The 288,358-nt window shown below is 40.9% G+C and overlaps 5 protein-coding genes across 12 annotated transcripts in view; 1 reads left to right on the top strand and 4 right to left on the bottom strand.

Annotated features, from left to right (window-relative positions):
* sptb (spectrin, beta, erythrocytic) overlaps positions 1 to 18,447 on the top strand; it is a 75,283-nt gene extending 56,836 nt beyond the window's left edge. For both annotated transcript variants that reach the window (XM_036150773.1, XM_036150772.1), the window contains 11 exons: positions 5,216 to 5,366; positions 6,896 to 7,140; positions 7,326 to 7,464; positions 7,797 to 7,881; positions 7,996 to 8,192; positions 8,690 to 8,772; positions 9,003 to 9,066; positions 9,255 to 9,499; positions 11,542 to 11,715; positions 14,772 to 14,814; positions 15,090 to 18,447. In XM_036150773.1, the coding sequence (XP_036006666.1) occupies positions 5,216 to 5,366; positions 6,896 to 7,140; positions 7,326 to 7,464; positions 7,797 to 7,881; positions 7,996 to 8,192; positions 8,690 to 8,772; positions 9,003 to 9,066; positions 9,255 to 9,499; positions 11,542 to 11,715; positions 14,772 to 14,814; positions 15,090 to 15,284 (1,621 nt within the window). In that variant the 3' untranslated portion in view covers positions 15,285 to 18,447. The remainder of the gene's footprint in view (positions 1 to 5,215; positions 5,367 to 6,895; positions 7,141 to 7,325; positions 7,465 to 7,796; positions 7,882 to 7,995; positions 8,193 to 8,689; positions 8,773 to 9,002; positions 9,067 to 9,254; positions 9,500 to 11,541; positions 11,716 to 14,771; positions 14,815 to 15,089) is intronic.
* Positions 18,448 to 21,469: 3,022 nt separating this feature from the next.
* On the bottom strand, positions 21,470 to 37,858 carry LOC105935362 (synaptosomal-associated protein 23). Of its 3 annotated transcripts, none has more exons than XM_021323170.2 (8): positions 37,716 to 37,858; positions 29,699 to 29,813; positions 25,102 to 25,143; positions 24,867 to 24,915; positions 23,945 to 24,062; positions 23,255 to 23,425; positions 23,020 to 23,164; positions 21,470 to 22,096 (listed from the first exon to the last, which is right to left on the bottom strand). In XM_021323170.2, exons 2-8 carry the CDS (start codon positions 29,753 to 29,755, stop codon positions 22,034 to 22,036), a joined length of 645 nt encoding a protein of 214 aa, XP_021178845.1. In that variant the 5' UTR covers positions 29,756 to 29,813; positions 37,716 to 37,858; the 3' UTR covers positions 21,470 to 22,033. The 3 variants fall into 3 exon arrangements, with proteins under 3 accessions (XP_021178845.1, XP_021178844.1, XP_036006472.1); XM_021323169.2 differs by lacking the exon at positions 37,716 to 37,858 and adding an exon at positions 37,495 to 37,675; XM_036150579.1 differs by lacking the exon at positions 37,716 to 37,858 and adding an exon at positions 36,716 to 36,734.
* A 12,800-nt stretch (positions 37,859 to 50,658) lies between these two features.
* Positions 50,659 to 191,504, bottom strand: efna2a (ephrin-A2a). Of its 2 annotated transcripts, none has more exons than XM_012875749.3 (4): positions 190,534 to 191,504; positions 64,650 to 64,942; positions 54,192 to 54,257; positions 50,659 to 51,305 (listed from the first exon to the last, which is right to left on the bottom strand). In XM_012875749.3, the coding sequence occupies exons 1-4, from the start codon at positions 190,665 to 190,667 to the stop codon at positions 51,181 to 51,183; spliced, it is 618 nt and encodes a 205-aa protein (XP_012731203.1). In that variant the 5' UTR covers positions 190,668 to 191,504; the 3' UTR covers positions 50,659 to 51,180. The 2 variants fall into 2 exon arrangements, with proteins under 2 accessions (XP_012731203.1, XP_012731205.1); XM_012875751.3 differs by having other exon boundaries at positions 50,659 to 51,302; positions 190,534 to 191,502.
* A 9,207-nt stretch (positions 191,505 to 200,711) lies between these two features.
* Positions 200,712 to 218,798, bottom strand: ptbp1a (polypyrimidine tract binding protein 1a). Of its 3 annotated transcripts, none has more exons than XM_012875714.3 (16): positions 218,697 to 218,798; positions 217,867 to 217,923; positions 217,634 to 217,664; positions 213,016 to 213,076; positions 212,686 to 212,858; positions 212,255 to 212,401; positions 210,674 to 210,844; positions 209,927 to 210,037; positions 209,572 to 209,752; positions 207,521 to 207,619; positions 206,625 to 206,785; positions 205,322 to 205,355; positions 204,163 to 204,255; positions 203,522 to 203,738; positions 203,263 to 203,340; positions 200,712 to 203,121 (listed from the first exon to the last, which is right to left on the bottom strand). In XM_012875714.3, exons 1-16 carry the CDS (start codon positions 218,702 to 218,704, stop codon positions 202,989 to 202,991), a joined length of 1,755 nt encoding a protein of 584 aa, XP_012731168.1. In that variant the 5' UTR covers positions 218,705 to 218,798; the 3' UTR covers positions 200,712 to 202,988. The 3 variants fall into 3 exon arrangements, with proteins under 3 accessions (XP_012731168.1, XP_012731170.1, XP_012731171.1); XM_012875716.3 differs by having other exon boundaries at positions 207,542 to 207,619; XM_012875717.3 differs by lacking the exon at positions 218,697 to 218,798 and adding an exon at positions 218,124 to 218,252.
* Positions 218,799 to 228,741: 9,943 nt separating this feature from the next.
* On the bottom strand, positions 228,742 to 268,071 carry palm1b (paralemmin 1b). 2 transcript variants are annotated; one of them, XM_021323184.2, is made up of 7 exons: positions 267,663 to 268,071; positions 267,516 to 267,560; positions 243,429 to 243,471; positions 241,376 to 241,456; positions 229,983 to 230,098; positions 229,772 to 229,839; positions 228,742 to 229,582 (listed from the first exon to the last, which is right to left on the bottom strand). In XM_021323184.2, the coding sequence occupies exons 3-7, from the start codon at positions 243,468 to 243,470 to the stop codon at positions 229,206 to 229,208; spliced, it is 684 nt and encodes a 227-aa protein (XP_021178859.1). In that variant the 5' UTR covers position 243,471; positions 267,516 to 267,560; positions 267,663 to 268,071; the 3' UTR covers positions 228,742 to 229,205. The 2 variants fall into 2 exon arrangements, with proteins under 2 accessions (XP_021178859.1, XP_012731172.1); XM_012875718.3 differs by lacking the exon at positions 267,663 to 268,071 and having other exon boundaries at positions 267,516 to 267,656.
* Between the last annotated feature and the right edge of the window lie 20,287 nt (positions 268,072 to 288,358).

The following is a 288,358-nucleotide window of genomic DNA, read 5'->3' as shown; positions in this document are numbered from 1 at the left end:
ATTACCAGAGGCCAAGTTAATGCCATCCAGATTAAGGGATTGATTAAGAACTTTATTTTTTGAAGACTCTGGCCCAAAGATTACAACTTCTGTCTTGTCAGAATTTAAATGCAGGAAATTTAAAGTCATCCAGCTTTTGATGTCATCAAGACATGACTGCAGTCGAAGTAACTGATTGGATTCATCAGGATTTATGGATAAATATAGCTGAGTGTCATCAGCATAACAGTGAAAATTAATCCCATGCTGTCTGATAATTTTGCCAATCGGAAGCATATATATAGTAAATAGAATTGGTCCAAGGACTGAACCCTGTGGTACTCCACAAGTGACCCTAGAGTTTGAGGAAGATTTATTATTAACATGAACAAACTGGAATCTGTCCGACAGATAAGATTTAAACCAGCCTAATGCTTTTCCCTTAATCCCTACAGTATGCTCAAGTCTTTGTAGGAGAATATTGTGATCAACTGTATCAAATGCAGCACTGAGATCTAACAGGACAAGTATAGACACAAGTCCATTATCTGAGGCCATGAGAATATCATTAGTGACCTTCACCAGAGCTGTTTCAGTGCTATGATGAGCTCTGAAGCCTGACTGAAACTCCTCAAGTAGGTCATTACTTTGTAAATGTTCACATAGTTGATTAGCAACTACTTTCTCAAGAATTTTAGATAAGAAAAGAAGATTAGATATAGGTCTGTAATTTACTAACTCATCTTGATCAAGAGATGGTTTCTTAAGTAAAGGTTTAATAACAGCTACTTTAAAAGCCTGTGGTACATATCCATTTACCAAGGATACATTAATCATGTCTAAAATAGGACCACTGATCAGAGGGAATACCTCCTTAAACAACTTGGTTGGGATTGGGTCTAACATACAGGTAGAAGGTTTAGATGAAGCTAAAATTTTAGATAGCTCAGAAAGCTCTACTGCTTTTAAACAGTTCAGACACTGCGCAGGTTCTAAGGATTCCTCCAATGCTGCCTCACTTACTGAGGATGAGGTAATCATGTTTGGGAGGATGCCAATTATTTTATTTTTAATGGAATCAATTTTATTTATGAAGAATCCCATAAAATCATTACTGCTAAGAGCTAAGGGAATGGATGGATCAACAGAGCTGTGGCTCTGAGTAAGTTTGGCAACTGTACTGAAGAGAAATCTAGGATTATTCTTATTCTCCTCAATTAATGATGAAAAATATGCTGCTCTAGCTCTGCGAAGGGTCTTGTTATACAACAATAGACTGTTCTTCCAGATTAGGTAGGATTCCTCTTGGTGTGTAGAGCGCCATTTTCTCTCCAATTTCCTAACATTGTGCTTCAAGGAACGCAGCTCTGAATTAAACCAAGGAGCCAGCTTCCTGTGAATAATCACCTTCTTTTTCAAGGGAGCTACATTGTCTAATGCAGAACGCAATGACGAAGTCATACCGTTTACAAAGACATCTATTTGTGAATTGGAAGAAACAACATTGCTGCTATCTGCAGGGCATTTCTGCAATACGGAGGATATTAAAAAGGGGACAGACTCTTTAAGTTTTGATACAGCATTATCCGATAAAGATCTACTATAATGGAACCCTCTTTTGGGGGTGGAGAATTCAGTTAGATTAAACTCAAATGTTATTAAAAAATGATCAGATAGGACAGGGTTGTGAGGAAATACTGTTAATTCTTCACAATCAATGCCATATGTCAGAACAAGGTCTAAAGTATGGAGCCGAGAGTGCGTCGGTTCATGCACATTTTGAGCAAAACCAATTGAATCTAGGATAGTTTTAAAGGCTACACTAAGGTTATCACATTCAGTGTCAACATGGATGTTAAAATCACCCACTATAATAGCCTTATCAGTATTTAACACCAAATCAGATAAGAAATCTGACAACTCATCCAAAAACTGAGTGTAAGGGCCTGGTGGACGATACAAAACAACAAACAGAAGAGGTTTTATTGCTTTGCAGCTTGGATGAGGGAAACTGAGGGTTAAATGTTCAAAAGAACTGTAGTTATTAATTGGCCTGGGACTAATTAATAAATCAGACTGAAAGATAGTTGCCACTCCTCCTCCTCTTCCCACAGATCTGGGAATGTGGAAATTTGAATAATTGGAGGGAGTTGACTCATTTATACTAACGTAGTCCTCTTGTAGCCAGGTTTCTGTGAGACAAAACAAATCAATCTGTTTATCAGAAATCAATTCATTAACTAACAAAGTCTTTGGAGGGAGAGACCTTATATTTAATAGACCACATTTAATTGTTTTATTTTTAGGTTCAAGGTGAACCGTATTGATTTTTATTAGGTTTTTATGATTTGTTCCTTTTAGATAAGTTTTTGATCTGTTAAGTTTTGGCCGTGGGAAAGACACCGTCTCAATAGGATAATGGGTGGGTAACAGTACAGAAGCTGCAGAGAGGTGTGTTAAACTACGGCTCTGCTTCCTGGTCTGGACCCTGGATTGTCAGCATTTAGGAGGACTAATAAATCCGGCCAGATTTCTAGAAAGAAGAGCTGCACCATCCAAAGTAGGATGGATGCCGTCTCTCCGGATCAGACCAGGTTTTCCCCAGAAAGTTCTCCAGTTATCAATGTAGCCCACGTCGTTTTCAGGACACCACCTAGACAACCAGCGGTTGAATGATGACATGCGGCTAAACATGTCATCACTCGTCAAATCAGGCAGGGGACCAGAGAAAATTACGGAGTCCGACATTGCTTTAGCAAACTCACACACCGAAGCAACACCAACTTTAGTGACCTCCGATCGGCGTGATCGGGTGTCATTACCGCCAGCGTGAATAACAATCTTACTGTATTTACGCTTATCCTTAGCCAGCAGTTTTAGGTAAGATTCTATGTCGCCCGTTCTGGCCCCTGGCAGGCATTTAACTATGGTCCCTGGTGTCTCTAGTGCCACGTTTCTGACTATTGAGCTCCCAATAACCAGGATCGGCTTCTCAGCGGGTGTGTCGCTGAGTGGGGAAAATTTATTTGAAACGCAGACGGGTCGGTGGTGAACTGGGGGCTGAAATCTAGAGCTATGCTTCCTACGAACTGTCACCCAGCCGGCCTGCTTACCCGGCTGCTCGGGTGCTTCTGGAGGACCACTAAGTGAACTAACGCTAGGTCTATGTGGCTCCGCGCTAGCAGAGGGGCGGCTATCAGCTGGTCTTTCCATAGCACGGAGCCGGGACTCTAATTCTGACACCCTCGCCTCCAAAGCTACAAAAACACTACATTTATTACAAGTACCATTATCACTAAAGGAGGCAGAGGAATAGCTAAACATCTGACACAGAGAGCAGGAGATAAGGGGAGACTTAGTCAGAGACAGAGAAGCTGAAGTAATAGTAGGAGAGGAAGCCATTGTGGAGCTAAGGCTAGGCTAGGCTAAAGCTAGGCTAGCGCCCTTCTACCACGCCAAGAGAGCAAACCGTGAAACACGAGGAGTTCCCAAGCGTGATGTGCAGCAACAGAAAATGTTTTAAAAGTGCTTATGTGTTAGAAACAGATGTTACAGCAAAGAGATTAAAGATAAAAGCGAGAGAATCTGGAGCAACAAACCGTTGCTCACGCAGTGAAAACAGGAAGTGATACAATACGCCTTACCGCAAACAGGAAGTGACGTCAGTCATCCAGGTACAGAGAGGTACAGAGACCAACACAAAATGTTGTAAAGCAAAATGATTAATAGTTTTTAATGTTTTATTACAAGTGAAAGTCTGAAGGTTTTGTGTTTATATACATTTTCAGTCAGCCTCCCTTACTCTGATGCCCCTTAATAAAACACAGCACAACAAATTGTCTTCAAAATTAGACTTAATTAGTTGAGTCTACTTGTTCGCAGAACAATTTCAGTATCAAGACAGCTGTTCTGTGAAAGTCGTAGAGGTTCGTAAGAAAACATTATTGAGCATACAGCGATTTTAAGACCAAGGAACACACAAGACACCACATTATCATGACCAGAGGTGGGTAGAGTAGCCAAAAATTGTAATCCATTAAAAGTAGCACTACTTCAACATATCTTTACTCAAGTAAAAGTAAAAAGTTGTCAGCCAGGAAATTAATTAAGTAAGAGTAAAAAAGAAGGCTACTCAAGTATTGAGTAACTAATATTAGTAAGCTAATATTTGATGATTTAATATTTAAAATCGATGTAATCGGACAGACAAAAATAGATAACGTGCAAATTAGTTTTAAAGACAAATGATACACTAATGACACTAAATACAAAAGACACTTTTCTAAATCATTGTTTCGACATTAAACTTGAAAGCCATATTTACAGCAAGTAATGTATATACAATATGTTAGAACTGTGCAAAGTACTTCCAATGACAATATCTATTGTTTACCACATGTTCATTTCACCTCCAAATGGCTTAATGAGCTCAGCAGATAGAAAATAACATTAAATAACAAAGCTTGTGTACAAATAAGAAGTCTCACTTTAACCTAAACTCTAGGTTGTTGTCTCTCTGGTGCATTTTTGGTTAAAACAAGTATGTTCTTTATTCGTGAAGTTACTGGCAGTAGGGAGAGTAGCCAGAAATTTTTCTCAAGTAAGAGTAGCGATACTTGAGTAATAATATAACAAAAGTAAAAGTACATTGCAGTAAAAATACTCCTAAAAGTACATTTTGTTCAAAAAATTACTTGTAAACGAGTAAAAGTAACAGGTTACTAGCCACCTCTGACCATGACACATGCTGGTGGCAGCATCAGACACCCTGGGAAGCAGGTCAAAGTTAAGGCGAAGCTGGATGGTTTGACGTTCTGCTGGATAATGACATAAAAAAGCATGTAGTCAGACCTACAATAAATGGTTCAGATCAAACCACAGTATGCGTTGGAGTGGCCTTGTCAAAGTCCTGCTACCAACTTTTGAAAGCTAAAGCTTGCCACATTATTTTTCTTAGCAAAACCCAAAAGGAGTTTTCTTCCACCGCTCTAGTATGCACTGATTTGTTTTACTCTGTCTTTCACATAAATTTTCTATAAAATACTCTGAAGTGTGTGGTTGTAATGTAATAACATATGAATAATTTTGCAAGGCATCATGATGAATGACATCAAAACAGAAAACATCTGTATGCAATAGCAGAGTAAATGAAACATTAACATGGCGCCTACACCTCATAGATGCGATCATAGATTATGATAACTGCAGTGACACTGAGAGTCCAATCTTGTTGAAGGTACTTTGATGATGGAAAAGAGTTGGTGACACAGATCCATGAGAAGCAGAAAGAGCTGCCTGAGGACGTGGGGGAAGATTTCAGCAAAGCCGAGTCCTTCCACAGAATGCACGCCGCCTTTGAGAGAGACATCACTGCCCTGGGCAAACAGGTATAACACAAGAGATCGCCTCTTTTACTCTGAGGGAACACAGCAGGCAGCGGCCAAGAGGTGCACTTTGATGATTTGGGTCTGGTGGGGACAGAGAGTGCTGCAATCTATCTGGAACTGTGGAAGGTTAGAAGTTATTGTTTAAAGGGTATTTCTGAAACCCTTAACCAGGAAACTATGAAACTTGCAATTGGTTTATGTAGCCATAGGGGTGCGATATCTTTGTAGATTAATAACTACAAGGTAAAAGGGTTTGAGCTTCTCCCAGCCCTTGTTTTGATTAAAATGATTACAGTAAAGATGTTTAGGCAGCGTCTGGCAGCTTTGTTTTCTCTGTTAAAATTTCAATTACTGACTGATTGTTACAAAGAAACATTTAATATCAAACAGTCATTTTTTTAAGCTCTAAAACAATACCCACAAAGCTAAAAGTATTGAATACACAGAGCTGTTAAGGTGTTTAGATCCACCGATAATTTTGATTGATTCTTCGATGTTTTATCCACTTTGATCAAATCATCAGCACCACTGGAAGCAAACAGTCCCCACAGCATGATGCTGCCGACACCGTGTATGACAGCAGTGATCTTAAGTTTGAAAACCTTACCTTAAATTCTCCAAACTACCTTTGGACTTCCCTTGATAATTTTCCAATTTTCTTCCTCCTCCTAATAAATGGCGGGATACGGGGTTCTTGATTGGACCTTGCTTGTTTGGCTTTGGTTTCATATTACCGCCACCCGGTGGACTGAAGGTGTAGTGCAGTTTACTTCACAACTTCCTCCATTCATCATTAGGTTGAGTTCAATAAATTTTCCATAGCATTTCAGAGGAGCGGCAACACAAAGCACACAGATTACCTTGGATTCTTTTTAGTAAAAGTAAAATAAATCAGAGGTATTTAAGTCCTGAGACTTTTGATGGAAAGGGGGATTGTTTCACAGAAGGTGACCATTCAGGTTAGATTCAGGCACAATGTGCTGTTCCCAGAGGACAATGATCTCAGACACACATTAAAACTAGTTTTGGAATAGATAAAACAAGGTAACATTAAGACTGAGGCATTATCTTGACCTTTGTGCTATTATAAAATAAATGGGCCACCTTTAAATACCTGGTCTGTACCAGAAAATCAACCACTTTAAATGACTTCTGTCAGTTCAGGTAGAAAAAGTAGCTAAAGGTGAAGGCAGATTTGTATCAGAGGCTTGCTGATGGTTTTTTCTGTCACTTGCCAAGTATTAGTAGGGGTGTATGTATATCTTTGAGCTTATATGTATAATTTTGATGTTAGTAAGAGCAATAAACAATAAATCCAATCTTGTGCATTGAAGGTTGTTGTATCATCATTGGACACAGAATGATTTGAATGTATTAATTATAAGCTGTAAATCAATACTATAACGATGCCCATGATGAGTGTAAGTGTAACTCCTCACCAGCACCGTATCTTTCAGAAAAACCCATTAGACCTGCACTATAATGACTCATTAAAATTACATTTGTTAATTGCTATGTCCTTCCTCCAGGTTCAACAGTTCCAGGAGACAGCCTTGAGACTTCGAGCTCAGTATGCAGGGGACAAACAGGACGCCATCCAGGCCATGGAGAGGGAGGTCGTCGAAGCCTGGAAGGGCCTGCTGGGCGCTTCTGACGGCCGGCGGGCTCAGCTGGTGGACACGGCGGAGAAGTTCCGCTTCTTCAGCATGGTCCGAGACCTGCTGGCCTGGATGGAGAGCATCATTCAGCAGATAGAGACTCAGGAGAAACCCAGGTGTGCAACGATCACCAGGCATAAGACAGTGGCCATTACTGCTGCCGTCAGATGGGAGGATGACATAGATTGCACATTTGCAGTTATTTTTATCTCAGTAATAAAGATTTAAGTAATCCCACTTTATTAAAGATGCAGTAATTTTAGACATTTTCTGCTTTCTATTCTCTCCTGTCCTTCATCAGGGATGTCTCCTCCGTGGAGCTGCTGCAGAAGTACCACCAAGGGATCCGTTCAGAAATTGAAACCAGGGGAGCCAAGTTCACCGACTGCACAGACCTCGGCAAGTCCATGTTGACCCGTAAGCACCGAGACTCTGCCGAGGTAAGGACCCGAGCTTAAAGAAGGCTCCTTTTCTGCTGTTTGCATTTGATGTAATTACTTTTCTTTGAACAATTGTTCCCAAACCAACTGGGTTGCCTTGAAAAGAAAAGGTTTACCTCTTCGTACATTCATCAGGGAGGTTAGAAAAGCAAACACTAATTAGAAATGGATAAAGGCAAAAAGCATTTAAATAAGTAATTGACCCTTGCCCGAATTGAGTGTTGAGTTAATTACTTCACAAAGCTAATTCTTGGAGCTTAATAGGCAGTCTTGGGCTGAGTGTTTTCTATAATGCTGCTATGTAACCGAGGCTGTATAACATTTTGTGTCAGATCAAAGAGAAGCTGGTACAGCTGATGGAGAAAAGGCAGGAAATGATGTTCAAATGGGATGACAGATGGGACTGGCTCCGACTCTGTGAGTAATGCATTCCCCCGATCCCTGACTTAATGACGGAGCAGCAACAGTATCTGCCTCATCAAAGATGAGCTGGAAAAAACGCTCACGATCACCTGCCTTTACCGCTCTCAGTGCTGGAGGTGTGTCAGTTTGCACGAGACGCTTCGGTGGCGGAGGCCTGGCTGATTGCTCAGGAGCCCTACGTGAGCAGCAGGGACCTGGGTCAGACCGTGGACGAGGTGGAGAAGCTCCTCAAGAGGCACGAAGCCTTTGAGAAATCCACCGCCACATGGGAGGAGCGCTTCTCAGCGTTGGAGCGCCTCACCACGGTACGGCACGTTCTACACTTATGTAATATTTAGGTTTTATTTAAACATGACTAATTCACTCTGTGGTTGAAAAACAGAGGATGAATTCAGCAGTGTTTGATTTTGGACTTTTTTAAATGCATATTTCCAGGGTTGTAAGTTCTTTATTGCACAAATGAAAGTCTAAACAAGAATTATCACTATGAATTTGCAGCAGATATTTCCACAGTGTTCTGGATGCATAGATGGATTAAGGTAGGGACAGACACTTAAAAACTTTAGGATATGACATAAGCTTGAAATTATAAACATTCTTTCCATGCTTTATTTTACTTTTCCAGACTTGGAAAGTTGTAAAATCAAATTCTATAATTTTCCAGAATTCCTGATTCTGTGATCCTGATGGAAACCTACTAAATGAGAGAAATATGCCTCCCTTTCTCAACAGCTTCAAATGTGGCTTTAGTAGATAATAAATGTCTTGGCAGTAAAGATAACTACAGGCTGCTGTGTTGCAGCTGGAGCTGTTGGCGCTGAGGAAGCAGCAGCAGGAGATGGAGCAGTTCATTACAGACGAGCAGCGCTCAGAGAAAGAGAGCAGGTAAAAACGCCCTTTAAACTTGAAAGGGGATATAAGAACTCAAAATTACTAATATTTGTTTTTGACGCTACCTAAAAGTGAAAAAAAAAAGACAGAGTTAAGAAGCCAAGAATTATAGAGAAAAATCAACGCATTGTTGGTTTCGTCCTTTCTTGGAGATTTGCTGAAGGTGTCTTAAAAACTATGGATAAGAACACAGTTTCTCTTGTTGTCTGTCCTGTTGTGCTCAGGAGAGAAGACACGGGCTTTGTAGAAGAATCCTCACAGTTCTACACTACTGAGGAACAAACCCAGGTTAGTCACTAAGCCCTGAGACAGCATATTGAAGGAAAATGGACCTCTCTCATGCGCAATGTTTTATAGCAGCTTTTATTAAATAGCTTTCCTTTTATTTATGCACTCTTTGTTGTATAAATGTAATAAGAATGGGTAATTGTTTTTTCTATTAAAGAATCAATGTGTTTTTTATTGTTTTGTACCAGTCTGGGGCGATGGAGCCCAGTTCAGGTCAGCAGGATGGGACCGCTGGTGACTCCATGGTGCCTATAGAGTCAGAAATGAGAGAGAGCGCCTCTCTGGAGCTGGACCCCTCTGTGTCGGCCCCCAAAGAACCTGAGAGGGCGGCCACCATGCCAACAGAGACCCAAAGGAGCCAGACGGTGCTGCAGGAGGGGATGCTGTGCCGCAAACATGATGTGGAGGGCTCCGGAAAGAAGGCTTCAAACAGGTCGGTGGCGGCACTTTTCCTTGAGCCAAGAAATCCATCCCCACCACACCTCAGCTCAAGAATTAGGTGTAAAACTTAAATAGTGCACTGACCAGCGTGTAAATATGCTTATTTTTACAAGACGTCTCCACCAACTGACTTATGCAGTCGCTATGAGAAGTTTGCATACACTTATCAGCATAAATAATAATTTGGGGCTTTTCAAATTATCTATCAGAATTGTTCTTTTTCCAGGGTAAAATGATCTTATAACATTCAATCTGACTATAGTAAGCAAGGAGTGGGTGCACAAGTTAAAGTTTGTGGCAGATTTTCATTAATCCACACAGGGTCATAATTATGCATACAGACTTAAACAGATACACCCTCCCCCCCACTAGTATTTGGTTAAAATGCTCCTTAGGAGGCTCTCTTCTGACTCTCCTGTAAAGCCCGCTTTGTAAGGTGTTTTCTTACAGGAGCTCAGCTTTGTAGCAAAGAGCAGTTCACACATTTTCAATATGCATGTTGTTGCCATTTTTTAGGTCAATTTCATCTTGTTTCATCTATTCCAAAACTATTATTGATCGTATTTGGGATGTTTGTCTTGTTGGAGCACTCAGTTGTGTCCCAGTTTGAGAGCCAAACTCTCCCCCTCAGTTGGTAGAGAATTGCTCAGGATGTTCGGCGATGACTCAGGATTCCCTGAGGCTCAAGCCAACCATGAACTGGAACCTGCTTGAACACACGTGTCGTGGCCCACAGTGAAGCAAGTTCAACTCAGGCGACTACCAAGAAAGAAGCCCCTGACCAAAAGTCAACACCTTTAAGCTTGACTGAAACTGGCAGCTGCCCGGGTGGCCAAGCTAAGTCCCTTCTGGAAAAAGGAAGTTTTATAGAGCGACAAAGGGGAAAATGTTGTTTAGCCACAATTACAAGATTTATTGGTTTTGATAGAAATAAAACAGACTAACATCAGCCTTCTGAAATGGCCCTGGCTTATAGATATATGGATTATGCTTAAAAGCTGAGTCCCTGTTTGTAAACCAACCAACTCCAATGAAATCCACCAGGTCTGCTAAGAACAATTTTAAAACATCCAGCCAGGAATATTCCAGAAGATTGCTGACAGCATCAGAAAGTGTGAGACTTTTATCCAAAGGTTAGTGGCAGGGATCCTGTTAGTACAATTTGGACCAAGTTTGGATTAGATAAAAACTAACGTTAATCTCAAGTTTTTGCAGCCGGCTCTAGTTTTTAAACCATCATTAAAGTTGCATGTTGTATAATCATCCCACGCTGCAAAAAACAACGTTTTAAATGCATCATTAAAGGTCTAAAACATGGGATTCATGGTAATGATGAGTGTATGCTTCTAATTGGAGCCTTACATTTTAACAGATAATTGGTACTGAAACATGGCCGCTGTGTGTAGGAGGAACAAAGTAATTTAAAGTGACATGTCGGGATGTTATCGTCTTGTTTATCCTTTGTCAAAAGGTTTGTTACGGAAATATCTGTTTTATCCCTCATTAGGTGAGGATCCAGCATCCAATTATTGGCTGGCACTGTGAGACGCAGTTGTCAATATTTAAGAAAGCATGAATAATAAATGTTTTTTCATAAACAAATAACCACTATGAATCACAAGAATTACAACCTATTAGGGTTGAAATAATTCAGTGAAAGTTTGCGCAGCTCATTTAAATGCTAAACAGAAGGTGAAGTCAGCAGATGCATGTTGGAGGAACATCGTTTGTGCTTTAATGGTTTAGGTTTTTCAAGAAAGAAGAAAATACTTCAAAGAATCCAAATGAACGAATGTTAAAGCTTCACCAAATTAAATAAAACATAAAATCCATTTTTCGTTCACAAATAAAGGCATCAACAATAATCTAAGGATGTGATTAAAAATCTAAATGACTTTATTTATGTTGACAACTTTTAAGCGGTAGAGAAAGTTTTAGCGAGCAGGTTTCCTGACAAACATTCTGTGTTATTGCTGTAAATCAATAAATCTGTCAGGATCTTCATGGCTCCTGACTTTGTCTCGTTCCTCTCAGGTCCTGGAACAACTTGTACTGCGTGCTGAAGCCGGGCCAGCTCTCCGCATATAAGGACTCCAAAAGCTGTAGTCATGGAGTGACGTATCACGGTGAGAGCCCCCTACCCCTCACTAACGCCACCTGGGAGATCCTCACCAGCTATAAGAAAAAGAAGCACGTCGCCAAGCTGCGGTAAGAATCCTGTCAGTCTCCCGTTTTCAACAAATGGTTTCTGCTCAAATACAGTCTTCAGATGGGTTTTGATGAAAAAAACGCTATTGGTTATATCCGTCACATATCATTTCTATACTATCTAAAGCCCCCTGGCATAGCTCTTCTTGCAGAAAAGTTGTTGAAATATGACAGCTGTGGCTGCTATTTGGCAATTTCACGTCTTTCAGGAGTTTCTGAAGCAACCAGCAGAGACTTTCAGTGACTGCAGAAAGTCACCGTCTCTACCCTTCACCTTCCAGCTGAGAAACAATCCTAAACTTTCACTCTGTGTGACAGCCCTTCCAGTTGTTTTCAATTACTGTCCCCATCAAAGAGATCAGCCCCGCTTTATACAGTGCTCTGAAAAAGTATTTTACCTCTTTACAGATTTCTCCTTTTTTTTTGGGTTCTTTCACAATTTTTGTATGGATTCGGGACCAGATTAGGTTATTTCTCAAAGTCTGTAAAATGTAGGCTGGTCAAAGATAAAACTGATTATTCTTCATTGAACAGAGGCATTTGTTCCATTTTGCATGTTTTTGTGGCAGCTAGACAACCTTGTTAGGATTGGCTGATTGTGAATCCTAATCCTAATTAATCATTATTAGTGAATAATTAGGAATTAAACTGTTCAACTTTACAGTTAACATGGATGAGCTAATAAACTCTTCACTCACACTAAACTATACACAAAATTGTAGAAAGGAAAAAGAATAAAGGTAAAATTGATCAATTGATAACAAATTAGCAGACTGAAGTGATGAATTGGGAAACCAGTAATTATAGATTATTAGGCAAAGATAATGAGATAACAGTAAAGATGTCCGTAATGAGTAATTAATAAAACTGAAAAATTAGGAATAATCACAATAACAGCGAGAAGAACGTCCTTTAGGCGCCCGGAGTACAGTCTACTCCAATAATAAATCACCCCAGCAATGATCTTAAATTCAAAAATATGATTAAGAAAAACAAACCCCAAATTACTCAGACCACACAAAGGCAAATGGTAACCATAAAACTATCTAGAATATAAACAGCAAAAGTAGGAATATGTGCCCAGAGCACATAAAGTAAATCTAGACTGAACTATTCTAGCCTATTTACAGATCTTTAAAATCCAGTTTTTAGCTACTTTGAAACCAGTGAGGAAACGAATAAACAAGGAAAATCTGCTGCCTCATTCTCAGGCCCAACATTTCTGCTGTCTGAAGTGACAGAATGCTTAAAATATTTGCTTTCTGATCTTTTCTCCTGATTAATCTTAAATGTCATTAAGAGGAATGGGCTTAGGGTTAGATGTATTCTACCTCCTCTCTGTGGTATCTCTCAACAACGCAGGGTTCCCCCTAGCAGCTGATGGGGGAGAGATAAATGATGCCCTAACAGCAGGGGAAGGTTGTAATGTTTGTAAAACTTTTCCACCATGAGCAGTTGTGTCTCTGCAGAAGACCGTTATAGTCATAAATAATTCATACTGTAGAAATCAATACAAGAACTGAGGATTTTTTAAGGAATCAATTAAAATTTCTTTTCCGTTAGAAAGAAAGGCAAACCCAGATGAAGGACAAGCGGGACGAGGGCTGGTGGTGCATAAACTAGGTTGCAAGAATATGCTAGATTAAGACAGGTGAAGACAGAACTGAGCTTTTTCGGTGCTGTCAGCTGCAAAGAACATGCTTGAAGGGAAAGAGGAACGCAGTCGGACAAAACTGCTTTCCCCGCCGTTGGATGTGGGGAATGAAAATACTCTGCAACAGGACTGTGTGACAGCCAGTGACAAGAAAGGCTGTGCACATTCCCCAGCATAGCCCCACATGCTGGATGGAAATATCACAGCGCCGCTGAATAAAGGCAATCCAGGACAAGGACTTCATTCACAGCAGACATGAAATCCCCCAAATTACCCACTAACGCTTGTCAGGGCCTAAATATGATGTGTACAAAAAAACATCTCAAATGTACCAACTTACAATTCTGCATTGAATACTGGCTGAAGGGCTTTTATTCATGAGCGTTATTTAGGTGACATTTTGGAGCTGGAGGGATTCTTATCAAATGTCAAATAAAGCTTGACGAAGCAGCTGGCTCAAGGGAGGGCCTACGAGCCGCAGCACCTGCCATAGGGGGAGATTACGGAACTCATAAATTTACAGAAAGCTTTTATTACAGAGCGCCGGGCTGCAGCACACTCTCCACAAGCATTATGAACACCACAAACTTCAGTGCAATTTGCTGGGATTTGTGCGATAGACCAACAGAAATCAATGTGAAGGGGAAGGAAAATGACACACGCTTTGCAAAGTTTATTTTAGAAATGTAAATCTGAAAAGTGCGGGGTGCATTTGCATGCAGCCCTCTTTACCCTGTTTCACCAGCATCATTATAGGGCTGGGCAATATATCGAGATAAAAAAAAAAAAAGAGATCTGAACATTCAGCCTAAAAATATAAAAAATATTGCTTTTGGTCCATATGGCCCAGACCTACATCATTATAGCAAGTTATGAACATCTTACAGAGCTGTGGCTGACCATCTGATAGAGGAAACGGTAGAGCTTTAGTCAGAGAAGTAGCCAGCACTGAGTAGCTGCAGAGGTCCAGAGCTCAGGTGGAAGAATCTGTCCACAGGACCTCTGTTACTTGTGCACTCTATAAATCTGGCCTTAACGAAAGAGTGTCGAGGAGAAGGCTCTAATTCATGTTTAAACTTTGCTGGAATCAATGTAAAGGAAAGCTGGTTCCTCACTTACTAAGATTTTTAACACCATACATCCTTTTCCTTCCATCTCGCAGCTATGCACTGCTTTAGATTGTTCTACAACATAAAATACGGTGAATTTTATGGTTAAAACATGAAGAATGTAAATGTGTGGGAATATTCTTGCAGCGGGGTCATGTGACCCTTTCACAAGCCCCACTAAGTATGCAAAATGAAGGGATAATGATAAGATTAAAGCTCCGCCGATGTGTTTCCATGGAGCGCTATTTGTAGACGAGTAGAAACAATTTAATTACATGTCTCTCCTTTCACAGACTCGCAGAGGGCAGCGAATATCTGTTCCAGTGTAAAGACGAGGTATGTTCATCACCTGCTGAGAAATAACGAGCAACTTCCACGTCTTTCTTTATGCATCACATGGCATCAGGGTTGTGGGTTTAAGTAGCAGCAACCTCTGCCCCTACGCACAGCTCACCCAGCCTCACAAACACCAGTATCTCCATCTGTGCAGCTACAAAAAGGAATAAAACTACAAGACAAAACCCACACACCACCTCTCTGGGGACCAGCTTCCTGTTCTAAGCCAACTCCATTTGGGCTTTTTTTTTTTTTTGTTTTCTGTCACATTCCAGGAGGAGCTCCAACGCTGGAGCCAGGCCATGGAGAAGGCCGTACAGAGCCTGGCAGCAGAGGAGGCCCCGGGCCCCTCGGGGTCCAAAACCCACAGCCTGCCCGCAGCTCCCTCCTCCGCGGCCGCCCCGCCTGAGCCGGGCTCTGCCAAGAAAGACAAGGAGAAGAAGTCCGGCCGCTCTGGCAAGAAGAAGTGAACGAGGAAAGGAGAGCCGTCTGGAGAGGCGGTAGCCTAGGCAACCCGGAGAGAGGAAGTAGTGTGTGTACCGCCAGTCGGAGCGGGCTTTTCATCACCTGAGATTTTTATATGATTTTTTTGTGACTAATAACTAGTGTAGTTTAGGTTTAAAGCCATCACTATTGCCTGTATTTAAGCGAGTGTAGGATTACAAAGGTCCCTTTTTGTTTGTGTTGTTTAGAAATGCTAAATTTAAATTTAAAGCACAGGAATGCGTCACACTCAACCAAAGATTGTTTGTAAAACTTTGCTTTTCTTAGATCAGATGGCGTTTTATTTTATTTAAAAAAAACAAAAAAACAATTCTGTGCTTTATTTAAGCATGCTTGGATAAAGCCATGTAGGACATTAAGGTATTTCCAACAATTTGCCTTATAAAATGGTTGTGAACTGTAATACTGTGCTGTTTGAGTTCAGAGCACTAAATGCTACGTATCCAGAAGCAGAGAGAGAGAGACAGACAGGCGACGTTCGGGAGCAGCTTTGTAAAACGCAGTGTAAAGATTTGGAGGGGGGGGGTGCAGAACAGCACACGCTGCAGGTGTAACTGCAGTTCTGTGAACTAAACGCTCTATGCACTGGAAGAGGAGGCTTTTTTTAATGATAGTAGCGGTCATGTGAAACCACAACCGCTGGGTTCAGAATACAGTCTCGTTCAGGCCGTATTCTCAACTCATCCGTGGCAGTAGTTATTTTTGTGAATTTCAAATATATCCAACACTTGTGTACCGAACTCTGACTTTCCTATCTATTCATTGACATGTATGCACTATATATCTGCAGATGCATGGAGTACGTTTTACATTAGTCTGACATGGTGCTATTGAGATATTCCTGAAGCAAGACCAACCTTGACAGCTTGCAGACGCACTACTGAAAGGAGTTCTGCCGGCGCTCTTGCGTCTGTGGGGGGTTTCATAAAGGTGGCTCACATCCGCAGGCGTTCCAGTAAGAAGCCCACAAAGCGAGACTTTAGGCAGATCTCCACTACGTGCCTCAGTCAGATTCCTGCAGATTGGCGGGAAGCTCGGGCTTTTACAAAAAACCCACCTTAACGCATCAGCACTGCATCTTTTAGGTACACCACTGGGAAGCCTGACTCTGTGGATGCAAACCACGGTGGTGGCAGCATCATGCTGTGGGGATGCTTCTCTTCAATAGGGACAGGGAGGCTGAGGAAAGATGATTCTGAGGAAGGATGGAGCTAAACGAAGGGAAATCCAGGGGGACGGCACTGCTCAGCAGTAGGGAGAGGAGTTATCTTCGTCCCACAAGGTATTCAAAACATGGTGGTGGCAGCATCACGCTGTGGGTATAGCAACTTATTTAAGGAATTTTAAAAGAACGCAAAATATGAGCCAGGTCCGTCGTTATAAAAAGAGACTGTTAAACTTCCTATGATTACGGAAGATACAAAACTACTTAATTGGTGCAAAATGACTACAATCTGAGGCCTTCCTGCTTAAAATAATAATAAATACAAGCCACTCTTTATGAAACGCATCTCATGGGCTGGATTTCTTTTACTCTGTGCGAAAAAGACAATCAGCAATTAAGAGTCTAATAATGGCTAATCTAGGATTTCAACCAGGGGCTGTAACTCAAAATGTGAGGACACCCCTCGCATTGTTGTAAATGTTTTCATGTTTTCATGAGGCAACGCAAAAGATCCAGTGCACTGTAGTTAGGGTCCAGCTTGGCAAACCGTCCATTTTTTCTGCCCACACAATAACTCAACACAACATTGTCTGACCAGCCGGCAACAAACGTGAAAAGATACAAATTGTGCCCAATTCGTATATTTTCCCTCATTGGTGTCATGTGACTCGTTGGTGCTAAACGTCTCAGGGGGTGAATGGAGGAGTTTTGACTCTCACTGGTCACAGGAAGTTCAACATGGCTCCTCGTGGGCAAGAACTCTGAGGATGTGAGAAACAAAACTGTCGCTCTAGATCAAAATGGCCGAGGCTCCAACACCCTACAACTGAGCAGCTCAGACGCACCCGGCATCATATTGCTCTGCATGGCTGTCGTCCCAGAGGAAAAGCCTCTTCTAAAGATTAAAACCCAAGAAATCCTGCAAACAGTTTACTGAAGACAAGCAGACCAAGGACCTGGATCACTGGAACCCTGTCCTGATGAGACCCAGTGAAACGTTTGTGGTTCAGCACGGTGGTGGGAGTGTGATGGTGTGGGTCTGTGTGACTGCTGCCGGCTGAGCTGGAGGAGAGGAAGACGAATCCTTCATGTTGGTCGCTCAAAATGATGACACTGGGCACATTGTGGACGTTTTTATTTAGGGGTGCTCACGGTTTAGATATTAATGGCTTTGTGTTATTTTGGAGGAACAACAAATCTAAAGTTATACGAGCTGGACCCTGACTAAATTGGATCAAAGTGTCAAATCTTCAGTGTTGTCCCATGAAAAGATGTAATAAAATATGGGCAAAAATGTGAGGAGTGTACTCACTTTTCTGAGTGTTTAATGGAAAATAACCTTTACGTCACTAGAGGACCAGGCGTGAATCATACAGCGGCGGTAATGTGTTTATGATGTGAGCGTGGCGTAGGGAAATTTCACAGTAAAACGCTGCATAATGAGGCGATATGCAAACAGGAGTTGTAGAGGGTTCAAGCCGTACGAGCCAGCATGGCGGCACTGGTGCGGTCTACACCGCCGGCCCGCCTTGTGCTGCGGGTTCTGTCACAATCAGGTGACCTCAATAAAAGCCACGTTTAGATACGAGACCGTTCACCTCAAGAGCTCTCATGATCTCCTTACATTTAAAAAAGGACCCATCTAGTGAAGCTCGTCTTCACACCGACAGACATCGCTAGGCAGTGAGCGTTTTATTTTCATTTGTACAAGAGAGCCCCATCAGAAAATGGTTTGAAAGACTTGCGTTGTATTTTTGTTTTTGCTGGTCGCTCCATCAACAATAACTCAGAATGTGACACTTTTACCCTCACGCCGCCATCCACTCCTTTCCTCCGTGCCCTCTCTCTTCACTGGTTTTTAAATCTGCATTTTGTACTCTCCAGCTGTGTAAAATATCCAGAAATGTTCAGAGAAAACATCAGTATACATTTTGAGAATAAAGTTTAAACCCAAAGCCCAGAAACAGCCGGCTGGTTTGACTCTTTCAACAGTTTCAGATACATTTCTCCACACTGCTTACTTAAGAGGGTTCACTCTAATTGAACTTTTGCACATTACAACCACACACTTTAATGTCATTTTTCTTTGTGATTGACCAACAAAATGGTGCAAATAATTAAAAGGGGCTTGGGTTCGGCCTCCCTGTTCTACAAAACTTTACTTCACCGCCTCTCACTGTAGGTATATCTATTGGGCCACATCTCTAACAGCAAATTTAATAATCATTGCCATTGCAACGTACATTCCAATGAAATTTGTTCTCTGCATTTAACCCATCCCCTTGGCGAGTAGTGGGCTGCCACTGTGAGGTGCCTGGGGAGCAATCTGGGGTTAAGGGTCTTGCTCACGTACCCAGAGTGGCAGTGTGTGGGAGTTGAACCCAGAACCTCTGGGGAAATAAGCACAGTGTTCTATCCACTAGGCCACCACACCTCAAAGTTTTGCTGATTCGTGTTTGCAAAACTGGTCCAAGCTCAGGCAGAATTTGTGAACACTAGTTTTCCCGTGTCTTTTTCACAGGTTCTCCTCTGGATTTCGTTCTAGACTTTGACTAGGCCATTCCAACACATGAATATGCTTTGAAGCTGAATTAGTTGAATTGGTAGGGCTGCACAGTGGGTAGCACTGTGGCAATGCAGCAAGGTGGTCCTGGGTACCTCCGGCTTCATCCCACAGTCTAAAAACATGACTGTTAGTTTAATTGGCCTCTCTAAATTCTCCTTAGGTGTGTGTGTGTGCGTGAATGGTTGTTTGTCCTGTTTGTATTGCCCTGCGATAGACTGGCGACCTGTCCAGGGTGTTCCCCGCCTCTCGGCCATTGACAGCTGGAGATAGGCACCAACACCCCTCATGACCCAACAAGGGATAGACTGTTAGAAAAAGGATGGATGGATAGTTGGTGTTGCTCTGGCCGTACGTCTAAGGCTCTTGTCCTGCTGTAAGGTGAACCTCTGCATCAGTCTCCAGTGTTGAGCATCATCCAACAGGTTTTCTTCCAGGATTGCCATGTATTCGGCGTCATGTCTTCACAGCTTCCCTGTCCCTGATGGAGGAAAAGCATCGCCCATACCGGTTCATCACATCAAAGCCCAATAAAACACACACAGACGTTCATGGTTGTAACGTGTAATGGAAGACGGAAAAAGTTCAAGAGGTAAAATCACTTTAGCAAGTCACCCAATTTTAACAGAATATCTTAAAACTCACTGTTTGCAAATCAAGAAGTGTCTTCAAATGAACTTCAGAGTATAGTTTATTGAGTATAAACAGTCTGATAGAGACAGCACGAAACAGTAGCAATTAAATTTTAACAGTCGCTGTTAACCAAAGTCAAGCTGCATAAGAACATCTTAAAAATAGACAAACGTGTTGCATTAACATTCCAGTAGCTGCTGGTGACACGGAGAGGAGGCGGCTGCAGGCCAGCTTCAGACTAATTAGATCTCAAGTCACCGGTAACGGGCTGAGGACGATCACTCCCAGCACCACCAAGCACTAAACAACAGTTTATGTCAATCTCTACAAACCCAACAGGCCTGCAGCCGAGCACACAGACACTTCGTCTTGTTTTCCAGAACAAAGAAGCCAGGAGATGCTGATGGGAACCAGGTTCGGCAATATTACTTATTAGCCGCGTTGGACCCCGTGGGACGGCGACAGCGCCCGCCAGATCCATTCGGCCTTTACCCCTTAATTAACTCATTTACATCCTGTGTACATTTCTGCATCCTGCTGCCAGCTGCAATTCCTCCGCCCGAGCTGCTCCGACAAAACAAACCGAGATGACGCTTTTAATCGTCAGGTGTAATGATTGCTGCAGGCGGAGTGGAAGCAGCGGGAGCCTCAGCAAAACAATGACTGTTAGAACACAGTTATTGTAATATATATATATTGGGGGGGGGGGGGGGGGGGGGGTAATTTATATACTCTAAAAGCAATTTCTCACAAAGCTGCAACATATGCCCAAAAAAACCCCCCAAAAAACAATGCCCAGGTGACATAAAAACAAAACAAAATACAGAAAATGTACATAAATGTGTTTCAGGACAGAACATTTGCTTTCATACGTTTACAGATTGTGCAATTAGAGTACGAGGAAGGGACATTTCCTGAATGACCTGATCCGTGGAGGAGCTCTGGTTAGGCTGTTAAATCTCCACTTGGTAGCAATAAATCTTTATTAACAAACATAAAAAAAAAGATGCAGTCCGCTTGAGAGAATGACTAGAGGCAGTCAGATGGTGACAGAAAATGTTCCACACTGCGATCAGAGAGAAAAACCTTAAAACTAAAAAGATAAATGTAAGAGTGCAGAGGCTTTAATGATTAACCTCTGCCAGCTAATCCCAAATTCAGTGTTGATATCAGACTAAATGCTTTAGCAACTAATAAATTAATGAGTGATTGATATGGTTGACTTTTTATAAACAGGTCGTTCTGAAAATGCAGCATATGTCACCTTCTTTAACTCCAGCATGAAAAGATTTGTCCTGATTTGCTCCAAAAAAAAGGCACATTTGGGATTTTTCTTCTTGTGAAATAACATTTAGGGCTGCATGTCAACAAAGCAGAGAGAGCATCCTCAAAATGTTTTTTCCCCTCATTATTAATGTCAAAAAGTCAAACTCATCATTAGACAGAGTCATAAATTTCAAGTTTGCTCCAGCAATTTTGGATGATTACGCCTGCGTCTAAAGAAAAAAACGCAACAATCCCGTTCACAGGCTGAATTTTTGATGCATTAACTCAAGCAAAAGGAGCCCAGACCAATTAGAGTCCATTTACTATATACACTTTACTGTGGAAAATTCCTCCTTTATGGACTTAGAGGATTGTTTAAATTGAAATATATCACTCTGTGCTTTGAGCCTAGAACATCTGAGAGTTTCACTTTTTGAATTGAATCACCTGAATGATATTCTGGCCAGAATTTCCTGGGATGCACCTGTACATCTGAAATGGCAAAAACAACCTGGGGAACAGAGTGTGAAAAACAGACGGCTTTATTCACGACTCATCTCTGCTTGGCGCATAATTAAATAGAAATATCAGATCAGAACAATACGTGATACCATGAACCTCATTACACAATAGGCACATTAGAGTGATGCTTTTATTTTTTAGATCTTGTTAACTAGAGTTTATCAGTGTGAATTGGTGACCTGAGCCGTTCATATGACGACACACAAATCTGAGGAAGAAAGCAGTAATGGGGGATGGGGGGGGGGGGGGGGGGGGGGGGGGCAGCTGACCTGTGCTTCTTCCCTCACAGTGAATGTTATGCTGCTGCAGGCCTGCTGGAGTGCAGTCAGTCACTTCCTCCCTGGTTGAGCTTCTGATTGGCCCACTGCTACAGACGGGGCGGCATGACTATTTAACAAAGCGTGGTAGACGGCATCAAAGGCACACTGCTGGCAAAAAAATGTCTTCATGATCCAATTTGTTTTTGTTTTATCTCTGAGTGAGTGCTGGTGCGTGCGCAGACGTGTCCGACGCGCGTTGCGTGTAGCAGGATGGGCTCAAAGTCGGTTAGCAGAAGGATTCCTCGTCTATTTGATGAGCTTGGTGGCTCTCTGGTTCGCTTCGTCGATGCGCAGCTTGTTCATGTCCGCCTGAAGGAAACAGGTATTGGGTTAAAAAGATTTTTCTCTTTATAGATGCAAACCCTAGAGACACCTAAAAACATCTGCTAAATAATCCTTTTGATCAGCACGTAAATACTAAAAAACTGTTCCTTTTCTCTTGTATTAAATGCACCAAAGCTTAGAACTCCCACTTTTTCCGGTCTATGAATGCATCATCTCTTAGCATGTACTCTAAAGCACTGTTTTGAATTTGATCATCAGATCAGAGTTTAGGAAATATTCTTTGATCCATAAATCAGGATAATCTTATAAATCCTTCATTTCCTGCTGGATTCATGACTACCACCGTTATTTTTCTGTTTGAGTTAAATCCTAACAGTCCGCTACAGATTTTCCTAGCGAGTCCTAAAACGTGTTCAGCTGGCATCGAGGTGAAGGAACAGGCGCTCGTACGCTGCAAAATGCAAGCTAGTTCATGGAAAAACGAGATCAGCAGCGTGTTGGCGCTGGACGGGAACAACGTGCAAACGGCTATCAAACAAGTACAACAGCAAATGTGCTTTAAGGAAATGCTGCATCCCCGTCAATATTTCTGTAATTTGATATTAAATAAAGATTTTAGTGTTTTTAAAATCTCCCAATGTGAAAACGTATCAAGATTGTTTCGTACTCCAACAGCACCTTTAATGGGTCAGATTGTCATTAAAACCCAAACTGGATAGAAATCATCTTTAGACTCCCCCAAAAGTAACGCTGGCTTCAAACCTCAGCTGTTAGACACAAATGGAAAATCTTAATTTTCATTACCAATGATGCGAACATTGAGTTGTGAAATATTGATGACATGCTGGTTTGCTTTTGGCCTTTCCTGCCAGAGGTAAGTGAAACCTGAATCTATAGACAACACCTGGAAACGGCATCACTGAACGAGATGAGGGGACCAGACTCACCTTATCGTTGATGCGATCAATCTGCGTGTTCTGTTTGTCGATCTCGCTGCCCATATTCAGGGCCATGTCTTTCAGGTTCCCGATGATGCCGCCCACCGCCTGAAGGTTGTCCTCCATCTCATCCTCGCGCGCATCATTAGTTATTCTGAAAAAAAAGCACGACAGAGGTTGGTTCCTGTCACGCGTCGACCTTCCCGCACTTTCCAGCCACAACCGGGGACGATGGGAGCCTTACTTGTTGATGTACGGGCCGGATGGCGTCGGGGCGCTCGCCTGGGTGGCCTGGCCGTTGCGTACGGCCGACGGCTGCCTTGAGACGACGTTAGAGTCTTGGCCGCCGCCGTCTTCGCCCTCCTTGACCCCCCACGTGCGTTTGTAGCGCGAGTCGTTCTCAATGGATGACACCCTGGAAGAAAAAAAAAAAAAGCCAGACACGTCCAACTTAGATCCTGTTCCCTTAAAGAGCCGCCAAGCGGGCTGAGCTTAGCCTGAGCAGGTTCAACGGTTAACCGGCGCACACGCTGATCAATGAAGCATCAAGGGAAAACATTCCCTACCTGATGTCTTGATAATCAAAGTATCTTCTTGTCCAGAGCGAAAGCATTTCAGAGAGATTTTGACCGAGTTTAGAAACAAGGGCACAACACTTTTCAAACACTGCTCAGCCATGACTGCGCTACAAATGAGCAGATTTATGGTAAATGTTGAGTAGTACGCTGTTATTACTGACAACATTTGGAAAATGGCCGCAGTTTATGTAAAAAAAACAAAAAAATAAAAAAAATAAAAAACAGAAAATCTTAAAGCAATTTGTGTTGTGCAGTTATTCAGCGCCACTCTAATCTTTGGGGGATGAATTATTCTTGTGGGACCACCGGTGGCGGCGCGCAGAATGAGGGGCTTAAACGGGAACGCAGCAGCTCACCTGTTACAGGGGCAGACACACAGGCCGCAGCACTTGGACAGGTCCGTCAGGTTCTTCTCAGCATGCCTCATATCCTGGTTGATCTGGTCCATGCCCTTCTCCACATTCCTCAGTTGCTCTAAACAAGAACAGCGCGTCAGAATCTGATTTTCACGTGTCATCTACTTTAAATAAACAGAACTAGAATTAGGAGAAGACATACATCCTTATGTATGCAATATTCTTATCCTAAACGGACTCATCTGACCTCTAATTAGATTTAAACCCGATAAGGCAAGCAGAAAGCTTGAAATCTAAGAATCAGGACAAGTGTAAGGCACCATGGTGGCAGGATCGCGGTGAGGCGCCAGTCGGACTGAAGCAAGGCGCAAAATGGAGAGAATAACCAAACCTTCTAATTTAACTACATAGTTGTTCCAACGGGTCAATAACGCCCAGAACCCATCAAACCTGGTCCATGAGGGAACAACGTGGATGAAGCTCACGCTCCAGGAAAAAGGCCTCAAGCCTCATTCCTGACCAGAAGAGGAGAGAAATATCCAGCAACAATCCTGTTGATGGAACTAAATACTGCTGGATTTGTCTCTAACGTGTTAAGGACAATTAACCAAATACTTATAATAAATAATTTAGGCCCTGTGTAGAGAAAAAAATCTATAAAAAAAAGCCAAACTTGTACACCTAGTTCTTGTTTCTGAAAGCCTTTGGCTGTTCTGTTATTAGTCCACCTAGTTCCTTTATGTCGATGACGTCTGACTGCTCGCTTGTGTATAGCTGCCGTGTCCTTGAGGCTTTTATTCCAACAGCTATTATTTTTATCCCTCAGCTGGAAAAAAAACATTATGAGTCAAAAACAGCTCTGCCCCCTTTAATAACGATGAAAAGCCGGAGAAAATGAGATGACATGATGGGAATAATTTACCTCCTTGGTGGTCAAGCATCTCCATGGTTTTGTTTCCTGTCTGGTGACTCTGAAAGAGAAAAGCTAAATTAATGACCAGCACCTTTTCCAAGAACTGCACAGAAATGATTAGAGGTAGAGACATCTCAGAAATGAAGATAACCTGACATAAGAAATCTCTCATTTTAAGCTTTAAATGCCATATGAATGCACAGACAAACAGTGTCTGACTTTATAAAAGCGTCAAAGGTCTCACCTCCTCAGCCATCTGCAGCATCCTCCTCGTGCTTTCCAGCGACTGTGGAGGAAAAAAAATAGTCAGCATCGTTTTTAGGACCGTAGGATGTACCGTAACTGTAAAGCCAAGTTGATTACTGACTTTTAAAAAAAAGGCTAAATCTAATCCTTTCATCGTTCCAACCTTAATATGTTTATATGACTTTAAAGCTAATTCTGATTCATGAAGCTCAACGTTTAGAGCTGGTAAGCGTTTCCCTATAAGCAACATTAACAGCATTAAATAAGATGATAGAAATGAAAGATGCTTTCTATACTTTCACACATAAACGAGGAGAACCATGTAGTCCCTTCATGTTTTATCGTTTTTCTGGGTGGTCATTGCTGGCTTTCAACAATGAAATGACCATAAAGCTTTTATAAATGAGTTCATATGCGCCGTGGTCCTTAGGGGCAAATCTACTAAAATAATCTGCCAGCAAGTGGAAACTGTGATCGGTGCATCTGTAAATCCGAGGAATAATCTGTTTAACAATTTAACCAAACTGTTGTAAGGCATATTTTTTATCAGATTAAAATAAAACAATGTTAAGAAATGAATGAAACCATTTTTAAATGATTGATGTGACGCCCTCTAGAATCTTGCTGCCCCTCTTATATTTGGGATGCTTCAGCAAGAGCCTCGTAAAACTTTAGACGTCGAAATGAATTCATTTAAACACGAGTTTCTTTTTCCAATTATTCCAATTAACAGACTCAGCTGGGCTTGTTGAGATATTTTGGATTATATGCAGAATACCAGCCACTGAAGACTAAAATTGGCCCCCTGTGATCTAAGCTAATAATCATTGGCAGATGTCTTTGAATTTGATCGCCAACAAACTTTGGAGACAGAAACTTTATGATTAACACGATTTTCACAGTCGGGGCGATGAAGGGTGGCACAGCAATAATGCTAAAACGCTAACTGCTTCATCAATTTATAATAATTCTGTTTCTGAAGAACGTAGAGGCCATCATATACACGGTATTATTCATTACTGAATAGATTTAGAAATAGTTCTTCTCATACAGTTTCTAATCAAAATCTCAGACATTCTCCAGATCCAAACTTTCTGAGCTCACAGTTCTTCCTTGATGTAATTTAATACAACAGTAATAAAGGAAGAAGGGACAGACAGATAGCTGAATGGTGGACAAAAGCAGGGATGGACGTACAGCCAGACGGATGCATTGATGCATTGGGTTGACGGACACACAAGCTGATGGGTGGGGAGGGGGGGGGGGGTGCAACTTTTAAACAACGGGGAAAATGTTTGGAAATAGAAATATTTCCCAAACTCATCTGAATATGGGGAAAAACTTCAATAAAATGCCATACTTTCTAAAACTATGTAGGGAACTCTGTAGAAACAAATACAGTAAGTTAATCGGCTTTAGTCGCTTTGTGACTTGATGCTTTCCCCGAACATAAGTTCCAGTCAGCGATCGGGTTAAGCTCACACAAAGGTAAACAGACAAAAACACAGATGCTCGTTGAGACAAAGTGGAAAAGGGACGAAGGAATGCAGTCGGTTCAGGTAAGCTACGCCCTTCATGGAGCTATTAATAGGAAATGCTGCGGCGGTGAAGCAGTTTAGCTTAAGACTGAAGTAACCATCACTACTTATTAGTTCAACAACAGAGCTCCTATTTCTGTTATCTTGCTTCTGAATATTCATCAGCGGGTTGAGAAACAGACAAACACCAGTTGGCTGTGGGCCGTGCTGAGCTCAGCCAGATTTCTGTTGACTTAGCCAGAACAGGCCTCGTTTGGAGGAACAATGCCTCATTTCTGCCGCCTTCCTTGAACTAGGCCAGTTAAAATCCCAGCTGCTGCCAACGGTTCCAGGTTGGTAAATGTGCCAAATTTTAGCTATGAAACATCTGAACTAAACTTTTATCATTCTTATTAGATAGCTTCAACAGAACAGAGATTTAGGCTACATGAGCTGGCACAGATCTATGAGCTACATTTCTACAAAAACAGCCTAAAGCAGGGCTGCATAATGCCAGATTATAGCAAACTATCAAACTACCGAGCAATTAAAGAGATTTAAATTGTGATGTTACAGTTAAATAAGCTCTCAAATGTAGCTAGCAAAAGTATTCATACACCTTGAACTTTCTCACATTCATGTGCATTTTATTTGGATTTCGTGTGATAAATGGACACAAAACAGAAATCTAACTGGATGATAGCTGGTGGGATTTAGCTGGATTACAGGCAGAAGTCTAAGGGGGTCTCTACCAGTTCTGTACATTTACAGACACTGAGATGGAGCTATAAAAAAAAAAAGAATGGGCAAAATTTCTCAGATTGGGTGGGTGCTATAAGTAAACATCAACATGTTGCTTTGGGATAAGAGTGGAGGTCTGGACTTATTGGGCCATTGTAACAAATGTACTTATAACAGCTGCTACCCATCGACTCGGAGCAGCTTCCCTGTCCCTGCTGAAGAGACGCTGAATCCCACATCGTGATGCTGCAACAGCAGCAGCCATGTTTTACTGCACTGCAAAAACCGATCTAAAAATAAGTAAAATCCTTGTATTTATCCTTGATTTGAGCAAGTAAATACGATTATCTGCCAATGGAATGAGTATTTTCACCCCTAAAATAAGATAATTAGACATCCTGCACTTTAAATAAGATGATTAAGATGAATTGTTCCCATTTTAAATGCAAAATTCTTATTCCATTGGCAAATCATCTTATTTACCTGCTCAAATCAAGGACAAATACTCTAATTTTAAGAACATTTTACTTATTTCTAGTTCTGTTTTTGCAGTGTGTTACGACGGTGAGTTCAGGGTTCTGGGAAAAGTTATTTTCCCCTAAATTGTGTTTTCATATTTTGCTACATGGACTGGGACAAATGTTTTATTTTACTTCAACAACAACTTTCTCTTCCAGAAAGACTAGATTTGTGGAGTGCAAGGCTAACAAGTTGTCACATCCACAGACCTTCCCCACCCGAGCCCTGGTTTCCTGCAGCTCCTCCAGAGTAACCAACAGCCAACTTCTCCATTTCTCTGATTATTGCCAATTTCCACCTGCTTTAATTGTTTTAGGTTTTGTGTCTATCTTTAACATAGAATCTCGTTAACGTGGCCATCTGTAAAACAGGTTTCAGGTATGTGAAAACTCTTGCACGGTACTGCATTTTACTTCCTAAATAACATTAAAAACAACACATTGTGACGTCCTGATAGGGCCAGGCATGCTGTGAGTGTTTAAGGTATGGGCGGTTACCCAAAGCCAGAGTGGGAAGCAGAGCTAGCAGGACGCTCCAGCGCCCCTGCGCCTTGTGTGACCTCCTTAATCAACCAGGCAGCAGCACAAAGAAGAAAAGGCAGAAAGAAAACTGCAGCTTTAGTTAAAACACAGAGCAGAAGAACAGGTGAGAGAAAAAAACAAGCCAAGTTCAGAACCAATCCCAGTTTGAGCCGAGCGTTTATTTTAAATCAGATGGCGCCCTGCAGTGCTGATTAAACCATTATCTCCAGGATAATGAAGCAGATAAAGCTGACAACAGACAAACTGCAGAACGCAGCGACAGGTCAGGGAGCCATCAGACTAAATCCGCCACAGAGTCCGTTTTCCCCTCGTCTTCTGCGACAGTTCTGGCCAAAATGCTTTCAGATTAAAATGAGCTGCTTTAGAACGTGGAAAAACTGACGTGGACGGCTGTAAAAGAATCAGACGGTAAACATGACTGATAACCAGAAGCTCTAGGCTAATTAAACGTTAAATATTGAACACGTTTAGAACACAGCATGAGATGACGCTAAACTCTGCGTACTCTAAAAATAATAACCTCCAGCAGGTAAATAAATAAGGACTGCATCTGCTGCTGGGCGCCAAACCAGACCGAATGGGTGGCTAGCCTCGGTGACGTGGGCGGTGGACTGTTTTCACCTTTACCTGGAACCACATTTCCATTTCCACTGCTTCCTCTGTTTGTGCACGCACTTCTCCAGAAGGCGGCCTGCTTTACATGTTCATGTTCTCCTGCTGCCTTACTTCTCATTCGAAGCAGAACATTTGGCTGCTAAAGACCAAATCTCCGTCCTGATTCCTTGCTTTGGTTTGGCCCGTTTGGAGTGATAGTCAAACGGTTCTGCACAGATGTGTCACCAGATGTGGAGCGTAGAAGTGGTTAGGTCTGATGTTCAGCAATTGATCTGCTTGTTACCGCAGATGCAAACGTCTTTTGCATACTCCCTTCTCTGGACATGCTCTTGTTGTTTTGACATACAAAGTAGACTAAAAAAAGAAAAACAGCCCATGTTCTCAGTAATAGGCTTAAGGTGGAACAGCCATTCTTGTAAAATAAGAAATTTCTGAATCCATACTCAAATTCTCATTTATCCACACATCATTTTCTCTTCTTTGTAATGTTAGATTACCAGTGGTTAATCTGAAAACTAAATGTAAATGTTTTCATGTCCATTTGCTCAACAAAGAAAATGTATAGACTCGTCGTGTGAGCACCTGAAACACTGTAGGTTTCACCTCCCTGACCGAAAAGCTAACATTTGCTGAGAGAAAACAGAGAAGGATGCTGCAGTACCTCGTCGGTCAGCTGGTTGGCTCTGACGGCCATCTGCTCCACGCTCATGTCCTCCATGTTGCTGCTGTCCTGCTTCGCGGCTCCGCCTGCGGCCCCGAGCTCGATGTGCTGCGGCCTGAGGAGAGACGTCACGTCAGTAAAAACAGCCACCGCCGACGCTTTAGGAGCTCTCTGCACGTGACCCTGGATTTAAGAATGACGAGTGCAGCTAAACGACATATTTATTTACAAAGAATTAACTGAAGGTTTGACTAAAATGAGGAAAAAAAAAAAAAAAAAGATTTATGTTTTTCATGTTTTTGTTCAAAAACAAGGAGGAGTAACATTGCCCGACTGGGACTCTGCAGTTTTTAAAGGAAACAGTTTCAAAGCCACTAAAAAGTTTCCATTCCACCCTGAAGGAAAACTCAAAGTCCTCTAAATGAGATAAAAGAGAAACTGCTGACCAGCGTAGCGCAGTGCTGCCCCTCCCCGACGTGTTGCTGTGCACTGCCCATCAGCTGGCAGCGATGAGGCAAGCTTAGCCTTCCTCCCCGGAGCAGCTAGCCAGGCTAATTTCCCTCTTAAGTTTGTTTTACTCTACGAAGAGCAGAAAGACTGAAGAGTATAAAACTACCAATAACACTCGGCCCAACAAACGCTTGGAAACTACAGCTGAATGAAGCAAATTTTAATATTAGCATTAGTAACTAGAGCAAAACAAAACCCTGACTCCACTCAAGTGTTGTTTGAGAAGATGATAAAAAAAGACGAGGCAGAGTTTAAATGACCTCTATGGTTTTAACATCATATCGGCTGACACCGACACACTCTGCACACCCATCTCTGCCCTGGACAGCCAGCGTGGCTTATTGACTAACGGCTCCCTTTTTAATGCATTTATTAATTATTAAGGGAGATAAGAGCTCAAAATGCTTACTGGGTAGAAATCTAGAAATGCAAGGCTAACTTAGCTTTTATCCATCTCATACCCTTTTAAATTGATTACTTGACAACTGGATAAACAAAGTAGTTGGGATAGCGGGAGATTTCTTTTTTTCCCCTGTTTGAAAACTCAGAATTAAAAATGACATTATGTGTGTTTAACCTTGTGTAATTGTCATTTTAAAAGCACAGGTCAGAGAAAACTTACCCCAAATGGAAATGTCAACTTAAACTCCATAATATCTGAGTTAGCAACTTGTAGCATGTTTAGTGCTAATTAAGCCCATTAGAGAGGGACGGAAAAGTGCTAAACTTAAAGCAAGAAGCTTGACACATTCTGCATACTGCCAAATGGAGAAAGTACATTTTAGACACAGAGTAATTAGTAGAATAACTTACGCTGCCAGGGACTTTAAAACTGAGACTGAATGCTGGAACTATTACATTAAATCCATTTAAAACTGCATTAAATCTCAGTTACAGGCAACTACAACGACCTTTATGTAGAAACTGATGACAATACTGATTACAATTATCCCCCATGTTTCTGGCTGTCTTCCTTCTTTACCATTACACGACGTCCCCAGCACCCCCACTGGTCTGCAGCAGCTCAGCCAGGGAAAATCTCTGCCAGATGTGACGTTGTGCGCTGGCAGGGTCCATCCAGCAGCCCAGATACCTCCTCAACATGAAGCATCGCGCTTAGAATACAGTTTCCTACACTGCATACAGGCAATCCTTTGCTAAATTAAAACGCAGTGATCTTCTCGTGTCGGATTGGGATTGATTATTGTGAAGTTCTAATTTAAACTAAACCTTTTATTGCTGCTCAATATTGCTTTAACCATGTTAATATTTTTTTTCTCTTTGGATTATTTTGAACGTAAAGACCTGCAACAAACCTGTGCCCTAAAAATATCTGATTAGCGGACACACACCAAGCTAGATCAGGCTGACGCCGACCTCCAGCTTTCTCTGAGGCAAAACCAGCCGACTGATTGTCTGATTTATTAAGAACTATTGTAAAAATCCAGGTTCGCCGATAGCGGCAGTGGTTTGGAATCAAATCAAATAAAAACTGAGGAAGTGTGAGATCATCCAGATTCATGCATCATATACCTCCTTAACCGTAGGATTTCTAAATAAAGGGCATCAGGTAACACGCTGTTGTGTTTTAGACAGAAAACGGTGGGACTTCTTTGCTTTGATGAATTTATAGCAAAGAGGGGGAAAAAAAAAATCCCACTTTACGGTATTTGACTGGCAATGGCTGATCAGAGCTGATCAAAGAAAACCTGAATGATTGATGTTCTGACTGGTGCATCTCTATAAATAAAAGCATCACAAGAATGACACGTCTGACTGATACTTGAAGGGTTTGAGCTGAACTAAATGTTGAGTTTCATTGTTGTACTCCGCCTCTCTACTGGGGGCCACGTCACACAGCCCTCTGGTATGGAGGATGGTTGATGAAGATGTGGATTAGGGGGGCCAACTTTGGTTTGGGGTGGGGGGGTGGGGGACGCAGTCCAAGCCCTGAATTGAATGAAACGTTTGATGAAAGCTTAAACAACGGGGGTTTAAGGGGACATCTCTAATACGATTAACGATAATGATTTAACTTGATGATCACACACTGCAACGCGCAAGTAGAACATGTACAGAACAAAGTATGTGCAGCTCATGAAAACTGCATGATCAGAATATTCCATTTGAAGAAGATCAATAAGTAAATATTGTTGTGCGTGTAAACACATTGTTGTGGTATCCCCCAGGGTGACTTGTACAAGCTCAATTATTCATGAATCCAGCTCATCTTCGATTTAACCCTGCACACCACACATTTTTTTTTTAATATTTGTCTTTTTTTAAGCGTTTTTATCTACCCGTTTTAGATTATTGCATTAATTGCCATTTCCAGGTCTATTGTCATCTAATCCACAACACTGGCCTGCTGCTGCTGCTCAACGCTTCCTCTTAATGCTCCATAGAAGCACGCTGCCTCTATGAGACACAGATTAACCCAAATATAGCCTGCTTCATAAATCCCGGGTGCATTTTCCACAACATAAATTATTAATGGCTGCAATCAAACGGAAATTCAAGGCCTGCTCCGTGATTCGGAAGCCCTTGCTCAGCATTGCAAAAACGAACCAATAAAACCTTTCCATTACCGCAACATACAGATGAAAAGCTGTTTCTCAGAAAAAAAAAAAAACCTGCTGTGATAACCTGGAAAAAGCACTCGCCCAGAAGCCTACCTGAAAAAACTAAACAAAAAAAAAAAACAATGTATCATGACATTAAAGGTATACTATGCAACCGGGGTTGATTTTCCAGCGAGGCTCCCCCCAGAGGGCGAAAGTAAAAGTGCACTGTCATAAAGATGCTCAGCTGTTCTGGTTTCTCCGACAAGCCAGGCGCGGTTGTTTTGAGCTTAGCAGACAGGCGAACGCAACAAAAAGTAAAAAAAAACGGCAGTACAAAGGATGACTAACACAGTTAAAGTATGAACATCAAGCTTCCCGCAGCGCTATCTTGGCAAGGCGGCCGCTGCCTCGCCAGTTTTATTATTATTATTATTATTATTTATTTATTTATTTATTTTTTTTATGTTGGCGAGACGCTACCGCCACCGCCTCGCCCGCGTCTCGCCAACATAAAAAAAAAAATTTAAAAAAATAATAATAAAACTCGATATGCTTGCATGTTTATTTGACGTTAACACGCGGTTCTTTGTTGCTTTCGTGCGTGCATATAGTGAATGGCAGGGCAAAAACACATGGAGTTCTCGCCGTAAAGCGAGACTTCTCTGTGTGCGGGCCGAGAGCTCTTGCAATTGCAAGTACGGTATTTCCCCCACAGACCCCCAGGGCGGCCGAGAAAACCTTTGTTCGACCTGAAATGACTCATATAATCATCCAAAACGGTATGGAACACATTAATTAACTGAAAAATGTTGCATAGTATGCCTTTAAAATCCAAACGAGGGCCAACTATACTGTTCCTTATAGTGCTTGAGAAAGCTCTGAATTACACCATCTCTCTTAAAGCGCTAAAGCTCAACACCCACAACAGTGACTAAACTCCTGCCCGCAGATCCAATCAGCAGACGGCGGGCGGCTCAGCGCTCACGCCACGAATCAGGCGTCGTCCTCTCTGTGCAGCCGACACGCAGGCGTGAGCATGTGTCACCAGGAAGGAGCGCTCATGCCTCTGAGAGGAGACCATTTCAGGAGGACAGTAAACATGGACGGACCAGCGGTCGCTCCTGCCAGGCAGAGATTCGTCTCAGATTGTTCTGCCGACCGACGAGAACCGGTCCGTCATAAAAACCAAGTTCAGCTTTTTTTCCTTCTTCCGTTCCGACTCTAAACGTTTTAGATAACATAAAGGAAGTGCAGCTTCATTCACTGCTGCGTTTCTTCCGCCCTTGTCAGGGCCTTTCCTTTTACCAATTCAAGTGACATTTTCCTGTTTAGCAAACGGCCCCTGGACTTCAGTTTCCTCGTCAAACCTACAGCAGGGGAGAAAATGAGGTGGAAAAATGGGACGTCTGCTTAGCAGGCAGCTCAGTGACTTAATGTTGTTGACTCTGCGTTTAGATCTGTGTTGTTGTTGTTTTTTTCCCCCCCTCTTTCCTGGGCCAGAGAGCACATGTTTCACAGAAACTGAACAGCTTCTTTCTGGCAGATCATTAGACATGGCGTGACACAGATGGAAGTCTACATCTATAACACCCAAGGCAGATTTATTAGGAGCTACAAGAGAAGCTAAACATGTCGATAGGGCTGTCAAAATCATTCCTGCTGATGGTTTAATAACAGTACTAAGTTAGATCTACAGTTTATTAATCCATTCCATTAGGACGTCCCTTCTTCATTAGTTTCCAGTCGCGTTAGCGTCACTGGTCACCGTCGTTTTTGCAATTGATTTAATAATCACCTGACTACAATCTGCCACCAACAGTCCTGTGTGTGTGTGGGATTTGCAGCTTTAAAGCTAAACACAGGACACGCATGTCGATAAATGCTCAGTCTGTTGGGTATTTGAAGAGCCGCAAGATAAACAGGTCTGTGCTGCAGCTACGGCAGAAACGCAGAGAATTTGAGAACAGGGCATAAATGATCGTTTCATTCAGCTAATCTTCCACAAGTGATGAGAAAGGATTTTAATAATCATGAAATAGATAATCTGCTTAAATAAAGCATTATAGCAAAACAAAAAAAAAAAAACATCACCATGCACCATAGGAGAACTGTAAAGTTGACTAGTGGGTTACTAATCAACAGGGGTCAGCAACCTTTCTGATCCAAAGGGACATTTTCTGCCCTGTCCTGCTAAATGAAGTTTGTCAAGAGCTGAAAAAATGGCAACTTAACAATTCATTATTTTATACTATATAATAAATATGTCATTGTGACTTTAAAAAGCAATGGTTATTTTTTTTTTTCTATGTTGAGGTTTTAAAAGAAAGAAATTTTACCATAAGGGGAAAATTATTATTGAATACAGTGAGAGTAACTCATTTCTTTCCTTAATTATGGAGAAAGAAAAACATGTAGCCTACTTTTTTTTCCTCGTTGACAAAACAGAAGGATCAAAGAAAAGATAAAATAAAAACAAGAAATCCTTTGTGCCATCTTGTTATGGCATAACTAACTGCGGGAATTGCCTTCATACCAGTTTTGGTCATATTTTTAAAGAGCGGACCTGGGAGCCAAACTGGACTCCAGACCTCTAATTTAGACAAAGGCTAGGAAGGTAATCTGGAAACACAAGCACAAATATTCTTTCACTGTTCATGTTGTTATTATTCTACACTGATCAGGTCTGGAAAATACCAAAATCAATTTCATTGACTGTGCAGCAGCCCCGGATTTGATCCATACTTGAATGGGCCTAGTCCTAGTGAAGAGGGTGAAGATATATGAAGTAGGCTGGGATTTCCCGCTAAAGGTATGTAAAGTTTGGAACTTTGACTTTTTGTCAAACGAATGTTTGACAAAATGTATGAGAAACAGCATTTTCTCTAGTTGTACCACTGAGGACGACGCGTACTCTACACGCTGCTACACACTGCTGGTCAGCTGGCTCTAGGAAGGCTACACTGTTCTAGTGCTTTAAGAAAAACACGCTGTCTGTTTGGAAATATTACACGGATAATCAGGGTTTGTTGTCAAGGTTATGCCGTTTTTAAACAGAGACATTTTGATCATGCATCACATTGTCTTTTATATCACTGTATTAACTCTAAATGCTTTAAGCGACAGAGAGCTCTGCTTCCAAAACTAGTCGCTGTGTGCTGGCGGTCAGCTGGATGAGCAAAGGCTACTATAAATTAACCTGCCAACCAGAAATACAAGTCTGGCTATTTGGTAAGGTTTAGCTATAGAAACTACAGGGACACCTCTTATCTTATTATTAAGTGTGTGTGTGTGTGTGTGTGGGGGGGTGGGTGTCTGTCGAGAAGCTAACTGCAGGCTAGCTACCACAGAAGGTAGCTCAACGAATATCTTCCAGTTACATTTCTGTTACTCTAAAAAGACCAAAACTATGATAAAATGTATAATATGCTGGCAAAGAACCACGTTTACTTGAAAACTACTAAGTTATTAAATATATCATTAAATTGTTTAAAATTGTTGCTTAAGCCTACACGTAAAAAACAAAACATACATTACAGATAATAGTATAACAACCGTAATATATAATTTTAGCAACGATGGGAATAATTTTCTCTTTTCCGATTGGAATTAAATTAAAACACATTTGTATTTTTTTGCTTGAATACGCTCAAACAATTTAAACATTCAGTTATGACTTCAGCTCTGACCACAAATCCAAACTGATTGAAAAACAAACTTTAACAGCGGTACACTAACAAATCCAACTGGTGACCACGTTAAATACTTATTAGTTCAGTAACTACAGTAAGTGTTGATATGCCCCATACTCTCAAAAAAACCAAAAGGAGGTTACACATAAAACCAAAGCAGGTACAGATGATGTTTGCTGTTTTTGGTAGCAACCTAATTTTACTAAACTTAGCAGACAACACGAGCAAAGACGTAACAATCGTTAAGGACATACCCACTCATGCTGTAGATCTTCTCTGCACCGACAGAAAGTGGATTATAAACAATAGACCCAGCAGAAAATGGCATTTCCTGTTCTTCGGCCCAAACCTGTTCCTCCAGATCCAGATCTTACTGATCAACAAAGTGACGTCTTCTCTCAGCCCAGTCACGTCGGTGATCACCTCTGTACAAAAGCGTGCTCCCTCTCGCTGGGTCCATTTTTTATTTACACCCCCCCGCCCCCAACAACAAAATAAAAATAAAATAAATAAACAAAATAACTTATTGTCATCAAAGTAAGGTTTCAAATGTTTGATCAGGGTTGTTAACTCTTATTTGTACCATGAAGACGCAACAGGCTGACCTATGACATCACGCTGAAAAGTCCCAGCCTGGACGTTTTACTTTCAGAGGCTACAGGTGACACAGTTAGGTTTCCCCTCCACAGCTACACAAGCTTAGTGGGAAAATAAAAACAAAAATAAAACAATAACAGTCCGGTTAATCGTGTCCGCTTTTTTCCCCCTTCTACATTTAAAGCGAGGAAACGCGTCATCCACGCACCTGACAACCCTTAAGTCACATATGGATCACCTGAGGAACAGGTGACGTTCGGCTGAGCGACAAATATTAACCGAACGCATTAAAAAAAAAGAAAAAAAAAAAAGCAGTCTGAACCAGGAAAGCCGAACACGCCCAACAAGCTAAACCACACACAACAAACTTTTTAAGACACAAACAACGACTCGTAGCGAGACTATTGTAAAAAATAACTATCAAAAGTTTTCTTACATTGTTTAAAATGTTTGCAGCTGTTCTCATGTATTCCGGGTAGAATAAGATCCGGGCAAAGGAGGGTGGATGGGTGCTGGGAGAGGAGAGGGGGGGCAACCCGAGCTAACGTCCAGCTAGCTCGCTAGTTCCGCTTTCTTGTTAACTTTCTAACGACAGTGCTCAAACTACGCCTAGAGGGAAAAAATGACCCGATATTAGACAAGGTAACAAAGACTTACTGGTAACCAGATGGGGGGTAACTCCTCCTTCTTCGCGGTATGTGAACTTGGCGGCGCTGGTCACTCCTGGATTCCTCCACTGACTCCGCTCCGCTCCGTCGTCAAAGTATGTCGGTTGACGCGGTGCGTTTGCGTGTCGTCGGAAATGCCGCCGCCCCAAACACCTGCGTTTTAAGTTGATCCTTCGTTCAAAAAAAAAAAAAAATAAAATAAAAATAATAATAATAATAATAATAATAATAATAATAATAATAATAATAATAAATCATAGATATTGAAAAGTAGATTTTTAAAATTAATAAATTAAAATAAATTAATATTACTTATTCCTTGCCACGTTAGTGTTGTGTTACGTGGTTTTCTTTTCTTTATTCCTTTTCCGTTTATGCTTAAATTACGGTTGCTCTATATTCAAGGCGCAACATTAAAAGGTACGTGTGTACTTAAAACAAAGCGAAAACCACATTTAGTTTTCACGTATTGTTGTCATGTTTTTTTTATTTGCAAAAAGAAAAAAAAAGTCCTGAATAATTGTAGCAAGTTATAGTAGTATAGCGGCAGCCTACACAATAAGTCCTTGAACGCATCACAGGCGAGTCCTGTCATATGACTCAAGGGGGGTAGAAAAAAAGAGGCACTGCTTAGTTTCCCCACATGAGTGCAGCATTTACCCTTCACCCGGACCTCCCCCTCCTCCCCCATCTCCTCCTTTGGGTATTTTACATTAAAACACAACAGCAGATATTTTGCGTAGTGCTCCTGAGCGGTGCTCTGAAATCCGAGCCTCTAGCTCTGGCTCTGCAGTGTAATTCCCAACTTTTTATTTTTTATTTTTATGCTTTAAACCACAAAAACCTCTTTTCAAGGTGACTGCAAAGATACCAGGCAGATAGCCAGGCCAGTGTATCGGCTGACAATGATTAAAAGCAAACAGTTTTTATCTCTGCAACCGTACATAAAAAAGCTTTCCCACCTACAGCTAAATACTAACGAGGTAAAGAAAAAAAAAATCCACTTACAGCCTCAGGTTTGGACAAATTATGCTTCAAAGCTGCCCTAACCAGACTGCCCATAGTGCCTGAATGATGACTCGCTCTCTTTGCCCATGTAACTTTTATAGAGTCTACATAGCATGCATTATTCAGCAATAACAGAGACCATCTGGACTTCTGTGAGTGTGTTTTTCTTTTTTTTTTTTCTTCTTCCTGTGTCTATGGATGGATGAGTGCTTCATAGTTAACTTTCCTGCTGCCATCATTTCACGCTACGTCCAACAGTGCTTGAAGAGCTAAGAATTAGTACTTCATCTATAATTACAGCTAAGGTATAATGGGTGTGCTTTCCCACCGTAGATGTGTACGTGGGAGAGGAAGAAATGTAGAGTCAGAGGACATGTATTAGAGTCTACCGAAATTGCACGCTCAGGATCAAGCTCTTTCATCACGCCGCTCCCCATTAATAGAAATGGGAGTGCTGCCCTAATTCCATAATTTTCTAAATCATGCCTGTTAGAGACAAAGGTACAAGGAAGAGCGGAGAATAGATTAGTCTGCAGCCTAATGATGTGTCAGGGAGAGACAGAGAACCGCGGAACAAGAGATGACGGGATGGATGTAGGAAAAAGAGACAGGAAAAGGATTTTGAGAGGTCTCCATCTGTTTTTCCTGACTTTTTTTTTCTACTTTTTTTTTTGCCTGTTGCCAAAATCAACACCATGCAGGCCAAGTTTTTTTTTTTCCTGCGGATTCTTTGTGTATCCTGGCCAGGAAAATGTGCTAAATGATTAAATGGTTAATTAGATCTGGAGGAGAGCAACGGGGTTATGGTCGTACATAGCAGCAGACATGTCCGTGACTTGGTGCTGCCCCGCATGTTTTTTTTTTTTTTTTTGTCAGGGAGTACATCTGGTCCTTTGCTGGCTCTGCTCCGGTTGTTTCACTCATCCGTCTTTCCCCTCACAAGGGTTGAGACATGGGAATGTGGGAATGTTTCAATGCCTTGCTTGATCGAGCTTAATTGTACATCGGGCTAATTCCGCCCCTACCTGATACTTGTCAGGACAAAGAACTGGCTGACCAAGCGTGCATCGTAATATTAGGAGATAATTTCATTCCCTCGTCTCCCCTTCGCTGGAGTCCACTATTTTCCTCCATTTGAACCGAGCTCTCATATGAAGCAATTTGTTTGAAACTGGAGACATCAATAGCCATTAGCCTGCTTTGCACGGAAGGGCCCAACACGGCAAGCTAAGGCTGATCTATTATTCATGCGCCTCGTTTTCCCCTCAAAACAACGCTTCTTATATGTATATATATATATATATTCTTTGCATCATGCTGCCAAAACTGACAAGTCAGTGGTTTCAAATAACGCTTTTTAAAGCAGAACCGCTGCGTGTTTTTAGCTAGCCGTGGTCCCCCCGCGGCTGAAGGGGGACGATTGTGTCACTCTGATAACGTCTGGATTGAATGAAAGCCTGCTCGGGCGAGAAGAGGAAAGGAGATCTTCAAACGGAGGTTTAAAAGTTTCAGCGTGTTTGAAATCTACACCAGCAGGTCTTTGTCCCGTGTCCTGCGAAAGGACGAGGAAAGTTAAAATCTTGTGAGGTCTGAAGTGCTACTGTGCAGAATGATCCTCACATTGATTTCTTCCTGGTTCAGGTCAAAGAAGGAAACATTTTATTAAAATGGGACCCTCTTCATGCAGGGTTAAGACCATAGTATGACGTTAGAAATCAGACAGACATTGCGTGGTCTTTGTAGGGTCTTGGCAAGGTCTTAATGCACGAGTCTGGGTCAAGCTGCCTGCTGAGGAATTGCTCTAAGTTGGTAAGATGGGTGCACATCCCCAGATTGCACCCACCCTCAGCTGGACTGAGACCAGTGGAGGTTTTAAGTCGTTCAGGCTGCAGTTTGGATGTGACCTGTTAGATTGTCAAAGAAAAATCAAAGAAGGAACAGAAAGGCATGCAAAGTCCCAGTTGGTAGGATTTGTAATATAATTTATTTCCAATAGTTACAGTAACACATAAAAGTAAATGAGAAGACCGTGTCTTTGCTGATCACAATACAAAACCTGCTAACTGCACAAAGTCAGAGAGGAGTTGTGCTGTTTCGGTTCCAGCGTCAGTTTTTTTTTTTTTTTTTTGATGTGGCCGTCTACAGTATATTTCAACACTTGAAAAAATGTGCAACTGTCTGTGGCAACATGCTTCAGGTTTCAAATCATCTTTCATTTCTGAAAGCATGTAGCTGGCCTGAAATGTTTTATTTTCATCAACTGCACTTTTATAACCAACAACAAATAATAATTACCTTTAGGACTATTTATCTAGGAAGTACAAAAAAAGTGTGTTGAACTCATTGGTTTATTTCTGTAAACTGTTGGAAGTTAGCTTTTTTGAATATGAACAGAGGTGCAGACTAGAATAAGACAACCTTAAACTCTACAAAACTATGCTACTTTTGTTCTGGACTCGATCACGTTGGGAAAACCTCCTTTAGAATGAAAGCGCCAGGACACTGGCAGGTTAAAAATACTGACCAAACCGGTTGTTCTGGGGGATTTGGTGAGAGGATGCAAGGTGTTTTTCAGGGCAGAGTGTTGCACACTGTAAATTGCGCAATTCCTGTTTGCTGCACCCGAGTCAAACACAGAATCCATAATATCCGTGTGTTTGTGCACCAATCTGTGTTCTCTGAACACACAGAGGAGCGATAGAAATATTACTAAACTATATGACAGTGCCTTGCAAAGCTAATTTGCATCCATGTTTTACATAAAAATCACAAACCTTTGTATTGTGAATGCACATCCATCCATCCATCCATCCATCCATCCATCCATCCATCCATCCATCCATCCATCCATCCATCCATCTATTCACTGTCTTAAGCTTCTTTGTGATCGGGCCGTGGGGGTAACTCGTCCAGGAGGGAACTCTCCCCAGATACACTCTCCACCTCATTTTGGTGGATCCCGAGGTGTTCCCAGGTCAGAAGGGATTTAAAGTCCCTCTCAGCGGGGAAGGCACCAATGATGCATCCTGGACACACAAGCCAATTCAAATGGCTGCTTTTGATGCAGAGAATAAGCACCCCTACCCTATGCCCTCTGCCCAGATGATAGAACTCCTCACCTTATCTCTAGGGGTGAGCCCAGCAACCCCACAGAGGAAGCTCATTTCAGATGGTTGTACCTGGAATCTCTTTCTTTCGATCATGATCCATATCTTTTGATAGTATGTGAGGGTAGGAGTGTAGACAGACCGATGGATTGAATGCATTGTTTTTTGGCTTACCTCTTTCTTCACCCCAACAGAATGGAGCAACACCCGTGTTTCTGCAGACAAAGCCAAGGTCTCGTGCTATCTCTGGTGAACAAGACAGGAATATCCTGTATTTAGCGGCCTCGGTTTTTTATTCAGGTCTGACCAGCTTCCCTGTCCCAGCTAAAAAAAACAAAACATCCCCACAGCATGATGCTCCCACCACCGTGTTACAAATTGGAGATGGTGAGTTCAGGCCAAAAAGCAAACATCTGAGTTTGTTTTTTTTAATTTAATTTATTTAACCAGGAAAGTCACCATGGAGAATAGTAATCTGTTTTTCAAGGGAGACCTGGCAAAATTTGTAAAGTATGGCAAATTTTGTAAAGTATGGCAATATTTGTAAGCTAAAATAGAAAGAAAACTGCATCCTTTTCCTTGAGTCTTACAATTATTCTTTGTGTTGCTCGACCAAAGTGCATGAACAATTTCTGCAAAGCAAGAACCTTGGAATTTGTATTTGTATAATTCTTTGTATAATCTTGTTGCAGCTATTATGTAATTATTATGAACCCCACAAGACCCTGTTTGTGCCCTGCTGCTTAACCTCGACACTTCGGGTTGTCATTACCTGTAGGTTTGCTTCATTCAGTGAAGAAGACACATTCAAATACGTTCCTGTCATATATTTTGTTTTTCTGCAGCCCTTTTTTAATGAATCTGGTGAGAAGGGACAGGGTGACTTGCAGTAAATGGCTCAGGCATGTATGAAATCCTAACCTGCTGTGGGAGGAATCAGCAGCTCTACGTGAGGCCTACAGTCTAGGTGAACTACAGAGGCTCCCCACAGATCTGATTCTCCAGGCTTTCTAAAAAAAAAAAAAAAGAAAAAAAAAATCCAGAGTGCTCAGAAGATCAAACTAGTGCAGTGGCAGAGCTCAAGGATAGTGGACAGAAATGTTAAAGAGAAAATGAGGATCCAGGAACTATTTGAACGAAAAAGCTTAAAAGCTTTAATTGAATGAAAACTCTCACTTAACCCTTCTTCAGGGTCAAGCGAGCCATAAAACACCTCATCTTTTGGACATGTACATAGATTATGTATGATTATAGGTATTTTATTATAAAATACCATGACTAATATTTCTATATATATTTTTTCCTTCAAGTCTTGAACAACTATTATATATATATATATATATATATATATATATATATATATATATATATATATATATATATATATACTTTTTTCCTTCAAGTCTTGAACAACTATTATATATATATATATATATATATATATATATATATATATATATATATATATATATACTTTTTTCCCCCAACAAATCCAATAGTTTTTCCAATCCAATCTGTGGGTTTTTGGGCAAAAATGTAGGGCAAAAATTCTTACATTATCATTAAAATAAGACAAATATAAATTTCAACTTGTAATTTGTTTATTGTATTTTTATTTCAGACTCCACCTTAAGTTTTCCGTCTAAATGTTTATTGTATTAAGATTTTCAATGGTAAAATGCTGTCCTTTAAACACCTTTAATCTGTTGTTTCATTTTTGAGCGTGACATCACACTTTAGAACAAACCTGATTCATTCAATCAAAAAAAAAAACACACCTAACATTGGTCCCCAGAGCTGTGGATGCGATTATTGCATGTTTTGCACCGTACACTGTGCTAGTTCATCTAACCTTTGTGTGGAATCTTGTTTTGTTTTGCCTGCACGTTTCTGACGTTGCCGGCATCAGTCAGCGCAGGAATGCAAGTGCTTCAGAAAAAGTACTGCCTCGTCTGACCCAAGGTCTAGCCTTATATTTTTGACCTAGTTTGCGGGATGTTCCGGTAGTTTAAGAAACTTTGTAGCTCTTTTTGTCTCTTTTCTCTATCCCAAATTCTTTGCCTCAAACTTACCTGTCAAAATGACCTTTGAGTATGGATCAGAATTAGTTTTATTCACCAAGTTGCTTCATGTAACAAAGATTTTGACTTTGGTTTCTCTTTGCTGCCAGTGATGATGTTTTCAGTACAATACACAAAAAAAGGTATACACAAATATAGATTTAGTAAATAGGAATATATACATTTTCAATAAAAGAGGAAGACATGGTTGGACTGGTGTAAATAATTATGGTATTAATCTGGGCACTCTGACCTTGTAACCTGGCAAGCCAGATTGATAATGTGTAGCACTCTGAATTTAATTCTACACAATATCAATCTGAGTCGGCACCCATCAAATCCATTCGGGGCAAAGAAGGCACATTCAGCAGAACTTTTCAAGCTGATTGGGCGAAGAGACACCTAGTACCCCTCTTTGATTTTAGCCAATCATGTTGTCAAATGAATATGCCATAAGCAGCAGGCGCCATGAGAAACCACAACAAGTTACACTCGTCAAGGCACTCTTATTTGGATAGTGGCTGTTGTCAACAGGTCGTTGAGTGATTTTTGCTATTTTTGAAAGAAGAAATCGTGGATTCTGACAAAACAGATGCGATAGCAGCAGCTACATGTCTTCCCTCACTGCCATGTTTATTTTTGTCCGGCTGTGGGCTTGGCACCTCTTGATTTCATCAAAGCATGGCCCGCTTTAAATCATAATACTGCAATGTGATCAGCCGAGTCATGCTGGGTCGATTCTCAAACGGTTGAGGCGAGAGTGAGACAAGATGGATTCCCAGCTGTTTGTGACAAATATCATGAGAACTCAGCTTACAGGCAAGGTTACTGACTTTAAGGTGTCCAGCAAATTGAAGTGACAGCTGATATTAGCTAATAGCACCCTGTACCAATGACCTGAAGGCAAACGTCTAAACAGTTTGTAGGCAGGTTGTATGGAGTCTGTGGAGATATTAGCTGCCCTTTTTCTAAACCCCACAAGTCCTGCATGGAGGGAAGGTCAACCCTCATCCTGTCTGCAGACCTAATTGTTTGTGGTTGTTTGGACCTGTCCTGCTTTGTGGAGGAGCCAAAACATGCAGCGGACAGACTGACTAAACAGATACTTGCTAACTTTAAGGTTTAAATCATATTTATTTGGTAGAAAAAGCGCTCCAGCTCCATTGTCATATTTGGCCAACAGGCAGTAAAGTTTACCATTAACTGTGTATTCTGTTTAGAGGTTTGCTTCATTAACGGGGTAATTAAGCTTGCTTTGTTTCATTTTCTTCAATGTAGGCCATTAATTGTAACTAGACATCAGTGTATTAATATTAGACATGACTGTATTTATTCTATAACAAGGATCTGTCCTAAACTCCAGTCTCAAGGCCAGCAACCAATATATTTGTCCCTGGTCCAAAACACCCAAATCAAATTGATGAATTGCCTCTTCAGCATGCAGTCAAGTTCTACAGACTCCTGCTAATGGCATAATAATGATTTGATTCATGTGTTGCACATTAAATGACAGCAGAAACACATCTAAAACTTGCAGGACTGCAACCCTCAAGTTTCAGATCTGTGATCTATAACTTTAAGTAAGCTGGGAGATGCTCCATGTTTATCCTTGCATTAAGTATTAATCATAATAATAATAACAAGCCTGCTCTTCACTCTAAAAAGAGAATGCAGCTCCAACTTAATGAATTGCTTCAGTTAGTAACAAATAATTGAATGAAGTTTACCCAATTTATTTACAATGTTTTAACATGACAACTTCTAAACTAAATAAATTAAGTTGGATCAACTTGTTTCATTTACTTGTTACCCATTGAAGCAGTTCATTTAAGTTGGAGCTGCAGTGTTCATTTCTTTAAGTGCCATTATAATTCATGCCTTATCCTACAGAAGATGCATATAATAGGACTAAAAGGTTATTTTTAATAATTACTGAGACTGATTGTTTCATTAGTCTTGTTGCCATTTTAGTATAACTAGAAGTTTCTTCCAGTAGTATCTGTTATACAGCCAGCAACATGTTGGGGAGGGGAAGCTCCTGCTTTGCACTGTGCTTCAAAGAGACAGCCTCTCTGGAATCTCAATAAGGATTTTCAAATGTTGAAACAGGGTGACGGAAACTTTTTGAGATTTTGAACCCACAGCTTTTTTCAACCCTAGTAAAGCCCAAAATAATTCATACCTCTGACAGACTTAGATTCAAATTACTTTTTCATACAATCCAAAGGTTTTCTCTGATAAGAAAAGACAAACTGTCACAAGATAATACAACACTGTGAAAAGAGTGTCAATGTATTCTTGATTTACATTTTAGTTTAAAATCTTATTCCTAAAATTATTTGTATCCTTCTCTATGGTCAATGGAAAAATCCTTAATAGGATTAGAGCAATAGACCTCTATTTATAATCGCTGATGTGTTTTTTTTTTTGCAGGATTCCAGTGTTTTTTGTTGATTTATCTCCTGTGATTGGCTTCATGTTCTTAGAAAGCCTCTTTGCATTCACGCTAATCTTTATCTCCAAGCACAGATTCAAATTCAAGGCGGGAGTCTGGCTGGCCCTCTTCAAAAGCTTAATTTTACTTTCAGTAATATTTAATAAAATTATCCTGGAGCAGTCAAATCAATCACCCATGTAACTCTGCGGTGTACCTTAAGGCCAAAATTTACTAAATATCCACATTGATGCTACCTTTGTTTTCTGTATTATTTAGTGATTTCTTTTTTTAATTTTATGTTTGTGATAGTCACAAACCACGGCAGCTGAAATGTTTTCGATTGTGTGCAAAAAATTACAGTAAATTATTTTCTATTCTATTCAGATATAACTTTAACGCTAGATCTGCTGGGGTTTGTAACATTTTTGGGCTTAGCTGTGCCTCGATGCAGCTAACCAACCTGGAGTGTACACAACGGGTAATTCTGTAATTCTCGTCCTTTTTAAACTAAGGCGCTCTTGAAGTCGCAGAGTGTGGTTATACCACGGGCCGGCTCCTGTGAGGTGAAAAAAACAACAGCAACCAAAAAAAAAAAAAAATGACGGAAACACAGTCATAGAGAAACGAAACATGACACTGTTTTCTTGTGATAACCACTTAGTATTATTTAAATGGTGTATTTTGAAAAAGTCTGATAAGTTTATACACAACATTTTCAAAGCAACCTGTTAACTCTATCTATAAAATCAATGTAGTGCAGTAAAAGGTACAATAGATCCCTCCCAAACGTAACACCGTGGAATGTAACTGATCATGGAAATATTCAAGACAATTAAAAACCTCAGAATGGCATTTTGAAGACATGCTCTTGGTTAATTCCCATCACTGGCCAGCCACCATGCAGGAAATCCGACAGAAACAAAAGCGGCGAGGCTATCAAGCGATTTGGTCTCCACGTTGTCAGTAGTTCAGATTGGCTGTCACTTCCCCGAGGGGGGGGGGGGGGGGGGGCAGCTGAAGATGAGAGAGGGTGATTTCTTCTGAATAATTTCATGCTTTGACTGGCGGAGCTCAATAATCTCCATCCCAAGACTGACGTCAGACAAAGATAGACTGGGCAAATAAAGGCCCAGGTGCAGTCTACATAAATACAATCATCTGCCCTTTTGGGGGGGAGGGATGGGGGGTGGGGGTGCACAAAAGGAGAACTCATACACATTTCCACTGAAGAAATTCCACTCAGGCGGGTTGTTTTCGAGTAGACAAAAGACAATCTTTATTTGTGTGCTTCTCTCCCCGAGCCAACTTCCGTGTGTGCCTTCGTCCGGCCGAAACGGCCTCAGAGAGGCCGCCCTGAAAACATCATGAACAGAAAAGGAGACAAACTCATACATGACGCTCGGACCTGGAGGCACCCTACCGCTAATCGACCGTGGGTCACAAACCGCAGAAGAAAAAGAAGAAACAGTAGGAGGACAGCATCAGTGGAACAGAAGAAGAGAAGACACTTTTTTTTCATTGTTGTTGTTGTTGTTGTTGTTGTTGTAATCCTTCAGAGGCTATAACCCATCACTGCATCCCACAAAGGAGTAATGAACAGTGATTTTAAATGCTACAAAAATAAGATGGAATAAGGGAACAAGCATTTCCCCTTGTTTTTTTTTCTTTTTTACAGATTTGCATGTCTTTGTAAATGTCTACAACTGCACTCTTTTTTTTTTTGCATGTATGTTGGCAAGTGTGGTTATCTGTTCATGGATTGTTACGTGTGTGTATGTGTGTGTGTGTGTGTGTGTGTGTGTGTGTGTTCACAGTGCTTACTCTTTATGTTTGAGTCCCATCAAACATACCCTTTCTTCCACTGCTTGTGTGCTTTCGCCGTCGCTTTTAGTGTTTGCGTGTATGTCTGCGTGGATGTGGGTATGTGTGTGTGTGTGTGTGTGTGTGTGTGTACTTCTTGTGATGCTACCTCACACACGCTCGCACACCTTGCCTCATTTGTCCCAGTCTATGTGGTTCCCTTATTGGTTTAACCCCACCGGACCCGGGATCAGCTTCAGTCCTTGTTTACGTCCGCCCGCGATCCCAGTCGGGCTCCGGGGGCCCGATTTTCCAGTCCGTTTTGCCCTGCGGGTCCATTTATCTTTCCGGCCCAAGCTAATCCATCAACGACTGAGAGCCCAGACAGGAGAAACTACGTGAGGAAAGAGTCTGAATGTATTTTTCCCCCTCCTTTGATGTCTGAACAACGCTCAGGGAGAGCAAGAGAGTTGAAGCGGGATGTTTTCCGATTTCTTTTTTTTTCTTCTTCTCAGCATGAAAAAATATATCATTAGAAACAAGTTTGATCTGAAGGTTTCACAGTGGTCATGCAACTTGAGTGTCGCCTCCTTTTCTCACATTAGCCCTCCCCTCCCACCCTTCGCCCCCGCCCGACCCTTCGAACCTCAGAGCCATTGATAAATCCTGCCAGTCCGAGAGAAGGTACTGTAAGTGACCACAGTCATGACAATACAGAATAAACAAAGAGGTGGGTGGCCAGTGGTACATTCATACAAGAGAAAAGTCACGGTTCCAAAAGTCACCCGAGCCAGACGACATTAGCTAGTGCTGGAGATGCCTGTGCAGGCCAGGCCGTGATAAATGCTTTGTTTAGAAACACATAAAAGACAAAACACAGCCCACCTGAAAATCTACATCCCACCAAACCCACCCATGACGTCCCACCCAATCTCCCCGACCCATTAAAACAGGCCATGGTTATACTTGTCGCCACAATGCCAGTTCTGAGCTCCTGAAGGATCTAACTCTATGATTCGTTTTGAAATCCAGTTGCAGTGAATGTACACAACATACAGTGATTTGCAAAAGTGTTTGGACCACTAAACCTTATTTTTTATATATGTATTTATTTACATTTTGTCACATTACATTAACAAACTTCCATGTATTTTACTGCACTTTTATGTACTAGAGAAACCCTAAGTAGAGTTTAATTGTAAAAATGGAGGGAAGGATAGATGCTTTTATACTGTTTTTGCACATAAAATCTGAAAATGTGGTTGAGTTCAGCCCCTGTTAGTCTGATGCCGCCAAATAAAATCCAGCGCCTTTGGAAGCCGCCTGATTAGTAAGTAGAGACCTTCTGTGTGTCATTTCATCATTTCAATATAAATCCAGCCGTGAAGCCCTCAAAGACTAAAGTTATGGTGAAGATATGGAGGGCTAGGTTAGAAAACAATATTCTAAGCTTTGAGCATCTCATACAGCTCTGTTCAATCCACCAACTGATTATGGAAAGAAAACAAATTTATCAAGGGATGACTGTCCAACTAAACAGATAAGCCAGAAGAGCTTTGATCAGAGAAGCAGCCAAGAGGTCCATGGTAACTCTGAAGGGGCTGCAGAGATCCACAGCTCGGGTGGAGTGATCTGGTTTAACGAGAGCAAAATAAAACACTTTTTGTTGAGGAAAACTAACACAACCACTTAGCCACTTAACTTGAACACACCACCTAAATAGTATGCGATAGTATGATGGTGTTGAGATACTTTTCTTCAGCAGCGAGGAGAAAGCTGCTCAGAACTGATTGTAAGCTATATGGGGCAAAATACATAGAAAGCCCGTTAAAGGCGATGGTAGAGTCGAGTCCGTCCTAAACACACAGCCTAAGCTTTAATTGAGTGGTTTGGATCAAATTGTTCATGTGCTAGAATGGCCCAGTCAAAGTCCAGACCTAAATCCAGTTAAGAATCTGTGTAAAGACTTGAAAATTGATGCTCACAGAGTCTTTATCAAATCTGAGCTGCAGCTACTTTGTAAAGAAGAACGGGCCAAGCTGGCACAGAGAGGTGCAAAGCTGGTAGAGCAGTAACCCCAACATAAAGAATTGTTGCTGTAATTAGAGAGAAAGATGGAATAAAGGAGGGTAAATGCAAATGCCCGGCACACTTTCAGATTTCTATTTATTGCAAAAAGGAAAAGATGTATCCTTCCTGTTCCCACTTCACAATTATCTGCAATGTTGTGTTGTTCTATCTCATAAAATTCCAGTAAAATACATTAATGTTTGTGGCTATAAATAACGAAATTTGAAAATTGAAGCTCTATGACATTGTATTATTGAATTACATATCTCACTTGGCCTTATTTTGTTTTACTGTATTCCTTCACACTTTTCTTTTCTCTTTGCAGCTCCCCTTTTCTCCTGCCCTCATTGTAATTGCCCGTATCCTCATTGCACTTTGGAGACGGTCTGCGTTCCACTGAATCCCAAATTCAATGCAAGCTTGGCCACTTCCAATTCATCTCAGCTTCATTTCAGCTTGAGGAAGGGAAAGCAGTGCGAGCCAAGAAACCAATTTTTGTGCATTCAGGCCTATCGCTTAATGTCCCCGCGCCGTGATTGGAGGATAGGGACTGCACCGGAACGACAAGTTTAATCATAGCCGTGGCTACATCTACCCCATCAGTGGGCAAGAGTCAAAAGTCAAAAAAGGACCCCCTGATATGAGTGCTGAGACATTTCTCTCGTGTTTTCAGCTGAAAGGTGCTGCTCCGCCCAGGACTCAGGGACAAGGGAAGGAAGGGTCGCTTCCCAGACTGCTTAAAAAAAACGGCGCAGGTATTCCAGGGAAGGGTGTTTGTGGCTGGGCCATGAAAGGGGGCTGGCAGTGGGGCAGGGGGGGGGGTGGTTGGTGGTCATACTGCGGTGGAAGTGGGAAGAAGGAGGGTGGAGACAGAGGGCTTCCCTGAGGGGTGGTGGATTTCGAGGGACAGCCAGCCCAGCCCATCATCCCAGCATGGGCGCTCCGGGAAGAAAGAAAGGGGGAAGGGGGTAGTCACAGCCTGAAGACGGGTCCCAGGACGAGCGGGGCCAGGGCCGCTAACAGGACCGCCCAGCATGCGTCGGAGCCCGGACCTCCGTCAGTCAGGAATGGCTCCGGAGAATCATATCCCGACCCATCTGGAACAGAGACAAGAGAAGAAAAAGAAAAAACGACAAAACATCTGAACCGAGAAAGACACGCAGGCAGATGCAATGATAAGACAGACTTTAAAATGACAAAGGAGGTACAAGTGGATCTGTCAGGGTGGGGTGGAACACTGAAAGCGACAAATCTCCAAAAAAAAAACAAAAAAAAAACTCTTCATCCTTGAACAGCTAATGAAAGGCAAAGAGTACACAGCAGAAAGAATAGCGGAGCCAAAAAGAGGGAGACGAAGAAGAAGAAGACAGCAACAGAGCTCTGCAGGGGGTTTAACCAACCTAATTACAGTTTAATCACAGAGACTTGGAATCTGGAGCAGCTGACACTCACTCACACACACACACACACACACACACACACACACACACACACACACACACACACACACACACACACACACACGCACACACACACACACACATACACACACACACACACACACGCACACACTCACGTCGATTCACATCCACTCACAACAGCACAGATATGAAACTGCTCAAAGCTCACTCACACGGTGACAGCTTTTAATGGAGGAGATGAAAGTTGCAATGTCAGACAGATTACTTCAGCTGCACACAGATAAAAAAAAAAAACACACAACAGAAACTTAATGAAAAGCAGCAGCTATGACAATAAAAGAGCATATGTTGTATCAGTAATAATGTAGGAGAGGTCTTTCTTCCTCTGTGGCGGCGTGTGTGGAATGATCTGAGGCTGGAAAGTTGCAAAAAAAAAAAAAAAAAAAAAAAAGGTTGACATTCCTTTGTGATGATCTTCAAAGCTGTGCCATTGTGTGGGGCGTTGCTACCCAGGTTTGATTCTTTGAGTCAGGTTTATTTTTGAACCCTCCTGAGGTCAAATTGGTATTGGAACAGACGTACAGGTAGGTTTCTTTTTTAAAATAGCGCAGGTGCGGCGTAACGTGAGCCAGAATGTGAGCCTCATGTATGGCAGGCTTCCTTTCACGTATTTTTAAATGGCAGAATCAGAGGCCGATGTGGAGCACTTGTGAGATAGATAAATACATTTTAAAAAAAAAGCACTCTGCGATGTGGTCCATAGTCTTCAAATTTAGTTTAGAAAAAGAAAATCAGTTATTAAGCTGTAACGTAAAACCCACCAAATTATAAAAATATACAATGCTTTGCAAAACTATTCTTATCCCTTGAAGCTTTTTTTTGAACATTTAGTCATTGTACAAACACAAACCTTCTTGTATTTCATTGCCATGTGATATGTAATAGACCAACATCACATTGTTTTCAAATTTTCTATTAAAAGTAAGTAAATATAATATGTATATAAACCTATAATGTGTATGTATTAAAAGTCCCTTTTACTCTAATAGGCCTAAATACAATAAATAGAAACTGAAGGCCAAGGAAAGGAGCCTTAGTTTTTTTTTTCAAAATGTTATTATTTATGTGTAAAAATATTTCATATTTGAGTTAATTAAAAAAATGGTGTCCACTTATTAATAGCTCTTTATTAATAGTCCCAGGTCGTGGCAAAGCCTTATTAGTAAATAGTGTCCACATACAGCTGCTCTCTGAAGGGTCTGTGAAGTTAGTCAGAGAACATTGGTGAGCAAACAGCATCATGACAGGAGAACGTTTTGGAGAAGTTCTAAGCAGAGTTAGGTCGTACGACTACATCCAAAGCTTCGAACACGTCTCAGAGCTCTGTTCATTTCATCATCCGAAGATAAAAAAGAAGGTGGCAGGACAGCAAACCTTATATGATGTAGCTGTCCATCAAAACTGACAGGCTGGGGAAGGAGGACATTGATCAGAAAAGCAGCAAGGAGGCTCGTTGTTGCTCTGGAGGAGTTATATAAATCTTGCTCAGTTGGGAGAATCTGTTGACCATTGACCACCAGTAGCGGAAAGCTAACACTGTATGAATCAAACGAAGCTATGAAAGACTTGAGATTGGGGTGGAAGTTCACCATCCAGCAGATCAGCGACCCTAAACTTTACCAGACCTAAATCTAATTTAGGAGTTGAAAATCCCATCGTCAGGTGCTCTCCAGCAAGCCTGACTGAGGTTGAGCTATTTCGGAAAAATGAATTGGTAAAAAACTTCAGTCCGTAGATGTGCAATACTAGCGGAGACATACCATAAAAGACTTAGAGCTGTTTCTGCTGGAGGATGGTAGTTCTAAAAAAGTAGTGACTCGGTAGATTGCGCGCAAATTTCTAAAACAAAAAAACAAAACAAAAAACGATCCTTCAATTCCAACTTCACAAATAGACACTACTTTGTGTTGGTCTATCACATAAAATCCCACTAAACTGCTTCCAGGTTTGTGGTGTGGTAAAAAAGCAACCAAACTTCAAGGAACATAGACGCTTTTGCAAAGCAATGCATTTATCAACAGACTTCTGTCTTTGAATCTTCTGGGGGGAAATCCAGTAAGTAGAGTCACATTGAGGGTTGGTCACCTTTTTAGAAAGCACTTTCAGCCTGCTCTGTGATCTTTTTCACAAGGACAGAAGGTCTCCCTCACACCCAGCGTGACGTGATGTGATTTGATGTGAAGTGCGTATGCCGCTTTGTGGCTGCGTGCATGCACACATATCTCTATGTCTCGCTTCTAAAAGTGTGTGTTTGTGTGCACCAGGCGTGTGCAAGCTTGTGTGCGGCGGTAGGTGTCAGGGTGCGCGTCTGCGTCTGAAGGTGTCAAAGTGTTGCCTGGCTGGTCTTTGAATCAGAGCAGAGGCTGCTGCCAGGGCATTCTATCAGACCTCTTATTCTCCCCTAATTTTACTTTGATAGGCAATCTGGACCTTTGTGTGTCAGTGTGTGTGTGTGTTTGTGTGTGTGTGTGTGTGTGTGTGTGCAGTTAGAGCATGGCTTACCTGGAGGTCTGACATACACCTTCAGCTTTAGACATGCCCGGCCCACATGGTTTGGGTGAGGAGACGCTGTAAACAGACAGATTGGAAAGTGGGATCAGTTTAGAGATTAAATGATCGGTGATGCTGGTTGAATCCATAAAGTATCCAAGTTCACCTACTGATGGTGTTTTAATGTTTTTTTTTTTTTTTTTTTTAAACCCCAGGTGTCATCAGGTTTACCGTAAAGTCCCTGGTCGGACACAACCCATTGACTCCAGAGCGCTGGACACAGCTAAACCCGTAAAACGAGGTGAGAAAAGTGATAAATTCCCTGAACCTTTCCAGCTTTATTACATATCTTCTGCATATCTTCCAAAACACTCCCAAACGCATCTATTTTAATTCTCTAGAGGGCTGAGGTCAGAGCCATTCTAGAAGCTTAAAGGCGCAATAAGTAAGATATTTACTGTAAAATCAACCTAAATCATTCTCATTTGTCACCTTAAAAGTAAAAAGTTAAAAATTAAAACAAAAAAGTGCCCATAAAAACGTGCACAATGTACACTAGGGCTGGACGATTAATCAAAATATGTATCAAGATTGAAAGTGTTTCTTTGCAAAAAAAATGGGTAATTTGGAGCAACGTCATATGAGAAGTACATCTCATATGACGCTAACTTCATTGTATTCCCTATCCATTTATCCAAATTAAGAAATACCCGTGCTGGCGTCTTCACCCCTGTCTTTAAGGCAACATATTCACATTTTGTTATCCCTGGTATTATTGAGCGGTCCACCAGTAAATCTCGGTGATCTGGGTATTGTTCTGTCAATCCACCCTTCCATACACTCTGCTGCCCTTTCCCAAAAAGGATAAACTACTCCACATTCCCAAATATAATGCAGAAAGTTTCCAGGAGCTAAGTGACACTTCCAACACTTGTCATTTGCCATGATCCCCATTCTTCTGGGTGTAGATGGTGCGTAGTACCATCTGTGTATACGTTTATACTGAGTAAATTGTCCTTGTAGCCTTCTTTATATGATCAGCAGACTGTGAAAGTATTTTGCCCCAATCTTCCTTGTTTATATCACAACCCATGTCATTTTGCCAAACAACTCACAAGTTATCACATATGTCCTTTCTTAAATTATTAAACACTTTATAAAATGGACCTGTTCTTTGTACTCCATCAGATAACTTACAATACTCCACCACTGGGTTTGTTTCATTAATTATTTTGTTCTCATTGATCCACAATTAATTCTAACAGACAATAAAACAGTGTAAATGCATCTTTTAAAGTCTCAAAATATGATGACATTAATAACAGTAATTAGTGCATGTAAACTTCGGACTGCATCTGTGATGGCTGTCTTTACTTTTTCTCAACAATAAATAAATAAATAAATAAATAAATAATAGGGGAGCTACATAGTTCAAGTTAGTTAATTTCAGAACATAAAGTCTTTCCTTTAATTTCAATTTGCACAATATTATGCCTCACAGCTGTCATCCCACTAAATCTGTAAATAGTTTCCCATAAATATTCATTACTTCTGTAGTTCTTCCTCTGGGCTGCAAAGAACTTGTTGTAAAATAGACGAGAAGGCATTTAAGTCTTAAATGCACACATGTGCAAGTCATTTTACCAACAGGCGTTGTTATGTTTTTATGATGGGTGATAAAATCAGTTTACTTTGTAACCTGATGCTAGTTCAGATTGCAATATTTTCTTGGGATTTTGCTGTTTTGTTTTTGGCAAGATTGCAGTGACTGGTTTTTTAATTTCAAGAGTTTAATTTCCTGGTTTAATAAAGGTCCAAAAATGCCTGCCACAAAAGGACAGAAACTGGGAAATGTAGACAGATATTCAGCCACTTTTGATGGACAATCTGTATATTCACGATGACGATAATGTGAGTTTATAGAATATTAAGTTTATTGGTGCTGGCCTATTGGCTTCAATCAGAAAAGTAACAAATAACTGCAAGTGAGTAATGCAGATACCAGCTAAACGCTTTCCTCTTTTCTCTCGGTGTAATTCAGTGGTGCCTCTTCTCAAGCCGTTTTATAATTATTCAAATTGCCTGCTGGGGCATCCCATCATGACTCACTTAACCCTCGCACTTCATCCCATGGATCTGCTTGGGAAAAATTAAAAGTGAAACGTTTTAGTAATAACTTTTCCTCTCATCTTTATTTATTTCATTTGAGTGACCTTCAGCTTTGAATTTTCGATTTCTTTTTTTTCCATTTTCAAATTATGCCACCCACCACTTTTTTCTAACTAAAATTGCCGCATATTTAACAGCCAATATTTTGCATGCACTAATTAAAATAAAGAGTAAAAAGCCCCAAATGTTTCCGCACATTTCTGTTTAAACACTCATTTTCCCATTTTTCTAACTTAGTGTAGCAGCCGCACAGTTCAGCCATGTCTAGAATTGACACTTTTTGATTTTTAGGTATTTTGACTGTACATTTTCTCAAAATAGGATTCTAATATCTTCAAAAACTATTCATAATTTTACTTAGATTTAGCATGATAATACCAAATATCACATATGTATTTACAGTGGCTTTTAAAATAACATTTTCTGTCTCTTTCTATCCTCCTGTCATACCTACAGTAAATCCATAATTTTCAATTTCGAGTATTGAACAACTACCAGAATATACCTGCGTTATTTTACAGGTCTGGATAAGTATGACACAAAATAATAAAACTGTTTCTAGTCCCTGAGTATATTTCATGTCTCACTTTCTGCATGGTAAATATTTTAATTTCTAAAAATATGTTTCTCCAACTTATCCTGGTTCTATGTTACAGATGTACAGGGGAGTGGTGGCCTAGTGGTTAGAGCACAGAGCTTCAGAGGTTCTGAGTTCAACTCCCACAAGCTGCCATTCTGGGTCCCTGAGCAAGACCGTTAACCCCCAATTGCTCCCCAGGCGCCGCATAGTGGCAGCCCACTGCTCCCCAAGGGGATGGGTTAAGATGCAGAAGTGAATTTCTCCATTGTGAGATCAATAAAGTTCAATTATTTTATTTTATTATTATTTATTACAGAGTCACCATGGTCTCAGCCTTTCTGTCTTCGTCTATCTCAACAGATCTTGGGTTTACTTTTTTAGGCACTCTGATGCAGAAACACGTATGCACCCACAGCCAAAAAAGGTTTCAGTGATAGATGTTACACCATCTGTGGTAGAACAGGTAATGATAAACATGAAGCGTATAATATTCAAGTAACAAAATTGTAAATAAAATGGTTAGTAAATGTTATGCTTGCTGCCATCCACATATAACTGCAAGAACCTTCTCACATTTTTTCCTTTTGCAAATACAAAGTGCACCCCCCCCCACCCCCGTCCCCATTTTTTTTAAATGGAGAAATACAGAGCAGAGCATCATGGTTTTATATTAAAACTTAACTTAACAAATAAAAGCTGAGAAGTGTGCTGAGAAGCAGAGACTCACATTTTTGCCCTTCTTCTATGCAAAATAACTTCAGCTCAGTCAGATTGAATGCAGAGTGTCTGTGAACATCAGCTTTCAAGTTCTGCCATAGACAGGATTTAGATCTGGACTTTGATTGGGCTAATGCATCAGTATGCTTTAATCTGTAAACCACTCTATGGTTCAGCCGAATTTAAAACCATGGTGCTTCCTGAAGGTGAGCTCTGGATCAGTCTCAAGGTAATAATAATCTCAGCTGGATTTTATTGCAGTACTTCCCTATGTTTTGCAAGATCCACCGTCACATCGACTCTGTCCTTCTTCTATGTGTCTGCTGTGTCTCCTCCACACAGCATGATGCTGCCACCACCCTGTTTAGTGGTGTGCTCTGTTTTTTTGTTTTCCACCACTCAGAGACTGCTGTTCTATCAAGACAATATTTGGATGCGCAGACAGCCGCCCTGTTGACGTATAGATGCACCATCGACCTCTTGGCTGCTGCTCTGATTAACGCTCTCCTTGCCCAGCTTGTCAGTTTACATGGACAGCCCCGCCCTTTGCAGTTGCACCAGACCTTTTAGATTTTCATTTGAGTGATAAGAGTGCTCTGTGAGATGTTTAAACCTTGGTGTGTTATTTTTTTGTACCTAACCCTGCTTTAAACGACTCCCCAACTATATCCCCGACCTTTCTGCTGTGTTCCTTAGTCTTCATGACGCTGTTCGTTCACTAATGTTCTCCGCCAATCAGAGAATAAATTACACCTATCGACTCTGTTCACTAATTAGATGAGATCCGAAGAAAGTTTCACTGAGCTTTTTTTCAATAAAATCGGCGTAAAGGGATTTTATTACAAATTCTTGCCACCCTTTTCCAATTCTCATTTGGAAAACTTGAAAGCAAAGTATCGCATTCCTTCTACTTTATAATCGCTTTGTGTCGGTGTATCAGAGAACCTTGATAACATCCATAGATGTTTATGGTTGTAATGTGACAAAATGTGAAAAAAATTCAAGGTGTACAAATGTGTCTGCATGTTATTGTCAGAAAACAGCCTTAACGTCTAAAGTTTGCAGTCATGCTATATGGTTATTTATTTATTTATAAATAAAGCAGAAATATGCCATGAATGACACATTTCAGAATAAACTAAACATTAAGGTTCAATCAAAATGTGGTGTTTGTGTATTTAATCATACGGTCCTTTTTAGTTTCCTTATGCAGTTAGTCTTTCACACGGCTGGGGTTGTTATTTCAGGCCCTTTAAAGTGCTCCCGAACCAACAATGTTCCTGAGCTGGTGAAATTCTATAAACACATTGAGCAATGTAAACAAATCTGTAATGGATCAGCCGGCCCAATGGGATTCAGTCACACTCACATTCACACCTGAGGGAAATAAGTGCCTCTTCAATCGACCTGACTTGAATGTCTTTGGAATTGGAAAGGAAATCCATGCAAAATCCCAACAGATGCAGTCCCCACTCGCTGTGAGGTGACAGTGTTAACCACTGCGCCGCTGAGTAGTCAGGGCTTTATACTCCTACCTCCTAAAAAGAACAGGAAGACATGTAAAAAAAAAGAAAAGAAAAAAAGTTCCAGTGATTCAAACTTCAAAGTACAGCGAATGAAATTGAATCAAGGTTTTTAGTCCCACCTCACTCTGATGTGTAATAGAGCTGGAGACCTCTGAGGAGACGGTGGCCAGAGTTCGACCGCTAACGCATGTCGACGTGCAACCACCCGCGCCGGCCGCGCACACACGCGTGTGCAAGAATGCGCACGCTCATTGATGGGCTGCAGAAATGCGTGAGAAGACCTATTGTTCTCCTCCTATGAGGAGGCCTGCATAGCCAGAGACCATGGTGACCTCACAGTGGACCGTCATCAAGATCCACAGAGCACAGGAAATAAATGTGACCCTCCCTTTGCCCTTTATTGCCTCCCTGTCTGTCATCGACGCCTCCCTCCGACCATCCTTCTGTCTTTCACCTCCTCTACCCTTGACATTGCTACTTTGCCATCCCTTAAATCTCCAAAATAACAAAGCTTTTTTTCCCCCCATCATTTGACTGTTTTGACTACTCTGTTACTTCCTGGAAAAATAGATTTTAATCACTTCTTTATGCCCGCTCTCCCTCAGGTTTCAACTTTGCCCTTTTCCTTGTTTTATAAACTATCCCAGCACCTCTGGTTCCCAGCACATCCGCGATCCGGTCTCTCCTGAACCCCCATTGAAAACCACTCAACCTCATCAGATGGCAGCTGGGAAAAGCAAGTGTGGGGTGGAGCGGACCTGTCAACATGTCAAGGACATGACAAAACACACCCTGCATGCATACACACACACACACACACACACCCAAACACATGGTAGTCGCGCTGGCAGGCCTGGCCGCAAATCACCATCAACATTCGGCGTGTTTCACAAGCCAGTGAGGAAAAAAAACAGACAAAAACACCGGTTCATCCGAAAGGCAGGGCGCCTGAAGCCGTCATGGCTAGCAGTTCCTCAACAGGGCTGCCTGGGTTTTGAGGCTGTGGGTTAGCTTGGTTCAGAGACAGAGAGAAAATAAAAATGAGTGTGGGTTGTCGATCAAGATGACGGACGTGGCCTTTCACAGACTCCTGATTGTTTGACAGCTGACCCCCAGGAACATCCCTCCCCAACCCCCCCTCGGACAACCCGTGTGTGTTCAAAGATAATCACAAGTGCTCCAGTCATCTGGACGCACACCATCCCAAAGGCCTCCCAGAGACACAATACCCACGTCAGCAGCTATGGAGGGGCCCGAAGAATCCTTACACCAAATTAAAAACAGTCTGTGTGTGTGTGTGTGTGCGCCAACTGGGAAAAGTGCAGTAGGACTTATCTTTGCCTCTTAAGCTCTCCGACTGTCGTCTGCTTGCAGATACTAGAATATTTATTTTTAAATGAATACTTCCACACAAGGACGCTAGTTTTTAAGTTTGTGTTTGTTTCTCGCATATTTTATCAAACTGTAAAAACTTCCCTCTGCACAGTTCTCTGTACAGTCTTTCTTTTTCCTTTTTTTTTGAAAGCACTCTCTGAACCAAGAGGCGAAATCCCTGTAAAACGAGAATCCCTGTCCAAGGGCACAGAAACTCAACAGAGAAACCTGTCCCACCCTCAAGCCGAACAGAAACCAGCGGCTCAGGACCGTCATCCTGTTATGAGTCACGGCTGAAATGCATAATCTCCTGCTGAAAAAAGGTCAAGGTCGATTTTAAGCCCTCTTTGGAGGAATATTGTAACGCTGTATGCTGACACTGATACCACTCAGGTCTTTTTTTGTTAACAAAGTTATTAGCATAGCTTTAGTCAGTCTCCATGTGGATATTCTGGAGAATGTAAATCCTTAACTCAAATCTTGGGTTTAAGTTAAGTTAATCCAAGATAAACTACAAAAAAGTTGCTGTGTTTTATCATAAAAGGAAGCTCAATTTAAAATGTTCAGCGTTCTTATTTTCTCTTGGACGTGTCGCGCTCTCCCAGCCTGAATGGATCACAGGCGTGTCTCAACGTGTTGTAGAAGATGGGGTTTCTATTTAATTAGCTTCTCACGTCTCTATTGTCTTCTGATTTTAATTCTAAACAACTCATTTGGTCAACTAGATTCTACACTGAGGAGTGTAGTCTATCTACATCAACCTGTTAGCACCCAGGAATTGTGTTATTTATGTCTTGGTTATTAATTGCCAATCAGATGGTCATCTGGTTTTTGGACTGGAAAATTTATCTATTAGCTGCTGAAGCTGCGATAGACTAGCGACCTATTCAGGGTGTACCCCGCCTCTCGCCCACTGATAGCTGGAGATAGGCACCAGCAACCCCTGTGACCCCACAAGGGATAAACGTGTTGGAAAATGGATGGATGGATGGATGGATGGATGGATGGATGAATGGATGGATGGATGGATGGATGGATGGATGGATGGATGGATGGATGGATAGCTGCTGAAGACTAGCTGCACACTTTAAGCCTCTCAGGGAGAAAAAAAAATAGTTTGGAAAAATTATGTGTTGTGTCTGCGTGTTACGCGCAATTTGTGTGCATTCTGAGCCGGTGCCTGTCTCATTAAAAATTTCACTACGGTAACACATAATGACAAAATTCCTGATTCTTGACCTGTAAAGGCCTGTTAAGCTAAGAAGGATCTGATTCTGACCACCAGAATATTTCTTGGTGGGTAACCTTTGTTCAAACTGGGGCTGTTTGGTTGGATCGCTAACAAGGGATCAAAAAATGATTGGTTTCTGGTGAAACCTATCTATCAATACCTGTTAGAATTTGACTGCCGTTGGTTTTATTTCAGTGGAACCACAAGAAAACCATGAGCTCAACTTTTGTGCTGCCAATTTAAAAAATCACAGCTTCCAAAATTGCATCATAACCCCTCAACATTATATTTCAAGTGTCATGCATACATATTTTGCATGCCAATAATATTTTTTGGCTTGCTGCATTGACTTTAACTGCCCAAAATCTGCATACTTGCCACAATGCAGTCATTATAAATTAATCATAATCGCTATCAGGAATCTAATATTCAGTTGTCATGTTGCAGTTATATTTTTTCCTCATACTGCGCACCTTGGGTTTCCTCCTTCTCATAATCTAAGATTTTTTTATGATGTTCATAGTGAAAAAGGGAAGCAGCTTCCTGTCTCTCTGTGTCACATGGCCTTCTCTGGGCTTTGACCAGACAGCGGAAGAGCTACAATGAGAGCAGCTGAAACTCTGATCATTAAATTGTATGATGCGCAAAGGTTCGTCTACACAAACTCAACTCTTATCGCTCCATGACATCAAAAGAGACAAAAAAAAAACATGCTACTGTTAGCTTCACCTTTAGCTAATTGCCCTTCAGGAAAACACTGACTTGGGGCTCGGTATCAAATAATCTTAAATGAACCTGATTGCAATCAGGGACAAAAAACTATTGACTGGGATGCATCTTTCATTCTTATTTTGGTTCTCATTAAATCCATGTATAAAGAGTCACTTCTGGGGTCCGTTCTTCGTACGTTGCTTAAAACATCCGAGATCAACTGAGACATCCAAGATGATTTCATCCGGCTAATCCTGATCCGGCTAATTGGGTTCTTCCAACACACCTGTTGTTTACGATTAGTATGACTGGATTGAGTTATCTGAGACAACTGCGCGTTCATGCGTTTGTTTAAAAGGGGAAATGTATCGATAGTAGAAACAATGATCAGCAACGCTGCTATTGGCTGTTCAGCATGGCCAAAGAACGCCCACAGTTTTTCTCACAAGCAGAACACGAGCTTAAAGGTTATGCCGAATTTAAGTTATTAATTAAAACACCTAAAAATCTGTTAAAGCCAGGAGAGAGGGCTGGCAAAAAACAGCAGACAAATTAATGCGTAAACACTGTCCATGATAGATGTTTCTATCACTTTCTACAGTATGAATTTTTGCATTTTAATAATTTCATATTTACTTTGTTCTTTTATGTCAGAGCCTCCACGGGACCCACTAGAACATGGGGGCAAGTAAAAGTGAGATACATGAATATTCTACAAAATGGTAGCCTTTAATTATTATACTTTATTTTAAAAAGGCACTTGTTGTGTCAAGAGATCCAAATTTCGGTGTCATTCCTTAGACACGAGAAGTAAAGGACACGTGCAAACTGGGAATTTTAACAAAAAAAAAATCTTTATCCATAAAAAATGAAAATTTTCCTTTTCCAATCATCCACAGTTTACACGGTAAAACTGTATTGCTCCGTGGCTAGATAATCCATCCATAGTTTTTTCTAATACAATATACGGCTCGACAGGAAGCAAACCTTTCAAAGTAAACTAAACTTCACAATAAAATGGCCCGAACAAATCTTCTTACTGAATATGATAAAAGTAAAAAGCAAACTATCATACAAATAACTTAAATATTTTAGATTTATGGCTCCAACACCACTTTTTCCTCTTTAAAAGCCACTGTTAAACGATGTGTTTGTCTGTTTATAACAGCCACCAAGAAAAGTCTCTCTACAATCACACTGTCACGCTGCGCTAAAGGATCCTGTCTATTGCGCAATACGCGATTAATTTGAAAAAGTCTGCAAATTATTCTTGCACCTTCCGCAACAGGTTGCTGCTGTCGTAAAAATGGACATGGCTACGACAGACTTCCCTATCTCCTCCGCTTATACAGCCGTGATCTAATCTTATTTACATGAAATAAGCCTGCTCTGGAGCAGGTTTAAGCTGGCGCACATGTTGCTATGACAACAAGTGCAGGATGTCTTTCGAAGAACCAAACGATCCAAGATCATGCCAAATCGTCAACAATGAAATCCTGCTAACTGAGTTAGTGACGTACGAAGAACGGACCCCTGATCTTTACAGCAAAAAACAAAAACAAAAAACAAATTTTTGCACGATCTGTAACTAATATTGCTCTTAACAGTCTGAATGTGAAACTCTGTGCTGCAGACGAAAAAAAAAAAAAGGTGTTTGCGAGTACATCGGAGCTTCTTTCTGTCCCGCGTGAGCTCAGAGGAATGATAGCGTTTTAATTTGATTCAGAAAAACATTCTCGGGGGTGCAAAGCTCATTTGTGCCACTAATACATCACTTGTTGAAGTGAGGTGAAACATCAATACAGCTAATATAAAAATGATTACAAAGTACCCCTGGTGACATTTTTACCACTTTGCTGAGCACACCACTTATGATATCGAGACACGCAGAGAGATACATCATGATATAAAGAGAGGGAGAGAGAGAAGAGAGGGGTGTTTACGCACACCTGTAGGCGTAAAAGTAGCATAGGGGTGTATGTTTGAGAACTTGCTCTATCAACTCCTGCTGATTGCATATTTACATATTGTTTGCACAGGCATGTTGAGCGGGAGCGCGGGTGAAATCCAAACAGACGCCGCGCTCTCTTGCATATGCATAACGTGCAGTCTTTGGCTGTGCAAAAGCCCCCACAAAGAGAGACAGCTAGCTGATGGCTTACAGATGTAGTAGTACTCGTGTCCGGGCCTGAACTCAAAGCCCAGCGAGAACGGCGTGAAGAGCTGGAACTTCTCTGAGAAGCGCAGGGGCCCGTCGGGACCACTGGGGCGGTTGCACTCCCAGCGTTTGAAGCCGCGCATCCTGTGCTGGCAGGATGTGTAGCCTTCATGGTTGACCATAAAAAGGATGTAGCGCTCCATTCGCCCATGGGACGGAGGACCCTCGTAGAAAGGACAGTAGATGTCTAGATAGTCATTGATGTTCACTGCCACTCTGTATTCCCCATGCCAGAACCTGCAAAACAGACAAAAAAACAAAACAAAACAATGAATCGGGATGTGGATCAAGCTGTGTGAGAGACAGAGGAGGAAAGTACAATTTTTTTCTGAAAAACTAGGAATATTGACTCACTACCTAATACTGGATTCCTGTATGATTGCACAGCAGAAAGAACCGAGGCGAGCTTCCGTCTAATGTAATCTCACTGTGTAACATGAAGACAGATTGCTTTGGGGTGAAATTGATTGAATTAGAATTTGACTGAATGAGATTTATGGGGAAATTGGATCAAAATGTTTTCAATGTAAAACACCAGTACATTAATTTATCTGTAACTTGGCACCATTTATATACATGGACCTTATATTCCACAATGTTGATAAAAAACATGTTTTCGGGCCGTAATCTGAACAGCGGGCCTTAATCCAGGGGTCTGCAGTTTGCAGCTCTTTTAATAATGATGCCCTTTTTTTCTGTAATATTTGCACAATAACTTCCACAACTGATTTAACCACGTGCTTTTTTGTTGTTGTTTCCATTTACCATAAACATGCAATGATATGTTAGAGAAAATTCTCTTTCAGTAAACATTTGATGTTTTTTGCTCTTAAACTGAAACACTTAGCCATTAATCAAATTTTATATGATAGGTATTTAGAAAACGTCATTAACAAACAGCTACAGTAAAGCATGTATTGAAATCAAATTTCAGTAAAGCTTTGAGGGCTTTGATTCAAAGGTAGAGTTCCCAGTGAATGAGCCTTGTGGGATGATCCTCAACAGAAGTGGTGAATATTCATTATTTTTATTACCTAGACACAGGAACTTGAAAAAGTATTATACTTCTTGAATGTTTAAAAATGTTCTCAGTAGAAGCAGAAACATTTGTGCATATTTACTAGGACTTCACGTGCAGTGGCGACTTTTGATTTGCGCCACATGGGCGGTTGCCAAGAGCGGCAGTAGAAAGCGGGGCGCACGAGTACCAGAAAATAGGGTAACTTATTTCTCATCTGCGCTTTAAACACATTTTCCATTGCTTTTATACATGTGGCGCCAATGAAGTGTTCCCGCCCCCTGCTTGCTTCTGCAACTAGGGAGAGTATTTTACATGCTTTGTGCAGGACTGCACTGCATTTTTCCCTGGCCTAAAACTTAGATGATGTCCTGCATTTTGATTGGATGGGAGGGAACTCTCTAAGAACACAAAAAAGGACGTCATTGTTAGGGAGAAATCAATTTGTATTCAACCCCTTTACTCTGATGATTTAATAAATTTCAGATAAAGGCCCGGGTGTGAACAAGAGACATCATAAAGACGAAGGCAGAAAGCAGCGATGTAAGGAATAACGTTGGGAAGTCAGAGCGATATGGGTCAACAATTTACCAAGCTTTGAAAATCTTATACATGGTTCCATTTATTATTCAAACACAGAAAGAACTGAACTTTTTGGCCTTTGTTCAAAAAAGATATGTGTGGATGTTGGAAATATTTGTAGATGAAAAGGAACCCTGTGGACTTATATCTCTATATGATATTTTAAAGGTGTAAACATCACATCTAACATCTGTTGAGCCTTTAGTGACAATCCAGCTAGAATGTCAGTGCTCGTCTCAGGGCAATGTAGAAGAGAACCAGCAACTTTTCTTTGACATAAAGCTTTTTGCGTTACTTGAGGAAAACAGCCTTTTTTCATGATGCAGTTTGGTGTTGATAGTCCGTTTCAGTCATTGATGTATGCGCAGAGGAATCTAAAGGAGTCCTTGAGGGATTAGGGTTGGTCTGAGGAAATGTAGCTTTGAAGTGTGTCCTCTTTCTGAGGTCTACTGATGTCTCTATTGTTTTGAAGCGTTGAGTAAGAGGTTGTTTGTGCAGCTCATGTTGGTTCCCTGGCCTTGTTGAAACAGGGAGACAGCTTTTATAGTGAGGCACAGTTTGATCCCAAATACGATAGTAAAGCCTGATCTTTATCTTAGGTTAATGGCATGTGTTGGCAGAGGTTTACAAAAAAATGAAATTTTTATTATGTTATTTTATTATGATGTCAGGTTTGTGAGTTTCCAACTACAAGTCTTGAAAAAAAAATCTTTAATTTGTGCTTAATTTTCATCACCAAAATACAAGACATGTTTGTCAAATACAGATGCTGATTAATTTGTTGCCACCCCTGGTAAAGATGAGTCAAAAGCTTTAAAATCGATTCACCTTTAACTGAAGTAGCTTAATCTCACACTGGAAAGTTTGAAATTAGGCTACCTCTCTACTTAGTTTTAGAAAAGTATAACCTGTTAATTAAGTACATTTATTTATTGGGGGTAAAAGAAGCTCAGACAATTTAATGAAATAACTTGCGGCATATTCATTGTAACCTGTGCAGTCAATTCTTTGCACAAACTCTTTGCTTGTAGAACACTGTTTTTGCCAGGTTAGATTCAGATTCAGATTCAGACATACTTTAATGATCCCAGGGGGAAATTAATTTTGTTACATGCTCCAGAATACACACATTGTTATATATATATATTTACAATATATATATATATATATATATATATATATATATATATATATATATATATATATATATATATATCACACAACTGTGCGTCTGCCTTGCGTTTCACACAACCAGGAAGATAAGCTGCCCTTGGTAAATGCTCCCAGCACCGCCTTCCTACACGTTTCACACTTTAGCATATATCCTTTGATCGCCAGCTATGGCCATCTGCCATGTTTTCTTTTTGGACATTTTTCCACATGCCGCGCTTACTGTGAATGTGTGCAACAGACACAGTGTTTACACAACTGCTTCAAATATTGCAGCCACGAGCCAATGTTATTACTTAATCTTGTGCAACACTGTGAAGGGGGCTCTGTCTGTGCTAACTGTGGGTCAGTCACCCAGGCATAAAGATGCTCGAAAACCAAATGAAAAACTGACAGTTTGTCTATTTTATTTTAGAAATTTCACAAATAATTATCCAACCGTCATTCCCATTAATCCAACTGAAGCCTAAATATTGAGAACAAAAGATCTTGTCAATGTAAAAGTAACACAAACCATCCTTGTGACACAGAGCACTGAATTCGACACCCTTGATCCCCTGTACTATTCAGAGGGCATAGACATCAGAAGCAATAAGTACAGTAATTAATAGCAAATAGTTCACAGTTAATAAACTCGTACGTTTAAATGACTGATGATATCCCTCCCAAACAATAGTTTTGCATATAGATGTCATCTATTGGTTGTTCTCGAGATGTGGGAATGCTATGATGCTGCTCTTTGCTGCAGTTCTTCAACAACAAGATTTGGAAATTTTACTACCATCATGCTCACTATATGTGGTGGCAAGATAAAAACGGCTAAAATATATAGGTTTCAGGCATTTAGCTTAGTGTTAGTTTAGGTTTCCTGGGGATTGTGCATCTTTCTGCTCCTTCTTCAACCTATTGTTATTTAGTTTGCTGTTCCTTATGGGTTTAGTTAGTTTATTCTTGTTCTGTTGGATGTTTCCTCTCCCGCCTGCCTGTCTCCCGCCTCCAGTTCAGCTAGCAGTTAGTCTTGTTTGTCAAAGAGTCTGTTTGTTCATTGTAGTATCATATTCTAGTTAGGTTCTGCTTTCCTTCCTCCTGTCCCTGTCAATTCATTGCACTTCCTCTCCTTCAGCTCATTACCATCATATCATTCATCTGTGCTAATTGCTTCCCCCTGCCTTCACCTCTGTCTCCTCTCCTATTTAAACTGCCCGTTTCCTCTCACTCTTCGTTGGATCCTCTGTTATGCTACCCCTGAGTCTTGTCAGCTTCCCATTTTGCCACACAAAACCTGACAGTTGGCCTCTGTGTCACATCCTATTTACAGTGTAACCCAGAGAAACAGAAAGTCTTGTATTATGAATTAAAAGTACCAAGAAATATACTTCTAGAATAAAAAAAAGGGTCTGTTATGCTCATTTTACAGGGATTGCTAAGATTTCCAACAAGTAGGCCACCAGCATGTCTTTGTTTTGTTTTGCTGTTGTTAAAAGTAAACATTACAAAATAATTTTTTTTACCTATTGAATAAATGTGCCCAAATAAAGACTGGATTTTTCTAAATTTGTTTGTTAGAGTTTACTCTCATCTTTACACTGCTATGTTCCAAAGAGTGAGAATTGACTATCCATTACTCTTGTATTAATAACCCACCGTAAAAGTCAAGTAACTTTGAAACATTCTTCAGTGTGCTATTTAACATCCTGAACAGAGTTTAAATTAATCAGTGTATTATCAGATGTCTCGGTGGACATGCGCACCCCCGATGCAAACCGCTCTTGCCGGTGTTTGTCATTTTCGCCGTCGCTCTCCGTGGCAACAAGATCAATTTAATTTCAAACGTACCACATCAAATGGATTTAAGCTATGGCACATTATCAAATCCTGTTTCTCCAAGCCCAACAAATTTGAGACGCGGGAAACCATCTTCAATCAAATGAGCACAAACAGAGACGCTTTTTTCGGGGGGCAATCTCGCCACCGCAGATGGTCCGTGCACACACGCAGATTGGGTTTTTTAAACAAATTCATCATTTTCCCCCTCACCTTGACAGTAATTGATTGCTTGAAATGAAGACATTTTGGCTTAAGCTCTCTTGGTTAGCAGGATATTTAGCTTTGGGACAAATTATCCCTATGATGGCAGCCCTGTCTCCCTCCCAGAGGGCAAATCAGGAAGTGAGTTAGATGTGAAATGAGCGCATTCATGCTTCGGTGCCCTATCAGAGCACAGCCCGTAGCTTTTAAAGGGATCCTTGAGCAGATCATTTAGAGGCATTGATCCACTGGGGAGCTCCTCTCAGCTCTCTCTGCTCCCAATCAAGTCTGATTAACTACTAAAGGGGGAAAGGCATGGAGAGAAGCAGCGAGCGTGGTGCACAGAATGAGAATAAAAGGACTTCAAGGAAAGAACAGACGGGAAAAAGACAAAAGAAACAGGCAGAGGAGAAATGGAAATATGCCTGGAATGAGGACAAAAGGAAAAAAAAAAGACAGAGAGGGGAGCGAGAGCACTTGGAAACATGGGGTAATGAGATTACATTAAAGGTGGAGGCCAGATGGAGGAAGAGCAGATGGAGGAGAAGGAGTTTTTTTTTCTTCCTGTGTTTCGTTTTAATTCTAACAACTGTGGTTTTCCATCTGAGGAAAATGTGCTTCGCCTATCGATTGTCCAATGATACATTTAGGGATGACAACCATTTTGCATTAGCCCTTCTGGGTTTACAAGGAGGAAGTGTGTGCGTAAGCGTGTGTGAGTGTTGCTACCAGGCTGGTTAAATGGTGGCTTGGTAAAGCGGGTCTCGATTAGCGAGAAGGCCTGGTCCAAAAAAAAAAAAAAGAAGGCCAGGATATAGTATGTCGTATTAGGCTATTAAACGACTTGGCCTGCCCCTTTGACACCGTCTGCGTTCCTAATCCACCAAGGCGAGAAGAAACTGCTGGCGGAGCTGTGTGTGTGTGAGTGTGTGTGTGTGTGTGTGTGTGTGTGTGTGTGTGTCCACTCTTAGGGTGTCACTGCACACTGAGCTCTTAAACAGCACATGTTGATGTGAGGGCAGGTTTGTGTGTCCTCCAGCCTGCATCCTGTCTTCTCAAGCGGTGTGTCATCCGGAATTAAACACACACAGTGCACCAGCCAAAAAAGACATGGGAAAGCACTCACACTGCCTTCATGGCTACCTTTCAAACAGCTATTCTCAGTGTGTGTGTGTGTGTGTGTGTGTGTGTGTGTGTGTGTTGATAGAACAGTGTAAGAGCAGAAGCTTCTTTTAATGAGCAAAAGCAAATGTTTAGAAATGGTAAAAACATCTAGGAAGTTGGTTATAAAATACATAAAACTAAATGATCCCAATCATACAAATAATCAATCAATTAATCTATCATTGACTTTTAAAAGGTTTGGGAATAGCTCTGGTGGTCTTCAGTAAGACCAGTGTCTCTGGCTTTGACATTTCCAGAAGCTGCTGTCAAACTATTTATTTTTTACCACATAAATTGATTTATATATATGAAAAAAAAAACATTATACGTGGGTCTACAATGCAAATAAATAAAGTAGATTACAGATTTAATTTTGGTCATGTTTACAAAGTACGATGTCCTGAAAGAGTATTTGCCCCTTTGTAGATTTCTTCTGTTTTCTTATTGTTTGTCAGACTTGAATGTTTCAGATCATAAAAAATCAAATAACAAAGAAAACACAATGTAAACAGAGTACATACAAAATCTTGTTTTTAAATGTTTTATTATTTATTTATTTATTACCGAACAAATACTGTCATAACTTCCATAATTGCGATAGGAAGTATTTCTTTTTCTTTCTTGCTTTTTTACTATAAGTCCTGTTAGGAAGTTATTATTGGGTCAACTTTGAGATAGAGACACATCATATAAAAAAAAATCTTCTTTAAAGCCTCCTAATGTAAAAGTAGGCGTAGGAATCCAGTTGTGCTGAACACTTTTAATACAAAAATGTCCTTGATGATTGTAGTCCAAGGTTGAGCAGAGAATACGTCTCCCTCATGTTTATTTTGGCTTTTAATCACTTTTTTTTGATGATGTGGAGATTTATGGAAGTTAAACTTTCTAATTACTGGAAACCCTCACTTATACTGATGTCAGATTTATTTAAGATGACTAAAAACCACCATAAAAGTTGAGTGGAATAAACTGTATTTCCAATTTTAAAACATAATTTTAAAAATCTTTGTGTTTTGGTTATTTAAAGCGACAAATTGCACAATTATGACTTGAAGTGATATGGCTTAAAGTAGATAGCAGTGTTTATATTACCTTTAATTGACATTCTAGTGATAAAAGTAATTGTTGGAAATATCTACATGAGATACAAAAGCAACCTTCATTTCTACTAAAGATGTCTCCCGTTATGATAAACTTGGAAGCACCACTAAGTCTGTTGCATCCTCCTTTGCCTTCTTCTTTCCTCTACAGGAAGACTCAGAAATAAAGAACCAACAAACCCATCCAGAAGCCTAGCTCAACCACGTCAGATTTGTTTGCATCATATGCTACAACCTGTGTGCTGTGTTCTTGTAACACTGTTCTAAATTGCTATTTTCACAACTTGGACGTACATAACTCTGTTGTCCCTTGGAATTTGAGTCACTTTTCAATTTTGTCAAAGAGAAGGCTGCAGTAAAAATGCCATAGAAAAATCATATACTGTTACATAGATAATTTTTTTAAATCACTATGCAAAATAAATACTTTATGTAATGTGTTTTATATCTTTATTCTGTGTGAATGTTCATCACTGAAGCCAGTAATAGTGTACACACTTCTCATTATCTTAATTAACTTTAATTGTTGAGGAAAGATACCTGTTTATCTTTTAGAATAGGAGTAAAAATTGATTTTATACCTAGAAAACTACCAAAAACAAAAAGTTATTTTTAATAAAGCTTTGAACATGGTATAATTGGCTTCTAATCCTCGGATGTCCCACAGGTTCTCCTTGCGTTTTGAGCCAAATTCAAATTCACAGTGAGGATTTTCGGTTGTCGACTGCTTTTAAGATACATGTTTAGAGGCAGGAACCACAAACATTAAAAACAACTCTGTTTAAAAGTGCGGAACGGGTTGATGTAACGAGAGCTGAAAATCGACAAGTGAAAACATGTCTGAGTATATTTTCCTCTCTGTTTTTCCATGTACAGTGCTAACTATGTGTTAATCTGCGTGTAGTGGCTGCTCTCCAGTACTCAGTCATCAGCATCGTCTCTCGGCACGGCTGTGATCAAAGCGTGTGCTCGGAGAGGCATTGGATGTTTACTATAACTTCCTGCGCTCTAAACAGAAGGCTGGATCAACTAACACATCAAAGGAATTTGCACCCTCTCCGTCTCTCCCCCTCATTCCCTCCTTTTCTCTCTCCCTCACTATGTTACCCCCGTCTCCATGCATTACTTTCTTGTTTTCACTTGATCTCCCTCTGTCACTGTCACTAATGTGCCCTTCACGCTTCAGACTTACGAGAAAAAAAAAAGTCAGTCCGCCGCCTAAAAGCTTTATAGAAGAGAGACTTTGGTAAAAAAATAAATAAAAAAAATAAAACGAGAATCAAGTGGTTGAAAAGTGGCCGTCTGCATACCTAAACTACAATTTTGTAAGATCGTCGACATTAGACGAACATTTCAGCAAGCAAAAATTAGGCTCAAGGTTAGATTATCAGCAAAAAAAAAAAAAAACCCACATCGAAGTGCAAGCTTGCATTCATAACTATGGTTATCAATCACAGTCAGGCCGAGTTGTAGCCCGATATCCTCGGATTCTGATGGGTAAGGCATGATTACAGTGGCTGGTGGAAAGATTAAATTTAATCGGGTATAATTTTGCAGAGGACATCTTACTTTCTGCTGTTTTGCTTTAATGTGGCTGAAATCCTAACTGGGTTTGGGGAAAGCGCACGGATCCACAGCCGCTTTGGCTTTGAAGAATCGATAGACTCTGCTGACAAACTCTGCTTCCAACTCATTAATAATTACATCATAGCGGATTATTACATGCATACATTGATACATTATTAAAAAGCCTATCTTATGTTTTCCTATGAACACATTATTACATTTTATTCAGGTCAACTACAAGTGATTGGCATGTCTTAATATATTGCTGGAATTCTTTCCCACTTTTTGCTTTGTTTCTTGTCTCTTCAAAGGGCAAATATCTGATTTTTGAGTCAGAACACCTTCAAATCTTAAAAGTGAGAGACAATCAGCCTTGTGATTGTTTTTCAAAGCATATAAGTCATCTGAACAGAGCCTTTCTGAGATAAAAAAAACACCTCTTAAGTTTCACCTCTCTAAAACAGAAGATACTACTATAGATGAAAACATACAGCATATGTCTGTTGTTTTTAGAAGAGAACTCGTCATTTCTGTACAAAAAAAGGACCCGATTAATAGGGACATGCTAAATGAATATTTGGCCATTTATTGAAAACACAGAGAAGGATGGAGTGAGCACTCTTACTTTCCCTGAAAAATCATATCTCCCAAAAGAGGGCGGATTTCTACACATCAAACTTAAAATCAAACTCCCAGTTCAAAACACCTTTCACCCAGGATTAGAAAACTACTGGAATCTCAGATTCAAGGGGAGTGGCGACCCAAAGCTGGTAGATGGAACACATCATAGATCAAACTACAGCTATTGCAACTCTAGTTATATCACCAGCCAGACCAGGGCTCAAAAAATAAAACCACAAGTTGTGCTTGGGAGCATAAAGCTTCTCAGGTAAGATGTGCCGTCTTACTGTGATTTTTACTTTTTTCTGTGTCCTCTGTCACTGTAAATCATCTGCTGTGGTCTGTGAGTCATGTTAAAAAGGTAAATTCCAATGCATATTCAAAAGAATCGGCTGCAGCCGTAAATCCTTTTCTTCTCAGCGTCTAACCTAAATAGATAATGAGCCAAATAGATTAAATTTCAGTATTTTGATATCCACTCCATCTCATGCTGAAGATTAAACCTCAGACTAAAAACAGAGACTTTCATCTGCTTCCATTCACTGACGCTATGTTTCATGCAGTACGACCACTACACAACTTGCTAATGTAGAGAATTTCGGCGACAAAGTTGTTGGAAGAAATGGGAATGCCTACATGAGCACCAGTATCAGAGTAACAATGCTGGTCAGAACTGGGGCAGAAAGGTGATCCCTCCCAGAACTCTAGTTTTTGAAATTAAAAGTTTGGCCACAAGCTGCCATTCCCTGCAAATTATTGGCAGACTGGGATTTTCAGAGTGCATTTAAATTCCTGGGTTAGATAATGGTCTGTTAGGTTCTCAAGTTCTTTTGGTAAACTTTGTGTTGTTCATTGATGCACGTGTTTGGTGTTCTGTAGCCACATAGTCAGGCTTTTTTTTTTTCACTTTTGGCCAAATATTCAGCAACCTGGTGCTCGTTTTTAAAGTTATGAAAATGATTTTGTATGCCCTTTAAAAGCCCTACTTCCAAAAAAAGGCTTGAACTGAAATTACTCAAAATTTCACTGGAGGACTTTGTGGACCGCTGTGCAGACATGTGGCTACATTTCTAAAGGATGCGTCTTTGGAAGGACTCAAGTCCACGGTACAGGACTACACAAACCAGGACTATACAACAGCAAATGTTTTAGTATGCGGTTTAAACATTGTGATATTTTTCAATAATTTCCAAGATGAGATGAGAGTAGATTCTAAAGGAAAAAAAAACATTTTGTCACATATTCTTCCTCCATCCTTAGAAGCAGTTGGTAGCATATTGCGCCAGCACAGAGCTCATCGTCGTTCTCTTCCTGTCGCTAACAAACATCTGGTTCGCTCTCTACCCCATACCAGCACAAAGAGACGACGCCACTCTCGCTGGCTGTATGACTTATTCAGCACATGAAACATGCACAGCTTCCCCTCATTTGGCCTTTTTGGCAGGAAGAAACTGCAAGCTGTTGCACCGTGTGTGTGTGTCTGCAACTAGCCTCGGTTACGCTGCTGTCTCAGTCTGCTGCGCCACAGCTTCAGTCACTCTCGCAAATTAACTCCACATTACTCTCCGTTTCTATCTCTCCATCTTCATCTGCTCCTGTCTCGCTTTTCTTCCTTTCCTTATCTTTTTTCTTTTGCTTTCGATCCTTATCTGCTAGCCTCATTTGCTCCTTTTCTGTCTTTTTTTGTTTTTATCTCCATCACAATCCCTTCAGGAGCAGCTCAGCATCCTAAGACTCTCTCGGTTGGCCTTCGTGATTCCCGTTGCCCCCCTCTTGTTTCCCTTCACTTTTCCCCTCTGACTTAACTTTTCTTTCGCATTAATGTATTTTCGTGCCCCCTGCCAGTCCATCTTCTCTTTCTGTTTGTTCTGTTTGAATGTTTAAAATGACTGGCACACTCACACACACACACACACACACACACAGATACATCTTCGTCTTGCAGAGTTTTCTCGCAGCGTGAAGTGTTCCTTTCCGATAGTGTTGTCTCTCCTTCTGCCCCCCTGCCGCATTGCTGCTTATGCCCCCATATGTGTGTGTGTGTGTGTGTCTGGGGGGCGGTTTCTTTATGAAACCCCTCTCAGAAAGAGGCATATAGATACACCGTATTTGAACATGAATCTGATATAATGCCTTCATGGAGACATTTCAGCGTATAACACGTTCCTGGCATTGTTCTGAAGAACCAAATTACCACACTGGGAAATCCTGGAATTTGCAAGCACAGATGCACTTGTTTAATTATGCAAATCAGCTCCGGATCCCGACATCCGTGTAAACACAGCAAATAATACTATGCACAATGTGCATAATATAATGTACATGCGCTCTCCTGCAGGCATGAGCACGAATCCATCAAAAATCCACACGTTCCTGAGCTCAAGTTGCGCCGTTTTGACAAGTTCCATTTCTGTCACTGCGAATAACGTCACTCGCAGATCACTGTGGTGACATTCAGTGCTTCTGAAAGGTTATTATATAGTTCCTCGAGATGGGAAGCATACCCCCCCCCCCATGGATTAAGCACCTCCCGTGCCAATCACTGACAAATTCAGAAACATGCTGTACGTTTGTATGTTAAATCCGTGAGCCGCACACATGCTCCTCGTCCCACACGCAGATGCAATTTTGCATCCCCCCCCCCCCCCCCCCCCCCGCTGAAGAAATATTGTCAGCTTGGCGGTGCTGTGGCTAAAACACTCCACCGAAAAAGAAGAGACAGAATCCACCCAAAGCGAGATGAATAGAGAGAGAAAGAGTGACAAAGCCGCTGATGGATGGACATGCGGGATGAGTTACTCTGGCGAGCTACGGCGGCGCATCTGACAGGCTGACAGACAGGCTGCATGATAAGCCTATATCAGTCCCCTTGTTTTGAGAGGGGCATTCTGCAGGACGCGGGGCCGGCTTTGTCTCTGTCGACTGCACAAACAGGAGTGGGCCTGAATTGGTATCGACAAGGTTGCCACAAAACGACTCCGCAATGAAGCGCGCGGGTCGCTGGTGTCCAGCACACCCGACTGGAATCTCTCAAGAAGGCGGCTCATGCCTCTGAGGAGTCAATGTTTAAAGATAGAGGTGGTTGATTTATTTTTTATTCCAGCAAAGCTTATTCATTCTTCAGGCATTGTGATGCAGTTTTAATGATGAAATGGAGTCAGTCAGTCAACTGGAGGACCAAGGTTTCATAAAAGTGATTTTTTTTTTTGTATCATATCACAAAATGTGGAATAGACAGCTTCCCTCGCTGAAAATTAAGCTCTAAAACTGCTCCCTTGTTGTGAGGGATGCTGCTTGGGTTGTTTTAGACATTAATAAAAAGTATCAGCAAAACATGTCAGCATTGACTTTGTAGATTTTAGCACTTTGTGTTTCATTCCAATGTTTTGGATACTCTGCAACCAATATAATTATTTAGAGAAGGATTTAGAAGGTGTAATGTATCTCATAACACTATCTAATGCATTAGCAGAAGAATAACTAGTATGGCGCAAGTGTAAACCTACCAAGTCATGACTGCCTACCCATTCTGACAGGTAAGGAGAACATTAGTCACAGAAGCAGGCAGAAAGCCCATATTAACTCTGGAGGAGTTGCAGAGATTCACAGTCCATATGGAAGAATCTTCCAACAGGAAGTGATGAACCAGTGATGAGTTAGTGATGAAAAGGTGGCAGGAATTTTGCCATCTGCCATGTGGAGGACACATAAAACGTGTGGAAGGAAGTTCGCTGGTCAGTGGAGACCAGAACTGAACTGAACTGTATGTGTGGCTAAAAAAGCTAACACCATGCATCGCCCTAAACTCACCATGCCTACCATGAAAGGTGGTGGTGGCAGGAGTATGTTGTGTGAAAGCTTTTCTTCACCAGGAACATGGAAGCTTGGGATTTTTATGGTAAGAAAATGTCAATCTCAACGTTTATATGTAGATGAAATAATAACTGTAAACCCTGTGTCCTTTTCGTTTTACTCTACTGCACCAGTGTCTGTTTGATCTCCTACATAGAAACCCAACAGAATACATTGAAGTTCATGGTCTGGAGGATTTTGCCACCCTGTCGTTGTCAATCTGACCGAGAGACAAACAGATAACATGAACAACACGGGTACATAAGTGACCTTAGACGGTAAAAAGATCGTCTAGCTTGTTGGCCCGATGACTGACTGGCTCATTATCTTACCACCTGCATGACTGCGTGGAAAAACGACTGATCTTACACACGGACAAGCTGGCACAGTGTCAGTCTGGCTGACTTATTAACCGTCCGTCTAGCTTTGCCGTCACCAGTCGCCCGAAGTATCTCCATCCAATACGGACGGGTTGATCCAGATTGACAAGGAGAACTAATCCATGCAGTTTGGGTCAAAGCGTTTGAGCCTCCGTTGGATAGAAGTCACACAGGGCATATGGAGGGAAAGGGTGGTGGTGTATAGATTGCTTTGCAGCATCTCTAATGAGTAATTAAACACTTGAGCGGAGTTCAATTAAGGAACACACAGTGTTTTCTGACCCACACATGCATGCATGTGCATGCACACATGAACATAATATAAATGCACTCCCACACGTTGACGCCCAGTTAAACATCTGCATGCAAACAAACTGCGCACCGGTGCAAGTAGTCACACTTGGCTGTTCAGACGGGACATAGAAACACATGCGCACGGTAACACCAGCGCACACACCTCCTCAGGTCTCGGCACATTAAGTGTAGCCATATGTGCTGACTGTTACGTGGTTCGAGACAGAGTGAAGGTCAGCAGGGTAGGCCTCTAAAAACGAGCAATCCCTGTCCTCGGCTCACAGTGCGTCTGTCTTTATCTTGATCTGCCTTTATTTTCCTTCCTCAAATTTCATCCAATCTCATTTTGTTTCTCTTCTTTGTGCCAGTCCCTTCTTTCCATCGCTTGGTTTCAGCTGAATTTAAAAGAACAGCCTGAATAACTGGTAAAAATAGTAACGTCGATCCTACAACAGCGATAGTTGTTGTATCAAAGACCTATCGTTGGTTCTTAGGAGCCAGTTGCTTGTTTGGGGTCATATAACAGAAATTTCAGTTATATGAGAAAAAAAAAAGTTAGGACAGAACACAGTCACAATACTATTGTAAGCTATGTACAGTCATTTTCAATAAATTAGATTTATGGAAATTGTCATTATTTCACTAACTCAGTTTATTAGGTGGAACACATTATATAGATGACATCATACATACTGATGTTTTAAAGCTTTTATTTCTGTTAATTATGACTATTTCCCCTTACAAGTGATAAAAAATATGAAATTACGGTTAGAACATCACATCCAAGAAATAAAAAAAACACATTTTTAATACAGAAACGTGACCTTGATGAAAAGGATGTTTCATACCTGCTTACAGGTTTTTATTTGCATAAAGCACTTTTACTCTGACAGACGAGCCTCATCTGAACACATATTCTGATTTATTGAGTATGACTGTATGCACTAATGAAATGTAGCTTCAGTCTTAAACTCCTGTCCTTTAACCAGCCAATCACTGGATGTGTTATTTACTTTCAGAATAATGTGGGTTACCTTTGAACTTAAAATAATGTTAAAATAATACTAATCAAGAATGGACAGGTACATTTTTGGAGCTTTTGCAAAAAAATTTAATTGGTTAATTACAGTGAATTTATCAGATTTAGAAATTTTATCCATAATCAACATTACTCAACAATCTCTTCAGGTGAAAGAATGTGTTCAAAAAAAGTTAAATGGGTCTTTCTGCATGGAGTTTGCATGTTCCCTCCCTGTACATGCGTTAGTTCTCTCCGGGTACTCTCACAGTCCAAAAACATGAATGTTAGGTTAATTGTCTCTCTACATTGCTCTTAGGCATGAGTGTGTGCGTGGTTGTTTGTCCTGTGTGTCACAGAAGTGTTGCTATGTGATGAACTGGTGATCTGTCCAGGGAGTACCCCGCCTCTTGGCCAGTGACCGCTGGAGATAGGCACTCTACCTTAAGGTACACCAAGATTAACAACTGTAAACTAGAGGAATAGTCGGGTAGCTAAAGAATATTTAAAGTGGTCTTTTAGTTTGTGTTACACACAAGCATCGACCTGTAGGTGCTTCTACATGTTCAGTCAAAAGGAGGCGATTCTTCCTGTTCTTACAGAGAAATGTGGCACATGTCTAAATTCTTCTGCATTTTTTCCTCCAGGGTACATTTGGTCAATTATTTTGTAAATAAATGACCAGACCACTGCACTTTTTCTGCTGCCCTGTCGTTGTTGTTGTCTGACTCCTCCGTCTGCATCTGTGTGTTTGAGTGACGTTCGCGCTCACGCAGCTCAGTTGCTAGTGATGGGAATTGAAAATTTGATTGACAGGTACAATGAATGATTCTGATTGGATGAAGAATGATCCAAAAAGCACTGATTGGCTGTGGGTGCAGAGAGCTGCGCCTCAAGGAGAGTCTTTAAGTAGCCAATTAAAGACCAGCATGAAGTCACATGGAGGATAAAAGTTTCAAAGCAGAGATACACACTCATCTGTGCGGCGTCCCACAATGTTACAAAAGATGACTCACACAAAGAAAAAAAAAAAACTTCTTGTTCCAAAATGGAACAAGAATGCTGAAAAATCAAAAGTCAGAAACATTTCATGACAGAACACATGTTATGATTGCTTTTATTTCACAATGTATGTTTACTATGTCTACACTTTTCTCCTGCAATTTTGGTGGGGGTGGCGCCCGAGCCCATTGAGGCTTATTGACAAACCGCCACTGTTTAAAAGTTCAGAATAATCGCAATATTTAGCAAAAACAAAGCTGAACCCGTGTATGAATATCATGTTAACTGTGTATGAAAAAACAAAAAACTCCCTAAAAGGCTCTGCTGCAGCGTTTCCATCGATCTGAGGTCTGAGCTGTGGCTGGGTTGTCAGTGGGCCTTTATGACAGCTGTTCTACAAAAAACTTCAGAAAATCCCTAATCTACTTCATCTGAGCATTATGTATAAAAGACTGACATCACCTCTCAGTTAATTTCTCCAAATAGTGATTGTAAAAATGTAAATCTGTTGCATTCATATCTGAATGACATATACAGTAAAGTCTTAGTTATTCCTAATGTGATCAGTTATTTTGAATGTAATATGGTCCATGTTTCTTTTTGCCTTCTGGCTTTTGGACAGTTATTTTTATTGCAAGCTGCTGTGATGAAAACAACTTCCCTTATGGGATCAATAAAGTATATATCTATCCGTCTTCCTTCCCATCGATTTCCTGCTGTGCTTGGGATCACTGTCCTGATGCATGACCCAATTTCAGTCAAGCTTCAGCTGTCCAACGCGTGGCTTCACGTTCGACTCTAAAAAAAATCAAAAAAACTTCAACATACAGAGGAGTTAATGGTGAAGTCGCTGTCTGCCAGGGGCTTAGATCCAGTTGCTGTAATATGTAGACAGATAATTATCCCTCCCTCCTTTTAACAGCGGCAGTATGCTTGAGCTGATACAGTTGCTCTTCGTGACATCTTGACTATGTCGGTGCATACAACCCCCCTGCAAAATTCTCTTTGAATATTTTCACATGTTGTCAAAATGTTTTTTATTTATTTTGTATTATAGCTCAATGCAAAGTAACACATAATTACATGAAGGTTTTCAAGTCTTTTCACAACTAAAAATGTATTATTCACTCCAAGTCTGTATTTTAGGTGTATCTCTATCAGCTTTGCACATCCAGAGAATAAAAACAATGCTCATTTTTCGGGGCTAGAAAATAGTTCAAGCCAAGTCAGATTGGATGTCTGAGAGCAGCAACGCTTTAATTTACTGAAAAGCTTGCATGGTCTGTCAGTTTTAGGTTTTTGGTGGACGATCAGGTCTAGTTAGGGTCACAGTTGTGGCATACTCTGTTGCTTGCACAGGATTTTATTTATCAGGTTGAATACAAATGCATGCCACATTTTTTTTTCACATTCGTCCTTTTCCTCCAGCTTTGCGCTAATGCTGTCTATTGCACTAGTCTGTCACCTAAAATTATTTTCATTAAGGTTTTTAAATGTGTTACACAACAATTTGTGAAAAATTTCAGGGGGTAGGAGTATATTTGGAAAGGAATTGCACTTAAAGAACATTGTCAGATTGCAGCTTTCTGCTGCCAGCCACATTCGTCTTAGACCGAAGATGCTTTCTGACTGCGACTCTTCATGATTTTTTCAAACATGGTCTGACCTTGGGTGAATTTTCTGGGTCATTGCTGCAACATCCACTGTTATGTAAAGTGTTGGAATCAAAGGTTTTAAAGACTTGTTTTTCCCCCCACAACCATCTTATATGTCTGGTTTGCGGCGCATGTGGAAAAATGACAAAAGGGAAACAAAAGTCGTTTGGCAACATATCAAAATCTTTCAGTGATATAATTTATACTCATTAAGAGAAAACTGAAGGGAAAAATTCTTCATCCCTTCAATTTTTTCCCCCCAGTTTATTTAATATAGTGGATATAAACCTCAATTTGCTGTAAATCAAACAGCGGGACGTCTCTTTTCACAGAAAATATAAAAGACTTGATGCTGTCAACATGTCTCTTCTCTCGCTGTCTTTCTGTATTCCTGTCTCCCACTCACCACATCTTGGAGTAATCCCACTGTGCCCAAACCCTCTTTTCTCATCGTCTTGCCTGCTACTGATCTCTCAAAAATTCCAACCTCCACCCGTCTGCTCTGCTCTCTCTTTGAAATGTTTCTTCCCTTTCCACGCTCTAAACCCCCCAAAAAATTATTTTTTCGCAGCCTGGATTTCATTTCATTAAGATTATGCACACTTTTGCCTATGCTCTTTGTGGAACTATCCTCAAACAGTTTGCGCAGACAGGACCCTTTGCTGCCTCATTAATTCCTTGTGAAAAAATGAAAAAAAAATCAAATGCTATAAAATCAGCAGTGTAATGCACACTTATAAAGCAGCGCTCCTTGATTTTGCATCTTTGTGATTATTAAGTGCTTGAAGCCAAATAACACGACGCGCACTGTGAAATAAACGTTCTTTAGCCAAACTAAGTTCTTCGAAGGGAAAAACGTATGATGGTGACCTACTTTTTGCAAGCCGAATTACCTTATTATGCTACAATAAACTGTATCCCGGTTTGTCTCGCAGGCAAAAGATCAGGCTGTCACCTTTTAAAGCAGCTGCACATCGCAGTTGCTCCAGACGTTTCTTTTCAAAACCAGGACATTACACGGGGAACATCTGCATTTCTAGCAGTGCAGAGCAGGTTTTAAAAGCCGCACATTTATTATCTTGTTATTTTTATCAATGCTTTAAATATTGAAATGGCTGTGTCAATGCGTATGGGTAGGAATACGCCAGTTACTGGTATCAAGGTAGACCAAGGTTTTCAAATTTGTGAAGAATGATCTTTCAGACCATTCCTGTCGATTGAAGTCATTTTAACGAGATGCCAGAGAAAGTTCTGCAGTAATCAGTATTTTCTCCAGCCGCATGAAGCGTTTAGAGTTTTTCCACCAAACTGGTCCAGATGCTTGATGTAAGCATGGGTAGACGCTTCTTTACATCTTTTTTTGGTTGTTTTTGTTCCTGTTGCATCAACAAAGAGTTTTTTCAGAGGAAAGAATCGCAATAAAACTCCAATTTAAACAAAGGGCTTCAGCGTTCATGTCTGTATAGCACTGTAATACCTTTAGCTCTTGGTTCTACATGCTTTATTTTGATATCACCTGTCACAGAGTTAATGTGGGTTAATGCGTTGCAGAGAGGTGCGCTCATAGTTGACATCTTCTGCTGAATTCACACCATTTCAGACTCTGCTCTTAAACACTGTCAATCATTTAATATCACAAGGTGGTGGGAATAAATCCTGCTCAAAACATTGAGTTTAACTCCCTTTTTTCCTGCACTGCTGGCACTGGATTGCGAAGTGTTCCCAACTATTTTGTTGTTGCTTCAAAACGGCTTAAATAAATCGTGCTGGTGATGTAGCATCAGGTTGTAGGGAAACTGAGATAAATAACGTGATTTGTGCAGTTACTTTGTCTACAAGCACTAAAGTTCCTCATAAAAACAGAGCAAACTGATGAGAATAGTTTCTTGTGGCGCTGGCATTCAGGTTGTGGAAAACAAACCATTTTTTTTTTAGAAGAAGAACTGCCTCCAGCTATGCACTGGAACCACATTGTTGGAAAACCCCTAAAATCAAAAACCCTGACTAGCTGACCTTCGATCTAAACTCTAGCACGGTACCAGGAGTGCTAGAGTTAGGTTTATTAATCCTACCTGACATTATTAAGACTGACTAGGTCTACTATGAATTCAACAAGACATGTCATTTATAAGCGCAGTGGTATGCTGCACAATTGGTCAACTCAATCCCTGCCTTTTGTGACGTCAAAATAAACGGGGTGAGTTTTTACACAATGATTTGATCATCTGGGTCTCCGCTCCTGACCAAGGTGGCTCTCTCCTCGGAGCTTGGTCAGTGCCACAGCTGAGATAGCCCCAATTTATCTGCTCCATAAAACAGTGCAAACACCATCCCTGCACCGGAACCAGCTTGGTGGAACATAGAATCCTGTAGAATAAGGGCGTGGTAACTAAACTAGTGCCATCCATCACCCTTAAGGTAACACTATCTTCAGATTACACCTGGCAAAGGAACAAGCAGCCTGTCTGTTCAGGGACTGTATGCAAACCAAGCCATCTGATAAGATAGTAGCAGCAACTTATCCATCTAATATCATCTTATTAAACTTGTGTTAATGTATAAAGAGCAGAGCACCAAAAGCCACGTGCAATAAGCTTTAGAATAAATTTACTATATTTGCCAGTTGTACAAACTATTTACTGTTGCATAGGTCTATATATATATATATCTCTGCCAACTGAAATCTAGTTCCCTGCACGTGTTCTGCTCTCACTGATTGTGCTTCCAGTGTCTGCATGCTGCTTGAAGTCTGCCTAGTTCTCGTTGTTCCTCTGTCTGCATTGTCTGTTCTGGTCATCTCATGTTTTTGTCTCTGGTTCTGGTTAGTCCCTGCCGTCATCACTGCTTTGTTCCGTAATTGCCTTCAACCCCTTGTCAGTCTGGTCCTGCCTGCCTGCTTTATCAACCGCTACTCATCTTTACAATAAACTTTTTTTTTTTAAACGCAACTCTGTTGTCTGGCTGAATATGAAACAACTTTTCAATAATTTATTTAATTATTCACCTTTAAAGTCCACATTAAAGTTCATACTCAGAGCTGATTGCAGACTGTGGAGGAAACAGAGTTTCTTCCCCAAAAAGCTGCTTTCTTCATCTGAAATGTAGCCAGTTTTACCGTAAAGACATCAAATGTCTTCTCCTTTGTCAGGACCTGGTGGAAGTCACCTTGACGAAAGGCACAGCACACAGCAGCCTTTGAATTGTGAAACTTTTTGAACTTTGCGGGACAACGCAGGTGATGTCATTGTTGCTACTTTTAGGGCAACAACTAATTTGAACACATATGATCACCATGGTAACCAGGTGAGTCAGGCCTTCATTGTAACCTGTGAATTTAACAAAAGAAACTGAATATTTCTTCTTCTTTTTTTTTTTTTCAAACCCCAGCTCAGAGCTGTGTGCTTGGGAGTTGCAATCCTGAAAGCAGCTCAATCTTTGCAAAAATGTTAATATGACTCATTCATGATGCATTGCGGTGAAAAAAAATGAGATGCTGTCAGACTTTAGACTTTTAAAAGTCTGTTCAAAGTCGTTTGAAGTCCCCTATGTAACACATTAGTTTTCATTTGCAATTCATCACATCAGACTTGACTTGCTCTGGAAAAGAGCCTTTGTCACATCATACATTTTAGAGGGAAAACCTGAACTTGTTTGTTTAAAGCAAAAGCTTTGGGAGTTTTTTTTTTTTTCGCACACTGACAGATTGGAAAAGTTCCTTGAAAATGATGGAGGAGCTGGATGAAGACGGAGATTATACTGGTGAGGTAGAGTCTCATTGTAGGACGATGTAATCAAAACTTGCATTAAATCACCTTAAAGGCTAAACAACTAAGCTGCATTAGTAGATTAATTTAACTAGATTAATATAGGATTTGTATGCTTTATTAACTTAATTGTTGCAGCAATCTGTATTTAGCTGTAAATGGTAACAGACTCAAGATGCTTCAGGGTCTGACTGCAACAGACCGAGTTAAGTCATATTTTTCTAGGGCAAATTCAGGTCTCTGTTTTGCAGGTCTCAAGTCTTCCAAGGGCAAATCAGATTCGAGTCTCAAGTCTTTAAAGGCCTAGTCCAAGTCAAGTTTCAAGTTTTCAAAAGGAAAGTATGTGTCAAGTCCTAAGTCTTTGAGGGGATAATCAGAATTAAGTCTTAAATCTTTGAAATGCAAAAAAAAGAACCAAGTCTCAAGTTTTAAGCGGTAAAGCTTGCTACATACTTCGCGAGAACCAAGAAATTTCTTCCTGCTGCTGGTGACGTCTGATGATTGGTAGGGTTACCGCTGTGAGTGTGATTCACCAGTGTATGTGCTCTGTTTATTTTACCATTTACATTTGAATCAAAGAAAGAACTAAAACGCTTTATTTTGAGAGCTTGTTTACAAATTACGATAACCGAATCTATCGAAACATCGATGGAAGTGGCACGAGCTGTACCAGAAAATGACTGAGGCATCAAAAAAAACCCAAAAAAAACATTAATATGACTGTAGAACAAGAATAAACCAGACAGAGAAGGTAAAGTAAAACACAGTATTGGGGAACGCCTATGATTCACAGAGGAGAAATGACGCCCGCTCATCTGAGAACAGGTCTTTAAGAGAAAAGTTTGCAGACTTTGAATCCATCTTCACCTGGAATGTCTGCAGGCAATGATTCTGAATTTTAACAAAAAAAAAAAAAAAAAGAAATGGAAAAACCAAGCAGTAGAGGTAATGTTTTGGATCCTTAGTGTTATATTAAGAGCTTTTTATTTGATAGCATATCTATCTATGGCTTGCTTAGACCATGTTGTTCCATGGTGGGAATTTTGGGGGACAAAGTAAGTTGTATGTTGTCTCTTCAATATTAGAAACAAATGCCTGAAATCTTCAAGAAGGCTTCATAATGCCCTAAATTACACACAGCAATTATAACATAATATATTGTATACCTCTGTATTTTTTGGGTAAGCTTAACAGCATTAAAATTGGACACGGCTCAACCCCGGTGCGTAATGGGTGCAAGTTACCATGACAACCCAGTATTTGTATACGCTGTGGCCAAATCCAGTCCTCAAGAGCCTAAGTTCTGCATGTGTAGATGTCTCTCTGGTCCAACACACGTGAATCAAACAAATTGTTCATCAGCTGACTCCTGCAGTGTCTGTTGATAACAAGACGAGGTAATTCGGCCATCTGAATCCCCTTCGTAGGAGCGGGAAACATTCAGAAAAGCCAGCTGGGAGGGTGAATCTAAGTCAAGTCTGAAGTCTCGAGTGTGCAGCTTTGACCAGAGTAGCATTTAAGTCTCTAAACTAAAGTCCCCGTTTCTGGCTTTTTCTCATTTTTTCAGTACAACTACAAGGTCCTAAAGTTAAACCAATCTCATCCAATCCAACAATCAAGGATTCAATATCTGTTTTAGTCTTTTTCTTTCTGTCATCAGCTCCGTGTCTTCACTCTAATCCTGTCCATTTCCACCTCCTGCCTCTATTTACCCATCCTGCCTGCTTCTCTCTTCCTCTCATGATCTTTTTCCATTGTGCACTTCTCCCCAAATTTCCTTCTTAACCCATTCATTCTCTGTTTTTCCATCTGCTGTGTCTGCTTCAATCAGAGTGTTCAAGCCCCATAACCAAAACAACTGCACAGAGTTTTCTCTCTCTCTCTCTCTCTCTCTCTGATTCTCTATTCTTCGGTCTCATTTATACATTAATTTTCCTTTAAAAATAGTCACAGATAGCCTCCACTCAGTTCACACACACATACACATACCTCCAATTTACACACACACACGCAAAAAAAATCCATAAACATTACTCAACCTTGGTTATAATTTCCACCGAGCCCCAAGCGACTGTGGTTGTGATGGTAAGAGTCTTTCATCCATCTCAAAAGTCGCTGTTGTGTGCAGAGGGCTTATTTTCACAGAGTAAAGCTAAAAGTATGAGGGGACAAATTGTGAATAGATGTCCTGCAGTTATATTTTTCATACAGCTGTCTGAGGTCCATCCATCACAGCAGAGTCAATGCAAATGCCTTACTGAGTTATGAATTTGCGCTATCAAATAGTGCCTCGGTCTTATTTGCTGGCAGTGGAGCTAAGTCGGAGTGGAGGTTGCAGCTGAATACACCATTAAAATTCATCATTATATTATTATCACCCAATTCTGCTATGAAATGAAGGCCTTGCAACTATCACCTTAGTTGCACCCCAAATAAAGCAACTGATTAATGCCAGGGAAGGCATCCTGATGAACGGCCTCCGAACACAACGGCTTATTTCACCGTCTTGGAGCTGCATTAGTAATTCTCGGGATTCTTTTTCGCCAATTCTATGCCACCCACATTTATTCCTGTTTAAAATATCTGCCAGGTGATGCCAGCTAGTGAAACGATGGTAATTAGGCTGCATACTCCCCATGGCACTGGGTAGGAAAGTTAGCGGTAGCTGTCATTCAAATTCTGCTTAGTTTGTGATTTATTCAGCGTCCTGACAGCAATATTCTCTGAACCTTTTCAGCTGACCTTGACTTGATGAACACTAATGGCGAAAATTAAGCCCATCAGGCAAAACGGCTTTCTGTCCATTTCAGTTTCGAGTCAGCATTGTCCAAGGTTCACATTCCAATGAGTAAAAAAAGGTTGATTTGCACATTTGTCTCTGCCTGATTCGGGGGGGCTCATGCAACAAAACTAAGCGGCAACTTTGACAGGTGGTAGGTGCCGCAGGTTTCATATAAAAAGGGCTGGTAATTTAGAAAAGCTCTCACATTTTAGGCAGGTTTTTTAAGCATGAAGAGTCTGTTTATAGACACGGGTTAGCATCTCAGCTGGATTTAATAACAGATTTTAAATAGGCCCTTTTTAAAAACTTCATTTTGGTTGACTTTCGTTCCGCCATCCAGAGGTGGAATTCCCGGTGTGCTTTGGATCATTGTCCAGCAGTATAATCCAAATGTGCTTGAGCTTAAAATGACAAAATTGTCAGCGTAAGAGCAGAATTCATGGTTCCATCAATTACAGCAAGCCCTTCAGATCCTGAAGAAGCAAAGCAGCCCCAAACTGCCTGTACAAAACCGGGTTTGTTCAAGCCGGGAGCAAACCCCGATGCACACATTTCTAAACGCTCCAACTTTGTGGAGTGCAAGTTGGACTGCATAGCTCTTCCTTAAATACATTAAACAACTATTTGAAAACTGTTTTGTGTTTCTTGGGGGTGATCATTGTCTGATATTGAAATGTGTTTAATGATCTGAATAATTTAAATGCTGTTGGGAGCAAGTCCTGTCAAAAACTGTTTTAGCTGCTGCAGGTATTGTTATTTGGCAGCAAAGACAACAAGATCATTGTGAGCTCAGACTCCATAGCCCATATAGCAGGAAATGCCTTCTCTCCTGAGCGAAAAATGTAAATATAACTAACAATAAATACACGGTAAACATAACCTTATTATAACTGTCCTCGTCATCATATATTATATTATATTTCTCAAACGTTCAGCAAAAAGTCTGAATAATTGTACCTTTTAGTTTTGAATGAAAGTAATTAGATTGCAAATCAATGCATTTTGCTTGAAATTCTCACCAATGTACTTCACTATTACGCTTGTATTTTTTTTATATTATCATAGTGTGAGAATGTTATACTGGCTTATTTTATATCAGGGTTGCAGATTTGAACCTTAGGAGTATTTGCTCCAGTCCAATAACTACAGGCCATGACTGTGAGAATTTCCCTAAAGGGGTCATGAGCAGTGCTGTTTACTTACTGCTTAAAGTGTTTGGCTCGGGTTAAGTTGTGAGTTGGAGTATGGGTCACCATAGTTTAGGCTTTCAGGTAAAACAGTTTTATAGACCCATTAAGAGCAATGTATTCAAAATTTTACATTTTAATATTTAAAGGCAATAGCTACAAGTTTCACTCCTCCCGGCCAGTGGGTGGAGCACTCGCACTCGCCCGCTCTTGTTCCTATCTTCAATTCTACTGTTTGCCAGCCGGTTGCCAGGTCTGCCAAATACCGGAGGTGTACATGGAGGATAAATGTCGAGAGAGGAGTCTTTCGTGGTATATTAATTATAACCCAACACTCAAAAGCTTGACCGATGGTCACCCATGTTTTGCTTCTTTTTCAGTCCGCTAGAACCTGAGAAATGTACCGGCCAGAAGAAGTCATTTCTCAGCGCTATCATAGCGCTATTACAGTCTGGTAACACCTGAGCTCCATCTCACGTGACATCAACCTCATATTCCTATTAGTGCAGAATCCTTTCATGTCGACGTTGGCAACGTCACCAGAAGTAAATATTTATATATCTGGGACTCTTTATATACTTTATATAGTATATATTTATTTTTCAGTAAAATAATACTTTTATTCTGCACCACTCTAGATGTTCTGTGGATGTATTATTTTGTAAAAAATTGTCTTTTTATTAAAAAGTTGTAGCTATGACCTTTAATACTATTAATGGTCATTTTGATCCTAACATTTAAGACACTACTTTTTTGCCACAAAGCTCCCTTTCCTGTGACTTTACATCCCAACTATGCATTCAAGAGAGCTTCTTAGCAGCCATGTTATCAGTTCGACTTGACAGCATCGGTTTTGGAAGGATTCGTGCAAGGAGCTCTACAGCGGGGTAAGGGTTAAGGCTTTAAGAGGATGATTCATGTTCAAACTTCTGTTCTTTGAGAAAAGAGAGAACGGGGGGATTTTTTCCCCCCTTTTAAATGGGAGCAAAGCTTTTCTCCATCGGTGGCCAAACCTTGACCCTCCAACCGATCTAGAAATAGGCACTCGCTAAGGGAGAAAAAAGAAAGAAAGACACTCCAGCCTCCAGCCTTTCCTTTTACTGCACACGTACACTTCCAGCTGCCTGAAAGTACACGCACACACACACACACACACACACACACACACACACCCAGCATGCTTTTCCATTTTTTTCCACCCTGGGGAAAAGGTGAACTCATATTGTCGACTGCTGAGTAAAACGTTGCAGAATTTACACACAACCAACCCACACTCACATGCACAAGGACCCGGTAGGCCCAGAACCAGACCGCTGTGCTATATATTTGTTTTTTTTTGTTTTTTTCCTCCCAAGATTTCCAAAAGCGATTGCCCTTGTGTGTGGAGTTACCTAACCCGTTGGCTAGACGTTTGCACTTTACGTTTGATCAGATAGAAAAAGAGCTTTTCAAGCAGACTCTTACAGTTTAAAAAAATAAAAATAAACCCAAGTGTATTATGACAGTAAACGTATCTTAGCGCTGCTGAGTTATAAAATAACACGATATATACCTGTGACCATGGAGCCGAGCAACAAATCGTTCTTGTGTAGTATCCACAGCGATGTCCTTCAGCGTTGTTTCTCTTCTGAAGGACACCTCACTGACGGTTAAAGCACATTAAGGACTAACCATTGTAACGCATTATGCCAGAGACATAGAAATAAAAACGGCTTCACATTTCTGAGAATATGTAATTGGCTTTATTCATAAAAAAAAAAAAAAAAAGTTTGGTTTAGTTTACATTTTGATGCAAACTGCTTTCAAGCTACTAAATGCAAGACATGCAAACAGATCCCTACTGGTTTGGCTGTCAATTGCATATCTTCTCATCTACTTTTTTTTCCCCCTGCATCCTACATTTCAGGTGCCCCACTTTACTCCTGCATCTTTCTGACGCGGCATGAAAGGGCTTCAGAGTGGTATTCATCAGGAGGCCTCCTACGAGATGAGTTTGCCATCTCTGTGTGATTGTCACTACATGAACATTTGGAGGTGGAAATTTGTGTTTAAGCACAAATTTGGTTATGATTTTCTCCTTTTTGCTCTTCTGCAAAGGCCAAATCTGCGGAGTTCACAACTAATACTTTTATCCCACCTGAACTGTGGATCTCTACCATGGGCCTCTTGGCTGTTTCTCTGACTAAGGTTATCCCTGCTCGACTTCTCCGTTTATGTGGATAATCAGTTAGGTGTGCAGTTTTGCTATACTATATGTTTTTATGTTGAACTGAAAAAAGCTCTGTGAGATGTGCACAGCTCGTGATCTTGTTTTAGTGTCTAATATTTCTAGAACCATCCCGAGAACTTCCCCCTAATCTGTATGCAGAATTATTTGGTCTTATTATTTGGTTATTTGGTGATTGTTTTTATTTGAAAATATATTCACAGACAAACCTGTGATCCCTTCACAGACCAGCTGTATTTACAATGCCATTAAATTACGTACATTGATCCCTAAGGGGACTTCTGAGGACAATTGTTTGCACGTCACAACCACAAAGTTTGTGATCGTAGCATTACAAAATCAGAAAAGCTTCTAAGGGTATGAACACTTTTGCAAGGCACTGTGGCATTTTGGTTTGCTAATTTAATACTAAAAAAGATATAGATACAGTTTATTCCTTCAAAAGCAGGTGCCAGCACTTTCCTACGCTTCCTTAGGTCTTCCTCGGGAAACATGATCTGGTAATTGCTGGATTTCCTCTGGATTGTGCCAAAATGATGAACATGTGGTTATATATAAAAGAATAAAACTGAAGAACTAATAGAGGAATAAAATAGATGACCCAAAATGGACGGCGCAGTCCGCTTAAGGCATGATTAAAATGTTGATTATCGTGATTTTAATTCCCTGTGATTGGAGCAGATATTTAGATTACAGTTAAGTAATGGAAAAGCGAATGGATTTTCACTTAGGCTAAAGATCTCAGCGACTTCAGCGACTTTTTTTTTTTATTTAACTGAAAACCACTTCCTCGAATGCAATTAATTGGAAAAGGAATAGAGCCCTAATTTGGAACTAAGGGCCCGTAACAGTGGTCAGCAGTGAGACTAATGGCATTGTGTTCAAACAGGAGAGCCTGAAAAGTTTGCCTAATATTCCCCTGGCAGTGCGTGCATTGATCCTAAGCAGCAAACTTTGATGTTGCAAACAGAGACTAAACAGGGGCACAGGAAAAAAAAAAAAAAAAAAAAATCAAGGTTTTAGTTTTTAATAGAATGTTGGGCAGCGTTGTACGCTCCATGCTTGAATAATTCACTTTAGCCAAACTGTTGCTTCGGGTTGCATTCATTTTTAATGCCGCCTTTTGATGTTGATTAATTAAGCAGTGCTAGCGCTGCTGTTTCTCCACCGTCACAGCCTCTTAAAGGCACCCACACGCACACAAACACACCACTTCATCTCCCTTTCTCCTCTTCTTCCCACCCCTCTAAACTCTAAAGCCTATACCTCATCTCGATGTGCTCTCACACACACACACACACACACAGAGGGATTCACATTTTCCACATTTACACACGCATGCATTTACAGTCCTGACAGTTACACCCCCATCTAAAACCCCCGAGCTACCCCCACAAAAAAAGTCTCCCAAGTCTTTTCTTTTAAAAGGAGATCGGGAGCAGCATGTGTATTTGGGAAGAGGAAGTGATGAAGGAGAGGAGAGATACAGGGAAGAGCGATGAGGAAGTAGGAAAGGGAAATGCCTCTCAGCAAACTTGTAGCGGATTATCGTGTGTGTGTGTGTGTGTGTGTGTGTGTGTGTGTGTGTGTGTTTGAGTGAGACAGAGGTGGGTGAATTCATTGTTAGTCTGCACTGTAAGTCACAATTCAGGGGGCTGGCATCATGTTAATTGGAACACATGCATGCCTAAACTAGTTCAGAGAAAGGTGCATGTTTTAGTGTGTGCTTGGGAGTGAAGCACGCGCAACTTATGCACGGCTCTTTTCATCTGTTTTTAACCAATGAAGACAAGGGCAGCAATGCTGCAGCCAATCAGCACCCTGAAGTTTATAAATAGAGTTTAGCTGACTGGATTCCTTCGTACTTGTTCTCCCAGAAGCCCTCTTTCCAAAAATTTTTCTCCCGAAGTGACACTTGGAAGCAGCACCTACGTGACGCTAAGTGCATCTTCAAGTGAGGTGTTTAATTCTGAAGGAGCGGGTTCTCTCTTCTTTCAGAGTAGGGGAGGTTACATACAGGACCTTCTTGGTTAGTGTGGGTAAAAAAAAAAAAAAAAAAAAAATCGAAAGATATTTCTTTAAGTGGAGATGGTATAATGCGGGGAATGGAAGACGATAATGGATGACCACATGTGGACACGCACACACACACCTGAGCGAGAGCTGAACAGGGATAGGTAGGGTATTAAAAAGCAAGTGAAGACACTGACTATATTTTCCACTTTTCTTTGCTGCCTTTGAACACACACATACCTCAAACACACACTTGCACTCAGAGTAACTTGATTTTCTCCTCATAATGAATCATCCGTGTGAGAGAAAGCGAGAGTCCATAATGGGGGAGTCTATAAATACCTGGTCCAAAAAGCCTCCTGTCATGTTACATTGAGCTTAGCATGATCAGGTGAGCCCTTCTGATACCATTAGGATTTCTATTACACGGCTCAGCCCTATTATAAGGCCCAAAGAAAAGAAAAGAACAAAAAGGAAAGCTGTAGAGCAAGCAAAAAAAAAACAAAAAACGGAGGTAATTTTAAACCTTGCTAATATTAAAGGATCTAAAAATTGTCCTGGTCAGCACGTGAATTTATATATACAAAAAGGGAAAGTAAAAAAGTTCCCAAAAGAAGTTAAAAGCAATAAGGAATACATACATTTACAAAATCTGTATTGAGTCTTAACAGTGAAACGTCCCGGTATCCTGTTACATATTTTAAAATTTAAAACATCTGCTTTTCAATGTCTGAAGATGGAGACATAGATGATATTAAGTCAGTTAAGAAATATCAGAAGTCTCCTTTAAAAAAAAAACCTTAAGCCCTCAACGACCATTTTCCACTTTCTAGAAAAATAACTCAAACACGGCCATACTTATTTCCCTGAATCGCTTGAAAGAGGAGACTTTAATTTTTCCGACACAAGTCGTTTCAATATTTTTTTTTCTTTCACAAATACTATCAGTCTTACAGCACTTTAAACACAGACAATGCAATTTAAAGGTCTATCAAACTTGCTGTACTCTTCTGGAAAAATGCTTCAGGACACAGATACACGCCCCTTGAGGCTGGTATCCTGGGAAACCATAGAGTCATACATTTCCATCAACCTATCGCAGGTCTTTTTCTGACGTTGTCAGGTGATGTGATTTCCGTGCTTAACGAAGGTTATAAAAGAAGGTTTATAACGCAGAGTTCGCGTTACAAACTGCTTCAGACACAGTTGTTGATGTATAGAGTAAATGTTGGGACCAAAGGCTCTGTCATATGCAGAAGGAGTCCTATTGTAAACATTTTATTTGACCAGATTCCTTTTTATGAGGTGAAAAACACATTTGCCAGTGTTTTGGTACATTAGGCTGAATTGTACCCTGTAAAATACCATCTAAAACCATTTGTTAAACTGATTTGGTCCAAACTTGCTGCAGTTGTAGGGAAGATGTTCATAAATATAATCTCCAAGGCTTTTCACTGTTTAGTTAGAAAAACAAACTTTAGGCAAGGCTCAAAATTCAGATTTTTTCTATTTGTTCAATCACATATAAATCAAACATGGTAACAGTTGTGATAGTTGTTCCACTGGAAACGTTTTATTTTATGTCTTACCGTTACACAGGTACCAGAAGGTTGCATTTAGACCTGATAATTGTGGAGCTATTCTTGATGTATTTCAGTTGTGTATTTTCATTTGCTTCTGAAAGCATCTGGGCTTAAAGGAACTTGGTAGCAGAACGTGGAGCCCCATGATTGCAGCACCTGGACAGTTTAAGGCAGGGGTGTCAAACATATGGCCCGCGGGCAGGTTCTGGCCCGCCGAACAATTTAGTCCAGCCCGGTGGCTAAATGCATTATCATTATTAAAAAAAAAAAAAAAAAAAACACCATGTTTTTTTTTTTTTTCCAGTGTCCTGTCTGGCAATGTGGCAATAAGAATTGTTGTCTTAATGCCAAAAAGAGCTCATCAGATTTGACTTTCACAAGTGGAGCAGTACTGCTTTTGCCATAGTACTCCGCTTTATTTATGAATGTGAATAGTTTTATTATGATTCATGCGGGGATTATCTCAGATGATATGGACACTACAATGGGAAAGTAGGAAAGGAAAGGAAGGACAAGAAGAAAAAAAGAAAAGGTGAAAGAAAGAGCAGATAAAAGGAAGAGAATAATAAAACAATTATTGAAAAAACATGTACTTCGTTTAATTGAAAATCTGCAGTTCCTATATTGTCCATGAGGGGCGCTGTGTTCTAATTAGCAGATGGTAGCGCTGAGCTTCAGATGTGGAAAATTGATTTTAAATCATTTCTTAATTTTTATCTGTTTGATGTATTTCGTCATGCAGGACAGTGTTTTTAAGTTCCAAAAAATGTGAATAAATGTTTTTTCAACATTGTACAATCACTGATCAGTTCCTATGCATAATGCACTTAAGTAAATGTTTAACTGAGTAAAAGTATTGTTGAAATAGCACATACTTTTCTTAAAAACGCTGAGGTTATTCATAATATATTGTGTAAAAGTGAAATTCATTAATATAAAAATCAACAACAAGTCCACTTTTATTAGTTTTATTTAATCTTGCAATGAGTTTACTCATGTGGCCCTCTCGAGATCAGATTAAGCTGTATGCGGCCCCTAAACCAAAATGAGTGTGACACCCCTGGTTTAAAGCGAACACATTACAGAAATTGGTGACGGATCAAGAAATATATCCGGCACTCTTTGGTCTACGTGCAGAAAAGAGTCACAATCAGACAAGAGTCACACAATATGGAAAATGAAACTAAGGTGACATATTTTAAGAGATGGCAAACATGAAGAACCGTAAAACAGGTGACCGCACCCTGCCGCCGTCAACCTGAGAAGCATCGAGCAAGCGACGTCAGGACACATTTATCCTCAGTATGTGACCAAATCGAACTGATGGAATCACTAAAAGCAGGAAGGATGGCTCTAATTTGTGATCCATGGACAAGCATGGCTACATCTTGTCACCATAACTGCCTGGTTTCTGATATCTGGTGGATAAGTATGTCCTCCCAATGAAAGCAGTGACTGAGAGTCACATGGGTGTAAACATGTTAGAGATATTTAAAAACTCTTAGCAGAGTAATGGCAGATTGATGAGAAGGATTTAGTTTTATTTACTGATGAGGTGAAACATCTTGGACTCGCTATAACTGTGAATATAAGGTCAGTTGGTTATGTTAGCTAATAATGTTCCTTCAGCGCTGGTGGTGCAGAGTTTTTTTTAAGTATATGTTATGATTTAGTCTTCTGAATCATTATTAAATCAAATCGTAAAGGACCTCTCATGATAAAAAAAGAGTTATACACCCAAGAAATCTTTTGATGACAGGAGGATCACATTTTACAAGTTATGCTGTCTTGTCTGACCCGTGTAAGAGATTTCTGTGGATGGCGCTGCTCAGCACCCCACGGGACTGGCAGCTGACAATGCAAGTGGGCAGAAAGCTTAAATTCCCCAAGCACATCATTAAGACCTGCCTCTGTTCTAACTTATGACTGATTTCAGAAAAAAACAAAACAACTAAGACTTAATCATGCTGGAGCTGTAAAGGCCCTTCGAGGAGGGGGAAATATCTCCAAAGCCCGCTGTTAAAGATCTGCCTCAAAGACTAATAGAAAGAATTTGGACATCCGGTGGCAGCCTGTGTGATTTTCTAACATGTATGGCATATACACGTATTTTAACAAGATTGCCATGAGAACAAAAACCATACAGAGACTAGAAGATATAAGGGATTTCAAAAGGTCTCATATATCTGAAATCAGAACTTCTATTATGCATTCAATAGTCAACAAAGAGAGGACATCAAAACCACTGCCTACGTCTGACCGTACAAGCAAGTTCGTCTGGAAATTAGACCATAAGATGCTAAAAGAGGTCTCCAAAAACCTTAAAATGTCACCTTGTGAACTAAAGGGGCAAACTTTTTCCCTTTAGGAAAAACACGAAGGCCGTGCGAATGTTTGCCAGAGATAATTCACACAAATACCAGACTTGTTTTTTTTTTTTTTTTGATAAAGTATAAAATTTAATTATTTAGACATGAGAACAGAGGGAATCTTTGGCATAAACCAAATACAGCTCTCTAGGAAAATAACCTTATACCAACAGTAACGTACAGAGGGGGACGTGTCATGGTTTGGGGATGCATTGCTGCATCAGGACACTGCATCCAGCTCACCATCATAGATTTATAAATTCTACAATGTAGCGTCCCATGAAGTTATTTAAGATAGAAACTCTACCTTTTAGGGGGTAGGTTGTCTTAACTTTTTCCCAAGCTAAACAACACATTTATGCTGGTATCTTTTGTTTAGGAGTAAAAAAAAATCGATTTAAGTAGTTGTCTTAAGTACAATTACAGTACTTTCTTTTTCAGGGAATAAAAAAATGTGTAAAAATCTATCAATAAAGAACCCAATATTTATTGGGGTGTCCAAATTTTGTCAGGACATTGTCTACCAGGATGGATGCAAATGAGTCTGCCATGAGTGATTCTGTGTGCGTGTGTGTGTGTGTGTGTGTGTGTGTGTGTGTGTGTGTGAGTGAGTGAGTGAGTGAGTGAGTGAGCGAGTGAGTGAGTGAGTGAGTGAGCGAGACAGAGAGAGAGAGAGAGAGAAAATATTCTTAATGTTGATTTTTTTCACCCTGAATAAATGGATCTAAATTAAAGATTGAATGTTTCTAAATGTTTATGTGTGAGATCATGTAACTAAAATAAAACACATTTATTTTTAGACTTTTTAACCAATCTCTTCCAGGGTTAATAAATATGCAGTACAGCAGACATTACAGAGGATGCATTTTCAGATGAACATTATATTCTTAAACCCAACCTTCTAGTCATAATGGCTTGCTTATCTCTTTGAAAAGTGAAAACATAAGCCACATTCATCAAAATATAGAGTTCATAATAGCTCTTTTTTTTTTACTGTTCTAAGCCTGCTATGGTCTCGTTAGTTCATGTTATTTTGTTTAATGCATTATTATTTTTTGCTTAAATCTGCCTGAAAACTACTCAGTCAACTTCTACAACTCTAGAAATCACGGCTTCTGAAATCTGATATCATTTATTTTACGTTATTGTCTGAATAAAAAGCATTTAAAGCCTTCAGTCTTATCTCAGTTGCCTGGAGCGACGTGCCAAACCGACTTCCAAGTCAAAAGAGGAGGAAAGAAAAAAAAAAAACTGTTGGCAGCACTGAATATTACAAGATCATGTTCATTTCATCAAGCTGAATATTGCCTTCTTTATGCCAGAAGCTACTTCCGAGGGCCTGGATAACAGGCAGCATGCTCTAAATAAGCCGGTTTCAGAACTGTACATCATGCAAAATGATTTCAGTACAAGAAATGAGAGAAATATGATGGGAATCCTCTCTTAACAAGTCGATCAGGAAAGCTGCAACAGCCCTAACTAGATCCAGCGAAACACAGGCTGTATTATCTGAACGGATGCTGATTGTTTTTGAAAAGGAACTTTTTCACCTATTGTGTTGTGCAGAGGTGCAGAGCGTGCAGCTTACATTACGAGGGGGCAATGTCTCAGCAGCAAATACAAATTTATCAAACAGACACAAAACCACTTACAGAGTTAAATATATATATGTTTTCTTCTGCACCAGTAAAATTACAAAAGGCAGGCACAAAGTGGGACAGAATACTGAAAAGCACCCACTCTAAGTTGAAATGCTGCTCCCCCCATGCTTGTGTTTTAGGTAATAAAATGTGGTGAATGCTTCAGAGAAGCTGAGCACTCCTCCTTTGTTTTTGGTATGAACAAACCAAATGGTTAGTCTAATCTCAGGCTGCTTTGCTTCGAAGAACTGCAGGTGCAGCCATTTGTCAACAGGACAAGAACAGTAAATCATTGTAAAAAAGATTATTATTGCTAACCGTTATTGCTTAAGATTATCTTGTTGTAATTCCGATATGAGTTTCCAATAGTCTAGACATTTGGCCTTAAAGCTACCGGACTTTCTTTGTTATCAGTTAAAATCACTTTTGATATCATTTGTCATCTAAAAAAAATGTGATGGCATGTTTTCCTATTTTTGTGTGTTTTTCTTCTTGTTAATCTTTACATCCCCAAAACAAGCTTCCATGTTAATTCTGGCTTCACATAACGTAACTGAACAGAGTTCTTTTGAGCATATTTGCGTGTTTTCTGCGCTTCATTGTATTTTGCACAGCTGTAGAAAACCTTTTGAGCCATATGTGAGAATGCTCCTTGCTTTTTTTTTTTTTTTTTTTTTTTTTTTTAGAAAATCTGGCAACAATAATAACTAGAAAAAAAAGTACGTGGTTTGTGAAATGTACCAGGGTAGATTGGACAGATTTCATTATCAAAGATCTTGTGCAATCATTTTGAGCGGAGTTGCGATTAAAACCACATCTGATGCTTGGTCTGATGATGCTTACCTAAAGATGATTTCTTAATATGTTTCCTGCAGAACTGCTGGCTATTCCACTGAAGATGACAGCAGACGGATACACTTATAATGTGCCCAGTCCTACCAGTTAGCTTTACCATGCATGCATCTGTGCTACAACCTTCAGTGTTGCCAAATGTGCTTCATGAGGAAGGGAGAAGTTGAAATTAAAACATGGAAGATGGTCAATTATTTATTAATGCCAGCTGATCCATTCAGTTCTTCGGCTTCTTATGATGTCATTGATACACACAATGTTGAATTTTTTCTCTTGAATAACAGGGATATTGCTTATTTATCTTAAATAAGCAAATCTCATATATACTAAATAAACAGATTTTTGCATGAATTTGTATTCTGACCTCTGAGGCGATATTTTGAAGGCCAACGTTTACTTAGGGGTGTCTCTCTTTCACCTTTGCACATCTAGATTAAAAAAATATTGTTCATCATATCAACATATTAATCTTTACAAAAAAAATTCATCTTTACAAAAAAAAAAAAAAAAAACTCAGTCGGATTTCATGGAGAGTGTCTTTGAACATCAAGTTTCAATCATTTATTTTCTTGCCACAGATTCTCAACTGGATTTTGGTCTGGACTTTGACTGTACCATTCTAACACGTGGACATGCGCCGAGCTGAACCGTTCCACTGTAGCTCAAGTTGCACCTTTAAGGTCGTTGTTCTGCTGGAAGATGAAACTCTGCCACAATCTCAGGTCTTTAGCAGCCTCTAAGAAACGTCTTTCCAGAAATGACCTGTGTTCGTCTCCACCCATTTTCCCATAAGCTCTTCTTCTGCCTCCTGAAGAAACGCATTCCAGCAACAAGATGCCATCATCACCACGTGTTTCAGGGGAGCTGGTGTATAGATTAGTTTTTCAAAATACATACAAATTTAGGCATTAGATGTAGGCAAATAGATAATTTTGGTCACATCTTTTGAGTGACAGCCCTAATAATTACACATAACAGGCAGACTTTCTTTTTTCTTTTTCTTTTTTTTTTTTAAACGCTGATTGCACTAAAAACAACACTCCCCGAGGCGCTTAAAGTGTGCATATAGTCCTTAGCAGCTAATGGACTAATTTTCAAGTCAAAAAGTCAGACAGCAGTCTAAAATACTGTGCAATAATTTAATTGCAGAATTGTGCAATTAGTGTGGTTGTCTAACCAGTCAGTCACTGAGAGATTAAAGTGTGTGAATACACATTTACAAGCAAGAGGCAGTATAAATGATTTTCATCAGATCAGAAACCTGTGTGTGACTAGTAGTGTGTTTTTAACATGTACCAGATTATGAACTGGGCTGATGGTTTTTTGATTTCCAACTGGAGTGCGGTTGCCCTTACAGCTTGGCTCTGTCCATCACATGACTTTTCCAAAGAAGTGCTATTTGAAAACGGCAACTGGCACATGGTGTTGCTTTCTTATTGCCAATCTTCCAATCAACACCTGTGGAGTACACAAGTAGTTCTCCAGACAATGCATTTTCCCACTTGATCCATGGATCTCAGTTGGGTTGATTAAATCGGTTTAACCAATTAATAAATTACATTTTTGTAAAATTGGGATTTTATTTGCCAATGCACTCATTGGGTAACCTAACTTTCGCCAGATAGAGTGCTCCACACGGCTTCACACAGGTCTGTGGAATGAAATCCATCTGGCGAGAGTCAGGTTAATCATTGGGCTTCCATGATGAGAATAATATGCAATGCTGAATATATGGTTAGGAAAATATATTGTCAAAATATTGTAAAGAGGAAACTTTGTTATACCATAAAAAGAGGCACTTTAATTCACTCATTTACTTTTTTTTAAGTTAGATTGAAGTTACACAAGTGACGTGAAGCCTGTTCTTAGCTCATTGTATAATACCACAAACATTTTTTCATATTTTGATTGTTTACAAGCAAGTTTCACAGCTTTTTTTTTTAGTTGCACTTTTAATTCAGGTCAACTCCCAGACAAATGCTTGACATAAAAGCAAGTTCTGAAAATAATTTCTTTGTGAAACCAAAAGAAGAGAAAAAAAATTTATTAATCGGATTTGGTATAATAAAACCAGAGACTTTATTTTTTAGCCATATCGCCCAGCCCTAGATCCCAGTAACTTCCTCAGAGTTTCTATGGACCTTCTAGAGCTTTTCTGATTAACATTATTGATCCCGATTTTTTAACTACTTTGTGTTTTCTATCACATAACATCCAGAACATTAATCCTTGTGGGTTTAATGTGACACCATGTGAAAAAGTGACTGTACCTGTTATCAGAGCTTTTTAAAGACTGACTCTGAGTCGTTTTCTACCTGCAGAAACAGCTGTTTGTTGTCATTCACGCTTAAGCAGTGTGAAAGGAAGCTTCTGCCAACTTGAAAATTGCTTGAGCTGGATAATCCACCGGCAAAGCCGAAAATGTCTGCCATTTTATCGTTGGTGCGATCGTGTTATGCTTTTCTTAACGTCAATCACCTCTGAACCATATTTTAGCCTCGATAAACATTTGTAGAACATATTACACGGGGCTAGCAATGATTAAAATGCCTGATATATATATATATTTACTGTTTCCTTTTTCACAGTTACATACAGGAAAACATCAAACTGACTCGGGACTGAATTGTAAAAGTTTCCATGAAAGCATCTTTTCATGGATTTTAAAACACACAACAAGAGCAAGTGTGGAAGTCTGCAAAAAAAAAAAAAAGCTTCCAGGCTCATGAAAGTACGTTTAAATGCTTTTAATGGAGCGCTGCATGCTGGATCCCTTAGGCGGGAGATAGCAAGAACATCGTTTGAGGTTACAAAGTACTGCTAAGGGTCCGGCGGGCTGCTAATAGGCTGACTTGGGAGAGCAAATGCAGAGATCATACACCGTCACCCCTGTGCACACACACAACATCACTCTGAGCTGGTCTGGTAGGAAAAACTCAGGAGAGCGCTGCTGCCAAAACAGAGGGTGTGACATAGGAGTGTGTTTGTGTGTATTCAGTCCCTTAGCAGGGAATACCAGCTGGCACACTGAGAGCCCCAAGAAGCTGTGGGTACAGGAGGCGGATCATCGTCCAAACACTTATGGACACACACTAATTTTCACACACACAAACCCTTCTGAACACGCCTGATAAATTAGATTTCAAAAGTTATACAGCTGAACTCCCCCTCCTACAAGTTACCATCACCATCAATGATAGGAACTCTAAAGGCTTCTTAAAATGAAGATACATTGCAATCCAAAAGTATTCATACCCCTTAAACCTAGTCATATTTTGTAACCGCAAACCTCATTATATTTGATTAGGATTTCATGCAATAGAGTAACACAAACATTTGGAAAAGCAAATTATTCACTTAGCCCCACTCAGACAATACTTTGCAGAACCACCTATAAAGTCGTGAAAGTCTTTTGAAGGTATGTCCAGCTTTGCTCATCCAATCATTGAAGTTTTTTAAGCTATCATCCCTAGCCGAATAACTGAAGCTCAGGATTTTCAATAATGTCCAGAAATTCTCAATCAGGACTTTGACTGGGCAATTCTAACAAATTTATTGGATTTGATTAATAGGGGACATATGCAAAATCCACTTTTTTTCGCCCTTAAATACATTTTGTTGCGTACTTGGAGTTTCCAGGAGGGCGGAACATGTGAATGTAGTCTGTCCAGGTGGTGTGTAGATATCCTAATATTCTTTTTGAGTCATATTTTTTCTATTAAGTCTTCTATTAAGTGTTTTAAACTATTATGCCGCATCATTTGCTGCAGAGCTGCTAAACATGGTCATGGCCTTCCAGTCTACCAGTCTTCCGCCATTTTTATTTCTCTGAACGATGTTGGAATCCAAGCTGAAGGATGCCGAAGCTACAAGTTGATAAGTGAAAATGTTCGCTTGTTCATTACACCAACCCCCAGCATACTACAAAAATGGCCAAATGGGGTGAAGTGGAACGCAACCTGGAGGTGGGGGCAGGGTGAAAAGTGCCTCCTTTAGATTTAAAGAGACAGCACCAAAATGAGTTGCTCTCAGATGCACCTCAGAACAGGGGTAAAAAAGGGGAACGAGGGGGTAAAATTAACGAGAAATTCAGACCAAAGCATTGGAGTTCCACTTTATATAGACCACAACTGAATGATTTCAATGTGAAAAAGAAGAAATGCAAAGCATAATATGTCCCCTTTAAATTTTCTGCATGTTTATGGTTGCTGTCCTGCTTCCCTGTCCGTCCTGAATAAAATCATGTCCACAGCAGGGTACTACCGCCATGCTTCAGGGCTGATGTCCACTGTTAGTTTTTATAAAATGGATCAAACTTATATTACACTTTTCTAGTTAGATCAACCACTAAAAACTATTTTTTACTGGTACTGCATTCACCAAGGCACAATCGCAAACGCCTCAAATCTAACCAACAGCTTTCTGACTGCTTGTGAACTACAGTCGCTCCACTCAACCACCCAGGGTTCTAATTGACAGCAGATTTTAATTATGTTTTAGTCATAGTTTTTTGACTAAATTGTAATTTAATTTTCATTATGTTTAGTTACCCGCAGGCATTTTAGTTTAAGACTAGTTTTAGTCGACTAAATTTATTGTGGGTTGCCTCTCCAGATTTGTGGAGTACACAATTAATAGCTGTCGAGTTGTCAGATTCTCCCATCTTGGCTGATTCCATGATTGATTCTCTCCTTGTCAGTTTAGGGGAGGTATAAAGTCGAGCCACACTCTTTCCATTACCCCACTGATGGACTGAGCAGTGCAGTGTGAGATGTCCAAAGCTACTTTCGTAACCTAACTCTGCTTTAAGCATCTCCATAACTTCATTGCTGTGCAATCTGATGTGTAACTTGATCTTGATGATGAGGCTGTTTGTTCACTAATGTTCTCTAACAAACCTCTTGTGGCCTTCGCAGGACAGCTGCAATTGAGGTTAAATTACACGCAGGTGGATTCTTCTGAAGTGCAGCTTTTCTTTCAGGCCTATCAGAGTAAAAGGGGCTGAATACAATCAAAAAACTGGAAACAGCGTTTCAATTTCCTACACGATTGTGCACTGCATGGTGTTGCTCTGTCACGTCAATAGAATGCACTGAAGATAGTGGCTGTGACGTTGCAAAGTCTGAAAAAGTTTAAGAGATGTGAATACTTCTTGCACGGCACTGTACACAATGAGGGCACCACACCTCAGCTGGGAAAAGAAAAAGCTGGGAGAGCAAAAGCTGGCTTGATGCATTTGTTTGCAGGTGTGTGTGTGTGTGTGTGTGTGTGTGTGTGTGTGAGAGAGATTAAGAAAGAAACAGTGTGTGTGTGTGTATGTGTGTGTGTGTCCCTGTCTTCTTCCTTTTAATCTGTGCATAGGGGCATTGGTGGGAATCTGCACACCGTGCTAAATCAATACACTCCCGCCTGCTTTAGTGTGCTTCCGTGTGTGTAAGTGTGTGTGAGTGTTGTGTTTTTTCAGAGCGTGTGTGTCTTAGTATCCAGCTCAGATAGAGAGGGAGAGAATAAGAGACGTTACGTAAGAAGAAAGAGGGACACACTTAAGTGGTGTTGACCTTGGGTACATCTTCCATCACTCCCCCACAAGTCTGCCGCCCATCTTCTTTGGGCTAAATAAACTTTATTTCCAGCACGATGTTCAGTCCTAAAGCTCCGCAGTGTGTGAACATGATGCATTTGTTCGTATAGATTAAGAGTCTAAAAGAAGAGCTGCACCAAGCTGAGGGGACTCTGGGATTTCTCCTCCCCCAACTTTTTCATTTTTCTCTCCGTCTCTATCTGTTCTGTCTTGTCCCTCCATCCTCCTCTCTTTCCAATATCTCCCTAACCTCCTTTGTTCCGTCACCCTATTCTTCTTGCCCTTCTAGTTTTCTCCGCTTCACTCCTTTTGAATCTACTGTATCTCTCCCTTCCCCCCTGCCCTAAGTATCTTCTCATCCGTCCAAATCCGTCTTCTCCTGGCGAATATTTTCTTTAACTAGCCTTTTTCTTTTCATTTAAGATTCCCTTTTCTGCATCCCTCCCTTTCGCTCATCCTCATCCCTCATTCTGAGTGACCGCCGGTCCCTGAGGCCATGGGCGCATCAGACTGATGAAGCTCTATCTTCCATCACCCGCCATCACCCCCCCCCCACCCCCACCCCCACCCCCACCCGCAAACTCCGTCTCTTTCACTCGCTCTTTCGCTGCTGGCAGCATTGGCAGCGTGACAGTGCTTTCCCAGGGCAAGGCCTTATGTAAACAGCCCCATAGCACCAAGCTCTGTGTACGCGGGTATGTGTGTGTGTGTGTGTGTGTGTGTGTGTGTGTGTGTGTGTGTGCCTGTGAGAAGGAGCGTTAAATTTCGGATGCGAGCTTGCAAAGAGAGAGAGAGAAATAAAAACAAAGATACACACAGAGTGCTTTTTTTCAGTGCCTTGGTCTTTGTGTGTGTGTGTGTGTGTGTGTGTCAGGATTGTCTGTTAATAGCGGTGGAGGTCAAAATCCCTCCAGTTGCTGATAAAGTGTACACATAAAGGTTAGGATTCCTCTGAACCCACCTTCTGAGAGAGTGCAGCGTGCGCTCGCTCGCATTTCCTCGCTTTTATTCCACAGGCGCGTTTTGCCGATTGAAGATGATACAGGAGCTGCCGTTTGATTGGTTGACAAAGCTGTCTTTTGATTGGCCCACCCTCGCCCCCCCGGGGGCCGTTCCAGCCACGGTCTCGGACGACCTTCAGGAAAGTTTACCAAAACTTTGCTTTGATTTACCCTTCCTTTTCTCCACCTCCCCATCCACCTCCTTTTTTGTCTCCTCCCTCAAGTCTCCCCCTCGGATTGCGCATACAGTCGACACCCTCTCCATGATAATGAACTCACAGCTCAATCTGTACAGCTGACGAAGCGCAAGAAGAAACCAAACACCCTCCGTGGCGGGCGCTGCTTTATTGCAATCTAATCTCAATCAGCGGCAATCAGATTGTCCAGGAATATGAGGGTCATGCTGCCTTCTCAGTACTCGGGGCGCAGCAGGCCTGAGCTCTCAGCTGCAGTGTGGTGGGTCAGATGGCTGAAATTGACTTGCAGTGCAGTTTGATTAGGGTGCAATGACATTTTCAATATTAATGTACCAAAATATTTGTTGTGAGAATCTGCCTTACCCAACGCTTTCCAGTTGCTGTCAGCAATGTGGTGGCCCTGCTTAAATGTTTCTCTTTCAGGTGAACTAAGTGTCATGAAACCAGAGACAGAGGGACCCAGTATTCAGGCCGAACAAGCAGATGATATTTAAAGGAAATTTATTAACGAAAAAACGATCAGACAGAACTTAAATGGGCATCTAGCCAAAAACAGAACATAGCTCAAAAACCAAAATAGTCCAAAACTGATAAATGGTAAGACTAAATCAAAAAACAGGAGAATCGGGGTCAGGCTGGCTCAGAACTCCAAAGGCTAATTGGGTCAGGTCTACAGGCAAACAGAGTACGGGGAATGGTGGACAAGACTCACCAATAGGCATGGAAAACAATGATCTGGCCGAGTGCAGGTGACAGAGGCAGATATAAGTAGGGGAGTGAGCAGGTGAACAGAGTGAGACTAATTACCAGAATGGGTGGAGCTGATCAGGGGGGACAAAATGGCTTGGAAGTAAACTGAAACTGATTGGATGGTGACTGGTGAAGGGGAGTGACAAGAAAAAAGAATGCTGGCAGGTGAACTGAATAAAGGCTGGTGACAGAACTGATCAGAGCAGGCCAGAAGAAACTGATAATATAAAACAAAGTACAAAATCAAACCACATTAAAACTCAAACTAGTCCATTAACCAAAACTAATACAGAACCTAAACCTAAGACAGAATTGATTACATGAAGAGAATTACTAAACCAAAACAGAAATTAAACTAGACTAATTCAGAACCAAAATCAACATAAAGACCAAACAGAACATTAGCTAATAATAAAAACCAGAGCTAATACTAAGACAGGAGAGTGAACTAATTAAAAAGACCAACATAAACCATAACAAAAACCCAAATCATGACACTAAGAGTAGTAACTGGGTAACCTCGGCCTGATGATCTTGGTACGTTTAAACCTGCTTGCTCCGCACATCCTGGACGGTCTCGTGTGCCCCGGATGGCTGACAGCCTTTCTATGACTGATAACATTTACTGTCATAGAAACCCACACACGGATTTACTGGTTCTAACATCCCATGGCTTATGTTATTGGAATAAATTTGAGTTAATTCAAAGAAAATACATTTAGGTGGCTGTTGAAACTGGAGCATCTCCTTTTTATCATTATCTTGAGTTTGGTTGTTGCAACATTGTCATTGATATGTTGAAGTCCATGTACTTATGGTTCTCGGATAGGAAGGTGCTTGGGATTCATATTGGAGACTTAATTATTATTATTATTTTTTTTAAAGCAGCTTCTTAATTGTCTTTTGCCAACAGGACGCAATAATTTCAACATTTTCAAAATCAAAAGAAGAAGATTTTCAGCTTGGCTAAAGTTGTACTAGGTTGAGGTTTCCTCCAACACAATTGTACCTTGTGTTTTCTTTGACATTCTTTACACTTTCCTCTCAGTCATTTAATTTGCCAGCCTCCTTTTGCAGTTTAGTTAAAGCAGGGAGACAGATGTGGAATAACCGACAGAAAACAGCTTGAAGTGTTGGATATTTCTAACCCAGCAAGCCAGAGTGGACATATGCAAAGTGGGGCTTCATATCGTTGTTTGTCATAATCCACAGAGATCTAGTCCACACTGACACACAAAAAACAAAGTTTTAGAAAATGGATGAGAGGTTCAAGTTAAACACAAAGTCTGATATATGAAAAATATGTAGTTTAGAGTGGACACAGCCTTTTTTTGAAACGAGGAAGTAGTTTGAGTTGTCTTGCAAAGAATAAGTGCTCTGGGCTGGCAGGCAGCACATTCACTGGGACAGACTCACCATTAGTGAAGTTTGCATCCTGCTTCGACATTTCCTATTGGCACTAAGCTAAAAGGCTAATTGAGTACTCTGTCAAATATTCTTTTGATTCATTGATTTCTGGATAAAAATGTGCAACACCTGGTGTTCCCAATCTTTTTTTTTCTAAAGCTTCCTTCTTAAATTTCCAATAACAGCCGTTTCTGCATTAGAACTGTGCATGCTCGAATGTATGCATATATCCTGGCTGACCGTCTGCAGAAACTCTTTCCACGATGTTTTATTTCCATAAAACTGGCAATTGGCAACCTTGGCAAAATCTTTAGTCATCGTTTAGTTGAGTTGGTACAATGTCAGTAGCACCAAGTTAAAGTTATAGTTGGTAATCCTGTTCAGAAACACTTTTTGTTATACTGGGTAACATCGTCCTTTCATCCTGAAAGTAGTCAATACATTATGTATTTACAAAAAGGAGGTTAAAAAACATTCTGTGGGAGCTACAAGTATGTAAAAACTATAACCAATCTTCACCACTCAGTCTGAAGGGCATGGATTGTCAGAGTTATGTCATACCTCTCAACGTTTGACGACTGTTGAGAGTGAGATTGTTGACGGGGGGGGGGGGGGGGGGGGGGTGCTGTTGGTCGATTGAAGACGGTACAACGGGGGGGGGGGGTGCTGTTGGTCGATTGTAGACGGTACAACGGGGGGGGGGGGGGGGCTGTTGTTCGATTCAACACTGTCCAACGGGGGGGGGGGGGGGGGGGGCTGTTGTTAGATTCAAGACGGTCACTATTTTAGACGGACTTTGCTTTCATGTTACAGTTTGTAATAACACATGACCACTTACCATTTAATTCGCACACAACACGGACCGTACAACTGTTTCACTTTGGATGAGGGAAACTTGTTTGCGCGGCGGCGGTCCTTGCAGCTGTGTTACCTCTACTACTGGACGTGCGGAAACCATTGTACCGCAAATTGGTTCCGCCATGACGCGAAGCGTCCGTACGCGTGCGTTTCAAGAGTGAGATTTTCATTGTAAGATTGAGATTTTCAAAGTAATGCGTGTGAGCGTGTGCAATTGATGAAATGCGTGTGTCACACGGTCAATGCGTGAGAGTTGAGAGCTATGGTTATGTTCCGGCTCTCACCTATAGACATTATATACTCAACCTCCTTTGTCTCTCAAGTTCTGGGGGAATCACCTCATCTTTTGGTTGACCCACATACCAATCATTCTGACACACTCACGTAACGCCAGTGTCCGTGCTCTTTACTTCCTAGTTTCCACTTACTGGCAGCGCGTGGACACTTCTAGTGTTTATGTATCCGGTTAGCTTAACGGCTAGGTTAGCGGTTAGCCGTTCATTGTAGCTCCGCTGCTCTCACTGTAGATTTTGAACATGGCTGAGAGTCACAAGAAGCGAACCGTGTTCATGTTTATGAGAAGAAGAGGAAGGCCTCAGTAGAAAGAAATAAAACCAGAGTGGATTTGGGAGATTTTTTTCACACAAGTCCCCTGAAGAGCAGAAGAGCAAGGTAAGACGGTCTTGCGCAAGCACAGTTCAAAAAGGGACTTGAGGAAACCTCTGGAAACATTGCAGACTCTGGCTTTAAAGGCTTTTGTTTGTAACAGGTATGTCAAGAGAATAAACTAAAACTTAGCATCTGTCATGTATGAGTGCTACAGCTCACCCATGGAAAATCCAAAGATTTTGTTTTTTGTGTTTTTCAACAAATCACTAGCTTCTCCTAGATATTTAAATGGGTACACATCATGCAAAATCAACTTTTCAACCCTAAAGTAAATTTTGTTGTGCTCTTAGAGTCTCTAGGAATGCCTCCTTTAGATTTAAAGAGACAGCAACAAAACCAGTTGCTCTCAGACAAACCTTCAAACACGGGTAAAAAGGAAGAACAACAGAGTAAATTAACAAGGAATTCAGACCAAAGCATTGCAGTACCATTTTACAAAGACCACAGCTGAATAATTTTAATGTGAAAAGGAAGAATAGAAAAACACAATATGTCCCCTTTAAGCATTAAATGTAGAACTACATATGTCTGAAACTTATTGTGTCAAGCTTTTATGCTGAGCTGAGTATTTTTGCATCCCTTTTGTTTGATGTTGTCACAAAGCCAAGGCATTATAGGTCCTTTCCCTATTTTTTTCTGTAATTATTTCCCATCACCATCACACTTTATTAGAACAGAAGCTTGTTGCATGCTGTGCGACTGCAATGACTGTCCCAGAATGCCGCTCCACAAAATAACACCGAGTCATTCATTCAAGGGATCATCTCAACAGTATTCTGATCCTCTGTAGTTTATTCTTATTAAACTTTTATAATGTTAGTGAGAATGCAAATATAGCCGAATATCTTGTTTTGTCTTGTCTCGTCCACTGGATATATCATTAGACCCCTGCTGTTTGATGATGGTACAGATTTTTCTGGCTTGGAAAATCCAAATGCCGTGTAAATCTTTGATAAAGTCATGTGCATCATTATAACATTCTCCTGCCAGCAGTTCTGGGCAAAGCATGATGTTCAGAATATACAACAGAAAAACAACACAGTCCCACGCATGTCTGCCTGTCTCTGCACCAATTTATTCCATCAGCCTTTGCCTGTCGGTCCTTTCCCTCTTTTCTCTTTTGACGTCTCAAAGTCGTGACTCTGTTGATCTTTGTAACGATGGCAATTAGGCAGGTGATGCATCTTCAGATTTGACTTGAAATATCCACAAACATGTTTCCCTCTTCCCTCCTTTTTTTTCTCCTTCGCGAACAAGTTCGAGCGTTATTGACAGCGAGGCTTAAAGACGCCTACTGGCATCCAAAGATAGCTGTAGAAAACCCTTATGCCGCTTTGAAGTGCTAATTGGTGCTATCATGGCTAGAATCGGGATAAAAAAGTTCCTCCCTTCTGCCAATTTGTTGTGGTTTATTTTCCAGGAGGAGTAATCTTGATGTAAGGCTTTGATCTGTCTGAACCCGTGTTTCTCTGCTCTCTCGCTGTTGTGTTCTAACACAACTTCTTGCCCAGAGCCTATTAACCTTACTTTTATTTACCTCACCTCTTATTATCAGGCTTTATTAAAGCATATAAGCTACTTCCCTCAGTGGTGTTCGGTGTCAAAAACATTAGTGTTCTAACCCTAAGCAAATGAGAACAATGCTTAAGGGCCTTACTGTGTGTGTGTGTATGTGTGTGATCTTTCGTGTGAACATTTTCCTTTGCTCCTGCATCAATTACCCATCTGTGTGCGATTGGATTCGTGTGTGTTTTTTTGCAGTAGGTGGATGTCTTTGCGCGCCCGCTTCGATTATCTACCTGAGCAGAATGTGTGCCTGCACACGTCTGTGTTTATACTCACGTGGGTGTAAGGGTGCACGCATCAGAGGATGCTTGTATATCGGCGCGCATAATAAACCGTGGGTAGGCATTTGAGCCTGCGCGTGTGTGGCAGCGCGGAGTTAAGTGACGACTAGGGGCCGGTCCTGTCTGAGACTGGCAGGCTGAGTTATTCACGGATCACGGCAGACATATGGGCAGGCTGGGACTCACTGAAGACATGCCCTTACCGCTGGGAACGATACAATGAGATAAACAGATGTGGAGGAGGCCACGCACACAAGGAGTCATTTGACGGACGCGCGCAAAGATGTTCGGCAGCCAAACAAGCGCCGAGAATTTGCCGAGCGACACAGGCTATAAAGAGACTCAAACATGGGCGTAAATGAGTGTCGGGGAAAAAAAACGAATTATCATAGGGAAGACACAAATGTAAAGACTCATACTGCACGCTCAAATGGCAATCTAAGCCCACTAACGTTCCTGCTGACAAACACATTTTTTAAATGCGAGCACAAAAAGCATTCAACAACCACACAAACAGTCCCCTCCTAAACCTTTATGGACCGATAACTCAACAGGGAGCTCTTCGTCAGATCGAGTGTGCCCTTATCGGCTACTGTTCCAGCTCAGTGGCTCTCGCTTCACATTTTCAGATGGTAACCCCTCACTAACAGCCCTTTGTCTGCCCACTGGCCCTCGGCGTTCTCTGTAGGTGCAACTGAATCACTTTCTTTCTCTAACCCCCCCCCCCTCCCAACTTAAGCAAAACACACGCACGCACACACAAACACCTCCCCCATTCCGCCTCATCCCATCTCTTTCTTGCATCCTGTCTCAGTGCCAGCGGTGCTGAATGGTAGGGGGAGAGGGATGCAGCCAAAAGAGCAAAAGGGGAGCAGGAGGAGGTGAGTGAGGCCTGGGGCGGGCAATTGGAGGTTTGTGGAGAGGGTTTCATTCAGTGTGCCAGCTGTCCTGAGAAAAATCCACAAAGCAGCAACTGGTGGAGCATCTTCTCCCCGAACAAGTGTCTCAGACGTCCTCCGTCTTTGTGCAACCTGTTGCCAGGCTTTACAGAAGGTTGACTGGGATTAGAGCTTGCCCTACACTGGCACTATGAAGGGGGGTGATCATTTGCAAATGGGACCCTGACTGCTTTGAGCTTGCACAAAACGTCCAAGGCAATATGGTGGTGGTTTATTATCTACATAGAGGGTAGCTGAGTTCTGGGTGCAGTGTGGAGAAGCCTGTGACACTGGCTTGGAATGGTCATCTGAAAGTTTGAAGAATGACCGGCTACACTGGCCTGTTTCTAAAGGTTGCTACTGTATAAAACCCACAGCAGGCCAGAATGGCTTCCTATAATTTATTTAAAGGTTGATCGAGATTCTCAGTCATCCAGCACATGACAAGCCTAAGTGCTTAAGTAGAAGGCAACTGGATTTCTTCTCTAGTTTCTTGTAGACGTTTCATTTCACATCTAAAAGGCTTCTTCTATTCTAAACATAGGCTGGAAGTATCAGGTTTATAAATAGTAGTCCCACTATTAAGGTTATTAATGGACCTAAAACTACTGATACATGTTCAGAATTTAAAAACTCCCTCTGGATAAAAGGTTAAATGTCGTTAAAGTACAAAACAGGACAATTTGCTTTTTTTTTTTTTAACTTGTCAAAAACTCCTGGTGGTATGTCTGACTTGCACATTGCATCCCACTACTCTGGCTGCCTCCAAAAGCGTCTCCCCAATCTGCTGAAACCAACAATCCATATTTTCCACACCGATGAATACAGTGCCATGATCAGCCCCTTGCATCAGCATGCGCTGTGTTCCCTGAGAAAAAGGGCTCCTCGCTAAGGAGATGTGCACACATCTCAAAAATGTGCATCGTCTGCTTTGCCTAACGAATGTTCCAAATTGCACAAGTAGCACTATTTTGTTTCTGTGGATTAACACAAGGTCACAGAGGAAATAAATCAGTTGTGACCTACGTTAAGTTATCATGGAAAGTGTAATAAGGTGATTTTCAAATAATCTGAGGCAATCTTCTCAGTGAAAAAAATTATTTTAATGTATAATTTTACTGCCAACTCGCACACTATCATCTCAGAATATCTAAATGCACATTGCTGTAACAAAGCCTCCAATCATTATTGTTCAATAAGCACCCTACTACCTCATTATCTGTGACTTCCCTGAATGCTAATTTTTTTTAACCCTTGTTCATTGTCTGTTTTTGCCTCATTATGTGTAATGTGAACCAGAGTGGCCAAAGAGAAATTTCTCTGCAGTGACAAATAAAATATTCTTGATTCTTGAACATTTGGGACAATGGTGGGTTTCCTACATGTGGAACGGAAAAAAGGTAAAGCAAACATGGTTTGTTTGACAGGGGTGCCAGGAGAAAGACTCTTAGTTGAACATGGCTGCAAAAATGTATTTGTTTAAAAAGTTGCATTTGAATAAACCATCAAGAGACCGAGAGGCTCTTAAAATGACCACTTCAACGGGAACAGCACAGCGGATTTTTCTTTTTGTCCCCTATGTAAAACACTATACGGGACAATTCATTTTTCTTTTCCTATGACTGTATCTTCTTTTCATTAAAGAGGAGAAGGAGGAGGCCCATGTCTTCACTTTCCTCACAAGGCTTTTATGATTTTGTAGTTGCTGTTTTTGAATTGGACCAGGGGACCTGTGAGTCATGGCCAACTTGCAGCAGTATGCTTTTAGCAGGTTAAGCACATGCAGTCACACACAGCATCACTGACACTGTTCAGATGAGAAAATAGCACAAATTTGAACCCATTTAAGTTGTAAAATACTTCATATGTATTTGATATATGGCTAACCCGAGGGTGCCTCCTCCACAGAAGAAAATAATGCAGCTCAACATCAAAGAGGTTCAGCTATCCTTTCATGAATAGTCTATGTCAGGATCTCAAAGGTATTCTTAGCGCTCTTAGTTGGCCATATCAAGCAGGAAGTTGTTGACTTAAAGCTGTTTTTAGAGGAAATCAGTATTTGAAATTGATACTTTTAGCAAAATGTATGTGATAAACCAATGAAACAAAGGGCATAATTGATATGCAGTAGGAGAATGATACATAGAGTTCAAAACTTTTTTACAAATCTGAATCTGTTGGGTGTGCATGTTTATTCTCTTTTTTAAATCTTGTTTTGTGAAGGTTTTCCAGAGAGCATTATTAAACAAACAGTATCATGAAGCCTGCGGAACAGAGCAGACAGGTCAGGGAGAAAGTTATGGAGAATTTTATAGCAGGGTTAGATTACCACACACTTTCCCAAGCTCTGAACATCTTGCTGAGCACTGTTCAATTCATCATCTGGAAATGGAAGATTGTATGGCACAACAGCAAACCTCCAAAGACTTAGTCTTACGCCTAAACTGGCTGAGCCAGCAAAAAGAGCGTTAGTCAGGGACACAGCCAAGATGCCCACGGTAAAATTGAGAGGAGCTGCAAAGATCCACAGTTAAGACGAGAGAATCTGTTCACAGGACAACTATTGTACACTATACAAATTTGGCCTTTATGAATGAGTGGAAAGAAGTAAGAATTGCTGAAAGACAGCTAGAAGAAGCCCTATTTACAGATAAAACAAACATATGGAAGAAGGTGCTCTGCTCAGATGACACCAAAACGGAACTTTTTGGACTACATGCAAAAGATGTGGGCAACTAACACCCTGAGCATGATGCTTGTTCTCAGAGGGGATAGGGAAGTTGGTCAGAGTTCATGGGAAGGGGGATGAAGCTAGACTCAGGGTAATGCTGGAAAGAAACCTGTAAGAGGCTGCAAGAGACTTGAGAGTAGAGCAGAACTTCACCTTCCAACTGGATGACAATCCTAAACACTGAGCCACAGCTACAATAGATGTAGATCTAACCATAGTTTTGTGTTAGACTGGACCAGAACTAAATCTAGTTAAAATATCCATGGCAATATTCAACAATTGAGTAATTAAAGAGTACCAATCACAACAATCTAATATGCCGTTTTTAAATGGTGTGTTGCTGTTGTGAATTTTTACTTCCACGGGATAGGTATATGATTGTATTTTGTTCTATTTCTGGTCCGCTTTGCTTACTGGCTTCCATGTTTGCAGGCTTGCTGCTCTTTTGCCAAGATAAAATACCAAATGCTGCGCTTGTCAGGTATGCGGTGGTTGTATGTGCTGGGTAGTGGTGTGGTGCAGTATTACCTTCTATCCAGCAGGGCTACCGGCATTATCCCTCCTCTGGAGTCCAGGCATCCTACTATCCATAAGTCAGCTCCACTCAATCACCTCCTGGCTTGTTGACGATGTTCACTTTATTTTCTTTATTTTCCATTTGGCGTCCAGTTCCAGTCCACTTCTCTATAAGTAATTTCTCTCAATAAAAAAGGTAATTTATTAACTGCCACATCTGTGTTTTTTGCTTCTGGGTCAACCATGGAAAACAAACATGACTGCGTTCTGCTTTGGGAATCTTGCAAAACTCTCATAAGATTGTCTCAGGAACCAGGAAGTAAACACAATCTACACTCTGAACTGAAGTTGTTCCGCACCGTAATTCATGTTGATGGAAATTATTGATGGAGAGAACCGATTGTCTAAAGTGAATGTTACTTCCATCCCAGTTGACAAATGAGAATGATTTAGGTTGATTTTACAGTAAATATCTTACTTATAGCTCCTTTGAATAAATATGCATGTGGTAATGGTCACATTTTGTCTGAATATTTTAAAGCAATTGTTTTTGTTCCACTTCCCAATTCAGCACATGGATATATTTGATAAGGTACTATAACTTACCTTTGCAAATACTTCATATAACAGCCAGGCCAACTAAATATAATGATAAAAAAAATATTTTCTGAACTATCAATGGAGGACAGTGCCACAGAACATGACAACACCCATATAATGCTGAACGGATATAAAGATGTTCTAGAAAAGAAGGGCCACCCATGAACGAATGCCAGGATTATGTTTGTGGACTTCAACACCATCAACTCAGATTTCCTCCACCAGAAGCTCATCCAGGTCACTTACTGACAGTAAGTTGGCTGATTAACCAGTGCAGCACAGTCAGAACCACCGGGAGCTTAAGCCAGTCAAGACCCCCCCTCCGCCCCCCCTTCAACTACCTCCTGTCTCACAATCCTCAACAATGCTGTTTCTACTGTGGATCACCTGTGGTTCCATAGGAACCACTATTTCCTCAGGACCTAAGATGGACCTCACACAGACACTGTTCAGAAGAAAGCCCAGCAGCAACTGTATCTCCTGCTGCATCTCATGAAGTATAACCTTTGAAAAAAAGTCTGTTTTGTGCAGATCCAATACTGTGTTTTTTGACTCCTCCACAAAACAGGACAGGTCCGATCTAAAAAGAGAAATTAGATCTGCAGAGAGGATCACCGTGGCTGACCTTCCTTCCATCCAGGACTTGTCCAGGCAGAGGGTTAGGAAAACAACAGCTAACATATCTACAGACACCAGTACAGAGTACTATTTACTAAAAGCAGCTACCACAAAGGCCCTGCATCTCCCCCAGGCCATCTTTGTAACGAACACAATGGACTTGTCACTGCGGGAGTAGTCAACAACTATGATTATTTTGTTTCACCACAATGTTTCATACCTGCCTCTTTTTCTTTTCCATATACCTATATATATATATATATATATATATATATATATATATATATATATATATATATATATATATATGACTACTGAGTGTGCAAATGTTTTCACTTTGATTTTTATTCTCTATGTGTGAAAGGGTAGAGATAAAGTTTGTGTGGGAGATTGAGAAACTGAAAGAGTGAAAAGGGGTGGAGATTGACAGATAGAGAGAGAAGGGTAGGGAGTCAGAGAGATAAAGTAATGGAAACAGATTGCTTTAAGAAGCTGAAAGAGATGGAGTGATAGACCAGGGGCACAGAGACAAAAATAGGGACCTCTGGGGGCCACTAATTCAAGGACCAGCTAATGCACACATCCACGAAGACCTGGAGCTTCCTCTGCAACTACAAAGGAGTCTGCTCTGTTTTCCTCTGAGGATGCCCGGCAGCATTCGTAACACTGTGAGGTCTTTGTTTCTCTTACTCCCCCCCTTCTTTATCACTCTTTCTCTCCCACTCTCTTTTTGTGCAACTGTACACCTCCTAATCCGTAGGCTTTTCTTCCGGGGAATTGGCGAGCGTGTCTCTTTTATTTATTCGTTTGTTTCTCACCTCCTTTTTCCGTTAACGGCTCTACTTTTTTCCACTCTTACCTTTTCAGATGCTTATCCCACTCGTCCTTCTCCCACTCTCTTCATCAGTACATAAGTGTCTTCCCATTGCTTTACTGTTTGGATTAGGATTGTTACAGAGTAAAGCCTTATGTTTATTGTAATGGAGAGTCCTTGGGTTAGTGATTGCTTACTTAGTTCCAATTATTTATGTACACTGACTGTGTGACATTGTAATTGAAAGCAATTCACACTGTTTACTTCCATTATGGCTCAGGGTGATTTTGCACCTTCACCGGTTCAAGCCTCAATTTCATCCCTTCCTTCTTCCGATCCATAACCATAAACAAACCAATTTAAATGGCAAAGGGCTTGTACTTGTATAGAGCTATAACTAGTATGACGACCCCAAAGCTCTTCACACTACAGTCAATGATTCACACATTCACACACATTCACACCCTGACGGTGGTGAGCTTTGTTAGTAGCTACAGCTGCCCTGGGGCAGACTGACAGAGACGAGGCTGCCACATATCAGTGCCACCGGGCCCTCTGATCTACACATTGGTTAAAATGTTTTCTCTGCAAGGAAACCCAGCAGACTGCTTAGAGTCATTGACAAAAATATTGGCTTAATATAAGCCTTCAACCTTTATGTTAGACCCAATCCCAACTAAATTACTTTAGAAAGTGATCCCCTTGATTATCTGCACCCATTTTGGATATAATTGATCAGTCGTTACTAAGCAGATATGTACCACAGGTTTTTATGGAGCTGTAATTAAACCATTACTTAAGAAACCTCTAATCCAATCTACCATTCTTATTCAAAATTATTTAAAAAAAAAAGTTGCTAATCAAGTGCCTGAGCATTTAAACAGTAATGACTTCTTTGAAGACTTTTATTCACGTTTCAGAGCTCATCATAGAACTGAAACAGCATTAATGAAAGTTAATTATTTTCTCATAGTCTTGGATGAAGGACTTGTGTCTTTACTTGTCTCAGTTCTGCAATTGATACAGTTGATCATGGTATTCTCCAAGGCCTCATCCACACGGAGACAAGATTAGATGTATCGGCAAAATTATTTTGTTATTTAAACGATCCAAGTGGGTCTGACGTTTTTGGATACTGAAAACAATCTTTCTTAAAACCTGGTTCCAAACGCTGGTTTTGTATTTTTTTGTGTGGATATGCTAAACGTGTCTTTTCTGAAACAATGACATTGTAGCTTTGTTATGGCTGTTACAGGTGAATTCACTGCTCTTCTTCTACAACCATGAGCTCCAACTTGATACAGAGAATTACTTGAACTAACTCCTTTTGGATCCACATCTGTAAAGAACAAGAATGTTGCTGTGTTTACTTCACATGAGTTGTCTGCCCGTGCCTGGTGTTTTTTTTTTTTTTTGCATGTTTCTGTGGCAGTGTAACAGCGGCACAAATTGGCACACCTATTACAGCATTTTCAATGCGTCCTTTGATGTGAACACATGTTTTTTTTCTTAACAGTTTATGAAAATGTGCCTTGTTTCTCTTCATGTGGATGGGGTATTAGGAGAGCTTAAACATGCTGCAGGGATTGAGGTAACATCACTTGTCTAGTTTAAATCTTATTTGTCAGACAGATACAAGTTTGCTTTTTTAATGATAAATCTTCTTCACAATACAGGTTTTTTGGTAACAGAATAAATGACCTCTGTTATGTTGATGATACTCAGCTATATGTATCAATAGATCCTGATAAATCCAATCAGTTAAGTAGACTACAGGCATATCTTGAATAAATAAAAACTTGGATGACTTTAAAATTTCTGCTTTTAAAGATGAAACTTCTTGTCTCTAAACCAACATCTGAAAATAGAAACTGCTTAGTCACTTAATCTGTATGGAATTAAATTGGCTTCTGGTGATAAAATAAAAACTTTGGTGTTTTCTTTGACAAGAACATCTTGTTTAAAGCCCATGTTAAATAGATTTCTACGATTTCCTTCTTCCATCTCCTAAATATTGCCAAAATCAGAAATATCCTGTCCAGGAGCGATGCTGAAAAAACTGCAGTGCCTTGTAAAGGTATTTGCCTCCTCTACAGGGGCAGGAGGGGTAAAGGAAGCTATCTTTGTCAAAACAGCAAAGCCAATAATGAAAAGAAGGGAAGGATTGTGGTTTCAGGAGCGGCTGGTGGAATGACTGAACAGTCTCCATCTAAGCAATCTTTGCTTCAATGGAGAACTTTTTATCCAGATTATATGATAGACTGAGCTTGACCGCATTGTTTGATAATTAGGATTAATTTGGAATGTATTTAATTGACTTGCAATCTGTCTAAATGATTTGATTTAATTCACTTGTTTGTGTAAGGTGCCTCGAGACAACATTTGTTGGGAATTGGTGCTGTAGAAATATACTGAATTGAAAGGTCAAGTCATACATATTTTGTATCATTTTCTGAAAACTCAATTTTTTCCATTTATTTTGATTCTAATTCTTGGCCGTCTTGATCTCTAGAACTGTGACAAATTAGAAACCCAGATCAAACTGAAATATCTCTCAGTTAATCTCTGTGAGTAGATATGTGTTGAAGCTGCATTTCCAGACACTACAGCACAAAAAACGCTTTAAATTGTCGATTGTCAAAGTTGGTATGAAATATTCACCCGGCAAGTTTGAAATGATGTAAGTGTGGTAAAAACAAACAAACAACAAAATTGTTAAACTGTCTAAAGGACCCTTAAACCCTATCTAGATACCCCTTTAGTACTTGATATATTTCCAAATGTATGTCAGCAAAGATCTTCCGTTTCACCAGAGGACAGCTTTAAGGGCAGAGCATAAAAAGGCATTTTAGACAGCTTGGAGGACATGAAATACACTCCATGTACAAAGCCAAATCCATATAGATTTGGCTTGAATCATTTGAAGGACATCATGGAATATCTTTAGAATAAACCTGATTTACGGTTTAAAACCAGGCAGTATTTCTCCACATTGTTGCTCAACCTGAGTAAAGCTCTTCTGACTGAATGGGAGCAAATCCCTATTGTCAGGTTTGGAAAGTCTCGTGAAAAGCCACTGAAGGGGAGAAAAGACTTTTGTAGCAACTCAACGACGAGAAAGATTTTTGGATAAGCTGTTAGATAATGAGGTAAAGGCGTCCGCATTTGTGCTCTGTGGGCATTCAGTCAGTCAACCAGCTTGATCCATTCTAGAAAATGGTCTCTTCTCATTCCCAGTTTATCAAATATGGTTATTTATTCAGTTTGATGTTCCCATTTTAATCTTTTTAAGGGGTCTTAAGCATTATTTCTTCACCCTCTCTAAACTATTTTCTCAAGACAGTCACTATTTTCAGCTATTGTTAGCTTAGTAGAATATTTTATTTGTTGAGCTCTTTAACATATTTTTTATAGAAACTCTTAAAAAGAAATTCAAATCCTATTTTTTTATCCTTTCATTGTCTATTCTCGCTAGGGTTGTCACGATACAAAAATGTCATACTTGATATCAATACCCAGGAAAATATTCTACACTGAATGCCATTTTCGATACCACGGGGATAAGAAATGACAAATAATTATAGGCATATAAATATGCTTTCTCAGCAGAATGACAGATGAAAGATAAATAAGTGTGCAAATAAATGCAAAATAAATAACCCAAGTATAACACATGCCTAGTAGCATGCTGGCCACAGCTAATCACACAACATTTATGTGGGTTGTGATAACGTTAGTAATGCATTTAATGTATTAAATTAAATTATGAATGAGAACTTTCACTTAATAACCTGTCGAAATTCATAATAAAGGCCAGGATGTTCGGTCAAGTTTGTTGTGCTGCTTGACTTCGTTGCCACCACTTTAAAGCACTGTTTGCACACAGGCCTGTCAAGATCTTTGGGTTTCCCTTCTTTGTTTGCCTCGTATGCAAAATATTTAGTATTGATACCAAGCCAAATTAGTATTGTATCCGGATACAGTGTTTGAGTATCAATACTTTTCAGATTATCAATACCTCCAATTAAATCTATGAAAAATAAGTCAAGTTAACACAGTTTAGTACACATACAATTGCATTTCACTGTTGCCAAGGTATGTTCCTGAGAGCCATGACATATAGTAGACGAGGAACGTTGTGAGTCAGGAATTTGCTCAATTATTTCCATTTTTTTCCTGACCTGAAACTAATATCCGTCTTGGGCAATCTGACCGCGGTCATGCAGCTGCAAATTACAGGTGTAAACACACTCCAGACGATTTGAAGCCATTTCCCCTCAGATCACCTCCAGGGGGGATCAGGAACACTTTTATCTGGATTAGTTAGTTGTCTAACCGAGCACTGAAGGACCACCCGCCAACTTGGTGCAACTCCCCATAGGCACCAGAGTTATACCACCTCGATGTCTCCAAATCAGAAAAAAACAGAAAACAAAACCATTTTTAAACAGAATTGCTAAAGTCAGACCACTGCCGCTGGAAAATGTAAAATGATTTAGCAGCTATCTGATGGAACATGCTACCGACAAGATTATTATTTTTTGGTGTAAAACACTCTTCCAGGTGACATTTTCTTGAATAAAAATATATTAAAATATATCAATATACATTCAGGATTACAGCAGGGATGGCATGGGTGAGTAACTTCATTGGTTCTGAATGCTTTTGTACCGATTGTACCAGTTCTGCTCCCCATATTGTAAAATATTGTCCCATATTGAACACACAACATGAGCTTATCAGTGGTCTGTCACATGTTTACTCGCTTTTATGCAGCTTTCTGTGCCTGATAAAGGTGTTTAAAGCTGCCATGGGGCAGTTAGATAAAACTGCTACTGCTACTATTTAGAGGTTTTACAGATAAAAATCGTCTGTCTTTGAGCTGACACTGGTCCCTGCAGAGTTGCACGTTTATTCTTCTCTACTTTTCTCGACATGTAGGGTCTTTGTCAGACTTGCCTTGTGGCATCTGAATCAGCCAGGATGCTTATTGTTGTTGCTGAGGTCATTACTGTGTCTAAACAGGGCTTTAGAGACACTGCGTTCAAGTATAGCTCATATGTTGCAGATGATACTGGACAGAAAATAATGAATCGCTTCAAATGCAAATGACAAACTTTAAAAATTCTCATCAACTATAAAAGAGATTGCAAGAAAAAGCATGTAGAGCACAAAAAAGATTCCCTATTTTATAAAAACTTAGGAATTTAACAAAATTAAAAATCTTCCTTCAAGGTTAGTGGTAATAAAATGTGAACAAGCTTTGACCTAATCTAGGATTTTATGCGGTTTTAAAAATCCATTTTCAGCCAGAGAGAATTTTGTGCAATGCTGCAATTTTTTTTTTGCATCTTGCACTATGGTAAAATTATCTACATGCAGCCTTCTATCCTTCTGTTAACATGCTGCATTACCTTTTCTACGAAATGTAGGATCTCCAAATCACTTATACGTCTGTGTGAATCTTTATGGAGGATCTCTTCTAAGCACACGTTGTTTCCAGAAAAGGCTTTGAAAGGGACACTACCTACTTATTTTTTCAAACCTTTTGCTGTACCATACCAGTTTCTATGGTACCAGGTCCACTTTAAAGGTTTCCAAGGTGAACTCAGAATATTTGTTCCGTCTGTTTTGTCTTAAAATATTAAGAATCCTCACAGCGGCATTTCTTCATGTTTTCAAAAGTTTGTCTTAATACTGCCCTGAAGAATACGTGTAATTAAACATAGTTGAGATTTGATCAGTTTTCCTTATTCTTAATTGGGTTTTCAATTTTCCAATGATCTTCAATATGTTTTTTTTTTTTTGTCTTGTTAACGTTTTCTCACTATACCTTTTATCTGTTTTTAGTTCCTCTTTAAACCTCCATCCTAACCGGGGACTAAATGAAAGACAAGACGTTGCATATCATTGGGACCTTCCTGGCTAAAAAAAGGATTTTTTTATTATTGTAAAAGTCTTAGAGAACTGGTGATCAAGATCACTTCAAGAGTGTCTTTTTAAGAAAGTTGGACTAATTGGAAGCAAAGTAAAGAAATGCTTAAAACTTTTCCACAGTACTGTATGTGTGTGGATGCCCATAGCGTAATTAGATTGAACCTTTTTTGGATTTTTGTCTTGTCACGTATTGCAAATGTTCCTGCTGATTTATCTGATTTAGGTTCCTAATACCCCTCCTCCCCTTCTCCTTCTCTGAACCTCAAAGTTTCCCCCGACATCTCTAATTCCGTGTTTCACTCTCTCACTCTGTTATTCTCTATCTCCTTTTTCTTTCCAGCAGCCCCCCTGCTTTTCTTGATAATCCTAAATCGGGTGAATGGAGATAGTTCTCTCATTCTCTCCCTCGGCCCCCTCTTCCTTTTATCCCCTGCGCAAATCTAAAGCTTCCTGCGCCCTGACACAACGCAAAACTGCACATGCACTCAGAAACAAACATGAAGCACCTGAAAGAGGATGTCGTAAACATACACGCTGGTCAGAAACACAGATGATCCATTTACCGACCGAGTCTATAGGGGCAAAGTCCTACTTTATCCAAAATGTTCCAAGCCAAGTCCAACCCATCGGCCGCTCAATTCCTACTATCCTCCTTCAGTCCTGCTCTCCTTTCACTGCCGGAGCGTCACAAGAGCCAATCAGATTAGTTGTGGCGAGGAAATCGGAGAAGGTTTGGCAGAGAGTCTTCGAGCCTACTTTTCCCCTTTCATCTTCCTCTTTCTCTTGTGCTTTTTTGTCGCGCACAGACACGCATATAGGCATACACAAACACACACACACCCCGACACATTCAGAGATATACACACATGCAGAGGACAAGAAAGAGAGTTGCCCTGGGAGACAGAGGCCTGGGTGAAAGAAGGATGCTGGCAGTGAAAGGGCCTGACCCATCTTTTGGCAAGTAAGAGCCTCTCACCCCCGTCTAATGCACTGAAAAGGAGCGGTTCAACAATGCGGGGCAAAGCATTCAGGGTGATCCCCGGACCCCTGCACGTGCCTTCTTTGGGGTAGAAGGAGATAGGCTGCGCATTTTGTGCTGGTGCTTGTGTCAGTGTGGGTATGTGCAAAAGCGGCAGGGAACTTAAGCCGTGGGATCCGCTTCTTCTTCTTCTTCTTCTTCTTCTTCTTCTTCTTCTTACTGAAGACAAAGATGGGAGGGGTAGGGGGTGGTGGGGCAGAACCCTCTGCCCTTAAAATCTCCTTCCTCTAAACTGGGGCTTCAATCATTGCAAATTTATATGCAAACAGGGTCATAATCACCATAAATTAAGAACTTCTTTCAAAGATGTCTTGTAGGAGATGATGTATGGCACCAACGGGCTGCACGTTGTGGGAGTTGGAAGTAACTATTTCGAACTTTCGCTGAATGCCGACAGCCCCAAACCCCCCACTCCCCCCCCGCCCCGTAAGATTCTCTGGGAGCGAGGCTTCTCCGTGCCGCTGACACCTGTCCGGTCCGCTTAGCTCGCCACGTGTGCCGGGCCGGTTTGGGAGCGGCAGCATCTGTCTTCTGCGCTCTCCTCTCCCGTCATTAAGGAGTAAATAAATCTCTTTGTCCTTTTTCTCCCCCAATCCGAACTCTTTTCAAACCCAAATTTACCAGGTCAGACAGGCCCAATCTGTCAAAGTCTTGGAAACACTCAGAGCTTTGCCACTAAATCCATACCGGGGGGAACCGGGGCCATATGTAAATCTATATCGGAGAGAGCATATCTGCCAGAGCTAAACTTCGCCTGTGTCACGGATCAATACAGCGTCTGTGTTATATTAATAACCCTAAACGGCACTGTGCTCAGTCAGCCTTTCATCAAACACCTCTGCGTGGAAAAGAGTCTCTCAACTATCGTTTCTCCTCCTCCTCCTCTTTTCCTCTCTATTATCATCAGTGTCTAAATAACTTCTCTATCAGGCAGATTTTCTTTCTCAGGAAGGGCTTTACCAACAGTTTTTTTATATATATTTAAGGCCGTTTCCATTAAATCTGGGATCCAGAGTATTTTTCGAATATTCTTGTTGAGGCTTCCAGAGCAAACAAACTGACAGTACAATGCCTTGCAGATAATTTAATACCCATTGAACCGTTTTAGGTCTTGCCTTCTTACAACTATCACCTCCTACGTAATTTATTGCCAATTTGTGTTATAGACTAATACAAGGTGGCACATATTTGTTTTATGAAAATACTGATACCCCAAAATAAAATCTAGCACACCCAATTGTCCCCCAAGTCCTCTTCTATGTAGTCTAATCTCAGTATAGATCCAGCTGTTCTGTGAAGGCTTCAGGAGTTTGTTATAGAACATCAGTGGACTAAAAGCATCATGTAGAAAAACAATGGAACATTTTCCTTCGCCTTCTGAATTATGCTCTAATTTGATTGGTGCTTTCACATAAAATCCCCCTAAAAAAAACACGTGGTTTGTGACAATATGTGAAAAAGTTCATCTGGAACATCTAATACGTTTTACAGGGCACTGTGTGTCATATTCATACTTGTGTGTGAACACTGCAATTCAGGGTTTTCTATTAATAATGAAACTCTTCTGTCTTTTCTCTATCAGTTTATTAAGCTATAAAAGTGCAGACCATTTTCTTTCACACAGAAGGCATTCATCCAATTTAATAATTTACCGAATATTAAACAATAAGACATAATGACATTTTGTATGTACAGAAACTTGAAGTCTGAGAAAGTTGGTCTCAAGTCATATTGGACTCCACAGTTATACAACCATTTAAAAAAAAGGACATATTTCAGCGCTGTCTGATAATGGCTTGAGAAACTATTTACCGATTTCTGATCTACAGATTTTTTTAGATTTAACATAAAAGATAATTTTTAATTAAAAAAATTGTGTACAGCAGTATTTCTTGTCTATGTGAGAAGTGTCTTACAAAGAGACGTCCGTTGCTGTCAGCGAGTAACTGTGTCTGGTTTGCTCTGTTTAAGCTCTATTATGAGCCCTAGATATGAAGGTGACTGCTGTAACCTTAATAACCTGTATTTAAGTTTAAAATACATGAGTTGCCCTGTTGTGTTGATGGAGTCAATAAATAAAGGTTTCTTTTTTTGGGTTGTTGACAACATGACAAAACAACAATAGGGTTACGAAAGCATGTGAGAATACATAGCCGCCTTTTGTGTGTGTCGTAATGTTTTGGTGTCTCAATAAATACAAAAACGGTAGCAGAGTGACCTAATTGATATACATGAATAGTGATTTAAAAAAAAAAAAAAAACATTTAAACAAATGAAACCTGATTTGGATTGATACACAGTTCAATACAAAAAGTCACCAATATCATCGGCAAGTTAAAAAAAAAGTTGTTGATGCTCACGTATTTTTAATAAAAGGTCCCCCCTAAATCCATTCCTTGTCAAGCTGAATTTCAAATATATGCTCTTAATTCAGGCATGATTAATGACAGACCTGGAGAGTCAAGGAACCTCTGAAAAGATCCTGTTTTGCAACATGAAGCAAGCAAAAACATCTCACAAGTCAGAGCATCACACCCTGATCTAATGAAGAGAAGACTGACCTGAATAAAACTAAAACAGCATATCTGAAAACAAGCCCCAAATCTGCAGTCTAGCATAGTGGTGATAGTATTATTATCTGAAGATGCTTTGCTGCTACAGGTCCAAGATGAATTATTGTTTTTTTTGGGTAACCTGGCCATCATTTTGTGACCTTAAGCTCAGCAGCCCCTCTTTGGTTACTCACCAGTACAATGATCCAAAATGTGTCAGCTGGTTCACTCAGAATGACTATCAAAACATAAAAACAAGAATATTTCTGAGTGATCTAGTCGAAGTCTGAACTTCATTTTTACTCAAATGTTGTGGTGTGATTTTAAAAAGGACACATATGCTAAAAACATTTGTCCAAAGTAGCTAAGTCAAACAACCCAATGGAAAAGACTCATTGCCTGCTATTTCAAATGCATGATGGCGGTTGTTGCTGCCAAGGGAGCCACACCTTGTTATTAGGTTTATGGGGCAATTACTTTTTCATTATGGGGGATGTTGTTTGGATCCTTTTTCTTCCTTAATAAATAAAACCATAATTAGAAAAATGCAATTAAAATTGTGTGTTTTTTTATATCAATTTGATGATTAGAAACATTTTTGTTAAAAAAAAAGAAAAAAAAGAATGCAGCCTGCAAGGAGCAAGCACTGTTTCACAGCTGTGTTTGTTGCAAATTCCAGCTTTCTTTTCAAAGCTTTGATTAGACAATCTTGGACAAAAATTGCCGTAATGTAGTTTTACATTAGCTTAAGAGGAGATATCTGACTGATACTGATGAAAGTTCCCAAGACTGCCTGATGTCCACTGGGTTCGGTTGCATACAAATGCTTCCACAGAAATAAATGGCAACTTAAGGTTGCATAATCGCTCAGATAAACAGAAAAAGCAAAGCGCACATAAACAGCGATCTGCTGCAGCGTTGTCTTTTAGGTTATGAGGACTGTGATTTCCTGAGCCCCGATGTCAGTTTTGTGGATCTGTAAAGGCGGAACATGAGACGTCTCCTCTGCTGGAAACAAAAAAAAAAGTGCTCGGAGGGAATATTTAATTTGTCAGAGCGGAGGAGTGTGGAGATGACGGCGCGGTGCACAGCCACCTGACATCCCCAAAGAAATGGAAAGGGAGGAAGAGGAAGGTGATGGAGTGAAAGCAACATCATAATGCAGGCAACCAACAGGAGATGGGCTATGTACAAACAAACACACCGACAGAGAGAGGAAGCTGCGACTGTAGGTGGGACAGGAGGAAGAGGAGGAGGAGGGAAGGGGAGGTAAGAAGGTGGGAAAGGAGGAGGGAAAGACAAATTAAAAGAACAGGGTGAGAGGTTTTCTATCCCTCCTCTCAACACTCTAAGACTCTCATTAGCAGTATTGATTCATGGCTTTTCAGGTCTTTAACAGTCAAATGCTCATCTCAGACACACATACCACACGCTCTCCTCCATCTATCTCTTCCTACCCACACACACACACACACACACACACACACACACACACACACACATCGGGGTATTATGTTGGGATGGCTTATGAAGTTCTATGCGGTTCGTGCTCACATAACACTGAAATTCCAGCTCCGGAAAAAGCAGCGTATGCATTTTTAATTGGCCTCTGCACTCATGTCCCAGAGCAGACTACCTGACAATCTCCTTAAGCAGTCTGGATTTCACTTTTTTTTTTTTTTATCTGATACCTCTTTTTTTATTAGGTTTCCTTCTCAAGACATCACACCACTTATTAGAGTTTACATCACTGTACAAAGACGTCTAAGTTAATATATTTTGCCCCAGTGTTCTCACATGTTTTAAATTTTTAACCCTTACTTGATAGGTACATACACTTACAAAAACTATTGTTTAAATATATAAGTGTATTATTGCGTTATTGCGTATATGTTACGCCCCCCCAGCTGTTCGAACCTGCCAACTTATTTTTTTCTGACTTCCATTCAAAAAGGGCTTTTTTTCTCGTCATGATTCTAAACGACTTCATTCCTGACTGGTTTTCACGATTTTGTTTGCTCACTGATGTTCTCTAACAATCCTTTGAGGCCTTCACAGAACAGCAGGGTGTATGCTGAGATGAAGGCATGAAGGAATAGTTTGACCTCTGCCTGTGTGGGTTGTATTTTGGAGTATCTGATTAAAGGAAGCTAAATACAAATATACAGGGTAACTTAGTTCTCTGTAACCTTGGTCTTGATTCGTGAGTGCTAAAGTACCATTGATGTATTTTTATTTTTTTTCAGAAGTGAATTTTCAAATTGGCAAAACCACTTTTGAAAAAAAAAAAAAAAACATAACACCAAGACCTCTATTTAAATGTATTTTTTTTCCATTTAGTTATTTAGTTTCAGTAAGCATTTTTTATGCTTACTAAAAGGATCTAAAAGTGGGATGGTTTTTAACACAAAAAGTATGCTTACTTGTATAATAGTTACTGCAAAATGGAAGTATACACTTCTTCAAATCAAAGTTCTTCAAATGAAATCAAGCATTCAAAAAAAAAACACAGATTCCACTCTGATTGTTTAAAATAGATGAAGCAGAACAGTGAACACTGTCTGTAAAAAACATTAAGATCAGCTTTTAAAGCTATATCTTCTTTTTTTAGAGTGAATTACTGTTGTTGACTGCTCAACACAACATTGTTCAGTCTTTTCTAATCATACTGTCATTATTTTTAACATCTGACACACTAAGCGAGGCCTGTAGAGTCTGTGATGGAGCTGAGATGGATTGTTTGCAGCTTCTTGTAGCATGAGTTTGTTTAGTGTGGAGTAAATCAGTTCAGGTGCGATCAGATAAAGGGTTTTTAATCTAGGACTAGATTAAACATCCAGAACTAGTTAACATCTCTGGACAACCAAAGGTAGTCCAGAGATGACATCTAATTAATGACATCTTAGTTGATGTCATTAATCACATTAACTAATCGCTGTAGTCTGACTGACCAGTACACAGACTGACCTTGATGTGCACAGGTTGGGATGGACACTCCTGGGCACACTAAGCACACATATTACATTTTTCACTTACAAATAATCTGTCTCATTGTAGAGTAATGGAAATCAGCTTGGTAGGAAATCACCATATGAATCTGTTGCAGATGGAAAATTGCTTTTCTAAGGTCATTGCTGATGTGTTTCCGACTTGGCATTGTGCTAACCTGTAAGCTCTGAGGAGGCAAATTGTCAGAACTCATGCTTTTACAGAGACGGTTCCACTTCCTGATGATCAGCCAATCAAGTTCTTTACCTGGCTGCTACTTTCAATTTTATGCATTAGAAGAAGCATTAAGAGCTTGTTTAGTTTTTTAAATACAGCTCCTTCACTTTGGGTTTGTTTTTGCTTAATTAATATGACAGTGTACAATCTGAGGTTCTCAACAACAACATGGTAAAGAAGTTATTTTTATCACAACCTGATACATAAAACCCTAGAATAAGGATAGAGTACTTTCCATTTTCCTGTGACTCCAAATATATCATTATCCTAAATTAATATGTAAAATTATACACTAATAAATGTTACAGAAATCTACATAACAAAGAGGTGTATCTTTTGTTCATACCCAGATGGACATTAACTGTATGCTCAAGTCGGCACCTAAACTACCACATTATTGATGATTTAGCAGCATGCGAGTCCCAACCGCGTAAGTCGTTACCAGAAGCTACACTTATTCAAACCTCTTTCTTCTTCTCCAGAGCTACACACAAATCTTCTTAACAGCCCTTGATTGGGCACTGTCGCTGACTGGATAATTTCTCTCCCGGCCTCACATTGTGTGTTTGTTGGTAATGGCTATTGCATATTGAGTTGGTTCAGAGGAGCTAAAGCAGCCCCCGTTAAAACTCACAGTGACAGAAAGTGCAGTAAGACCACTAATGCTCTGTGAACCAGCTGCTTTCCGATTATAATGCGTTTATAGGCCAACACACATGTGTTGAGCACACACACTCTCTCTCGCTCCCTCTCGCTCACTTTGCAATGGAAAGCCTTGTTCATGCTCTGCTTCATGCACATTTACTGATTTACATCTATTTAACTCAGAGAGAAACTCATTCTGTTTGGACCAGTTTTCATTTAAACTCATATATATATATAATTTTTTTTTCAGCGTTCGGAACGTTTATATAGATTTACATTTTTATGCATCCAAAGGTTGGTCAATGTCGTTTCTTGAAATTGAGGTTACCTTTTGACAGGCAAAGCCATGGAAAAAATTTCCTCCATAAGACACTGAAGAGAAAAGTAAGCAGAAACACAAATGAGCTGCTGATTATGCACCGGAGAAAGTCAGCGTGCGGAGCGAATAAAAAGCTTTATGTTTACGTTGCAGAAGGTATTTTTCAAAAATAAATCTGTCCCAGATTTTGTTTTTCCATTGTGTTTTAAATTCCATTCCTGCTTGTATATAATTTTCCAAATAAACAATGAATATTTTGGTATTTTTGAATAAATATAGAGGGAATAATGAGCCCTTAGTCATCTAAACTTTATACGAACACAAAACAACCTAGGCGCTCATGAATGCTAAAGCAGGCATAGATAAACAGTGCAGAAGCATAAAACAAAGCTCCAACTCTCACACACTCACACGTTTCCTCCAGAGGGGTCCAGAGGTAGCTGGCAGCTGGGAGGGGAGCGGTGTGTGAGTTTGTGTGTTGGTTTGGTGGGAGTGGTGGACGGCTCAGGATCTGAGGTCTGGAGGACGGCCGTGACTGCGGCTCCCAGGGGAGCGAGGTATGCAGCGGTGGTTATTCCAGAAATGCCGCCCTGGGCGAATCCCTCCTATTGGGCCTAATTTACAATGCATGGTATCGAACTCACAAGAATGAGATGAGCATTGATTTTAACGCTGTCTTTGAAAAAGCAATAAACTGCTTATTTTGTTATATAAAGATAGTCCCAATGTCCTAAAGGTCTTGAAATACTTTTTTGTATGATTTGACAAATTGAATAATGCTGTAACACGGTCCTGTATTTGAGCATTTATAATGATTTTCTTACACTGCTTTTCATAGAGTGGTAACCCTCTTTTTTTATTAACTTTGTTATTTTCTGTCGCTTACAACAAGCGACAGAAAGCTTGTTCAACTTAAAGGTTTCAACATTCAAAAACTTAAAGGTTTAAAGTGGTTGTGCTGCTCCCTGTTAAGCAGGTGCTCTTCGTGTTGTCTTAATTTCTTTCTACTTCTGCTCCTTCCTGCTTATCTCCTCCCTTTTTTTTTTTGATCTTGCGCCTATAACAGCCTGGCCTAAATATGCAGTTCATGTAACTTTTTAAAAACTCCATGCTGTTTTGAGTGATTTCTGTACGTTTGTTTTTCTTCCGTTTTCTATGAATGCGATAAATAACCAGAAAGGATCCTTAAGATCTAAAGTCTCCGTTACAAAAGCGTCCTGCCGAAAATGCCAGCTGCTCAAAACGGTGCTAAAATACGACGTTACAAAACATTAAAGAGGAAGGGGGGAAAAACAGTTTTTTTTTCTAAAGGAATCTGATGATGTGTGCTCGGTCCAATCATTAACAAACTGATCAATCAAAAACAATTAAATAGAGATGTTTCAGCATTAGAAATACTTAAAGGTTGTTTAGACTCACTCTAGAGTGAGGGTTTTGGTCATTTATATTCTTTTTTTTTCCACCAGTTCAGGATGAGTGCTTGGCACAGTTAATGAAAATATATTTGGTGGTTTCTGAATATTTTGAGAATGTAGGATGCTGGAACTAGAATGCCAAGAGTAGCTTTATAAACAAGGTTTCCATCTTCGTACAGAAGAAGCAGACCCTCCAAGGCTGGAATCCAATATGTAGGGATGAGTCAGATTTTTTACATTTTTGATTATTCTCAAAGGTTAACGGTAGGCAGCAACAAGAGCCTGTGATCCATTGAAAGAGGCATTCACACTATGCGGGTGAAGACATTAATCACATTTTGTAATTCGGAAATTCCCATCTATGAGGAATATGTGTTGCTTATAAAACACCACCCCGATTTTCTATACTGCATGTGTATTTGGATGAAGGCTGCATCCAAACAGAGATGCTTTTGCCAGAAAGTCCACCACTTTCTTTTTTCTTTCCATATTAAATGATCATCTGACCATCTGGGGGTGAAAGTTTAATGATCTAGTCCTCTAAGCCCCAAGATGTCAAATAGTTATTGGCTGAATTACCCAGGAAAAGGTCAGATTGCTGAGAGTTTAATCTTCATCAGCGCAGACAGAGCGTTACCATGTTGTAATATGAAGTCTGTAAAATTATCGTTGAGTCATTCTTCTGCATTGTTGTTGCATTATACAATTATTAAATAACTATAACAGTTGCACCTATATCTGGTGTCTCTAAGTTGCAACATTAATGTATAAAAAAAAACACCTAGTTTAGCTAGAGATCAAAAGCTACTGAGGTGATCTTTATATGTCAAAGTGAAGTGCCAGAAGAGAAAGGGTTTGAAAAGGACCAGTGGGTGCCGTCACATGGAGTGTTTTCCAGTGATCCTGCTAGTGTGGGCTGTTCACGAGAAAATAACAGGGTGTGTTTGCATCCTACCTGTTTTCTACATTCTACCTCACAGGTGTGTGTTGCCCTTCAAAACAATGGAGAAAACATTTGATCAAAACTCAGTGAAAGTAACATTGTTCAGCATCTTCAATCTCACTATCCAGCCTTAAGAGTGTATGTGCAAGCAGATTTTTAAAAAAGCATTGCTGTGCTGGCCACCAAGAGATGTTCTAATCATGAAATTTTTTTCTGTTATTCAGCATCTCTGCATCCTGAGCGATGAACTGGTGGCTGCGAGTTTCCAGAGCTCGGCTCTATAACAGCGCAATCGAGCGGCGCTAGCGACACCTCTCACTCTGCTGTACTTGAACTTTCCAACAGGTTGTTCACAGAATATCCCCCTTCCTCCATTTCTCTGTAATTATTTCCGAAGTAATCAAATTTCAGTTTTGCCATTCATTACCGCTGTTTTAGTTGTCGCTATCGCCGTGCCAGATGGTTGTAAAACATACCAGAGCTTCCTAACCTTGTCCCTGTGCTTGTGTGTCACACACACAGGCAAAATCTGACAGGATTGGGCGTCTTTGAACTTGGCAAGCATACTGCACTGCGGTCGTGCTCTGCTGCTCTCTAATATAATCACAGCTATACAGTGAATGTGTTTGCTTTATTGATTCCAAACTTGAATAAACACAGCAGACAGCCTCACAGAGCCATGCCTCCTCCTAAAACAACATCGTGTGAGAGTTTGGAGGAAAGGAGAGTCATTCCGAAATGGAGTATGCCAATAAATGCACATAACTGTGAATACTAATACCGGGCTTTTGCAGGGTTATTGCAGTCGCTTTGTTCCAATTTAGAGATCTGTCGACATGGTGCAACAAGATCATGCAAATAAAAATACCTCACAGCAGGCTCTGTTTAAGGTGATAAAACAAACACAATGAGTATAGCCCCCCGTGGACCAGTTTTATCCTCAACAGCAACACCAGAATGAAATCAGTGGTTTCTATTTAGAATACAGAATCAATCATTTCGGGACAGTTCTTCTAATGTCTCTTAAAACAAGTCGTCTCATTTGTTTCAAGAGAAGCAACCCGAAAAAATACTCCTACTTGATTTACTGGGAAAAAATTTTAGATGCAAGGTAAAATCAGGCAGCTTAATCGCTTTTTCATTTACACCGAGTCTTGCAATGAGAGAAATCCGGGTAATGCGTTTATCTTTCCGTCGTGTTTTATTTTTGCTTCAATGAAACTGAGACTTAAATAGTTAACAAAAAAATAAAAACTTACAAAAACATTCCCCGTCAGTCAAAGTTTTCTATTGAATAAAATGTGGTGTTTATTTCAGATCTACTACAGACCATGCAACGGCCATGCAAGCTGTAAGCCTGAATTTATTCAAATTATTCTAATTAATCTATTATGCCTTCAATAATAATAATAATAAAAATAATAACTGGGTAGTTAATAATGTTTAATTCTAAATTTCTTTAGCATGTCTGGTTTAGACCTAATATTGATCAGCTTTGGTCTGGAGCGTTTGTTTGTAATGACTGAACTATGAAAAGCCAAGACTTTTCATTCGACGAGTCTGTGAGCTTTATTTTGAAAGGCCAGCATAAACCTTTTTCTCTCACTGGTTTAGGTCCACAAGGAAATTAGAACCTCAATCTTGTAAAAATCGAACCTACGGAAAATCAAAAGCGCCTTTACCACTGTGGGTAAAAGCAGCCGCTGCTATTACATTTTAATCTGTAACTGCTCAAAGCTAAATGTTGTTCTTCCTCCAGATCAGGAAACATATTGTACATGACTCGCTGTTTTAAACAAGATAATTAGTCGGTAGAAAGTGTCAAAAGGAAGAGAAAGAAGCTTTTTCCAGGACATGGATGATTTAATAATTCTCAGTGACTCAATGAGATAAAACGATTCGAGTCTGTGATCTGCGTCTAATCCACATCTGATAGCACCAATAAATACTAGAGCTCATGAATGAGGCTGAGAGGATTTCTGTGTCTCCAGTGACTCGTTTTTTTATTTTAGTTTTGTATTTCTCTCATCACTCTTGTGTCGTCCTCCCTACACTTTTTTTGTCAATAAAATAGAGTTATTTAGTTACAGTGGCGGGGGAACACTAAATTGACTTGGAGACAATTTTTAAGCATCTGCTCCGTGAATCCCACTGCATTCGACTCTGCTTACTTTCCGCGATACAGAGAGCATCTGTACAGCGAGCGGCACAGAACAAGGTTTCATTTTTCAATAGACAGCCCTATTTCCTTGTATCTTTTTTCTGCCTTCTCCCTTATGTTTGCTGCCCATTAAATACAAAGCGATTTAGTTACATTGACAAGGAAACTCTAAACTGGCAGGGGACACTTTTCCTTCTCCGATGCATTTCTTGGTGGATGTTTTCCTTCCTTTCTTCCTCTTTACATCCTGCATGAGTACGCAGAAAGCAAATAAAAAGTGTACTTCTTAATTCACAGTCACTATTTTAGGGGTTCTGGACACAACAAGAGATGTTTCTAGTGACAATGTGACCAAGGATTTCCCATCATCCTGACAAAAAGAAGACCTGTGACTCTACTAGTGCAAGACTGCTTTCTTGCTGCTTGACTCAAAGATTTTTTCTTGAAAATCTTAGAAAAAATCAGTTTGGTGTCAAGAACAGAAAGTGAGAAAGCAGGTTTAGATGCAAATTGCCCTGAACCCTTATTATTTATCATTCCTTGTTGAGGGGCACATTCCTAGTAGAAATACAGGTTGGTTTTACCTACAATTTATCTACATTTTCTGTGTGGACATGATGTAAAAGCCGCTACTGATGGGGTTATGGACAGATTTGTTTTTATATCATAGGCCCTGCAATGATTGATTGTTTCCATATGAATGTTACCCTAGCATTTTACCAGAAGTCAGCTAAAGCATCTATCTTTTGCAGTGCCAATCCTATAACCCCTTACTAACTTTTTTATTTAGCAAAAAAACAACCTTTGTATTTATTCATTTAATTTTGCTTTCAAGCAGATGCTTAAATGGGGATTGCTAGTTTTGTTAAAGCACAAACAATAAAAATAAAATTATGCCATTAATATACAAACCAGCAGATTTAGGAATAATTAGGTAAAAACACTGACCACTAGATGATGTTGCTTGGTATGTGTAGAATATGCATTATCCAGCTTTATAGGGTTCCTAACTGCACACTGGAAAGATACTCAATGGTGAGTATTTATGCTCACTTTATACTTTCAAATACGTCCACCTATTTTTATTATTAAGCATAATAATAAAAATCATACTTTTAAAGTGTATGTTAAGTTGGTTGTTAGGCAATGTAGAGGGGAATTCTGAATTAGCTTTCGAATTCAAAGGAACATTTAAGAGAACTACAAGCACGGCGATGGTGGAGGAAAAAATACTGCATGCATTTGCATATTTAATGTTGAGCATGCGTGGGTCTTAGTTAGACTATAGTCTTAAATGGGTGAAAATGGTCAATACCTCAAACTCTGCCTATGGATAACTACTAATCAACAACTAATCATTAGGAAGTGATGTAAAACTCAGCATTTTGCCTTTTAGGGTTCATTTGATTCTGGACAAAAACAAGACATGTATCAAAAAATATCCTTAAAAATGTAGTAATTCAACAAAAAGGACCTCGTGGTAAATGTATTCTGAACCATACATTTGGTTCTGCACCAAAGTGTCCAGAATGAAGGCAGTTTTTCAAACCTGTACAACTGTGTAAGGTTTATTGTTGAAACTAAAGTGAGACACTCTACTTTCGGCCACGCACATTTTAAAAGGTGCAACATGAAGCAACACAAAAGCAGAACGGCATGGAGACTACAGGTAACCCAGACCCTTAAGTGCTCTTCCATAGAGTCGGCTGTTTGGGAACCTTACAGTTTATCAGTCAACAGCAGTGCCAATGGAGAAGGGAAGGTGGATTTAACAAAAGCTTTATGGTGGCATTGTTCAATAAAGGAGTTATGTACCTTGCTCTATGTTGACCTTAATCACCACCTTAAAGCAGCGTCAACCCAATCTTTTATCCCTGCATGGGAGCTGGAAAAGTCACTCAAAAGAAACACAATGGCAGAGCACTTGTGCTCACATCAGTCTCGGAAAGTCTCCAGTACACACACACACACACACACACACACACACACACACACACACATGTGAAAACCTTTCTGTAAAGAATCACAAAAGGGTCTCATTAGCCATTTTGGGAATTTTCCTTCACAAACTTTGTCGTGTTTCTTCTTGTCCTCAAAAGCTGAACCTTCATTTCTTTTATCTGTTATTTGGCCCCATCCTCTGACTTTAAGTACTAAGCTCCCTGGTGGCATAAACAGGCAACGTGGTCAGAAAAATCTGGGCTGCACACAAACTTCCACAGAGACCTGTAGTGTGCCCTTGTGGGCGCACACAGTGGGCTTAGCGGGTATGTGGACCGCAGAGCGGATACGAAGCAGGACGTAATGTTGTTTGCTGAGATGCAACATCAACAATGTGAAAAAGCATGTTTAAAGCCCAACCATCTTTATCTAAACATGACCGATCAGTTCAAGAGAGCATCACCAGAAACAGAATTGGTGCCCTGTAAAGAATTTTGGAAAATATTCCACATCCAACTCAAGCAAAAAGGTTACTCACTGACAACCGAGTCAGTTGGATATGCCTTGAATCCAGCACCCAAAGCTTGCATTAGATTTTAAAAAGTTGTACATCCTGGCATTATAGTTAAAACCAAAGGTCAAGTGAGAATTATATATATATATATATATATATATATATATATATATATGAATATGTGTGTGTGTATGTGTAAGTGTGTGTACATACATATGTATAAATAAATGAGTCCTTTGTTTTCTTTTGTTTTGCTTTTATGATTTAAATAAGCTGTATTATCTGAGTAAACATAACTTATGGATTCTTTGTTTGATAAAAAAAAAATTGCGTTGGGAAATCTAATGTCTCTTCTTGTGAAAGAAACAATACGTCTATCATGGTTTGTTGGAGGTGTGGGCCTAGGCGGCAACGACGCAGAGGCAGGATGGTGGTGAAAACAAAGGAGAATTTTAATGAAAGCTAAACTTACAAGAGCTCAGGCAGCAACAGCACAGGGAGATCACAGGAGGACGTGGAGGGTGAACACAGAATGACCCGACAACGGGGAAACAAACAGAGAGAACTTAAATACAGGCTGGGGATCATTAACAGCAGGTGAAGTAAATCAACTAATTAACTGAAACAAGTCCACAACTCAGAGGATCTTGACAATGTCCCTGTCACTGTTACTTTTGTTTGCTTTTTTTGTAGTTGTTTATTTTTCTAAAGAACAATATGTAAAGTAAGATCATATAACTTCTGCCTACCTCCTTTTCAAATAAATTGAGAGAAAAAGTTTCATGGTGTATGAAGGTAAAAGTCAATATTTCCAATAAACAAACAAAAAGTACAAATTCATTGCAACCTTTGATACATTTGCAGGAATTCTATGCTATGTACATCTTACAATCCTGACACCACCTCCTCTTCCAGTCCGCTGAGGTGACTCCCTACAGCTGGTAAAAAAAAAACTAAAAAAAACCCGAAATTAGCTTCCAGACGCTGTCTTCGGTTTCTGTTGCTCCTTGCTTTACTTGCCATTAAACAGAAAAACGAGGCACTTGTACTAAACACACCATTTGCTTTATTGAATAAAGTCAGCCATGGTCGCTGGTTCTCTTCTGGTAAAAAAAAGAGGAAAACACTCAAAGTGATAAAAAACCCGCCAATATCCACAGATATGAAGCAGAGACGATGAAGCTTTGAAATTCCTAACATCAGTGGAGCGCTTATATCTAATGCATTTCTATCACTAACTGCACTTTGATGTAACCCCCCCTCCCCTCCCCTCCCCTCCTCCTCTCCCTGCCTAACATCTATTAAACAGGGCTACAGCAGTACCAGCAAGTTACTCTAAATTAGCAGAGAATTTTTTTTCTTTTAATCTAAGCATGTCCCATGTGTATTTTTTTTCTTCTGGCTTTGCACAAATTTTATTAAGCAGTGAACCAGCGAACTGAATTCAGCTGCAACTAAGATAAGAGTGAGGAGAGAAAAGGCACTTTTCTTTTTATGATTGAACCACCTTTCTGGGTCTCTTTTCTACTCAGTCTTCTTCCAACACCCCACTTGGGGTCCATTAGCACCTCGGCTGTCTGCAGCAGTGTGGGCAGTGGGCTAAAGTCTGCATGTAATGCTCTGTTCTTGGGGTTCTTTTCCTCTTGACACCGACTCAGCTGACTGGTCCCGATGCTCACTCACCCATCAGAGGAGAGATACTGTATTTTTGCTCCCTCTTTACTCTGTTTGGTCAGGCTTTTCACTTCATACATTTCTGTTTTTTTGTTTTTACTTTTTATTTTTTTTGGAATGTGCCATTATATTTGGCTTCACTTTTGCTTATTCGTGTGTGTTTGCACTTTATTTTCCCTCTCTGTCCTTGGCTTTTCTTGTTTCTCATATATTCATTTGGTGTCTCATGCTTCTTCTCCCTATCTGTGTGTATTACATGTCTTCTCCATTACGTTGCCCACTGTACCTATAGCTCCAAGCATTCTCAGCCTTCAATAAAACACTAAGATCTTTCACTTACAGGTACAGCTCAAGATTTCTTTGGGTGAGGTTCTGTTAAAAGCTCATAAGCAGTTATGATCTTACTTAGAAGTTGTAATCCTTGGACCAGAGTCCTCAAAAAATAAACTTAATCAATCACTTAATTTTGATGGCATTAACTTGGCCTCTGGTAATAAAATAAAAAATCTTGGTGTTATTTTTGACCAAGACATGTCATTTAAATCCCATATTAAACAGGTTTCCAGAGTTTCCTTTTTTTCACCTCTGGAATATCGGCAAAATTAGAAACATTCTGTCCAGGAGTGATGCTGAAAAATTAATTTATGCATTTGTTAATTCAAGGCTGGACTATTGTAATTCTTTACTATCAAGAAGTCCACAAAATGCAGTTCAAAGTTTTCAGCTGATCCAAAATACTGCAGCAAGAGTTCTGATGAAAATCAACAAGAGGGATCATATTTCTCCAATTTTTGTGACAATCTCAGCACTAGCTCTGATCTTATCCTCTTTTCAGCACACCTGCTCCTTCTCCACCCTGCCTGCTATTAGTCCTCATTGGTTCCACCTGTTTCACCTCCTTATAATCCCCGTGCAAATCAGATGCCAGTGCCAGATTGTCTCAAGCCACCCGTACGAGCATTCCAGCGTTCCTTATTCCGCCTGCCTGTTCCCTGTTCTGATTCTGCCTGTCTACCTGGAGCCCTGACCCCCGCCTGTGAGTACCGGATTCTGCCTTACCCTTGTCATTCTTCTGAGCCTGCTTGTTATCGGACCTGGACCTCTCCTTTCGGATTTCCCTCTCTGTACTGCCGCTGGATAACCGCCTCTCTGTGATCAGACCCGGACCCCTCTGGATAACGCCCCTGGATACCCTTGAACGGATTGTTAAACTTGTTTGAAAAGTCACTGACATGTCTGGTTTGAATTCTGGGTCCAGTTTCCTGTACGTTACAATTTTAGGTTCCCTTCACTGGCTTCCTGTTAAATCAAGAATAGAATTTAAAATTCTTCTTCTAACGTATAAAGCCCTTAATAATCAAGCTCCATCATATATCAGAGCTCTGATTACCCCGTATGTTCCTAACAGAGCACTTCGCTCTCAGACTGCAGGTCTGCTGGTGGTTCCTAGAGTCTCTAAAAGTAGAATGGGAGGCAGATCCTTTAGCTATCAGGCTTCTCTCCTGTGGAACCAACTCCCAATTTTGGTCCTTGAGGCAGACACCCCATCTACTTTTAAGAATAATCTTAAAACTTTCATTTATGACAAAGCTTATAGTTAGAGTGGCTCATGTTACCCTCAGCTACCTCTATAGTTATGCTACTATAGGCTCAGGCTGCTGGAGGACATCAGGGTCTGTTTTTCTCACTCTGCTGATTTCTACTGTTCTCCAATTATGCATTGCTTGTCGTCATTTCTGCTTTAACTTTCTGTTCTCTCTTTTTTTCTTCATAGTAGGTACACCTGGTCTGGCGTTCTGTTAACTGTGACATCATCCAGAGAAGACAGATCACCCGCTATTACCATCTAATGTTGAAAAGATTACTGGATCAATGTGTGATTCTGTGCTTTTTTGTCTCTTTTATTGTGTCTCTGCTCTGTCTTCTCTAACCCCCAGTCGGTCGAGGCAGAAGATCGTTCATGCTGAGCCCGGTTCTGCTGGAGGTTTTTCAGCAGAACCGAATCAATTATGATTTTGTAGGTGAAATTGGATTTTTTTTTGGGGTGGCCAAAAAAAATCAGATACTACTAAATACAGCCATCATACTGCTGTCGTAAAAGTTCAACACCACAAAGCGACCCACGTGTGCAGATAACAGAAGGGGACGTCAAAGAGGTGCACGCTGTTCATGGAAGTTATGGCGGATGTAATTGTTCCTAGAAGTGTTCCAATAAAGCTTTTGTCTCTCCTTGTTATTATTAGGAAGTTGTTGGAATGCAATGGGAGCTGATAATATTAAGACCACGTCATAGCAAGAAGAGGGAAGATAAGAAGAAAGCATAACAGCTATTAATAATTACATTTTTAGGAGCGCTAACCGCTTTTGCTGTGTGTGGATGTGTAGGGAGAGTCAGGACAGTGACGAAAACAGTGGATGAAATGCAACATGACCGTTCAGAACGCGGACGCTATGAAAAGTGTTTGATACATTCCCCACTTAATACCACATATGGAAGTGGCACATGTTGAATTTTTTTTGTGGTGGGGGCCGGGGGTGAAAAGATCAGAATTGGGCCATTCGCACTGCCATGAAAAATATGGATATGGATCGATTTGGGTCGTGTTTGCCTGCCGGGTGAAGGTAGCCTAAATCACAGTTTGTTGCTCCCAGAGGCTGAAGTAATGGCTAACCCGAGAGAGGCGAAGCCCAAAGCTTGTTTTACACTCCAATCTGAAAAAATTCACAGCACTTCATGAGCACTTTTTATGCATAATATTATGGAGTGTAATTTACACAGAGGCTAATTATTATTTAAACAGGATATTGAAATAGGAGGGTGTGCACCATCAGTGATCTTCCTGTTTGAACCATGCTGTAAATGGTACGCAGAAAGTGTTTTCAGTCCATGTAAGCTTCTGGTAAAAATCGATGAAATAGCATTACCACCTAATATATATATATATATTTCCCTGGTTTACTTTTAGTAATTCTGACCAGAATCACTTTACATGGTTTTTCTCAGTAGAACACACGCAGGAACATCATTGGCTGCTCACCCCACCACTGATCCACTCTATAAAAAGGTAAAAGACACTTTGGCTCTGAACTCTTCCCAGACTACCCTTCAATTTCTTCCTAATATGGCTCTATCCATCTCTTCCCTGTATCCTCTGATTCTTTGTATGAAATGGATGTGCAACTTCCAGAACAATCTTTCTTACATGTAACACACGCTGCAAATATGGATTACAACATGTGGAAACATCAGCAATTACACTCGGTATACCTGCATAGTTATTAACTGCGTATTTATTTATCAACTTCATTCCTACCAATGAAGAAAGCAGATAAAATTTACAATTTTTATCTCCTGGGTTAAACACGGTTTAACCCAGAAATTAGTATCAGCTGATTATTGGTGCAGCAGTGGTTATGTCCAGACATGTTCACGTTTCGTGGGGACAAATCTACAAGTTACTGATAATCAAAACAGACAAAACAGAAGAAATTTAGCTAAACAGCAAACGGGGAATTTTAAATACACAGTTCACTGCAAAAGATTAGCCAATAAATATACATTTTATTTAATACATGTTCTGCTGTATTACTGGAGGTTGCACACAAATCCATCCCAAAACAACACCACTGGGAATAAGGTGGATACTAAATGACGATGACAAAAGACTACAGGTTAGATGTTAACTGCTAACAACCTTTTAATAGAACCTTGCTTAAAGAAATCCTGAACTATCCCTTTAAGTTGAAATAGTGATACTACAATATAAATATACCTAAGAGAACACGTATAAATACTACTCTTAAAGAGCTTACGGATTATCAGTTAATCCTAGACACTTAACAATAAAATGGAAAAGCACTGAAAAGCTCTTCTTTACTGTCTTATCGGATTAATTTTGGATGCATTAACAAAAAATGGCTCATTTTAAATGTGATGCCCATCAAGGTAAATCTAATTCAAAACAGTTAATATCTTAGACTAGTTATAAAATCCACATTTATGTGGATAAATGTACCTAAGGTTCAAAACAGGTGTCAGCACGTTAGAGCTTTTGGTACTCTGACATTGGAACAGAACCAGGTTGTGTAAAGTCAACTATGAGAAGTAAAGAAATTCCCTTTGTGCTGCAGAGCATGTTGTCATTTGTCTGAAAAACAAAACCGGAAAAGACCTTTAAAAGCCTTTAAGTTAACAACCAATTTTCTTTGTTTGGTGCTACTAGTCTGCTCATCATGATCCTTATTGGGATTTACTGTCGTCTGGAAAATCCCTTTATCTCAGAAGAGGCCAAACAAATGTTTTAAACAGGATCTCTCACGCAGATTTAATTTGTTTAATTTGGTATCTTTTTGAAGAACAACTTGCAATGTAAAATTCAGGGTGGGTTCTTTGGGACCCTTTTTGTTTTTGAAGGTATAACATCAACAATCATGTACAGGAACATAATTAATAGTTAACATTAGAAATAAAAGCAAAAAGAATAAACCAACATTGACGGCCAAAGTTGATCAAATCTAATTGCAATGAAAGACTTGTGATATTGTGAATTAAATTTAAGACACGCAGTCATAAAATTACTAGCAAAATAAATGCCAAATTAGCATTTTCCCACAACAACGCAGAGCCACTTCTTCTGTTTCTGCACGTGGAACAGAAGCAGAGTGATATGGGCTAACCAATAACAAAGAAGCTGATTGGCTCAATGCGTGTTTTTAGTTGTAAACACATTTCAATCTGAAAAACTCACAAGGAAAGTAAAAGACAATTAGAAGAATTTTATTGATACAATTTTTTTAAGACTTTGTTGCTCAGACCTCGGCAGGAAACATTTGAATTTTACTTTAATATGCATAAGCAGGTGTATGAGAACAGGGATGTTTCCCCCCAGGCCTGAAACCGATGGTGGAGTGGAGATAGACAAAGTTGGTTCAGTCCGTAGAGGCTGGTTGGCGAGACGATCTGCTTAAGCTGTATTGGGGAGATCCAGTAGACTGTGAGAGCTGATACTAGTCCATGACTCAGGGACCCAGAAAGATAGATGTCCAGCTTAGATAAACACAGGTTTGCATAAACCTGTCCATGATGAGCAAGCATGAAGCAACAGTGGAGAGGAAAAACTCCCCTTTGGGAAGAAACCTCTGGCAGAACCAGGCTCAACATGGCGGTCTTCTGCCGGACCGATTAAGATGTTACAGGGAATTCAGTAAGAGTCCGGCAGGAATTACACTGATGGGGACGAGGTTGAAAGGGCACCATAGGAAAGCCAGATGGAGCTTGGCTACGATGGTGGAGAAGGGGATGGAGGTGGGTTGAATCAGGGTCATCTGAGTCCAAATCAGACATTGCGCAACCACTGCTTGCGCTTGGCTGGGTAGCAGGCTGAGACGTGGATTTGAAGACCTTTTAAGATTAACTCTGGATGCTGATTGGGCTTTGTGGAGGTGTGGTTCAAAGCTGATTGGCTAGCGTCGGAGGCGGATGAGCCTCTGATTGGATGAATGTAAGTAATTCAGTTTCTTCAGTTGAATTTCCGCCTATAGGCTTCATTTAATAACACATAATTCAGAGTCTTGGTGGCATTTTATAGTGCATTTGAGGTAGTGTTAAATAAACTATTAAACCTATTACATTTCTATCAGTTTAAGACTTTTTAAGGCCTTAAATACTTATTTTCAGATATAAGACATTTTAAGACTAATTTATGTCTAAAACTGTAAAGACAAGTAGGACACATTGGTGGTGACCAGTGTTTGTTTTATGAATGGCGCACATGCTAGGAAATCCCCTCCCTCTGAAGCAACCCCCAACTAATCAGAATGCAAGAAATAATCTAATTTCAAGGACAGAATGAAATACAGCGCTATACTACAGAAAGAACGTAAATTGTCTTCACAAACTCCGCAATAAGCCAAAGAAGATTGACTGGAGATGCATGAAATCCAAGAGAAAACCTGTTCAAGGAGCAACTTACCGATAACTTTTTTTTTTTTTATCTGGTGCTGGTGCACCCCGACCATCTGTACCACCCTGCCCTTTTATTGCTGTCCTGAGCAACTGCCCACGTGGCCCATATATAAAACCTTATCATACAAGCATACAAAGAAAACATAAGTACATGAATAAAAAACAGCCCAGTCATTTTCCATCAGTTATTGTGAGCTCTCTGGACAGGTACCCTTCACTCCCTCAGTAACACGATGCTTCAAGATAGTTCAAATATGACATTTGAAGTGCTGCTCAGAAGTGTGACCTTATTTTAAAACAAGACATACTGTGCGAAAGAGAGGGGATGCTGGAGTATGGTGGCTCATTTCACACCTTAAAACCTGCACTTATGAATGAAGCTGTGGTGGGGCAGCAATATTTTGATTGGGGCATGTCAGACGGGACCCCAGGGCATAAAATCACAGTGTGAAAAATTGAATTATGAAGCATGTCTCATCTTGATGAAGTAGTTTATGTACCTGAACTACCAAAGTTGAAGAGAGACTGAAGAGTAATGGCCCCTCATGGGGCTTATTAAAGACTGGAGCTGGCATCTGCAGGGAAAAACTAAACTTAAAAATAACAATAAAAAAAAAAAAAATAAACATCTGAAGAGAGTTTAACATGGTTCTAAATCACAAGTCTTGCAATTGTGCCGTCTGGTAACAAAGCAGCTTTGTTGGTGCTGACACTAAATCCCACCTTCTGGACATCTCAGAGATACTGATGGTGTCAAGAAATCCCCCAGAATGGATCATGATTTGCACATTTTTTTCTTCAAAAACTACTCTTTTATGTTTTTTTCCTTTTGTTACACAACCAATAATAGATTTATAAGGCATTCCTTTTATTTTCCATCTTCTCTGTCCTGATTGAGCCTTGCAGTTTCAAGCTCACTGGTTCCCACTGAGGCTAAACATTTTGACTCACTTTGAATTCAGCTAAACAGTGACGATTCTCTGGCTTCAACGCATTGTTATTAAGAAATATTTATAACAGTATACAACAAAAGGATTTATACACAACATTTTGCACACACTGCATCCGCAAAAGTCGCTGTCTTTATTTGGGAAACACTAAGTGTCCACCAGTAGGAGTTAGCAGTATACTGTAGCTCTGGCTGTATGTTTACAGTCATCATCATTCTGCTGGAAAGTGAAGCCCCTCCTCAGTCTCAGGTCTGCTGGAGCTTTTAACAGGTTCTCTTCCTGGATGGCCCTGTTTTTAGCTAACAAAAATGAACACCACTCTTTTAAGATTTTTATTTGTGCAGAAATAAATAAATAAATAATCCAGTTCCTGAGGCCTCTCAGTTATGGCCAAAGTTCCTATGATCTCTTGAAGTTTGTGGGTTATAATGGGACAGGATACATAAAAGGTCAAGGGGTTTGAATAGTTTACAATGAACAGGACTGTAATTTGCTGTTCCCACCTGGGCTGCACAATCTTAAGAAAGTGCGTAGTTACAGTGGTCTTACTGAATATTGCAACTACGATATCAATTAGGACTAGTCCACATTTTCCTGACTCTATTTTCTTATCCATCAGTAATGTGTCCTCTATTTTTCACAAGACTTAGAATCTCAAACAATAAATAATTACATCTGATGTGGGCATAGGGAGTGAATTGATGGCACTGCAAATACTCGCTATAATACTCCTCCAAAAAGTGTAGTCCTGTTGTGATTGTGATATTGCAAACATTGATATTGCGATGACCATACCAGCTCTGTATACTGTTCCCGAGTCCCCTCTCACCCAAAGACAGCTGGAAACAGGCACCACTGTCAATAAGTCAATATAGACAACAAATGGAGGATGGATGTATGGATCTCATTTTTAGATTTGGCTGTCTTGAATTCTCCTGTTTTTGGAGCAACCACCTGCTAAGATCAGGCTACAGATGTCTGCTAAGATCAGTCCCCAAATTCTTTCTTTTCACATCTGCAGTTTTTAGAGATTACCAATGACTCGAGAGAGCTCATTATAATTGAACAAGCTATCAGAGGGTTTTTTTTGTTTTGGAGAGATCACTAGGGCAATGAAAGGTATTCTGCCTGAGCGGAGTAACGCTGCGGTGTAAGATCTGTAAAAAGACTTTGATATGTGATACAACTTGTGTTGTTCATTATGTCAGACCTCAGCAAAATGGACATTATTAGGGTGCCCTGATTCATTAAAAGGTTTAATCAGCACCTATTTTCCTGCTTGGAACTGCTAACCAAGAAGTATTAAGAAGAGGGACATGACATTTACAGTACCTGGGAATAATATTCATTCCCTTTGATGGTTTCTTTGCCCATTTTGTTACATGACAAACCTGCAGTGTTCTGTTGAGGTTGTGTGTGTGATAGACCAAGATGAAGCAGTGGATAATCGTGAAGTGGAAGGAAGTGGAAGGAAAACACTACAGGTTCTTCTATGGATCCTTAATTAAATGTAGATGTGAACGTTGACTGTTCTAATAGATGGATGTGCTACGGCAACTGTGGCTGTATGTTTAGTGCCGTCCTAGTAGAAGGCGAACGTTCGCCTTAAATCATTTGCAGCCTGTGACTAATTTTATTCTATTATTGTCTTTCACTCAGCACCATTTATATCCGCCCACACCCCCAGTGATGGTGTGTTCAAGGTGATGTACAGTTTTACACCCCACATGCATCCATGTCTGCACGTAGGCCAAAAGTCTCATCTGACCAGAGCCCCATCTTCCCCTTACTGTGTGCCCCGTATGAACTGTGGGGAACTTTATTTTGGACTTATTGTGTTTCTTTCAACAATTGCTTTCTTCTTTCCACTCTTCCACGTTGCCCAGATTTGTGGATAGCTAACAACTAACAGCTGTCCTGTTAACAGACAGGACAGTTATTCTCCTACTTGAGCGGTGGATCTCTGCTGCTCCTCTAGAGTTACCATGGACCTCTTGGTTGCTTTCCTGCTCAGCCTGTCAGTGTAGACGAACAGCCATAATCTGTTGCATCTTAAGGTTCTTTGTTCTGAATTAATTATCAGTGTTTTTACTTTTATTTTTAATTCTCAGTCATATTCGTTGTGTTCTGTTTTGATTCCCTCTGTAAACGTGCCACATGAAACCTTCTTAAATTGCCGTCGGTTCATGCTTCCCCACACCTGGAGCACAGTTTATCCAGACTCACCTGATCCTTGTTCCATTTATCAACTCCCACTGTATTGTTACTCCTAGTTGGAGTTTATTCTCTGTCAGACCCTCCTGTTAAACGTTCAATACCTCACAGGTTAGCCCCTCGAAGTAACCCCCTTGATGTTTCCAGCAATTTTTATTAAGCTTCTGGTCGTAATGGGACAGCAGGAGAAAAAGTTAGGTAGGCACGAATACTTTTGCTTGGCATTGCCTGTGTCGACATAGTCATCTTTTGTTTTGCCTAACATTTATTTGTCATTGTTCTGACGCTATTTCTCTTGATTTTACCCCTCCTCCCTTTGCACTCTGTGCCCCGTCTTTTATCGCTCCTCTCTCCCTCGTCCTACTCTTGTATCTCGTTCTTTGTCCTCTTCTCCTCCCCTGAGGGACCGAGCAAGTGTATGCTTGAGTGGAGAAGAGAGGTGGGTCCTGCCCTCCCAAATTCTATTTCAGACAAACTCAAGCTCAGAGAAGCATGTCTGCCATCAGAGAGCAGATGCTGGCCTGCTTTTACAGTTTCGTAAGCGCCGCGGAGGGCGCTCGCCGTGCGGCGTTAAATGCAAATCCCAAAACCGATAAGTCCACCAAAGGAAAACAGAAGCCCAACGCTTTGCCCGCGATCGCCCTCTTTAACCCTGAGCCGTGCGGGAAAACATGGAGTCAGCAAGTGAGCGTTCTCACGCCTATGCATGATTTATATCAACGTAAAGAAACAGAGATGAGTACACATGTGCTCATCAACACGCATGTACTGATATGACCTGTTCTTTCCGCTCGGCTTCTTCTGGCGAGGTTCGTCTCTTCAGTCTCACAAGTAATTGTGGCGGCACAAACACACACACACAAACACACACACACACACACACACACACAGCCAGCCAGAGGAGCACGGTTGGCAGAGGGGCTATGAATTATACATCCGGCCTGTCTCTATGCATTAGATACAGAAAATAAAATGAGAGATGGAGGGGGGGGGGGGGGGAACAAAAAAAACACAGCTATGTATGGGCGCGATAACGTGTTCCTGATAACACGTATCGTTCTGATTTAGAGAAGGAAAAAAGGAGGAGCGGGTAAAAGAAGAAACCAATGAAGACCCGATCCAGGCCACGAAGACAACACACTTTGCGTTTTGGTGAGTGTGTTTTTATTTTTTTGTGTACGTGTTGTGTAATGCACAGGTCCACAGCTGGATGCGGGAACAGCTCCTAGCAACATCTTTCAGCTGCTGTGATGCTCATTGGTGCACAGTTCAAAGAGTTCTTCCCTCTGATGGGTATGGAGTGGGAGGGTGGGGGAGTGGGGAGAAGAAACTGCACACACATGCCCCCCCCCCCCCCCCCACTCCTCGCTCTCTCTTAACCAACTGATTTAGGCAGAATTTTTTATTTCTGCACTTCCCAAAAGCACCGTCCTTGTCTCAGATTTGTCTGCAGCTGGGGAAAAAAACAAGGGGCAGTAGTTCGTAGTTGAAGTGCTCCGGGCAAAGATGCAGAGAAACCTCAGTTTCTGCTGGGGATGCGAGCCAAACTGACTGTGGTGAGGATGCAAGAAGGACTTCCTGCCTGCCACCGCTGTCAGGAGATATCCCTCACGTCTCTCAAGACTCAGCTTCATGGGCGTAAAAATAAATTCACGTTTCCACACTGAAAGCTGTTCGTATTTATGTGTGTTTGGCTGTCCAGGGATAGTTGTTGGTAGTCATTGTTGACAACCATTTCTATTTTTTGTTTACTTCGTGTTTTGACTCCACATTTTTTTTTCTGGTCATGTTTACTTTCTTAGATTGCTTTGGGAGATGAGAGGACTCTTTTATCAGCCTCTGGTTTGGTTTTAATCTTAGCTAACAAGATTTTGTTGTTTTATCTTCTCGCATAAATAACTCATAGCAGCCTTAAAATTCACAGCCTAAAGAGGACAGACTAATGTTCCAGCTCCATGCCTGTCAAAAGCTGTTTTTTTCATACCTCTAATTGGCATTTCAGCTTCTCTCGGAAGGTTAATTTCATGTTAGATGTTCCTTCACAAGTCATTTTTCATTTGAGCTTCAGATTTGCAGTGTCAGCATGTCTTTAGACATTTAAATTTGTCTTTGTTAAAGGACTGCGACCCTATGAGATTGAATCTTTCTTCTAGATTTTTATCTTTCGGTGTCGTTTTTTTTTTTCCAAAGCTCTTATCTCTAACCCGATGAAAGCAGATAAAGACGGATAAGACTAAAAGAGGTTTCATGGGAACTGAGGAGGAGAAAAGAAAAAAATCAGATAAATGATGCAGCATGGATGATAATAAAAAAACAACAGTAGAGATTCCGCTGATTACATTAGAGTTTTTTTGCTTTTTATAACAAGGTGGAATCTGACTTTTGAAGACCTGATTTTTGTGGTCAGCTAATGCACTGCAGCTGCAGCGAAAAGCTGTATGTGCATTACATATGCAGAAAATGTCATCTTGATATATGCTCAGGCAAAGGCTAAAAACACTGAAATTAGAGTTACATCAGAGATGCCGATAAAAGTTTTTTTTTCCAACTACTGTTCAAAACAGCTAAAATGTTCTGTTGTGTCACTGCAACAGTTTAAATTCTTTTTTTTTTTACCCCAAGATGTTATATTGACCTGAGTTTGCTCTGACTTGAACATTTTTTGCACATTTTACTAGTAAAGTGAGGACCTTGATGTAAAATGAGGACCTTTTTCAGGTCCTCGCTTTTTTCTGGGCTAGGGGTTAGGTTTAGTACTAAGGTGTCAATTAGATTTAGGTAAGGTAGGTTAGGTACATACTGGTAAAGGTTAGGTTTAGGGTTAAGTCATAGGAAGGGTTGAAAATTAATGGAAATCAACGGAAGTCCAGGTACGGTCCTCAGTAAGTATTTTAAATAAAGATGAGCGTGCGTGTATTTGTCTATGTGTGTGTTTGTATGTGCATGGTTGTTTGTCCAGTGTTTCTCTTTGAGGCATTTTGATTGGACTGGCAAACTGCTGGGTGTATCCCACCTCTTGCCAAGTGACCGCTGAGGATAGGCACCAACCACCCCATAACCCTGCACAGATAAGCAGCTGTAGGATGGATGGACGGACAGACAGATCATAGAGTTATATTTTTCTACCCTTCCTCTAACGTTGGCTGCACACTGCCAGACAGCTGGCTGGAAGAAGCCTACTTCCTCCCCTGTTTCCCTGCCTGCTTCTGTCAATCTCTTTTGGGGCCTCGTTTTACATATCTTCCAAACTGTAAATTATGGATCTGGTCAGCTGGACTCTTAACGCAATTGATAAAATTTTCTCAACGAGAAGACTGGGTGAAGGAGAGCCCCCTTGTGGCCGACAGGACATGTGCAACTAGACACACGGTGGAAGGAGGATTGTGTGTCTGTTCATTTTGTCAGTCGAGGATGTTAAAAATCTGTTCAAAATTGGATTTTTGCTTTTTGGAGCTGGCGGTATCTCTAATTTCTCTGGAGTATCGAGAAATTGTGAAAATGTTGGCAGCTGTTTCGGTCCATGTCAAGGCTGCCTGAACTATGTGAGGGATATGTCTACTAGCAGCACTCAGACCGAAATGCTGTTAGCAGAACATCAGGCCAGCCATGGTTCTTGAACTTGCTGGCAGAATGGGAACAATCTTGGAGAAAGCTGGAAGCTGGACCCTGGCAGAATGACGTCATTGAGTTGTACCAGTGAGACTTTAAGGCAGACAGAAAAACAAGGATCTGCCTGCCCAAAACAAATGCTATTATACAAACTGGCTCCCCTGCAATCTTAATTTCTCTTTATGTAAACAAGACGCTCTGACATCTGTGGCCTTGCACAGAGCGCACTGAACTGCCTGATAACGTCCCATCACTATCAAAGACTAATGGCCGCAGGTGCTATCTGGGACAGTTCACAGACAAACACATACACACACGATGACACTAAAACACAGGCACACACACCACCTCTACTGTGCTTTCTTCCCTTACGCTGCTGCTTTCTGTTTTAGCTGTAGTGTCTGTCAGAAAGGTCAGATCAGAGACCTTAAGCTTTAGCTTTATGAATATAAACAATTAAGCTTGGAATTTAACGTTGAATCGTCTTGTTACTGATAAGTGCTATATAAATGAACTTACCTTGCCTTACCACACCTTTTCCTCTTGTAGAAAAAGAAGAGCTATGCACGTTTAAATGCAGTCAAGGAAACTAAAGTAACGCTACCCTACACTCTTATTTTAGTTACAACCTTGCAGTTATAGCAAACAGTATGAGGAGCCTGGCTCCCTTGCATTGTCTCTTGCAGATTTGATCAGCAAAAGTTGTTAAATGAGATATTTCCTCTGTTAAACAGCTGACTTTCTTTAATAAATGGCATGACAGAGGATGCATGGTTAAGCCACCAAAATGGACCGGCTACAGAAATGACAAGGAAAGAGGGGAGGGGAAAGGAAAAGGAGGTACCCAGGAAAAGACAAGAGACACACAAACAAAATAAAAAATGAATAAAGGAAAAGTAACAGTAGTAATAGTAATAGTATTAATTAATTGATAAACACACCACAAAAGTTGAATGCGTCCACTGTGGCATGTGCCTAATGTGATGAGCATGTTGCAAAGGGTGTGTGTTAAGCAGCTGACTGCAGGCTAGGCACTGGAGTTGATAGCCTGTCTAATTAAAGCAGTTCATGTCAGCTTGATAAACTGCTGTTACTTTAGAAAGAGCAGAACAGCAGCGTAATATTCTGTGCAACAAGCACTTGCACACTTGAAAATTATTACAAAACGTTGCAGGTGTTTATTTTACATTCTGAATAACTAGAATTAAATGCCACCGATCACATTATCAGAACTGTAATAACCAGTACAAAGTATTTTAGCGGCAGGAGAAATGATTGCATTTTCTTTTTCAAATAAAAGCAACAGGATCGCATTACAGTTTTTTGTTTTCAGTGCTAGCAAACATACTGTTTTACCCTTGTGTTTTTACACAAGGTTATCCTACCGTGTGACTCTCATACCAGCCAATGTCTGGTAAGTACACAGGAAATTATTTGTGCACAGTTAAATATGAATGTCTCCCACGTTGTCGCAGATAATATGAGACGTGTTAAAGTAATGAAGGTGTTTAGACAAGCTGTAGGGAGCACTTCATCACACCCACAGAAACACAGCAAACAATTGTAATGAAACAAACCACTGAGGGAAAGAAACTGTGTTATTACAATACAGAGCTGTGCATGTAACTCAGGTATTTTCAGGGTAAGAACACAGAAACACTGCCACCTCCAATGTTCACACTCGTCAATTTGAAGTAAGCAACTTTCCAAACACATGTTCGTCCCTGTCAGCACATCCGTCTTCTGAGACCGGCTTAAACTCACCCCTGAGTCTGGCCCAGGGCAGATTTCCCGACAAGCAACACCTAGCCAGGGAGAGATTTCATCTGCAGTTGTCCGCTCGGCATATTCTGCTCATAATGGGAGATTTCCATCTCCTCCGTGGGCAAATCATTTGGATGCAGACGGTGGCAGTTGGTGTCACAGCTGAGAGACGCAGCAAGACACAACAAGGCTATCAACAAACAGGAGGCTGGATTTAAGGAAAAGAGAGGCACTCTGTTAATAGTGATCCTGCTTTCCTTATTACTGTTTTTTTCTCTCTCTCTGTTAAGTAGCTCCCCAGAGGCTTTTAGCAGGAGACAACAAAGAAGGCTTTTAAATTAAAGACTGGTAAGTTACACTCGGGAGCCTAATTGTTTCCTTTTCACAAGGATAGGGGGAACGGTGCAGTCTTTGGATTTATTATCCTGTCACCTTAAAGACATTCACCTGCTCTTTTCCTGGGAATAGAAATGCACACAGTTTGCTGACAAAACAAAGCTCCTCCAAAGTCATGTTAATTTCTTTAACTGCTGCCTCTGCAGTTCTTGCTGCACTTATTTTTATACTCTTTCATTTTCCACAAATGCAACATATTTAATTTAAAATCAAAGCCCTTAAAGGTGTAATTTTAGATGGATTTGCCCACTGATTTTTTTAATAGTCTTTTTTTAATTATTATTATTATTTGAGGCGATGCGATGGGTTCCCAATCCACCAAGGAAGCGTCTTACTGCCGTTAACTGGGTCATGAAATCAGAGCGCCTCACATCACCCATATTTAACCAGAAGAGACAGAGCAAGCAACAATCAAAATGTCAGCAAGGAGAGAACCGTATCAAGAGAATCAAAGCCTCGTTTAAAGACTTTTTTTATGTGTGGATCTCATCACCATGAACATAAACATAGCATGAGCGGGATACTCATCAAAGAACAAAAAGGAATACGCTAAGCGTATAGTTGCCATGGAAACAAACAAAAAAAAAAGTACCAGTAACTTTTGGTGACGCCTTCAAAAACCTAATGTACAACACTTGATAGTCACTTAGCTTTGTCAAATCTATGTGGACAGGTAAATTATTCACAAGTGGGTTCATTTTGCAAAATCGCAGGCGGACAAATCTATCACAAGGCCTCGCGCTAATGTTAAACTAACCGCACCAGCCAGTTTTAATGAAGCCCGTCAGATGCTGACACTAAACTTTGTTTCCATGACTGCCTATGATTTCTCGCAGCAGTTAATATTCTTACTGAACTGACGCCCGTTCAGGCAGCAAATATTACTTGCTTCAAGTCAGAGGCTAGCTGCAGCCTCATGAATACATTCAAAGTAGCCTACTTCTACATATTTGCATAGCGATACGTTGCTGCTTTGTTTTATACTGACTTGCCAAAGTATTCACACCCTTATGTGAACATCGATCATAATTGTTGCGCTCATGCTTCTTCACACAGTGCCTTGGAAAAGTATTCACCCCTTGGCTTTTTAACTATTTTGTTACATTCCAATCTGTAACTTAAATGTTTTTTAATCTTATTCAATGTGATTGAGCAGCAAAAACTATTCTAAGTTGGTGAAGTGAAATGAAATAGAAAGAATAAAAAACAAAGAAAAGCTGAAAATTGGATTGAGCCTATATATCCACTCCCCTTGGCTATGAAGCCCCTAAAAGGTTCTGGTGCAACCAATTACCTTAAAAGGTCACATAAGTAGTGAAATGAAGTCTACCTGTGTGCAATCTGGGGGCAGCATGGTCTGTCAATATGAACACCTTTTGGCTGAAAGGCCCCAGAGGCTGCAGCACCACTAAGCAAGAGGCATCACACCATGAAGACCATGGAGCTCTTCAAACAAGTCGGGGACAACATTGTTTATCAAATCCATGATCTTCAAATGGAACGCACATAGTACCATAACAAACCTGCCAGGAGAGGGCTGCCAATCAAAACTCAGAGAGGCAGCACAGAGACCAAAGGTAACCCTGAAGGAGCTGCAGAGCTCCACAGCAGAGACTGGAGGATCTCTCCATAGGACCACAAACTACGTTGCATCGAGCTGGGCTTTATGTAAGAGTGGACAGAAAAATCCATTACTTTGTGTTAAAAAGATAAAGGCACGTTTTGAGTTTCCCAAAAGGCATGTCGGCGACCCCTGAAACGTATGGAGGAAGGGGCTTCATACATTTCCACATGAGACTAAAACTAAGCTTTTTGTCTACCATGGAAAACACAATTACTGGCGCAAACCCAACACATCCCATCACGTGAAGACGATCCCCGCAGTGAAACATGGGGGTTGGCGCATCATGCTGTGGGGATGTTCTTCAGCAGCAGGGATTGGGAAACCGGCCTGAGTCGAGAGAAAGATGGATGGTGCTAAATACAAGCATATTCTTGAGCAAAATCTGTGTCAGCCTGTGATTTGAAAATGAGATGGAGGTCCACTTTCCAGCAGGACAGTGACCTGAAGCATACTACTAAAGCAACACTAGAGTGGTTTAAGGGGTAACAAATGTGTTGGAAGGGCCGATTGAAAATCCACACCTCAATAGAACTGAGAATCTGTGCTTAGATTTAAAGATTGTTGTTCACAATATGGAGGAGCTGGAGCAGTTTATCTTTGAAGAATGTGCGCAAATCCCAGTGGCCAGATGTGGCAAGCTCAACAAGACCGATCCAACGGCACCTGCAACAAGAAACAGTGGCTCTCCAAGAACTGACTTTAGGGGAGTGAACAGTTATGCACGTTGAAGTTTTCTATTATTTTGTCTTATTTGTTGTCTGTATGTAACAGAGCCTTCTGCTAATAAACTTTTTCACATTGGGTCTCTTTAAAACCAAACACTTGAATGCATTTTCCTAAGCGTTTATGTGAGTGACCAATTTAAAGCAATAATAATTGTGAATTTGAACTAAAAGATGTACTTGATTCTTGACTGATCACATTTTGTTAATATTATCTATGTGATGTAATTGTGTACTTGTACTGACGGTGTGGGAATAAATAAGTTCTCCCCAGTCCTTTTTATCTTTGTAAACTAAGTTGATGAAGAAGGGTTTTTGTATTATGTTTCAGTGCTATCTATGTACTTTGTTATTGTGTGAATTGTTATATACAAGTTTGTATGCATGGAAATATTCTTGACATATTGTAAATAAAATATGTTATTTACAAAATAAAATAAATAAAAGATATGGAGTGTGCTGCTGTTTATTCATTTTAACCCCCCCACCACCACCTCGCACCACCCCGCTTTATTTGATACCCTTTAATAAACCAGATGCACCCACACCCCAATTTTGAATTGGTTTATCACAAAAGATTCCAAAAAAAACAACAACACATTAACATATCTGACGGCAGCATGACAAAATTTGAACATGTTCAAGAGGTGTTTTTGCAAAGCACTTCATGCCTCAACTGAGTGCACAGGGCTAAAAACCACAGATGCGTTCACTCCAGTTCGTCTGGAACTTTGCGAGTACTTGAATACATTTTCACATATTTTAACACTCCCGCACAATACTTACACTTCCACCCACTGGTGGAAAACTGACCGAGGATTATGCGGCTTCGCTTGTGCTCTCGTCATACCTTCATAAAATAACCTTCAGTTTGCTCTGAATGCTTACACCCCTGATAAACTGTTGGTCAGATGATAGATTGAGGGGGGGGGGAGCTCAGCAGTTTTCTTCTCCCTGTATCGTTCTGAAGCTGTTTAAATGTAAGGTTAGAATCTACCCAGAACATCAGAAAGCATTTTGAATGATCTCCAAAAACAGAATCCTCTCTGACACGCCATCAGCGCCAGGCTGAGTAATCACTGTCAGTCTTATGAGCATGCTCGGCTTTTCTGTCTCCCAGCAGAACATATGAGCGCAGGCCCTTGATCACAAGCTGAGAAGCACGTCTAACCTATCATTTGATCTCCCACAGACTCATGCTCCGCTGCACACATGCAGCCTCATGCATGCATTAAACACAAACATCGCTTACTGGCTCACGCTTGCTCTACTCCCAACAGACTTCCCACCTCAGTGATTAATAATGTATTGATCTAATGTTTGATAATGTTCTTAATCAAACTTTCATGCGACACGAGGACTCTGAAACAAACATCAAAGAAGTCAAAGTAAAGCCAACGTGAGACCATTGTGTCACAATCCTGAATGGGGAACATTTGGAGTGTGTTGAGTATGAGAAGTTGGACCCCATTTTTCCAGGAATTTTAATTTATCCTGATTGTTTGGTTCCTTTCTGTCAGCCTTACTGAGCGATAATCTCTCCCCACTGCTGTAGCATATATCGCGGTCTTAATCAGTGGCTGCAAGTGGAAGCCACACTCTCATTATGAAATCAAAAACCAGGATACACAGCAATAAAACTGTAACAGATTATTCTATCACAGTGAATACACTTTATAACTTATACAGAGTCCCTATAAAGTCCATCTAAAGGGAGACTGCCACACGTTTTAAACGGATGTCCATGCTCGGTGTTCTATCCACAAACTAGTGATCATTTTACAGCATTTACACTGAAAACTGTATTGTTATCCCTTTAGTTAAAGGGAATTTGTCCAATTCATAATTAGATAAAGCCTGTGAAACGTGTCCCATAGTGGCACAAACCACAAAATCTATTAAAGATCCATAGAGTTTGTGGTTGTTATTTTTTGTGCCTCAGATCATATTGGTTTAAAATCACGAAAAAATTACTTTGACTGAATTATTCACTACCTCTTGACAGCTGGTTACATGGCATTAATTATACAAAATCTCTTGCTGTTGTGATCTTTAGGCATTTGGGTCTCTGTTATGTCTCTGTTTTCATCATATTCCTGTTGTTTATGCTCTCCGGGTCTTGCCTTAATAGTTCATTCCCTTGGTTTAGTGTTTTCCTAGTGTCTAAGTTCAACTCCTCTGTAAGAATGATTTTCCCTCCCGCAGTCTCCCGGTTTACCTTCAGCCTCAGCTGTTCCTCATTATCTCCTGATTATCACACTGGCTTCCCATGTCATTCTCCTCCCTTCCCTCAGTAGTTAAGTTCACTGTTGGCCATTGTTCCCCAGGAGGTTCCCTCCATTGTCTGCCTTTCTGTAAGTTGTGCCTGCTGTTATTATTAAATCCATCCTCCTAATCACGCTGCTCTGGAGCTCATGTCTTCACTTTGGTCCTGCAAACAACCCACATGTCATGTTACTTACATTTAAAGTTAACAGAAAGTCATGAGCTCTAGACTGTTTTAAACTGATATGACTGAATGCAAACTAAATGTAATTAATTCAAAATGCTTAGCACAAAGCTCCTAAAAATACTACTTTTGGAAATAAACTACCTTTCTAGTAGGGCCTTTCTTTGGTAAATTTCTACCCTGGTTTTAACCCCTGTAAGAAAAGTTGAATTAATTGGGGCAGAAACAATGGCTCCAGAAAACCACTCTAATTCTTGGAAAGGGATCCTCTAGAGCAGGGATGGGCAACTTCCATGATAAAGAGGGCCACATTTTTTTCAGCACGACCATTGGAGGGCCACATGATCACGCACTTCAAATAATTGGATATGAAAGACGCTACAAATTATTCTCAATAAGAACAAATTTTAGATGAATTTAATATGTCCTTAAGCAAAAGACAAACCGTTTGCTTTAAAAAAAAATTGCAAAAAAGGAATTTAAACTCCTCCATATCAATGCATTCAGGAGCATGGGACATTTCAAATTTACAAGGAAAGAGGCATAAAACGGAACAGAACTTAACTCAAACAATAATGTGTCTATCCAGAAACAGTGTGGGCTTTCTTACAATACTGAATGCTCTATAATTTTATTTCTGTTACTTTTTGATTATGCACATCTGTTAGCTTTTTATTCTGAAAAATCTAATGTCCCATGCTCCTGAATGCACCATAGCTTTCTGACGCTCACGAATGCATCACACTGAACGCGGTGCTGTGTAGATGCACATCTGATCGTCCGCTTAAGACAAAGCTTTGCAGTTTCAAAACTCACGTCGGCTCTCACGGTTTATTGTTGTGTGTAAATGACAAGAGACCAACAAATAAAAAAATTCCCCATGTCCGTACTTCTTCCCATTTTGTCTGAAAACTTTGACTTTCTCGGTCAAGTTTTCCCTTTATGGCCATGGCTCTTGACTTTCTTCCTCGCTGTTGCAAAGCGGCCCATGCCCTCTATTGTTTGGGTACGGCCCCCTATCGGTCAAAAGTATAATTACATTTTTATTTATTTTTTTATTTTTTTATCATTATTAAATTATTATTGCTCTATTCGCGGGCCGCCCTGAGTGATGACGAGGGCCGTGTGCGGCCCCCGGGCCGCCAGTTGCCCATCCCTGCTCTAGAGCAAGGGTGTCCAAAGTGTGGCCTGGGTGCCATTTCCAGCCTCTGGACTGATTTTGTGTGGCCCCCAACTGCATTTAAACAATGATTTGACGCCCCAGCACATGTGAGTAATGCAGATGGAGACTTTTTATTCTTAATTAGGGCAAGATCGTTAAGGATAAGTACAATTTTATTTTCTTAAAATGGAAAATGTTAGGTACAACATAAAGTAACTTTAATGTCTTAGTATAAATCAATGACTATTACACAGACTTTGGTGCACGAAAAATTGATTTTTAGATTTTTTTTTTAAAATTGGCTAAATACAGTGACTGTTTTCTAAGAAAGACTGACTCAAGTTACTATTGCAAAGAACGGACAAAAAAAAAAAAATTGGGTCCAAAAAAATTTGCAAAACGGATGACAATCTTTTAATACGACTAAAGATGCAAAACCCCTTTTAAATTTGAATCTGGAATGATTTACACATCCCTTTCATGCATAAAATTTCACAAATGTGTTTAATTAAAATAGTGCATGATCATAATTTGTGGAGTCGGTAAAAGGAAAAAAAAACATTTTTTTGGAACTTTAGTTTGTCTTTTATTTCCATTTTTTGGCCATTGAGTACTTTTCACAATATCATTTTGGCCCACGTGTTGAAAAGTGTGGACACCCTTGCTCTAAAGAAAATGTACCTCAAGACTGCAAGACACTGAGAGAAGCTGAGAAGATCCTTGGTTCCTCTTTTCACATCCTACTGGACATCTAAAACCTCACCCACCTCACCCGCACAGCCCTAGAGATTGGAAATTACTCCACCCACCCATCTCACAGCCTCTCCAGCCAGCTGCCATCAGGAAGGAGGTGGAGAAGCCCACAGGCCAGAGGCGGCAGGTTAAAGAGCTGCTTCATCAGGCAGTGAAGAAGCTCGTCTCCCAGCACAGCCCCCCCCCCTTCTCCTTCAGCATCTTGCTCCCTCTGTCTCCCTCTCATCTAACATAATCCTGTCATCTCCAAGGGTCTCCCCTTGTTGCATCTATAAAACAACTGCACTTTACGAACACTTGGACTTAACAATATAAACAAGTCAGGCACTGCACCAGCTGCTTCATTAATCTATTCACTTTATTCCTCTCCCGCCTTTGCATTGTGTTACCTCTGCCTATTATATTGCTTATTTGTTGCTTGCTTGTGTTTCAGATGTTGGTTGTTTGTTGCACCCTGGATCAACATTTTAATTTGGCTGTTTGTCTTGCTTGTATAGCAAATTGACAATAAAGTTGAATAAACTAAACTAAAACACTATGCAGACCAAATAAAAAAATATATAGTACAGCATCAGCACACCATCCAGCAAGGGAGGGGTGGTCTACGTCACGCTTATTAGATGCTTTCCTTCAGGGAAAGATGCTGGTTAGAGCTAACTGCAGTTGCATACAGGACAATACTGAAGGAAAAGCTGTGAAAGGCTTGAGACTGGGCTGGAGGACAACCTTCACTCTGCAGCTTTAGCAGGCACAGGGCAAGCAGATCGAGCTAAACGAGTCCAAGATTAGTAATTATGCGTAAAATAGTTGTGAGCGTAGACAACAGGGAGAGTCACTTCTCTCGGCTAATGGCTTTAATGAGCTCTCTGGAGTCGTGGCTCTGTAAGAGGCAGAAATGCGGAGCTCCACAACGGAGGCAAACAGGAAAATGATGACATGATATGAAGTACGTGTAGAGAGTGAATAATGACCTAATAGAGATTCAAATAAAAGCACAGCTGGATTGTGATAATGAAGGCCACAGTGTGCAGCCATCCAGCTTTTACACGGGCCCCGTCACGCCAACGTAGCTGGACAAAAAAACATGCACGTCGACGTTTTCCTCTAACCACTGTAGCCGCTGCGCTCACGTGGTGAGGAGCTGACCCACATTAGATCAGCAAAATATGTAAAAAAATATATATATACTTTACCCTGCAAAACTGCAGCCATGCATGCAGATGCACAGAGAGGCAGGCGAAAAATATGCAGCCCTTCATCTCCCAAGCCCCTGCATGAGGAAGTCAGCAAGGGTGTTTGAAGTTTGTTTGATCAAACAGAGAGTATGCAGCACCACTAGCTGATGCCACAGCCTATACTCCTCACTGCTGCCTGAGACGGCCATATACACCTCCTGTCAACCCCCCCCCCCATCTTTATCGCTCCTTCTCTTCATCTCAGTTTTACATTTCTTTTTTTGTCCATCTCATCTCCTTCTTCTATTTTTTTTTTATTTTCCATCAGTTTTCTTTTTCCTTGACAAACCACACAGCAATTACTTCAGACACTAATCTCATTAGGATACACGGCTGAAGGACGTTTTTTTTTTAAAAAACAATCTTCACTCGTCTGGACCAGGGGTGTTTTCTTCCCATTTCACGACACAACCTTATCTCCCAAAACATTGAAGCTCCTCCAAGCCATATTCCTTGTTAGCCAAACATAATTCACGACTCTGCCAAAGCAGAAAATATCCGTCTCCGCATCTCCACCTCCAGCTTCAGATGATCTGTGCCACAGCAAGCTTCATGCTATGCACAAAAGCCACGGCTGCTGGAGAAAGCTCGCTGTGCTTAGAGAGTCGTGCAATACCTTGCAAGAGTAAACCTCTTGAGTTGTTTTTGATGTTGCATTTGAAAGCATCAACGTAATTTGGGGGGGGCTTTTATTTGGTAGACCACAAAGTAGGGCATAATTGTGAAGTGGAAGGAAAGAAATAAACATCTGAAAAGTGTGGTGTGAGTATTGCCTGCATATCCGTCAATACTCTCAAAAGACCACTTTTCACGGCATCCACAGCTGTAAGGCCTTTATGGCTTGGCTCTGATAGTTTTGTATATCTACTAACGAAATTATCAATTTTTTCTTTGCCAAATAGCCCAGACTGGACTGAGGGTGTCTGTGAAACCCAGTTTTCAAGTCTTGCTCCTGATTTTCAACTGGATTTAGGTCTGGACTTTGACTAGGCAATTATCACACATTGCTATGCTTTAATTAAAACCTTTCCACTGTAATTCCACTGAACCTCCACTTACTCTTGTGTTTGTTGCCACCTGTAGCCAGATCTCTTCCAGGACTGCCCTATTGGCTCTCTGATCAGCTATCGGGTCCCTGCAGGAGCAAAGCATCTTGACAGCATGATGCTGCCAACACAGTGTTTCCCTGTAGGGCTGTTGTGGTCATGGCGGTGTTAGTATCTACCATATAAAGCTTTTTGCAATGCTTCCATAAAGTCCAGAAATGTGATGTGAAGGACTAATGCTTAGTCCTGTCGACAGATTCCTCCCCCTGAGGTGCGGATCTCTGCAGCTCTTTCAGAGCTACTATGGGGCCTCTTCTTTGTCTGTTCAGGAAGACGGGCATTACTTTCAGGTTTGCAGTTGTACCATATGGTCTACTCGTTACATTTTCAAATGATCGATTCAACAGAGCTCTCTGAGATGTCCCAAGGCTGCCATATTGGCTCATACCTAACTCTGCTTTAAGCATCTCCGCAACATCCTCCCTGAGCCATCTGATGATTCCCTTGGTCTTTGCGACACTGTGTGTTCACTAATACGCTAATAAACCTCTGAGGCCTTCAGAGAAAACATGTATTTGTACTGAGATTAAATTACTCACAGGTTGATTCTTTACTTATAAGGTGACTCCAGAGGGGAAGTTGGCTCTCTGTTCTCTGTTCGCTGTGTCCCCACAGCATGACGCTGCCACCACCCTTTTCGACACGACTTATTAATAAGTGACTCCTAAAGGCAGCTGGTTACACTGGATTTTATTTTGGGGGTATCACAGTAAAAGAAAAGCCAAACAAAAACGCAATACAAACTTTTGGGATTTATATTTGTACTTCCCTAGCAATGCATAATTTTCCTTGCACTGAAAGCAACACCATGTGACTTTAGCCACTAGGGGCACTAGACCTGTATCTTTCAGGAGTAGCACCGCTGAAGGCCACAGGCAACGCAGCGCCGTCGCAAAATTAAACACTCTCTGTGTTTTGGAATCTGATAGCAGACCACTTTGGACCAGCGGATTGAGAAGTCATGGAGTTACTACCACATTCACCCCTCTAGATTATACTCAGAGTCACCCATTGAAACGGAGAAGGAGAGGATGAGGAAGACTGAGCTGTGGAAGACAAGGACGGGAAAGATGCCAGGATCAGTCATCTAATTATGAAAGGCTGCAGGTACTTCAATAGAGAAGAGCTGACATGTTGGTTTGTGAACAATATTTACTGTGTTTTGTAATAATAACCACGGCCATGACAAGCTTTGAATCGAGGATGAGAAAAGTTGAAGCACGTAAGGTTAGTCCTCGTGTTTAAGGGGAGCTCAGACAGCCGTAAAGCAGCGCTCTAGGTCACAAGACTCATTCAGAGCCGGATCCGCACCTCTCAAGTTACATAGGCGAGTTGTTGAGAAGGGCAGCCTGCACTGAGCATCCATACGCGGCAAGTGCTGCATATTGACCTGAAAAAATCCTTTAATATATTTCAAATTAAGCTAATACTTGGATAAAAACTTACACGGCCCTGCTTTAACATGCATGCACTGGTTTGTGCTGGTCTACCACATTAAATCTCAACCAAATTCATTAAATCTCACATCAAAAAATAAAAAATAATCATTTTACTAGTGCTTTTGCCAGGCACTGTTCCTCCCCTACAAGGAGGCATGAGTGCAACAGCTAACACAGAGCTTGGTGAAGGAACAGAGCTCACCTGCTGGCCTTTCAGTAATCACACATGAGAGTGAGTGGAGAGGGGGGGGGGGGGGGGGGCAAAATGGGGGAAGCCAAGAGGAGCGGGACCCAGCAGCCGCCTCAGAACTACACAAGAGGCGAGGAAAATTCACCAGCCTTTGATTAGGCTCTTTAAACTTGTGTAAGAGTCTCTTTTTCCTTTTGCACTGAAGCCAATGCGCTTGAACACTCCTGAGCTACACCTGAACACCCACATGAAACACAAAGATACACAGTCACCGTACAGTGTTCAAGCAGATCCCGCGCACACCACGCATTCAGACGAAAAACTCTGGCTACAACGGAAGAAATGAGCAATCTCCCTCTCATTTGTGACATAACACCTCTCTGGGGACGTGCGAGTTAAAAGGTGAAGCCTCGAAGAATGAGGCAATCTCATCAGCAGAGAATCTCCCGGCTTTCAATTTCCATTAGAAGAAAAGAAGCAACTGTCGAGAAAAAAAAAAGCTAATAATTTTCGGACTTCTCCATTCTCCTATTCTTTTTCATACAGACGTAACGCAGGAGAGAAAAGACGACTCTTAATGAAGTGCACCGGTTCCCCTCTTTTATACACCTCCGTGAGAGGGAGCGTTTGTGGGGAGGTGGGGTGGTTGTGTGTGTGTGTGTGTGGGGGGGGCCTTGGGTGAAACAGCAGAGTTCAAAGTACAGAGAAGGTGACTCATCATCGTGGTCCTCGCATCTTTGTCGTCTCCCTCCTAAAACTATTACTGATCTTTGACATCGTCCTGAGGATAAATCAATGCTTTTATTATCATAATCCATTAGCATCACTGTTCACTATTGACAACTCAGCCAGCATCATAATTACACTGCGAAGAGTAAGATTCACCCGAGAAATCATCGCCGACCTGCAAAAATCCAAATTTTATCCCTTTCCTCCTTCCTATCTCCACCACTGCAATTCTCATGATCATCATCATCATCATCATCATCATTATCGTGGTCTCCATTCGCAGCATCACAGCAATCCTCCCTATTGTCCCGACATCGTTTTAACATCCATTTTCCCCCTCTTTGCATCCCGCTCACATCAGGCCCTTTCGACGGCATTGTTAGTGCCATCTCCACAGTCATTACCTTTCATCTCTGGTATTATCATTTTGATTTTAGCTGTCAATATTTGCATATTTCTCCACTCCATCCTCCCCCTGTGAAATCTCTACTACAGTCAACAGCACAGCGTGTGCTCCATCCTCCCCGACAACAGCCTGGCTGTGATCAGTCTCCTACAACCATCTTACATCTGTATTTTTCCCCCTCATCACCATCCCCAGCCTGCAGCATCTTTAGCACGCCGGTGCAGTTCTTAACACCTTCATCACTCTCGATACCCTCTTCAACCTCTTCATCACTTACACCATCATTGTTATTATAATCAGCCCTGTGCCGTGAACAAAAGCTGTAATTATTTTCGACTATAATGACTCAGCAAGAAATCAAAACCTTCCAACTGTGGTCGTACCTATTTAGACGTGGTGATTGCTAATTCAATTACTCTATGCCATGAAAATCAAGTTTCATTAAATAGTCCTACCCCGACAGTTCTTGCCACCTAACTATTAGACTCAATTAGCATATTGTTACCTTCATCATACCCAGAGGCTGGTGTGAGATGTTTACATGTACTCGCCATTGGGCAGTGTTGTAGTACTCGAGTCCGAGACTCAAACTCGAGTCCGAGACTCAAACTCGAGTCCGAGTTATTAGCTAAATTTAGAGACTCGTGACTTGACTTGAACTTGAGCACTGATGACTCGAACTTGGACTCGGACTCCCACATTTAGATCATTCTGACTCGGAAATTGAGAAAAAGACTCAACTTTTTTTTATCATTAGGCTATAATTTTAATATGTCATTAGAATATTATTTGGTGTATGATTTTAATATCTAAATTATTAGTGCAATGTTGTGGAGTGTGGATTTTTTTTTTGTTTAAAAAACATGTAGGCTATGCTTACTTCAATGCGGAACTTGGACACAACTTGATCAATAAGGACTCAACTCGGACTCAACTCGGACTCGACTCGGACTCGACTCGGATTTTTTTTTTAAGACTTGGACTTGACTCGGACTTGAACACTGGAGACTAGAACCTGGACTCGGACTCGAGGCATAGTGACTTGACTACAACACTGCCATTGGGACAAATACCATTAAACTAGTTTAATCGGTCAATCCATATATTTTGGATTTCCATGAAACTTGTATCTTTGACTAGGAGGAAAACCAATCCATCGCATTGTTAGAAATGCCAGCCAGAAGTTTATAAACTCATTACGAAAAACATCAGGGTCCACAGTGTCAAAGTCTAAATAAAGAGGTCCAGAAGCACAAAAACCACAGACTAATTCCCAGCATTGGTGGCCATCAAGACTATTAATCCTTAACTTGATGATACTCGCGAGGCGGGAGATGTGCTACTAGTAATGCCTAAGTAGTCTTGACAGGAATCCGTGTTATAATCAGCATTAATCCTTGCTGTTATCGTCCTTCCACCGTAGTTATTTTAACTCATTCCTCCCAATTATCACCTTCTTTGCAGGTGCTGCAGCTGTTGCATGTCCACTGTTGCACTGTGAATTGTCTCCAAATAAAAACGTACTGCATTTTAACAGTAAAGACGTGCGTATTATTAAAAACCACTCTGAAATGTTCCGTTACTTTATTCACTTCATCACCACCGCAGCCATCATCATCATCATCATCATCATCATCATCATCATCATCATCATCATAATCTACATCAATATAATCAGCCTCAAATGAAAACATCAGCGATGGCCATCATCATCACTGTGATCTGCCTAATTTCCTTCATCGCATTCCTAATCACCACCATTTTGTTCCCGGCTGTTTTCATTATGCTCATCACCGTCATCATCATCTGTGAGCACAATTAGCGTCGTTGTCGTGATGAACACTGACTCCGTTTATGTAAATAAACAGAAAACATTTTAGTCCATTCGTAGAGGGATTAGGACAAATGTTTGACAGGGTGATGGAGAAAATACTTGCTGCTTTGTGAACTTATCTCAGCATCAGTTGCTTCCCCCCTCCCCCCCCCCCCCCTCTCATTGAAATCAAACAGGAGGGAAAATGAATTCTGGACCTTTGTGAAAAGGCCTTTTTGTCCCTGAGGCTGACAGCGTCACCACGCTACATGAACTATCACAACTGTATCACAGAGAATGGATGTGTACTAGCTCTGAATCCCTCATCTTTCCGCTGCGGACTTTAATGTATGTGTTTACTGCGCGAAGCAAAGACAAATGCCCTTACCTGAATAAGACATCGTTAGCAGGCGTAATCATCAACGCCTTTCACCTGGATGTTCATCATTACTACTGCCGCCAGCATCGCCTTCATCATATCAGAAGGATCGACATCCTCACCACTTTCTTGTCTGGAGGTGTATCATATGAGTGGCTTATGCTCTGATATATATATATATATATATATATATATATATATATATATATATATATATATATATATATATATATATATATAGACCTTGGAGTCTTGCTTTGCATTAGCTCAGGATTAGACCTGAGGTGAGGATTATTTTCCAGGTTAGAAGGAATATTGCTTCTAAGGGAGGAAAAAAAAACAAAACAAACAGTTTGAACCAGATGGACACCTTGGAGAGTCGTCTACGAACGAGCTAGTTAGCAGCCTCAGCATCATCGAGCAGAATTAAAGCGGCAAAGGAGTCATAAAAATGCGTCAACAGCTGTCGGTCTGCCGTTTTATTTCCCATTAGCATACAGTGAAAAAGAAACTTGGTTTGTTTATGGTGTCCTGAAACACAAGTTCCCAAGACACTCCATGCTGGTTTAGAATTATAATGCCTTACAGATGTATTCAGACCCCTTGATTTTTTTTCACATTTTGGACTTTGACTGGGCCATTCCAACACATGAATATGCTTTGACCTATATTCTGGTCAAATGTTTAGGGTCATTGCATAGCAGCAAAGTGAACCTCCACTCCAGTCTCATGTTTTTTGGACCCTTTCGCAGGTTTTCCTCCCAGATTTTCATGAATCTATGTCTGTTAATCTTATAGGTAACTTAGACCAGCTTCTCTTTCCTGACTGAAAGCAAAATCCCCACAGCATGTTGCTGCCAACGTCAAGCTTTCTTTCCAAAATGGCTTTCTGTTCCTCACTTTTCCATTGAGGCCAGATTGGTTTCACAGCTACTAGTAGCGCTGTCCACAGATTATCAGCTGAGTTGTGGATCTCCGCATTTCCTCCAGAGTTACTATGACCCTCTCGCCTCCCCACAGCATGATGCTGCCACCACCGTGTTTGACCCATTTATTTTTTGGTACCATCTGAAGGGAATTGGTTGAACTAAATTGTATTTAGGTGTTTGGGGTTAGGGGGTAGAAAAAACAAATGAAAGCCAAACTATTTGGATTTTAATGTTTCAAAAAATAACCAATATACATATTTGGTGTACTTAAACCTGGTGTACTTAAACTGTTACCATGAAACAAAGACATGTCCTTTCATTTACATGGCTACATGATACAATGTCATTTCTACATTGGAATTCTACATCTTTTCTACATTGGAAAGATTAAATATGCAACAAGGGGATCTACAGAAAAGTTTTAGCAGCAATGGAACCCTCTGATGAAATATTTCAAAGCTTTAAATTCCCTCTCTGCTGACGAACAAACTGGTTAATTCAAGGTTTTGCCCATTATTTTTTATTATTTTTTGCTTATTATTATTGTTTCATGGCTGCCATTTCACTTTTTATGTGTGTGTAGTGATGCCTTATTGTATTTACTGTGTATTTCTGTTCTATATTTGTAAGCAAGACTAATACTGTGACATGTCTATGCATTCAGTTTGGCGGGGTGGGGGGTGGGGGGGGTTGTTTAGTTGTAAATTTGCAAAATCTAAAACCTTCAATAAAATGTGTTGACAAAAAAACATGCATCATTCCTCTTAACAGTTACGAACAGATATGCTACTTGGTGTTGATCTATAACACAACCCCCCCCCCCCAAAAACAACAACATGGATCTCTACGTTTGAAATGTGACAAAATATGGAAAAATTCAAAGGGTACAAACAATTTTCCAAAAATACTATAATTGCTGTATCCCTGTGCTTACTGGTAGATTAAACTACAAATGATTCTAAATCTCATCTCTTGTTTGTCTCTCCTGCTGTTTAAAGCTCCATAAGGGATAGTCTCGGACACTTAGGGAAAAACCCGGCCGACTGCCTTGTGACGATGTCATCTTGTCCAACAAGGAGAAAAACAACCTTATTTTTTATGAATACACAACCAAAACTTTTTTTAAGGGTAAAACCGCCTGCCCAAATAGTTCCACGGGAGTAAGAAAAATATACATGTGGTTACCTGAATGAGCGCAAAACATGTCAGGTTTAGATTTCAGCCTCACCTGCAACGATGCCAAGTGGAAAACAGGGAAATCTTGACTCACTTTTGAATGTGACTTGCGATAGTCTGTTTTGAATTGCTCTGATCTGGAAAGCTGTGTGCACCAGAGGGCATCTTTAACACCGAATGAGGGACCATGCCAAAGGTCAACGTGTCTCTCAGTAATACCAGCAGCAGGAAGCTTACTGACTGAGGCAATCCAGCCATGCGCTTTTTGTCGTCACAAAATTCCTAGAGCAACCTTTGGGTTCCTCGGTTTTAGGGCCTCAGAGTTTTTTTCTCCATCCGTGATGCTTTATTTTCTTTATTAGTCATCTATTTCTAAAAAAAAAACACAAGTGCTCTTGCGTTGATTCAATTTGTTTCTTTCGTCTTTATGTTCAACTCGCCCCTAAACCTTCAAGTAAATCTCTTCAATGCTCTCTTTTTTTTAAGATTTTTATCTCTTTTTTTGTTCCTTGTGGCCGGTTCGAGGAGTACCCAGACAGCAGTGCATGCTTTATTATCAGTCTCCAGCTGGTCCATATGGAATCCAAGCAGCAGGCGTCCCATTAGAATACTGGGCAGACAGAACTGAAATAGTCCTATTCTTTTACTGCCTAACACAATCAGCCTAACCAGCCGGGACCTGAGGAAAAAGTATTAGAAGGGAGTGAAAACCAGAATAAGCCAGGAATAACAATGCCTATTGTTCGCAGGGTATTGAATTTGGTCTGATATGTTTGATATTCTGGGCCAGCGTCTCTCCACCATTTTTTTTTGATCCAGTCTGTTGCTGTCTTACAGAAATAGATATAAAAAAAAAAAAGCCCACGCCCTCTCATGCTCTCTTTCTCACTTTCTCTAGGTTTTAGCAGCAACTCCTGGGATTTCCCTCAGGTTGTTTCAGAGGGCTTACATCATCATCTCCATCATCATCATCATTGCCATGGTGATTATCATCAGCAGCAAACCTCATTAGCCAAGGATAGCAGCTGAAGAAACATCCTCCGCCGCGCAACATCTTACGTGCTCGCTCGCCCAGTCTCGGCTCCAGGAACAATCAAACGCCGAGCGAAGTTGAGTAAACATTATACGTCTCATCCTAAATTCCTCACCATCCAGGTGACATACTAAACGGATCTCTCCACTCTTGCTGGCAGATCAAAAGATGATATTTTCCAGCAAGCAAAGAAACTCTGAGGCAAGATTGAAAACTAAAAAAAGGAGCTTTCAAACACACACACACACACACACACACACACACACACACACACACACACTAAGGCAGACTTTTCCAATGCATTTTTGGTGAGAATTGCATCGGAAAGGTCCGAATTCATTTGCCCCGAGGGAGAGATATTTTGCGGTAAACTTTTGAAAAAGAGATAATTTCTAACACAAGGATTAGCATTCAGGACCACAACCTTGAGTCTACAGTAAAATATTTTACTCTGATGTTTGGTAAAGATGGCACCACCATAGGAATAAATGCAGCAGGAGAAAATTGTTAGCATATTTATTTTTCAAACTTGACAACACAGCACCTTGATTACTTAATCTGACTAGAAGTCCCCAGTGGAGGTGTCATTACTAAGGAAGACTACTAGCTTCTGTTACATATGTCATGGTTTTCAATATTAGAAAGTATTGTGCCCCTGAAATATTTTTGCACTTTTCCACATTATAATCACTAACTTCATTGTATGTTCAGGAGACTTTATGTGATACACCAACACAAAGTAGTGGATATTAGTGGAAAGAAAAAGCTGCAACGTGGGAAATGGATTTCTGCTCACCCCTTTTATGTCATGGTTTAGGTTTTTATTTGTTCTGTTTGGACTGTTCTGGGCAGATTGTGTCCACTATTCAACCACCAGTTTCCATCCAATCAGCTCAGTCCACCCTCTGCCACCAGCCACCAGTCATCAGTCTATTGGCCACCACTCTGCACCTGATCAGCACCACCTGCTGCAATCAATGAGTGTCAACTCTGCTCACCTGTTCCCCTGCCTAAGTAACGTAATTCTGTTGTCTGGCTAAAATATCGGGTTCTTGGAACTCTACCCATAACATTTTACTCATATGCACCAAAAAATATATATCAACTTTGGCAAATTCCTATTGGGAGTCATATTTTGCCTGTGCGTAATCTCGGTAAAAAAACCAGCCCATTCTGTGAAGGCCTCAGAAGTTTGTTAGAGATCATTAGTGAATAAACAGCATCATGAAGACCAGGGAACACAGCAGATAGATCAGGGATGAAGCTGTGATGTCTTAAGCAGGGTTGAGTTAAAAAAAACAAACATATCCAAAGCTTTGAATATCCCCCACTGTGCTGTTTAGTCCATCATCTGAAATGGAAAGAGTAATAAACCAATAAATCTGCAAACCTACAAAGACATGGACGTCCAACTCGAATAACAGACCAGGCAAGGAGAGCATTGATCAACGAAGCAGCTCTTTGATCAATTCTTCTCAGGTGGAAGAATCTGTGGACGGGAAACTCACTAGCTATGCACCACATAAATCTTAGGTCTTTCTGTATTCGCAGCAATTAGTTACAAAGAGTCATCTTTGAAGTTCGCCACAAGCCATGTATAGAGCACCGGAAACAAGTGGAAGAAGGTGCTCTGGTCAGAGGAGACCAAAAATGAAACTTTCTGAAAAACATTCTGTAAAGAGGAGAAATAACACTAACCCATCAACTTGACCATTAACAGCATAAAACATGGGGGTGAAAGCATCATGCTGTGGGATACATTTCTTCAGCAGGTCAGAGCCTGGAAGATAGATTGCTGGAAGAGGGAATGTCAGAGGCTGCAAAACACCTGGGACTGCAACGGAGGTTTATCTTCTAGAAAAACCACAACCTAAACCTACAGTCACAGATGCGATAAGAAGGTGTGAAAATAATGCAGGTGTTAAAATGGCTAAGTCAAACTCCAAGACCGAAATTAAATGGGGAATTTTTCCTTAAAATGGATGTTTGAAGACATTTTCTATGCAATTTTACAGAGCTTGGGCTATTTACAAAGAAGAACAAGCAAAGTTGTGCTTCTAACTGCTAGTCAAGACATATCCCCAAACACTTGAAGCTGTAATTGACATGACGCCACCTGTCAATCGATCTTGGATGCTTGGCAGTAACTGACCAATCAGCGATCTCAATTTTCCCCTAAGTGAAATACCCCTTACCCACAGAAGCTGCGCCCTCTTTCCCTCCGACAAGATTCCAGGATGTTAGATTACGAACCCATTCTGATCAGAGTGATTTTGTTTAAAAAAAAAAACACTGGTAAAAATAATTAAACGTTGTTAGTAAGGAAAGTACAATTCAGACACGCAAATGTTTAGAGGTTGTTTATGTTCGTAGGAATAAGGCAACAAAATTTTTGTTCAGACACATTGTATGGTCAATGGTTAAATTAAAGGCTAATGCTTAAGTCTAGGTCTGCAGTATTTTATGTGTTCTGGATATCTGTACATTGCAACTTCTGGTTGCCTGAGTTTTATGTTGTCAGCTATGATCAGTAACTAGGACTCAGATATTGCACAAATAGTTTTTTTATGTAAAGTAAAATTCCCACTGCTAATACAGAATGTTACTGTTAATTGTTGCCATGGAATGCTTGATGGCAGCATGAAAACATCTACGGCAGTCTGCAGTAAGTATTTTAAGTTACTATAACATATATTTTAAGTTGGCATTTTAACTTGGGCTTTAACATTGATTTGTCCGTAGTTACCTTAAAATCAGTATACTGACATGATTCACAACTTGTTTGGAAATTTGTTTCCCATGTTTTTTGTTTTTATTTTGTTTTGTTTTTTGCTTTAAAGTTGGTAGATAAGGCAAAATGCCTAATTTATCACTGTGAGCTTCACCATCACCACCGATACAAGACTTTTGTTTGTGGGGTTACAGCCGCCTGGGCTACACTTATGGCGTCCTTATAGTTGGCGCCACGTCAATCACAGTGAAATACATTTCTACAATGTATCAAGTCAGAGGAGCTGAATACAAAATGTAATGATATAAAAATGATATTTTGAGGAGATATAAAAATCCAGATGGGTTGGAAAGTTAGTTTTCTGGCACATGGCGTTTAAATATCGGTTGTTATTAATACACATCTTTTCTGTGTAATATTGAAATTGGAAATTTGAGGTGTTTATGTTGTTTGGAATAAAAAATTATATAGGAAAGTGACGTATTCAAAACAGGGAGGGGAGGAATACGCCTTTACTTCTACCTACTCTTTTTCAAACATTTTGTTGTGTATGTCTAAATTTTGTTTTTGCTTTATTTATTTTTTTCTTTTAACTCATGCTGCAAACAAATCAAAAAACTAAACGGAAATAAAACATGGTAACTGGTGGCACTGGATTATATTTAGTGGTGTGGAGTGAACGGTACGGAATATAATATAAATATAATAACTACTTTTGCAAGGCACTGTTCATAATAACGACTGAGCTTTCATAGTGCTTTTCCCCATCTGAAAGTAATTAAAAAATAGTTTCAAGACAGGCACAAGGACAACAAAATGAAGCCAGCCAGTAATTAAACACAACTCTCAGGTGGCATAAAACAGTAATAAACAGGGTCTCCGCTCTTAGCAGCTCGACACTTGACACACAACAGTTTGCTTTCTCGCAAACTCTCTGGCTCTGCGCTGTGGGTAAAGCACAGGTGTAATTAATCACTTTAACGACGCTGTTCAGCGAGCCAGCTTGAGAACCAGGTCTGGCTCCACAACACCTGAATGAACGCATTCATCCTTAATATGATCAGCCACACCTGTGTTTAACCAGGCTAAATGAGTACAACAGAGAGGAGCATCACTTTTTTTTCACATAAATTATAGAGTCAAGAACCAGGGTTAAAGGGATAGTTGCAAATATTTGAAGTGGGTTTCTTTTAAAAGTTCATAAATAAGTAAAAGCTTCCTGCCGTAGATAACTCACTTTGTTTCTTTATTTATTATGAAACCAGTTTAGTTTGTCCCGGACAGTGAAGCCGAGCTTGGTTATATCGAGAGTAGCCAAACCCAAACCGGACCATCTTTAACAAACTTGAGACTCAAAAATGCCATAGCAGTATGTCTGAAAGCTGTTTTATGAATCTTTAAAACGTTATGACACTCACATTTGACTGGTTATTTACAAGGAAGACGAAGATTAGCCTCAAAGGAAATGCAGATAGAAGGCAGGTGAGCCACCAATGAGGGTCCTGTGTAAACTAATGTAACTAAGAATATGTAAATAACTTTCATTTAAAGCAGCACAGCGTAAGTGCCAGGATTTCTGCAGACCTCTGCCCCCTCTGGCGATAAGTTGAAATGACACCAGTGTTATGAACGTGCATGGGAGTAAAGGAAAAGCTTCTGCTGCTGCAACTGCACAGGTATTTAATTTAGTAATGTAAGAAAGCTGGAAATATTGTTGTTAGCCCGTGTTCTCTCGCTAACGCATCAATTATAGCGGAGACTCAACAAAGTAGCCAGGTGAACACGATCGCGCAAGAGGTAACACCCACGCCTAGAGGATATGACCTGAATCACTCTCTCATGAACGAACTAATGGAGCCTTTAGAGGCAACTGCTGTAAATAGAGGAAAACTCATTTTATGGGCAATTGTAAGTGCATGTATGGGAAAGAAAAGAAATAACATTTAACTCCAAAACTTGCACTATGCACCTTTAAACCACTGCTATAATGATGCTTTTTGCATCTGTTTTTGCTCTGAATAATGGTTGTTGAACATCAGTCTTTGAGAGCCAGTTTTCTCAAAGTTTTAGAATCAAATCAAATATCTAAATAAAATAAAAAAAAATCACATTTCCCATAGAACGGTCTAATACCTTATGTGTAAATAACCGTCCTATGCGAACAAGATGATGGTTTACCTATTCATAATGTAGCGCCCACTATTTCTTTTCTGAGACTGGACTTGTTTTAAGACAGTAAAAGTCCACTTTGGCCCCTCTCGGAGTAGCCTCTCGACCTCCTGATCAAAATGATCTGGATTTACACTAAGAGGATGCTAAGAAGGGTATCTACTGCAAGTAATATTTCAACAGTTTTTTTTTTCTTTTTTAACAAAATCTCACTTCAAAAGTTCAAAAAGATCCTTTTAAGGCTTCATGCATAGTAATGTTGGTAAAAGCTCCTTGGTCTTGACTAAAAAAAAAAAAAACTAATTTTGGATTTCAATTAAACTTTGACTGTTATTAAAGTACAAACTGAGATTCACTCAAACAGTTTTTCTTATGGTCTTTCTAATTATTTTTTTTTTACCTTGTTAAAAGGGAATTTTTACTCTCCTCTTTAGGTTGTTCCAATTCACAAAAGCTGGCAGAAATTCAATATTTAACATGCTAATTGAGGTCAATGGTGTCTAAAATGCAGCTCTTGGGTTTTATATATTTCCTCTGAGTTTTCTGTGGTCTGACCTTGGTGATGAACTTTGCAAAACAGTCGCTCCTGGGAAGCTTGGCAACCATCTTGGGTGATTTCCACTTGTAAAACAATATATAGAACAATACACTCCAAGTAGCTTCCCCCATGAATCTTCCATGTTCCATGAGCAACAAAAGCCACGAAGGTCAACAATACACTGGAGAACTTGTAATAGATAAACATATTTTTTTGTATCCATTTGGAAAACCTAATAATCTCCATAAGAAACAGATATTTCCCATGGCAGGCCAGTAGGTATTTACGTAAATAATATTTGTAGCTGTGTTTGTTTGACATCGTTGACATTAATTCAGTTATTACCATCATTAATGTCATGGCTAATCTTTAACAATGTACAGAAATTTATGAAAAAGCTCTGGTTTCCTGTGCATTCTCTTGCAGCATTCTGTTTAGCTCAGAAGCAATCCAGCACAACCAGATTTTAATAGTAAACAGCTTGCTTTATGCGTGCATTTACTGAGTAGGACCTGATAAATTAAAATGTGCAGTAAAGAGTTGATAATAATATTTTTTATGTACATTAAAAACCCTGTAGTGTGTTTTCTAACCACTGCTGGACAACCCGTTATGTGTGAAGGATTCAATTGCATGGGAAAAGCAGATTACCAAGCGATCACTCCAGCCTTCTCTACTTTTTATACTTGTGGTGGCCATATTGGATTTTGATGTCAGGATGGATGAGGAACCTTTGATTTTCCACGTCACATGTAAATTCTAGGAGTTATTCCAGTTTACTTTTCAAAATTGGGACTTTTCAGCTTCTGAGTACAAAAAGAAAGTGTCAGTAAACAAAGCAAAACACACCACAAGTGAATTAGATGAAGACATTATTTTTTTTCCCAAACCTCCAGTTGTGTTTAAAAAAAGTACAATTTCTGAAAACATTTTTTTTTGTCCTCATAACATTTGTATGTAGATTATTGACACAAAATATCCGCATTACTAAGGACATGCCTCACATTATGGCTGTTGTCCTTCCTACGTCGCACTTCAGACAGATGGATCTGAAAATTCCAGACAAGAAAACTGCAGAAAGAGCGATGTTCTTACACTTAGCATTGATCACCTTATTAACTTCTGTGAATGCTGTTACTGCTTCTGCAGACGCTTTAAAATGGTGATAAACAGACATTAGCAATATGCAATATCTGATTAGACAGACAGAGATTGCCCCCAGAAGTCACATAGTTAGTTGCACAAACATACATTTTCATCCATCAAAAGTGAAACAGTAGGCATGGAGAGCATTAATCTGTGAAGCAGCCAAGAAGACCAGAGTTTCTCTGGAGGAGCTGCAGAGAGCCACAGCTCAAGCCATGCAGCAGCCACAGCAAACAGGAGGAAGAATGTGATATGGTCAGATGACTGAAAGCTTAACTTAGTCCTAATTTAGCGTGGATGCCAAACACTATGTGTGGAGGAAAACCAACACTGTCTACCACCCTGAACACACCTTCTCCACTATGAAACATGAGGGCAGCATCATGATCCAGTAGGAAAAAGGGGAACTAAAAGTAAGGAAGATTTTCTTGAAATTAGTGTATGTGCTCTTGATTTGAGCATGTAAATAAGATTATCTGCCAACGGAATGAATATTTTAACTCCTAATAATAATAATAATAATTAGATATGCTGCACTTGAAATAAGATGATGGAGATGAGTTGTTCCTAGTTTAAGTGCCAAAATCTTATTCTATTGGCTGCTCCACTTAAACTTGGCTGCTCAAATCAAGGACAAATACACTCATTTAAAGAAAATGTTACATTTAGTTCCTGTTTTGCACCCGCGACTGGAAAGCTAGTCATTGTCAGTAAGATAACAGATGAACTGAAATAAAAGACAATCCTGGAACAAAATATGAAAAGCTTCAAATTACTTTAGCAAGGCCCTGTTATAATCACAATTAGATTTTTTCCCCTTTTATTCTGAAATGTTGAAATATTGTATTCCCATTCGCAGTGCAATACGGTACAGACAACACTGTCTAATCACACATGCAAACCTGAAACCAAGCTTCTTACTAAGGTATTGTAAGTGAAGCCCAAAATCTGTGCCGGGTTTTGTATCATTGAATCTTTGCCGTTAATGAGAACTATTTTTGGGTTTCTCAAAGCCTTGTGATGAGTTGTCAAGGCCGATTATCGCCATTTATGGAGTTTTAACGTTCTCGAATGAACGAGTTCACAAAGCGTCGTCAGGAAGCCACAACCTCAGCTGAGAGTGCTGCCAGATACGGTTCTCATTCAATAGGCTCAACACCAAAAATCACAAATTGATGCTGAAACGTCTTACTGCCTGGACGGCGCATTAAAAATCAGCAGACCTACTTTTCCACTCTAATGGCCCTGCATATTAAGATGACCTCCTCCTGCCAATCAGCGCATTGAATGTGCTGATGACTAAGATCCGCCAGACTAGAACTCGTTATGTAACCGCGTCTCTCCCTGCTGAGCTCCGAGAAATCATTTGCAAGGTGGGAGCCTCGATGTTAATTACTCTAAGTATCAGTTTAGCTAGAGCCGAGGGGATATGGATACTGCATTAACTCCTGACACTGGTGTCTTTCAACATAAACCACCGCAGAGCCTGTCATCTTAAAGCAAACACGCTCGTGGCCGTGCGGATGAAACCCAATGTGGGTCACGGCAGAAACATGTAACCTAATGTAGCGCTGCTTTATGTGAGCTTGCCCGAGGCTACGTGGACAGCGCAGGGTAATGTGAAGTTGCACATAAAAACTCCCCCTACATCCAGATTGCATGAGCGATGGAGGGGCGGGAGGGAGACAAGTCGTGATGCAAGACAGCGGGAGATGAGAGAGACCGTAAAGATGAAGGCTGGATAGGCACAAAAGTAAAGAAAGGGAGGGGTAAATAAAAGAAAACTCAGAGGTAAAGAGAGGTAGAGTGAGTAGTGGCGATCGAGGCAGCAGGAGATGGATTTAACCCGGGGGACGAGCTTGAGTCTGACAAACTGTCAGTAACTGTGCAGGAGGGAGTACAAGTCTAAATGGAAATTGGATGCAAATGGTTGTGGTGTGGGTGTCTGGTTGTGTGTGGGTGGGCGGAGGAGTAACGTATCACCCCACGCCTAGTGCCACCAGAAAACATCCTTCACTTTCTCTGCAAGTTTACCTCTCAGACTTATTCTAAAGCCAATGCGAGTACAGCATTCTGTTGTTGTTGTTTTTTTAATCCATAAAGCAACCCATGAAGAGAAAGCGAAGACTGGTTTTCAGACAGTTTTGTAAATAATACAAAAACTAAACATCGAAACAAAACGGGTACATGAGTAATCACACCCTGTGCTATGATGCTCAGAACTGATTTCCAGTCATCATCCTTGGGATATTTTAGCAAGTGAGTTTTTAGTTAGTTGTCTATAGAGTTTCACATTTGCTGTTCATATCAGAACAGTAACCAAGCACAGAAATCCGAGGAAATGCCTTTCCTTGACTGGATTGTGTCATGGCCTGAATCTGTGGGAGGGTACCAACCATGCATCGGTGTGCGTGCACTTGTGCTCGACAGTGAGTGCGAACGGGGCTCTTGTGTAAAATCTGCAGTATGGCTAAAAAAAAGTGCTAAATAAATTAAATCCATTTAGCCTGACTCGACAAATCTAAGATCAGGCGAGACAACCTGGCACATCTCATACACCTGGCTAACATATGGCTTGTAATTGTATAGCGCTTTTAACTAGTCTTGACGACCTCCAAAGGGCTTTAAACTACAGTCTCAGTCATTCACACACACACATTCACACCCTGACGGTGGTGAGCTATGTAAGTAGCCACAGCTGCCCTGGAGCAGACTGACAGAGGCAAGGCTGCCATACAACATAACATAACATACAACATAATTCCTACTGTGAAGCATGGTGGTGGCAACATAATGCTATCTATCTATCTATCTATCTATCTATCTATCTATCTATCTATCTATCTATCTATCTATCTATCTATCTATCTATCTATCTATCTATCTATCTATCTATCTATCTATCTATCTATCTATCTATCTATCTATCTATCTATCTATCTATCTATCTATCTATCTATCTATCTATCTATCTATCTATCTATCTATCTATCTATCTATCTATCTATCTATCTATCTATCTATCTACCTACCTACCTACCTACCTACCTGAGAGAAAAAATCTCCAATCCAATTGTAGAAAAAGACTTAAATTTTAAAAGATGTGGGAACACTCACAGTAGTGTGACCACATTCTGGTAGTCCTGTATGCCCAGGTGAAGCAGAGAGACAGGAAGGACGTAAAGGTGGGAATCAGTGCGCAGGGACTTGGATGTGAATTTGGACACGTGTGAAAACTTTCTGTGAGCGGAAAAATCTTTAAAAAACAAAAAAAAAAAAAGAAAGAAAAAAAAAGCTGTGCTCGGCACATGAAACACTTCCTCCTCAAAGGCTTGCGTGGGTGCATGTGTTTGGGTGTTTGTGTGTGCAGGGAACATCTCCAAGGAGATGGATTCTGTCCCATAGAAACAAAGTGTCATCCACCATCAGCGCTTCTCACTGACACGGAGTTCCTCAAAGACACACAGAGAGGAAGAGGAACAAAGCAGAAGAGGGAAAGAAAGTCTTTTGAAGGATAAACCCCGGGATTAGATAAGGTGCTCCTTCTGGACCGTTTCGGCCCGTGTATTCGTGCGTCCAAGAGTGCGCGCGGCTGTGCGTGGATGAGAGCCTATTGCTCTGAGCACATTAGCTGCTTGGGGTGAACAAAGCCCCCCTCACCTGCTAGCTTTATAATATGGGCCTTGGAGCACATAACAGGGAGGCTCTGTATTTGTGTGTGGCAGCTAGGAAGAGGGACAGCGAGGATTTAAATGAAAAGGGAACAAACGTGTGTGCATACGAACGTGTGCAACAACAGCGAGTGAATGCATAAAAATAAAAAAAAAACGGGGCCCGCATAACCTTGTACTATGCAACAGACAGCCCGTAATGGTTGCGACTGACCCAAATCCGGCTGCATCTATGTGTGTGTTCCACATTTATTCCTGCCTGCAGGTTGGCTGGAGCTGCCTTTCATCGCGGTCCGAGAGATTTCCAGATCGCGGGCTGATGTCGCAGCATTGTTGTGATAATGTTATGTTAATAACGTTATGCCACTTTGTCACTGCACAGCACTGCGTATCACCTCACAACAAGAGGATGGACAACACATAGCATGTGTGTGTGTGTGTGTGTGTGTGTGAGAGAGAGAGAGAGAGAGAGAGAGAGAGAGAGAGAGAGAAAGAGAGAGAGTGCTGCACCCCCGCCACGACCAAAAGTAGCCGGAGCTGTTTGAATTGGATTATCTCATGCATTTTCTCTTATCCAGTGAGACCTGGAGATAGGCCTGCTGAGAGTCAGGGCTCTGGATTGAAAGGGGTTTGGCCAATTTGTTGCTAGACTCCCCCCCACCCACCCACCCACACACACTCACTCAACAAGGGACATTAGTTGAAGTTATTTATTTATCTTGACTTATCCAGGTTAATCTTGTCGAGATCAATGTGCTCCCGCATAGACCGGACGGGCACACAATTAGCGGGAAGGTTTAGGAAAACAATTAACGGATTTTGAAAATTGATGGTTATTAATGCTGCCGAGGCACTGAGGAGAAAAGTAGGGCAGGAGAGGCTGGAGTAAACAGAGAGGAAGCGGACATGCATTAATCGAAAGGGGGCTGGGGGAGAATCAGCGCGGCGTAAAGAGCAGGAAAACACACGGGCACTAATCCGGTCGCTTAGAAATGACGGGATTGGACGGGAGACGCGGTCCGCTAAGACATAAGAAAAGCAAAAACTTTGCATTGGTAAAAATGTGCCGTAAATAGTTCCTCGGATGTCTTCTTGTTCTTTGCACTAAGACAAGTGGTTGGTTCCAAGTCTTCTGAGATATCCGTCTATCCCGGAGAATATTAACCTGGTTTTATCATGAAGTAATGTAGATAGCTCACGTTGCTGGTACATTAAATAGCGGACGGTTAAGAAGGTTGAATCCTGTTTTATTAACCCAGGCTAAGTTTAATTAACATGTGCAATAGGGGGAGACCCCAACTTTGAACCTCTAGCCTTGGGGGGAAAGCAGAGACCAGCGCATTAGACCCGAAACTAGAGCCCACTCTGAAAGTATTCACAGCCCAATGCTGTCACCAACACCTCTCACCATATTGATGATGACCCCAGGGTAATGTGCGGGTAGTTTTTTTTAACACACATATATCGTTGTAGGTCACATTCTGACTAGACCACCTTATGCCACGTGTTTGAGTGGCTTATGGTTTACTGCAAACAGGGCTTCTCAGGATGTTATTCTCGCCACTCTTCCATCAATAACTGATTGAACTATAACACTTGTCCAGTGACCATATTCTTTCACCTGAACTGTGGAGCTCCTGAAGAGTTACCATGTTCCCCTTGACAGCTTCGCCAATTAATAATGCTCCCTTTTTTTTTTTTACGCCTCGTCAGTTTTAAAAGACGTATTTGAGTTGTATTCTTTCCACGCTGAGATGATGGATTGAGCTGGGCTCCAGGAGATGTCCAAAGCTTGATATATTGTCACCTACCTCGGCTTTAAACCTCTCCACCATCTCCCTGGCCCATCTGCTGTGTTCCTTGGTCTACTCGAAGCAGTTTGTTCTCTAATATTCTCCGGCAAACCTCTGAGGCCTTGCCAGAATGGCTGTAATTACACTGAGATTAAATCACAGACAGGGGACTCTATTTACTAACTAGGTAACTCTGGGTGCATACAAATGCATGGCAAATTATTAAGTATTATCAGTCTACGCCATAAAATCCCTGTTACATACACTGACGTTGGTGGTTGAAATGTGGAAAAAATGTGAACAAGGGTTGTGAATACTTTGGCAAGACCCCTTGTCTGCTTGTCTGGCTGTACAAACGTAATGAGTTTGCATTAGATATTCTATTGAAACATATCAAAACCTTCAACATCAATTACAAAGGGTTGCTGTGTATATTTAAAAAGAAAGGGCCGGATAACGCCTGCTTTATTCTCTGAAGCCCAGATGCAACCTCCTGAACCTTCAATGAAAAATATTCAACTTTGCTCTTAAATTGATACATTCCCTAATATTTTGTGCCGTTTTCATATTAAATATCCAGTAGACAGGATGTATGCACAGTGTGCTTCCAGCTTCAGGCCTCAGTAAAACCAATGTTCTTTTGTCAATCTCTCTCTACTGTCTCCTCTTTCTTTCACCTTTTCTCCATTTCTTTTTTTTTTCTTCTTCTCATTTCTCTCTCCTCTTCTACTTTAGCAATGTGGTGTCCACATAAACATGAATTATTCCCCACACGATAAAACTATTTACATACATAAATCAAACAGAGCACTATGGCGAAAGCGATAATGCTCCACTTGTGGGAATAAAATCTGTTGGGCTCTTCCTGGCATTAAGGCAACAATTCTTATTACCACATTGCCAGACAGGACACAAAAATAAATAAATAAAAATGAAAACCAGTGTTCTTCTGATTCCTGAAAGGGGATATGTGTCTGTTTAGCTCCTACATTTGCAAAGCTAATAACTGATCACTAAGTATTTCTGTCTCCTGTTTACTTTGTGGCAATAGCATTCACAGCAACATAATGCACGTATGCTAATGCATGGCTCACTTATTTATTACGAGTGAAGTGAGGAAAAGTCTCAGGTGTGGAACAGCGCACCCCCATTTATTGACTTTATATTTAACCGGGGGATGGGGGGAGGGAGGTTGTAGATTTGCCTCCTAGCCAAACGTTAATTCAAAGGCCTTGTTGCTGATAGAGCATCTAAGAGGTTAACCTTTAAAACTACAGATACAGATAAGCCTAATTAAAACTAGAAGTAAAATGAGACCTCAAAGGAACACGAATAGAGACATAAAGCTGCACAACACTGGATAATTAGGACGTTACTGGACAACAGGTTCCAACTCTGCGCTTGTGATCTTCTGAGAAAATAAATCCTCTTGAACTTTTTGGGAGTCAGCGAGCGCATTTGATTTGATGCACGCGTGAGGAGACAATGCACACTGTGAGCTGGTCCTGTGTCGATGAATTCACGCAGCCATTTTCTATTTTACGGCACTTTGAATCTTTTCACTGCCTGAGAAAGCTGCTTCAAATCGGACGCTTCTCATTAATTTTAAGCCCACATGTGGAAAAGGGAGAATTTGCTCCGGTCAAACGAGACCAGAACGGACACCGAGCGTCATCCTCAGCGCCCTTAACCATGCGCACCTTAGAACATAGTAGTGGCAGCATCATGCTGTGGGGATGCGTTCTTTTTCTGCAGGGACAGAGAAGCTGGTCAGAGTTGATGAGAAAAAAGGCAGGGCAATCCCAGAGGAGAACCTGTTACAGGCTGCAAGACAAACCAGTGCAGAGGTCCGCTTTCCAGCGAAACAACAACAACAGAAGAATTTAGATCAATGAAAGTTCATCTCACAATGTCCCAGTCAAAGTCCAGACAGATCCAACTGCATCTCTGAGCGAATTTATAAAACTGGTGGTCACAGATGCTCCCCATTCAATCTGAATGAGTGAGCGGTATTTAGCAAAAAGGAATGGGCGAAACCGGTAAAGACATGCAACTGTTACTACTGCCAAAAGTGGCCCTACAGTGTATCTTTTTCATTCTCTTTTTCAATAATATCATACTTTGGGATCCGTCTACAAAATCCTAAAAAAGCTCATTGAGGTTTGTGGATGTAACATCCAGGAAGTACTGATCCTTTTTGCAAGGAATTTTATGAGAAGATCAGGAGAAGATGTTTTTTTTTTTTTTTCCATTAAACAAAAATGACTCATTATTAAAGACTGAGGAATTATTCACATCTTATACTGCCTGACAAAATTCCTTTCTTTTTAAGGACAGGTATACTGATACAAATAAACACGGAAGAACCATGTCAATAAAAAGCAAGTGAATATGAAAGCAGATGACCGTTCTAGGAGAAGCTCCGTGGTTCAGTGTGTGTGTGTGTGTGTGTGTGTAAATGCAGAGAAAGGCAAAGCATGAGCAGTGACAGTGCCATGGCCTAATAGAGAACGAACCTCTGCACTTCTCCATCGCCTAGACTCTCTGCTTTAGCACCAATGCATTTTTGATGTACCCCCTTATTTTTGCTTCTGCTTCTCCGTAGTCCCTGATGGAATAACAGCGCCCCCAGCAACCCTCTATATAGCTTAAATTTACCCAGTGACGTTTGCAAAGCGTAGGCGTTTCAGTGTGTTTCTGTGCATTTGTGCGTGTGTGTGTGTGTGTGTGTGTATGGTAAAAGAGTAGGAGCACAGACAGACAAATAGAAAGACAGAAAGAGACTCTGAGACAAAGAGAAAATGTTCCCCCTTGCCTATTAAATATTTGAGGAGCTTTCTGTGGAACCGTGATGCATTCAGAGACATGCCTGCGTTAGCGCGGGGTGTGTTTGGGTGATGCAGGGAGAGTCAGGGCCCTTTAGGTTTAGACTAACTCAGCTGTAAGCAAGAGAGAGAGAGGGGGGGGGGGTGCTTCCACTGTTTATGGAGGCATGGGCCGGTATGAGATTCTCACAGCATGATAACCTTGAGAAATAAATACCACAGTTTCATTGGATTTACATGGAAAACGTTTATTTGGTGATTTAATTTATTTCACTTAGAAGGAAAAAAGCAGCCATTATATTTTGTGTGGCTACAACAATGCACCATATAAATTATTATCCCTATAATAATGTTGCAACATTTACTTTTTATTATTTTGATTTTGATACACTGAGTTGGGCAAATATCTACATCTGTCAGAACTGGTGTTAGTTTTAAAGTGCCCACCTTCGAAGTCCGACACAAGAGATAATAGTTAGAAAATGTAGCTTTTACTATGATGCTTTTAACAAAACAAAACTCCTAATTTTTCTTATACCATCTATGATACATTGGGAGTTATGAGTCGCGTATTTATAGAATTGTCCTGACCAAAAAGATTAGTTTTTTTTATTATATATATATATACAAATGGTAATAATTTTTTTTCTACATAGAGAAATCACAATGCATATTTGGAATTCCTTAAAATTCCACCAAAATACCATATTGGTGCTTTTGAATGTGCTTTGTTTTCTTGTAAACAAGATAAAACCATGGCTGACAGGGAAAAACATTGCATCCCTTCAGCCAGCTGGCCAACAGTGTGCAGCAACAGGTGAGGGTAGGGGGAGCGCTGCCTTCAGTCTCCATGCAGCCAAAGAAGACTTCTGTCACTCATTCCAGCATCTGATCATAAGGATTTTTAGCTGGGGGAGCAGGATGTTAACTTGCGAAAACCTTGCTTTACCTCAACGCAGATTACCTCAATGCAGGCATTCTTTGAATTTATTCAACTGGGGGAGAGAAGAAGATAAAAAGAACAAGAGGGAGTGGTAGATTTAAGCAAAATATTTGACTTTTGCAGTAACTTTTAATTGCTAATTACCTGATACAAATAAATACAGAAAGGTTTTTACATTAATTGATGCTTGTAACAAAACAATGAAAACGGGGGGATCAGTTGGCAGCAACAGGTGGGGGCGGGGTATCATTGCCTTACCCATACAGCTGAGAAAAAAAAAAAAAAGATCACCATAGAATTAGGCCTTCATTATACAGACTTAGGCTTTGGGGAAAGTATGACGGGAAATTTTGAAATTGGAACTTTAGAAAACCTTGATATACCTTGATACCGCTAACTGGCACACGCCTGTTTATTTAGCTAACGGGGAGGAAGAAGGTACAAACGAGCACCGAAGGAAGACAGGGTGCTAGAAAAGGAGAAAAAGAGGCTGTCACAAAGCATTAGTCAGATAGACCCAGTGTGCTCCTGCGCCATGTCAATGAGAGAGAGAGAGGGGGGAGAGAGAGAGAAAGAGAGAGAGAGAGAGAGAGAGAGAGAGAGAGAGATGGCAAAATGTGTTTGCATGGTTTTTGTGTGTGTGTAATGCATGAGGCTGAGTGTGCAGACCCTGAAACCAGTTGAGAAGAGGTAAAAGCTTTCTTCATGTGAGAAACTGAGAGACAGAAAGAGAGGGAGCAAATCTCAGAAGAGGAGGCAGCGTGCCCTCATTGTTTAAAACAAAAGAAGCCCCTTGTGCCACACAGAACATCCAGTATCTGAGTGTGCTGCTGTGTGTGTGTGTGTGTGTGTGTGTGTGTGTGTGTGTGTGTGTGTGTGTGTGTGTGTGTGTGTGTGTGTGTGTGTGTGTGTGTGTGTGTGTGTGTGTTAAAACGTAAATCTTGCGTTTTAAGCCAAAACACAAAACTAGTGAAGAAGGATCAAATGTAAACAGACAGAAGAGGTCAGACAGCATATGTCAAACAGTGGGAACCCTGTGCAGTTTCTTCCACGTTTCCGCACACAGTTGCCCACTGGTAAGGTTTTATTTTCAGACATGCTTGGCAGGCAAGTAGCCCTGAAAACACGCGCACACATGCATGCACGCACGCACACACACAAACACACACGCACGCACGCACCCCCAGGCCAAACTTTAAGGAAAACTCACTTGGGATTGGAGCTGTTCCAGTAAACAGCGTGTCTGTCAAATATGATCTTCTCCTCCGCCCACACGGACACCCAGGACAGGACGGTCAGCAGCACCAGCTCCATCACACACCTCTGTCCAATCTGGCAAAGCATCACAGCAATCCGAACGGAACCTCTCTCTTATAAAGCAGATCGGGCTTCTTTCACTGCGTTGCTGCGAAATCCTCTTTGTCTAGATCATTAGTGTCCGTCTGCGCGTCTTTGGCGGTGCAGGGGTCGTTGGCTAGTTGGATTCGAGTCCCGATCACGCCGAGGGTGTTTCAAGTCATGATGGATGCATGCAAATTCACTTGGAAACTTCGTCGAGTGCGCTCGGAAGAAGCGGGATTCACATGTTATTTACTAGCGGCGGGATGCTGGGAGCGCGTCCGAAACTTTTCTCCCATTACGCGCAATCAGAGCGGTGGATGCGCCACTTGGGCCAGATTCGGTTCAGTCTCCCAGATTCATCCAGGGATTTTGATTCTACCGGTAATATCCTTGCTACTCAGCAAAAACGGGACAACATCCATACATATTTTTTTTTTGTAGATATCTTAGGCTGACGCACGCCAGACCAAAATCTGACCGTGTCACGTCACACGCAGGCGATCGAGCACCTTCACCTTATTTTCCGTCCAAATTTAAAGCGCAAGAAGAACTGCGAGACGCGAGCATCCTCTCTCGGACTCTCTCATTGCATCCGAACTTGGTGATCCCTCCACCGCCGCTGGCTCCGCTCCAACGTGACTCCGGTAACTTGTGCGTCACGCAGAGACCAGGTGCGAGCGGGGAGCCGCCGGTTCAGTCACAGCAATATTCCCAACATGGTTCTGTGCAACCTCCATCTATGGCGGCAGCATCACTCACTGAAGCCCTGGTTTGGTGTAAGTAACCCTCTCCATCTCTCCCCCTTCCTCTCTCTTTCTCTCTCCATCCAGCACTCGCTTCTCCTCCAGAGCGGGCGGGGCCTATGGCCGCGCAGGGCCGCGCTCCCTCCGGGGACCTGAGGGGCCACAACCGAGAGTGGGTAGAAGTCATTAAACGCTCGTTAAAAGTTGATCAACTGTGCTGTAATTACGCGTTGTTTGTTATTTTGTTCAACAGATTCGTGTGATTAATGCCCAAATAAAAACTTAAGTTGAATCTCATGGCGATACCTTGCTATTCAAGTCATTAAATGGCCGTTATTAGCAGTTATCATGCATTAAAACAGGTGTCTTATCCACAGCCAGCCTAAGGCACAAGCGAACAAAGTAGCTACATATGACAAAAATAATAAATACAATACAATCTAATCAAAATCCAATAATATGAATAAATAATCAAAAAAAGAACATGCAAAGAGCTAGTTAGTAATTATCTTTAATTCTAACATCCCGACATTTTGATTAAATGTTAAAAACACTGAATTTTGTTGTTTTTAAATCAGATGGTATTTTAAAACTTCTGTTATTTTAAAATTCCTCCTTGGCGGTGCAACTGTTGGGGTCTGTGTATTGACAATTAACCTGACAGGCAAAACGTGCCAAGTTTAGGATCTGCTTAAAAGATGCTGCCTGACGGATAAGCGCAGAGAAGAGAAAGGAAGAAGGGCCGTCCTGATGGACCGCTGGAACAGCGGAGTCATTTTTCATTAGAGTCCATTAGAGCCCAAATGGCAAGTGGATGGAGTGTTACATTTAAAACTTGAGAGCCATAAACCACCTGACAGCTAGCAGCGGTGGATCTTACATTAACTCTGCCCCTTCGGCTCCCAACAAACACAGAACCAAATGCGTGACCAGGGCCACATTTAGCAGGATGTGGTCTCAAGGGCTAGAGCCAGTTTCATTGCTCTACCCAAACAAGTTTCTTTAACACATGAAAACTATGACCTACTGATGGTTAGCTACAGTTCAAGGTGTGCAGGCCTTGTGCAAATGAGAGTTAAGTATGTCTGACTTTCATATTGTCTTTGGGCTTTCTAGAAACCTCCTCAAAAAATCTCTCTCTCTATATATATATATATATATAAAATCTTATAGTAACTATGTCAGACCTTTAGCTGGTGAAGTAATAGTCATTAGGATACAATGAAACCAAAGAATGAGATGTAGAGTACATGCTGTTATATGGCTGCATCCCAAAATGTCTAATTAGTAAGGACTCTTCAGCCAAAACAGAAGTCCGACGGCAGTTGCCGACATTTTGCAAGCAGCCTATGCCTAAAATGCTGCCAGGGGCTGGGCCATAATAACAAATGCGACAAAATGCACACCTCATCTGAGGTGGGCTAGTAAATTTGCTTTTGCATCTCATACATACCCTGCTTGTCAAACATCCAGTCATTTAAAACAGATGCAAACAGAAGAAAACTCTGACGTTTGCTGATCTGGACTGAAGGATGTATTAGTTTAAAAAATATTTCTGGGAACACAAATCTCCAGTTTTTGTTCCACACAGAGAAGCCCCGCAGGGCTTTAACCTAACCACAATTACTGTCAAATAACTCAATCCAGCTTTGACCAATCAGAATACTGTTTTGCCAAGAAACCATTGTAAATACCCAATTATAGTGCTTTACAAATCTCAAAGTTCCTTAAAAGAGTTCACATTAATTACATAATTATTCAGTCGACACCTGACAAGTCTGAATATGCAACGCAATTGGATGCGGTTAATTCTTCACTAGGGTTGGTCAAAGGCAGTTTAAACACTTTTAAAAGAACTTTTAAATAAATTCTTCGTACAGTGTCCACAGCAGAGGGCGCTCCCCTTCCCACAGTGAGAATACAGAGATATGCAAAGTCCTTCAGGCTACAACTAGCAACCTTTTTCTTTTCTTTTTTTATGTTATTTCACCTCTCCTTAAACCATGCCACCCAGGGCATAGAGCCAAGTTACCTTTAGTTTAATACATCACTGTCTGCCACCTTTGATCCCTCTGTTTCTGCACCTGTGTGCAGACTCCTGTGCAGAGGAAGCATCCTGCTGTATTTGGCCTGTACCCCCGGGGGAGGTGGATAAAGTTGTAAGTGCATTGTTGTTGCACACTGCTTCCACGAGGTGCACCATGCTGCTTCTAACATGTGTTGACAAGCCGTGCGGCGCAGATCCTCCAGCGAGGATCAATTCCCTCTCTGCAAGATGAGAATTGATTCAGAGAAACTGTTTGCAACTATTTCATTTGCATTCTTAAGGGGAGAACGACAGTTAAGAAAATGAAGGAGAACGGGACATTTGATCCCCCATTTCAACAAAACGTAGCTTATGGGGGAATTTGTTCTCGTTCAAAAACAAACAACAAATGAACATTCTGAACGATTACTTCCAGCTCAGATCATGTAGGCCATCTTGAAGGGAACCTCTCTGCAGCTCCATCCATCCCATTTTATTTTGCTTCTCTGTTAGATCCTTTATGCAAAGTGGCCTACTTTTGCTCTTCCTGCAAAGTAATGCCTATAATTTGGGCTGTGCACATTCTGGCAGGGAAAAAGCCCATGCACCCCACCCCCATAACCCAAATACAGCTGCATGTTGTCCGCCTCTGTGCATGAATTATTCAACATCTGTCTGAGGCGTGCATATATAAACAGGTAGATAGTCTCCTGGTAGTTTTCTTAAATGGAGCCACTATATACTAAAAACATCCCTCACCTCAGTTTCAGGCTTTTCCTCAGCTGTGCCACACTGAAACTGAGTCCAAATCTCGTGTAAGCTGTCTATAAACAATACTCGGCGGATTCACTTAAGGCGACGTATTTAGTCAGCTTAAATCTGGGTGCAAGTATACTTTAAAGGGTATTTATTTTGTCTTATACCTGGTTAAGACTGTGATTGCTCTGCAGCTGAACTTGAAACAAGGACACAAAAGCAAAGACGAATAGTGAATGTGTTTCTGAGCTGCAAACAGAAAAAGTAATTATTTATCAGAATTCCAAATAGGATTCGACATGTCCCTCATTGACTGGTCTGGCTGGGACGGGACCTGATCAGGTCATAAAGTACATTGACAATTGTTTACCCCCAACCCATCCCTTTTGAAAACCCAGCAAGTCCACATTTGTGTGGCCTTGGTATGTTCCTTGATTAGAGACGGATGCACTAAAGCAGATAAATGTCTCCAGATGTGGTTGAATTACGATCCCGCGTGGGATTGTTCAGTCGTGCACGTAGAGCAGCGAGGGACAAGTCAAGGGTCCGCATTCAGAAAGCACAAAGCATGTGTGGATGTAAGCAATATGTTTATGTAATACATTTTTGTTTTCAATTTTCATGTATTCTGTGATACTGTAAAACCACAGTACTTTTATTAAAGGTAGGGACTGTTTGATGCTGTGCAGCCCCTCCCACACCTGTTACTGTGCACGGTCAGTCAACTTCCACAGGACAAGTATATGATGTTGTATTCTGTTCTATTTCTGGTCTGCTTCTCTTACTGGCTTCCATGTTAGCAGGCTGCTGCTCTTTTTCCAAGATAAAAAATCAAATTGTGCACTCTGTTTTGGAAACCCTGGGAACTCCCATATGATTGGATCTGGAACCAGGAAGTAAACACGGGCTACACTCTGAATTGAAGTTGTTCCGGACCGTATACCTCTAGGTTAGAAAAGCGAAAAACGTGAATAAGACATTGTTGATGGAGAGGACCGGCTACTTATAGGGAATGTTACTTCCATCCCGGGTGACAAATGAGAATGATTTAGGTTGACTTTACAGTAAATATCTTCCTTGTAGCTCCTTTAAGGCGTGCCATCCATTGCTTTTGTAAAGGTAACACTGTTTTAAAACTCTAGTTAGCAGTCTTCAAGTAGGTAGACGGCTAACTACACGCTAGCTAGCAGGTAAAAATCAGCTTGTTATACTTGTTTATGCTGGAACAGAACTGTACGCCTAAAAATCTCAACACTACATTCAGCTGTTCTTTACTTTGACTTTGTTTTATTCATCAAAATAAATGTATCAATATATATTGCTGAAGTAGTCACCCTTCTTGGCTTTTTCTCTATTTTGTTACATTCCAACCTGTAATATAAATGTTTTTATAATGTTATATTTTGTGATGGATCTGGACAAAATTGTCTTAGTCAAATAAAAGGAAAGAGCATATGTGCATATGTCGACACCCCTTTTGTTACGAGGACCCTAAAAAGCTCTTGTGCAACCAATTACATTACCTTACAAGTCACATATTTAGTGAAAACAAAGCCCACCTGTGTGCAATCTATGTCTAACACACCTGTTCTGAAAGGCTACAGAGGCTGCAGCAGCACAAAGCAAGAGCACCATGAAGACCAAGGAGCTCTCCAAACAAGTCGGGGACAAATTTGTTGAGTAGTACAAGTCAGTGTGGGGTTACAAAAAAAATAATAATAATAATCTAAATCTTTGATGTCATGATCCTCATCAAATGGAAATCTCTTGGTACCACAACAAACTTTCTGAGAGACAGCTGACAACCAAAACTCACAGACCAGGCAAGGAGGGCATTAATCAGAGAGGCAGCAGAGAGACCAACCCTGAAGGCGTTGTGGAGCTCCATAACAGAGACCATGGGACCACAATTAGCCACAATCATCCCAAGAACACCATCCCCACAGTGAAGCATTGGGGGTTGCAGGATCATGCTGTGTCGGTATGTTTTTCAGCAGCAGGAACTGGGAAAATGATCCAAGTCGAGGGGAAAGTGGATGGTGCTAAATACAGGGATATTCTCGGGTAGAACCTGTGTGATTTGGGACTGGGACGGAGGTTCACCTTCCAGCAGGACAATGACCCGAAACACACTGCTAAAGCAACACTCGACTGGTTTACAGGGGGAACATTTTATTTTATTGGAACGGTCTAGTCAAAGTCCAAATCTAATTCCAATTGAGGATCTGTGGTTAGACTTGATGGTCGCCGTTCACAGTGAAAAGCATCTGACACGAAGAAGCTGGAGCAGCTTTGACTGAAGGAATGGGCAAAGATGCCAGTGGCAACATGTGGCAAGCTCTTAGAGACTGATCCAAAGAGGCTTGCAGCTGTAAGTGCCGAATCGGCTGGCTATACAAAGTGCTGCCTTTTTGTGTGAAAAAAGTCAGAGCACAACTGAAGTTCTCTCTTATTTTGTCCTGATTGTAGTTTGCTTCAACGTAATAACAACAATAGAAAAATACATCTTCAAAGTTGTAGGGATGTTCTGTAAATGAAACTGTGCAGACTCTTAAACAATCCATTATAATTCCTGGTTGTAAAGAAACCAAAACATAAAAAAAAAACATGCAACACTGTAAGTACGTTATATTAAGAGATTGGATCAGCTCTTAGAATCAATATGTTGGATAGGTTTACTTTTACTTCTTTAAAGTAAAAGTAATAAGATGATAGAATTTAAAAAAAAATTGTGTTGATACTGTGATGTCGCTGCATTTCCACTCAAGGTTATCGCACCCTGAGCATTTTTCTGCCAACCATGCCTATGTCCAGGTATAGAAATATATAGAAATATAACTAAAGCCCCCCATTTTGTTTGCATAAATAAATAAATAAATAAATCTGTTCAGATGTCTTAAGGTTTGTCTTAGGTTGAGCTTGTTTGTTACCCGTCCACCTAATTACGCAGTCTGTTTGCATTTCAACATATCCCAAAGAGGATTCAGCGTGAGCTTCTCTGCTTCAAATTACTGATGGTGCAAAGTGAGAGATGCTCAAAGTAAACACGTCTGAAGTGTCACAGCAGGATGAAAGACTATCATCTTTACTACAGAGCTTCCTGACAGACTGCAGTCCACATAATACAACCACCGTTGGCCCACTCTTTTATTGTTTCTTTTCACAGATGTACTCATTTGTGTTGCAACCAGTTCATTTACTTTTTAAATTAAAGAAGAAAAAATAGAAAAGGTTGTTCCAGTGCATCGTTAAACTACTGGGACAGTTCAAAACCCCTGATTTAGTGGACTTGAGTTCAAACAAGCTGCAAAATGTCTTTCCTTTTTTGGGGGGGGGATTTTCAAATGAGTGTGTGGGTTCCAAGTCAGAAACTCGAAATCCAAAATATATGTGGCGAAAAGATTAAAGTCAAGTTGTGATGTGGGTCATCAAAGATAAACGACATCATTTAAATGTACAATTTTTGTCCAAAATAATGTTTGTGTGAGTACAGCTCAAAGTCTTTATAGCAGTTTTTACCTCCACCCATGCAAAAACACTGGGAACGCATCACACTCTATTTAAAAAAAAAATAAAATAAATCTAGACTATTTATTTAACATTCTGCAGAAATGAAAGAAAACTGAATATTGGGATATGAAAACAAGTAGTCAGCATTTTTTCTTAATAAAACCCAAATATTTTCTCCATGACTTGGAGAAAATGCTTTAAGATTTCCTGACAATAACTGAACTAACATTTAGTTGTATAACCACCGTGGCTGAGAGATGCTGCTGTGCTACATGGAGTCGACCAACAGGCATTTCAGCCCGGGAAGACTGGACAGCATCCCAAAGCTCCTCTGAATTTTGAAGGTTGTTCTTCCAGTAGCAGCATATCTGATGTCACCCCACAACACAACTCTTGGTCTGGAACCAAGATTTCAAAGTGTTCCTTGGCAAACTGTGACATCTTTAGGAAGTTTTTTTTTTTTTTTTTTTTTTTGTTAAACAACATACTATAAGGAGGACTTCTTGCTGATTGCCTGACTATATGTAAATGTCTAATTGCTTCTATGTTCACCCTGGAGTTGATCATAGGCTGAGTATTTCTCCTGACTTAAAATTTTGATCCACAGGAAGTTATTTCAGTTCTCCTTCACACATTTCATGTTGTTCCCAAGCACTTATAATTTCAGCTGAGCGGCATTTTTCAGCCAGAGAAAATACTCAGCAACTTTTTAACCAAGGCGTGATGTTCTTCAGAACATCTGCAATGACTCCTTTACTAGAATTTTTAGAGGTCTACACATCATGTGCAAAAGTTGTCCTTAAACAAGGGCTACTTGTTTGTTCAAAAAATTAATGAGCTTAAACTTGACACCTTTAACGAAGCAGTTAAACCGGATTAGCATCACACCTGGCATGACTTGTTTGTCTATCACTTTTTTTTTTTTTTAAACCTGTAGTGCCTTGCAAAAGTATTTGTTTTTCATGTTTGTTGCCTCATAACCTAGAATTAAAATGGATTGCTTGGGAGTTTGCACCATTTCATTTACAGAACATGCCTGAAGCCTTGAAGATTTTATTTCTCGCTGTAAAGCAAACGACAAACAGGACGTGTCTGAAAACTTCAGCAGGCAGAACTGTTCTCTCTTCCTCCTTGCCCGGTCCGAGATTTGGGTGGCAGCTCTCTCCTGGTGTTCATGGTGTGATGCCTCTAGCTTAGTGGTGCTGCAGCCTCTGGGACCTTTCAGAAAACGAGTGTTTATACTGATCATGTGACAGATTGCACACAGATGGACTTCACTTTACCAATGACTGCCTTTTGAAGGTAATTGGTTGTGTCAGAACTTTTCTGGGACTTCATAGCAAAGCGGACGGGTTACATACGCACATGCTAAGTTTCAGGGCTTTTTTTAAGTTCTCTTTTTAAAAATATTTTTCTCACTATTCTGTGCAGCTCCGTCACATAAGATTTGAATTACAGGTTGGAGTAAAAAAAGAAAAGAAAAAAAGATAGAAGGGCAGATGAGGTGAATACTTTCACCTGGCATTACAAGGCAGCTGTGGTGTGGTGCAGTGGGTAGTTGTCTTGCAATCACAACATGGTGGGATCAATACCAGTTTCCTCCTATCACGTCATTGTGCCCCTGGGCAAGGAAAGTTAACCCCAAGATGCTTACCACCCTAAATATCTGTGTATGAATGTTTGCTCATTAGTGAAATTGCATAAATGTAGCTATAAAGTGCATGAGTGATCTGCAAGTCCACTCACTAGGACGCTATTTACCATGTAGAAACAGATTCTATCTGGTTAGTGAGGTTGGACTTGACTTTTCACAAGTAAAATATTGTCTAAAAACAAACTTATTTTCCCCACACTTCTCTGGACGTGCAACAGAAACGCCCCCTAGACGCTGTAGTAACCCTGCCTGCATATGCACATATGTATATCTGAACATTGAAGATATATTGTCTGACTCGACAGGACCCAGTGTTGTGCAAAGCGTTTTTGGTTACTTTAAAAGTCTAAAAAAAAAAAAAACTCTGGGAATTTCTAAAGTACTTGCAGCATGTTCCATTTAGCTCTACAAGCTGCAGCATCCTCAACAAAAACAGATCCTGGAATCTAATCTTCTCCCATCTGATGTCTGTCTTTCTTTTTATATATATATATATATATATATATATATATATATATATATATATATATATATATATATATATATATATATATATATAAATAAATGTAGAAAAGGGTTAAGGCTAATCCTCATCACTGTTTTTCAGTCAATCTAAATAAAGCTATTGTCCTGGAAAGCTTTAGAGATCAATACACTAATTACCGACTGTGCATTGCGGGTTAAGTCACCCGTTGCTGTGCAACTTAGAAGCCTTTCATAAAGCAAGAGCTCCCCCTAGTGATTGAGAATATGCACAACGGGTTTGTCACCTACTGATTTCACCCACCAAAAAAAAAAAACTTAGTATGGATGTCAGATATACTGCAAGTGTTGCAGAATAATAATCCATCTGCTGGGAAACGGGGACTTGGTTTCCATAGTAACGCTTCCAGTTAGTGTGTTACACTTGCATAGTAACACTTCAAGACCTTTTAAAAGTGAAAAGATCAACGTGAGATGCAAATGTGCGTCATTTAAAGAATAAAACCCCAACAAGCCGGACACGCAGGTGTCCATCCTGAAGGTTGAGCAGACTGTCAGAGGATGAAGCCGAGTCCAGGTGAGCAGTCGGGTCAAGTTTCAGATGTAATGAGCATGAAGTTGGAAACACAGTGAAGGACTTCAGGTACAACCCACCAGTAGTAAACAGGATGTGGAATATGGAAAATGTTACAGAATTGTTAACCGGCACAGATCGGCAGCATCACAGGAAAGCAGGAGAGACAGAAACCAAATGAGGCCAGATGAAAGAAGGAACAAACTAAAGATTTATTAAATGCAGGAGAAGATGCAAGAGACAAGATAAGAATGGCAAAAAAAAAAAAAGGGGGCGGATGGGGCACATACAGAGACACTTCTGTGTTCAGATAGTTTAATGTCCGTTACAAAAGTTTTTTTTTTTTGTTGTTTTCCAGCTCAGAGAAGCTTAATATGTCTTCGCAGATTATCAAAATATACATGTTTTGAACTTAAAGTGAATATAATCCAAATTATTTTGTGGTACAAAAACATGAATATATACAATCATGAACCCCGCTTTCATACATTTTACCCCAACCCGCCCCCTTATAAAAAGAAAAATAAAAGCTTTCAACATAAACTAAAAAGGCATATAATGTTCTACACTGTTATCACAGCTAGGACTGTGTTCAATGAAGTATCCGTTCTAAAGCGACCTCTGCCCAAATAGGCTCTTTGTAAAGTGAAAACATACAGTATAAGCCGTCACCTTAAAGGCGTCTGAATGGAATCCTGGTTGTTTAGCAGAACAGCAGGAATGTGTGTAAAAAAAAGAAAAAAAAAAAAAGGTTCAGACGCTACAAAATAGCAGGGGGTAAGACACACTTTGGTCCTTAACAGCAGAAACCGTCTGCAGCTACATGAAGCTTCGTTGAGTCATGCGTAAGAACGTCTTACACGAATGGAAACAGAAGAGATCTGTTGCTGGTCCGAAACTACAGTGGTCCGGCTCGTGAGAAACTGGTGCGTGAGGCACGCAGGAATGTGAGATCGTTTAAGACTTTCAGTGTGGTGGCGCCCGTTTGGACTTGACTTTAAGGAAAAGTGCACAAACTGACTGTGGCTTAAGTGGACACAGACAGGGAACGAGGCAAGGCCTTCCCAACCTTCGGGTCTGCCGAGTTTACAAAAGACATACTTTTTTTTGGATTTTCAGACGCAGCTTAAGACAAAAGTCATTCATAAACTTGCGAATGCCTCCAAGCTGCCCTCTCTCTCAGGTGTGATTACCTGAATATTATTTGAAAAAGGCATCTTTGCAGACAGGTATGATACAAGATCTGAAACAGAGGTAAACAAAGTCCACTGACCAGGCTTGTTTCAGCATTGGAATAAAAACTCAACAGGGACAAGGCACTCCACTAGCCAACAAGCTCAGCTACTTTAAGCACAAGTCAGTTAAATTTAGGCAAGATACATGTAAAGCTACTCCTAAAAAAGAAAAAGAGAAATGAATATATAGTTTTACACACATATGAACATAACCTGGTTAAATGAGGCCCCAGAACCCACTAAATGGAAGTAACAGGGCTGTAAAACTGAAAGGCTGAATCCAGCTCTACATCAGCAACACACCTAAACAGAGTTACATCACCTAAAAAAAAAAAAAAAAAAGATTTAGCATCTAACTGACTTACGAGTCATAGATTCTAGATACATATAATGGGACTAAATGCATACAAAAGATAAACAATTGTATTTTTTAAGAAGATTAAATGAGCCACTTTCCCCCTTTAACAATGCTGGTAAATACCAAAAAGGTACGAGAGAACAAACATACCCAAAAATGAAGCCAGGGCATCCTGGCTGGGGCAAAGTAAGGCACAAGAACATATTAAAAGGAAAGAAAAGGGTCCATACAGAAGAACTTCTGATAGTGGTCTGGATCCCCAGAACGAAATGGGAAGGTAGATGCAACATAAAACTAAAGATGGGGGATGATCTCAGAGTCAAAACTTAAAAATTCTTCATCTTAAACCGTTTCTCACTGGCCAAGCTGGATTAAAGTGGCTTTTTCAAAAAAAAAAAAAACGGCACACTTTTTCACACTAGAAGAGTGAAAGGAATGCTGAAGTGGGTCGGGTACAGGTCCAATTCATCTAGATACGTCTTACGATGGGGGGCGTCTTTATGGTCAAAATACAAGTAGTTCAGCTGCCTCTACTTTGCCTCTGATACAGCAGGATTTGGCTACAGAATGTTGCCCATTTCTGAAATTATAATTCGGCTTCGCTGCTGAATTTAGTGTCTAAACTATGTTAACCCTAAAGACCGAAATGAGAGCAATTTACCTGAGTTTTTCAAATCATAATGTTTGCAAATGAGAATGCAGACCAAACAGCCCAATTAAAAGTCAATTTGGGGACGCCAAGATGGAACAGCCATCAATTATGTCTGGAATATCCCAAAATATTGGAGTCACTGTTTTTAGGACAACAATCAAAAATGGTATGGATCAAGTCTGGAGTCCAAGCTAAATCTAAAGGGAAAGTGATAAATGGGCAACATTCTCATGGAAAAATTACAAACAGTATAAATATGTTATGAAGGCCATTTCCATTGAAGGCAACCTCAAGAACAGTAGCGTTCAGCTGGGAGGAGTCAAGGAGACCCACTCAGATGGTGGACTTGGAGAAGGACACTCGAAGGTGATGGTTCTCTCCCAGATCGTGGTTGTGGAACTCAATGAGGCACTCGATTGCTTCTTCGACTGAGCCCATCTGGATCAGGGCCATCTTGCGGTCCTTTCTGTTAAATGAAAAGCGTTGAGCGTTGTGTGCAAAGAAGAAACCTCCTGCCTAATGGAGTTATAGCTTAGATTTGGCCTAACACTCAGAAGAAAGATACTTGCAACTTCTAACAGAACCATTTGAGAAAAGTGCAACGTACTGAAAGAACTTGAAGGCCTTGACTGTGGCTCCTGAGCTTGCAAACAGTCTTTTGAGATCATCCTCCATCACAGAAGGCCTGAAAGCACACGTGTGGATGAGAAGGTCAAAGTAGCAAAACAAAAACATGTCAATTAAAAACCTATTTTACCCACTTGGCTATTTGATGCCGAATTAAATACGTGATAAAACGGCACAAAAAGCACAAGAGAAACAGCTAATAAAAACAACAAAGACGTGGAGGCCCAGGTAGCACTCACGGTATGTTGGAGAGGTGGAGTGTGGCAGATGGTGGGAAGATGTTGGAGTAATTTTTAGAGCCGGGCTTCTTGAAGCGATGAAGCGGCGAGTTGCCGTAATCCTTTGTGAGGCCCTGGTCCTCATGGCCTTCTCTGGGCAGCTGCACCGTTGTATGCTTGGACAAGGTGACGCGCATGGCCCTGCCATGAAGACGCTGGCCGTTAAGGTGGCTCATGGCTGAGGAAGCGAGAAAGGACACCCTCTTAGTTTTCAGGTCAACTGTTCAAAACGGCTGAAATTAAAATTCCCCGTCAATCCTAAGAGAAATGTTTACACTGATCAGACCTTCAAGATGACTTTGTCTGATATATGATCAAAGATGTAATTTCTATGGTTAAACCCGTTTCTCCTGCTATTAATGGAAGTTATGCAGAGCAGTTAGTTGAGAAGCTAGGCCAACGGTAGCAGCTTTACTATTTGTCTGGATTTAACTAGTTGATCATTTGTCTTGTAAAATGCAAGCGTTTTGGCTTTGTGTGTGTGTGTGTGTGTGTGTGTGTGTGTGTGTGTGTGTGTGTATATATATAAAATACACACAGTGGAAAACATGAGGAAGGCTTCTAAAGACGAGAGACCAAAGAAGATTGCGTGTTTGGTTTACCTAGCTGAGCCTGTGTGCCATCAGACATCTGGACTAGAGCGTTCTCCTTTTTATTGAACAAGATCTTCACTCTCATGACATCACCGTACACACCTATGGAGAAAGCAGAGGTTGTCACAACACGGGCGCAACAAGGACAACATGCAACACAGTATTAACAGGAGCCACACAGCCAATCACAGCAACAAAAACTGCCTCAACTATCAAATCAGGGGTCTTCATAAAGTACCGCTAAATTAATAATCTAAAGGGTAAAGTTTACACTATTCTATTAATCTTCTGCTCAATTTTGAAAACTAAACCTAGTCTACACTCCACAGAAGACTACTAGAATCTCTTTAAAAAGGAAGAGGCAGTGATTTAAGGACAAATCAGTAAGAGATGTAAGATGAATAGTTTTGATCGATTTGATCACGGTACAGGCAAGGAAAGTTGATTATTTGGCCGACTGGGGGCCTAAGCAGAAACATGCAGAAATAAACTACACATGCACATACCTAAATAACTCTGACATGAAAAAAAGGACACTAGAACGTCATAAACCGAGGTATATGGTAAATCTCAATTCAGAAAGCAGCAGCATTTCATAATTTCAGCGCATTCAAGGAGGCCCCAAACGTCAATAAAAAAATAAAAATACGGGGGGCCACAAACAAACCAATTAGAAGAAGTTCGACTTAGAAAACTTCTAAAATACACTAATGGTCCAGAATCAGTTACGTTTTGAATTATTTCCACCAATGGAAAACATTTAGAAATGCAATTGAATTTAAATAAATAATGCACACTTTTCTCTTTAATTTAGGCAACAAATAAGTTAAAAGGACTCTGCTCTTTGAAGATTTAAAAAAAAATGCTAAGGATTTTTACCGGTGGTCATTAAATCGAGCCTTTTGGAAACTTAATGAAATGCTGCGGCTTAATGTGGCGTCCCACCTTAGTTTTCCTCACACGACCCCACGACAACCACACCATTCAACCCCCCAGAACACACACACCCCCACCCTTAACAGCTCTGTAGCCTGATGACGAACCATCAGTGGTAAAATAAAACAAAAACAGAGTCAAATGAACAGAGCCAACAACATGAAACAAGACATGCCCACCTCGCCACGTAACAGTAGTAATAAAAAAAGGAGATGAAAGGATGATAACGTACCGAAAAGAATAAAGAGGCAGTGTGGCGTAACGGTCTTTAGAGACAGCAGGGGGAGGGAGCAGCGGGGTAGGGGGTGGGGGAGGGGGGGCAAAAGGGGAGAGGGGACAGGGGAAAAGAGGCGGAGCGGAGGACAGTGGAGTGGAGTCGGGACATGTCCGCAGGCCACAGGCGGCGAGGTCCACAGGAAGGCCACAGTACCATGGAGGAAGGAGAGGCATGAGAATGATGGAGGACAAAGTTTGAATTGAAAGATGAGGGGGCGAAGTTAAGAAGTGATGGGTGGATGGGTGGTGGGCATAACGTGGCAAAAAAAAATAAAAATAATCAGGATGACCAAAGGGGTGCCAGGGTTGGGTTTTCAATTTGTGGGCAACATCAAAATTGGGCACAATGTAAGGAGGGGGGGGAAAGTGTTGGGTAGATGGAGGAGGAACAGGGGAGTGCCGGAAGGGAGGAGGACGACAGAGGGGAATAATTGGTCATGGGCGTGCAGTCAGTCAGTTGGCAAGATATGAGGTGATGGGGGGGATTTAAAAACAAAGAGATGGAGAGGGGAGAAATAAAAAAATAAAAAAGAGAGAGAGAAAAGGGTAAAATTAAAAAAACAAGGTCAGTATACACAAAGAAATGTAGTGCTTCAGACAGTAGAACTGGCTAAATTAAAATGCACTTTCACTATGGGAACACTAGAAGAAAAAGAAGAGAAAAAAAGATTAACAATGAAATACAGAAAAAGGCAGAGACAATATATACTTTTAAATTACGCTACACTTTTTCAATTCAACTAAATCTGATTTTTTTTTTTATTATAGTTTTTTTAAATTTACATTCTTGACACAATGATGCAACTATAGCAATCACACTGAGCAGGACAGACTACGCTACACAAGGTACAAAACATCTAAAAAGTAATATTGTCTCTCCAACAACTTAAGAATGACTTTAACTAATGGATAAAAATGAAGATATGAAATGTTAAGGTTTTCACTTTCTTTTTTTTTTAAAGAAGTTAGTGTTTGAGCAAACTTAAAATTCACAGTGAGCAAAGTGGCAGGTCAGAAATGCAGCAGGTTTGGTCAAACACAAAGAGGTCCTGAAAGAAAGGAGCTTTTGACTAGATGTTCGCCTTTATAAACAATAAAGTAGTTTAACTTGTGCTGATATGAGGAAGAACGGCCAAACAATAGTTTCTGCTGAGCAGGTGGGTAGAAGTTCACAAAACGTATTGTAGCAAACAAACAAAAAAACTTGGTAGTTAATTTAGTCCCAGTGACTGGATGCCAAGCCAGGTGAGGGTACTGACCTCAGGGTTCAGATTGCTGACCAACAACACGTTGTGCCCCCCCGTGGCAGTGAGCCCCGACAGGCCAAGCCGGCTAGCTGCGGCCGCTGCTGCGGCTGCCATGCCGCCGTGACCCATACCCAGAGACGCCAAGGCGCCGGGAATGCCGGGAACTGACAGGCCTGAGGAGACGAAAGCAGGAATCACTTGTAATTTAACTGCTTTTACAAAAATAAAATAAAAAATATCAACAAGACTGATTATGCCATGTTTAAAGATGCACCAAGTAACCTAGTGACTGAAATCAGGTGGTTTTAATTGACCGCTCGATACCAAATGCACCACGCCCAGATTCACACCACGCCCCGGTGGACGACACCGATTGGTGCGTTACTGAAGGAAGCAGACTGTAGTTCTCCACCTCAGTGAAAATGGCAGAGGTTCAAAAGGAATCCATGTCTGGAAGGGGCGGCCCCATTTAGGTGGGGGGCTGGTCATTAAGCCTCTTTTCTATTTTACAGTTTTGTAAAATAGATTTTTTTTTATCCTGATGGAAGGATGTTTGTTTTATCTCCAGCATAGAAATGTTCTGATTAACTGGACTGGAGCCGACTTCAGCCGATAACAGAAAGGCGATTGTTCGTCACCATTAAAATGTGCAAAACCGATTTTTCCATGACAATCACTACACTTTAAAGGAACGGCGGCCATATTGGACTTTTAAACCAGGGTTGGCAAGAAACCCAATTTTCAACTTTTAGTGACCCCCACCTCCGCGGCAGACAGGCTGTAAAGCATTTTAAATGTTGTTAACTACAGTCCTAAGTGTGTATTATAACGAGACTAAAACCGGTCAAAGCATTCCTAAAACCCTGATTGGTGCATCTCTAAACTTAAAAAGGACACGAGTTACGTACCAGGATACATTTCATACTGACCTGCCTGCTGGATAGCAAACGTATGGGGGAAGGAATGCGGTCCACCAAAGGGGGAAGCCGAGATTATGCCTGGAGCAGCTGGACAACAAGCAAAAAATTAAACACGTTTCACCAGTGAAATTCCAGTAAAAAACAATGGCCCTGAAGGTACAGATACATCATAAAAGATAAGAATATTATGAAAAGAGTCAGTATTTATCATCACTCATTTCTGAGAGGGAAATTCATGACAGAGTGAAATATTTCAAGCCTTAATTTCTTGCAATTTTGACAAACACTACTTAAAGATAATTAAAACCCCATATTCAGTGTCTCAGAAAATTAGAACATAAAATAGATATTTTAAATAGAAAAATCAGGCTTCTGAAAAGTATGTTCGTTTGCATGCAGTAGTTGGTTGGGCCTGCCTTTCCCTGAATTACTGCCTCAAGGGTAACTAGGGATGGTTACAGAGTTCGGTGCTTTTATGGGTACCGACTGCATCACGTGAAATTAAATGGCACCATGTTTCGGTAACTAAACGCATCACTGTGATGCTTAAAGATCTGAAGAGTGGCCGATTTTCCATGCCGAACATGAACACAGCATTGCATGCTGAAGAGCATTATGACATCAGTAACCTGGGCCAGTAAGCAAAGCATGGCTGACAGAAAGCGGCGTCTCCACTTTCCAAGAAGTGCTGCAGATCGCTGCTGCAAATATTTGGGGCGAGGTACAAGGCCTCAAATTTTGCTCAGATTAGAATACCTCCAAGCTGAGGCCAATTTGGCAAATTTCAATATATTTGACGACTTTTCAGACCTGCCCAGTGACTTTTCTTCATAAAAACAACTAGCGAAAAATCTAGCCACTTTCTTGTGATTGTTGGAGATTTCCCGTGAAAGTAACAATTGTTCTACAGTTGTCTTTGAAGAGATAAACACTTCTCCAAGCTTTCCTAAGCACCATCTCCCAGACAGAGACAGCTGCCTTGTCCTGAAACCCGCCTGCAGTCAGAGCAAAGAGAGCAGAGAGGAGATCCTCTTCCCTCACTGTAAATGTATCAAGCGGGACAAAATGTGTTTTTAATATCTCTTTTCTTCTTCTCTGAAACTATTGCACTAAAACAACTTTATTCACACAGCTTCAATCCCATATTGACCTCGCTCACTCTGCGCCTCTGATAAAACTTTAATTATTACATTGCCTTAATTATTTTTCAAGCAGCATTTCAAAATTCATAAATTATTTAATAAGGTTAATTTGTAAATCCAAACAAGTTTATATATTGAAAAAATAATATGTTAAACGGAAAGATTTAGAGATTTTATTAATAAACTAACATTTATTACTACATAAACACACAACAGTACCAAAAATAGGTATTGATAAGTTCAGGTATCGGTATCGTATGGGTTCAAATGTGGAAGGTACCCATCCCTACAGACAGAGGCGAGTTGTTGATTCATCTGTGCGACGAGGCTCTTGATGCGTTGACTCCAACCTCGGTCCTCTATGTGAAGCTTCGCCTAACTCTTCAGTAGACTTTGCTTGACAATCCTCTGAAAGCTGCTGTTATCCCTGTTGCACCTTTTCCTACCACACTGCTTCCTTCCACTCGTCTTTCTATGATTATAGTTGGATACAGAAGCAGCCCTTTTGTGGCTTACCCTCCTCGTTGGAAGGTGTCAATGACCGTCTTCTGGACCGTCTAGTCAGTCGTTTTCTCCATGGTTGTCGCCTACTGACCCAGACAGACTGGAGGCCCAGAAACCCTCGCAGGGATCTTGACTTATTCAACTATTTAGGGTTCGACAGCAATCGCTTCTAATATTTTTTCTTTTTGTCATTGTAGTCAATTTTTTTCTGAGACATTGAATTGTTTGGTTTTCATTATCTGTCAGCAAAAATTCATCAGGATAATGTAATAAATTCATATAGGTTTCACTCCAAAATGAGTAACAATTTATTGAACTTTTCAAAAACATTCCTGTTTTAGATGTATCTGTACATTGTAAATGTGAACAGGAAATAAAGGAAAAAAATCTTACAAAATGCTGCGGCTGCCATCGTCTGGTGGTCAAGTGATTGTTGGGAATCTGCTGTAGGAAGGTCAGGGCGGGTGTAGTCCCTGCTTTTATCGTTGTTGTACTTCACATTAAGGCTTGTGAGCTTGGAGAAGCTGATTCTCAGGGTACAGCAAGCATTGTAGATGTTCTGGCCATCTAGAGACTAAATACAAGAGATCAATCATTAGACTAACTATTGTTTTATGCTCAAATCTTTGGTTTGAAAATGCTCTGTAATCACGCTGGTTCAATTAAGACTAGTTTGGTCAAGGCAAGCTTAAAAAAAAAAAAAAAAAACACCTGATGATCTGGGAACATCAAGCGAAAGCAGTCTTACCAGTTTAGCATGCTGAGCTGTCATAGCATCAGCATACTGGATCAAGGCCTGGAACTGGTTGTTCTTGGTGAAAGTGATGATCTTCAGCACAGTTCCAAACTTGGAAAAAATCTAAAAGGAAAGAGGTAGAGTTGGGTGACATTTCCTTTGCAACAAAGAATATTGCATTTACGCAGGTCCTGCAACACGAACTCAATGTGCGTTCAAGAAGAAATCTTTCACCACTGTCACCATGCTAGCGGTTCGCACAACATTCTCAGCCTTACACCATAACGAGAACAAAGACAAATAGATACATTAAGTGTTTAAACATATTTTAGTAGCCAAGTAGAAGGTATTCTTCCTGTGAACAAATTCCCTTAATCAAAACCTTCCTGCTGTTTATCGGTGGCATTAGAAAAAGAGTCAGCTAATTTTAAACAGGTACTATTAGCAGCAGGAGTATGCACAAACACATTTCCTAATATGATGAGATAAAAAACAAACAAAAACAAAACAAAAACAAAGCTTAAGACTTAGTTTATTGTAAAAAATAAAAGCCCAATGAGCATAATGCAAATCAGTGATCAGAAAGTTATTTTAGAGCCCAGCCTATTATTACCAATTAAACTTCATGAATAAATGTTGATCATATCTAATTGGTCATGACCTGCGGTGGTCTGGCACTTTCGCCTGTATTCTTGGAACCGTCATAGAATCCCAACATGTGTGATAACAGATCTTTCCCCATTGCCACTGTGCTATTACCTGATGCAGGACATCCAGGGTGACGGGGTAGAAAAGGTTTTCCACAATGACTCTGAGCACAGGGCTCTGGGCTGGCGCTCCTGCCAAGCTGCTTGCATCTGTGGGAATTGCCATACTTGCCATTCCACCTCCATGAAGGGCATTGACTGCCTGCAGAGCTGCCTGGGCACGCTAAAGAAACGGAGAGATTATCTCACTTTACCCGCTGAAAAGCAAAGAGTGGATGTGGGGCATAAACTTGTCGAACACAAAGCTAAGTGGGAGGAACTCAGTTAATGATTTCTATAGATTTATTATGGAAAATGTTCATCCTTGTCTAGACTCGACTTTGAGTTGTCAGTCCCTTTTGTTCACTTTTAAGTAAAAAATACCAAAGTTACAACAGATGTATGGCAGATCTTTCTACAGTGGTCAGAATTAACCTAGGAAAATAGAAACCAGGAAGGAAAAATGCAAGAAAAGGATAGAACTTAGGAAAACTAAAAAGGGCACAAAGGTGTAAGGAAGGAATTAGGTCACAAGGAAGAGAAAGAAAAAAAGTAGCAAGAAAGAAGCAAAGGTCAGAAGAGGAAGAACACAAAGAAGAAAACCAAGAACACAACAACTGAAGATAGGACACACAAGGAAGGTAGTAAGGACAGAAAGACAAAAATTAGGCAATGAGGATGGACAGAAGAAAAATAAGCAAAAGAAAGGTACAAGGAAGAAGAACCAATGGACATTAGGGACAGATGGAGGAAGAATATAATGACAAGCAAGAACAGAACAAAAGGATAGCACAAAGAAAGGACAAACAGGGCAACCAGGAAAAAGAAAAGAATGGAAGGACATGAGCAGGAAGCGAGGTCAAGAGGAAGTACACAAGGAAGGAAGAAAGAAGTAACCTGGCTCTGCCAGATAGATTTGCTCCGCATATCCATCTGGAAACCTTCCGTTGAAGTAATTTTGGGAAGGGGCGAAAATACTGGTTAGCTGATTGGCCTATGTTGGTGATAGACGGGCCAAATAAACCAATCAGATTCGTCGTCGCTCTGTTACGAGCGACGACGAAAACACAACCACAAGCCAAGCTACTCTTGCTGCTGCAGGTAAAGGCTCGTTAACTCAGCAAAGAAATACTCTGTAATTCTGATAAAACTTGCTCGATAGCCACGCTAACGCTAGTTTCATCGGCTGAAGCCGCCATGTTGTTTAGACTGAACTGACGCGCTTCCCGTTACGTCACACCTCAACCGCCTCAAAGCCAACGCTGATTGGACGTTCGTTTGGTGAACGGCTCCAAATTTTCTTTAACGGAGAGTATCCAGACTGATCTGCGAGGTGAAACCTTGAACACTCGCGAGATCAGGATGGTCTCACGAGGCTAAGAAAGAAGGGCCAACATTTAGAAAAGAATGAGCTGCAGAAATTAAGGGTTATGGCCCAGTTTTGTCCAGACGACAAAGGAACACTGAATATGTACCATTTAATGCTGGCTGCCATCGTTTGTGCTTTCTAGTCCCTTACAGCAATTTAACATGAAAAGCAGCTCAAATGCAAACAGTGAATGGAAGGATTAAATGATTTAGATGGAACCCTTACCACTTGGTTTGGAGAGTTGTCCGTCTTGAGCTCCTTGTGATTGGAGTACTGCATGTAAATGGGGTGGTTTCTGATGACAGGGGTGACTGACGAGTAGTAGCTCACCATCGTCTGTGCACACTCTTCACTGTTGAGCTCCAGAAAGGCCTGCAGAGGGAGCACCGGGTAAACACGCCATTAGGGCCAGACAACAAGACAACGTTGCCAACCTAAAGCGCCCTTTACCGACACTCATAGTTGCTGTAAATAAATGCAGTTTACATCAAAATTAAGACGATTCATCAACACAAGGGAAACTTTAACATTTTCCCACATCAATTCTTCACAATGACCACTGCTTGACTTCAAAGCCACAAGACTATAACAAAAGAATGATTGTTACGGTTTTAGGTCAGTATAGAGAACCGGTCCCAGCATGCACTTCTCCTTACCTGATTTTTCCCTTTCAACATCAGCAGATTAGTGACCTTCCCAAAGGGCAGTCCCAGGCTTATAACCTCGGCCTCGTTGATGTCATTGGGCAGCTTGCGTACGTGGACAACACGTGATGGGACACCGGGACTGCGGACGTCTCCTTTGAATTTTTTGCTGTCGTTGCCATTGGCTGCAGGAGAAAACAGAGGCTGATACAATCAGGGAGGGAACATAAGGCTCTGGCTCTTTGTGAATAATGGATTGAGCGTCATGGCAACACAAACAAGACAGACACCAAGCACTTCAATTAAAACAAAAAAGGAGCCAACCCTTCCAACCCCCCCTACCTGAGTTCATGATATAGGGTCCGTTGGATATGCAGGAAGAAAAGAGTTCGTCGGATCCCCTCTGCAAGAGGAAAAATATAAATACTTCATTGTGTTCACTTATGGGGGCTCGGCACTGCAGGTGAAGAACACAGCTCTCATGTTACTCAGCCATTGAGTGATAACCCACAAAGTAATGTGAGAACCAAGGAGGATCTACCAGAAACCGTTCAGAGAATCTCCACCTTTCTCACCGCAAAGACTTTAGTTGCCAAACTTGTCAGGTGAACGAGCAAAGTTCCCTTCTCATTCCATCCTTCTACACAAATTAGTACATTAAACCATTTTAAATGAGACCCAAGTCTGGCAACACATTCTGTAAATAACAAAATAATGAAGCCGTTCGTTTTTTTTTTTATTTGCCAGATGCTTTTTATGGAGAGAACAACTATTAGTCACTGAAGAAAAGTCATTCTCAGTCACATTAGCTGCTCGGCACAAGGTATGCATGGGACACAACTGCATACAAGCAAAACAACAGTGGAAGTGGCTGTTTTGCTTGTATATGGTATCATGCTATGGGGATTTTTATTATTCTTTAGAAGGAACGAGTTAGTCGGATCTAAATCCAGGATCACCGTGGGGGAGGACCTCAGAGGCGGCAGAAGACTCGACACCAGAGCAAAGGTTAACCTTCATAGATCAGCCGTAAACATACAGCTAGAAACTACACAGGAACAATTCTGATAGAAACACATTTCTGTGCTAGTCCAAGTCCAGACCTCAGTCCAGAGGGAAAATGTGTAACAAAAATAGCTCTGAGCAGACATTTTGTTTCAAAACCCTCTTCTGGTGTAATTCACAAGCAGGAAGGTTAACACAGAAAGACATTGATGAGCCGGGCAAAATAGGGGGAACCTAAGTATAAACCAGTCTGCTGTGGGCCTTATTCAACGTCTCCTCATGAGATATAAAGTGCTGTTTCAGGCTCGTTTCCATGGCTCAGTGTATTTGGAGTCGAGCAAGATGAAGTATAGAAGTCACAAGAAGTGGCTCAGCAGTCTGGGCTCTACATCGGTCCACAATGGATGTCCTGTTCAGGCTGAGACTAGGGGCATTGTTACCGAGCAGCGCACACATATGGAGCCTCTAGTATTTGAAGAGCCCAGAGCTTTTTAACAGCAGCCACCAAAAACAGGTTTGTTAGCATTCTTCCCCCACCTTACACATCTGAATAAACAAGAGAGGGCGGAGAAATGAAAGGAATCAAGTCGGAGAGCGTCTCGAAACATTTTAGGAGGGTTGGGCAGTGAGAGTTACTGTGAGCCGTAGTCAATAAATTGTTTTTTGCTGTTCGTAGCCTCACAGGTGTTGTCAGCGAATCAACGATGTCTGCAATCTGCTCCAGAATGTCGCAAGAAAATGCAACTTTCATTTTATTGTAATCTTTCAAAACTTACAATAAAACTAACCTAAGAATTAGAAAGCCTTAAACTGATCCGTCACAACAACAAAAAAAACAAACATATTAGCTTGTGTAATAAGCCCACTACTGAACATTAGACTGGTTGAGCTAAAAAATTAATTATCCAATGATCAGTGGATGGAACAATCAGCAGCACAATAACTGGGGTGAGCCAAAACACTGGTAATAAAAACCCTACTAAGAGCTGATGGAAAGAAATATTAGATAAATGAACAAAGTCTTGTTTACTAGGTAAATGAGAAATGCCGACATGGTGAAAAAAAAAAATCTGACTCAGGGGTTGTGAGAAGGCCGTGTGTCTTTAGCGGTCAGCAAATATGCTACAAACAGGAAGAGCTGAGATCAGGCCTGGTTCCAGAATTTGCTCAACTTCCTCCAAGAGACTGTAGGCTGGACTCCCACTCTGCACTTCCCAATTTCAGCAACAAGATTAGAGCCGAACTACAGCACCAACAATCAGACAGAATGAAACATGCAATAACTGAAACAGTGTTTAAAAAGTAATGTGGAAGAGATGTTAGTCAAAAGGAAAAAAAATGAGCTTAAAAGCAAAGTACATGATTCACAGAGCAGTTTGAAATCCTTTTCCTGTGAAAAGCACTAAATGTGTCTCAGCCTGTTTACGGGACTGACAGTATAATAGTAACCTTCAGGAAAGGTTGACACATCGCGGGCTCATATCCTAAAACTGCACCACAGCTTCTTTTCAGCCACTGTGGCCATGTATCAAACTTCCTTATCCATCAACATTTGGGGTAAACTATCATCAAAGCTTCTAGTGAGAGGCTGCAGAACAAAGATCTTACAGGAAAAGGCTCAAAAGGGAAAGAGTACAGGTAGAAACATGTTTTCACTATAATCAGCCTTCATCAGATGAGGGGAGGGAACAGAGCCTCAACGGGGGGCTAAAAGGGGGGAGATTGGAATGCGACCACGGCATGCCAGACGTTCTGCCCAGACAGTAATTACAGATTCCACCAAAGCAAGGCTCCATAACTCGGCATCATCATTACCGCAGTGTTATATGCAGGAAACGGGGAAAGTTGACGTTCACCACAAACCCTGACCCCTAGTTTTAACTAGTAAGGATGAAAAAAAAGTGCTTCTTAACTCAAAATGGAAACAATTCTTACTAAACTGTAGAGAGAGTGGGGTGTGTCCCTGTAACAGATGCATGTAGCAGAAATCTTGTTTAAACATTGTAAAGACCTTTGGCCGTCAAGCCAAGCACTGTGGTGGGAGGATGGTTATGGCTCTGAGTTACGATCAATTAGTCCACCTACACATGTCCCTCCCTGGCACTGTTACCAAGGATTACCGTTTAAAAAGGAATTTTTATGGGGGGGGGGCGCATTAATGAATCAGGAGCAAGCTAAATAAAACCACCAACGTGTTTGTCTGCAGCAACTAGTTGTGGAGGATCCGCGACCTACATGAATGTAAAATTTCACACATTTTTTTCCTTACTCAGGAAGCTTAGTTTTCGTAATAGTCACCAAAAATCATGATCTGGGCCAAATCAGGCTTCTTAACATTCCAGCAAGGCCAAGGGACCACAGGAAACAACAGGAAGTGTAATTTCCATGGGCACAGAAGCAAACAAACACAGGACAGGAAAACAAGGAGCCGCACCTCTGAAAAAGTGCTTTCAACTAAATTATTGCACATTCAGCATTCCCATCCTGGGAAAACTGCAAGTTATGCATGTTGACAGTTCAGATGCACGTTGTAAACGATTCAATAAAGTCTGGTTCACAACTGCAGACATGTGACAGAGGAACAACCGATTTACACAACAGCTCTAATTATAAAAAGGAGGATAAGAAGAACTGAGATTGTATGTCTAGTGCCAAGCATATACATATATATAAAAATTAAGAACAAGTCAAACGCTAGTAGTGCTCATGCATTCCCATTTCATTTTGCGACCACGTACTAAGACCATAGTATAGTTAGGTTTTTCTTTGCAGTTGTGGATAAATGACCATACACATTCATGCATCTCAGCTACAATTCAACTGAGGGATCTTCTGAAGATTTTATCTCACACCTCATTGTGAATTATATGGGTTGCAATCCCTGTTTATTCTAGGTCACCCTCATAAAATACAAAGGACTATGACTCCTAATCAGGAAATAATTAAAATAACGAGACAATACTGATTTATGGTTTCCTTTGAGGTCTCACTTGCCAATTCCGATTTTAGTCAAAGATTTTAAAAACACACAAATGAAAAAATATGCAGCCGTGCAACAAACTCCATGCATGGCGGCGGTTTGTTTTAATTCATTTAATGAGTTGGGAGAGAAACGTTGATAATTTGAGCCAATTTGACCAGCCAATAATTTGACCAGCCAATCGCTGATCATATACATCAAAGGAAAAACTGACCGGCTGATTGATTGGTGCACGTTTAGAAGCAACACGTGGACGTGAAACATTAAATGACAGACAGCCTAGACAGCAAATACAAATTGGAACAAAAAAAGACCAAATAGGAGGAAAAGAACAATAAAATATATACTACAAATACAAATGTAAAGCATATGATGCTGTCATTTTGAATACAAAGACTGGCAACCATAAAAATCCTTGCCAATATGCACAAAGAACGTGCAATTGACTTTTATATGCGTAAATATGCCTACAAGTTCTTTCTTTTTTTTTTTAAATTACCCTACTTGCACACCATATTTCTTGAGTGTGCCGTTTTAAAAACCGACAACTGTACAGTCTCATTCCCTCTCTCTCTTTTTCTAACATTGTGTGGATCTGCAAGCGTCCATCTGCCTTCACTTTACTGCTGGTACACCTCACTTCCTCCACTGTGGGACTATAACGAATATTTCTATTGTGCTCTCACATTTAATAGTTAGGAGTTTATAGTTAACACCAAAAAGCACAATGAACATACGGCTTCCCATAAATAAATACTTAAACACAAGCTTGTTTTTTTTTTTTTTATTCCATGTCTTCCTGCTAGACTATAAATGCAGGTCACTCAATTATTTAATGCATTTCTGACTGACTATTGCTTTTTTTTTTTTTTAAATACACACTCCCACACAATACACTGTTCAGACCTATTTCAGGCAACAGCTAAAGGGGTGTATGCTAATCTTTAAAATAAATAAAGAGTAAGAGTCGCCTACCTTTGTGCCAACTGATATGTCATGGACACTGCTGCAAAAGTGAAACAAAAAAAACACAGTTAGGCAGCTGACAGACACAGGACCGTATCAGGTTTTTTGTTTTGTTTTTTTATGAACGTGGAGTTTTCCATGCAAGCCAAGAGAAGAGACTTCCTCATCCAGAGAGGAGTTTCCATGTGCAGGACAGAAACGTCAAACTAGACGTTCAACAACAAAAAAATGTAAAAACTCACTCGATTTCAGGGACGTAGCCGGATCCCAGAGGGTACAACTCAGTGGCGTCTAGGCGGCTGTAAAAGGATTGGAAACACAAGAACAAACAAGAACTTCAGGAGTGGAAAATTTACACCAGTTCACGGCGTACACGAAAGTCGATCAAGCGGCTTCTCGCTGCGCACCTTTTCACCCCCTCCTCCCCTCCCCCGTCCATATCAGTTAACGAAACTAGCAGAACTACGACGATACGAGACTATTCACCCTGCCGACCTACCCGGATCAGATAAGTTGATTAAATCAACGTGAAACGTCGAGGCCAGACATCTTCAACATGGCCCTGAAACTCCGCGGACGAAATGAATGCGGAAATGGGACACGTTGCTTTAGCTAACCCTGTCGAGTTCCCGTGAAAAAAAAACAAGTTACAAAAGGTACAGTTAGCCAGCGTGAAGCACCCGGGACTGAGCGAGAAAACGACAAAAAACGTCGGCGAAAAGGAAGTTTTAAAAAAAGATAAATGACGGTTTCTTTAACAGCAAGTCTTTTTTTTCAGTTGTAACCGCCTATAGGCGGCAATAAAATAACTAACTTTACTTGTAACGGGTAGCAATTAAGCTACCGAGGGCTAGCAGCGGCTAGTTAGCGTTTCCTCCTGCTAACTGTTGCATGTTTTGAAGAGGAGGAAAAAAAAGTGCTTCGGGTAAAGTTTTACCGCTCCGCTGGTTAAACAGCGGCAGCCGGAGAAGTCGCCGCACTACAATAAACGCCAAACGTAAGATACACATTCGCTTCCCGGACGGTTTAGTTTTAAAATGTAAGTCTTTTGAGTACGCTTCTTTTTACTTACCCGTCCATTGCACAAGGAAAAAAACTGCAGGTCTGAAGCGAAGGTAGGGCGGCAGACTTGCTTGATTTTCTTACAAAATGGCTGAACACGCGGAGGCGAGCGCTGATTAGTCCAGGCAGCCTCGGGAGCCAGAAACAGGAGGGGGCAGGCTCCAGGGCGAGCGCTGATTGGACAAGACGGCCATCATTTTCAGGAAATGAAGAAGGCCGCGCCAAATTTTCCAGCAGGATATATCAAGTGGTTGGGGGTTTTGTTTGAGTTTAAAGTGACGGTGGAAAGGATACCTCAAGTCAGCGCACGGGGTTGGATAAAATGAAGAAAAAAAAATGGTTTAGCTTCGAGCATTTTCCCTCACATGTGACTCGGTGTTTAGACGATCGACAGTCGATACCTTCCCATGTGAATCCATACATCTGTAAGGGATAGTGCCTCGACTTTTGCCACATTTTACCACGTTGCAAAACACTGACATTTATTTATTTATTTATTTATTTTAGTTAATCGGACCGAAACAAAGCACTGTATGAGGTGCTTGTATTGAACAGAAGTAATGTGGTTTTCATCTGTATTCCAAATAAAAATCTGAATATTGTTCTTTAATCACAGCTAAAAAAATAAAATAAAATCTTGATCTTGTAAGCCAGTTTATCTAATTTGACATTGTAAATTTCCAAACACTTGTAATCAAAACCCTTAAGAGAAATGTAAAGATCACCTGGCACTCCCTGGAGGCCAACTGAAATCCCCTGGGGTAGTCAAACTATTGAAGAAGGATTACATGATACTGAATGTATTCAATTAGGAACAGCACCAGTTTAGGTGGGGTAAGGGTGGGTGTTGCGAGAACACAGAGTTTCAGGTCCTGAATGAGCTTGCTTTTCTATAGTTTTTTTTTTTACAACCTGCTTTAACATGAATAATACAAACATATATCTCACAAATGGTAAGTAAAAACATGTTTCCAAAGAACAAAACAACACATTTACCATCCCATTCCCGTTCCCGATTATCAGATATTGAGGGCTCAGAATGTCACTGTATAAGTATAATTGTAAAGTGGAGTGAAAATGGCCCACCGTTTTTCACAAAATAATCTAAAAAGTGTGCTGTTATTTTTTTAATTTAGCCCCTTTTACTCTGAAGCTTGCATTAGAAGTCATGTAATTAGTAAGTTAAGTTTGGTAGTCTAATTTCATTTCAGGCTAAAAACACCTGATCTGTGAAGGCCTAAGAGGGAGAACACGAGTGAACAACATCATGAAGACCGAGCAACACATACAGGTCAGGGGGAAAAAAAAGTTAGAAAGGTTAGGTTATAAAACAATATCCCAAGCTTTTAAAATAAGGATAGATGGAGCTAAATATATTGCAAAATAATGTCCTGTTCTAGGGGAATCCCCCCTTCCCTCATCAGTTTAGTCTGCTAAAGACTTGGGGTGGAAGTTCGCCTTCCGACAGGATGCTTCTGAACATACAGCCAGAGCTACAGTGGACTAATTAAGCACAACATGCTTATGCATAAGAACGACCCCGTCAAAATCCAGACCACAGTCCAACCAATAATTGAGAATTTGAATGCATACCATATTTTTTTTTTTTTAGAATTCTTATGTATGAAAAAGTTGAAAACACAACTACGTGTTTCCAAGCACTTTAAAGTTATACACCATTGCGTGTTGGTCTATAACATAAAATCCCCTAAAATACATTGACGTTTTTTAGTGTTAACATGAAAAATGTCAAATGATAATTATTTTAAAAAGGCTTTTGCAAGGCATTGTACTGGTGAAATGATGAACTGTTAGCACATTACCGGATATACTGCCTTTCACCATTTTACTGCTTTAATCAACAATACTTTTATTAGTGCACACAATGAAAGTGTCTCATATATATTATCAAATTAAATCAAGGTATATATTTGCATTCAGTTATTGTCCCATCCCACTAGATTAATTTATAAAAAAAATCATTTGGTTCCATAAAACACACAACACTGAAACAGACTCAGCAGCTTGAGCTTTTTGAATCATACTGCTGGCTTGTTTAATGATTATCTTTCTTGTGGAACACAACGTGTACAAGCAGATTATTTCATCTCGTTTCCAGTTGACTTACCGTAGCTTATGGTGTCCCTCAAGGGCGGTATTAAGACCATTACTTTTCATTCTCCACATTAATAATATTGCTGGTAATGTTGTCATTGGAAATATTCATTTTTACTCTGGCTCTCACTCAGATGTTGGCTTTGGATGCTGTACAATCTCTGACACAGAACATCTTTTAAACTCATAGAAGACCCAACTATGTTTTAAAATTCAGACTGTTAATCATATAACTTTCCATCAATCACAACTTTTTAGGGATTGCACACTGAGTGTATCTCCTGGGACAAAAATTTATATTTTCTTTTTTTTTCTTCTTTTTGATACATTTTTGTATAAAAAAAATGATACAAAATGTATCATTTTGTATCATGTGGCCGCTGTGATACAAGCGGCCACATGATTTATTTATTTTTGGCCGCTGTTGATATGGGCCATATGGGCAGTTGCCCGGGGTGGCATTAGAGAGGGGGCCTCACTGGTATAAGACAAAATTAAAAAAAACTATCTCAGTTGAGCCTTGAACAAGTTTTCTATTCATTTAATGCACATTCATGAGTCCACGAGGGACTCGGCACCCCCTGCCTTCTGCAGAGATTAGGGAACCTCATTTGGGACTGCACTGAAGTCCGCAGAAGAATCTGTGGTGTCCAAATGTTTTATCACATGGGCCAAAATAATCAACAGTGATGCAGGCGTTAGGGAGGTTGTCCTGTAACCGGCAGGTTGCCGATTCCCTCCCCTGCTCCTACCATCTCAGTCATTGTGTCCTTGGGCAAGGCACTTCACCCGCATTGCCTACTGACAGTGGTAAGAGGGCCTGTTTCTGTCAGTCTGTGGCTAAAATGTAGCTTATTACTATCAGGGTGTGAATGTGTGCGTGAACGGGTGAATGACTGACTGTAGTGTAAAGGGCTTTGGGGTCGTCGGACTTGATAAAGCGCTATATAAGTCCAGGTCATTTACCGATTTACCATCAAGTCAAAAGTGCTCGCAGGCCACAAAAGTACCCGCTCAACAATAAACCACACATGCAATATTTTCATTTTTGAGGACAATGGATCTGTAAATCGCTGTATATTCAAAACACAAAGACGGTTTTGTAGGTTTGTCTTGTTGAAAGAACACACAGTTTGCACAGTTTTTGCACAGCCAACTGATCTTTATTTTCTTGTCTTTTCTCAGCAACAAGAGCAGAATTGGGCTTCTCTGTCTTTAAAAATGTTCCCTATAGTTAGCCCAGTTTAAGAAATTAATTAAATGGTGACTTAGGTTTACTCAGTGGCTTGATAATTGTGGTCCTGTTTCGGTACAAACAGAAAAAAAGAAGCAAAAACATTATCATCAAAAGATGAACACTTTGTGTATCAATGTCAATAAAAGATGTACCCGAATAGGAAAAAATGTCACCATCTTCACTGACCGTCAGTTCTTGAATTGTGGTTGGGTGACACACAAAATCAGTGCAGGGGCCGAAATGGCCCTTAGGCCACACTTTGGACACCCTAGATTTACATGATTTTGATTGGTTGGTTGGTAGAGTGTTAAAGGATGGGCTAGCCCAGGGTGCCTATACCTGCAACAATCACTGGTAATGCTACATCCGGATTGTAAGGGCATACAACTATAAGAACACAGCAAGTGCCGCTAGAGAAGTAGGAGAAATCAAGATGTGGCTGCTGACCTTGTGACAATATGTAGCCGTCGGTGATGTAGCAAGTAAGCTTGGAGTTTGTTTCTACTGTCAGCAGTTGGTCCTGTGACACAGTTGCACCGTTGTGGTCTGCACGCTGATTTAATGACTCTGATTGTTTCATTGCATTATGTTTCTGTTCCTGCCTTGACAACCCGGTTACAGAGGAAAGGTAATTTACTGTAACTGATACCATGGCAGCAATTAGATTTTTCTACCCTTGCGAAGCTAATTGCATTGATTTATGTGTTGCATTCTTTGGTTTACGGTCTGCCTAATATATTCCAACCTTTCAACTTCTTCCCCTTTTTCCTTCTCCTTAAGCTTTTATACTCCATAGGTCCAGTTTTCAAAGTTTCATTCATGCATTATCGGTGGCTGCATGCATGGCTTTGTTATCCTGCACGTTCCCCTTGATTGTTGTATTATTAAACTCCAACACATCCCATAGAAGGTGCTGCAAAGCTAAACGTATTGCACTTGTGTTGGGCTCAAGAGTATATTTTAACGGCTATTTATTAGATATGTCACTTCTGTATTATACAGCCACTTAATTACGGTTGTGTTGGTGGGTAGTGTATACCTGCCCTCTCTCTGATAAATGTCCTGTTTAATGGATCCCTCTCATCATCCCCTCAATTAAGCCCCCACCTCTCTTGCCTTACCCACACAGGTTCCAGTAATGCAAGTTTATTCGCTCGCAAAATAGTGGATGTACGCCCTCTAGCGGGCTGATTTGGGTAGTGTACACAACAAAATAATCCAAGATGGCAGCTGCTGGGAGAGTAAACTCTAAACATTTGTCCCCTGAGGGATTCTTCTCAGTCCATTTCAAATCACAACTTCTAAAAAATAGGGATGTATTTAGCTGCATCAGCTCCACTGTATGTGAATTAACGATTTCAGGGTTTGATGTTTAGTTTAGTAGTTGGCCTATTCTTTTTTTTTTCTAGCTTGCAGTTTTATTTCATGAAATTCCAAATCCTTATACTTACTAAAGGTGATTTCACTGAACTGCAACTTCTTAATTACACTCGAACGTATCCGACTTGATGTTAACAAACAGCCGTTTTATTCAAGACAGGACATCTAGATGACCACATAATAGATGAACAGGCATTTGTTTAGCACACATGTATATTTTTTTCTTTATATACCTTGTTGTGGCTGTGCTATGCAAGAGACCCACAACTAAGCAAACCGTCAGCCCACCAAATTTACATTTATTTCTATGTATGCATATAGACACATATGTACATGTGTACACACTTTATACACACATAGGTTGCCAGTTAATCTTTTCTATAAAGTTTGCATCCACGCGAATGTTTAACTTTGGATGATGCCAAAAGAACAACAAACAACCAAAAAAAAAAAAAGATTAAGAATTTAAAAAAGAAAATGCAGGATATAAAGTTTTTGAAGACACCAACAGTAGTCTGCATATTACCTGTCAACGAAGCTGCAGGTATTTAAAATCATCAAAATGTAAGTGTTGGATTCCCCGTAGCTACAGCGTCTTGCAAAGTATTCATACTCCTTAAACTATGGATATTTTTGTTATGTTATAGCCACAAAGTTCATTGCATTATAATAAGGTTATATATATTTATGATATATCAACACAAAGTTCCATGTTGTTTGGAAGTGGAAGAAAAAGGAGAGCTGTCAAAATCTTTGGTGTGCATATTTTGCTGCCCCTTTTACTCTGACAACCTAAATAAAATCTACTCTAGTGCAACCAACTGCCTGCCAGTTGTCCATCGGCGTGAAATCTAATCTCTGTATAAATGCAGTTGTTCTGTAAAGGCCACAGATGTTGGTTAGAGAACATTATTGATCAAAACATCATGCAGATTAAGGAACAGACCAAACATGTCAGTGATAAAGTTCTGAAGAAGTTTAAATCAAGGCTAAGTTCTAAAACAAAATGCCAAGTTTAGACTGTCCCGCAGAGCACTGTTTAATCCATCGTCAGAAAATGGAAAGTGTCTGGCGCAACTGTAAGCCAATCCAGAATCTAAGAGGACCAGAGATAATTAATCAGAGAGGCAGTCAAGAGGCCCATAACTGTGGTGGAGCAGCAGATCCCTGCAACTCAGATGGGAGAATCTGTCCACAGGTCAACTAATAATCATACATCTGTTGTGTATGCAAGAGTGGCAAGAAGAAAGTAGTAAGAAGTCCTGTTTAAAATCATGTATGGGACACAGCAAAGATGTGGAAGAAAGTACTTTAACAACAGGAATCCAACGATTGGACAGAACCTTTGGGCCTACATGGAAAACACCATCTGTGTCAGAAAACTGACACCGCACCTCACCATCAACCCACCACTCACACGACTGAACAAGGCAAATATGGCAGTATCATATTGTGGGGATACCATCTTCATCTGAAAAGAAAATGTTAGTCACATACAGCCAAAAACTTTAATGCACTGGTTTAAATCAAAACACATTCATGTGTTAGAATGGCCCAGTCAAAGTCCAGACGTCAGGGCAATCTTCAAAAGTGTGACAAGGCTTTGAAATCGATGTTCCCAGATGCTCTGCATCAAATCTGACTGAGCCGGAGCTATTTTACAAAGAAGAATACATAAAAAACCCAGGGTCTGTATGTGAAAAGATAGTAGAAACGCTTCAAAAGACGTGCGGCTGGAATTGAAGCGAAAGGTGGTTCTAGAAAATATTGGCGCAGGGGAGGCTGCACACACACTTTTTATTTTATTCGTAAAGAAATTATGAAAACCGGATATCCTTTGCCTTCCACTTCGGTCACTCACAACTTTGTGTTGGTCTATCACATAGAAAATTTCGAAATCTGTGTTCGTAATGTGACAAAAGCTGAAAAAATCTTAATACAAGTGCAAAGGCACTGTATTATGTGGAGTGCTTCTGCAGAGTAGAAGGCAGTGTTTCCTATGGGTCGTTGGTCTCATTAAGCAGAGCAAGAAAAACCTCCGTCTAAAAAACGTCCCGCCAAACAAACCTGACAAGGCACCAACAATACACAGATGTAGTCATCTTTTTTTTTCTCTTAAATACAAACATCAAATTCAATCGGCAGGCCTTGCAAAGAGGCCACGAAGAAAAAAAAAATAATAATACAAAGTACATGAGCATATATGAAATGCTGTTATACAATTGCAGTGGAAGCGTACATATGGAACGCAGAGTGTAATGTGTCTCGTCCAGACCTGCTGACCTCCCTTTGGAATGTAAGACGGGATCATTTCACTGGTGGAAAAATGCAGGCAGGACTTGCATCTGGCACTGAAGGTAGCAGAAGATTCTCAGGAGGGCAGTCGAATCTGCCCTACTAGCAGTTTGAGTAAGAAAGAGGAAACAGGTTGAACAGAAATTGGTGGCTGAGGAGCTTTGCAGTATAGCACCGGCGTTTTTTTTTCTTTTTCTTCTGGAGTAGCAGGTTTCCAAGCATAGAGTGCTGCGGCTACAGTTTGACAAGTGACGATGACGGAAAAGAGTGCTGGGGTTTGAAAGAAGACTGTTTGTGTAGCATCACTGACTCAGACGATCCATAATGTCATGTGTCAGCCAAACAAACGGGGGTCAGGACTAGGAGCAGGCCTTCGGGGCTTTGAGGATGCACGGCTAGAAATTGCCCGGCTGACATTTATTCAAGACTATGAACTATCCGTACAAGTGAAAGACACAATCTCATTTACTTAATCGAGCTTTAAGGCAGATCAGATCAAAGATTGTTGATATTCGAATAATGAGAGCCGTTTGCGTCTTTTTCGTTTTCGGACACAAGCGTGACTTTTCGCAGGCTTTTTCGAAAAATGTCAGGGGTTAAACTGGGAGTAAGCATAACAACATAAAAAAAAAAAATCAACAGGTGAAAAACACACAGGCAAATTACAGTATATTTAAGTTTTATTTGGTTCATAAAACGACAAAAATCTCTTTATTTTAGCAACGAGAGCTAAAAAGCTTTGCCTCTTCTCATTAAGGTGAACAAAATCCCAATTTAACCCCTGGATATACATTCATGTGAAAAATGACAGCTTATAATAAAACCTAACAAGTGGTGATATTAACAAAGCTGCAAGGCTTCATGCAGTGCTACCTTATTTAGATTTACGTGGATTCTACTGTTGAGATCAACAGAGATACTTTCAGTGCGGGCCACATTTATTGTAAAGTGTAACACCTCTAAAATAAATCCATCTTTTACTGCAGTAGCATAATCTCACATGAAACTTTTTTTTAAATAGAAATCCAATCTTTAACTGGAATGCATTTATTTATATTCCATGTTAAGAAATAATGATTTTTTTTTGGCAAACTTAGTAATTGCACAAGTACTGGTACCTATAACAACTCATTTAAACATATGTAATTAAAGCAGTTCTTAAAATTTGTACTTCTCAGAGCCCCGTTTCATTGTCTGGATGAGGAGCTACGTATCTTGTTTTTTGCCACCTCACTGTTACCTGGATGGTAAGGTAAGTAGAAAAAAATCCCCAAACGGCAGAGAACTGCAGCAAAGAGCAGCATCTTGGGGTCACCAAGTTTCTCTAAAAAACATAAGAGACTATCTGTGTGTACATCGGGTATTTGGAAAAGATGCTTGAAATTAAGCCTTTTCTGCCCTACCATCACAAATGTAGCTTGTGGATTTTACTAAACTCAACTGAGACTTTATATGGATCCACCTGCTTTTACCAGATGAGATTATGGTTGAATATTTAAGCAAGAAACACTCAAGGCGGGTTTGGTATGAAACAAAGGGAGAATGTGTGGAAAAATATGTAATTTCCACTGTTAAGTGCAGCGGAGGAGCTGAGATGCTGTGGGCATGTTGGCCGTCAAGAAACCCCGAGAACCTTGTTACAGCGCACAGAATCATTAACTCTTTGAAATCCTGGGATATTTTGAGTAAACATCTGCTGGGCTCGACCAGGAAAATCAAAACAGGTCATCAATGGATCGTTTAACACGACAATCAAATCAACACAGAACAGGTTCATTACACAACATCTCAGTTCCCAGACCCAAATCCTGTGGAAAACCTGTAAGGTGAACGAAGAGAAGAGACCATGAAATTTAAAAGAAACAAGGTCCATCTGCATCGATCGCCTGTGCTGGCAGGGTAAATTTACACTATTATTAAATTATGGTGAGAGATGCCACACAAAATCATTCTAACACTTTAGGGCACTTGTGTCCAGTGAAGGCTGCATGTCCCCGGGTTCGAATCCCACAGACTGCCACGCCGGGTCCCTGAGCAAGACCTTTAGCCCCAGAATGCTCCCCAGGCAGCCCACTGGACCAATTTCACTGGAATGTATGTTACAATGACAAATAAAAATGCTTATTATTATTATTAAGTGGTGTCCTTTTGGCAAATAAGTATATATATATATATAGTTTCCCACAAGGGAAAAAAGTATTATTTCTTAACATAGGACCCCCCTCCACTGAATACGTTTACCCGCATTGAAGGTTGCATTTTTTTTTTAAGAATTTCAATGTGAGATAATACTAAAGCGTCAAAAGCTGAATTAATTTTTCCACGAGGGTAGCCGGTGAGTGCGGCCCGCACTGCAAGCCTTTTCAGCAACGGCGTAATGGTGTGAACAATCTAAACATCTTAAAGTATATCCATCTCGCTGGGAGAAAAAAAAAAAAAGCAACACAAAAGCAGTGATCTCCATGCACACGTGCCGCGCCCTAAATCTAATCTTAACCTAAAGTGATCTGCGACACGAGAAGTGACCCTATGTGCCTCTTTGCCGTGTATTTCTTCTTAGACACAATGCATTACTCGAACACTGCGTTTATACTTCACCATTACCGACAGAACGACGTGTGTGACTAAAGATATGAGCACGTATGAGTCTAAGAAAGCACAGACACTTGTTAATGAGTGTTAATCTGGTGGCACTTACAAGCCTAACATGCAGGTGACGTCGGGGCGTGGTCACACAGAGAACCAAAGCAATAAATACATTGTATAAAACATAATTTCATATCAATATATTAAAATACTATTCAAAATAATATCTTAGACAATATTGCAATATGAAATTGACTGATAAATAGTTGGTAGGCCTACACAGAGAAATATATATATATATATATATATATATATATATATATATATATATATATATATATATATATTTAAGTATCTGTGTCCTTCATAGTTTGCTGTTATGGATTATTTTCCAGAAATTTTCCCAGTTGGGGCTGCAATACAATCCAGCTAATACATTTTCTTTTTTTTTAAAACCATAAGAACGATGAACATACAGTACACAGTCTCATAATCAGGATAAACACACAGAGTAGGCTACGATATAAAGGTCAGGACAGAAAAATAGAAAAATATCAATAGAAATCAAAAGTCAAATACAGAGAAAGTATATAGAGTAAAGTGTACTTATGAGTCTTTGTGGTTCTCGGAGCTGGAGCTCGTGTCGGCTCTCATTGTTGGGATATCGGCTGTGTAGCTGTAAATCAGTCCTGACACACACACTTCCACACGAACACAAAAGCTACATACGTTTGCAAATATGGACTCATGCAATGGCACACGGCTCTGCACAGGAGCAGGTGTGTACTCACCCATACACAGTCGGTCACACACGCACACACACACACACACGCACGCACACACACACACACGCACACACACACACACATACACACACACACACACACACACTCACGCACACACACCTCACATGACCGTGCAGCATTTGCAGGTCTGTTTCTTCTCCTTTTCCTTCTCTCCCTCCTCTCCGCCGCCGTTGGCCTTCTCTTTCTCCGCCATGCTGCCGTTCGGCGGGGCCTGCTCGTCCGTGGCCGCGTCCGCCGCCTTCCCCTCGCCGTCCTCGATCACCACAAACTCGGCCTTCACGTTGCCGTCCACGCCCTCCATGCCCAGGGCGCTGTGCGTCTCCTTCTCGTCCTCGACGGTCTTGTAGCCCATGAAGACCAGGGTGACCGGGTTGTCCTCACTGGCTTGATCAGGACTGGGGCCCAGCAGCTTGGCTTGGACCCCTGTTACCTCTCTCTTAGGGGTCTGGCCAGAGGTCTGCACTACTCCGTTCTCACCTACAGGGAGCGCCAGAGTATTGTTGAAAGGATGCAAAAAGGAGAGAAGGTGAGGATGGTAGGGCAGAGCAGCAAGGAGAGAGAGGATATACTGTTTTAATAATCTGTAGCAAATGAAGTGGCTATTATTAGCCGGCTTTCTCTTCCTGTCAGTTGTTGAAGCTGTGTTGCCATGGACACAGAACTCACCATTTTCTTTGGCCACACCTTTATTAGCTGGCACCCCTGTCTCCAGTTCTTCAATTTCTTGCTCCAGCCTGGCTCAGAAACACAAACACGGAGGGAGGAAAAAAGATCAAGGTCCTTTACGTTGAATAGTTTCGATCCAATCCAAGGCCAAAGCTGAAATGTACAGCAGCTGTAAAGTGTCGCTGCCATCTTGTTTCAAACAGACGCTCACCTGAGGATGACCTGTTCCAGAAGCTTGGTCTTCATCTCATCCTCCTGCAGACGCCTCTGCGTCTCCTCTTCCGCCGGAGCGCCATCTAACAACCAACGCTCCCTCAGTGACTTTGACTGCAGGTAAACACAATATAGTGAAATGTGATTGTGCGAGTTTCTTTTTTTTTTTATGTTTGTGACAATAAAAAATTAATAAAAAATTTCCCGCCTGTGCTGGCTTGACGTAACTGCTTTTGATTTCTTGGGCTAAAGTACTTTGCACAATGTTTCAACCTCTATTTCACCATGTTACAAAAATAAACTTCAATATATTTCATGTGACAGTCCTACAAAAAGTAACCTATAAAGGTAATCGTTTTTCCAAATAAAAATCTGAAGAAAACAATCTGTATTCAGCCCCTTTACTCTGACACCCCTAAAAAGAGACCCAGTGCAACCACCCATTGCTTTCAGAAGCCCCCTAATTAGTAAATAAAATCCAACAGTGTTTAATTTAATCTCAGTATAGGCGCAGTTATTCTGTGAAGGCCTCAGAGGTTTGTTACAGAACATTATAAAATAAACAGTAACACCAAGAGCAAGGAACACAGCAGACAGGTCGTAGGTTTAAAGCAGGGTTAGGTTATGAAGCTACATATGAAACAAGCTTTGAACATCTCCTGAAGCACCACTCGCTGCACAGATTTTTAGAATTCATTTAAAAAAAAACTTGCTCTAATTTTTTTAATTCAAGCACGGTCAAACTCCTCAGCATACCTCTGATCTACTGAGACCCCACCACTCTACTGCTACTTTTGGAGTTGTCCTATGAACTTTGGAATGCACTTCCTTTATTGATTTGCTGCATAGAAACTGTTGCTTTATGTAAAAATCAGCTGAAGGCACGTTTATTCAGACAAGAATTCAATTGTAATTTACTCACTTATGTGTCCTTTTTTTTAAAACTTGTCTTAATGTGAAGCATTTTGCTCATTTTTGTTCGTCAAGAGTTGTATAGAAATGTGAATATAAACTGCATTTACTTACTCTAGTTGTCAAAAAATGAGAAGAGCATGACACAAGCCACAACCCTACCAAAGCATGGCTGTCTATTTAAACCGACAGGCTGGGCAAGGGGAGCATTAATCAGAGAAGCGACCAAGAGGACCGTAGTAACTCTCTAGACAAGGTGCAGAGATCCCACAGCTCAGGTGGGATAACTATTAGACATACGCTCCACATCTGTTCAGATGAGACCAAATTGTGAGTTTTTGAGTGGCAGAAAACTTAAAGGCCCTTTCAGATCATCCTTTTTTTTTGCCTGACACTAATTCAAGTTTATTATGCTTGGTGATCTGAAAGGTCCTGACTGGAGACATGGTATCATCCTCCAGTGTGCGTATGAAGTAAAAAATGCTGATCAGCATAGTCCGATAAAGACGCAAATCTTATAAGAATGGCCCACAACAACTGTGGTTGTACTTAAAGCCCAGAATGCATTGCACAGTATGCATGAGAGTTACAACACAGAGCTACAAGAATGCTACAAGTTGACGGACACGCCCTTTGATTCTGCAATCACAGCAAGATGATCTGAATGAGCTCACATGCCCCGTGATCTTAGAGGCTGCAAAAGACCCATAGTTCAACAGCCCTAACCTTACAGAGATGTTCATGTGTTAGAATGGCCCAGTCGAAGCACAAATCTAAATCTGATTGAAATCGGGCAAGACGTGAAAATTAAAGTTCATTTACGGTATTAGTGCATTCTGACTCAACTTGAGACATTTTACAAGGAAGAACAGGAAAAGGTTTTAGTCTCCGGAAGTGCAAAAATAAAATGTAATTAAATAAAATGATATGATAGATTTTGCAGGGCACTGCATTTTGTCCTCATTACACGCAGCTCAACCACTCGCACTGCAGCTATCAAGTGAGCCGGTGTTCTTTTTCACACAGACGGGATTAGTGTCCCTTTCGCCCAGACACAGCGACAGGCCCCTAAGTTAATCTAAGACCAAATTCTTCTCTGATCAATCCGTCTGCCTACTGGTGCCACTCAGGGATTCAGTCCCACCCTTGAATGGCAACCAAACAGTCTTGCCAGTATGAGAAAACACGGCGCCCAGCCAGAGGCCGCCAGCATCGAACATATAATTCTCCTAATAAACTTAACTGAGCATGGGACTGGAAATGCAGCTGGGTCAGTAAAATAAAAAAAAAACAAACCAGCTTTATTCTTAAACAACATCCACATTTTGTTAATTTGCAACTCCCTCTTGCTGTTTCCCCGTATTTACTCCGTGTTTATTTCTTCTCCTGGTTTCCAAATAACCATGTGTTCTTATTCAGACTCCCCCATCCCAACACCCTCATGTGGAGAAGATAATATCAAAGCAAATACTTGACATGCTTTGAGGTAAATATAACAGTGCCTTGCTTGCAGCTGTTAGATCACACAAATAATAAATGAAAAAAATAGATGCCAGATGAAAATGTGCAGGAAAAAAAAACATTTTCGCAATCCCATCCCATGCTGGATGTGAATTCCTCTTCAATGATGCAACGTGAATTTCAACATCGAACTCCCCCTATTTTCTTTCCCCCCCTCCCCTTCTTTCCTCTCAGACTCAACCATTCCTCTCCCTAAGGCATCCCTGTCCATCACAATGTGCATGAACCTGGTTATAGTTGGAAATATTTTGATTTACCTCCCAATTTTATTGAACCTGTTAGCGTCCTGCATTGTAAAGATCATTCTATTTCACTTTCTCCACTGTGTAATCCGGGTTCAGACACCCAGCTGCCCAGAGCTTTACAGCCAACACTCTCACGGTGTAATTCAACACTCTTCATTCCCCAGCCCTGCATAGTCTCCTGGGCACTAAATTCAAACCCTGCACCCCCCCCCCCCGCACCCCGCACCCACCCCTGCTCCATCTCTCAGTTTTGTTCTCTCGCCACACCCTACTACTCTCTAACGCCTGACATCACTTAACTGGCTCACTCATGCGTACCCAAGCACGCGCGCACACACACCGGCCCGTGTGAAAAGTCGTAAAGCCGCAGTGCTGAAGTTACATCTCGTTCCATTGTTCCTTGCAGTAAAAGCTGCTAATGTAGCAGACAAAGAGCGGAACTGGGACAGTGGGAGCGCACAGACAGACGCGCGTCGGGCCGGTGTGCACATCCAAATGAAACGACCAGCTGCAGACACGAGAGCCTCGTTTCGCTTTCCTAAGCCCAACTTTACCAAAACAAAGTCTGTCCGTCCATTTAATACGAGACCAATAAAACATTTTTAAACTGTTTTTGAACTTTTTTTTGGTGTTCTTCAGATGAATGATTCGTCAGTACAAGTGGAAATAGACCATGTTGCCAAAAGTATGGTTACTTGCCTTTACAAACATACTAACTTTAACAACACCTCATTCCTAATCCATGGGGTTTAAAATAATATTGGCCCACCCTTTGTAGCTGCAACAGCTTCAACTCCTCTGAGAAGGAGGAATTCTTCTGAGGTTACACACTGATGTTGGACCAGAAGGCTAGCTTGCAGCCTCCCCTCTACCTCATTCAGAAGATGTTCTACCAGGTTGAGGTTGGGGCTCCGTGCAGGTCAGTCAAGTTAGTCTGTACAAAATTCGTCGGTTCATGTCTTTAGGAACCTTGCCCAGAGGACATGCCCAAACATTTGCCAAGAGAATGAAATTGACCAAAGTGTTTTGGCAGTGGCGGTTTTTGGCACGGGCGAACCGGGCCGCCGATTGGGGCAGGATTCTTTTTCCATTATACGTGAGGAGCAGCACGAGCGCTTTAAGAAAGAAATTAAAAATCATCTGTGCCACAAAAGCGATTTCCCATTATCTATCATATCACTGTGTGAGGAATTGGAGAACTGGCGCACCCAGCAGCTGCAGGCCCCCTGCTTGCTGTGAGAAGATGCTGCGGCCGTGCACGCTTGACAGACTGTAGGCTTGTGAGATGAGGAAAGGCCATGGGGAGGGGCAGTTCACCTCTGGGTCTCTCAAATGGACTGGGTAAGGGGGCTGAGGGGGGTCCACTCTACAGTGCAATGATCTAACAGAATTAGTGGACTAATGTCGGTCAGATCCAGGGGCAGGGTGGCCATAGAAAGGTTCGCAAGGATTCCCGAAAGGCCGGACTGTTTCAGGTTGAACCGGCCGGTGGTCAAAAAGTTGTTGTTTTTTTTCCACCCCATCATAAAACGCAGCCACAGTGACACAGTTAAGTTTTTTTACAGCTGTTTTTAAATTGTGGGACCGCAGTCCTAACTACCGTCAGCCAGGCCAGGAACGACACCGGACCGAGGAGCATGGCTACAGCAGGTTAGCAAACACTCACTACTGCTTAGAGGGGATCTTGCCCAGGGAGTAATTCAATGTAGAACCCCCACTGCGTCTTGGCATGCTATGGCATTAAGAAATCTTTCGCTGCAACTAGAGGAGCTGAGCCCAGCTCCTGAATAAAACCAAGCCACTGTGGAATCAGTCAAGCCTTTATTCAAAGCTAAATCAGTGCCAGGACAACCACCAATTACAATTAACTCCACATTTTAGATACCAATAGCTGTGAAACAGACAAAAGTTTGTTAACAGATACAAAAGTATTTAGTTTCTATGTTACGTTCTGAGGGAAGATTCTTAAGGGTGAATGTATATATCTAAGCTTTAGTTATATATATATATATATATATATATATATATATATATATATATATATATATATATATATATATATATATATATATATATTTTTTTTTTTTTTTTGTGCCCAGTTATATATTTTTTACCCAGAGTCAGTGATGCACTTGAACTGCTGTATTCAGGGTGGAATGATTATACACCAAAGTGTAATAAATCTAAAGGAATATATAGTACATATTTGACTTAATTGATGATTAAAAATGTTTTTTTTTTTGTAATAATACACTACATTTGTATTTGAGCCCTGGCCATGTTATATGTAAACTTTTCACTGTAAGTTTTTTTTTTTCCTCCCAGTGTCCTGTCTAGCAATGTGGCATTAAGAATTGATGTCTTAATGCCAAGTAGAGCTCGACAGATTTTACTTTCACAAGTGGAGCGATCAGCTTTCGCCATAGTGCTCTGCTTGATTTATGCATGCAAATAGTTTTATTGTGATTCCTGCGGGGAGTATTTCAAATTATGTGGACACTACAATGGGAAAGTATGTTTCCTATTAGTTTTAACAGAGGGATAATTAACAAAAAAATTACATTTTGTGGAAAACATATTAGTTTTTTAATATAGTTTTAGACAGAATAACTAACAATTTACAGTAATACAGTTTGAATAAATTTTAAAGATCTGTGGTCTCATTTTTAAAACTATGGATCTAAGCTACAAGTTTGCGTATGGACAACAGCCGTTTGGCAAAAATATTATAAAAAATCCTGATTTATAAAACCATGCGCACGCACACCAGCAATTAATATCCCTTTATAAATCATAACTGTACCTGAACGATTGCGTAAAAGGTTCCGCCTCATTCAGCCAGAGTCAATGCAAAGCACCTCATGAATGGCAATGTGCATTTAAATGAGCCAGCCAATCATCATTATTTCATTGTTAACAAACACAGAGAAAGGCGCAAAGAAACTGTGGAAAAAAAATCACAGAAAGCCCTATATTAAATGTGTAAATCAGATGTAAAAGCTCAATTGTTGTCCGCATTAAAAGAACCTGTTAGAAAGTGAAGCTTATTGCTCTCATAAACATCTCATGAGGGCGCCCTGCTACTGGTTGATATTCCTCTTGTCTTGGAGGAAGCTGTGTGTCATTCTGAGGAGAAGGAAGGCCAGGAAGGATGAGGTTAGGAACCAGCACCACTGTCCCCGGTAGGTTTTAGCAGAATGCAGAGCTCTATGGAGTCTAGAATAGCCGGTCATCATCATGGTCCAGTAAATCTTTGATCCATGAAAAGACATTCCCTCCTAATTTTCCCATTTGCAAGGTCTTCCAGCAGCACTGCATCCACCTCGCAGCATTACACACAATGTATTTGAATGTTTACAGCAATTACAGTAACAGCCTCACACATTGTCACAATTTATCGGTTAATCCATGGTACATATCACCCTGGTGATCATCGGAGAGAGGAATGCGACGGTAGAAAACTCTGATGAAATGTTGTGTAGACTTTCATTTAAAATTGAAGTTGGCTTATGGACCTTTTTTTATTGATTTGATAGGTCCTTATGCATAGTTACGGGTCACCAGCGCAAGCCTGAATAACACTGCAGTTTTGTTAAATTTTATATGGGGTAAAAATAAACCTCTGAGAGGAACCATGATGCAGTGCGGCTGCAGTTCACCGCTTTACCGTCTGCGTCGCCTGTCCCCTGTCTCCAAAATGAGCGTTCGCATGGTTTAGAGATGCTGTGAGGGCCGCACATTTTCCCGTCAAGTTTGGCTTTTTAAATCACTGCCTTTGGGTGGAAATTCACTTATGCAACATTTACTCTTCGTTTTGTGCGTACACAGGCCTTATAGATGAGACCCCTGATGCCTTGTACATGGAGGTTGTCTTATAAAGATAGGAAATATTATTTTAAATGCTTCCCCTTTCTTCCTTAATTCTGTATAAAACCAGTGCTAGTTGTAAACTTGATAAAAACTACCCATTATTGAAAGCACTTTCAATTATATATATATATATATATATATTCAGAGTTACATCTTTAATTGATTAAAGTCAAGATTTATTTAAACCAAGCATCTAATGCTGATTAATAGCAGATTGCATATGATATAAAGGTTTTTTTGCGTAACAAAGATGTAACAACTCATGTTAAGATTTCATCTCCACTGCAAGAAACGAGTTCCTTTATGTATGGGGATATACCAATAAAGTGATTTAACCATGGGTCTGGTACCCAAAACAGTGGCTAGTTTTTCCAAGGTGAATTTGGACTTTTCCTTATGGATCCTACCCTTGAAAAAAAAAAGATGCTCACAGTGCAGAAAGAGTCTTCCCATGCGACACAGCGTGATTGCACTTCCCCTTTTGCCTGTTTGTGTCAGCATGTGCGTGAGTGTCTGCGTGTGAGACGAAAGCGGGGTGCGGTGGGAGTAAGAGCAGTTTCCTGTTGCTGGGAGTGGGACAAAAATCTGTTTCCTTTGCCAAAGCCCAGTGCATTGTCTGGAGGTTCTGTGTTTTCTTTTGTTTTTTTTCTTTTCTTTTTTTTTATGAAGCAACGCACACAGAATCAAGCAGACGCATGTACAGATACACCCTCACAATGGTTTACTCTGAAAATAGAAAAAGTGGGAGTGCGCAGGGGTAACGGCGCAGGTCACGATCCCTTTTTTACAAACAAGAAACGCCCGCACAGGCGCACACGAACCTCAACCTTTGCTCATATCTTTGAGCCGCTGAACTGTCCCAGGATGAAATGGCTTTGATAGCGCTGACACATACACCGACAATAGCCCCGGTTTAGATATAACGAGTGCGTGTGTGTGTCTGGATGTATCAGTGTGTGAATAAACAGCATGTGGAGGAGCTGATGGCGTTATCTGCTGTCCATTCTGAACATTCCGTGACACCGGCAGTAAGGGAGTATCTCACTGTGTTGCGCTGCTACGTTGGAGAATTTGAGGTTGCTGTGTGGGTGTACGGCAGCGCTCACACACGGAGCGTGACTCCTAAAAACGCAGGCGAGCCCCGCAGTGATCCTGCTTCAAGTTCTGCCGAGGGAGAGGCGTGAGGGGGTGCGGATGACACAGACTTGGATTTTATCAGTGGCGAGCTCGAGTACCTTTCAAACAAGGTTAAAACTGCGTGTTCTATCAGAATGTGCATTGTGATGCCGATTCTAGTGCCTAGTCCCAGTGCCTTGTAAAAGTATTCATATCTCTCTAAGCTATTATTCAATTTATCGCAGTGGAACCACAGATTTCAGGTAATTTTAACTGGATTTTATGTCAGCCAGCAAACATGATAAAAGGGGCTCTTGGTCGGATGAGATCTAATGAACTGTTTCTACATTCAAGACATCATGTGTGTCAATGATGGTGGTGGCAGCATCGTGTTGTGGCGATGCAGGAAGCCAAATAATGAGTAATCCTGGAAGAAAAGCTATTATGCCAGGTTCACATGGCAGAGTAATTATCTCCTGATCTTCTCCTTCTGACAACAAACACCCTTATTATCGGGATGGCTCTTAAGATAGTCTTATGGGATATTCCTGCCATGTGTGGTGTGTTACGAATGATCTAGTCTTCTCAGAAGGACACCAGAAACGCACCAACCTCAAATTGGGGATATTTAACGGGTTGGATTGTCTTAGTACAAGATCCCAGCGGGTGGGGTGTTCCCCGACGACAAACGAACACGCCGCCTGTTGAATGTGGGGTGTAGCCAATCAGAAAGCAAGGTGAAGGAAACAAGGAGGGCAAAAAAAAGCACAACGACTCATCTTTATATTTCAGTGTAGCAAACATGGAACGCCCTGCTGTCTCCACACCTTTACCCAACGCATTTTCTTTTTGTAACTTTTTTCCTATGTTAAAATAAGTCCACCAACTATCGCCATTGTTCTTCCTCGTCTGCAATTGTTTACTTACTGAACTCATGTTTGATATCAAGAGTTAATGCAAGATCTCCGGTCTTTGTTAACCAGCGGACAATTTTAAAATCTTGCCTTGTGAACTAGGAACTAAAGGCTGTAAAAGACTTAAGGACAGGTCGACCTTCTAACAGGAAAACTCTAAGCACACAACCAGAGCCAAAATGGAGCGATCTACATTATGAGGAAAATTTGTAACCGCAATATATTTGCTGAATGTTGCCGCTTGTTATCAATCCACATTTACAGTTAGGCCTAGAAATATCAGTGACACAAGTTTTTAGCATCCAAGTATTCAGGATACAAGTACATAATCAATATGGACTTAAAGTGCAGACTCTCAGCTGTAATTTGAGAGTATTCACATCCAAATTGGAGCAAGGGTTTAGGAATTACAGCTGTTTAATACCTAGTCCGCTCTTTTTCAACAATAATTGGACAATTGACTCAGAAGACTGCAAAATAAATAACAAGGCTGCATGGGCTCTTCCCTCGTTAACCTGTCATCAAAAAGGCAGTTAAAAGGTCTGGAGTTGATTCCAGGTGTGCCGCTTGCATTTGAAAACTGTTGCTGTGAACACACAACATGCGGTCAAATGAGCTCTCACTGGAGGTGAAACAGACCATCCTGAGGTTGAAAAAAAAGAAGAAATCCAGCAGAGAGATAGAAAAAATGTTAGGAGTGGCCAAATCAACAGTTTGGTATGTTTTGAGAAAAAAAGAGTGAGCTTGTGAACTCAAAAAGGCCTGGATGTCCACGGAAGACAACAGTGGTGGATGATCGCAGAATCCTTTCCATGGTGAAGAACACTCTCCAGGAAGTAGCTGTATCAGCATCTAAGTCTTCATGAGAGTAAATACAAAGGATTCACTACAAGGGGCAAACCATTAATTAGCCTCAAAAACAGAAAGACCAGAATTGACTTTTCCAAAAAAAAACACCTGAAGAAGTCGGCCCAGTTCTGGAAGAGCATTCTTTGGACAGATGAGACTAAGATCAACCTGTACCAGAATGATGGGAAGAAGAAAGTTTGGAGAAGAATTGGAACAACTCATGATCCAAAGCACAGCACATCTTCTGTATAACATGGTGGAGGCAGTGTGATGGCATGGGCAAGCATGGCTTCCAGTGGCATTGGATCATTTGTGTTTATTGATGATGTGACAAAAGACAGAAGGAGCTGGATGAATTCTGACGTGTATAGGGATATATTTTCTGCTCAGCTTCATGCAAATGCAGCAAAGTTGATTGGACGGCGCTTCACAGTACAGATGGACAATGATCCAAAACATACTGCAAAAGCAACCCAAGAGTTTTTTAAAGCAAAGAAGTGGAATATTCTGCAATGTCCGAGTCAGTCACCAGATCTCAACTCAATCTAAAATGCATTTGATTTGCTCAAGACAAAATTTAAGGCAGAAAGACCCACAAACAAGTACCGACTGAAAACAGCTGCTGTAAAGGCCTCGCAAAGCATCACACAGGAGGGACCCCAGCTTTTGGTGATGCCCATGGGTTCCAGTCTTCAGGCAGTCATTGCCTGCAAAAGATTCTCAACAAATATTGAAAAGTAATGTTTTGTTTAGGATTATGCTTACTTGTCCATTTACTTTTGAGCCCCTGAAATGAGGAGCATTTGTATAAAAAATAAGTACCATTCTTACATGTTTAATCAGATATTTTTGTTCAAACCCTTATATTAAATCTTAAAGTCTGCATTTCAATTACATTGTAGTTATTTCATTTCAAATCCAACATGGTGGCCTGCAGAGCCCAAATCATGAAGATTGTGTCACTATCCAAATATTTCTGGGCCTTACTGTACCTCACTCTTCTATTTCTTTTTTGTTATCAAGATATTCCCACCATTTTCCATGAGGTGTAGCCTTTCAAAAACTAAAATCTATCCTAAGGATAGACATAAGTCCTTTGGGAATGAAGCTCATGCAGATATCGCAATGACAATTGCAATGTTGTTGTCGTTCCAGTTTAGATTCATGTTAGAATTCATATATCAGAATGGCCCAGTCAAAGTCCAGACATAAACGTATTTGAGTATCTGTGACTATGACTTGAAAATGTATATTTACATTTACTCCATATCCAATCCGACTGAGATTTTATGCAGAATAACAACTACAAATGTCAGTCTTTTGATATTTAAAGATGGAAGAGACAACAAAATCTACTTACTTAGGGGGACAGAATACAAATGCATACCACACTTTTCAGATTTTAGTTTGTATACAAGATTAAATCTCATGTACTGTTTTCCTTCCACTTCAAAACTATGCCTTTTTTCCAGAGTTGGTAATAGAAATTCTCACGGAAATACGTTGAAGTTACTGGTTATAACTAGACAAAAGGTGAAAAATCTCAAGGGGTATGCATGGCATTGTATTTATCAGTTCAGTTCCAGCTTCAAACTTTTTTAAAACAGACTGGGTATTGAGGAGATGCCTAGGTAAAGTCAGGCATTTGAGTGCTAACCACAACCTATTTAACCAGGTTCTTTGGGTATTTTCTATGAACATTTTAGTGTATATAAATAAAGAACACACTTAAAGAACAAAATTCGTCTAATTATCCTGCCGTGTGAACCCAGCATAATAGTTTTTTTTTATTTCATTTAAATTTTTTCCACTGTTAACTTGTATATTTCATCTTTTTTTCCCTGGGTATGCCATATTATCAATAATTGTGCAATATTTATTCTGGCATTTATTTTTTTACTGTTAATTTTAGCGATTCTGATTAAAAAAAAAAGAGCTAATCCTTGGAGAAAGAGCTTTATTACCTTAAGATGCTGAAGTTGCCGTCGATCGTCATCAAGTTGCCTCCTCTTGTTTTCAATCTCTGTCTGCTTCTTCCTTTTCTCCTGTTACCACACGGACACACACAGATTGCTCACAAGGGTGCACATTAGGACCATAGAGGTTTGAAAGCGCTAAAAATGAGTGAAACGTCATTCATAAGACCATCTCCCACAGGCCACCAAAGCACTGGCCTGTTTATTTGTTACCACATCATTGCTTTAATACACACATACGTCAGTCAGTAGGATTTTAGATGAACTGCTTTAGAAGGTGAAAGGTGTAAATAAATAGAAATTATAGGGCTACTTCTTCTTCCATCATTTGTTCTTGTAGGCTGGTGTAGAGATGAAGTGAAGTTGACAAGGAGAGGCCAGATTTTATAGATTTCACAAGTAATCATATATTCAAAATGACCAATTATTCGGTGAAATGTTTTTTCAAACAGCATTATGTCTCCAGCTCTGGCAAAAGCAACAAAAATGATTGAACTACAGTAGCAGCATTAAATTATGACACTACAGGGCGTGCTCCAATGGTGCAGGGGTGGTAAGCACGACCCATATATACGGAGGCCTTAGTCCTCAACGCAGCTAACCCGGGTCCGACTCCGGCCTGAGGTCCTTTACTGCATACCCCCCCCCCCCCCCCGCACTCATCTTTGAGAAGAATGAGCAAGTAGTGCCGTAAAAAAAAATTATGACGCTAATTATCAAACTGAAAAAACAAAAATCAAAGTTGGCTCATTATTCTAAACTTATCAACAACCCCTGCTGACCTGGGGCTTCTGCTTCAGGCCGGCTCTGAATGCCAGAATGCAAAGCGCTTGTGTCAAGTTTTACAGCAAATCTCCAAAACGTTGATAGCAGTTTTGTTTTAGGAAGCAGCTGGATTCTCTCTAGATTTGAGTCATGAGAGAATCCAGCCTGCCTGGCTTCCAGGTATATGAGTGTGTGGTTGATGTTTTTTTTCTTTTTTTTTCCTCCAGTTTTTCCCTGACAGAAAAATGTTAGACGATTTAATTTTGATAAAAAATAAATAAAACAAAAACGAATGATTCATGGCCAGCAGAAAGAGGCGTAAATCGCTGCCTACAAACAAATGTGTTCATAAAGCCAGCTGACCCTCAGAAACAAAAAAATTGAAAGCCGTTGTATGACACCGCACAGATTTGCAGTATTTATGTAACAAGTTATGATAAGGGCAAGCATGACAGACTGGAAAGATATAGCGAGAAGATATGCAAAGCCTTTGAAACTGGTGAGATAGATTGTAACTACCCGTACTGAGTGGAAAGGTTACAGCGCAGTATCAGATTTCTGACAGTAATGATTTTATAGAACTCAAAAACACAAGAATGATAATTGTACTTCTGGCATCAATAGTTGTCTTTTCCAACATCAGCTAAGGGAAGGTTTTAGATTTCTTACATACAGTCCAATATAGGGTAAATATAGCTGATTAGAGGGCTGGGAAAATTCTGGACATCCTTGAATGCATCACAAATTCCTAGAATTGCTGGATGGAAAAAATGCATTTACTCTTCGCCAACAAAATTCATAGTATCTGATTTATCAGCTTGCATTTCTGGGAGAAGTTGGCTCTTTGATTCAAATAGTTTAAGTCAGTGCAATAAAAAGCATTACACAAATCATTCAACCTGCCAAGAATTGCTTTTAAAAGCACCTGGCATCTTATAAACACTACAAGCATGATTATGTTGCCGATTTCCTATTTCTGTTTTTCTTTTTTTGTTGCTGACAGAACTGAAAAGAAACAAAGGTTGCGCCGCTAAGTTAGACACCAGGAGACAGACAGCAAAAAGGAGCGAGCTGTATCTACACCATTAGCTTTGGATGCCTGCTAATGGGTGTAGAAGATGGGATCTAAAAGGTTGAGTCATTAGGACGTGCTATTAGACCTTGACAAGCGGCAGTGATTTGTTGTCTCTACAGCTGTCGGTGTGGCCTGATGTGCAGTCTGGAAGAAACAGGCCGTGCGTTTGTGTGTGTCTGCATGCATGTGGAAATAGCTTACAGCGATGGCCTGGAGTCTCTCCTCTTGTGACACCTCAGCCATCCTGAGGAAAAAAAAGGGGGAAAAATAGACAGATTTAGCATCAGATACTTGGAACCCCTTGTGACCATCAACATTACATTAGGCACCCTTTGGTGAACAGTTTTATTCTAGAGAGACATTAGCTCAACAAACCTGTAGCGTCCAACGGCTTCCCAGTAACTGAAGTGAAATATCTGTCTATTTGGCACTAAGGCAGTGTCTCTTTCCTGTCAGGGGGAGACAGGGTAGGCAATGCTAATGTGGAATCATGGCGCTGCTGGAGATTCCTGCTCTAATGGGTTCCAGACCTGAGATCCAGGATGGAGGATGGACGGGTGCAAGATTTAAAGACAGAGTGGAGTGACTTGGACTGTTACTCTACTGAGATGGGACCCTGAGATATAGTAATAATCATAGTAAGCCTCTACTAAATGCCAGGCTCATATTAATTTGTCCTGTATAATTGGTCAAACTTCAGGAAAGATTGTTAAATGTGATGCCTCCTTTAGGAGAAGGCCACGGACCACTGCCACATTCTCCCACTGATAACTTTGAATAAAGATACCATGGTTGTATAGTACTAATATCAATATTTCAGATACAAATGTAAACCATGGCTGAGCTTTTTTGTTAAAGAAAAGAAAAGAAAAGAAAAAGTAGAAATTATTAAAACTCCCGAAGGTGTGAGTACTGTGTTACTTTATGCTCAATAATGCTTTCTTGGGTAACACGTTAACAGAACTTTAAAGCATAGAAACCATGTAAACCATAAACTGTTTTTTTTTTTGTTATTGATAAAAACTGTGTGTAACTGTCTGTGAAGCTGAATTTCCCACCTGCGAGACAATAAAGGAATTCTGATCTTAACTTAACTTATAATGTGTCTGTTTTGAAACTTTAACTTTTTAAAACCTTGATATAGTTTGAAACTGGTGGTCAGCTCAAGCCTAGAGGAAATACACATAGAAACAGGTTGATGAGCGAAATTGGATGATTTTCCGCTGGACTGGACCTAACAGATAACTGGATGATCTTACATAATTTTTTTTTTTTTTAGTCACTGAACACAACTTGCCTACATGCTAACAGGTCATGTTAAAAACACTCTTCTGTCTGGATGTTGTTACTGAGGGGAAAAGACTCAAAGAATACTAAAAGCACTAAAAGTACTTCAGTATAAGTGAGGGGTTTCATAAATGAGGTGAATAGAAAGAAAGGAATACACACAGGGGCTGTTCTTTTTGTAATGCTAACTGCTCTAAACCTCAGAGTTAGGGTAAGGGTCTAAATTCTCCACTGGGATAAAGGTTAACGTTTACAGTTACTAATGCTAACCACATTAATAATAAATAAAACATGCAAAGATGGTTTAAAATATCAAGTCTGTAATTATTTTGTCTTGGTTTCAAAACAGTAAAACCCCATTTCACTGGGATTGCTCACAGGCAGCATAATGCTGCTTCTGCTCCCAGTATAAATAATAAATTAACACTCATAGCAGGAAAACTCTGAGAAATACTTTCAATACTGCTCTCTTTTCATCTGATATTGTAGTTCATAAAAACAAAATTGGACTGTAGGAATGGACAGAAATTGGTATCTGTAGATCAAAGCTTTAAAAAAATAAAAAATTTTATATTTTATTTCAGGATTGTAATTAATGAATGAAGAATATTCGAAGTTAGCTATTTTCAGTATGAAGTGAGACATCTAGAAATGGCAAAAGGTGTAAAGAACTATTTAGAAGGAACCGTATTTTCTATTTTCTTTGTCATCTGTTCATATAGCTAGTTTTAGACAAAACGAGACTTTGAGCTGATAATATAACAGCAAAGGTAACAATACAACAAAGTTCATCTGTTTTCCCATTCTGCGCTTGCTAAATACACTATCGCTTGAAAGTTAATTAAAATTAATTTAATTAACTTAACACGTTAATTAAAAGCACCATATTTGTAAATTAAAATAACATTAAAATAATCAGAAATACAGTCTAGACAATGCCAATGTGATATTCTGTCTATAATGGAGTACAGTCACCAGATCTCAACCCTGTTCAGCGTTTGTGGGAGCAGCTTGATTGTATGGTGCGTAATAAATGCCCATCAAGCCAATCCAACTTGTTGGAGGTGCTTCAGGAAGCATGGAATGGGATTTCCTCAGATTACAAAGTTTGAGGGAAACATTTTTTATTTCAAATACAAATAATTATTTTTAATCTTGTAAATATCTTCACTACATTTTTGTTCATTTTGCAACTAATTTTTTTGATAAAACATGACATTCATTTTGGTGATCCTAAACTTCTTAGAAGTAATGTAACTCTAATGGGACATGCTGAGTTTGTGAATTTTTGCAGCCTTCAGGTTAAGATAAAGGTGTAACTTCTCTTCTGGGAATACATAAAGAGACTGGTGTTTACAGTTACTAATGCTAAACTTGCTAAATGCTAATAAAAGATGTAAAGACTTAAAACGTCAGTTCTGTAATCACATGGCCTTATATTTGCAATAATTTGAAAACCCTATTTTACGCTGACCAACTTCTTTCTCTCACACACAGGGTGACGACACCTCTTATTAAAAAAATAATGACAGTAAGACTAGACAAACAATTTTAAATGCTGAGAATTACAGCTCTTAGAGAGAAATCAGAATCTGCCAAAAAAGTAATCTGCAGGTCAAAGTTTCACAAAACTCGGAATTCCGGGCACAAAGCTCTGATCGGTGCAACCTTTATGTACTAACCACTCAAACTTGTGTGTGGAAGAAAACACGATTAGACCATTTTATTGGGTATCCTCTACTGAAGCCTCAGTCTCTCTCTCGCCAAGAGGGGTGTCTGCTGAATGGGACGATGTGAGAGGAATGCATGCAGAGCATGCCTATATTTAACCCTCTAAACATGGGATTTGGTATCTGCCAAAAATATCCAATGACATTTCTTTAGTTAAAAGCCACGCAGGTTTTGTTTTTGTAAGACCAAGAAGAGTCGGAGCCTAACTTTAGTATTATAGTTACTTTTATAAATGGAAACGTATTTTCATGAAAGGAGCAATACTTTTTCATGAATGGAATACATCTAAACCTTATAGTTTTATTCTAAATGAAGTATAGCATGGCATATAAAATTATAAATGTTCACAGCACAAAATACAATTTCAAAAACATCTTCTGTTTGCCTTCAAGAAAACATTTAATCATAAGTTCATGCTTAAAGCAACTGAAGATATTTCAGATGAGTACCAACATACACCCTTATAGAGTTTATTTTTGGAATAAACTACCTCTGGATACTTTAAAGTGAGACTAAAATGTAAAAATCAATGTTGCCCAGGGATGAGGATGGCTAACAAGTCTAACCTACTGACTTGGTGTCAAATTATCAATAGCTGCAACCTCAGGAGAAGATATTGAGTTCTCTCACTCTGTCTGGAGTCGATCTCCTTTGCTTGTGAAAACGAAACTGGCAAAACTATTTTGAGATTGTGTAAATGATAGCTTTTTGAACTGATCGGAGATGGATATTCCAACAAAAACATTTTCATGGCAGAGAAAAGGGAACTTCCTTTCTTTTATACCTTTTTTTTTTTAAACGGGCAACAACAGAACACCTCTGCACGACTTTAACCATCTAACCCAACGTATTTCCGTGCAAAATACGTGTTGAAGTGGTGTCACTGCTCCTGTTGAGTGGCAAGGTTCCCGCTGTCACAGTGTGAATTAGCTGGCAATGCTTCCCTGCTAACCACTCACGGAGCCTATTACGACGGCTGAACACACACAGTGTCAACAGCTCCTATGTCGGCCCTGCTGTAAACTGGAACCCACTGAATCTCCAGGACTACGGCGGTCTCAAACATGCGGGTTACGACTCCTCACGCTCCTGTGCAGCAGTCATATGAGTGATCTCAACAAACAGAATGCTTTCCCATCAAGCCACATCAGCATCACATGGGCGGACCGCAATCATCTGATCAACCCCTCAAGCGCACACGTTAACACAGACATATTTTACTTTCTGATTTTTTTTCCCCTTCGAAGTTTGATCTGCCAAGCCAATCAAGCTAAATCAGGAAGAATGAAAAGGCATGTGAGAAAGACATGTGGAAATACTTTGCATACAAAAAAGTACAATATGATAGACCAGAACTGTAAAAAAAAAAAAAAAGTAAAACAGAGCACATATCCTTAACATTATTCAATTATCTGAACCTGTCGATGTTAGAACTAAGGTCAATCTCATCCACAGAGAATGATTTGCATGCTTGGTGGTAAACCCAAAAAACTCCCATTAGTTTTCATGTAATGCTTCAAGTTCCAGACCATTTCACCCCACAGAAAAAAAACATGCTCCTGAAATAATAAATAGTCTCATTTGTAGTTGTCAGACAACACAGCTTGTGATCAAATTGCCCTCCCATTCCCTACATCTCTCCCTTCGTAATGCATCTGCTGCACTGAAGTCCAGTTCGAAATTGCGTTCACATCTTTAGCTGCTCTGTGTTTCACAAGCTTTGCCACACTGAATACAGAAAATAGTGCACAGAAGCAGCATCCTAAATTGATCAACATGGACCATCATTGATTTTAGATCGGGGCCTTTGGCCATGCAGCCAGCGGATGCTACCGTTCACCGCTCATTATTGTAATTTCCTTAACCGTTGGGAATGCTGGATGACCGTATTGATTTTATTATGGCTGAATATGACTACGCTTATAATATTGTCGATGAATAGTTGCTACGAATGAGTGAATAAACAAGCATCACTTGTTGGATAATAAGTGCTACAAAGAAGAGTGTTTAACAAATCCAGCCACTTGGATTTCATTATGAAGGCGACAGCTGGAAAGCTCCAAAGTTAACAGAAAAGGATTCAGAGAGGGGTCACTGAAAACCAAAAAGCTGTAACAGAATTTCAGGAGTCCTAAAATGTTGTTGTCAAATGTGGAGGGGCCAAGGTATTGGAGGGGGTGGTTGAGATCGAGTCCTGGACACACACCCACCGGGCCGTTGATTTGGTGCACCTGGCTGGGACAGGGTTGGGCTCCTTCTTGCCTTCAAAACCACATTATTTCTTTATGGTCTGGATTCAGTTCCTCAGTGACTGTGGTTGTACATATTGACATGATAGCTTCACATTCAGTAGTCTATCTAGCTCCTGGGAAAAAAAAAATAGAATTGGTTGGAATCGCCTTAGCAACAAGGCGTTATTTAAAAATTAGCTTTTTGCAGCCGTCTGCTATTTTTGGCATTGAAACAACATCATTGTGGTTTCTCAATCACCTGACCACCTAACCACCTCCTCACCTTCCAAACTATGCATGCTCCATAAAACAGCAAGTGTAACCAGATATCTTTGTCTGGTACTTAAATAATTAGCTAACGCCCCGTGCAGCCCAGGCTATTCTTTGTGATGTGCTTATTGAGTACTCCGATATTGCAATAATGATACAATACTGATGAATTGCGTAACCCTAGTCAGTAACCCCAACAGTAAGGGTTCCAAAGTGTGTCCAGAACCTAACCACCACACCGTGACAGCACCAGTCCAAACCACTGACACAAGGCAAGATGGGTCCATGCTTTGATGCATTTACCAAATTCTGCCCAACTAAACGGTGTAGCTGAATATGATACTTATCTGACCAGACAATGTTTTTCCAGTCTGTTACAGTCCAATAAAGTTTGGTTTTCTCTAGTTGTAGCCCTTCTGCTTCTAGATTTGATATGTTGTTTAGAAATGTTACTCCACATGTCTAGATTGTAAACTGTGTTGAGCTACTCTTGCCTTTCTGTCATCTGGCACCAGTCAGTCCATTCTCACCTGACCTCTGACATCAACGAGGCTTTTCTGTCTACACAACCGCTGCTCACTGGATTTTCTTTCTTTTTATCTTGAAGATGTTATGTAAAGCTAAGAGATAGTTATGTGTAAAAATAAAAAGTCCCAGTAGATCATCAGTTTATACCCACCCATATCCAGCATCAATCACAAAGGCAGATTCAAAGTAACTTCAATCCCCTTTTTCCCCCCATTTCAATGCCCGGTTTGTGATATTTGCGCATTTTCAACGTCACAAAGCTTGAATTTATGAAGCAGACGCCATGTGATAAGCTGATTGGCTATTTGTGGCAACAAATAAATGAACAGGGTTACCAAATAAAATGTGCGTTTAGTGCATATTACAATAAACAAATTCATTCATAAGGTGATCATTGCCCAATTGTTGTTGATTTTTTTTCCCCACGTTGTTCAAAACAAACAGTTGTGCTTGTCCGAGCTCCATAATTAATGTCAGCAAAACTTGTTTGATCGTGAGGGAAAATTGCAGGCTCACGTCCTGCTGCCTCATAAATAAGTTATGGACACAGAGGGAAAAGCTTCGTGGCATAGTTAGGAGAGTAATTACATTTGTGACAGTAAAAGGAAGACAATGAGAGAGGCAGGAAGTCACTTACAGATGGGGCACAATAACATTGAGTCAGATGAACGTAACTGATCAAAAATGTCACTCAAGAAAAGGCTGGAAGCAGATGTGATCTTAACATCCAGACTCACAAACAATGGGGTTAATATAAATTGATGTTTTTTTTGCAGCATGACAAGGCAGGTGTATAACAGCCTAAGCCAGTAAGACAAAGCCATCCTTGCTTTTGGCTCTGTGCACCGCTGTTGTAGCTTTTCCAGGAACACATTATCTGGCTGCATAGAGCATCATCATGTTTTCTAACCACATTTTGTTCATAACACTTTGGCTCCGAGCATACCCTTTTGCACTATGTGATTGCACTGAATTCCCTCAAAGAAATCACCTTAGTGCCTATGAAGCCACATAAATATTAATGCAAGCTGCCCGTCATTATGCCGGCCTGAAATCAAACAAGCCTTAGTCTTTACAGACACAATGCTTTCTTCCGTGAACTGGCAGGGTGCAGTCAAAACACATTAACTGTAGATCTGCCCACAACTGGTGGTTTTAATTTCCTGCACCATTTGTAACAAATATATTTTATTGCCTGAGATAGAAACATCTTGTTTGTGAGCAAAGTCATCTGCTTTCGTAAAAGAAAGCTGGTAATTAAAGCTGATATGGACAGAGAAGTTGGTTCAGAAGCACCGTATTAATTATTAACATGACACAGTCTGAGTGTAAAAGGTCAGCAAGTACATGTTCTACTAACATAAGACCACTCACATTGTTGGACATCTGCCTCTGTTTCATGCATAATTTTCTTTAGTTACACATTACAGCAGTGTTCTTCATCAGAAAACCCTTTCTTACCAACACTCAGAGACTAATTTACACAAATAATAGCACACACCCAGAGGGTTGACAGTTGTTTCATGGCATCTGTTACTTATCAGTGACTAAACCCCTTAATGTAAAATGTCTGATTCGATTTAATACCCATTTTGCAACTAATTATGTAACTACATTTGATGTAGTTTTGCTAAAAACATTATTAACATTTTTTTTTCAATTTTCCTTCGCCACTTAATCTTATTCAGGGTTGAAGGGGAGTTAACCACATTATTAGAAAAAAACAACAACAAACTGAATGTGAAAATTGGTAGAAACAAAGATAAAGAGAGTTCAGCTGCATGCTAAGAAAAATGTTGTTGCCAATGAAAGCAAATTTCTGTTGCACTTGACTATTTTACAGCACCAAACTGGATTACGCCATTTGGTCGCCAAAGTGGAAAAAAAAAAAAAAAAAAAAAAAAAAGAGCATTTATGAGTCTACTTGTAGTCTAGCTTTCGTGGAGCCAAAACCTGCAGTCTGACTTCATATAAACGTCAGCAGATTAAAAATTTGCTGTTCATGAACATGACGAGTATGAAGAAGATGGGGGTGGGGGGGGGGGGGGGGGGGGGGACGACAACCAGTCAAGGTGTAAATTGTGTCCATTTAATGCGTCAATTGTTGGCGAGGTGAGGCGGATGTGTCTAGTTTTGCTGGACATTTCAAACGGGCTCAAAGTCAGTAGCAACGTCTAATTTCATTAACAGCTACCTTTGAGCAAATATGGCAGTGTACTGTAATCAGTGTTCAAAAAACACTTGTTTTTTTTAACTAGTGTTAATTTGACCATTTCATTTCACACACCCCTCTCCCCTTATTTAAGCCATAAATGCAGTTAGGTAGCATGGCTTATTGCCTAAAAACAGTTTAGACTGTTGTAACAAACATTTGGTTTAGTAGCTGCTCAAACATTTCATCAACCTATGTGAATTTGAAGCTATAGTTGGTAATCCTATTCAGAAACATTTTTTTGTTATACTGAGTGAAATGGTCTTTCCATCCTAACAGTAGTAAATATATTATGCTTTCAGAAAATGGAGGTTAAAAATTTAGATCTCTGTGAAAGCTGCAGGCCTGTAAAAACTCTGACCAATGATTTGTCACCCCTCTCTGTCCATCAAGTTCCAGGGTTATCGCCTTATCTATTGGTTGTTCCACATACAAATCATTCTGATGCGCTGACATAACCCCAATGTACGTTCCTTGTTAGTTTCCGCTTGCTGGCTGCACATGCACACTTCTAGTGTTTACATATCCAGTTAGCTTAGCAGTTAGCTTTGGTGTTGCCATTCATTGTGGCTCCTCTGCTCACGTTGTACACTTTCAACATGGCTGAGAGTCGCAAGAAGCAAACCACGTACAAGTTTATGAGAAGAGGAGGAAGGCCTCAGTAGAAATAAAGAAGACCAGAATGGATATGGGAGATTTTTTTCACACAATCCCCCTGATGAGCGGAAGAGCTGGTAAGATGGTCTTGCACATGTGCAGTTAGTCTAAAAGGGACTTCCGGAAATGTGGCTTACTCTACCTTTAAGTTAGGTTAGTGGTGGCAAAATGCTGTGTTTGGCGGACTTTCTTTGTCGTATGACGTAATTGGGAATTCCTCCTTTGTAATGCGATTTGTGTGTCTGCCTGGACCAGGGGCATTCTTGTTGATCAGACATAGAATAGAATAGATTCATAATTAATTATTATTATTATTTTTTTTAGCAGTAGTAAGCTTTTTAACATCTGATCCTCCAATGAATTGCCATTGTTTAGACGGCCGAACAAAAGAAGAATATTGTAGCAGCCCAAGGGCTGATCTAAACAGACTCATGTAAATAGTCCAGAAATTAGTTTGTTCCTGTTGTTCCCATCATGCATCTTCCTGGTGAAGTTGGTCTTTGACAAGGGGGACAGTTTACCTGAATGATAGTCCCTTGTCTGTATGTGTTTGCAAAAATGAAAACTGAATCAAAACATCATTGGAGTGCAAGGTGAGAAGAATATTGATTATCATGCAAGCATACCTCTAAATCTTGCTACAGTATGCTAAATCTAAGGTTTCACTATATTATAAAAAACACTTTACTAATACTACCATACAAATACATACATATGGTCTACAATATTTTTTATTAGCAATCCTGTGCCATTGTGCATGCTGTGCCGTATTAGTGTTAAGTAGAGGTGTGGAAGAGTATATACCAATATTGTGCATGTCATTGCATCAACTGGCAAAAAACAAATTGGGTCTGCGTGGGTCTCTACACCTTGCTTGATGTTTCCTGCATTTTGAGTGTTCACCCTTGCAAACCTCAGTCTCATCACAATAACTCTAAACATAGCCAGTTTATCTTACTTTTACACAAAAAGCAATCTCCAGTAATATTAGCTGTCTGTAACTCTATCAAGTTTTGTCATAATGTATAAAATATCAGACCATATTTTGCTAAAGTAAATGTTTAACAAAAGCTTTTTGAATCTTAGCTTTTATTAATTTTTACATAAGGCAAATCTGTATTACTCTGCTAAGGTTTTTATATATATGTATCCTGCAACTGCTGTGCAACACAAGTTGGTAAATACTGATCAGAGATTGGAGATTGATGCGTTGGTGCATTTAATAACCTGTAAATATTTGTTTTCTATCACAATTATTAGTCTGATACCAAGAAGTTGTTTTGGTCGAGTAATTAACCATTTTTCTTTAATTTCTGCATTTAGTGGTGTTGATTAAAAAAAAAAAGTGTCCCAAAAATATTAGGCAAATTTCTGGGCCCAAGGGTTGGTCTTGGAAGATCTGGTGTTGGACTTGGTCTTGGAAGAACCAGCCTCGACTCATCATGTCCTGGGCGAAAGGCAGGTCATCACAGGGCCAACACAGAGATGCACAAGATCTACAACCATCCACAAAGACACTCACACCTAAGGGCAATTTAGAGTCGCCAGGGAAAGCATTTGTCAGATTAAAAGTTCCTTTTGAAAATGACAACCTTTGAGCAGGTTTTTAGCATACTGTTATTAAGCCCACAATTCTTCATTAAATTTTTTTCCCTCAATGTTCTTGTGTATTATTACAATCTTAAATGTTTTTATTTTCGTTGTGAGCAGAGAAATTATCATAATTAACAGAAATAAAGGCCTGAGAGCATCAGTGTGTAATTAATCTGTGTAATTTGTTTCATTTAGTTAATTAAATTCTTAAAATAAATGAACTCTTAATTAATAGAGTTAATTAATAATTTCCTTGAATATGCCTTTATAACAACTAAAGGCTTTAGAGTGATCAGAGGAAAACAGTTTGGATATTCAGTGTATGATTTCTTCTGACCACACTTCTTGATATATGTTCACAAAAGGCAGCTGTAGGTTAAAATTGCTGTGGAAAATGGCACACTTCACAGTGCATGCTTTCAGTAAAGAACCCCTTAACTTTCACATATCATGAAGCCGACAGGCTAGAAAAATACGGAAGGTGTTTCTGCATCCGCAATAAAACTGAAACTGCCGGTCGATGAGTGAAAGCATTTGCAGAGAAATTCCACAGATTGTTGAGAATCATCATTGTCCAGATTTGTTACCTAATTTGTTTGTATTACGATGGCAAATCCAAGAAAGCAGCCGGTAATAACCTATGTGATGAGTGCTCAGAGGGTATAAAAACAAGAATTTACTCCAGCTTGAATCATGGGAACATTAAGCTGAGCTGAGCTACACATTCTATGAATCTATCCATTAATGGCAAGTTACCACTTTTTTATTTTACAAAACGATTAAAAGTTTGCAAAATAGTTTTTTTCTCCCCACATCCAAGCTCTTGTCACGGAGCAGCTCCCTTTCACAGAAAAAATGGGAACAAATGAACTAGAAAATAGCTTGCTGTTCCCACACCGGAACGCAAGCTCCTATAAACTATTTCCATAAATTCATCTGTGCCTTCCAGGCAGCAAATGTGTGTTCGTTAACGTGCAAATTCATAAGCGCAAGAGCCCTTTAGTTGATTAAAACAGTTTTAAAAACCAGCTGTACAGCACCCTGAATAAGAGGGAGGTTTCAAAATGAAAAAAAAAAAGAAATAAAATTCAAGACAGATATTACCTTTAAAGTCTGACCAATGATCTTAATAATCCGTGCCTGGATTAAGAAAGCACAGATACTCTGAAAGAGGAAGCTAATCTCAAATCATTTCACACTCTCATTGTTGAAGTGGCACTTCTTTCTCCTCACTGCTGCTCGTGTCCTCGACTTCCTTCCTTCAGGCTAAAAGAGGACACAGGCAACAACATCTGCTCCAAGCAAGCTCTTTTCTCTGGCCACACACACACACACACTCACACAGCATGACCTCCTCACCACCACACATGCACACTCGGCGACCTCCTATCTGAGGCACAACACAAACTGTGCCAAACGCAAACAGCACAGTGCCAATAAAAACTGAAGGAAGTCCGCTGAGGTCACATGTTAGTCTTCCAGGGTCACTGGGTAAAACTCCATTCCCCCTTTCAGGTCACCATTAAATAACAGCTCTGTCATCACAGCAGACAGAGGAGGACTGCGCTGTGTGACATCCATGTCTAAAGCACAAATGAAGCAGTGTTTAACATGCGCATCCCTAGGACAAATGGGGAACCACGCGCTGATTGAGAAATGCAGGGTGGGGTGGTGATGAGGGGTGGTGGGATCAAGAGGGCCAAGAACTATTTCTTATGTCCTACTTTGTGACATTAAGTTGCCAACTCGACGTTGCCACATGGCTGCTGGTATTCTATTGCGCCACTATGACTTGTACTAATTTCTTGGTAAATCAAATGAAACGCCCTGAAAAGTTCACATCATCTCAGCATTAGATTAGAACATGAAGAACTGCCATTTTAATATCCCCCCTCTAAGGCATTGTGGTCTTTCCAGCAATCATAAGCTTGAGAAACAACTGCTACAAAACGTTGAGGGGTCTAACAAAATCTCATGGAAGGAGATCTCGCACTAAACACCAAGACCCCTGACCATACCCCATTGTTGTGTTACAGAGACTACACATGCTTCAGGACTACCACAATTAATCTCATCCGAATGTCCTGCCCTCTGTGTTCAGAACAGAAACTGGCTTCTCCAACTGGAAAAAGGTTTTGTGTAAAAAGTTAGCTTTAAAGGCCTCTGTATATTAAAGCACCACCAAAATTGATTACTGTAACATGTAATCTTGGAATGCCAAGAGTAGAAGCCCTGATAATTCAGTCGGACAACAGGATTGTGTGTTCAATGTTTTTATTAAAAAGCAAAGTCCTGGAGCCGGGTGCGGTGTAAATTAGGGGTAAGATGAATAGACGTCAATGTGATTACATGCTTACTATGCCAGCTGGTAAGTGTAGAGTTGATCAAAATGGCAGGGAATGCATGCGTTCTATTCAGTGGTTGATACAATGACTTGTGAACTCCAACAACATTTCTCCAAGCCCAACTGCAGAATCAGGAAGGAAATCCAAGCACTTCACTGTCAAAGCATCATGTTTTTTTACAAGAAGAGACACTTTTTTTTCCTTCGCTAAGACTTTTGATTCAATTGTTGATGACTTAGCCAATGAGCCATTTCAGACCAAGAGAGGTTTGAGGAGGAAATAAATAAGTGGGAAAGAAAAGGCTTACTACACTTTAACAACTTCAACAATTCAAGAAGTGGTTTCATGAGTTGTTTATGCGCCGAAAAAAACCTATCGGGATATCAGTGAGCAATGCTTAATGTGAGCGCAGCCTTTCAGCCCCAGCTTAGATGTCCATGAGAGATGAGCGTTTGAGTCATCTTGAGGAGTTGAGCATTGCTTGTCCCAACAAGCAAAAGCATTAGACATAAATGAATTTGTAAGATTGTTCAGTTCCTGTCACCAAAGCCGAAGAATAATGCTGTTTCAGAACAGCAAAATGTACAGTAGTCACTCAGATGGAACTTTGTGTATGTTTGTGAAAGACAGATACGTTTTAACGGACAGTATCTGTGAATAGCTTGTCCAGTCTTCTGCCTGAACCACACGTGATCTCTCATGGCAATAATTGAATTAAGTCAACTGTACAACAAGGTCATGTTTGATTTTTCCCCTCTTGTGGAGCAAATCTGCCTCTGACACTTTAAGACAACCAGACCCACCAAACTGTCATCCTAAACTATCAGGAAACAAAAGGATGGCACACAGCCAGGGCTTTTCCGGGTCTTGTAGTTGTTTTGAAGTGACCCAAAGTAGCACTGAAGTTGTTCAGCAGAGAAATCAGGGGTAAAATTAAGGGTCTCGTAATAAGTGTAACATCAGCAGAGGTGAACATTTTCGATGTGGGTTGCTTTAAACAGCAAACATTTTGCTAAAACAGCCTCCATCTGCTCTCAGGATTTATATACTAAGGTAAAGTAACAATGACACCCTGTTATATCTGCATTTGAAACTCTTGGACCTGTGATTTAGAGATCAGTTTTAAAAATGGAAAGAATGTTTCTTAATTGCACTTTTCCACAGCATGAAATTAAGCAGTTTTAACGTAAAAACCACTAAACTTGTGACCTTTTCAGAGATTTATTGCCAAGGCTGGACGGATCACTCTGGCAACGTAGACAAAAATTCAACATGGATTTATTTACCGTGATTAAAGGTCTGCCTTGTTCACTCCCTATTGGCCCATGCTTATGTTGTTACAAATCAGTGCAAATAGGCCCTTTAAATTTAAGGAATTGCTCTTTGTATAGAGAATAAAGCAAAGCTTTGTTCCTGATCTCCACCATTGTGAAGATTTATGTCAGCGTGAAGTTGGGAGTTGACCAAATAAGGGAGAAACACAGGTTATTGGATATAACCGGTTCTTTGCATGCAGAGGTTTTTGAGTTAATAAAAGTAGAAAAACTAGTTTTATTGTTATTATTAATGCGGGAAATCTTTTGGAGGAGATGGGTGTGAAACAAATTTAAACCAGCTTTGCAACATTACAAGCCAACCTAACTCAACTAAATGCTCCATTCAGTGGTCAGTGATCGAAAATTCAAACAGTGATCCACAGGTCAAATGCTAAAAGATTTCACATCTTTTCTTCTTCATCTTGTATCAAAAAAATAAATAAAAAAGTGTCAGTCTGCAAAGGCATTTTTGACGCATCCCTGCTTTGAGTAAAGTAAAAAAAAATCAGATGGAAAATGTTGAAATTTAAATTTAATTTCCCAAGAAATAATCCTATTGAAATACAGAACCTCTTTTACAAGAGAGCCCTGGCCAAGACAGCAGACTGACCTAACCTTTAGGGCAATGGTGTCCAAATATTTCACCATGCAGGCCGAAATTGTGAAGTTTGTGCTTTGGATACTTCTGGGTTAGAGGCATATGCTTTGATGTATATAGTATTTCAAAACAAAAAAGTTACACAAATGATTTCATATAATGTTAGTCTTCAGAACAGAAGCTGAACAAAAAATGTATCAGTCCTTTCGCTGGACAAACCCAAGGTCAGTAAGCAAATTCCTTGAAGAGAACTATATGACTGTGATACACAGGCGCCCTGTCCACGGTGTTACCACCCTTCTCACCCACTGACAGCTTGTGGGGTCACCCCTCATGACCCCACAAGGGATAGACGTGTTAGAAAATAGATGGATGGATGGATAACTATATGACCCTTGCTGAACACAGTTCAGACCTGTCTCATACTTAAGGTTTGTATACTTTTAATATTTCCTGCCTGGAAAACATACACTTCTCTAAAGAGAAATCCAAGAAAATTCTTCCTGGAAGTCCTGATTTAAACCTGTATAAAACTTCTGTCCTGTAGCTCCGCTCCTGCTTTTCTTTTAACATGCCTCTCTTGGTCACGTTATTTCACCCTACCATTATCACACTTCATTCCTTGTGTAACATTAACTGGTAACGGTGCAAAAACAACTTAGCTGTGGTTCTTGCTTGTTAATTCTCATGTATCTGGTGTCCAAGGCTTACAGCTCTTGGGACGCATCATTGATCTCAGTGTTTTGATTACAGCCACACCATAAATGCTAAAACACATGTTCTGCTAGTGGATGGTTAAAATAAACAGTATATGGCAATGTTGATGTTACTTATTCAACACTGGTTGAATTAGTTACATTCACTCATCATTGGCAACTATTCTAATGCCAAGGGCCTAGTTTGAAAGACAGAACCTTAAGTGCAGAAGTTTGAAGAATTGGAGATTTTCTCTAATCCACACACTGACTGGTGCTTTATATGTGACAAAGCAGGTAGTGGCCTGGAGTTCTTTGGGTTTGTTCAGATTGACAGGGAGAAGGAGCTTTTGTGAGGTTGCTCATAAAAGTTTTTATCTCGTTTGTGGTTGAAAGCAAATAGCATTTTTGAGGAAGTGAGGAACACCTCTTGATAGTGAAGAAAAAGCCTGTGAAATGACTGGTGAGACTGATCAGAGATTTCTGGCTGATTTCCAATCTCCAGTTTTTGAGAATCTATGACAATCTGACTCCAATTTTAGCCAAGTCCGATCTCTCTTTAAAAGCTATGACATAAGAGAATTTAAATCCTCCTTCGCTAATTTGGTAAAGGTGGATACAAATTGGCATCTAGTGGCAGACAGTTTCTCTTTGTGGCTGTAAAAAGGGTACAAAACAATAAATTGGGCAAAGGAAAGAAATGATCACCACTGGCCTGTCGAGCTATTATGTGTAGCACCACCAAATAACTACTGACATGCCTCAGTGATAAACATCATTTTCTTTTAAACAGACCTTTTGTACTTCCTCTGACTCCGTTTCTAAAGACATTACTAATGCTGAAAGAAGCTGGCTGAGTCTTCCTCATTCTGTACCAACCTCCCCACCGAGGAATGTTGTCAGCACAACCCTTTAGAGCTTGAGTATGGTATATTGGAAAAAGATTGCCTATTTGATTTTCTGGTCAAGTTAAGAAGCAGCGAATTCCAATTGCCAGCTAGTGTCTGTATACAAAATCAGAAAAGCCAAAAAAAAAGTCAGCCAGTCTGTCAAGAACTTAGAGCAGCAGAGGTTATAAATGAGTATGAAACAGCATAATGTTTTTTTTATTATTATTATTGAGTTTTACCTTTGTCTTGAGAAACCAGACATAAAAGCTTTAGAACCAACATGACCTGCTGACACCAGAGCTTTTAACCTTGTGGACAAAACAATTTACATAGTAAGCCATCTCCTGCATCCTAATACTTGCTTTCTGCCTCTCTGGTTAGTCAGCAACTTTAATACATCCGGGAGACAATGGACTTGCATTATTGGAGCAGCATCTCATCTCAATGTTAACGCAGGAACTATTAAGCCTAATATGCGCCTTCCCTTATGGCAACCTCCCAAATCCCCACTTACAACTCTAAGAACAGCTAGCAATTGTTTATAGTGAGCTTGTTTGTCTCATATCTCCAAGCAAATCTCTTCTGGGATTAGGCAAAAAGAAACAATTACTAGAAAATATCACATTCACAAGAGGTTTGATAGTTATTCAGTCTTCTTTTTAGGTTCAGGTCCCTTACGGTGTTTAAAAATATGTTTGAACCCTGTTTGGCACTTATCAAAAGAGCTTTTGAAATAATCTTTGCAACAGCTATGCTGATCGTCATATGAGCATGTGGGTGTGCGCGTGGTTTGACCAGCAGACACAAGAGTCTCTCTTTCTCCCAAGCGCACATGTATAAACACAATACGCGCAAGCACGCTTAGCAGAATTTATTTATTTTTTTTCCTCGGGGATTAAAATGACTTAGTGGCTTAAAATGACAGTTAATGAGAAGACAGATGATCTGTAGGGAAGTGAGTGACAAAGAAAAAACAAATCCCCTCCAGCCTTATCCAAAATGACGGTGCGGCTCAGGGGATTGATAAAAAGTGACAATCCAGGAGGAAAGGAGGAAACAAATTATTAGGAAGTGAGTGTAATTACGTGGAGGCAGGGATGGCCCCGCTAGAGTCCAGTGAATTATATGTTAGGATTCCACCTCTCTCCAATCTACCCAGATGTTACTCTCTCTCAGTTTGAATGCCCGCGGAACAAGCGGGCTTCGTCATGTATGCCATTCTGTTGACACATGAACCTCGCTGATCTTGATTTAGAACCAGTGTATGAATGACAACAGAGTCAGCGAGGGGAGCTAAAAGCGTCTGCGGGTGGTCCTCTGTAGCCATTCCAGCAGCTAATGTCACGCACAATCAACCCAGTTGGTTAAACGGGAGTTTTTTGGGGACAATTATGCCGCTTTTCCTTTGCCATTTTGACCCATGCACGAATCAGATTGCCACTCCCCAGCTCCACTCTATTCTACCCCCCAGATGGTTTTCCACAGACCCGGTGGAGTCAGAAGGTGGTGAACGCCTCCCGGGGCTTGCTTTAGCCCCACCTACAGCCATCAGTGTTGTGTGCTCTGCTGCTGTTAAGCGTTACTTTGTGACATGAAACGGTAAAGAATAGAAAAGAAATCATTATAAATAAAACCATGGATAAAAATTACAAATAATGATTGTATTATTGTATGTGCAAGAATGTCTGGAATGTTTTTTAAGGGTAAAATAATCCACAGATCACAGATCAGCCTGAACTAATAATAGAATATGGCCCAGCTTCGCTCTGCCTGCACAGGTAAGGGTGGGGTGGGTGACAGAAGCGGAGAGGGGAGACAAGACTATCAGATCTGCTACAAAGTTTGCCTTGCGGAGTTAAGATTTAGGACTTTATGAGGACGTTTTTGCCTCAGCCATGGCGAGAACTTTAAAGTGCAAAAGCCGCAGACTTTTGACCTCAGTGAAAGTATTGTTTTAGGTCGGATAATCGCACTGCGCTGATTTGGTGGAGTGTTCTTTGGGTTAGATCCAGAGAGGAATGGCCCTGCAGAAGCACCTGTCTGCCGGACAACGAGCAGCTCCTCTGTCACCTCTGTGGCAGGGGCAGCTCTTCTGCCTCCCCCCTCCTTCCGAACACGGTGGTGTTTGATGAGGGGCCGTGAACAACTTTTTGGACAAAAAACACTCTTTGTAGACAAACCTTAACAGCTTTCAGTGTATGTAAAATGAGTGAAAGCATTGCTGAATCACAGAGAAGATCTAGTTTCCTTCAGGCGTGGTTCGTGGTTTTGTAAATAGTAAAATTATATTTCAGTTTGACCCACTCCATTCATGATGGTCCTTAATTATATTGTTGTCGCTCTACAGTTCAACTTTCCCCCACACTTCATCAGAGAAATCCTTCTTGTTCATCCTCACCCTTGTCCAATCAGTGACTAGCAGTCTGGTCACATCACATTTCAGCCCTACTTAGCTCTGGCCCTACTGACTATTAAAGGAGGGGGAAAAAAAGGCAGCCTAATAGGATAAAATCGAAATGCTTGCAATGCAAGCAGAGCTGAGTAGAGCGGGCCAAGCGAACCCCATGGAAAAGTGGCATGAGGTACCGGGTTAGACCTGGATTTACCTTTAGCAATTCCTTTATTCTTTTGTGACAGATATTTAACAAGGTGCTTGAAACATTCCACGAAGAGTTTACTCCAAAGAGACATGATAGCGTTACACAGCGGCTGCATATTTCTGGCCTTCACATCGATAATTAACCTCCTGTTCCATCGCATCATAAAGGTGCTCTAATGGACGGAACTCTGTTGACTGTGGAGATCATTGGAGGTTACTTTGATGGTCTCCACAGTGACATCATTGTTGTATTCAAGAAACCAGATTTAAGTGATTTTAACTTTGCTGTGCATTGTTCTGCTAGAAGTAGCCATCAGAAGATGGGTACGCCGTGGCCGTAAAGGAAAGGAAATTACACAAAGATAGGATGTGGCATTTACATAACATTTATACTTGGTGCTAGGAGGCCCACCACTACCCGCCTGAACTGCTGACACTAGACAGGATTGATCCATGCCTCCATGTCGCAGCAGGACATTTTTCCAATCTGTTATTGTCCAGTTTTAATAAGCTTGTGTGAATTGTAGCTTTAGTTTCCTGTTCTCAGCTAAAAGGAGTGGCACCCGATGTGGTCCTTTGCTGCTGCAGCCCATCTGTTTCAAGGTTCAATGTGTTGAACTGTTCCTATTTCTATTTCATCTCAAACCAGTCTGTCAGTTCACCTCTGACATCAACAATGCATTTTACCAAGTGGATATTTTCCCTTCTCAGTAAACCCAAAAGGTGGTTTTGTCGTTTTTGAAGACAACACAGACTAACAACCATGCCTCATTCAAAGTCCTAAATCCTCTTTCCTGAGTTGCAACCATTTAATAGGTCAATTGGCCATTTTTGTTCAAGAACCATTAAATAGGTACCTAACAAAGTGGCAAGTGAGTGTTTGAAGAGTTAAAATAAACACAAAGACTTGTTGAGAAGGTGTTGAGTCATTGCATCTGAGCATTGTACTCGAGCTGTAGTTTTGCAGAAAAGAAGGTCACACAGAGGAAAGGATACCAGGAGTCTCTCAAGTTGGTCACTTTAGTTCGTCCTCGTGATTCTGGGTATATTCAAAGGTAAACAGTTGGTTCACAAGCTGTCAGCTGAAAACAACCGCTTTCTGCGTAATCAAACAAAATAAATGGTGGGAATGCAGGATGTAAGCTAGTTAACGGACACTGTGACACAAAGTAGTGTACATTTGTAGGTAAAAAAGATTTCTGTTACGCAGAAGACGCCAAGAAGATCCAGTAAAGTTAAGCAGCATGGGGGCTGAGTGTATACGCCATCAAACTGTGAAAACGGCTATTGCTCCAGTTACATCCCAGTTTACAGAGAAACCCATAGTTGTTCCTAGTTTGGAGAACTCACTTAAATTACACCTTTTTTTCCTCATACACATGAGTGAGTGACCTTTCGATTACCGGCCCATTTCCCAAATCTAAATTGATGGAAACAGATCCATTCAATTACCATGCCCGGCAGGTCAGGAGGCATCCATCAGCACACAACTTAGACACAGAAACACACACACACAATCCATACGTGTTTGACTTATTTGTTCAAGTTTGCTGCCTACTGCCTAAACCTCACACACAAAGCTGCATACGGAGGCCCATGGAGACAGAAATGCGGCTGCCCACAATCATGACGCCAGATGATGATTGGGTGAACAAGACAAGTGCTGTCAGCTCCACTGTGAGTTGCTGACAAAACACAGAACAGTCCACCACCGGATACAGAGCCCCCTCCCAGACTGGCCCAGGCATTTTAGGGGACCTACCGTGTCTGGCTCATACAATAAAATGACACAACAGAGGACCAACAGGAGCAGAAACAGGAAAAGTATAGTTGCTCAGCATGATAAGGGTTGACTACTGCGGCACAGCAGTTAGTTTCCACTGGACTAATGTTGAAAATTAGTTGAAGTGTTAATAAAACCAGAAGGTCTTGTTAGCCACGTATTTATTGGATGTGTTGTGCCTTGCAAGGGTATTACACCCCAAGAACGTTTTTTACATTTTGTCATGTCAGAATCACAAACTTCGATGAATTTTGTTTGGATTTTAGTGAATACACAAACGCAGCCATGCATAATTGGGAAGTAGGAAAAAAAGGATTTGTGCTTTTCTAATTTAAAATACAATTACAAATCATTGGGCTGATTACACATGCATTGCATGCATATGTAGCTCGCTTTACTCTCACCACCCACAATTAAATTCAGCACTTCTAGTTATCTCTCAATTGTCACCTACATAATGAATCCAGCCTACAAGTGTGTGATTAAATCTCAGTATAAAAGCTCCTGTTCCATGTAGGTCTCAGCGGTGTGTTAGAGAACATTAGTGAACAAACTAGCATTGTGAGGATCAGGTTACAAGCAGACAGATCTAAGATTTTTTTTTTAAAGTTGTAAAAAAGCTAATGAAAATATTTGTCTGAAAGACCCCTGCTCAATTCATCATCAGAAAGGATATGGCACAGCTGCAACCACTATGTGGCTGTCCACCTAAACTGAAAGGTTAGACGGGGAGAGCGTTAATCAGAAGCAGGAAGAAAGTGTTGTGTTCAGATAAGAGCAGCACCTAACTTTTGGGCAAATATGTAAAACGCTGCACATTAATCTCAACAAACCATCCCCACGGTGGTGGCGACATCATGCTGGTGCTGCTCATCTTCCGCATGGACAGGTAAGCCAGTCATCTTTTATAGAAAGATGAATGGAGTAGAACGCAGGGCAATCCCGAAAGGAAAACTGTTGGAGGCTGTAATAAACTAGCCTCGTGAGACCATCCTGATCTCGCGAGCTTTCAAGGTTTCACTCGCAGATCAGTCTGGCTACTTTCCGTTAAAGAAAATTTGGAGCCGTTCACCAAACGAACGTCTAATCAGCGTTGGCTTTGAGGTGTGACGCAACGAGAAGCGCGACAGTTCAGTCTAAAGAACATGGCGGCTTCAGCCAATGAAACTAGCGTTAGCGTGGCTATCGAGCAAGTTTTATCGGAATTACAGAGTATTTCTTCACTGAAAGCAGAGCAAAACACTGCTCTGGAGGCTTTTCTCAGAGGAAAAGATGTTTTTGCTCTTCTCCCGACTGGTTTCGGCAAGAGCTTGTGGTTGTGTTTTTGTCGTCGCTGTTAGTACGTCATATGCTTCGTTGATCTGATTGGTTTATTTGGCCCGTCTATCACGAGCATAGGCCAATCAGCTAACCAGTATTTTCGCCCCTTCCCAAAATTACTTCAACGGAAGGTTTCCAGATGGATATGCGGAGCAAATCCATCTGCCGGAGTCAGGTTAATAATAAACTGGAGACAGGGATAAAGGTTCACCTAGAAGCTAAACGATGACCCTAAAACGTACAACCACTGCAGTGAAAGGTGGGTTAACAAAATACTCAGGCAACATCTAGCCGTAATAGGCGTTGTAATAAGTACGCCACGCCTGCGGGTGGTGCAGTAACACTGCAGCCGAAGCACGTCACACTGCGCATTGCGTGTGAAAGTGTTGACCCCCGGCCTGATCTTACCCAGTTCTTTCTTCTGGTGGCCCTTCTTGTTGTTCCCCGACCTGAGCAACTGTGTAGACTATAGAGCTCAGGACCGGAAGGTGTTGGTGTGAAATCCACATTAGATTGAAAGGCTTCCACAACACAACCGCAGCTACAGAGATCGCCATCGTTGTTGTTGGGTAGGGAGAGCATGTGTGTGAAGGGAAAGGCGAGGTCTACGTTGGCTCACATGCCAGTAAACATGCCAGTGTGTAGCTGCTTATGCGGATATGGGGTATCAAGACGGAGCCACCACGGAGGGGTAGTTTCAGACTTATCAACTCTGGGAGCAGGTTTCAAGTGTAGTCGGTTTTGCAGCCGCTTTGTCTGGATGGAATCCCCTATCCGACCAAGAAGACTGTCAGATACAGCCAAACCCGGCTTCATCCTGACAGGGCCTCAGAGGGTTGTATGTGTGCAACACCTCTGAATTTTATTTGTTAGACATTTTCAAAACAATGTATAATTTTCCTTCTACATCACAACAGTGGACTACTTTGTATTGGGTTATCACTTAAAATCCCAATAAAATACATCAGACTTTATTTATGTGGCATATTGGTCAAATGAAATCAAACCACAACAGATATACAAGCTAGCTTGAGTTTTTACGGGAAATTGCCATAGTAGCAAAGTGAAACTGACATCTCCCTGGCACTGTTAGGAAACAAGGCATGTATTTATTTTCCAGAGCAAAAAGTAGATCAGAGTATGTCCAAGAAATGCCCTGGGTGTGCTGTGTGTACAGACACAGTACAATAATGCACTTGTCAACAAAGAGTTAGTCCACAACACAGAGAACTTCAAGGTAGAAACAATAGGTAAGGACCAAAGGGGGGGAAAACAGCTTTGTCTGGTTTGGCTTCTACCTGCTGGGATCAAACGCGGTTAACAAGAACGGAGTTAAATTAATGGGAGTGACATTGTTCTGTGCGGTGACAGGAAAAGACACACAGACACGGGACTACGTGCAGTTCGGGGAGGATGCAGGCGACGGCCGGAGCGTATTTGAAGATGCTCAGCATCATAACTCCCTGTTCTGCTGTTCTGAGTGGAAATTCCGGACAGCAGTACGTAATTGCCAAGGTTTTGATCAGCTCATGTGGGAGCGCAGCCATGTTGGAGCGGACTGCTCGCATCGCATCACAACACGGGCACAGCGACACCCCGCTTCTCCCCTGCCTCCTCTCCTCTCCTCTCATCCACAGTCTGCAAGCAGTCAGCATCCCTCATCAGCGCCGCGACGGCCGAACACGGCTGGCGCCAACATTTACCAGCAGAGAGACGTCCAGAAACACTCGTCTTTGCGCGCACAAACGGATCGATACGACATGATGGATCGTCAAAGGCGTTCGCGTAAACATGCCTCCCTGTTACACCTGTCGTGTCTTCCGTGCGCCCAAGACATGCAGCAAAACAACATGGTACACTAACGCCCAGAAATCCTCCTTTAAACCAGCTTCTGGTGTATGTGGCACTGATCACCCAAGGATGCCGCCCCTCTTCGCAATTAACCTTTAATTAGTTCAGGGGTGTCCAAGATGTTTACATGGCTCAAGAAGGCCACACACACACACACACACACACACACACACACACACACACACACACACACACACACACACACACACACACACATAGACCGCCAACATGTTTTGTGTTTTCATCCTTCCATCCACCTTCCTCCGCTATGTCATCCCAGCCTGTCCCAAGCCAATGATGCTGCCGCACACAAGCCGCCGAAAACAGGTCATCCACAGGACAAAAATACAGTAAAAAAAAAAAAAAAAGAACCAGGACTTACTCAGATGCGGATCCCTTTTCCTTCCCGCTGCAGACGTCTTCCAAACTAGGGATTTAATTAATTAATTAATTTATTATTTCTCGATTCAGAATGCCCAAAGAACCCTCTCTCTCTCTCTCTCTCTCTCTCTCTCTCCCTCTCTCTCACCACCTCCTCCTCCTTTATTTTTTTTCCTCCCTGTTATCGCCGAAGTGACGCGTCTTGCAGCTCGCGCGCGCAGCCTGACGTTACATTAACGAGAGCCCGACGGCTTCGTCTCGTGCGAAACAGGCGCGCGGTGGACTCGGGAGTCTCATGGGCGACAGGGCGTCGTCTGGAGCAGGTTGTGGCTTAGCTTCAGCCGAAAGGCAAAGGGAGCAAGAGAGAGAGAGAGAGAGAGAGAGAGAGAGAGAGAGGGGGAGAGAGAAGCAGAGTGCGAGTGGTATGTGAAGGGGAGCGCAGAGGGGGGAAAGGATACGCCTCCCTGCCGTGTGGAGATAAAGGGGACCCTGGCCGCGCACGTTGTTTTGAGGTCTGGTTCCTCCTCTCCTGACGAGGACTGCTGCTGGCTGCCATTCAGCCCTTATCACATGACGCAAGGGGTCGAGGCTGTGCGCTTGTGGGCCGCTTCATACCGTGCATCCAAACACTGGGATCAAATCAAGTGTTGCTTGCATGTGGAGAAAGCGCCATTCCTCCCTGTTTTCCTGTCCCACTTCCCCATCTAGTGGCGGAAAGGCTCAGTGCCAAGACTCCTTCTAACAGGGCTTCTTTCTGATTGAGACAAATAACGCCCCATGCTTCGTGAGTGTGGGATTTTGCAGCCTAGGGCTGAGATGTCGAGGTGAAACCTTCTCAAGCCTGTATCAGCTGTTTTCACAATGACGTCACAGCACCTGCCCTAAATAATTCCAGCTGGCTATAATTATTCTCACATCTGTATCATGACGTTCTCCAAAATATGTTGCACCTGCATCAAGCATACGGCAGGTGGCAGTAGAGATCCAAATAGATTTCGTACAGAGAGAAAATGTTGGAAAACGTATTTCAAGCGCGTCAATGGAAATGTTCTAAATCAATTTGATTCCATGTTCTAAATATTCAGCATTATAGCAGTACATTGGAAAATAAATTATACACCGTATGTACTCTATCAGTTGAAAGATTGGGCTCACCTTCTCGTTCAATAGTTAGTCATTATTATTTTTTTATTACCCCTGGGAATTCATTCAAGACTGTTCGAAAGTCATTTCAGGAACTACCACACAAAGCTCAATGAGAGAATGTCAAAACTGTATCAAAATACAGGGGCCTAAATAGAAGAAGAAAAAAAATATAAAAGATGTTTTGAGTTATATCACAATGTTTAATTTGCTGCATAATTATATATACTTTGTCTTTATAGTTTTTGTTTCTTCATTGTTTAGCTACAATGCAGAATGTAATAAAAATAAGGAGAAGCCATTTAATGACAAAAGTCACTGAATTTTGACTGGTGAGTGTGTATATGTACAACACCAGTGTTGTAGATTAGCGTTGTAAAAGTAATCTCTATCTCAAATGACTGATCCTAGCAAATTAATTATTTGTAAAAATATTAATTATTCAAAGATACTCATTTGCGTCAAAATCTAAATAAACCGACCCTTTCACATCTTTCACATAATTTCTTTAAGATTTCTGAAGTTCATTTAAAGTTATTCTTTGGACTTTGGGGCTTTTCAAGCATCGGCTTCTTTGACCATTTAAAGTAACAACAGTTTTGTACTTAAAGAGTTTCAGAAAATATTTTTTGTTAAGCCACTGCCCTTTGCCCTATTCATCATGCATCTCTTTAGTGGTACTTTTAATCAGCAATTAACATCCACTTCTACTTGTAGTTTTTATCGTTGTGTCTTTTGAGGTTTCTTTACCTACAAAAGCATCTAAACAAAATTATTAAGTCAGCCTTCAATCACCTGAAGAATATTTCCAAAAGGACTAATATCCCAGAAGGATGTGCTGCCCGCGTCCTCATTAAGACTAAGACAGTAGAGCACATCACCTCAGTTCCAAAGTCCCACTGGTTACTGTCAGGGTTCTCTGTGTTTCCGTGCTCTAACTCTGCTTCACAGGTGGTTGCAGTTGACTGGTGGGTGTGGCCCACACCTGCTGCTCATCAAGGAGCTTTCATCTCGGTCTTTATAAGGAGTTCAGAGACAGCCGGAAGACGCCAGAGTGTTACCCCGTCGTGGTATGCCTAGGCCTCTGATCTGTCTCCCGTGCCTCATATCTGTGAGTTCTTGGAGACCCTGTTTTTGGACTAACTCTGTCTCCTGTTATTCTCCAGTCTTGTTGTGTTTGGATTTACTCACCCGTCTTGGCATCGTGCTCAGTGAACCAGCCTTCAGAATCTCCGCCGCTCAGATTTTGCTCTGGCATCTCCACTCATGCTTCCTTGTTGGTACCAAGCCGGGCGTCAGAACCCCTTCCTGGATTCACCTGGTTCACCTACAAACACTCCTGTTCTTCCAGCTGCTCCTCCTGCCTGCTGTTTCAGTGGTGCTGTCCGGACCCCTCGCCAGCATTCCATCTGTCAGCCCTCCAGTCACTCAGCCACCTGTTTCCATCAGTGAGTTACGGTCACAGAGTTCCCTTGTCACTCATTTCCCCCGGATAGGTCTCCCCAACCAAACGGTAAGTGGCGCAGCTTCTGACACATTTTCCCCTTGTTCAATCCTCAGTAAAATTATCCCCTTTCTTTCCGCAGTCGTTCCAGCTCTGACGTTCAGACCTCGCCTGTCACACACACTGTGTGCTTTCCCGTTGTTGAGCCTTAAAATAAACATCTTAAAACTGTTTCTGCTTCCGTCTGTGTCTGCATGTGGGCCAAACACTTAAAAACCATGACAGCTGTAGAGAATAGATTTTAAAATACTTCTGTTAGTCTATGAATCACTAAATGACTTAGTACCTAAATACATCACAGACTTGTTATCTGTGTATCAACCCTCCAGACCACTCAGGTCTTCTGGCTCCTGCCTACTCTGAAGACCCAGGACCAACCATGGAGAAGCAGTGTTTAGTTGTTATGCTCCACTTATCTGGAACAAATTCACAGAAGACTGTAAACATGCTGTAAGCCTGAGTTCCTTTTTAAGTCAATGTTAACATGTTTATAGTTACCTTTAAATGTTAATGTAGATGTTTGTAGTCCAATTTGTCTTATGCTGTATCTGACTTGCTGCTATATTCCAATGCTATGTACTTTCCTCTGTAATGTTTTCCCTGTTACTGTAATGCTTTTCCCCCTCTGTTGTTTGTTTTATGTACAGCACATTGACTTGTCATGTTATTGAAAAGTCCTTTATGATTAAACTTGCCTTGCCTTTATATTTTTTGAAACCGTTGCTGCTTTCTGACTTTTCTTTTCTGTGTTGTGACAGTCATACTTAACTTTTAGAGCTCAGGGAGGCCCTGCCACTTTAAGGGCCCTGCCAAGGTGAACAGCAAAGTTGGTCGTCATTTACTTTTGCAGCTCAAGTTCTGTCAGGCTGGATGGAGAGCATCGATTTTAAATCATGGAACAGATTCTCTGTTGGATTTATGTGTGGACCGCATGCTTGGGCCATTCTGAACATTAATGTGGTTGCTCTAAATCATTTCATGGTTGTACAGTTAACGTCATTGTCCTTGTGGGAGGTGAAACCTCATCTCAGTCTGAAATCGTTTACAGCCTGAAAAAGACTTTCTTTCGGGATTTCCCTGTATTTAGCCCAATTAATTTTCCGTCACCTCTCACCAGCTCCGCTGTCCCTGCTAAAGAAAAACCTCTCCACAGCAGGATGCAGGTCAATCTAATCACAGCCCCTCCTTCCGCATTTCTCCGTCTCATACAAACTTCAAACTGGACTTCTTATGGCCTTCTTTTAGCAATGGCCTTTTTCATGTCACTCTTCATTGAAGGGTATATGTGTGAAGTTCATGGCTAATGGTTGTACTTTCAACAGGTTGTTGCACCTGAGCTGCAGATCTCTGCAGCTCCTCAGCAGTTACGCTCTCCTTGGCCTGGCCGGGCAGTAAAGGAGGATGGGAGTACTTTGGTAGGTTTACAACTGTGACATATTTTCATGTGCATACTTTGAAATTATCAACTGCCCAGTGCTCCATGAAATGCTCAGTTTAGGATATTGTTTCGTAACCTGACACTGTTTTCAACTCCATTGACTCCCTGACCTGTCTCCTGTGCTCTAACAAACCCCTGAGGCCAGAAACAGAACAGCTGATTTTATATTGAGATTAGATTACACAAAGGTGGACTCTATTAATTGACTTCTAAAGGTATTTGGTGGAACAGAATTTTATTTAGGGATAATAGAGTAAAGGGGGTTACCAAAAATGCACATCACACTTTAACCCTAGCGCCCCCCTAACCTACTTAGTTTTGGTATAATTTCCCTCCAAATTCCCAAATTCTGACCTTGTGTTATTTTATAACATACAATCCTAATAAATTATAGCAAAGTTTGTGAAGTGTGTAAAAATAAGAAGAATGGGTATTGCAGTATTGAATGCCCAACTGGCATTCAATACTGCAATACCGGCTGAGTTTTTTTCCCCCTCACGTTTTCGGACGGGTGTGAGCTTTAAAGGTGGTTCAGATTTTTGTGTATCCGTGGGTGTTCAGGGAATCCTGGAAAAATGTGAAAGTGGGTGAGAGCCAGCGAGGGAAAATACGAAGAAAGAAATCCTTCTGAAAGAGAAAAAAAACCATGAGCCTTACTGTCTGTTGCTCACTTCATGCACATCCATCTTCCTCTCCCCTCTAGCAATTTTACATGTGTGCAAATCACACAACTGCATGTGGGAGGAGGATTTGAAGGAGGCAGAGCCTCCTGACGGTGTGCATGTGTGTGTCTCTCCCGACAACATGATGAATACTGGTGACAGATGAGGGTCAGACATGTTTTGGTGCTAACCCCCCCCCCCCCCCACACACACACACACACACACACACACAAATATTTTCTTTTGTTGTTTCTCCTCAGCGATAGGATCAAGGATGCAGCCTTAGTTGTCTAAATTTGATTTCGATAATGGACTTTCGTGGACACACCATCTGAGTTCGTACGTGATCGGGAACCAAAAGCCGTTCTGTGACTGCCGTTACACATAAATGTATGCAAACAGGCTTTTGTGTTCACACATCCAGGGCTCCGCCGCGTGTGTTTATGTGCGTGTGATTTGTGCGTTTGTGACTTGGAGCCCCCGAGGCCAGCTCAGCACTTGGCTTCTTATCTTCCTCCCAAAACCTTGCTCGTGAATAAACATCTCCGGAATAAATATTTCCCAAACTGAAAATAACTGAGTGGAATTTGGAGGCTGTAGAAAATCCACAGTGGAAGATGAGGGGGGTGGGTTTGTTGAGTTAGTGAATGGAGAAAAAAAACTGGAATACTGAGGGAGGCATATTGAGGTTTCTGGGTGGGTGGGGGGTACTTATCGTCTCAATGCACTTGGACAAAAATTCTCCAATCTTTCATCTATTTTACCTTCTTCGTTTCTATCATTTTGCTTTGTATTTCTGTATCTAACTCCATCCTTGTCACTTTTAAAATGCCAGCCGTGCCTCTGTGGGCTACTGTAGATTGTTTTGCATTCTCCTGTGGTCTTGTGCCAGTGTGTGTGGGTGTTCGTAGGAGCTGGGGAATTTTTTTTCTTCTTCTGTTGCTCTGGCATTTAATGAACTATATTATATAGTGTAAAAGTACTTTGCAAAAGCTTTCATACCCCCCGGATTTTTATTTTTATTTTGTAATATTACGACCACAAACATCAGTGATAGTAGTGATAGACCGATGCAAAGCAACGTATTAGTGGGTAGCGGGAGGAAAGCAACACATGTCAGTACTTCGTGTAGCCTTTTACTGCAATCAGAGCTGCACGTTTTTTTTTTGGCATGTCTCTAGCGGCTTCGCTCATGTAGAGATTGAAGGTCCCGTGAGAGCACCAGTGCTGCATATTCTCAATTAGATGTATGTCTACACTTTGACTGGGACACTGACAAAAATAATACATGCTTTGGTCTAAACCAGTGGTGTCCAAACATTTTTCCACACAGGCCAAAAATGGACAAGGGAAAAGAACTCCCATGCCACAAAATAAAAAATCTACTAAAATAAAAAAATCAAATAGAAAATGCAAAACTAAAGTTACTATGTAGTATTTTAGTTTTACTGCTTAATATTAAACAGAACATTTAATATTTTTCTAAAAACAAAGTAGTCTCATTTTTGTATCTGTAAATGACTTTAGCTCCAAAACGTAAAAAGGGTCCCACATAACTGACTTATTAACTTAAATAGACGCAGTTTCCTCAATGTTTGGGTCAATTGTAGAAACAAAGTCTGTTCTCAGGTACAAGAAGCAGATATGGACCACTTTTTCTACTGCTTGCCAGCTTTAATGACCGAATGTGCCCGAGTTTGCTTGTGGGTTAAAAATCCCTAGATTGTTGAGTCCAGATGTACTATGGCATTAAAAGTAGAAGAAAAAGCATGCTTTGGTAAAAGACAAAAGCTTTGCGTTGTAACAAACATTTCCCATTTCAAGACAGTTTTAATTAGTCTCCATCTTGTTTGATAGGCCTTGCCTCAGTGAAAATTAGGCAAGACCTAGATTTAAAATAAGTGTCCATCTTTATTTAGGGGCCACTTCTTTAATCCTTCATTATTTAGGGATATCAGATTAAAAGGGGATTCATTCTAATGAACATCCTTCTTTTTTAGATTTTTGTGAAAAACCCTGTGTTGTTTTTTCTTATAACTTTACAAGCGTGCACTACTATGTGCTGGTCTATCACGTAAAATTCTCGTAAAATAAATTAGTTTGTGGTCTTAATACACCGAAACATGAAAGAGGCGTTTGAATGGTTTTGCAAGACACTCTGACTAACTAAAGAGGTTTGCTGTAAAGGTGCATGACTATTTGCTTCTTCAGGAGACTTAAATCCTCTCCTCTCCTTTTCATTTTGTTTTTTTTACTTAATCGCTTTTTATTTTTTTCCAAGGCAACAGGAAGCTACCAACGAACCAGACATGCACGCAGATGCACACAAGTCTGTCGCCACCATGAATCTCCAGCAGAATAATGAGCGTCAAGCCATGACAATATGTGAGCAAAAGAGGATGTTTCGTCTTTTCCAACCCACCAGATCACCAGGCGGTGTCAGAAGTTACACACCTACAGTTCCTGGTCAATCGTTTCATCTGTGCCCACACACGGATTCAGACCGAGTGTTTGTGTTTAGACCCTGCCTTTTAAAAAGAGGGAGAACACCCCCCCCACCCCCTCCCTCCCCCCTTCATGGTGCCCGATCAAGCTGGCATCGGATGTAACAATGTGTTAATCAGTGCCTGTTGAGCAGATCAGCGAGGACCATGGTGAAGCCACTGATCCAGTTCTGGACTCAGCTTGAAGCCCCAGTGGAATGACAGCTCTTTTATCTCCTCACATAAAGTCATTGGAAACTAAAAGAGAATCTCCCCCCCAGTTTTACTTTTCTTTCTCCAAGCTGCACTCAGACTCGGGACCTGGAGTTGTTTTGAAAGTCTGCTGCAGTATACTGTTGGAAGACAGACTTTAAGTGAGATACGGCATCTTAATGTCATGAGATCTCTTGTAACGAGCTCTTGTCAAACATACAAATCACTATAAGCTGTTATATCAATGTTGGGGATTTACTGGAAAAGGTCACCTCTATTGTTCTTGGCTTCAGCAAAGTTATGTGCGGTAATGGGACCCCGACTTTAGCAGACATGGGAAGATAGTATACAATATAAACAACTTGCATGTCATTTCCAACTTGCAAATAGTTGTTTCTGAGTGCAGGTAAGATTCATACAAGCAAAATCACTATCTACCTGATATTCAAATATACATACTTTATAAATATGTCTAAAAAAAACCCTGATGAGATTATTATTACTTATGGCAGCACCACACTGAACAATGTAGGCACGTTCTGGAAGAGAAAAGATCTGGGAATACCCGGTAATAACATTTCTTATCACTGATGTTCAGACTGTGTAGGCATTGCCCTCAAAATGTGCATCTATGATAATAAGAACCATTAAAATGTAGATCAGCACAACAGTTAATGTGATATAATATAACATTAAAGTACTGCTGGTGTGTGTTTACTTACAGTCGCCTGCAGCTACATTACACTCTCTTTTAAACGGCAAATGTATAAATTCCTATTAGGAATTTCCTATTTCCTAAATTCCTATTTGACCCTTTTGACATTATCTTCCTCTTGACATCAAAGAAATAATCAAAGTTATTAAGGCTCACCTTGTGTTTTCCTCAGTGATAAGTAGACTCTGGTGAGTAATAAATATACTTTTCTTTAGTAAATTGTTACGTTTATTTTTATATATTTATTTTTCAACAAAAATCTCCTCCTCTTCAGTCAAAGGAAAGGTGTTATTCATGCTTCAGATAAAAAATAATTGTAATGATAAGCCATAAGATAAGGTTGGTTGACTCCTGGACATTAAAGTCGCTGATAGCTGATTATATAACATATGGCAGCATGCATAATTCCTGCTAATGACTGTCTCTTTCAGTATATCACATCCCATTTATATTCAAATATACATAATGTTATGACAGCTTTTAATGTCTTTGACTTTAATGACCTGTAAACTTTGAGTTTTGAGGTCTATGTGTTTTATATTTCCTTTTGTGGACTTGCCTATCTTGTATATGTCATGATTTAGGTTTTTGTTTGTTTTGTTTTGGACTTTTCTGGATTTTCCTTAATCAGCCTTCACCTCTAAGCCATCATCCAATCACCTAAGTCTCCTCCCAGCCACCACTCTGCTCTAGATCAGCTCCATCTGTTGCTACTAATTACAGTATGCTGGTGAAGATTTTCAGTCATCCAGGTCATGGTCATTCCAAAATAGTAAAAAACAAAACAAAAAAACAACCGGACTTTTTTCCGAAGTTTGAAGACGTTTCACTTCCTGTTCAGATGACTAATTACAGTCAACTCAGCTTACCTGTCAACCTGTCTACATATACCTGCCTCAGTCATCCACTCACTGTCAGAACGTCTGATCTGATCTGGTCCAGTGTGATGTACCTTTCCTCCACCAGTTCCTGTGTGCTCAGCCAGCCGGACTCTTCTTTTGAAAGTTGCCTGTGCTGCAGAGGTCTGCCTGTTTTCCTGTAAGTTTCAGCCTCTCGCTTTGCTCGTTCTAGTGGTTCCTTAGTCCACATCACCTGTTCTGACCAGCTCCTGCCTTCTTCACTGTCCTGGTCACTACTTGCATCTTCTGGTCTCCTGCTCATCGCTGCCTGCCTGCACCTTCAGCCATTACTCATCTTTCAAGTTTGGTTCTGTTCGCCTGCCTCAGCTACCACTACGCATCCTCACAATAAACCCTTTAAAAACGTAACTTTGTGTCCGGCTCAATATTGGGTTCACTAGCATTTATCATTGAAGTATATTTCTGCAAATTTGCTGCCATATCTCAAAGTGGGCTGTGTTTAACTGATTTCTCTATAAATTATTTTTTATCTTTATTCGAATGGATAGATTAAATTATCTTATCCTCCCACCTTGGAGGCTGTGATAAATGAATTTGAACACAAACACAGCTTTTCTTTTTTTTTGGGTGGGGGTGGGGTGGGGGGCAATATCAGCTACAACTGAATAAAAAAATACAGTAAGTTGCATCTTAAAGGAAAATTGTAACACCATGGTTTTGTTTGAATTATCATTTGCATAAACTAGACTATTGGGGAAACTGCTGTAGTGCTTAGATATATTCTCAGAACATGAACTTCTGGTTGAATTTTAAACTGAGGTCATTGCAAAGACTGTCAACAACAAAAAAAAAAAATCTTTAACAGATTATGCAGATTTGGCTTGAAAATTTTGGTGTTGGGGCTGTTGATTAGTTTGGGACTTTTTAAATCTGAGGTGCATTGATGATTAGATGTCACCTGGCAACTGCAATAACAAGACAAAATAAATTATCGGGTAGGTTAACAGTAGGTTTAGTAGAAAATTGTCCCACGATCCTATACCTTTATTGTGAGTACAAGAAATGCTGTCAACAGACTCTGTAGTAACATCAGAGGGAAGATGAAAAACCCCAATGACCAGATTTCACAGTGTTTGTTGCTTACTAATGACAGCAGATCTCCCAGTTGTCGTTAAACCAGTAAAACACACACAAGAGAAAGGTCTATCCTTGTTGTGAAAGAAATACAGCTGTCGGTTTTGTGGGTGCAGAAAGTCAGATCCGAGTGACCCCACTCTAGTTCTGCTTGCTGGCAGACATAAAACACAAAAAACCATTGATTTAGGTAAGATCTTAATATCCTTTTTTTTTTTTTTTTTTTTTTTTTTTTTTTTTTTTTTTTTACCCAGTGTCCTGTCTAGCACTATGGCAATAGGAATTGATATCTCAATGCCAGATGGAGCTCGACAGATTTTGCTTTTACAAGTGGAGCAAACAGCTTTCGCCATAGTGCTCCACTTGATTTATGCTTGTAAATAGCTTTATTATGATTCCTGCAAGGAGAATTTCAAATTATATGGACATGACAATGGGAGAGTAAAGGAAGAACAAAAAGTGAAAGAAAAGAAAAAAAAAGAGTAGAGGTGAAAGAAAGAGGAGATAAAAGGAAGAGAATGATAAAATGTCCTCTGTCTGCTCCATCACCTGGAAAGAGACACAAAAAGAACAGCACAACCAACAGACATAAAGCAACAGATACACTCTAATAACACCTAGATGCCATTACTAAATCATATATATTATTATGTAAGCTGACATGTGTAATGTGATATTTGAAAAAAGAAAGTGACACAACATAAATAAATAAATAAATAAATTATAAGATTACTGTATATAAGTGAACACTTAATACCTGGGACCCAGCACCAGTGGGAGATGTGAAAGTGCACTAGTTTAGGTGAAGATTATCCAGAAATAGCTTGATAGTGATTGTGGAGAACCAAAGACCCACCTTCCCCGAGCACAGAGGCAGGCGTCAGGGGACCCGTAACCCCGGACTCCCAAAGGGGTCCCTAAAGCAGGTCGCCCAGGAGGGGCCGACACAGGATATCTGCAACCCCCCCCCCAAGGAAGGAGCAGAGACGACCCCGAGGAAATCCCCCAGCCACCGCAATGCCGACGCCCTCAAGAGCCGCGGAGACGAGCCCGTGGGCTCCGCCGGCAGCCAGCCCCGCTGAAGTGGTCCCGGCCATGGGCCCTGAGGGCCAGAGGCCCCAGGGGCGCCCCGCCCCCGCGACGAGGGCCCCGGCCGCCCCCCGGGGGGCCAGGCCCCGCGAAGAGGCCGCCAGGAGCGGGCCGGCGCACGCCCGGGAACCCGCCCCAAACCCGAAGCCAACTAATGCGCCAACGAAGTGGAGGAGGGCAGGATGTGGGGGGATGGGCTCCGCACCTATCGGAGACTTGAAATGTTCTTGGGAGAGGGAGCGGACCACACCCATACCTGAAAAAAAAAAAAAACTCATTCACCCCATCCCTCCCTTGTGCCCCACTCGCCACACACAGAAAAAAAAAAAAAAAAAAAAAAGACGCTGTACACACATTCCCACATAACACTCACATCCAACACTGACCAAAGGGGGGGGGGACACCCCAAATCGACTATACGACTGCTTGTGCCCGACCCCCGGCCCCGGCCCCCGACCAGACGCCCCCCGGACCGGGCCCCCCCAAGAGGGCGGGCCAACACGACCCGCACGAGCCACCCGGCCAGAGCCCCCCCCTCCCCCTAAATACCTAATAAACCCACTCCCTCCCCCCACCTTACCCTTGCCATCCCTGCCCCCCGCCCCCTGGGGGGAGCGGAGGCATCAGCCCCAGATCTGGTAGGCCGCTGACTGCACACCGCAGCCCCCCGCCAAGACCCCGGACACAGTGGCCCGCACCTCCTCCAGGCCCCAGACTCCTTGCCTCCATCGGAGAACGGGGGTGTGCAGAAGACCCCGACCCTCCCTACGCCTGCTCAAATGTTGTGTTGTTGCATGTTGTTCTCAAGTGCGTTTAAAAACTGGGAGCGCCGAAGGGGATGCACGGCACAGCCCACCCCCCTTTCGGAAGATCTTAATATCCTGATTGTAATCATATTGTCTTCATTCAGAGTGTGACAGGAAGAAGGAAATGTTCAAAATCACAAAAAGATGTCATCATATTTACTCAGTACAATGCTAAAGTATGAAGGCTTTAGACCTAAACAATATAATTTTTTTTTCATCCGTGTAAGCACCTACCCTTAATTCCTACAAGAAGAGGCATTTTAAAAATGTTCAGTCTGAATTTCTACAGAGTTGTAAATCAAAGCACTTTCATGGATGTGATTGACGATAAATTACTGAAATTTGGTATAGGACACAATGACACACCTGCTCAAAATGTTATTCATTCATATATTTATTAGTTACTGGGGCATGTATTTGCTGCTTTATGCTGAATTCCACAAGGACATGTTTTTTTTAATTTTACTTTAGAAAGCATTGTAGATGATTTTTTTTTTTTAAATCAGGGTTATCCATCGGGCAGCTAGGGGACCATTAGCAGCACTCGGAATAATTTTGAGTGGCCGTGAATGACAACTCAGGAATGGTACAAATTTAACCCACCACTACAGGCGGCTAAAGCAGCAATTATTGTAGGGTGAAATTTTCCCTTTTAAAAAATAATAATAAAATAAATTTAAATATGCAACACAAATAAAAAGCTAGACTTATAATGGAAAATGTGATACGCACCTCGTTTTCTCTTTAATTGTATTTGACTCAATGGTCAAACCAACATCCAGCTACTTTAAATCAAAAGCAGATTTAATAAACTTGGCTAAGATAAAGCGAATATCTTTAAAGAACGGGTCACCCAAAACTTGCTCATGTTTGGGAGATTACACACACATAAAGAAAAAAAATCTGGATAAAGAAAATAGAAACTAATAGACCGGAAAAATTCTTAAAATCGTATTACCTTTTTTAAATAGTGCATATGTGAAAGACTCTTAATGTTTTAGATCAACAATGATGTATCTATTTATTTATGATTTAATTCTAAAATTCAAACAACAGTGTTCAAGTCATCAAAATATTGCATGTTTATTTAATCACTGAACAGATAAAAAACAAACAAAAAAAACAACAACAAGAAAAAAACGTAATAAAGTTTCTTTTTGTATCTAAATTTTTTTTGTTGTGACCCAAAAGTGCTTTCAACTAGATCATTTTGTAACCTGACAACAGCCAGCTGCATGTCTCGCTCCGCCTAGCTCCACTCACATACATCTGGGACACCGCGATAGGAATTGCCTTTACTGAAGGCTGGGCCTTATCAAAACTCCTTGCATATGATTGGATAAGCCACTTGTCTGTCATCTTTATCGACGTGCTATTTCAACCACTCACACCGAAGCTAACCCGTGACGCTGATGAGAGTGACGCAGGGAAAAACAAAACTTTTTTTTTTTTTAATGTGTTTGCGGCTTTATTTGCACGCGTTTTATTGACAGTGAGCTGACAGGAAGAGGGGGTAAGACAGGCGGCAAAGCGCCGCGGGTCGGAGTCGATCCCGGGCCGACCGCGTTGAAGACTAATAGGCCTCCTTATATGGTTCGCGCTAACCGCTAACCGCTCCGGGGCACGTCCGCGTTGCGCGTCCGCGGACGCTCCCCGGAAAACAAAACTTGCCAAATCCGGTCGGGAGAAGGGCGAAAACATGGTTTCCACCAACAAAAGCCTTCAGAGCCATTCTCTGATGTTCTTTTAATGAAACAATATTACGTAGATTGGACAACACAGAAGAAATAGCAGCATCAATGCTAACGCTTGCTTCCTCGATGCGAGCCGCCATTGTTGTTGGAATCTCACGGTGGCTTCTTCACTACGTCACATCCAGGAAACACCCGCCCTGCGTCCTGATTGGCCAGACCATAAATTTGGTTGGGGAAATCACTTTCAAGGAGCGGTGTCCCAGATGTATGTGAGTGGAGCTAGGCGGAGCGAGACATACAGCTGGCTGTTGTCAGGTTAATCATTTTGGCCCCTGTGTCAAAAAAATATCAACACTCCTATTTGTCAATGATTTCCCCCTTGTCTTTGCTTCTCACAGTTATGTGGCTGAAGATGTTTTTTTTCTCCCATATTTGATCTCCTGGTATGTGTGAGTAACTCAAGTGGGAAGAGTAGTCACCTAGAAAACAAAAGGTTGTGAGTTAGATTTCTGCATTCCCCTAACACATTTTAAAGCATCCATGAGCAACACTGAGCTCCAAGTTTCCTCCAGATCTGTGTTTAAATGTGTGGATGTTTATATTTGCAGTTAGGTGAACGTGAATTGCTGTGTAAAAGCCCCTTGAGTGGGCAGCAAGATTAGCAAATCGCTGTAAACTAGGGGTGTGAAGATACATCCAGCACATGAGATGTGTCGATGCACGCTTTTTCTTTCTTTCTTTAAAAATCCCTTGCCTTGTACCTCTGCCAGGCTTGTTCCATGCTGTGTGGCTCACCTTGAGTATCTTGACACCACCCAGAGTGCATTAGAAACTGTCACATCTCTAGTAACAAGCCCTGGAAATAGATGGCTTCCACCCAATTTGACAACTTGAGCGATTTCCCAGCAAATAATGGGCTCCTGATATAGCTTGAGATGTTGCTCAAAAGGCTGACAGTGGTTCTGTAAAATATAATGTAGCCTTAATGCTAACACGCATCACACCTTTCAGATTTTCATTTGTAAAACGTTTTGATCACCATCTCATGGCTTTCACGAACGGATACCTGCAGGAGCCCTTCCTTGTTCCCTTCCCCAACCAATCAAAAAGCAGGAAATCACTAAAATTCTAGGGCGGGATAAAATGCAGCGCAGTCCCACACTAAGCTCTCAGAATAGCCTTCCTATTCTCTCCAGCAAGGAAGGCGTGCCAATGTTTTGTTGGTGACACATGCATAAACGCAGTAGAAAACTTGATCAGGGGAAAGTAGAAGTAATATTTTTTTTGCCTGCTTTCGTGCTACTTTCTCTAATGCTGCCCAGGCCGCTGCACATTTGGCCCATATCAAAAACCAGCGCTGAAAATTTTTTATAATTTTTTTTCATCTCAAACTTTGTGTTCCTTTGTCACATAAATTTTCAATGTAACTAGTAAATTTTTGTGGCTGCTTTACCAGATAATACTTTTAGAAAGAACTAGCTGACTTTTCTTCCTGCTCTCTACTTAGTTTGTGTTTAACTCTGTTTTCTCTGTTTACTTACATCTCTTTTTAGCCTTCTGAGAGTTGAAAGCTCAGTAGTTTCTGTTACAGCCTGAAGTTAAGTTTGTGATTCAGCTTTGGCCTCTGATCATCGCCCACAACTCCTGTCATTACGGATAAACAGAGGGTAACGGCGAGATGGCTTCGGAAATACAGAAAAAAAAAGCAAAACAGGAAACATCTACAGATATGTTTCTGCTTCCCTGCTTGCAGCTATCCCAAAATTGGATTAATCACTGGCCTGAGTGTGGTGGCACAACGCTCTAATTTAGTCATTAAATCAACGCTCCCAGACCGACTGATTTAGACCGGATTAACGGTGAAGCTGTGTTCTTTTAATTTCATGCCGGATTATTTTCCAGATTTGTCAAAATGCAGTACATGCACGTGTGTATGTGAGGATATGGGGGAAAAAATGTGTGTGTGTGTGCTCATTTTGCAGGATATCCATCACCCAATGAAATTGTAAGGGTTGAAACTGGGTCAGACAATAAGAGCGCATCATCCTTTGCCAAGAGCTTCCCCAACAAACTTTAGTCTGTCAGAGTCTCCTTGGATGGAGGGCCTTAATGAATTTGTGATAACAAATGTAAAGTTAACGCATGACATTGACTCACCATTGTTTTCTCTGTGGCAGGAAACACACACAAACAAGTACATGCCAAATTTCCCGCGTTTACAGTTTTATTTGACCCACATTTGAGACGGCACAGACGTGAAATCCCAGCGAATGCGCGCAATGTCGCCGCAGTTACAGACACGCGCCACAACGTACTGTACATATGGAGTACAAACCTCACGCGAGGACACACACACACACACAGTCCCAGACCCAATTAGTCTGGTCTAATAACTATGTCAGTGTGTTAGTACCCACATCCGGGCCTACGGGGCATTGAAGTCATGTACTGTACAGCCTTACTCATGCATGTAAGGCCACAGCACACATCAGTCCATTCATGCTTAAATGCTCCGCATCATACCACCCCTCTTTCTTCTCTACTATCCTAAAGTCGACATAAAGAATAAGAGGCATATTTTTTTCTCATCTTTGTGTTTTTTTTTCTTAAGACCGTTTTGTCGTGTTTTGTGTGGTTCTGCATTAGTCAATCCAGCTGAGGCTACAGTGGAACATTGTTTCCATCTATTCTATGGTTTTCTCCGCGATTCTCAGAGGGAAGCAAACGCAGACTACCAAACAGGCCCATCAGGTTTCATTAAAGAAGAGACAAAATGAAAGACTTTGCATGCATTCTCATCTCTGTGGAATGTTTCTTCAAGCTGCCACATTAAAGCTCTGCGCCTTTGCAAAGTCAGCTTTTTAGGGGTTTCTTTTCTTTAAATCTGCATGGGGTGGGAGAAAGACAATTTTGAAGCAGTTGGCTCAACCACTTCTCCCATCAGGAACCAATTTTAAGTCACCTCTCCGAACGCTTGGCGTCAGCGGGGATTTGTTGTGCCTGGGGCCCGCAATGTGACAGATTGCTGATCTAAAAATTTAAATGAAACTTGTTTTTTTTTTGTGTGTGTGGATATTTTAATGAAGAGGAATTTGAAGACACTGGAGAGAAGGGAGAATGTAATTACAAACCAGAAGAACCGTGTCTGTGAGTGAGCTGCAAATTAACTAAATCCTGATAATCATGAAAGAGGTTTTCCCTTAGTCTGCTAATGCAGTATTTGGTGTTGTCCCATTTTCTTAAAAAGAAAATAAATGAGAAGGAAAAAAAAGACTTCCTTTTACTTTATGTTTAACATACATACAGTTTGTATGTATGTAACTCTCCTGGCAGATTTAAATTTAAAATTATTTTCATTTGTCAAAGACATTTGCTTCCCTTAGAAACTGAAACAGGTGACTCTCAAAATAAAATAAAACATCCAAAAGTAGTATCACAAAAAACTATTGTCATTTACATGTAAAAAAAGGCATTTTGAAATTTTACTAGCTTTCTGGTTCTTTGAGGTAGGAATGCCTCCTTTCCATCACCCTAATCTCTAGTTACTTCCACATTAGGCCCGTTTACACTACACTTTTTTAACCGAGCCGAGACCAGTCCGAGCTCGGTAGCCGAGATAACTCTTGTGTGTAAATGGTCAGCAGACTGAACCAGACCGCGCTAACGATAACCGGACCGCGCTAACTGCAGACCAGTTCATCACCAGGTCTCGGACTGGTTTTTTTTAGCCCGGTTCCCTGATAACGAGGAGCGCATGAGCAGACCGCGTCATGCCCTTACAGTCAGCTGACTGTCAGCGGGTTTTCCAGCGTGTCTGGCTGCACGTCCCGATTCACGCTCCATTCAGACAAATTTCAGACATTCATAATAATACTAGCTTCCTTACCGTGCCACACGGTTTCCAGTGATGACTCTACTTATGAACCTCAGCGTCTGTTGTTGTTTCCCGCGTCTGTAAATCCTTATTAGACGTTCATTTGTCTTATCCACGTCCCAAAAGCCGAATCTGTCTAAGGGCCTTTCAGACAGGAAGCGATTTGCGCTGCGCTGGCCGCGGGGTTCAGCGCAGCGCATTTGCGGTTTCTATGGCAACGCGTACATTCGTCACGGCGCGCCGCGCTCGCCGTGCTCAAAGTTCAACTATGTTCAACTTTGAGCGCGGCGCGCGAAGCGGTGCGCTGCGCTGTGCTTGCGCTTTGCTCGACGCAGCGATAAACCGCCCTGGCGCGGCGCAAGCCATTGAAAAGAATGGGTTTCACAGCGCAGCAGTGCGGTCGTCGCAGCCTGTCTGAAAGGCCCAGCAACAACAATAACATCCTGAATGTGACGGGTGCCGCCATTTTGATTTGCTCGGTCCCGCCTTCAATCCCAGAGAGCGGTAGTAACGCAGATCGCCACTAGGAGGCGAGGAGCAACCAAGGAACCATAACCGAGATAACTCCTGTGTGTGTAAACGGCTGCATTTATCTCAGTTAACTGGACCAAGCTAGGACCGGTCTCGGCATGGCTCGGTTTTTAGGTGTAGTGTAAACGGGCCTAGAGTCTCTATTAGATTCAAGTCAGGACCCTGGCTTACTTTCAGTGAGAAAAACAGTCTGGTAAAAGTCAAAAATCACTTTAAAGCCAAATCTGACAGTGGTACGACTAGTTTTGAGCTTAACTAAATCATTATTTACATTTAGTACATCATCTGTGATTGAAATGACTCTATGGCTCAAATATTGAAATTAAAGTATGTCACGATTTTGTTTACCGATAAACTCAGGATGCACACACAGGACTAAAAGTTTGAGAGTATTTATTACAAGGTTGATGGGTGGAGGTTGATGAGGCCAGAGGAGCTGGTTGTACAGGAACGGAGAGAAGGTGATGGCAGGAGCTGACGGACCGGAGACAGAGAGTCCACCCTTGCTTGGTGTTGCTCGGCTAGTAGGCCTCGTAGCACTCAGGTTAGCAGTTCATAGAAGACACCAGGGCACAGAGCTGAGCTTCACCAGGGCGGCTAGTCAGGTTAGCCGAACTTGAGAGACACCAGGGCTCAGAGCTGAGCTTCTCCAGGGCGGCTAGTCAGGTTAGCAGAACTAGAGAGACACCGAGGCTCAGAGCTGAACTTCTCCAGGGCGGCTAGTCAGGTTAGCAGAACTTGAGAGACAACAGGGCACAGAGCAGAACCTCTCCAGGGACAAACAGAGAACAAACAGTCTTTAGAGTGACTGACTGGACTAACCTTAACAGGAGCAAAAACAAAGCTTCCAAGGCAAACGGGGACTGGCATGGAGAGGTGTGGAGTGATGATGACGGCCCAGTGCTGAACTAAAGACAGAGGGAGGTTTAAATAGAGAACTAACAGGTGAAACCAGGGTTTGACTAATTAACCAGCAAATGATAACAGGTGTGACTGACTGCTGAGGAGGTGAGGTGAAAAATTGACAGAAAATAACTGATGACTGAAAACAAATAAAATTAAACCTAACTCAAAAAAGATGAAAAAATGAAAATAACAGAAAAACAAAGCCCAACCCAAACTCAACCATGACACTACCCCCCCCCCCCCCCCCAAGGCCGGTCTCCGGACGGCCTAACATACCAAAAAACAAAACAAACTACAAGGTGACCGAAACAGGGTGGGAGGAGGGTGGTACGGATGGCGGGCTAGGGTCAAACCAAACAGATCAAAGCAGGGTGGGTGGAGGGTGGTACGGATGGTGGGCTAGGGTCAAACCAAACAGATCAAAGCAGGGTGGGTGGAGGGTGGTACGGATGGTGGGCCAAAAACAAAAAACTACCCACTCAGGGCGATCTGAAACAAGGAAAAACAAAAGCGGACTAAAGGGGTTACTAACAGCCCCTGGTAGGCCAACAAAGGGCATCTAACCGACGCTGACAGGCGAACATCGCCACAAGGCAAAAACGGGCAGAACAGGCGAACATCGCCACAAGGCAGAACAGGCGAACAACGCCAGAGGGAAGAACAGGCGTACGACAACGCCAGAGGGAAGAACAGGCGTACGACAACGCCAGAGGGAAGAACAGGCGTACGACAACGCCAGAGGGAAGAACAGGCGTACGACAACGCCAGAGGGAAGAACAGGCGTACGACAACGCCAGAGGGAAGAACAGGCGTACGACAACGCCAGAGGGAAGAACAGGCGTACGACAACGCCAGAGGGAAGAACAGGCGTACGACAACGCCAGAGGGAAGAACAGGCGTACGACAGCGCCAGAGGGAAGAACGGGCGTACGACAGCGCCAGAGGGAAGAACGGGCGTACGACAGCGCCAGAGGGAAGAACGGGCGTACGACAGCGCCAAAGGGAAGGAACGGGCGTACTTAACGCCAAAGGGAAGGAACGGGCGTACTTAACGCCAAAGGGAAGGAACGGGCGTACTTAACGCCAAAGGGAAGGAACGGGCGTACTTAACGCCAAAGGGAAGGAATGGGCGTACTTAACGCCAAAGGGAAGGAACGGGCGCACAACAGCACCAAAGGGAAGGAACGGGCGCACAACAACGCCAAAGAGAAACCCGCCGGGGCGTGAGGTAAACGCCGGGGCTTGGGGAAGAGAACGTCGGAATGTGAGGGAAGCAGGAACATCTAAAACGCCTAGGAACAAGAACGGAGGACGTACTTACACGCCGGGGAACCGAGAACGTCCTAACACGCCGGGGAACCAAGAGTCAGAGGACGTCCTAACACGCCGGGGAACCAAGAGTCAGAGGGCGTCCTAACACGCCGGGGAACCAAGAGTCAGAGGGCGTCCAAATACGCCGGGGAACCGAGAACAAAGGGCGTCTAAACACGCCGGGGAACCGAGAACAAAGAGCGTCCTAACACGCCGGGGATCCAAGGGGTCTAAATTTGAGAAGGCCGAGGAACAAGAAGGCCAAAAACTTAACTAAGCCAAACCGAAGGAGCGTGAAACAGCTCATATCAGGGGTCAGAAGCCTAAGCAAGCGCTAGGAACTAAGGAGCACTGGGAGAGCGCAGGACAAAATAAAGAATTTAAACTAAGAATTAAAAAATAAAGGCAAGACTAGAACAGGGATAGCACCACAAAAGAAAAAACTAAAGCTAACCCTTGAATCAAAACAAAAACACTAAGC

This window comes from Fundulus heteroclitus, chromosome 19, assembly GCF_011125445.2.
Source record: "Fundulus heteroclitus isolate FHET01 chromosome 19, MU-UCD_Fhet_4.1, whole genome shotgun sequence".
In the NCBI taxonomy this organism is placed as follows: Eukaryota; Metazoa; Chordata; class Actinopteri; order Cyprinodontiformes; family Fundulidae; genus Fundulus; species Fundulus heteroclitus.
The sequence above is the reverse complement of the archived record's forward strand: the minus strand, read 5'-3'. Positions and strand labels throughout refer to the sequence as shown.

Bases quoted from the DNA above. Each gene is read 5' to 3' on its own strand.
- efna2a (XM_012875749.3), bottom strand. From the start codon at position 190,667: ATGCTTTGCCAGATTGGACAGAGGTGTGTGATGGAGCTGGTGCTGCTG. The intron at 64,943-190,533 runs GTGAGTTTTCCT...TCTGTTTTGCAG, and splicing joins TGGAACAGCTCCAATCCCAA to GTTCTGGCATGGGGAATACA. The intron at 54,258-64,649 runs GTAAGCCATCAG...GTCTGTTTACAG, and splicing joins ACACGAGTACTACTACATCT to CGTCTCCTCACCCAAACCAT.
- LOC105935362 (XM_036150579.1), bottom strand. The intron at 25,144-29,698 runs GTACTGCAGCAT...TTTCCTCCACAG, and splicing joins CCAACCAGCTGACCGACGAG to TCGCTGGAAAGCACGAGGAG. The intron at 23,426-23,944 runs GTGAGCTGCTGC...TTTTTCTTCCAG, and splicing joins TGTGTCTGCCCCTGTAACAG to GGTGTCATCCATTGAGAACG.
- palm1b (XM_021323184.2), bottom strand. From the start codon at position 243,470: ATGGCTGAGGTGTCACAAGAGGAGAGACTCCAGGCCATCGCT. The intron at 230,099-241,375 runs GTAATAAAGCTC...GTTTACCTGCAG, and splicing joins GGCAACTTCAGCATCTTAAG to TCAAAGTCACTGAGGGAGCG. The intron at 229,840-229,982 runs GTGAGCGTCTGT...TTTCTGAGCCAG, and splicing joins CTGGAACAGGTCATCCTCAG to GCTGGAGCAAGAAATTGAAG.
- ptbp1a (XM_012875714.3), bottom strand. The intron at 212,859-213,015 runs GTAGGGGGGGTT...TTTCTCCTGCAG, and splicing joins ACCCTATATCATGAACTCAG to CCAATGGCAACGACAGCAAA. The intron at 210,845-212,254 runs GTAAGGGTTCCA...CCGTTTCTTTAG, and splicing joins ACAACTCTCCAAACCAAGTG to CGTGCCCAGGCAGCTCTGCA.